Source organism: Dermacentor variabilis, chromosome 4, assembly GCF_050947875.1.
Source record: "Dermacentor variabilis isolate Ectoservices chromosome 4, ASM5094787v1, whole genome shotgun sequence".
Classification (NCBI taxonomy): Eukaryota; Metazoa; Arthropoda; class Arachnida; order Ixodida; family Ixodidae; genus Dermacentor; species Dermacentor variabilis.
In genome coordinates, this window is record NC_134571.1 from 79557720 (window position 1) to 79797950 (window position 240231).

At 44.3% G+C, this 240231-nt stretch overlaps 2 protein-coding genes across 2 annotated transcripts; both read left to right on the forward strand.

Moving 5' to 3' along the window:
* The first annotated feature begins 26517 nt into the window (after positions 1-26517).
* On the forward strand, positions 26518-87667 carry Cyfip (Cytoplasmic FMR1-interacting protein Sra-1). Its single transcript, XM_075689552.1, is given in 27 exon segments — positions 26518-27006; positions 32444-32521; positions 32614-32715; positions 34316-34497; positions 36775-37000; positions 40910-41014; positions 42837-43040; positions 43761-43934; positions 45209-45304; positions 51020-51159; positions 51548-51695; positions 52753-52906; positions 54969-55051; positions 56783-56856; positions 58915-59088; positions 59788-60016; positions 60872-61071; positions 61852-61942; positions 64311-64454; positions 66662-66752; positions 68218-68348; positions 69228-69300; positions 70206-70300; positions 73366-73604; positions 76728-76875; positions 83825-83906; positions 83909-87667. Coding segments are annotated over 27 exon segments (3894 nt in total). The 5' UTR covers positions 26518-26703; the 3' UTR covers positions 84037-87667.
* A 12301-nt stretch (positions 87668-99968) lies between these two features.
* Positions 99969-235830, forward strand: LOC142579407 (uncharacterized). The gene is made up of 27 exons (XM_075689553.1): positions 99969-100521; positions 100609-100687; positions 101003-101095; positions 111431-111543; positions 115196-117416; positions 119507-119601; positions 120834-120918; positions 121479-121779; positions 127900-128236; positions 143092-143226; positions 143326-143470; positions 146531-146646; positions 149755-149901; positions 165462-165636; positions 166513-166650; positions 173486-173661; positions 184998-185261; positions 192744-192868; positions 196386-196468; positions 197766-197925; positions 202514-202928; positions 206307-206477; positions 210147-210327; positions 216187-216272; positions 221272-221382; positions 221472-221585; positions 233763-235830. Exons 2-27 carry the CDS (start codon positions 100651-100653, stop codon positions 234216-234218), a joined length of 6480 nt encoding a protein of 2159 aa, XP_075545668.1. The 5' UTR covers positions 99969-100521; positions 100609-100650; the 3' UTR covers positions 234219-235830.
* Positions 235831-240231: the final 4401 nt, after the last annotated feature.

Consider the following 240231-nt stretch of genomic DNA (forward strand, 5'->3'; position numbering starts at 1 on the left):
AACAAACGCCCGCTCGCCTCATCTCGAACCGATTTCTGCGTTTGGCTGCCGCCGTCTCTTTACGTTTGGTCGGACTGCTTTCGCTCGCATCCGCACTACGCGTGTCCCCCTTAAATCTCATGGGCGTGAACCTTGGCCTCTCAGACTTGGAGCCAAATTCACCCTTTTGACCGTCCTTAGCTCCGCGAGCTCGACGCTTCACAAACTCCTCGGCTAGCTCAGCGGCTTTAGCCACCGTACAAACGTCTGGCCTATCCAAGACCCAGTATCGCACGTTCTCCGGTAACCGACTATAAAACTGTTCTAGCCCGAAGCACTGCAGAACTTTATCGTGGTCACCAAACGCTTTCTCTTCTTTGAGCCACTCCTGCATGTTCGACATAAGCCTATACGCAAACTCTGTATATGACTCACTTCTGCCTTTCTCATTTTCCCGAAACTTCCGACGGAACGCCTCCGCAGACAGCCGGTACTTTTTTAGCAGACTCGATTTTACTTTGTCGAAATCCTCTGCTTCCTCTCTATCCAAGCGAGCGACTACGTCGGCCGCCTCGCCGGGTAACAAAGTGAGCAAGCGCTGTGGCCACGTTTCCCGAGAGAACCCCTGCTTCTCGCACGTTCGCTCAAAGTTAACCAGGAACAAACCAATGTCCTCTCCAAGCTTAAACGGCCGCATCAGGTCCGTCATTTTGAACCATACGCGTTCTCCTGCACCGTGTGCCTGACTTCCATTACGAGCGCGTTCCATCTCTACCTCGAGACGCTTCATTTCCAAAGCGTGTTCGCGCTCTTCTTTTTTCTCTTGTTGCTCTCGCTCTTTCTGTTCTTTACGTTCACGCTCTTCTTTTTCTTTCTGTTCTTTACGTTCACGCTCTTCTTTTTCTTTCTGTTCTTTACGTTCACGCTCTTCTTTTTCTTTTTGCTCTTTAAGTTCGCGCTCCTGTCTTTTTGACCTCTCCTCAATAGTCTCAAGGCATTCCGACAGCTCGTCATCCTCAGCCTCTAACTCAAGAATAGCCTTTAGCAGTTCAGGTTTTCTTAGTTTGTCTGAGACATCCAGACCCAACTCTCTTGCAAGCTCCAACAATTTCGGTTTGCGCAACGACTTCAAATCCATGGCTGCTCTGAATGCTGCTTTCTCTACTGCTTACTATTGTCTTGCCGCAAACTAACCCGGCAGCAACGACAACCACAATTACCAGCTCTGTTTCTGACACTAACAAAAAGCCTGGCAAAGCTCAGAAGAAGAAAGTCCCGCACTCACCAAACCTCGCAGGCAGGAATTCCGCGCAGTCGTTCCGCTGCAGGCAACCAGTCATCACACAGGGCTCGTTGCACTGCTCCCGGATCGTCGTTGAGCTGCTCAGCATACAGTCAACTGCATCTCTTCGCTGCTGGCCTCCGTTGTCGCGATCTCACCGCAGGCAGACAGTTGTTTGAAGTCGTAGGCGATCTCACCGCTGCCAACCAGATGTTTGGATCTGACTGCTGGTACGATCTGTTGGGAACTCGGCGCTGACGCCCGTGGTTGTACCTGGGTCGCAAGCCCCAAGGGTAGCGTTGGCCTGGCGGCCTGGGGTACAACTGGGAGCATCCGAAGGTCCCGGCAAAGCATGAGTCGACTGGTAACAACGAAACAACTTGTTTATTTTAACATCGCAAAGAGTTGGCGGTCAGGTTTGACCGTAGTAGAGAGACGGGAGAGCACTTCACTCAACAGAAGAAATCGGAGCCCTCCTTTTGGCGTCCGGGGGCAGCTGTTTTTATACTCTCGCAGTTGAGGGCAAGAAGGAACCCCTCAAAAGACGAGCACGTGAATGTACAATGGGCTAATGGTGACGCACACTGTCGTAGCGATGCCGTAGCACCATGTCGAGCACGATCTCGTAGCACCCTGTCGTGGCGCTGCCGGACGGACACAATGACTGTAATGAGAGGATGGTCCCTGCTTTGGCATCGCCTGTTTCGGGCACAATGACTGGAACGAGATCCCTGCTTTGGCATCGCCTGTTTCGGGCCCAATAACTGGAATGAGATCCCTGCTTTGGCATCGCCTGTTTCGGGCACAATGACTGGAACGAGATCCCTGCTTTGGCATCGCCTGTTTCGGGCCCAATAACTGGAATGAGATCCCTGCTTTGGCATCGCCTGTTTCGGGCACAATGACTGGAATGCGAGGATGATCCCTAGGCGGTCGCATCGCCGCAGACGCGCCTGGAAACACCTGGCGATGAGTGTTGCGGCGACGACGATCGGGCCAAAATGTCTGCCGCCCCGCCGCAGTCGCGCCGGCAAAACCACGTGTCGCAGGCGAAACGCAACACGTGCCAACTATATACGGGTAAACGAGGCCCAGTCAGGCGAAAAAAAAATTTTTTTTCTCTTGGTTCCCTTTCTTACTTAAAAAGAAAATAAAACTTCCAACTTCTAGCAACAAAATTACTAATATGACAATCCCGGCCGTGGGAATCAAAATGAGAAACAAGCCCGAAAGGAGCTTCCCCGAATCGGCACAGCGTTTCATAACGCTGACTTCCCGCACACTTGTTTCACCCGCTGATCACCTAATAAAGCAATCTTCCAACAAACGCCAATGTTAGTGACAGTTCTTGTCAAAATTTTCCGGGTCGCTGTGTCGACCTCGCATGTCGTCGCCCACCGAGCGGCGCGATGCCGTGCACTCATTTACGCGAGCTCATTTACGAACAAGGTAACTCACTTGTTTTGCACCTTGTTGAAACGAATTAGCACGTTGATCATTTGGCAAGGTCCGACGAATACAAAGTTAATTAGTGCATAACTTAAATAGTATTGTTGCATGAGCAGCACAAAGAGAGAGAAATAGATATATGAAAGGGCAGGTATAATAACCGGTACTGCGCTCGGTTGACTTCCCTGCAGGGGGAAAGGCATAAAGGGAAAGAAAGATTAAAATGAGAGAAATTCAAGAGCTGATGTGCGTGGGATTCGCCGACGTAACGAAATTCTAAACGCTGTGTCGCCGACGGTCGCTCAGTCCGGCTGCCTTCAGGGATCGCAGCAGCGCTCTTGGGGCATTTCGCAGCTGTGACGTACAAGACCATTGTTCCGAAGATTCTGTTCAGTTAGAAAAGTCATCCGTCAAGCTGGTTTAGAGCGGTTAGGAGAGCAAGCCTTCTATGAACGAAGGTCGGGCAGTAGCATGGAAGGTGTTCTACAGTGTACCCCAGCTGATTTTAGCCAGGCTGCTTAACGAAGAAAATACATATGTTAAATAACACGGTGAAAAATACAATTTTAAGACGTAGACGCTGTTTGATTGTCAGACCTAAGGAACGAACGCCATAGGTCTCACAATCATGTCTTGCACCGTGTTTTTTTTTCTTTTCTTTCTTTCTCTTCTTCTTCTTTTTTTGACGAACATGTTGGCTAAAGTTAGTTGAGACACCCTATTTAGACTCTTCGCAATCGCAGACCTTGCAATAGGCGCTATCGTTCGTTTCCATCGAGAATTTGATTACGTGCACATGGTTAATTTACCGCCAGAGCATGAGCGACGTAGTATATGGTCAGTATAGTGTTCTTCACGTCGCGGAAAATTAGGTAACAGGTGCGCAGTTGCGTAGGAAGAGTCGAGTAAGTGGAAATGATGGCGAGGGAAATCGTGCGAGCGCCACTTCTTCAGCGCCATATATATATCAGGTGCTATATAGTTCGCGGGCGCTGGGTTGCGCCAGTTCAGGCTGCGTGATTACAAAATTGCTGTCCCGCTATAGCTCCCGCAAAACCGGTCCCGTGTTGCCGACAGGTCCGACCGTCAAGGAATTGTAGCATCGGGGCACAGTTTCACACAAGCGACGACACATTCTGTGCGCATGGCGTTCTTATGTAGGCATATGCATATATAGCAGCCGGAACGGGTCATTTGTATTCATGGCCTCGGGAGAAGACGTATTTGTTATGCACCTGCGCGAAGCACGCAGCTATCTTCCCGTATCGCAGTCCCCGCCGCATAGCGCTGAAATACAGCGAGACGCCACGAGGACGCGTAAAAAGCAAGCAAAAACAGAGAGAAAGCAGTGGCCTCGTGTGTACATACATACAACCGGCCCCCGCACCGCGCTTCGTATCAACCCAAGCAGAGCAAGGATAGCCACAGCAAGCGCAGCTATACTCAACTTTTTTTTTTTTCTCTCGAGATGCGATTAAGGACTGTCCTTCTTCTCGTCTATCTGTGTAGGGCGCACGTTTGCTCGTTTGCGCGAGCGTCGCAACCAAGAAACGAGCGTCGCGGGTGTGCGCGCGGTGTACAGGTAGTGCTCGTGCTTGTTTCGGCTCTGTTAGGTCGAAACGACATTCATTACCCACGCCGCCAAGCGGGGTTTGCGTATACTGTATACACTCTCTGCGGCGGCGCGGATTCTTTAGGGCACGCCGCGCGGTAAATGCCAGCGCGATATAAATGGAAATCGAAAACGACGCGCGCGCGCTGCTGCTGCAGCCGCCGCCGCTGATCTCGGCAGAAATTACTCCGGTCGTGGGTGAGGCTCGCTCCTATATGCGCGTCTTTGCACGCCTGCATTTTTCTCGATCGCTGCGCATCTGTACGTGTACGCAGGCGCGCTCTCACTGACCGACCTATACTTGCGTTATACGTGGGCGCGCCGTTACACCACTCGGCGTCCGACCGCGAGCCAATATTTTTTTTTTTATGTCCAGGAGGAATGCGCACGCGAAAGATATGTCTACATATATCGTGGGCCCGTACATCGCGCGTACATGCATACGTGGGCGCGCTCGTGCGCTTCGTATTACGAGCGCGAGAAATGGTCTCGCGTGCGTCGTGCTTGCCCGACAGAAAGTGCACGTGGTCGACGCAGCGCCCACCCCCTCCCCCCCAGCATGCCTTCGGGCCGACTGTATACTTCTTACACCGTGGTATACACACACAGCGCTTTCCCCTTTGTCGGCGCTTCGCGCCGTTGGGGTATTGTGGGTGCGACGACGTCCGACCGGCAGGTGGTAAATAGCGTGCGAGGTGCTGAGAGAGTTCGGCCCACTGAGAGTTAATTGAATACAGGGAAAGGATGGGCCGTCGAGTAGGCCTGCAGCTTTCGCTGTTCTCCCATGCAGTGCGCGGGTTACGCTGTATACGTGAATGTTATAGCCGACAAATGTGGGGTCCAAATCAGTGCATCAGCAACTTTGCACCCTTCAGTATACCCATTCAGCGCCAATTTTGCTCGAAACACCCTATAGTAAGGGTGCGTGCGAAAAAATGAGAACACAGTAAAAAAAAAATTACATTCTATAAGAAAAGAATTAGCACCCTGTACGAAAGGTATTCGCACGTCGTTGAAAACTATCCTTGCGGCAATAGGAATGTCAGGTTTCAAGCGCCACGAATGCATTTTCTTCGAATCAAGATGTGACCTTCTGCAAGGCTTCTCATGAAATGAAGCAGTTGGAGTTTCTGAACAATGTAGATACCAACATTTGAAGAGCTTAAACGTGGCTCCTGTAGGGAGTGTCTGGTTCCCACGTGAAGTTCCTGCGTTCGTATGCGCCTTGATGCATTTCTTTCGTAACCTATCTTTAAGAATGAATTGTTTTGTCCTTTGATGCCGTTTGTGCATAGTGCTAATGAACAACTAAACCGTGGAAAGTACAAGTACAACGAGCCGCCCGTGTCCCGCGCATCGAGGGCATGTTAAAGATTCCCTGGCGGTCAAAATTAATCCGGAGTCCCCCGCTACCGCGTGCCTCATAATCAAATCGTGTTTTCTGCCCTTTCTTTTAGGCACGTAAAACCTCAGAATTCAATTAAATTCAAGATGATGGTCATTAATAAGGCACGGCCCTTAAAAGAGTGCGTGAAGGAAACAATTATAAAAAGTTGTTGCTTCATAATGTTTCGCCCGTCTAGAGCGCAGGTCCGTCCGGTGCCGTTTGATGTGACTGCCCCCGGGCCTCATGTGGAACGCGTCATGCGAAACTTCCAGACGTAAATCGCTGCAAGGGATATTGGATAATGTAAAATTGGCTGCATCTCATTCCAAGCGATGATAATAAAGCGTTACTTGAAGCATTACAACAAAGCGTTACAGACTACTTTAGCCGACAGCAAAAAAAAAAAAAAAAAAACGCAACCTGTTCCCACGGCGTTTTATAACCACCCGCTAGCAACTTCACCGCGAGTGAACCGCTGAAAGAAAAGCGTCGCGGAGCAAGCCTGTGCACATGCAATATTCCTGACTTACGACAAAAAAAAAATAATAATAGATTCAGCTGCCGGTATAGGCTGTAGATATTTTCCGCTCCACATTAGTTCCATTCTTGTGTTTTTCACTGCACCGAACTTCCGTTTTATTCCCATCTCCTCGAGGAGTCCTGTCAAGCCACGCCTTCCTTCCGAATCACTCCTTGCGCGCTGACAATTTACATAGCTTATAGGGTTCCCGCGAGAGATAGGCCACTGCACGCAAATACGACCTAAAAGACGCGGCGTTGCGAAACTCGCTGCCAACGGAAACAGCCGAGTGGACAAACAAAGCGCTCGAAACAGTGCTGCCGGCGACCGACCGACCGACGCGCGCGTACGCGGGATTCCTGCGAGTCCTTTTTCCGGAAGAATTCAGATCCCGGTCACTCGCAGCGCAAGTCCCGCTCGCTGCACAGCACGCGTCAACGTCCGCGCTGCATGCAAGGGCCGCGCGCGCGCCATGACGTAGAGAGAAAGAGAGAGAAAAAATAATATATTTAAATGATGACTCGCGCGGCCTATACTCGGGGAAGCGGGTGTTAGGGGAAGGGAGCCAAGTGTGGCTCAGTGCGTCCATGCCCATTACCGGCATGCGCTCATGCCGCCGCTCGAGCTCGCGCGATTCGCATTTATATATGGGAAGGGAACCGGCCTGTACGCAGGTGCGGGCATGTGTGAAAGCCAAGTCAAGCCGCGCCGACGCGCCACACCGACGTGCAAACTTTCAGTCGAGACGCCTCGCGCGCAGTTGCGTCATGCTAGCGGCGCCACGCTCCACTGGCCCATAACATTACATGTCCGAGGAGAAAGAACGGAGCGAGTAAACGCACGGGCACAGAAAGCGGAAAGGTCCATGCAGACTCGCCCGCCCGAGCCCGAAATAGCCGAGCGCGCATGCATCTTCGGGCGCGACCCGATTGGATCGGATGGGGCGCCCGGAGGAATGACTTCTTCGGCCGCTGCTGGACACACGACGCGTCGGGCGATCGGGGCGTACGATATCGGCCGCCGGCTGCGGACGAGAGGAGCGACCGAGCAAGCGCGCACATGTGTGTGTAGAACTGCTCCCCATCCTCGTGAGTGGATCGGCCGTCTCATTAATTGCGTGCAACGCGTCTCTGAAAGTCTGTATGTGAATCTGCGAAAAGGGAAGGAGCGGTCGCTGCTGCTGCCTGGCGCGGGTGGAAAATTATGCGTTATGTATTACAGGGGGCCAGCTACCGACACCGCATACATTAGGAGCGCCTCCCGCGTGCTGCGCACTTGCTGGAACGACGGCGACTTGGCACGTCACGTATAGCCTGAAGCTGTATTTCGGGTTGGATACCATTTCTTTTAAAGGAGGTTGAGAGGGCTACAGCACACAACTCCGTAATTAAAAAGAAAAAAAAGATAAGTGATTTGCCTGAGTAAGCACTGTGTAAGATTCTGGAGAAACACAAAAAATATTTTCGCTTCATACGCCTATAGGATATCAAGGCGGGTGGCGACGCCTGCTCGTAATTGCCGCACTATAGCTGTCCCTGACGTCAGGGAGTTGAACAGCATCTGTTCAGGACTAATTTATGCCTTCGTAATAATAATAATAATAATAATAATAATAATAATAATAATAATAATAATAATAATAATAAATGAAAAAGGGAATAAACGCGTTATACTTTTCATTCTACAGAAGAAGCAGTAACTCAAGCGAGCGAGTTTTGAGAACGTTCATCGCACATATACAGCCAGATACACGCGAAAATTATTTGAAATCATTGACATAACACTGACGAACGGACGCTGCGCTTAGCGCGCGAAATTCCAAAAAGGAGAACATTGACCTTCACTTTTCCCGCTACAGTGGTCAACTTCTTTAACGCCAAATTATTAAAACCATCTCGACACAAAACTTGCAATGTTAAAGAGTCTTAAAGAGTGAGTGAGTGAGTGAGTGAGTGAGTGAGTGAGTGAGTGAGTGAGTGAGTGAGTGAGTGAGTGAGTGAGTGAGTGAGTGAGTGAGTGAGTGAGTGAGTGAGCCTTCAGCTATCACACACTTCACATTGTTCAGATATCCACCGTGGTTGCTTAGTGGCTATGGTCCTGGGCTGCTACGCACGACGTCGCGGGACCGAATTCCGGCTACGGCGGCCGCATTTCGATGAGGGCGAAATGCGAAAACACCCGTGTACTTAGACTTAGGTACCCGTTAAAGAACCCCAGGTGATCCAAATTTCGGGGGTCCCCCACTACGACATGCCTCATAATCAGATCGTGGTTCTGGCGCGTAAAACCCCATAATGTGTTTTTAATTGTTCTGATATTGTGATTCATTAGACAGGAGGGGCTATAGAAGCGCGGACTAATACGTGCACAGACGCACATGCGCACAGAGACACACGAACGTTGCTTCCTTTCAGTTCGGCCTACATACTGCCTGGTACACCGGCCCCGCAACTGATGGACCCTCGACGCTGCGTGGAACTATACCGAGACGGCCGCAGGCGGCAGCCGCAGGCGATGTAGCCCATTTTCAACCTCGGCGACATGAGCAGGCTGTGTAATGCTACGGTTGTGCGAGCACGGGGGCGCGACGATTGATCGACCACTGGAGTGCCCTCGAGAAAGAAAGCGCGCATTCAGCGGGGCGACGATCAAGCCCGAATTTCACGGTCTCCACTCCCCTCCCCCAGTCGCGTTTGTGTACACGTAATCGCCACGGTGGGTGTGCGCGTTCCTATACGGGCGTCCTTTGCTCGCAACGGGTGTACGGCACGCTCGAGAAGGTGCCGAGCGCTCACTGCGTATCCATCTGTCTCCTCGTGCAACGGCTGCTCGCTGCACTTTTTCGCAACGTGTGAGCCTAACTGCTGCGTAGGTTTCCCAGCGTTTCGAGCGCGCGTCTTGCCCGGTTTTAATGCGAAAGCATTACGTGTCCCGTGAGGCAGGAAAGCCGGCGTTGTAGGCAACGAGTGGTACCAAAAACCACCACCACCACCACCACCACCATCATCATCATCATCATCATCAGAGATGTCATCAGCGTCTTGTATGTATTACGTCAGTAGTAATACATAATTAAGGTTATAACAAGTTAGAGTAAGGTGACTTGAGGTGTAGTAACGTGAATTAAAGTGGATTAAGGTGGATTAAATTGGATTAAGGTTCATACAAATTAGAGGAAGGTAGATTAAGATGGATTAAGGTAGGTACAAATTATCGCAAGGTGTATTAAGGTGGTTTAAACTGGATTAAGGGGGATTAAGGTAGAATTGTGGAGGACACGTAACAATGTATGACGTCACATATCATGGACGCAACCGCTTAATTAGAAAAGTCGTAATACTTTCGCATTCAAATCACGTAAGGCTTTTTAAGTGACTTCCATCATGAACGCTGGCGGCTCGCGCAGCCACATGCGCAAAACGCCAGAGAGACGCCATCGTTGGCGCTCGTCGTTCCTTGATGCAAGACTTGTATGCGGGCTCCGTATACTGTTCGCTTAACCACACGGCGATGTGGTCGCCGTTGGATTTGTCGGAGATTATGAGTACTTTTTTCTCCGAATGCTCATAAACGGTTAAAACCTTCTCCACAGCTGCCAACTGTAGTCCACCTGCTTTTCAGACCATGCCATCCGTATGCGCAATTAAAGAAATTAAATTATGGGGTTTTATGTGCCAAAACCACTTTCTGAATATGAGGCACGCCGTAGTGGAGGACTCCAGAAATTTCGACCACCTGGGGTTCCTTTACGTGAACGTAAATCTAAGTACACGGGTGTTTTCGCATTTCGCCCCCCTTGAAATGCGGCCGCCGTGGCCGGGATTCGATCCCGCGGCCTCGTGCTCAGCAGCCCAACACCATAGCCACTGAGCAACCACGGCGGGAATCTGATGCGCAATATAGCGTTCTTCACCCACCGTGGTGGAGCATAGTGGCTTTGGCGTTGAGCGGCTAAGCCTCGAGAACGCGGGATCGAACCCCGTCCGCGGCGGCCGTATTCCGATGGGGGCGATATGAAAAACAAAAAAACAAAAAAAAACGTGTACCGTGCATTGGGTTCGCGTTAAAGGACCCCGGGTGGTCAAAATTAATCCGCAGTCCCCCACTACGGCGTGAAACATAACCATCTTACGTTTTTGACACGTAAAACCCCAGAAATTAATTCACCTGCTAGGGCGGTGGCTTTGTCTAGTTGGTGATGCACGACCTCCTATACGTATCAGCACGCACAAGGATGAGACACACAGTATGAATGGCGCCCGCACAGAGCGCGGTGAGTGTCACTCTTTGTGCCTCGCTCTTATTTGTGCTGAACGTGTAAATTCTTCCCCATGCTCCTTGCTGGTCATCTCAGACAGATCGGCAAGCAAGTGTCTGCCACAGTAGAACTTTGGACATGACGGCTCCCGTCGAGCATTTTGTGAAAGCTGCAAGTTTGCGAAGAAGGCGCGCGGCTGCGCTTACTGCACAGCGTAGTGGGCCCACTCGGTCACGACGTAAACATTCATTTCGAGCTCCGCCAGCAAAACCATGGCGCTGCAGCAGCTCCCTTCTGTGTCTGCGATCTCAAACAGTTCCCGAGGAACGCCGATATTGAACGAAGTTCAGTTTCGCTTCGCGAACGTAATTGGCTGGTGAATCCATATACAATTCCTCTAATGCGGACAGCGTGCGTATTGGTCTCCGCATACTTAGTATGTCACCGACGAAAAGTGGCTCGTTAGGGTGGCAACTTAGGTGTACGAAAAAAAAGAGCACACCAAGTATATACACTGACTCAATCTCTGCTTCCTATTAATTATTCACCTCTCCCAGCAGTCACCTCCAGCTCGATATACTCCTTGAGAATTCAGTTTCAGTTCCCGTCACAGGTGTAGTTTGAGCTTGCTGCCGCGTGCAATATCCTTTGCAGCGCTAAAGGTAAGAGTTTCAGCCATGATAAGACGAACCAGCACCCTTCAGGGTGTAAATATTTTCAGAGCCGCAACACTGTGAAACGGATGCCGTGCTGAATGCAGTGCTCCGAAAGTCTAATATAGCCTTTATTTTATTTTTTTATCTTTTTTGAGCACCGGATTGATTTCGTACCGTTCCGACTGAATTGGCTGCGGCACCAACGCGGCACCAACCAAAACTTGCATCTTTCAACTCGCACCAACAAGCGCTTGCGTGATGCCTGCACGCTCAAAACGCGCATGCTTACGTATATATATATATATATATATATATATATATATATATATATATATATATATATATATATATACGCACGCACACACAGGGAGAGCACGCGCCACTTTACGCGGCGAACGGGGCCGAGCTTCCAGGCATGCCCGCAAGGGACGCGTCGGTCATTAATCAAGGCCCGCGAGTGCGCAGACACCGCCCCCGGAGCGGGAAAGAATTCTCGCCGTTCTCGGCCGATGGCAGCGCACGCGTCGAAAGAGCGGCTCCTAATCGGGCCGCACCGCGACCGCAACGCGTCGACCGGGCGACGGGCTGTGTGGACGAGTCTCGCCAGGTGTCGTGGGATAAACGACGACGCCGAAGAGCACACACATACACCTTCCGTGTTGCTGTCTATACTACGAGTTACTGCAACGGGAGCACGAAAGCGTGGAAGTTATATACAGGCCGACTAGGTAATAAAGAGCATTCAGAATTAGTTAAACCATTGGTTAAACTCTCGGCTATAGTGGGTCGTTCGTGTCGTAGGGGAACAAGCGACGCAAAGTGGTGGACACGTACACCTCCGGTCACTTTGTGTTCCTGTCAGATATACAATGTAGTAGGTTACACCGCTTGTCATTTTAATAAAAATCACTGTCCCTGCCAGTACGTGAAGCTGGTCGAACAGCGAAGCTGTGTTAGTTACACCAAGTGTGTGTTACACCATGCAAGTCATAATTCGCAAGCAGTCTATATTGTAAATCTTTGGTTTCACCATTCTTTCACCTCATTTCCGCTTTTGCGTGCTTCGCGTGGTGAGCATGCTTTAGAAGTGTTCTTTGTGTGTGTGTGTGTGTGTGTGTGTGTGTGTGTGTGTGTGTGTGTGTGTGTGTGTGTGTGTGTGTGTGTGTGTGTGTGTGTGTGTGTGTGTGTGTGTGTGTGTGCGTGCGTGTGTGTGTGTGTGTGTGTGTGTGCGTGTGTGTGTGCGTGCGTGTGTGCGTGCGTGCGTGCGTGCGTGCGTGCGTGCGTGCATGCGTGCGTGTGCGTGCGTGTGCGTGTGCGTGTGGTAAAATACATGTGGTAAATAAATGTGGTAAAATAGTAAATTGGGTAAAATACGAGGAATCCGCGCTAAATGGAATCATCTTCCGTTGCTGCCCTCACTGACACCTAAATATTCGGAAACGCCCTATATATGTGCGAAGGCTTAGGAAAGAAACTGGTTTACGACTGATGGTATCCTAGAAAATTGAATTTTTGTGTTTGTTTGTTTGCTTGTTTCTTTGTTTGAGGGCACCTTATACGAGTTTTTCACATATACAATGGCTTAGATTTGACATTACCACCTATGAATGTCATCGCACGTGGACCCTCTGCAGCATTATTGATTTTATTGATGGAGCCATGTATCTTCCCTTCCAGGCCATTCATATGTGTCTCGCAGGACACCGAAAGTATTCAGTCGCTCATTGAGGTATGTCGACTTCAGGAACTACAGTAATGCACGTATCACTTTCTGGGCTTGTGAATGTGGCTGCGGTCCAAGAACTGTTCTCACAGTGAATGGGCTCTAATCCAGGTGATTTAACGTGCACCCCCGGTACAGTAGACACCTTCAGTGTTTCTTCTCCCGTCTTTTTTTTCTTTTCTTTTCGTCCCCGAACCCCCTTTTCCCTGCGCAATGTAGCAAACCGGACGTGCACCTGTTTGACCTCGCTGCCTTTCCTTCCCATTCTCTCCCTCGTACAGGCACTCTATACTCATACTGGACCTGCAACGTGTTTTTTTTTAATTTTGCGAACATGCTTGTTCTGGTCGTTGTTCTTTCCACATGTAACTTTGTAATGCGTAACGATTCACCTGTTTGACCTCGCTGCCTTTCCTTCCCATTCTCTCCCTCGTACAGGCACTCTATACTCATACTGGACCTGCAACGTGTTTTTTTTTTTTTAATTTTGCGAACATGCTTGTTCTGGTCGTTGTTCTTTCCACATGGAACTTTGTTGTGTGTAACGATTCGCTACCCGGCTAGTCCCTATGTGGGACTAGCCGGGTGGCGCGGGGTCTCCCCTGCGTCTTCTCTGGACCTAATAAAGTTATTTCACTCACTCACTCACTCATTCATTCCCATCTTCCCATTTCTCCCCATCTCTTCCCATCTCTAATGCTAAACACCTCCCCCCCCCCCTTTATTTTTATTTTTCAACCCTGAAAATATACAGTGCCTCCAAAGCTAAAATATGAGCAGTCAATAAAAACGCTATGCTAGCTGTACGTAAATGTGCTTTGCAGGCGGTTTATGCTCTTAGGTAGACGCATTTTCGCGAGGTAGACTTTCGCGAAAAATAATAATAATAATAATATTTGGGGTTTTACGTGCCAAAACCACTTTCTGATTATGAGGCACGCCGTAGTGGAGGACTCCGGAAATTTTGACCACCTGGGGTTCTTTAACGTGCACCTAAATCTAAGTACACGGGTGTTCTCGCCTTTCGCCCCCATCGAAATGCGGCCGCCGTGGCCGGGATTCGATCCCGCGACCTCGTGCTCAGCAGTCTAACACCATAGCCACTGAGCAACCACGGCGGGTTTCTCGCGAAAAAGAAGAGTGAGCAAATATATTAATAAAAATATGTTTAACTATCTTTTGAAAAGTTGCAACTACGGTATATGTTTATGTCAGAAACTTGAAGACAATCGTATTCGAAGCCAAGTTCATTATGTCTGATTCTCCTAGAGCGCTTGGGTTCCGATATATTCACAATCGAATTTGACAATTTCAAGCAGTGCGCTACTTTCGCATTCGCAAATGGGAGTATCTACACGAAACCAATCCCCCCACGTGACTAGCTCCCATACCGTGCAGCACCACTAAAGTGTCCGATACTATACTCTTTGAAGACGCTGTATACATATACGCCACCGCAAAAGCTACATTTTACTAAAGCCCGCGTTTCCGTGCTACTGCAGCGCAAGCCTGAAAAAAGAAAGGCCATTGCCTCGTCGAGCAGACAGAACTCTCCCCGCAGAGCGCATGAATGCACGCGCAGAGGTCGAAGACCTATAACCCATTCGCCGTTTAGCGCTTCCATAACTGTCGCGCGGTCTCGGCGGTTTTCCGCGAGCTTGAGGGATGTGACACGCAATCCTCGGCTCAATCTGCTCGCTGCCCGCTCCGAATACGTGTTGCAAAGACGCGCTTAAGGAAAAGGCGTTTACGCAACTGCACGCGATGCGGCTCGCGAAGTCTCCCCGAAGGCGCGACTCGAAGGCATCACGTACTTCTTTCTTTCTTTCTTTCTTTCTTTCTTTCTTTCTTTCTTTCTTTCTTTCTTTCTTTCTTTCGTTGGCATGATGGTGAACGTATATGGTATACGGAAGACATTGCGACAGTGACAGCGTTATTCACCTCACCAAGTCGGGAGCTTAGAGGAGAGTGGTCGTCGCGTGGGTCCACCGTCCACTCCGGGCAAGCATGCAATGTGCGCGAAGCAGACGTATCTGGGCATTCACTCCCGAGGCCAAGAAGGGAGTCACAGTCGCGTCATTAACCCAGACTCTCTCTCTTTCCCAGCCAGTTCTTGCTTCTTCAAACGTACCCACACGCGCACATTTACCTCTGCCGCTGTTTCCACCTCAGTTTCACTCCACACACTATAGTTTTTTTTTTTTTCTTCTTCTCTTTTCAGCGTCTTCGTCGGCAGTTTGCATCCAAATCGCCGCCGCCTCGCTTTCTTGATGTGTGCGCTTCGCGGTCGCTCGTGCGTTGTTCCAGGGGGTCAAGCGGGCTAATATATGGCACCGCGTGCTTTCGAGAGCGAGGTATAGTATAACAGAATTGTCGGCTGGCACGCATGAAGGCGCTATCCTAGATGCATGCCTTTCTATGTGCCTGCAAAGCTCACCGGGGGTAGAACGAACGCCCGAAAGCACAGCTTGGCTTTCTTTTTTTTTTTTTCGTTAGGCGGAGCCGTAACCGTCGGCGTTGACTCCATTAAGAGCAAAAGTATACGCAGAGAAAGAACAAAAGTCTCGGCGCAAAATTTGAAAGCGTTATATAGCTTGAGGGTCCCTTGTGTCGAGGTTCCTGTTCAGGTTATGCCCCAAAACTGCGCGACGCCAGACAAGCTGTCTTGAAAGAAAGAAAGAAAGAAAGAAAGAAAGAAAAAAAGAAAGGAAGGAAGAAGGAAAGAAAATTGTGCGCGTATATAATGACTGGTAAGAGGCAGAGGGGAGAAGGCTATGGTGTGTGAAGTGGAAAGTTGGTGCGCAAATATATTTTATATGTTACTGTGCGCTGCGCGCGTCTTGAGGACAGTTCGTGAGCATTAAATGAATGCATACTGTACGAAAGATAGAAAAGCGCAAGGCGGCGCGCTGTGGCATTGGCCTACATATAGCCGTAATGTACACAAAAGCTGAACGTATGTAGTCACTTTCCTGCAGGGCGTCTTCGCTGTCCGAGCTCGTCTCTTCTAACCCGCCGAACTCTGCTATTATAGCCTATAAGTAAGATCGATGCCTCACTATCGTTTCTTTCTATCGTTTCTTTTCGACAATCTTTCTTCGGCTCCCTTTCGGTGTAAGTCGTGACATTGATCGAACCTATATAGTCAGATGACTGTAAAGGTGCACATATACGTTGCGATTGTGGATGTTTCCAAGCTGAAGAACGACACGATCCCGAGTTTCCTACAGCGGCGATTACTTGCTCGCCATCCAGATGATTTGAAAGCTCTGTGAAGAGAAACAAAATATGGTTAAGACTTAATCGAACTATACGTCGTTTAACCGTTCCCGACACTGCGCGGAGTATCATGAGGGACGCTGTATATAAACAATGGAAGGCTGCAGATTAATTTTGATTGCCTGTACTTCTTCAATGCGCAGCCAAATTCAAGTAATACGAGCGTTATTGCATTCCAGTTCCAGCGGAACGTTGTCACCGTGGTTGGGAATCGAGGCCGAGACCTCGCGCTCAGCATCAGAATGCCATAGCCACTAGACCACCACGGCGTGTGACGAAATGATTGAACAAATTTTTATATTCCTCGCAAAATATTCATATTTTATCATCACTATATAGGCAGGAGGTAAGTATGCCACAGGCATGCGACGTTCGTCTCTTCGGGACATATGACCGCCCTGAAAGAGCTCCAGAACTCGGTTCTGCGTACAGAATACAAGGCCGTGTCCGAATGGCTTGTGATCACGTGTTCTCTTGCTTCCGGTTTCCTGCAGAAAGCACGGCCTGCGGCCGTATATATAACGACACCTTTTCTTCGTTATATATTTTTATTTTTTATGCCTAATTAGTGCTGGCAGAGCGGAGCCGCCGAGCCAATTATACCGCCGATCAGGTCGCCTGATTTTTCAGCGGCGTCTGTAGGCAACGCGTTGACATTATACGGTGTGCCGTGGTACATATTATATGCGCGCCGTCCATATCTGTGTTGTGGCTGTTTAGCGTTATAAGTGCTCTCGAGCGTAAGTTACTGTGCCTCTGCCAAGGGCTACCGTGACAGGCTGTTGTCGGCGCACTTCCGTGAACAAGCTCAACTGCGCAAGTATACAAGCACAAACCATTTTATACCAGGAGACATGGACAGGACAAGCGCGAACTTCGTAAATCCGCAAGCCCGCGAATGTACGCAAAATTTCCGTTCGAGGCACTTTGAGTGTATTCGCAGGATTCTTCCGCGCTCATGAAAAACTGCGAACAGCTGAGGTCTGCGAAGAGCTGAGGTCATGTTCTCTCCATATGCATATATAATTTTTCTTAATTTTAAGCTGTACATACCCAAAGGATGCGCATATAATATCCCAAGCATTATACACACGCTTATATAATTATTCGGACCCGCCGTGGTTGCTCAGTGGCTATGGTGTTAGGCTGCTGAGCACGAGGTCGCGGGATCGAATCCCGGTCACGACGGCCGCATTTCGATGGGGGCGAAATGGAAAACACCCGTGTACTTAAATTTAGGTGCACGTTAAAGAACCCCAGGTGGTCGAAATTTCCTGAGTCCACCACTACGGCGTGCCTCATAATCAGAAAGTGGTTTTGGCACGTAAAACCCCATAATTTTAATATAATTATTCGGGCCGTTGTACCCCTAAAGTATTATGCTAAAAGCAGTACACGTTCGAAACATAATGAACATGGCCGCTGCTTCAAACATTATACGTGCCCGCGCTGTCCATTATACGATTAAAGAAAACCAGGGCGCCGCCATTCGATTACCGCGCTTCATCTTTTCTCGCAGTGTCTTGCGCTCAACGCGGGCGAGCAATTAGTAGCCCCATAGCCTTTATTCGATCGCGTAAGCGTATACCTCAAGCGACGTCTCAGATATATCAACCACCCACCACGTTCGTCGTATTCTTTTCTATACTATTGCTGCTGCTACTGCTCTTATCAGTTTGCCGTTCCGTCCCGCTGCGGTCCGAAGCGCCGCGTTCGTGAGATCAGATCATCGTTTCTTGCTTCCTCGTACTGAGACCATTGTCTGCGCGAAAGGCGACTGCTTCGGCAGTTTACACAAGCTGGAGAGATCACCGTCTCTCTCTCTCTCTCTCTCTCTCTCTATATATATATATATATATATATATATATATATATATATATATATATATATATATATATATAAGTCGGGGAGAGTGCGTAATGACTTGTTACTCAGGCTGCCTTCATGAAATGTTCGTCACGGTTGTCTTGATCGTTGCGGCACGTTCAGGTCCGCGCCAAATGTACGCTAGCGCAATTATATCTCGGCGCATTATACCGTCGTCTCCCTTCGAACTCCTTTTTTTATCTTCTCTGCGATTGCGAAAGAAATAACGGACGAAAAGAACACGATATGCCGACTGTAAAGCTATTTCGATTGCGCGCGCACATGGACACTCGTGCAAACTCGCAACGAAAAACAAAAAGAACGACGATAAATAAAGAAGAGCACCACTTCTTTCGATTGCGCAGTCGCCTAAATTCGCGTTCGCCGCGTGAAATCGTGATGCCCGCAGCGCGAAAAAGGACGCGCGGCAAATCGGCCATGCGAAAAGGAATCCTCCAACCGAGCGTGTCCGATGGTGAACGCCCCAGCTTTTGAAGAGGAGAGTGAGACGACGGACGCCGTATAGACAAAAAAAAAAAAAGAGAGAGAAAAAGTAAGAAAGGAAATTTGAATGCTGCAGGTTGAGACGCCCGCTCAGGAGAAAACGGGCATAGACTTCTTTCAATTTTTCCAATGAGATTCGCTCCCGAGTGCGCTGGCGCGTGGCTTCTTTCTTCGAGCCACCTATCCAACCATCCATCCAAGTGGAAGCGAAGCGGTGCGCGTGTCTTTATACACAGTGAACGCCCGTGCGCACAGCGCTCCGCTGCCACGCGTGGCCAAGTTTTCTTGCTCTCGACTTCGACGGCCCCGCGAAGTCGTCGACAGCCGACGACCCGATCTAGAAATGAATGAGGTCTTGTATTGGTCATATAGCTCATCCACTACAATGGTGAACGGACCTCCCGCGCGGGAACGCTGAGAAAGAAACGTTCGGCGAAAGAGTCTCACACCGCGTTCGTTCCTCTCTCTCTCTCTCTCGTTACACTGCTTATATGGACGCATTGGAGTTGTTTTGACACCTTTTCCAGAACGAGTGCGGTGTCGGATTTCCCCGAGAAATGAAAATCCCATGAGGTGAAGGCAACGTTCGTTGAAACGAATGCGTGAGAACAGGCGGACAAGTACGTCAGCAAGCCATCCATATTTTTTAATGACACTGAGAACGAGTTTCTTGAAGGTTTTAACGCTTTAGGAGCCCGTGTCGCAAAAAATCCGGCGTCTACCGTCCGGCGTCGGACATCGGTCGGGCAAACCGATTTTCTAACCACACATATCCAGGCCGTTCACGTGACGCAAGAAATTCACTGAACTAATTGAATTTCTCAAGCTAAAATACGTGGAAAAAATCATAAACTACAATTACACACAACTTATAGACATGGCAATTTGAATATACGAGAAAAGATAATTCTGTTACGCGAAAACTCAAACAAACCCATTTTCCAGCGTTTCTACAATGCACAGACCGGAGACGGCGTCCGCCATTTGCGCACGCCGGCGCGTAGTCCACGGAGCGGCGCGCCCGCTTCATTGAAATACCTCCAGATGGCCTCGCCTCCGCCGCATCGCGGCCCATGCAAGCATAGGTGTTTCATACCATAATTATTGTATGAAACTCTATGCATGCAAGAGGCCGCGTTTTGACCAGAAAGTCCGCCTTCGTGCATAGCGTTCGCCTCGAGCGTTTCCCGGTAAACATTACAGTTACATATGCTGCAGTTGCCGGGAAGCGTGAGAAGTACTATAGTCAGGGATCTTTGAATTCTATCGCGTTCCACTCTTAAAAGCAAAGCATAAGCGTTCTCCAAATTTTTGTGTAGGTCTTAAATGTTTCACCCCCTTTTTAAAGTTTTTTTTTTCGTCACAGAAGCCTGCTCAAGCCAAATGTGTGGATATACCTTCTTCTGTACGCATGTTCCTTGTTTTCATTATCATTTTTTCTGCATAGTGACTTCGCCTTAGCGCTAAACATTGAGATACGTGGCGATAGTAAACTATGTTCGATGAGCATGTGTTGTTCTTACTGTTTCTATGGATTTAGCAATGCCTTCTTAAATGTTTGCGGCATCTTGTTTTTGGTTGATCGTGTGTGACTATATCTTTGATGATTATATTGCGCTTAGTGTTACACTAACGAAAGTGAAGGACAGGATGCGGACATACGTAGCGCGAAACGCGACATTGCGCTATACGTATGTCCGCGTCCTGTCCTTCACTTTCGTTAGTGTAACACTAAGCGCATTATAATCATGAACGTCCGCCAACTAGCCCCCTTCATTGCTTTACCATATCTTTGTTGACATTGCAAGCCTTTTGCGCATAAATAGGCCGGTTTCGGTGCAAGTAAAACCAGCTGTTGGTCAGCGCTTGTGACGAGGTTTGTGTTATTTCTTTGTCTCCGTCCCAGTCGAGCTGCGTCTTTTGAATAGCCATGAACCGACTCGCCCAAATCAAAGTTTTACTGCAACATCTATACGTTTTTTTTTTTAAATTTTGGATGAGATTTGTTTTCCTCTCGTGTTTGCATGTAGAAGAAAATACAGTCTCCGCGGTTGGGTGGCTTCGACTGGTTCTTACGCCTTTTTTTTTCGATAACATAATAATTTGCGAGTAAGAAATAGAGAGAATAGGGGGGAGTGAGAATAAAAAACGGGGTGGGGGGGGGGGCGTTGCACTTCAGAAAGGTGCGGAATCCAGGGTAGTTAGAACAGAATTTGCCACCCTACAACGCATGGTGCAGGATGGCAAGCTTATTTCATAAAGTTGATTTTAGCTGATTTCCTAAAGAAAAGGGGGTACGGGGATGAGGGGTACCGAAGGAGAACGTAGAAAAAATTAAACGGCAACAAAGAAGAGAGACGCCGCGCACGTACATACACGCACAACTGCCGACACAAGTTGACATCAATCAGTAAAGCCACCTGCTCGAGTCGGTTTTTGCACCTTCGTCACCTTCTGCTTCGACGACTGGATCGTATAAAAGCGTTAGATAAATATACAGCCAGATGCTCATGCTACTGCAATGCTTCGAGTTTTAATCGAAAGGGCATAGGGATAACCGAAAGAAGACGTCACCTGTCGCCCCAAGGACTGATCACCTGTAGTACCTGCAGGATCAACGTTATAATAGAAAAAAGCAAGCTGTACGATGTCAGAATAAGTCAAGCGGACTTCATGAAATAATTCACGGTATCCTGAAAAAAGTATATAATTAACGCAGTTTATATTTATAGGGAATGTGGGGCCAGCTAGGGGAGATGTGCAGAAAAAGTTTGAAGTGTGTAGCTTAATGAAAGGCTAAATGAAAATTGCTAAACCTTCGGTTTATTGTCGTTAAATGAAACACCTACAAAGTTTTCCCGCTGTCTTGAGAGAGTCAAAGGCGGTAGAGAGAATGGGTACCATGGCGATGTGTATCGAAAGGTTGATGTGTGTTGTTTTATTACAGTCTTTCTAGAAAATTACTTTAACAAGCGTTCCAGAGCTTTACAAGCGCACTTTACGAATCGCGCAGAAAGTTTACCCAATCATCCTGAATGAACGCAATGTGCCACGAATTGGATATTTTTGGGAAATAAGGGGAATCTTATGCATGATACAACGGCAAAGTTTCAAGAGGGTCAATTAATAAAGCCTTTTCACAAAATTTCTTAAGCAAGTGCCCGAAAGCGTCATACAGACGTTATAACAGCTATATACGTTTCCCGAGACACGGCCGGTCTAGGTTTCCCTGGTGTAGTATAGGTTTCCCCGGTATCATCAGCGAACTAAACGAGTTGAAGTAAAAAGTGTGTGGGTTATAACTACAGTCTTCGTATTCACGCACTCTTCGTATTACGTATTCACGCGCTCCGTAGCATTATAACTTATATCCTTGTTTGACCAACGGCGCAGTATTTAAGCTGTTGTCCTGGAGGAACACTTACTGCCACTGAGATCAAATTTGGTGAAAATGGGAGAACCATCATCAACCTTCGGCAAGTGCTTGGATCATTGCCTAGAATGGAGATGACATCCTTAAAGTGAAGCCTGGCCGCGTTTTCCTCGCGCTTCCGAGCAGACGCGTTTCTCTGTGTCACTGACTTTGGGATGAAACTCGAACGTCTTGACAAATTGCATGGTACATCATGATATTACTGCTAAGCTAGAGGTGATATTTTAGCCTAAACAGCAAGCTTATAGTTTACAGATAGCCCATAATTTACATTCAAAGAGCAAGAGCAGTTGAACTGTACCTATGGAGCTCCCAGTTATCTCGGCAGGCTTTCAGGTGGGAAGCAGAGGCAAGCGCCCTGCTTGTCACCTACCAGAAGGCTTCACCTCTTCTGGTATCTGTGAGGCTGCCACTCCAGAAAATTTTATTTAATTCCTTCTTGGGTCGGGCTGTTATCCGTCATGTTTCCAAGGGTCTTAGGGTAATTGTATACGCGTGACACCAAATACACATGTGTAAATGGTGGCCATTTCAGGGGTTGTGTGCGGGGAGACGGTTTAACGTTCCTGGCTGGAATATGATCGTAGCAAATAATTACTGAATACTCGTTTTCTGCCTGGTTTTATGTATTCCACAAGGCACGTACGTAGTACGTTTTCCTAATGTCCTCAGTGAACTAAGCGAGGCACCTTCACTTTCTTTATATTTGCATGATGAAAATAAGGGGAAGGTTATGAGTAATATGTAGGCAAAGTACAAAGTGTGTAGGTTAATTTCAGCTTTTGCGGAAATTAAATTATTTATTCGAACGTTCCAGGGTCTTAGGCATGTTTTACCAACGGTGCTGAAGTTAGCCCATTATCCTGAGGGAGAAGTAACTGCCACCACGATCCAATTTCGTGAAAATGGGAGGAACATTATGGTCAATTGCAATGGGCACGAGTTAAATGTGTGCGGGTGAAAAGCCTTTGTAAAGAAATTCCCTCAGCATGGGCTCGAAAGCGTGACACGGCCGTTATGCGGCCGCTATGCAGTTTCCCAATGCCCCGAGAGGACTCGTCCCACCGAGTTCAAATTTCGGGAAAATTGGAAACATGTTTATGTGCAATGTGTGGTATTGTGAAAATTGCAAAAAAAAAAAAAAGTACTGATCCTTCTTCCTTTCGCGTTATATTAGGCGTCCGTGGTACCCTTGGTGAATTACCTAGCTTGTTTGTATTTTGCTTAAATAGAAGGCAGGTTATGGGCGATGTGCACGCAGCGTGCAAAGGTGTGTGGGTAGATCATGGCGTATTACAGTAAGTTGCACGTGCAAGAGCTCTGGAGTGTTATGAGTGAGCTTAACGAACGGTTAAAAATTTAACCTGCTGACCTGGAAGAACTATAGCTGCCACCGAGATCATATTAGGCGAAAATAAGAGAACGTTAGGTAAAAATTTCTCAGGCATGTCTTCGAAAGCTTCATATGCGTGCAACGTTTCTAGGTGTGTGGTTTTACCCCAGGGGTGAATCTCCGCATGGCTGCCATTGTCTGTTTTTAAGCAGGCGCTCTTTCGACGCTAGCGCCAAGGTCCCCTTCAGTTACGGCCCTAGCAGGAGGGCGATACTTTTTCAAAATGGCGGCGCACACGATTGTTTACGTTGTCATGGCAGCAGGAACAGCAGCCGTGCGGCGCCTCCTCACCCAGCGCTCTTTGTTTTTCTTATGACGACCGGTCCGCTCCCTCTCCACCCTTCCCAATGCCCCGCGCACCTTCACTTTTGCTTTCGTTTTGCCTGTCCGCGGCATGTGTTTTCTTTCTTATCGCGCGGGCGCGCTACCCCAGGCATTGTGAACTGGCGCGTGGTGCGAAGTGGGTTCTTTATGCGTTAGCACGGATGCAGTCTTGTCCATACTTTGAGTATGCCAGCATATGCCAGAAGATATAAATTCAACTTCCAACACAACAGATCTTTAGCCTCGTTTTATTGACTTCCGTTTCCAAAAACAAATATTTTCGCATAACTTGGTATGATACACGCTCAGAAAATTAACAAAAGTGAAAAATGCATGGCATGTACATGACTACTAAACAACACAAAAGTTCACAGACAGTGAAATAAAAAACTAAAACTAAAGAAAACTCGAAGGCCTTTTCATGTACACACATATAAAAGATTTTTATATAATGCCCAAAGAACAAAGTGTAGAAGAGCTTCTGATAGGCGCACTGAGAGCTTCTGATACACTCACTGAGATGTACTGATATACTCACAGAATAGGACGACGTGTATGACATAGTCATGACAACTAAAGAAAGGGCAAATTTACTGGTGATGGCAAAAACAATGACACGTAAAATACCTAAAAAATGGAATAAAATACTAAGATTGTTTTATTGACAGCCATACCAAGAAAAAACAAGCACCTTACTTATAAACCTGCACAAAAGTATATGAAATGCGCGACATGTTCATTACTACCGACCAAAACGAAAAAGACATGGCAGAACAAAAATAACATTGTACTAAAATAGAAATGCACATTATCACATCATTTTACACCTGGTTACAACTTGAGTAACGGTGGCAAGGGGGAGCAGAATGTAGTCAGCTTTTGCAGCAGCACATAGAAAGCATTCGCAGAAAGGCCTATTCTTCAAACAAAGAAACAAGCCAAGCAACACGACTTTTCTTTCACCACGAATGCAATGCTTAGCAGTAAAATTACGTCGCTTGAGGCACTAAGTCATACCTACTGGGCACTCCTTTGTGTGATAAACACGAACTGGCAAAATCTGCATATAGGAGACTTGCAATGCTCATGCTTTCCAGAAGAAAAAAAAAACGTACCATGCCCAAACGAAGGTTGTTCACGTGGCTTTCCCATCGGCAATTACTGAAATAATACACAAACACGAATAGTAATTTTTCAACTGTTAGTACGTTTGCAGAACGGTGACACACAGAAAAAGCACTGAGGGCGGAATGGAAAGCTGGGCGAGTTGCTGAAGTTGTAGAATGAGAGTTGGCCCAGAAAAACAAGTCATAGACCAGGTGACAATGAGGAGGAGCATCTATTTGTCAACTTTCTCTACCGGTAAGAGGGAAGTGCAGCACAATCAAAGCGCAACGACGTCCGGAGACTCATGGAGCACACACATGCACAGGGCCGTGTTCGTATACATTCGTCTTATGTCCTTGGATCTGCGCGCTCACCTGTTGTCGTTAGGCACCCGGAAGAACCTTGCAGGGCTTGTTACCGAGGTACGCGTGCACCGTGCACGATGTAAGCACTAGCAGTGCGAGTCGTGAAGCGGGTGAAATATCGTCGAGCACAAGCACATAGCTATTGAGGACCACGAAACTGACGAAACTGCCCACACCGGTTAACGCACAACCAGCGCACGCTTCCCGATAACAGCAGATAACGAAACATGAAACTTCATGCAGCGGGCTAGGCTGCTGCCGGGCCCGCGGGCGCGCGCGGAGACAGTCGAAAGCGGGGAAGCTGCGAGGGAGGGCAAGGAGAGAGGAGTTGAGAGGAGGGGCGAAAGAACACGGCCTCATGGATCGGCGCGCGAGGGCGCGCGTCTGTTTAGAAGGCCGTGCAAGGGAAGCGGAGTTGCTTATCCGCCCTGCTGATGGATGGCGCCAATTACCTCTGCCACCTAAACTGCCACCGAAGCGGTGGTGTTTCCGAGGCCGGGCTTCACTACAGGCTCCTGAAATTATTACTGCAACTGCCCGAAAGAAAACTAAACAGATTATGGGAATCTTCAAAGTCGCGCCATTCCGCTGTCTTTCTTTCAGAGCTTTTCAAATCCTATTTCTTTTGTCACATCTCTTCGACTTGTGTTCTGAGGAAATAGTTATCGTTGGTATGAAAATATAGCGCTAGCCAGCACGCAGAATGCGGAAGTGGCTCCAGTGGAAGCAAGAATGAACTAATGCGCGCTGACATGGCTTTCGAGCACCGTGCTTCCGAGATCGGACAACGTAAAGCACGTATAAGTTCTTGTTTCGTTTTTACATAGTTGCTCGACTTTTTTTACAAGACAGGTGGTGCTTGGAAGTTAGATGGCGCCCCTAGTAAAGCATCAAAATGGCCGTCTTTACGGCTGTTGGGGAGTGCCGAAAGTTACTAGTTAAAGGCTGAAGTTCTCTCTCGCAGAGGTTTGTAGCTGTTTCTCAATCATATTCGGAGCGAGCTAGTCTCAGTTTCCACACATGTTTCGCTTCCGTGATCTTTCGCTAAGTATTCTTTTAATTAGAAATGACATCATAGACGCAAAGAGACTCCGGAAACAAATGCTCCCAATGTTTTCTGCAGCATGTGTCGTTGTCGATACGATGTCATTTGTATTGTGTGAGTTAATAAACTGTATTCAAGTGTAATTATGTCTTTTAAGTGCAGTGACGAGCACCGCAAGGCGTACAAACAAAAACTTTGTGTCCACTCTGTGCCTTGCGTGCGCTTCCCGTACTGCCTCATCGCGTCTGTACGTGTTCGTCCGTAGCGATCGCGCAGGCGTGATTCGGAAGCTGACTAATATCTTCTTCCGGCTCGTCAGAAAGATGTGTACATAAAAATGATAACGCGAGCCCCGCCCTTCTCAACTGCGATAGCGATGCTATCATAAGCGTCTTTGGTGAAACGGAGCACGATGTATGTCCCGCTTCGGGATATTCGACCGTCGAGTACGACATCTTGAAGTGCTTAGAAGAGTTTGAGAAGTACGTTGAAAGTAGTCGTTTGCTTGCGCTGTGCAATAATGTCGCAGGACGTGGGGCCTCCTAGCATCGGTTGCAGTGAAGAGGCGGCCGAGCAGACGACCGAAACTGCTGTCGCCGACAAAACGGGCAAAACCATGGCAGCGGAGGTGACACTCGCCGATGCCTTGTCCAACGTGGATGTGTTGGACGAGCTGCCGCTGCCGGATCAGCAGCCCTGCATCGAAGCTTTGCCCTGCAGCATAGTGTATCATGCCAACTTCGACACGAATTTCGAAGACCGAAATGCATTTGTGACAGGAGTCGCCAAGTACATTGAAGAAGCCACCGTCCATGCCGAGCTTGTAAGGAAGTCTTTGAAGTATTCCGCATTATTGTTTCTCGTTGTATGAACAACTGTTATGCATGTCATGTTCAGGGCTCTGTAGAAAGCAGAAACTGACAGCATGACAAATGAATGTCAGGTTGATTTGCACAAGGCGTCGTAGTAACTCGCTCATTCATATGTGCTGTCTTCGTGTCACTCGGACAAGTGTTGAGCACAGAATGCGTAAACGACGATATCGATCATCAATATTTTTACATTTTCTAGGATCTGAAGCCCTTAGTGTTGCCGCATCTCATCTATCTGAATGTTGTTGCTTTGAGAGAAGGATTTCTGCTAATGAAAACATACTTTATGAAACATGCTAAAGGTTACATGGAATTTGTAAACGAATATTGTGCTAACATATGCATGACAGACGCAATAGACAGAGACTGTATTCGAGGTAAAACTGCATTAATGGATAATAAACCGCGGAACTAAACTGATGAGTGAAGAGATTGAAGAGTTTTTAAAAGTCAGCAAAATCTACACTACCTGCTATCCACCACTGCCAAGCCATATAATGAGCCTTGACCAGTACAAATTCCCAGATAGTTCCTTTTTTGTAAAATCTTCTTGAGAAGCAAGCGTAAAAAAACATTGTGGTTTATTTCACACAAAGAAATAGGGCAAAAGGCAACACATACTAATCCCCCAAATTACATGCAAACTGCAGCTGAGCACGTGACTGTTCCTTCTTTATGGTGATGAGCTGAAATTCTAGCTTTCTGTAAGTCCAGTAACAAGCAGACATTAACAACCAACTGATTTCCCTAACTCTCACTTTTGTAAACTACTAGAACATAATCTACAAGCATTTCATTGAGTACCTGTAATCTAACAACATACTTGTAATTGTTAGCATGGTTTTTGCTGTGGTCTGAGTACCATAACACGACTGAATAAATTCTTCACAATATTGCTAAAGCATTAGATACTAGTATAAAGCATCACACAATATTCATAGGTTTGTCCAAAGTATTCGAGACTGTGTTTCTCCCTAAGCTGCTGTATTAACTGTGTTATCTTAAATAGTCTTAAACTAGTTGACTGGATAGCTAGCTTTCTTTCTGATCACCCCTAATGTATGTACTTTAAATCTTCTAGCCTGTCTATTGCTCATGTCTCGTCTCATGCACTGCAGGGCACGGACAACTTATTTTCTGCATATTGTAATTAACTCGTCACGCTGTATCTGCTTAAATTAATACATAAAACTTTATGAACCTTCATGTAGTTGTAGCTCTCGCAGGCTAAACCTTTCAACATAACAGCTTAGAACTGACATGTATAACCACTGGTTTTTTATTTAATTGAACGTTGGGATGCTCCACCTTGAGGTCTTTGTTCATTTACAGTGACTGATGAAGTGATCAGCACTTAATGTGTGATGTTTTCTCCACTCCTGCAATAGCCATAGTGGGATTGCAGTATGTATAAACAGGGTCCTTCAATACCTTTCATCTGGTCATGAAACTTCCGTGAAAGTTTCATATAGGAACAGAAGGTGGTATCGGAGGCGCTGGCGTAAGTAGAAGGGGAACAATTAGCCACGCCAGATGGCTGGGCTGTGCAATCGTGCAAATCTCTCACGAGAAAAGGTGCCTTTCCCACATTTATTTCAGCATGCTTGTACAGTGAACATAATATGCAAAGGGAACTTTTGGCAAAATAATTTAATGTGCGATGTGATTCTGTTTAAATTATACACGGCACTGTTTTATGATTGATGTGATCCCCCGTTCTCCCTAGTAGCCTTCCTTACACAAACTGTTTCATTTGGCTGTCTATTTGCACTTTGTCTCGTTAGTTAGTTGGATAGGCCAGTTATATTTGGTTAGCTATTTCAGTGTGTTATCAGTTGGTTAGCTAGCAAGTTGATTGTATTTGCCTAGTTATTGTAGTTAGATAGGTTATTAGTGAATAATTTCATTCAGTTAGATAACTTAGTTAATCAATTTATTAGCTTTGTTAGTTTAGTAATTAGTTGGTAAGTACTTTAGTAATAATTAGTAAGGATTTAGTAATTTGGTAATTTGTTTAATAAGTAGTTTAGCAATCCATTGGCTAGCCTTGCTAGCTTTAAACGCAGGTGTTTTTTACATGCAATTACATAAAATTACATAAAAATAAACTTGCTCTGTAGTCGGTTTCTAACGATGGAGTAGTCGAAGTGTACAGTTTGAATTATGAATTAAGTCGCTGTTGTTAACGCACTTGAACCTGGAAATGAAACAAGGAGTTGGAGTCGTTTCAAAATTGTTTGCGTTTAAGTTTCTGAACAATGTACAGAAACAGGATGGCTATTTGCATATTCTGTCGACAATATTCACATGCTGGTACAGGCTGTCGACCCCTGTGGGATAGCGAGCACACACACAGAATGTCTGTGGCGTCTGTTTGGCATCTGCTCCAGTCTGCCTTCTACTTGTGCCAATACCATGGTGCAACCACTGCAGGCACTTTATGAAGCCCTCCCATAGCATTATGAGAAGTTTCATGACCAGATGAAAAGTATTGAAGGACTCTGGTATGAATGAAAAATTTGAAGGCCCAATTCACTCTGTGAAGGTGCATTGCCCACTCTGTGAAGGTGCATTGCCAGCGAAGCTGTTACCATCCACTTAACTGCACACCTCGAAATCAGACACGGCATTTCCAGGGAACGCACAAGCGAGGATGTCGAGGGCACTGCGTTTCTTTGCAGCGTTCTTTACGGTGGACATGCCCGACAAGTCATTGCGGAACCACAGGCAGTCGCGCACGGCGCAGGAGAATCTGAATTCCACATCGACGAACTTGCGCTTGAACTTCAGAGTCGCTCCCATGAACGTGGCAATCTTGTCGGCGTGGTACTTGCGGTGTTTCACTTCGTTCTCCGCTTCTCGTCTCTCCTCGCAGCTCGAGCGAGCACGTTGCTTGCGGTCCGCTTCTTTGACTCTCGCCCGATGCTCGGCCTCTTGGTTCGAAGGGTTTTGCCTACGATGTTGCTTCAAGAGCCTATATTGCTCCTTTTTACGCACATCGTATTCCCACTGCGCCAACCCATTGTTCGGCGACTCTCGTCGTGATCCATCCCGCACGGTGACACCATGCCGCCCGTGTGCGTGTGCGCTACATTTGAGCGTTTTTTGCGCTCAATCGTTGATTTCTAGAAAGCCGAGTTTTCTGTGGACCGCCACAAAAGAATCGCCATTTGGTAGAGGTAAACAGCTTTGCTGTAACATAAAGTTGGGGCCTGTGTACTTTCTTCCTTCTTCTCTGGCCATGGCTACAGCAGTTATCCCATTGATGACTTTAGCAGAAACAGCACACAGAAACAGGACGTAAGAAAGGGGTAGACAGCGGCGCTGACTAATGACTAATAGTTTATTCTTTCAAGTAGCATATATAATTACCACTTTGCAAGGGAGACAGAGATATGGTGCTTGAAAGAAAAAATTAATCAGCTCTCTCACTCTGTGAAGGACGAGCAGCAAAGCTGTGGCATGTTTTACCTTCACGCACCTATGTATATCTAGGTATTATTATTATTATTATTATTGCTGTTGTTGTTGTTGTTGTTGTTGAGGGACACAGACAATGAATACATCTTTTGACTGTGGAGGGATTTTTTCTTATTTTTTCTATGAAATAGTGACGTGGGCAAGTACTGCTGCATGCCAGAAGGGAATTCCACAATATTTACAACTTCACTGTGAACTACGTAATTATGAAAAGTAGATGAAACTCACTGAGTCATCATAGTGGCTAATTGTCATGTAATTTGTTTCGGGATAGATTCAATAAAATAAAAGTTGCAGCTATTTTCTGTAACCATACTCCCTCCGTAGATGGCCATGTACTGAGAGCAGATGGGAATTCTGTAACGTTTACAACTTCGCTGTGAACTAACTAATTATGACAAGTAAATGAAACTTGCCGTAGTGGTAGTTGTCTCCGCGACTAATTTCAGTATGATTTTTCCAAATTCCTACATTAGATTAAGAGCTACAGAGCATTCGCTAGAAACTGGAGACGAAAATGTTTTCGTGTCGACACGACATGTTGACGGACGGACATCAACCACCGCCGGAGGGTAGCTTATACAGCTTCGCTGTAATAAACATTAGGTTGTTAGTCAGCACTGTTGTCTGTCCCATTCTTAGGTCCTGCTATTTTGCACTGTTTCTGCTCAAGTCGTGAACCAACCAGCCCAAATGCGTACGCTTCTGCAGTTCCCCTTCAGGCACCAATTTATTACAATTATTATAGAAAATTTCGTTCCACCACATTTCTTGCATCTTCAGAATCATGAAACACATGCAGCTGTATAATGAATCAAAAATGTTTTATTCCTCTGTTAGTTTGATCTAATTTACAGAATGTTGTCAAATGTTAGAGCTCTCCACAGGAATGTCAGATATGAGAAAATCAACAGTTTTATGTCTAGCATAATTGGAAAGCACCTGTCTAGCCTCTTGAAAAAAAAAAAAAAAAGAAAGCCTGATGTAAAATACTGTGAAAAACTAGGAAAAAGGTGTACGCACTACACAACGACATAGTCACACTGATAGCTAACTGCCAGCCATGTACCCAAATTGTTTTACTAAAGAACATAGCGCAAATTATTTAAACTTAACTCACAGGTCAAATCAGAAGTGCATACCTATCAACTCTTACGCTTTTTAGAGCTTGTTTACGATTGTTGTATTGAAACGAATAATTTTATGGTTTTTCATTTGTGGCCAGTGCCGGTCAAAACTCATTTTAATTGAATATGAATACAGTCCCCCATCGATATTTCAGAGGCTAAGTTTTGGGTGCCCTCTTTTATTCTGACCTAGCAGCAGCAGTGCCATTCTTTCATAGAACCAATTCATAATGGCAACTGAAATTTAAGTTTGCATTCTGTAAATATTTCATGAAAAATTTTATGAAAAATTTCATGGACATTTCCGTTTGAGATGTAGATCATTTTTCCATATACCATACAGCATTTTCATATAGCTCAGAGAGCGTTTCCTCAGAGGAGAATGTGTGTGATGTTTTTTTTCTTTTTAAATACAAATAGATAACATCTTGACCATTAAAAGAATTTAATATATTTTACGAATATTTAGTATTTTTTTGTCTTCAACAGCAGCTTTCCTCAACTGTTAAAGTTGGTAGGGCTGTAAGTGTTTCAAGATGTATACGAAAGGTTTACATGGTCTTCAATGCATAATTTTCATCATTGCTTTTACTTTTGATGCAATGTCTTAGTATGCACAATTATGCACACAGCACTTGAAGGTGATCTGTCTAGCTATCACCTTCAGTATGAGTTTGTTATTGTGTGGGCGACATTCACATTTAAAGAGCCTAGAAGTGTCTTGGTTACCACAGTTCTCGACGTCAGCGTAATTCAACTAGTTCCTCTTAACTTGTTGCAGAACGAAATGCTTGAGCAAGGACAGGAGCATGCAGTCATGCTTTATACATGGAGGTGTTGCTCACGTGCCATTCCACAGGTACAGCCTTTCTTTTATTATATTTTCACTACTTTGTAATTTGTGTGACTGCGATTTTGCAATTATTTTATGCTTGTCTATGTTCTTTCCAGCCTAAGTCAAATGAGCAACCGAATAGGGTAGAGATTTATGAAAAGACAGTTGAAGTGCTTGCACCTGAGGTAAACAAGTTGCTCAACTTCATGTACTTTCAGGTAAGATTTCATGTACTTTCAGGTTGCAAGCTGTTTATCTATATTGCATACATTGCTAGTAACTTTTTTATTCCCACTGAATTAGATCACATCAGCTTACATTTCTGTAAACTTGTTGACTCAAGGAAGTGCATGTTTATGAAGCATAGAAACATTTGAGAACTACTAGACAATCTTTTTGTCTCTCAGTGTTCTGTACTACAAGCCCTTGAGTGTTTCTATGGTCAAGCTGTATGTTAGTAAACCAAGGGTGATGTAGGGTGGGGGACATTGGGGGGAAAAGGCAGGAGGGGCAACTCTTGGTTCTGTTTCAGTGTATGCTACTTTCTGGGGGATTCATTGGCAGAAATATTTCTGAAACTTCTGCATAACACTCAAAATATCTAGGTTACGAGGTCTTTATCTTTTTGCTATAGTTCTAACATTTTCACTGTCACCGACTGTGCCAGTCAACACGCATATCTTTGACAAGCTAAGCTGTAGTAGTAGAGCTTGATGAAAGATGCTTGCCTTTTCACATTCTTTAAATTTTGCACAAAATAGTACTCTGAGACACACATTCTCATTGTGACTACCTTTTAATTTAACCCCACGAAGTCGAATGTATCATATTTGGAATGTGGAATTTGATGTCTCGAAAAGAAAAAAAAAGCTATATTTGCATTTTTGGCACTCTGAAGCGAGGTTTCAGTTGGTGGATAGCTGAGCAATGTAATAATTTATTTATTACTATAAAATTAATTTAACTCAATTACCATTTCATAATTTGTTTGGTATGAATGTACTCTCAGAAGCCAGAAAATGTGATTGAGTTGTTATACCTTTCCTTTAGATAAAATGGCGTTAGTGCTTCCTGGGGCTGTGTGTGTGTGTGTGTGTGTGTGTGTGTGTGTGTGTGTGTGTGTGTGTGTGTGTGTGTGTGTGTGTGTGTGTGTGTGTGTGTGTGTGTGTGTGTGTGTGTGTGTGTGTGTGTGTGTGTGTGTGTGTGTGTGTGTGTGTGTGTGTGTGTGTGTGTGTGTGTGTGTGTGTGTGTGTGTGTGTGTGTGTGTGTGTGTGTGTGTGTGTGTGTGTGTGTGTGTGTGTGTGTGTGTGTGTGTGTGTGTGTGTGTGTGTGTGTGTGTGTGTGTGTGTGTGTGTGTGTGTGTGTGTGTGTGTGTGTGTGTGTGTGTGTGTGTGTGTGTGTGTGTGTGTGTGTGTGTGTGTGTGTGTGTGTGTGTGTGTGTGTGTGTGTGTGTGTGTGTGTGTGTGTGTGTGTGTGTGTGTGTGTGTGTGTGTGTGTGTGTGTGTGTGTGTGTGTGTGTGTGTGTGTGTGTGTGTGTGTGTGTGTGTGTGTGTGTGTGTGTGTGTGTGTGTGTGTGTGTGTGTGTGTGTGTGTGTGTGTGTGTGTGTGTGTGTGTGTGTGTGTGTGTGTGTGTGTGTGTGTGTGTGTGTGTGTGTGTGTGTGTGTGTGAACTGTCGACAGCTGCTTTTCATGGACCCTTTGGTTTGGTGTTTGAATCCACTTCCTCACATTTGTTAACCTTTTATGCATGCTTCCTTAGAGGCCACTTTGCACTGTCTTTTTTTTAGCAGGAAATAAAGCATCCTTCTGCACTTTCAGAGAAGGGCCATTGACCGGTTCACAGCTGAGGTTAGGAGGTTGTGCCATGCTGAAAAACGGAAAGACTTCGTGTCAGAAGCCTACCTCTTAACCCTTGGCAAGTTCATCAATATGTTTGCTGTGCTGGATGAGCTGAAGAACATGAAGTCCAGTGTGAAAAATGACTATGCAACTTACAGGAGGTATGTTCATCCTTAGTTGCTCTAGATGTGCATGCGGTACGACAGTGCATCTATAATTTGTATATACAGTTCAAAACACGTATAATCTGTGGAATGGTGCCTTGGGCTGATCCAAATGGATGTAGGTATATACGTAATTCCCAGTGTCTCGCTCTCCAGAGTGTCTACCAACCGGGAAAACCAGGAATCATCAGGGATTTTGAATAGTCTAGAAGTACTCAGGGAAAACTCGGGGAATTAGTGCTTCAATCAGAGAAAAGTAGCTGTAAATTTATTGAAAGGGAACAAAAATCTCCCTACTGCTGGTTCGAGTAAAAGAGACAAATTGTAACGGATTGCTCTTGACGCCGTGTCGTCAGCTGAAGGAGTTGCCAGTGTGAAGTCAACAACCGATTTTTCGGACTCCCTATTTTTAGGAAATGCCTGATAATGTAGACGTCTAAGCAGCGCCACCACATGCCCCGTAGAGTCAATGTCAAAATAGAGTCAGATGCAAGAACCCGTCGCCGTCCGATTTTAAGGACTTTTTGCCACGATCGCAAGTCCGAAATGCCATTAATCAACGCCAACACCGCCGTTTGGTTATCTCGCCGCGTCAAACCAGCGCTCTCGCACTTAGATCCGCTGGCAGCCGTAGCCACCATTTCGGCAACGCGAGGCTTAGTTGGTTCGACGTTCGCTCTTAAGGTTCTTGCCGTCAGGTGCCGTATTATTCATTGAAAGAATTCGCCGCTGTCAGTAGTGGCACCGACTCCGCCTCTGTAAACCTCGCGATTGACTTCGAAGCTTAGAAGCATGGCGCGTTGCATAATGCTGCTTCCCGAAACGCAGCTTCGCCTTAGCACAGCGATGTTACGCGGTGAAGCGTACATGAAGTAGTGCGGTGAAGCTTAACAAGCGTGGGAAGGGGCAATTGTCACTGGACACGGTGCATACTCCATAATTATACACGCGTGCACCCGCCGTCTTCTGTCAAAATAAGAGGACCGATATGCATAATACGTGTACTGGCAGGCCTTCAGGGCTTTTTCAGGCGTGCCTGTGACGATTTGAGCCCTTAAGGCCAGTAAAAGACATGCATTCATTTTTTCGGACTGCGCGATATGATTTTTTGGACGTTCGCGTGGCCCCTAGGGAGTCCGAAAAATCGGACGTTGACTATATAACTGACCAAGAGGATGCTTCAAATAATCCTTGGGGCAAACACGCAGTGTAATGAGGGCAAGAAGAGAAATGACCGTCGCATTGAGGAATGATCGGGAAAGGAACTCTGTTGCCTCTTCTTTGAAGGAGCTTGAGCCTGAAAAGCAAAGTGTTGACTGACGCCATGATGCAGGCGACCCTCATCCAAACCAAAATAAACTCTTGAAAGCAGTGAAATGCAAAATGGAGGCACTGTGTGCGGGCTTAGAGTATGTGAGGGCAGTTGAGGTTGACTTTCCAGCTGCTGAAAAACTCTCACTTGTGACAAAGTTCGGGCCTAATGCCAATGATCTTGCTTTCACTTGATAGAAATAACTCATATTTGAAAATATTAGGTTCTGTATGCATCTATTTTTATTCATATTTGAAAATGTTTGACTCTATTTGCACTGGGCTTTATCATCTTTTTTTAAAATATATTTTAGTTGCTGTGCATTTTACTATCCCCTCCGTTCAGTTTTCTATTTTGAATAAAATAAACTCTACTCCTTACTATTCAAGCTGGATTAAGTTGTTCTTTATTTTTTTAAACGCTTGCTTGAGAGTGACAGCATCGAGCGATGGGGTGTCAGCCTGTCTTGACGTAAAATAAAGTTCTGTGTCACTCAGGGAAAACCTGAAAAACTCGGGGAACTTGAAAATGTCAAACTGGTCGACACCATGCTCTCTTTTCTAGATAGTAAACCGTAATGGAATCCCTCTCCCCACATTAAAAACAGTTTATCTTTGAAGTTCTTTCTCACTAAAAGATTTGAAATAGATGTGGCACTGCGTCTTTTGTCTTTGCCAGCAAAACACATCACATAATTCTGCGCACCTTACTCTCAAACCAGTGATATAGATCGAACTGATCTTTCAGTATTCTGTTTTAATTTTCTTTTCTTATGCGTGATACCTATTTGCAATCGCATGAACATCTTGCAGGGTCATTAATACTTTGGAATTGTTACTTTGCTTCTTTCGTATCAGTCTTTTTTCTTTATTTTTGTCTTGTTTTCGGTCCCTTTCAAATTTTGTCTTGATTGTTCAAATGCACGAATTGCGTCTCGTTTAGATCCAAGATTTATCTTCCAGGGCAGCCCAGTTCCTGAAGGTAATGGCTGACTCTCAAGCACTTCAGGAGTCGCAGAACCTGTCCATGTTCCTGGCAACGCAAAACAAAATACGCGACACACTCAAGGAGACCCTGGAAAAGATTGTTGGCTATGATGACCTCTTAGCAGACATTGTCAACATCTGTGTCCAGATGTACGAGACCAAAATGTACATGCTGCCTGCAGAGAAGCACATGCTGGTTAAGGTGAGTGCATCACATGGAGGGTTGTTCAATAAAGACTGGGACTGGCACTCTGAAGCTCTTATTTCTGAAAAATAATCACCGACACTTTTATTTCCTCCTATGTACTTTGTATTAAGCGAAATGCATCTGTCCTATTATGCTTACCAAGCCTGGAAAACGTAGCTGAAGCTATCTTTTGCCATTATTCAGGAAAATTACCTCCAGTGCCTTGACTGCATCTTGTTCCTCATCAAAGCATAGTCCCTCCAGGTTTATTTTTGTCATGGGGTGCAAGAAGTAACATGATGCCAAGTCTGTATTGTGTGGAAGGTGGAAAATCACTTCGATGTTTTGACAAGCCAGAAATTGAGTTGATGTTCGCAACATGAGCCCTTGCATTGTCATTCTTGCAGCCAATCTGCATCCTAGCCTTTTTGGTGAGGCTGTCTCTTTTCTACCCACTGAGCGCTTTGGAATTTTGTCGCTATTTCACAGCAGTATACCCACCTCTTGTCAGCAGTAGTAATGGTCTTCCTCCAATTTTCACCTACTTCAACACATTGTTTCCACTCCAGGCAAAAGGCAAACGTTCACAAGGTTTTATTTTTGGATTGGAATAAGCAGTCAAGAGGTCTGTCATGCACAGACTGTAGATATGTGAAGATGTTCCTTCAAAATTTTACATGTCCTTGCTACTGAAATGTGCAGGTAGTGGTCGAGTTGTTCGACAGTAGGACATCCATTGGTCTCAGTTGTGATCATTGCTACGTTGATGGTTTCCTCTGAAACGACCGAAAAAGGTGCAACATCCCTCCCTGCAAATCAGGGTCATCCCTGCCTTCTAGAGCTGTGCACGGGCCGCAATTCTGAACCCGCACCCGGCCCGGGCCCTACACTACCACAGGCGGCCCGGTCCGGCCAGACGCTAAAGAAGCCCGAGTTCGCCCGGCCCGACCATTCATGTAAAAGGGGCTCCCCTAGCACACCTTTAACGAGGGACATTTTTGGTGGATGGCCCCTGCCATTGTTGCTTGCAACTTTCACATTTCGCAGCATTTCACATGAGACGCAGCATTTCGCATTCATTTTCGCAGCATTTTCACATGAGACGGGCAGGCGAGTATCGCGGTGAAGCTGCCGCAGCGGGCAGCTATATACTGTATCCGATCGCTCGCACCTCGTGTATTTTCTTGTTTACATGGAATCTAGCAGCCCGAAAATTTATCATACGATCGGAGTTTGTTGACGCACTGAACCTTGGTGCCGAAAATTTTGTTTTCCAGGAAAGTATCAACCGGTAAAAAATGAGCGTAACTCTCTTGTGTCATTTTTTGTGTTCTCAATCGAGAGTGTTGGCGCCGGGAAAATGTGCGTTATGGGAACGTATCAACGAGGTTCTACTGTAAATACTATTACTGCCACATTTGAAAGAAAGCGACGCACCCACTGGTGAAAAATAATGAAGTTGCAATGTTACCAGAAAACACCGGGAGATAGCACAGGAAGGCCTAGACAGTCTTTATTGAGCAACTCTTGCATTTTCCCATGCTTCTGAACTTGTGTTCGTTGTAGCGACTCCTTTCCTGCTTGAGTAAGAAAGGTAAGGGGAACCACTGTAGATCTAACCTTAGTGGCTGTGCCTTTTTGCTGCTGAGCTTGAGGTTGCAGATTCAATCTCATCCTTGGTGGCCGCATTTCAATTGAGGCAAAATGCAAAAATGCTTGTTTACTTAGATTTAGCGCATGAGAAAAAAAGCTCTAGGTGGTCGAAATTAGTCCAGAGTCCCCCTCTACAGCGTGCCTCATTATCCAATCATGGTTATGGCACGTAAAATCCCACAATTGAATTATTTTTCATGAATAAGGGGTTCTGAGGGGCTCAATATTCATTGCGGTAGCAACTCTAGGCGCATTTCTGCCGTTCGCATCGCCGTGAGGTACCATATAAAGTCCAAGGGCAATAAAGCTGTCGTTGCATACTGTATGCTGTATGTGCGAGTGAAAGCATGCGAGGGTGAGCCGGCGATTGCTGCTCAATCTCTAGCACGCAAGGGAGGAAAGCAGGGAGGAAACACTTTGGAGAAAGAGGAGGGCGCATTCTTCAAGGTGGCCTGGGTGGGCGTGCTCAAACACCGAGGCCACTGTGTCTTTTTGCGGCTTAGTTCATGTTGATGCGGGAGGTATTGCAAAGGTCAATTCGCTCATTGCTGCTGCCGCACTTCCTTACTCCAGCATTTTGACAGCGAGTTTCCGCGGTCATCGAGTGAAATGTGTTCGTTTGCTTGTGTGCGCATGACGCCATGCTTGTTAAAATAGTTAGTATACCTATGTTTACAAGTTTATACGGCCGATAAAACTACCATCGTTACTTTGTATAGCTGTCCACTAATTTGCTATTGCAATCGTTGCTTCGCCTTTCGGGCGAAACTGCAACTTCTTTTGTTAGTCACAGCCATACAAAGCAATAGGCAAAGAAGCCATGCAAAGCATAGGAAGTCGTTTAAAGTAAATGCAGAAATGATCAGGTAAAGAGAAATGAAACTGATCGAAAAGATAACTTGCTGCAGATAACGTGTGTGGTGCTTTACCATTTAAGCTACCACAGTGGCCATCCTTTCACCCACTTCCTTGGGTGTGTGTGTGTTTTAAGATTAGCCCTGGGAGCCATAGCCAGCACTACTCATAGCCAAGGCAGTGGATATAGAATTCCCTTTAACCCTTTGAGGGTCGAATTATTTTGAAAATAACTTTCCCAGCTGGTCATATTACTTTATTGCGGATCTTGAATGTACAAAACGTATAAAGTAGGGAATAAATAGTAAAAAAAAAATTAGGAACAGTATTTTGGTGTCGGCATCACTCAGAACTGGAAAATGTTCAATAGCATTTGAGAGTGTGGTACTCCTTGAAACACTGTTCTATGCACAGCGCCTTATCGCAGTCCGCACACCTAAACACCTGACAGCCGCACACAAACCATACTTAACACCTGAACACCTAACACCTGACAGCCACACCTAAACACCTGAACAGACACCTGCGTGTCTGTTCTCCTCTTGGAGCAACGAGTTGTGTTGGCGCACACGACATCTTCTCTGCGTGCGGCTGCCTTGGGCAGAGGTCTGAGGCACCTTCTCACGTAAGCGTGTTGCCGCAGAGAGCAAGAATACCTTGTGAGTGGTGGTGATAAACAAGCTAAGAGCAGCGCCAATCAAGATAGAAATCAACTTCCGCCGCCCCTGCGAGAGCGTGCCTACAAAGAGAAAAATTACATTTTGCGCACGCCGTTGCGATCACGCGGCGAAACCGAAACCGCAAAAGGGGTGTTGCCGCAGTCTGCGCGACGCGCTGAAGCTAGACATCAGTTCTGTTTATCTCCCCAAGAAGGTAGCACAAATTTCAAACGCTTCTTGCAAATCCTAAGAGGTGCCAGCACCTCCCAGTGAGCGCGCATCGTCATTATGGCGCGAAATTTCAAACGGAGGGTCGAAACCGTACCCGTGCGGCAAAGACCTTGCGGGACAGAAAACCACTGCCATACATGGTATCAAGACTGCCAACTTCAAGGCCCCTGCTGTGCAATGAGCAAGTAGGATGAGGGGATCCGAGGGGCTGGATTTTTTGTTAGTCACAACCGTATTAAGCAAAAGACTGTTAATGCTTTTCTTTTTTTTAATGCATTTGCTGCTGCTTTGTTCTTTTTATGCTATTTGTTGCTGTTCAGAGGAGCATTAGGGCTTGTTCAGATATTTTATTAATTTATTTTTCTGTATCTCTTGCTTGCTTTCTGTTCATGTGATCTGAATAAAGGAAATGTTTCTTGTTGCAAAATAACACGTGAAATATTATTCCTGACATTTTGTTCTCACTATCTGTCTCGAGAAAGATGCTTGCAGACTGTTGATGGCTTTTTATCTTTCCTATGGTTAGGTGATGGGATTTGGTCTTTTTCTAATGGACGGAGAGGTGTGCAACATCAACAAACAAGACCAGAAGAAACGGATAAACATCAGCAAGATCGACAAGATATTCAAGGTTCGATTGTCATTTGTTGCCTGCATGCATTTCATTGGACTTGTCGAAATTCTGCCACCCATTTTTATTGCACACAAAATCCTGTAACTGTATTCTGTAGGAAATGCTGGAAAAATTGGCCTTACTATAATTAGTGTCTTCATTATTTCTAATAGTTCTGGTTGACCTGGTGGATCATGTTTAGAAACATTGTTGCACTAACATGTCATTGGTGCTGGGAAAAGTCATGTCAGAGCAATTACACTTTTGTTTGGGTTGCCTAGGGCTTGCTTTATGTTCTTTGCTGTTGTCATTGCACATTATGGTTGTGGTACTTTTGTCAGTGTAAATTCGTAGCTTTGCTAGCAGAAGTGGCCTCCACTTGGATGAAATGAAAATTATGGCTACAAATTTGTTGTGACAATCACTGGTGCTCCTTACAGGGATAATAAAAAGAAAAAGGATTTCTTCTGTATTAGTAAATCAGCCTTCCACAATGCCGAAACACCACTCTTACTGCGAGAAAGCACTTGATAGATGAGAAAAAAGGCACAAAAACAAAAGACGGGTGGTGACGCCACGTTGGAAGTTCCCGCACTAGCCCTCCGTGACGTCATGAATTTTGTAGGCGTCTGCTAAAACATAGGTAATTACTTAGAGGTAAAGATTGACTACCTTGTGTTCTAAGGAGCCAATGACTGAATATGGCAAGTTTCTGGAATTTTGACTCGACCAACACTGCCAGAATGCGAAAAGTTACTTTGAAATCTGTGACGTCACACTGACGTACTGGCATTTAGGTTTCGGTCTGAAATTTAAAAAAATATATATATGCTTGGATCTTCATTTTCTCTTATAATAATCAACCTATCATTGCAAAATTAACGAAAATGGAGTTTTCAAGTACTACCTTATCAGTCAAACTAATTTGTTTCGCTTTAGTGTCTCTTTAAAGTTTAAAAGAAAATATATATCTTTCGATCATTTCTGGCTGTTTATCATCAGAAAATTAAATGTGGAACCTAGCGGCTGTTTGATTGATGGCTTTCTTCTTCTTCTGGATTGCCTATTTATGCAGCTAGCACACATTCTGTCTGTGGTGGGACAGTGGCCATTGTTTCCATTTGCGAGCAAGCTCTTTCCTCTCTTCTCTATGTGATTGTTTTTGTGTTTGCAAACATACTGATAAAAAAAATATTGCATGAACGAAGTTATCCACATGCAAGCTAATGTTGTGATGCAAGATGAGATCAAGTGGCTGTGTGAAATACTGGTTGTGTTTGCTGTGCCTCACTTCTACGTTTAAGGCCCATTTTGACACCAGGGGTATTTGTGCCTGTTGGTGATGGTGATATAGATCACACACTCAGTGTGGAAGGAGCAAGGACATTTACATAGAAACAAACAAAGCAATATTCTGCATTCTATTTGCACTCTAAGAAAACTGCAGTTCTTATTAGATGATGACGTTGAAGGCCTTTTTTAGTCTAAAAAAAAAAAGCGATACGTTGCAGTTTTTCTTCTCTGCGGTTTGAAATATTAATGCATTATGTTCCTGTATATTTTTTTTCCCCTGCTTGTCGCAATCTCATGCAAGGTTTTGTGGCCTAATATGCATCCTGCAATCTCTATAGGTTAAGCATACATTAGAAAGTTGGCACACTGTTCCACACTGTAAGTCAATAACGCTTAATATGAAGCTTGCGTAAGTGGGTGTTAGAGGCACATTGAGAGAACATAGCTGAATGAAGAATTCTAAGTCTTTATGTTTCCATTCTGTTGCATAGAGCCCTTCATGAACACTACTTCATTCATGACTGTGCCCTTTCATGGCTCCCTGTAGGCTCTGGAAATGGTGCCACTGTTTGGAGACATGCAGATAGCACCATTCCACTATATCAAGTGCAGCCCACACTATGAGGCATCCCGGTGGCCATTGGCAAGTGCGAGCAGCCCAAGCCCTCAATCTGACCTCTTGCAACATCTGCCAGCCATTCGAGATGACTACGAACGCTACATCAGCGAACTCGCACGTCACAGTAATGAGGTTGGCATCTTTTTGCTGACTCTCTTCTGGTTGACCTCGCTGCCTTTCCTGTCCTTGTTTTCTATTCTCTCTGTGCAACTGCCTCTCCTGTACCACCACTTTTATTTATTTGTTTGGTCATTTATTTGTTTCCTGTGAATTGGAGGCAGGTGATGTGTCTGAAATCCGATAGCTGGGAGGACTTGCATATTAGTGCCTAGCACTGACCACATTTCAAGGAGGACATGATTCAAGAACACGCCAGGACTTAGCCCTGATTAATCCACAGCCATCTCCTGTAACACATGCTGTGTTTTTGGGACGATGTTAATCGATAAATCTGGGAGTGTGCAGTGGAGTAGCATTGGGATGCATTAGTGCTGCCTCCCTGTTGAGTATTTTTTGTCTGAAGAGAGCTGTAAATGTATCGTAAGAAAAGGTCTTGATGTGTACAGAAGTTCCACTGAGATATAATGTTCTTGTGATCATTTCTTTTAACATTCTTTATGATGAATCATATTCTGTGGAAGAGCATAGTTTTGAATAAAGGGAAAATCAGACATCCACCTGTTCGTAGCAATTGCTACAAAGGAAACCCATACGGGTTCCTCGAAAGAAAACGCCTGTCTGATTTTCCCTTTATTCATTACTTCTCTCCACCTTGCGGGTTTCCGCAGAACTACTACGTCAAAGAGCATAGTTTGTTTTGAATCTCCTAAATTAATCTAGATATCATTGCAGGTCACAACAACCGTAAAAGAAACGCCACGAACTGATGCAGAGAACAAGGAGCTGAACGACTTGGCTCTTAGGGGACTCCAACTCCTGTCTGACTGGACAACTCACGTCACAGAGCTTTACTCATGGAAGTTGATGCACCCTACTGACCCACACCAGAACAAGGACTGTCCACAGGTTAGTATTTTTCCTACTGCATACGGCTAGACAGCTAACACACACTACTGTGAAGCTTGAGGTCTGGAGTTTTGCTCTGGTCATACTATGTTATGAGTATAAAAGCTAAAATTCATTGAAACTTGTGACTGTGGAACATCAAGCAACTCTAAATGCAACAGGCTCTCAAGATATGTGCTTTGCAATTGTCATTTATATTTTCTTTTGTTTGTAGGAGGGGCACTGTGTCATGGGCTTTACATTACTGTATTTACTCGAATCTAGGCCGACCTCTATTCTAAGCCGAACCCCTAAAGTCCGAAGCCAACAAAAAAATATTATATATTACCTCAAATGTAGGCCGAACAAAAAAAGTGAGGACAGCGTTCACAAAATGCAAACAGCATTTATTGAATCTGAACGTGCAGAGCTCATTCGATGTTGTCGTCGCTGCTAGACTCGTCGCTGTGTTCCTTGTCACTGTCACCTTCAAACAGTGCACTATCTTCGGTACCGTCAAGCGCATTAGATATGCTGCACTTTTTAAAGGCTTGCACAATCAAAGTACTTGGCACTGTAGTGGCATCTCCTGCTTGGTGCCATCGCGATAACACCACGCCACACACTGATACAGCCGACACGACACAGGTCAAAATGGCGACCTCGTTTGTGTGCGGTTGGCTACCGGCACAGCTAGTAGCAGCTGCGATACTAACTTTTCTAGATGGCCCTAGCTATGCACCATATTTAGCAGTTTCAATGAAAAACTGGCACCTTTTTTAAAATCCTCGAATCTAAGCCGACCCTAGAGTTTAGAATATAATTATTTGAAAAAAACTATCGGCCTAGATTCAAATAAATACAGTATATGCGAGGATATCAGGATTAATATTACCATTGTGTTTGATTTGTGTTTAAGACAATAAACATTCATGGCAACAATTGTCTTTAATGGTATGTGTTTCTCAAATGCAAAAATAATGTTGGAATTGTGCTTAAAAACGGAATTGAAGTAAGTGTTTTAATCCATTGCAGTAAAGTCTCACAGCTCTGGCTGACTTATAGGTTACCTAAAATTTTGTCATCATTTCACCACATGCTTCATTTAAATGCTTTGGTGTTCGGTCTTGAGTCATCAGTGTTGTGTATCTTATAGCTTGCAAACCTGTAGCCCCTTCTTTGCAAATGTAGATCAACTTGCATCTAACAGTTCAACAGTTCACGCTTTTAGATAAATGTACTTGCGTGATATTAAGCATCCTATTCGCCCCCCCTTCCTTCCTCCTTTCTCACAGGAGGCTGAGGAGTATGAGCGAGCCACACGTTATAACTATACTGATGAAGAAAAGTTCGGCTTGATTGAAGTGATAGCCATGGTAAAAGGCCTACAGGTGAGTGTATACTTCGAGCCATCTATGTCTTTCTTTTCTTCATTAAAAAAAAGATGTTCATATCTTGACAAGTTTCTGGGAAACTTGCTGAGCATGGTAAAACCGCAAGGTAACAGTACTTTAATACAAAAGAAATACTCCAGCTGTAAAAAGTGGGCAGTTGCAGAAAGCGTTGCCAATAGCTACAGCAGTGCTGTGTAGCACTGTGCAGAAATTGAAATTGTACACTTCAAAGGCATTCGCAATACAGCTGAGGCCACTGATAACATAGGTAACAGCATGTAGTGCAAGATCAGATATAATGCGGTCTTTTCTGACTCCCATCTATCCTCCCAGAGAACTCAATGTATATGCATACCGCTTATAGTGTAGCTGCACAAGACTAAATACCAGACACACTGTGGTTGACGGAAAATCCCGCAGGCAAGTCAGGCAGCGAGTGCATTTCTCAGCGAGGCACACCGGCCGAGGGGAGAGAGACGAGGACAATGTGGAGGAGGAGACGCAGAGCGAGCAAACGAACAAGGAACAGGGGGGAAAAACGCACGAACAAGCCGGCCCGTGCTCAAGGGTTGCCTAGGCGACAGGGAAGCCCTTTGCTCTGGCCGCTTGCCAGCCACATGGGGTCCGCACCGGACGTGTGCGCATTGTCATTCTTTGGCTCTTCAGTTTGTGTCAGACTTGGACAGTCAGACAAGGACAGGGCCGCAAAAATGTCTGAATTATCAGACAGGCCAGAAAAACAAATTTCGATGGTAAAATCATTTTTTTTTTGTTTTTGACAACTCCAGTGCTATGGCAAGATCAGTCGAGGCCACGAGTGTGTTCCAGGTTCAGCCGTTGCGATGTGCAGATATTGTGCGTGTGACCTTGACTTCATAACACTGTCAGTTTAAACCCACAAATTCCTCATTTCGGAACATTGTCCAGATGCGAACTTTTGCCGTTTCTATCAGTGCGCACACGTACCAACTTTGCTATATGTGTTTTCGGTATTTGCCAGTTGATCGCCTGCAAACCCCACTTCAAGTGCACTGCCATTAGCACAGCCTGTGTGCATGATCTCGCGCCAGATTAATGTGTATTCGTCTACGACTACAAACATATATCAAGGGCAAGCTTCCCGTAATGGCATGCTGCCCGACACCCCCGCCGTCTAGCACCATCTCGTCGGGAGTCAGCAGCTAAAGTTACGATGCAGAGTCAATGAAATGCTATGCAATGGCTGTATGGCACTTGGAAAAAAAAAAAAAATGGGGGAACCACCTTGTTTATGAAAGTGAGGCCATATTCTTTGATTCTCGGACACACACAGCTGCTTGGTCTACGTGTATTGCGTATACATGCCTTGGAAAAATGTTGTTTTGCTTATAGTGCTGTACCACTTATAGTGCAGAAATTCACGACTCCGGTGACTTAGGTTATGAACGATGTATGCTGTACTTACTCATATCACATGCCAGTGTGGTCCAATCAGGCTGTATGATCACATTTGAAAAAATGCTTCAAAACTTGTTGATTTTAAGTACATGCTTTTGCTGATAGAAGTATTCGGTAGCACACAAAGCCACCTAATGAATTTCAAGACATTTGTATCGATAGATTTTTTTAGTGTGATTAGCATTCTTTGCCTAAATCAGGTGTTTTGAGCCTATCTATTTATCTATCTAGCTACTTACACCGACCCAATGGTCCAAATTGTCTATCAGCTTGGGCCAATATAGGTATGCGCTTGTGGTCATGATGTCATTGTGGTCGTTGTATTGTCATCATTCTAGCTTCATGATCCAACTCTCACCATGTCGTCGCATCTTCTAAGCTGACCCAGTGACCAAAGTTGCCTAAAGGTTTTTCGCGTGCTGCGACTGGAGTTTAAAAAAAATCGGTGCAGTTGCACACGTTACAATGCAATTCTTAGAAGGCTAACTTCACACTGTTGTGATTCCAACAATTCAGCTGGTGCGACGCCTAGGGTTGCTTGCTGCCAGATTTCGTAACATACGCCACATAATTTTTCAAATGTAAAGAAAAAAAATCGTGCGTTGCGATATTATTGACTTGCCTTTAATAATTCTCTTAGCTGAGTAGAATTTTGGTGAACATGAGTAGAAGCAAGCTCGGCTGAGTAGAATTTTGGTGAATATCAGTCCGAGCAAGCTTGGTTGAGTAGAATTTTGGTGACTATCAGTCCGAGCAAGCTTGGTTGAGTAGAATTTTGGTGAATATGAGTAGAAGCAAGCTCGGCTGAGTAGAATTTTGTTGAATATCAGTCCGAGCAAGCTTGGTTGAGTAGAATTTTGGTGAATATGAGTCGGAGCTAGCTTAGCTGAGTAGAATTTTGGCAAATATTAGTCGTAGCAAGCTCAGGTGAGTAGAATTTTGGTGAGTATGAGTCTGAGAAAGCTCAGCTAAGTAGGATTTTGATGACTATGAGTCCGAGCAAGCTCAGTTGAGTAGAATTTTGGTAAATATGAGGCAGAACAAGTTCGGCCGAGTATAATTTTGGTGAATATGAGTCCGAGCAAGCTTGGCGAAGTAAAAGTTTGGTGAATATGGGGAGCCTGCACATACATGCCATTAAATTACGCTATGGAAATGCATCTCACAATCTAACAAAAAGAAGATTCAGATACACAAACGTCATGCTGTCTTTGGATATCTTGAAAGTTGCATTATACTTATTATTGCGATAGCAATTATATTGACACTCCAGGCGCATTTCTGCCGTCGCCGTCAGGTTCCATATGAGACAAAGAGTGTGAGGGTGAGCCGGCGAACACGGTTCAATCTCGTGTGCGTGAGCGAGAAACGCTGCCAAGATGCGCGTCTCTCCTGTGGCGCGTGACGCAGGGGTGTCAGACGAGGGAGGAGGGGCATTCTTTCCCAGCGGCTGTTAGGGTTCCTCGACGTCCTCCTCGCCCACCACTCCTTTATGGGGGTTCTCATACCCATGCTCTTGGGACAAAGGAACAACACAGTAGTGCAAACAGTCACAAGGGCATTTATTGCACCTTTCATCGATCAATGCCTGCTAGCCGAGTTGCTATCCACAAAACATGCCGATGGGCGCGCGACAAATCTAGGAAGTCCGACTCACCGCGACCGGATAGCGAGCGAATATGTCCGCCCCGTGCTGGATCCCAACATCTAGTCGTTCGCGCGTACGGTCACGCGAACGGTGGCGCGTTCGAAGGCAGGCCACGCGAGGTGGTCTCGCAAAAGCATGGGTCGACGCGTGCGGGACGTCCACGCTGCTCGCCGATCCACCGGGCAAGAGACAGCCTGTTCTCCCCTGCGCCCCCAAGTAACCCTGCCGTGAGGCAGCGTTAGCAGCGCAACACTCGCGCCATCTCTCGCACTGCGCCCCAACCATGCGGGAAAAGCATATCAGGGGACGCGCGTGAGTCGCGCATCCCCACATCTTACAGAGTGGAGACAACTGCGGTGCCTTCTGCGGCAATGGCCACGCAAATTGCGGATGCCGCAGTGGATGCCTTTGGCGGACGCTGTAGAGACGCGTTGCCAGCGGTCGTGCGTCTTGAAAGCGATCTGCGATGTGTCCAACACGCGCTCCCACGCGGCCCTCATTTTCAAAGCGATCTGCAATGCTTGCAGAGTGCACATAGTGCCAATAGCTTCGTATGCGCTGTGCTTTCGACATTTCATTCGCATTGAAGCGACAGATGCACGGAGATCAATTGGCTTGCGGCTGCTGTCACGATTTCTAACTCCAGCATTTTCAGACAGTTCCCGTTGCCATCAAGCTAGATGTGTTCATGTTTACCTGTGTGTGCGTGGCACCGTGCTGGGTAATTTAATTAAAACACATTAACGGGCTACTTGGTTTGAATCCATGATAGAATAGGTAAGCACCACTGAACAAGGACTTAAAAAGAAGCCGACACGCAAAGACGGTGCTGTCTTTGTGCGTCTTTTTCTTCCTACGTCCTCGTTGAGTCACGCTTACATATTTTATTATTGTTAATTTAGTTAGTAAGCGAATGTTTACAAGTTTATACAGTCGATAAAGCTACTATCCTTACTTCGTACAGCTATCTACTAATTTGCTATCGCAATCGGTGCTTTGCCTTTCAGGGAGAACTGACCTTTCAGGCGCAACTGTACCTTTACGTCTCAATTCAATCTTTAGACAAGTCGACCAAAGTCAAAGCTTTGTTACGAACGTAGGTTGATATGTTAGTCGTAGACATTCGCTTCATTACTGCACTTCACAACTCTTCCCCCACGCTGTCCGCATGCTGTCCATCCACACTCGCCATACCACAACACCTCGTGCCACCCATGTCTTCCCCTCTCGCCTCTGCACTCACGTTACCTGGTCCTCTCTCTGACAACTACAGTCAACTGCATGCACAGCCTCCGAGAACCGCATTTTGCCTCGCCTCACTTGGAGCTCTCGGTCCGCTTACGCCGCCACTCTCTCCTCGTAACTTGCTTTTTGTTCGAATTGACGCCATTTTCGCTGTGCTTGTGACTGGTGTTACTATTACGGTGCTGTTACAGCACCCTGCGGCATTTCATGCTTCGACTCCATTCATTTGTGACGTTACAGCGACACAGCACGTTCGGTATGATGCCTGCTTCGAGAGAAAAGCAATTTTGCTGGGTGAAGCGCTCGGAACTAGTAGAGCTACTGAGTCAAACGATTTGCGGATGGTGGGACCGGCAGGAGGCCCTCTTAAATTGCAAGGCTGGGCAGAAGAACTCTGTGAACCTTGTAGTGGTGTCCCATAATGAAATGGCTGTGTGATCTTTTAAGAAGTCCTTAATCTTAAACGAGTTCAACTGCACGGATGACTTTATTTTTGAGGAAATACTTTCAGAGATCCCCTCGAAGTATAAGGCTGGCAGTGCTCTTGGCACTGATAGCGAGCTTGGCATAGCACCAGGAATACTTGTTGGGGATGCTTTCGGCGGCGAGTCGCGCAAAATTTCATGAAAATAAAACAATATTTGAAAGTGATTGCCTGAGAGTACTGCCCAAGGCAAGCTCTGTCTCCTCCTTGGACAACAATAATAAGGGAAAGAAACTAATTTTCGAATAGATTCCTTGAATAAAGGTACCATTACTTTTTCAGTCCGGCTTGGGTTACATTCACAGTTGTATTTCTTTTTTACTTCACATGACTGGAAAGTCAATTGTCGCGTTACATTTGTGGTTTCATTACATTCCAGTAAATATGGTATGTTGCATATAGCTGAAGCAATGGCAGTCTTGGAATGACCACAACAGAGGTTAAATAAACATGACCTCCGGAATACTTATGGTGTGTCACTACATTGCTCGAATGCTAATCGTATTGTTGTCAACAGTCATCGTGAGACAAGTTGTGCCATAATCTTGTTTTATGTTGGTGAAACTGGAAGCTATGTTTCAAAGATAGATTAGAAGGCTTGATTTTTTACAGGACGTCAATCAAGTCTTCAACATTTAATAGAGCAGTTTCTCCATCAAGTTGTATAACAGTATCACTTACTGCATTGTACCGTGATATTAATAGTTCTAACTTTATAAATGCATTAGCATTTGAAATTCTCTTGTACCTATGTCAAAGTTCCTGCCTAGTGCATTCATTCTTTCTTTCGCTTGTGGCAATAAATGAAGTGTTCTTCTCAGACATTTGACATTAAATTTGTTAAATGTCAGCGGAGATTCATGCATTTCATTTAACGAACATTTCTTTTGGTAATTAGGTTCTCATGAGCCGAATGGAGACGGTCTTCACAGATGCTGTCAGGCGACATGTGTACTACGAACTACAGGGATTTGTGCAGTGCACTTTGCGTGAGCCACTGCGTAAGGCCGTGAAGAACAAGCGTGACCTTGTCCGCAGGTTTGAAGACATTCAGTATTTTCTTTTTATGTTGCTTCTGGCACAAAGTTAAATTTGACATAGTGGGCATGGCAGATCTTATCCACTCATAAATGCAAGTGTTGTTACTGTGTGTCAGGGTGACATTAAAAGAGCACAGCGAAATCATCCTGTAAATCAGCTGCAGAAATTCAGATTTGCAGGTGGGTTATGCTTTTTGCCATGTCATAGAGGGCAAAGCTATATATTTTGAAAAGCCAAGGACACAGAGCCATCGTAATTCATAAACAACACACAGCAAGAATTAACACAGAAGTTTTATTTATCTTGGGCCAGATTTAGGTCTGCTACATACATGTATTGCTATGAGTTTGCTCGAAGATTACACAATCGCTGTCCCATTGTGCAGCATCATCATGTCTGTTCGAGAGACATGCGCTGACTGGAAACGTGGGACAGAACCCAACGAGGACCCAGCTCTCAGGGGGAAGAAAGACCCTGACAATGGATTTGATATTTCTGCACCACGGAGAAATGTTGGCCCATCCAGCACACAGGTTTGCTCATTTCCATACTTTCTAGCATGCAGCTTGATTGTAACATAACATAAAGACAGAGGAATGTAATAAAGGATATGCACCTCGTGGTCTCAATGACAGCTCAAAGGCAACGACAATGACTCATGCGGTGATTGTGAGAGAGCTTGTGCTGTTCGCTGCTCCTGGCCTGCTGCTGTACTGATTATCACCTTTTTTAATTATTAAATATTGTTACAGGAGCACAATTATTAATCGAAAAATTTTCATCAGCAAATGTTTAGATGTGTCTATCTGAGAGGAAAAGTAGCACCTTGCTGTTCATGTTGGAGATATGTTGTTATGAGCTTGCTGAAACCTCTACGTCCTTATTCAAGGGCATAGAGACCAAAGGCTCATAAAAGGCAGTGTTTAGCCTATTCTGCACAGAACCCACCTGCCGTGGTAGCTCAGTGGCTATGGTGTTGGGCTACTGAACACGAGGTCGCGGGATCAAATCCTGGCCATGGGCGACCACATTTCGATGGAGGTGAAATGCGAAAACGCCCCTGTACTTAGATGTAGGTGCACGTTAAAGAACCCCAGGTAGTCAAACTTTCTGGAGTCCTCCACTATGGCGTTCGTCATTATCAGAAAGTGGTTTGGCACATAAAACCCCATAATTTAATTTTAATTTTTCTGCATAGAACCAGAGCTGTCGCTGGGACATGCAGTTCAGCCCCTTTTCTGGCGTTCCAATTCCCTGTAGAGTTTCGAATAGTCTTCACTCTCCAAACTGATAACACTACGGCATATCTTTTACTTTGTGGAAAATATGAAAAAGTGGCCAATGTAATGCCTAATGCAGTTATATATTAATGATAAATTACCCTGCATGCATTCATGCCGGGCCAAGCTTCTGTAAAGTAATAAACTGTTTTGCCTGAGAGCAGGAAACCGTGAATAATTGGCCACTGAGTGTAGCTTACTGCATAAAACTGCGGTTAGGGTAGCATGCATTTGTTATGGGCCACTTGGCAGCACTGTCGCACATGCCTGTGCCTTCTGCTGTATGCAAAACATTGTTTATCTTTTGCAGTTGTACATGGTGCGCACAATGCTGGAGTCACTGATTGCTGACAAGAGTGGTGGCAAGCGAACTCTGCGCAAGGACATCGATGGTCCCTCCCTCATGGAGATTGACAGGTTCCACAAGGGATCTTTCTACTGGAACTACCTACTCAACTTTAGCCGTAAGTCAGCCTATAGCTCGAGACGGGAGACGATGCCATGTGACATTGAAACTTTTGCAAGACGTCGAATATAGGACCGTACGTTTTGAGATGCATGAATATAAGCATTCTGGTTTGATTAAGTTCATGAGCTATATAGTAGTAGACTTCTGTTAATTCAACTCCTGTTAACTAGATTTTTTAACTAGTTCAGTTCTGAACTAAAGTCCTGGCTCGGCGCCTATGCATATTTTTGGGCCCTAACTTCGTTATTTTGATCCTAAAATTGCCCTTTGCCCAATAATTCGAACTTAACCAGTGAGCATGCACGTGCCCGACTTCTATGGTGACTCCACTAGTCACCCTTTTAGTGGCAGGGTATCTCGGTGGAGCTTAGGGAACAGCAAATGTGCAGAACACGGGATCACCTGTTGAAAACGCCCATTTTCAGCCTGCCCTAGGAAGATTTTCAAGCTGTAATAGTAGCTCACAATTTCTTATTATGGTATTTACCTGATTCCAATGTGCGCCTTTGTTTTTTCCAAGAAATTTGGGTCGAAAATTGGCTGCATGGTGCAATCAGATACAAAATGAGCTGCGTTTGTAGCGTTTGTATGTTTGACTGCATAACATGAGTGTATTGCACGAAGATAACTTTATAAAACCAGTTGCCATTATTGATGAAAGTCTTTAGAGCATTGACTTGGTCAGAACCCCTAGTTCGGTACTCCATTGGCAAAGGCTGCTGCCCATGCTCCCTCTGTATACTTTTGTTGGCTCACAAGATCTGACATTGTGCCACACATATTAGGCCCTTTTCCATTTTTCTTGCTAAAAAATTGGGCAGTGTTATATTTTTACCTTGTTTAAAGTTTTAATGCCATTTCTACATTACTTTTCTACTTTGAACAGGTATAAAGTGGGAGCCCATTTGTTTCAGGGACATGTTAGAATCAAGCAAAAGCTACTGACAAATTGAGTGGTGTGTTTTGGTGTTTTTTCTGCATCTTGATTAAATCGACCTGCCGGATAATTAATTCAGTTTTGTTGGTACCCTCAGGGTCAAATTAACAGAAGTCGGCTCCATTGAAATTAAGTTCAGCTTTGTGGAATGGACATTCGGATGAAAGAGTGAGATGATTTGTCTGTTCAGTCAGGAGAGATAAAAGCTGCTTTCGTATGAATGCAATAAGGATCGAAGTTCAATGCAATGGGAAATGGGACTGGCCAAAGGAAATGTGTCAGGCACCATTTAGTGCAATTTCAGGGCTATTGAGTTGTGTAACCAGTTGATAAATGATATAGCTAGATAGAAGACTGTCAGTAATAAGAACTCTGACTCCATCAGCAGTAAAATACAGCTGATCAATGAATTTTTGATGGCCTAATGTGGTGGCCAGGTCTCGACATGCCTTAGTAAATTGCTAACTGGGCAAATTGGCCTATGAAATGCGAAAACACCCGTGTGCTTAGATTTAGGTGCACGTTAAAAAACCCCAGGTGGTCAAAATTTCCGGAGTCCTCCACTACGGCGTGCCTCATAATCAGAAAGTGGTTTTGGCACGTAAAACCCCAAATATTATTATTATTAAATTGGCCTATCTTCATAGAAGAGACTGAACGGCGCCTTCCACAAGGGGCAGTGAAAGAATGTACAACAGGCGATGTTACATCACCATGGGAAACACTGCAATTTATTTCTTATAGCCCTTGTTGTGGTTTCTTTTAGTGTCATTGATGGTTTGATCTGTGAGTTTTACTTGCCCCCCAAACAAACAAAGACAGCTTTGTGTAAATGTTGTTTTTCACACTGGCACACTGGGGCCTTTAAGTGTTTGGAAATGCGCACACATGTGCATTTCCAAGTGTACATGATAACAAACACTACTGGAAAAAAAAAACCACTGGCAATGTTGGTGTCTAGGTGCTCTAGTTCAACTTGACAAGCAGCTTATTGTATCTCTTTCTTTTTGCACTGATTGTACTTGTCACCTTTACACAGGCTTCACAATATCTGTTGTTCTGTGCAAAGATTCATGTCTCTTCAAGTATCTACCCTTTTCTGTTTCCACCCTGATCGCAGAAACATTGCAAGAGTGTTGTGACCTGTCCCAGTTGTGGTACCGAGAATTCTACTTGGAAATGACAATGGGAAAAAGAATCCAGGTAATTTCCCAACGTAGTAGCTACTTATTTAGGGACAGCACTAACAACTGTATATCGCTTAGTTATTATCTGCATTCTTATAAGTGATAACAGCAGTGCTTAAAGTTGGGGTGGGGGGCGGAGGGGCCTGGCCCTCCTTCCATTTTTTTGAGGAGGGGCTCAGCCCCTCTTGGCAGGTCAACTGTAGCACATTCAACAAAACGCTGGAAGTTATTTCATTACCAGTAGTGCCTTTTGCGGGGCAATTTAAGTTCTCCAATTTCTCAAATAATGATTTAATTGTGAATAATGAGCTGACAGTGTGTGTGTTAGTGCGTGCGTGTGTACGCATGCTATACTGGTTGCCACCCCATTAGGGCCCCCTTTTAACTGAATGGAGACTTTAAGCCCTGGATAACAGTTACATTAATTTATCTTGTCAGTATCTTATTGTTACTAGTTGGCAATAACTTCCTTTGGAAGGCATTATCAGCAGAAACTTGCTGCTTGTTGCTAGGCAGTTGATTAGCTTTTCTTGTTTCTGTATACATTTGTAATGCAATACTGCATTACTGCAATACTGTAAGCACGAGGTCGCGGGATCGAATCCCGGCCACGGCGGCCGCATTTCGATGGGGGCGAAATGCGAAAACACCCGTGTGCTTAGATTTAGGTGCACGTTAAAGAACCCCAGGTGGTCAAAATTTCCGGAGTCCTCCACTACGGCGTGCCTCATAATCAGAAAGTGGTTTTGGCACGTAAAACCCCAAATATTATTATTATATTATTATATTATTGCAATACTGTTGCATTTGAGAAATTCGGGGTTCAAATAATTTTGTACACTGAAAAATTGTTGAAGCGGGACTAAATCTAACAAAGTTTAATCCCACAATACCAGTTTAATTTAGTGTACGCTGTGTAGCTAGCTGACTACATAAATCTGGATGAGCAGCTGAAGATGTTTAGTCAAACAGCACTTTATGTGTAGTGACCATATGGATGGCCACTTGAGGGATGATGGATTCCTTGGTGCTTGGCATTCAATATTTGTTTGATGGTTATGGCTGTTAGTGCTGCTAGTTTAGATATTTTTTGCCTTTCTCCTGCAATGTATGATATCACACATTCTTTCACTGTGCCTGAGAGCCCATTCACACTTGCAAGTCGCAGAGGTCATGCGACCGTTCTGGTTGCAAATTTTTGCATTGGTAGAAAAGTGACGGTCGCAGGCCAGTCGCACGCTGCTAGATTTTCCAGCCTTGCGACTGCGAGTTGTAAACCGCTAAACCAATCAGCAGTGTCCAAGAAGTAGCACGTGAGACTTTGTGCATCCAGTTGTCATTGCCTCCGTGCTTGGAAGTGCCTGTACGGCCGCGAAGCACGTCAAATCCGCCACAACATCCTCATCTTCACTCAGGTCGTCATGATACATCATGAACGGCGAGGGACTAGAGCACGCCGAGCTGGAATGTGGGAGACACGGTCGCAGTAGACGAAACGCCTGCAAGCACGCAGATGGTGTCCTTCACGGGAGAGCTCGTTTCGAACGAGAAAGCGACCCGCAGGTCGCTGAGGTAGCCCTTGAAAAAGTGAACGTCGGTGTTGTTGAGCCACTGCCTGGTCGCAGGCGACTGACGGTCGCATGATCTCTGTGACTCGCAAGTGTGAATGCGCCCTGATGCTTAAAAGAGAATGGAGGATTATCGTGAAAAGCAGACTTCAGCGCTGGCATTTGTTTGCTGGTTTCAGTTCCCGATTGAAATGTCCCTTCCGTGGATCCTGACCGATCACATCCTAACCACAAAGAACCCTTCCATGATGGAGTGAGTGTCTTCATTTATTGCTTCTGACAAAACCCTGGCTCATGTCGTGCTTGATGAAGGCAGCGTTACATTGTTGATTTGCTGGCTGAGAAAGCTGCATGAACAACAATGTGTAAAGTTGGGCAGTTTTGTAAATACAGTCTTTATAATGAAGTGCGTAGGGCATTAGGGTTCCGAAATCATTTGTTATATAGGTCACTCTGTTTAAAAGTCATGCATCTCACAGCAGAACAGGGCCAGAATTATTCCTTCGTTATACAGGCCATTTCTTTTAGAGGCATTCATTTGTGGGGTTATGCTCTGCGTACGGCTAGGGCTGAAGGCGAGCTCTAGACCTAGCCACACACAGACATTCCGTGATACTTCCCGAACCATAGTGCAAGTAATCATAGCTACGTCTGGTTCAAACGAATACGGCAACCATTGGTGTCAACTCTAACAGCATTTATTGCTACAAGCGATAAGGGGCACTGGCAGAGGGAAGTCCACTCCGTAATAAGTAATAGGCTTGCCTCGTTTCCTGGACTAGTCGGGCAAACAAGGTCACCCACGGGTTGCAGCAGGTAAATCAATACAGCACGTTAGAGGTTGGGCGCCAGAGAGAAAGGGTCTGCCGCGGTGGCACGCTTTTATACCTTTTTACCTTTTGCGAGGGGAATGTCCTCCTTACCTGTCGGATACCTTTTCTTTTCCCACGAGCCGGGAGGGGAAGAGAAGGGTACGTGGTGTATCGAGAGTGAAGGAGAATGGGAGGGCGTGTAACGCCTCTCTCCTGTGTCTACGTCGGCTCTCAACGTGTCCACAATGTACGAACGGGACGACGGGAGTACGCGGGAAGAAATGGGCGCTTGGTCTCCCTACACATTGGAGAAGCACTTGACTGTACTCGCTTGAAAAAAAAAAAAAAGGAATAGATAGTGTTTCCACCAATTCTGCTCAAAGTAATTAAAAACGGTATAGTGAATATAACACTTCATATTTCTTTACAAGATTTTATTAGGCAGTGCACATCATGAAGTCTTCTATAATTGCAAATAAGCTTGATAATTAAATTCTACTCATTAAATTTCGTCGCCTCACTTATTACTTTTCCCAAACAACCTTCTTCATGCACGTTAAAGCACATGTGCAACTGAGTGTAAAGGGTACACATATCTTTTAAATGTCCTGGCTGCAGATATTTATATTTCATTTTTAATTTCGTCCTTTGTTTCATTGTCTTGTTTTTAATCTTGTCATGAACTTTCCTACACATCTTTTCGCAAGTAAGACACAGATGTGGATCATTACTGGCTGCGTATCACTGTGTTTCTTTGTCCACTGTTTTTTCATGCTGCCTTTTTAAAATATGTATGGTCTTTACATGTAGGATTTAGTATTTCTGGGATTTAAAGTGAAACGCAAAGCTTTGGACGTTACAGCCTGTTTCTTTTTGGATGAGTACCACTGCAGGCTTTCAACTGCTGTGATGCACAGTATTTGGTTTATTAGATTGGTGGTTTGGTTACATTTCTTGTGAAGATACTTCTAAAAATTCTATAAATCCTGCACGGTCATCAGTGCTGTAGAAATGTCTTATATGCCTGCAAGGAAGTGCTTCACCCTAAGCACTTTTTGTATGCTATAGGTGATTTCACTATAAAAGAGTTAGGCATATTTGTAGCAAGAAACATGTGCATGGGCGTAGTTGTAGTTGTCATTATACTAATACAACAGTCTTGGATGCAGTGAATTTTGGTAGCAACATGTTGGTGTTGTAGTTTTAGAGTGTTTGTAGTGGAGTTTTGTTATTTACAGACACAGCAGTTCCGGCATGAGCAGATTTTGGGTAAAAGCACCCCAGATTCTTTTTCTGGATGTAATTCTTCATTGCATTGAAAGAAAACCTTTGTTGCTTCATCCTTTTTTTTTTTTTTTAGTCTTTTGGAAGTCAAAGCCAAGCCAGAGGGTTTGACTTTTTGCTAAACTAATCTAAGCAATATGTTGCTCTGAGGTTTTTCTGTTTTAATTGACCTTGTATTATTTTCACGTTTTCTTTCTGTTTCTTTTTTTCTTCAGATGTGTATTGTACCCTTTGGACTTGTACAACGACAGTGCATTCTATGCCCTCACTAAGTTCAAAAAACAGTTTCTCTATGATGAAGTGGAGGCTGAAGTCAACCTGTGCTTCGACCAGTTTGCGTACAAACTGAGTGACCAGATATTTGCCTACTATAAGCACCTGGCTGGCAGGTAAGGACAATCTGATTTACACACCTTTCTTTTAAGTACTTTCTTTCAACTTGTAAGAATTGTTGCAATTCTTGCGCCTAATACTGGTATCTTGTCATTCTGAAAACAACTGTATTTATGGCTCATCTTGTATAAAAAATAGCATGCACGTTTCAAGGGCAGTTGAATACAGTGCTGATAGTTAACGCTGCGAAAGGTAATCTAAGTAAGAAAGATTTGACGAAACAAATTCCTGTTGCCCGTCTAGTAGTGTTTGTTGCTCTTTGTGTTCAAACACGGTGGCTTAAGAGTCTGTTTTCATTCAACTTACAATCGTGCAAATGTTAATTCCTTCGTGATTAGAAGCCAGGATTCTATGCAATGTGTAATGCTGCAGAAGTATTGCAAATGCAACATTGATTTATTGGCTGGACGCAAAGGTCACTTGGTTACTTGGCTTGTCTGTCGCTTGTATTTAAGGCAAAAGTAAATGCTCAATGACAGGGAAGCTACATATTTTGTTTTGTGTTGAGGAAACTGACTGTGTGGCGCTATAAACAGTAGTCAGACACCATAGTTCTATGCTTGAGCTTGTGACAGAGATAAATAGAACTATGCTTAAGTTGAGACAGGGATATATAGAACTGAAGCCAATGTGCGATTTTTGGAAGCCAGGGTCTCCACTTAGCCATGTGAATGTATTTCTGTCTTCGAGCACAGCATCCTGCTGGACAAGCGCTTCCGCGTTGAGTGTGCAAGCAACTCAACTGTGTTTGCCTACCCCGTGGCCAACCGGTACGAGACTCTGTTGCGGCAGCGACACGTGCAGCTGCTGGGCCGCTCGGTAGATTTGAACCGCCTGGTTGCCCAGCGGTTGGGTGCTGCGCTCCAACGGAGCCTGGAGCTCGCCGTCGCGCGCTTTGAGGCGCAGGACATCACGGGTGTTGTGGTACGTTTATGCTGCAGTGCTACTCTCCAATGGGAGTGAACGAACACTTTCTTTTGGCCTTGTGGAAGCAGCTGGCAAGTGACTTAGAAGTGGGAGAAGCAAAAGATGGATGAATCGTAGTTCTAACTGGAAAGCCACCACAGATACCCTCTTATGCTATACACTCTGTTTGGAACATTTGTGTTGACAAATGTACAAAAGCAATCAAAAATTCTACTGGAAACACAATGGAAATCTCTGCCTTAGGGTTCACGCAGTATAAACACAATTGGTGTCAGTCATATTTCTGTGGTGTGCTGTGCAGTTAATTGACATGGCAATGGCTTTGTAGCATTGGCTGCTGATTCTTAATTTGATAGCCTTCGAAGCTACCCGGGACCCTGTGCTCTCACCTGGACTATTCATGGTGCACTTAGGCACCTGCCCTGTTTTTTACACTGAGTTATAAAAATAAGAATGATGAACACAAAACATTTGTTTTGCACCTGTTGTGAGAATTTGTGGCTTAAGCCAGGATGTCTAGGATTCACGTAAAAGGGATATGATTACCTATATTTAGAGATTTATCAAATGAAAGGGGTGCTGCCTGCTGAACTTGCTTTTCTGTTTTACATGCACTGGAGTTTATATGTTGGAAAGCCTTTGCTGCTTAAAGAGCTTAACGTGCTGACTTTTAGGCAAGCAATTAAAATTGAAACCTTTTGTCTTACAGTTCTTGCTGAGTTTTTGCTTTGTTATACATACGAAGTCACTGTGAGATGTTTCCACTGTCCATGTTAAATACTCTCTACACTTAGCGTATCAGTGCAGCATTGAGGCTTGTGAAACAAAGCTTGCCCATGTCTTGCAATGCAGGAGCTTGAAGGCCTGCTGTCAGTGAATCGTATGACACACAAGCTACTGAGCAAGTTTGTCACCCTCGATGACTTCGATGCCATGCTGAGAGAAGCAAACCACAATGTCCTGGCACCTTATGGTCGCGTGTGTCTTCACGTCTTTTGGGAGCTTAACTATGACTTCCTGCCAAACTACTGCTACAACGCTGCTACAAACAGGTGGGTAACTGTAGCACATGCTTTTTTCACAGAAGGAAGCCAGACTGAATACGTAGTTTGCCTTAATCAGGATCCTAATTTAGTAGGTAGCCCAAAGAATAGAAGTTCACATCACATCAGTTATCACATGTAGCACAACTTGTGAAGGGAAAGTGACATAGACAGGGCATAACGAGTTGTTGATTGCATTCACATAAATTCATAAGCAGACTTTTACCAGAGTTGGACATTTCAAGGAATAGTCAGCTCACATGCAGGCCTACATTTGGTTGTGCTAATCAGTACAAAGACATTGCACATGCCCTGTATCGCCTCTAACACTACATTCTTAGAGGTGAGGCATCGTTGTTTCGAATTTCTGTTTGCAATGTACAAATTGTAACAGCTGTTTCAGTAGTCCTTGCATGTACCAATGGTTCTTCCGATGCCTCTGTTGCTTTTCAACAACAAGAGTTAATGATCTAATCTATGTTAGATGCTAGTTACACTAATAAGAAGATGCAGACACATGAAGACTGGTATTGGTGGCATCATAGTAAACATATTTGGGAAGTGGGCCTGTGTGTGTGTGTGTGTGTGTGTGTGTGCGTGTGTGTGTGTGTGTGTGTGTGTGTGTGTGTGTGTGTGTGTGTGTGTGTGTGTGTGTGTGTGTGTGTGTGTGTGTGTGTGTGTGTGTGTGTGTGTGTGTGTGTGTGTGTGTGTGTGTGTGTGCGCGCGCGCGCATCTGTGAAAACTTGCTTTTCTAATATAATGCTTTTCTAAACTTGCTTTCTCTTCCAGGTTTGTCAAGGTGAAAGACATCACTCTGACGCAACCTGTGACTAGGGAGAAAATGCCCAGTGCCCAGCCTCACTACATCTATGGGACTAAGGTAAGGCAAGTGTGTGTGTGTATGTGTGTTTTTATGTTTATAGTTGTGGCTAAAGGGGGGGAAAAACTAAAGAATAACAAGAGTCTGTCTCTTCAACAAGCAGCAAGGTGATAGAACATTTTTAGGGGTCCATCACTTCCTCGATGCACTGATTCCTTGTGCAGTTGTTTTCCGAATTTGACGGTGCATTTTTATTGTTCTTGCTAATGGTGTCCAAAGTGGCGGTGATATCAAAACATTGAAGTTGCAAACACCGACCATCTTAATGTGTGCAGTCATGTAGACATGAAAAACGTTGACTAGAGCATACATTAATTCAGATTGTTGAGCACTTCGTGAACCAGACACCTAGTCTATCACTTTGAGGGGCAGTACTACTTTCGCCATTCCATGATGTCACATCAGCAATGCAATGCGTCATTGCAGCAAAGGGCAACCTATTCACTGGCGTTATGTACTCGAGGAATGCACACTGGAATTGATGCCCTTGAATTCTGTGAACTCCATTTTTCACAGTTTCATTCAGTTCAGTGATTTTCAAATAATTCACAGGTGGCTGTTATGAGTAAGTACTGCACATATTGTCAATTATCCTTGACTCTATGCACACTTGTTGACAAGCTTGTGGAAAATCATTCTTTCTGGTAACACCTGTTACGTGAAGTTCTGAGGACAGGAAGTAGATGCGACACATTTAAGTTTTTGCTCATTCCAGTGAATGAGTGGAAATCATGCTTTTGTTTTTTTTTTAACTGGGATCATTTTCTGTTTGCCATCATGGTAAACATGACACTTGACAAAAATTTTCAAATTAGCTCAACATGCTCATGTTGGGATGGACAAAAATTTTCAAATTAGCTCAGCATGCTCATGTTGGGACAAAAATTTTCAAATTAGCTCAACATGCTCATGTTGGAGCCTTCCTGACCTTACATTGAAGCTTTTGAATCAAGAAAAGACAACAGACAGTCTTCTGTTGCATGTTCTACTCTGTAAGATACCACGTAACCAAACTACTGTGCTGGTCAACTGACACCTCTTCAATGGTCTAGCGACTTGGATCTCTGTTGAAAAGCTGTTTTCTTTTCCTTCAAACAGTGAAATCTCGATATAACGAACTTCAGGGGACCACAGTAAATTGTTCGTTATTCTGAAAGATCATTATAGTGAAAGCCCCAAAATGAACCATTCCGCCCATCAACCCATCAGTTCATAAGTTGTCACCATATGAGCTATACATGAAAACCTTGCTGTTGCCTCTCGACACGTTTTTCCATAAATTCTGCCGCCATGCACCAACGGAGCACCGTATAATAAAGTGATGTGCGCACAACAGACACTGACGCCGGGAGAACTACAGACAAAAATGTAGCTCCATGTCGCCCCCAAAGCACAATGTTTCTTGCTTCTTGTTTATTTTTCACGCTTGCCGTGGACACCGAAACTGTTTTGCTTGAGGTGGACGCCTGAACTATGTCAAAGGGCAAATGCACGTAAACAATATCATCTGTAAAGTGCAAAGTGCGACCGTGTGGCATCCCTACGAGTACAAAGGTTACATTTCACCGTGCGTGTAGCTAGTACAGCCGCAGAAAGAAGCGCAAAGAGGCGTGCACAGAAAGAAGGGTGAAAGAAGGAAGAGACGTACCTCCATTGCTAGGTGACACTTTTCTGGGCGGAGCATGCATGCTCAAAACATGATGTTCCGTTTCCGCCGCTCGTCCGCATTCTTTTTTTTGTCAGGTGCAGTCTTAGGTTTTCCAAACCCATGCGCCACAACGTCCGATCTCTGCGCCTTATCGTCGGCTAACCTACTGTTTCGGCTGCCGTGAAGGATACACGGAAATCTAAGAATCCCCAGATTTCATAATATTAATTTGTAATATTGAGACGTTAGCATCACAGGGAAACTGAATAACGATCGTTATTCTGAAAAGTTCGGTATTCTGAAGTTTGTAGTACAGAAATGTTTTTACATTGGGACTATAAGAAGTCAGCAGGGGATTTCTGAAAAGTTTGTTGATCTGAAGAGTTCATTAATCTGAAAAGTTCATTAATGCAGTGTTCATAGTAACGAGGTTTCATTGTAACTGGTCATATAACTTAAGTGCAAGTGCTTGTGCTCACAGAAATTCCATTGTCATCTTGCTTGATTCATCTTTGCTTTCGCACCTGCTTTCTCCGCTCTTGCTCCCGACTATGTCATTATGTGAAAGCCAAGGTATTGTGTGCTAATCTACAACAAACTGTTGGCTGGATGACTCTAAATATGATTGTGAGTGTGTGGGCGGTGCCAGTGCATGCAAGTGTCATGGTGGCTTGTTTTACTGAAGCCCACGGTGTCATCCCTGCGCGTATGTGAACGCAGGCATTGAACTCAGCATACCAGCAAATCTACAGCCTGTACAGTGGCTTTGTGGGTGCACCCCACTTCCGTGCCATCTGCCGGCTCCTGGGCTACCAGGGCATTGCTGTTGTCATGGAGGAACTGCTCAAAATCGTCAAGAGCCTGGTGAGTCACCACAGCAGAATTTTACGAGAGCTACCGTGGATGGAAATGTGGTGCTATTGCCTATGCAGATTTCTTCAGCAACACTTCAACCAGCAGCAATATCCTCGTGCAGTCACTTTCAGAGCTACCTTTCACTTTTTCAAGATTTCACATCACTTTTTCAAGATTTCACATGGCTAGTGCCAGACACGATGGCATCTACGGGCTACAGTATTCCTAGCATGATGCCAAGAACACTGTCTCAACATTGCTGAGAATACTGTCACCCATAGGTGCTGACATGCCTGGTGCTATTCCTGCAAAATATTGCAAAAGTAAAAGTAGCCCCATATGTGATCACTCAAGTATTACTCCAGCATGGGACTGGCAGGAGGTGCAAGTACAGGCTCAGTTTGGTAGATTGTATAGCGCATAATGCATCTACCGCTGTTGGCCTTTTTGGCTACAAAATGCCAGAAAGGATTATTCTGATGTTCTGTATCGTACTCTTTGTACAAGATTCATCATTCATTGCACATCCTAAACTGCCACTAAGCTGGAAGATTTTGAGTTGTTTTCCTTTTAACTTTGACATGGACATAGAAAAAGCACCCAGAAAAGACTTGATATAGCACATCTCGCATTTTTCTGTGTACCTTTTTTATGTGTTTATGTACTCACTCGATAATGCCCATTACCACAGAAGTGCCTGTATGGGATGAGGTTGCTGTGTGAAGGAGCATGTGAAATGGGAACACATTTAAAACTCTGCATAACTATGATGCTGTTGTGCAAAACTACCAATCAGTGCTAATTCTTCCTCTAGTAAATTGTAATCAAGCTCCATGGTTGCCTCTATAGGAATCATCCAGAAATGTCATAAACATTCCAAGGATCCAAGCTGATTGTCCTCTTCTGTACCTTTAGTAACCAGAAACCTAAACAGACCATCAAAATATTTCGAATAGTTGGGCTGAGTGGGCACAGATTTTAATGCACTTCACAGTAGTAAGGAGCATCCTCCCAAGTCTACGCAATATGCACTTTCCTCGCTATGCAATCTCTTGACTCTTTTTTTTTATGCTGTCAGCATTTGAGAGACACTTATAGTGAGAGAACGAGAAGAAAGGGGGTTAACCGAGGGGCACAATTTCTATCAAACATATCATAAGAAGCCGACGAACAAAGACACCAAGAGCAACACAGGGGAAATTAGTTGTACTTACTAATTGAAATAAAGAAATTATATGACGTAGTAGTTCGGCGGAAACCCGCAAGGTGGAGAGAAGTATTTATTTAGAAGCCTTTATTAAACAAATTATAAATTGATGGAACTGAAAGCGGATGAAAAAAAAAACTTGCCGCAGGTGGGGAACGATCCCACAACCTTCACATTATGCGTGCGATGCTCTAACCAATTTAACTACCGCGGCGTCGCTTTCCCATACACTTTCCTGGGTATTTATGTTTCCTACTAGAACCCTGGGAGTGTAAGCCAGCTCCACCACTCGCAAACCTTGGTGGCGGATGTGGAACATCCTTTCTGCCGCAGGCGTCACGAGTATGTGATCTTTTTGGGTGAAGGCAACTGGTCAACAAACCCACACATGCTACCTGAAGCCATCAATGTTGCCGGATTCAAGACCCTCGTTATGTAATGAATGAAAAGGAGGTTAACCAAGGGGCCCGATTTTTATTAAACATATGAGAGGACACTTATAGTAGATAAGCGCAAATGGTGTCCACATGCAAGATTGTTTAGCAAGACCAAAAATTGTTTAGTATTGGTGTAGGATTTATCCGCTAAGTGTTAGACCTAGCATTGTGCCATTTTTTCTAAAGCATTTACTCTGACACTCGCCGTAGTGTACATACCAAGCCAAGTTTAACTTGGCAGAATCCGAGATGTGGTAGTCTTTGAATGTGAATAGTTCGGTCAGTGTTCATTGAACGACCTGCTGCAATGGCTCACTGACTGTGACACTCCACAGCTCAACACAAAGAGTTGTGTCCTATTCCTTCCCACTGTAGCCACATTCAGTTGGGTGTGGAAGGCAAAAATGCTTGTGTACAGAGATTTAGGTGCATGCCAAAGTACCACTAGTGATGTGACTGATATGGAGCCTTTCATTACAGCTTCCCATGTTCTGATTTCGATATTTTCACGCCCTGGCTGTTTAATGCTTACAAATAAAAAGCATGTGTTCTTTTCTTCTCCTTCATTGCAGATCCAAGGTACCCTGCTGCAGTACACTAAGACCCTCCTAAAAGTAATGCCCAAACACTGTAGGCTCCCACGCTATGACTATGGCTCCCCTGGTCAGTTTTACTTTTGTGTTCTTTATTACTAATCAGTTACTTTCACAGGGTATGCAAAATTTGTATGTCCTCATAGCCAGAGGGTAGTATGGGGACCATTTATAAAAAATTCAATTGAACTGTCAATAGGCTGTTTAGTTGAAAAACACAGTTGAACCCTGATATAATGAGCCTCAATTTAATGAAGTATTTATCTTTCTATAACTTCTCGTTTGTAGAACACCACATAGTTATACTTTAATATAGCGAAGTGTGGTCATAAAATGTTTCAATATATCAAAATTTCACTGGCGTTGCGAAGGAATGCCGAGACAACAAATAGAAGCTTCCGCAGATGCAGATAGTCAAACAGTTGAATTTAAAGAGGCTGCTTCTGAATGCAGCTCTCAAATAGCACGCCATGCGACTAAGAGTGTCCACCACAGTGGAGCAACATCATATTCAGTGTAAAGTTCAAGTGCAGTAAGATCCTATCGTGCCCTACGCTCTGTATGCTTTGGATGCGAGCGGTGGTTTGATGAGAAGGACGGTGGTTTGATAAGTGCCGTCCTCCCACGCAAGCAGAAAAAAAGGGGGGAGGGGGAATTGGAGCTCCCTCACAGTAATGCAATCAAGCGCAGCCATGGCTGCTCATGGCTGTGAATGAGCAGCCTGCATAGACTGTTTTAGAGGTAATCGGCTATGTGTGTAAAGAGTGGGCATGTCGAGATGGCGTAGCGCTGTCTTCCAGCGCGTTTAGTACTGGGCATTACGTAATCTCGTGTTTCAGAGACACGTTGCAGTGAAAGGCAGACGAAGCATTCACTCCCCACTGCAGGCACTTTTCATGATAGCTTTTCATAAAAGCATGGCTGGCTTCGCTTTGTACCACCGATGTGAAAATGTTGTTACCACAGCATGGAACCGTATCTTTCTTCGTTGACTCTCAAATTCAAGAAAAATACTTTTTTTTTCTCTTTCGAATGTGCTTTTTCCGATTGCCCGATAATTTGGAAAATTATGCAGACCCTTAAGAAAAATCCATCAGCAACTCTACTTATTTGCTTAAAAGGTTGAATTTAAATATAACGAAATTTTGACTTAACAAAGCACATTTCCTATTTTACCGAGCTCTATATATTGAGTTTTAACTGTACAACAAAGACAGAAATTGGAATTGGAACAACATGTTACATAGCATCAACAGAAAAGAAGAAAAAATTACAACATAGATTACAGATGGAATGAACCTCTTCAGTCAATAAATTTGACGAGTAATGGCGAGATAAAGCACTTGGCAATAAGCACACTCTACAAGGTCAAAAGTATTTGCTGGTATTATGCACAAATAGTATAAGCACCAAGACCTCTTTGAACATCTAATATTTTGCTGGTTAACCTTTGTAATCAGCCAAATGACAGCGTTCTTTTCATAGCTCGTATTGCTGCATACACAGTGCTGACCAAACCATGTTCTCGATCCTAGGCATCCTTGGTTACTACCACGCTCAACTGAATGACATTGTGCAGTACCCCGATGTGAAGACTGAAATGTTCCAAAGCTTTCGGGAAGTTGGCAATGCTATACTGTTCTGCCTTCTGATAGAGCAGAGCTTGGTGAGCAGTTTACGTCTGTTTGTTTTCGCTCTTTCCTTGAAATAAGGTCAAATGCATATGGTTTCATGGTCAAATGTACCAGACATGTAAGTGTGCCTTGCTCTCACTAGTGAGCCTGTTGTTGCTTTGTTGGTGAAGTCATCAGCAAAGATTAATAACCATTTGTGTCTATTCAAACCATTCACGCACTTTGCATTTGATAGCAAGGGTTTTATTCAATTTGCTAAGTTTTGGCTTGTCTTCAAGGCACAAGTACAGTATAACCCCATTGATGTCTTTCATGAAACCAATGAGAAAATGTGAATTAGAGTGAAGGAAATGTTATGACTCAGAAGCTAAGAGTCTCTGCAATGCCAGCTTCATAAAATACAAATGCAACATAGCCGCCGGGAAGATGCAACATGGAACGTATTGACAGAAGTTCTACTATACTTTTATTTGAATTCTTGACAGTGGCACACGATTCCATGCGTTATCCTGCAATAAAAATAAGCACTTTTGTACCCTTACAATCACCACCCTCTTATATCATACCGATGCATGTTTCGAAGCTCTCACCTCCATGTTTACAATCATAGTAGTTATTGCTAGAGAGTTATTTAATATTCCTAACCCTCCTCTGGTGGCCATGCTGTAATATTAGCTGTCACAATGTGAAGGCTTGTGAATGCTCTTTAGTTGAGGCCTTCCACTGCAGCAAAATTGTAGCAGTTCTTAATCGTGGTTGTGAGTTTCTCTGTTCTGCTGTTCACTAATTACCTTCATTAAATTACCATTAATTCATGCTGTAACCATGTCCCCCCATTCGGAATTATGTCTTCGTAAATAATTTGGAATGAATCAAGACATAGTGGCCAACCTATGTTACATCTTTTACAGTCACAGGAAGAGGTGTGTGACCTCCAGCATGCTGCACCATTCCAGAACATTCTGCCGCGACCTTACTGTAAAGGTTGGGAATGTTTTAATTTTTGTTTGTTTGTTTGTTTGTGCACTTTTGTAGTTTCCTTTGTCCAGCCCACGGATAGATATACATGCATGGTGTGAAATTGCTAGAAATTTTTCACACTAGCATTTAGTTCTGTGGCTCTTCAAGAAAAAAAAAAATTGAAAGTGCAGGTAGCGAACTAAGCAGATTTTTTTCTATAATGTGTGAGCATAATGCTGACAAGATTTCCACTTGGGAAAAATGTTCCTGTCATGACCAGTGTGTCACTTCAGCTTATTTTTAGTCATCATCATCATCATCATCATCTGCCTATTTTATGTCCACTGCAGGACGAAGGCCACTCCCCGCCGTCTCCAATTACCCCTGTCCTGTGCCAACTAATTCCAGCTAGTGCCTGCGAATTTCCTAATTTCATCACCCAACCTAGTCTTCTGCCATTCTCGACTGTGCTTCCCTTCTCTTGGCACCCATTCTGTAACCCTAATGGTCCACCAGTTACCTAAGCGACGCATTACATGACCTGCCCAGCTCCGTTTCTTTCTCTCAATGTCAATTAAAATATCAGCAATCCCTGTATGCTCTCTGATCCACACTGCTCTCTTCCTGTCTCTTAACGTTATGCCTAGCATTCTTTATTCCATCGCTCTTTGCATGGTCCTTAAATTGTTTTCGAGCTTCTTTGTCAGTCTCCAAGTTTCTGCCCCATATGTCAGCACCGGTAGAATGCATTGATTGTACACATTCCTTTTCAGTCATAATGGTAAGCTTCCAGTCAGGAACAGGCAATGTCTTCCGCATGCGATCCAACCCATTTTTATTCTTCTGTGCATTTCCTTCTCATGATCAGGGTCTGAAGCCTGAAGCAACTCTCATTATTGGTATTGCTGAGCTTCACTTTAACATTCCAGATGGAGAAAAACCGGAGACCAAGCTGAAGCGTCTTGAAGCCAAGTACGGGCCTCTGCAGGTGGTGCAAACTATTGAGCGCCTTGGAACACCAAAGGTTTGAGTTCCTGTTTCAAATGTTCCTCATGAGATCGAGTTGATGATGAACAAAGCAATGCTGCACAGCGTCCTGTACTCTAGTTACTAAGCATTCAACGCATTGAAATTGCAGCTGGGAAATTTAGGGGCACATAATCATCCACAAAGATAGGGATTTCGATCAGTGTTCTTTAAATGCTGCTTGTCTTACATTATTAGCCACACTTAAACGACTTGCAGCAAAAATGTGTATGATGTCTTATGTTTATTATGCAGCATTGGGAATTTTATACATCTGGAACAACTGGCGCGTATGGAGCACGTTTTTTGAAGATATAGATTACGAAAAAAAAAAACTTCTAAAACATTATTGTATTACATTGTAATATAAATAAAAACAACCATAATGTATATTTTCTTAACAAAAAATGAAAAGATTTTCATTATAAGAGTGTTACAAGTCAATGCTGGCCAAGGCGAATCTCTAGCCAATCCAGAACAACATGGTGGCGTGCAATGAGACTGCATTTGATCCTGCTAAAACAGAATATGAGCGAGTTCTGTTTTGATTATTTTGTTAAAAGCTGTTCAAGAACTAAAATGAACGTACGTGTCCTTTCTTTACGCATTACATTTTGTGCCATTCAAACTGCTGGCAGCGAGGCTACGCACTCGGCCAGCAAGGTGCGTTCCGTAAACGCATTCCGACCGGAGTGCACTCTTCACCAAGTACACTCCACTTACGACGTTTAGATTAGGCAAAGTGCACATAAACTGAGTGACACTCTCTGTAAATGCACTTAACTTGCCCGCTTGACAGGGGTATTAGTTATCAGTAACTTGGGTATCTATTAATCGAGATGTATAGTATGCTTGACTCCTATTAAAGGGAAAACCATATTAGCATGCCAGCACTGATAACTCAGTTCATATGCGAAAGTCTGGAAAACGTTTTTTATTGATAGAATGTCTGTCAAAAGGAATTAAGTGCGTCTTTCCCTCTGAAGCTAAAGAAATAGCAAAGTAGTCCTAAATACCAGTGGAGTTTTCAGTAATGGGTCATATTATGCTTAATGGCAATCATAGAAAGTATTGCTTTCCACTTTTCTTTCAGAAAACAGGAGGGTGTTTTCCAATCCACAATTCTGTCATGCATGGTTAAACTGATCAAGAAATCTTACTTCCTGTGAAGATAGGCACAAAGATGGCGCTCTAACACATCTGCTGTCAGCCCTTGCTATGAGATCAGCTTCAATAATTTCCAGCACAAGTTGTGATCGGTGCTTTTTCAGCACTTCACACCGATAAAAACTCGGCTTACATCCACAATCGCAACAGTGAATTCGTATGTGTCCCTGAATAGCTCTGTGGACATTGTAATAATTTTCTTTTAGCCTTTCATTAAGGCAGCGACCAGTTTGGCCTATATATCTGTTCCCACATGGTAGTGGAATTGAATAAACAACGCCAACAACGCAAGACCCAAATGCTTCTTGTGCATGGTATAGCGGGCAGTGGGCGGGGATGGAGCGGATTTACCACCCTACAGAGCCTGCGTAGCTTATCCAGCGCAGAAAACACAACTTTCACGCTACCCTTGCGGCCAATATTTTTTAATCTGTGGGAGACGTTATGCAAATATGGTATGACTACTGGTCTCTTTCATTCATTACTTCTTTTCTGGTCCTCTGTGTTACTGTCCTTTATCTGCTTCAATATTAATCTTTTCTGCTATAGCTGACAGTAGTGTGGCTGGGTACCTGGCGTACAAGAGCTGAACAACTTGACCTGCAAACAGCATGATGACAGGATTTCCTGAGGGCATTAATGTGACAAAGATTAGCGACGCTTCGCTTCACCAGCTTAGAATGGGCTGAGTCAAATGAGAAAAGAGGTTTCCCACTTCTTGATTCATACATCCAGCATGCATTATCATGTGAAATAAATAAATTGAGGTATAAAAATTGTAAGCTGTTGTCAGTTGGCATCTCATAAGGGAAGAGAAGCCAACTAACATGTGAGAAGAAATATATAGGCCAAACTGGTCGCTGCTTTAATGAAAGGCTAAAGGAGCATGATTACATACTTAAAAAGAAGAGGTCTGGACACCGACCAAAATGGTTCTTAAGAAATTTTTGTTTCGGCTCCCCCATGGGAGCCTTGTTCACAATCTGATCGTGAATAAGGCTCCCATGGGGGAGCCAAAACGTAAATATTTATTTTAAAAAGATTGTGAACAAGGCTCCCATTGGGAAGCCAAAGCATAAATTTATTTTAAACCATTTTGGTTGGTATCCGGACCTCTTCCTTGTATGTATCATCCCGACCAGACGAGCATCCGTCATACTCTCGACTTCAGCATGGTTACAGTGTGCACTAATCTATTCAGGGACACATGGAAATTCACTGTTGCGATTGTGGACACAAGCCGAATTTTTATCGGTGTTAAGTGCTGAAACAGCACTGATCACAACCTACGTGGGAAATTATTGAAGCTGATCTCATAGCAAGGGCTGGCAGCACATGCGCTTTACGCCATCTTTGTGCCTATCTTCACAGGAAGTAAGATTTATTGATCAGTTTAACAGTGCATGGCAGAATTGCGTGTTTTGTGATTCATGATAGTGTAGTATTCTCTTGGTGTGATGTTTTGTGAAGTGTTGTGACAACATTGCTTGATGCTTTCTTGTAGCTATATTTTCGTGCAACCAGTTGGAAGTCAGCACTCTGTTCCCTTTTCTGGCTGGCTCGGCTTGTTTCTTCCTTTCCATGTTGCGTTGTGCCAGGCATAGAGCAGCCCACTTCGGTGCAGTAATATCCAGCCATTCAATAAGAGCGGTTTGCCCTTTAGGCAGCATTGACTTTCTCTCCATTTGTGAGTTGCATGACATGCAGGTATCAAATAACGTAGATAAGCCTTTCTACCAGACAGAACTCTATGCAAACTTTATATCTCACTTTATTTAGAAATTAGATGTTATGAATTCAGTTCAGTATTTGAAAGCCACTTTTCTATAATATTCATATTCAATTTGGAAATTTCACGATTTGAACACCCCCGCAATTATGCTTCATCATATGCAGCAAGCCAGCATTGCCAAGGAGGGGGACCTCCTGACAAAGGAGCGCCTGTGCTGCGGCCTGTCGGTGTTTGAGGTCATCCTGACACGCATCAAGTCTTACCTGGATGACCCCTTGTGGGTGGGGCCACCTCCTACCAACGGGGTCATGAATGTGGAGGAGTGCACCGAGTTCCATCGGCTGTGGAGTGCCCTGCAATTTGTCTACTGCATCCCTGTTGGCGAGAACGAGTTCACTGTCGAGTTAGTTTACTTGTTTTTATAGTAGCACATACCTCCTTTCACTTTAGGCGCTTTATTGTAGGTGGCCGCAAGCACCAGCAGCATGTTTTGAAAGTATTCACAATACACAAGCTGACACACAAAATCAGACCATTGAGTCCTAGTAGAAAATAGAAAATGGAGGCCGTGTCAAAGACAAGAGTACAGTCTAACTTCAAAATAGCGAAAATGGACATAAGGAAAGGATATAACGAAGTAAATCTAAACTGTTTTTAGCTGTTATGAATCATGTAATGAATATAAGCTTATAACAAATATTAAATAAAGGCGTTTTTTGTAGGGCGCAACTCTGCTATAACGAGATTTGACTGAATTTAGAACTGTGTGAGAATAAATGAGATAGGCTGAATGTTCAAGAACAGAAAAAAAAAGGTCATTCCATGCGAAACATACCAAAGGTGTGGCGCTAGACCATTACCGATTTCCATAAAAAAAATCATGCCTAATAATAATATCTGAAAAGTGATGCACACAAGATATTTCACTCGAAAAAAGAGTTTTAACTGTGTGAGCGCTGTTTTAATTTCACACTAGAAATTAGAACACGGTAGACAAGAAAATTTTATGCATTTTTTTTTTCTTGTCATGACCATAAAGCTTTTAGTGCCTTCTAGCAGGATGGGTCATTGAAATGAACTAATTCTAATTGGCATTTGTATTGGGTTTTGTGTGTTCGTAATCAGAGGAAGAAATCTAATATGAAGGAAATCAAAGATATTTATAAGATTGTTTGTTCATTTCCTATGATCTATAACGTCTGGATGTTGTTGCCCAGCATCCAAATGATGAACTCAATGTAGTTCTGTACTCAGCAAATTTTAAGTTTGCAAGAAAAAAATTTTTGAACTTGATAAAATGTTAGTTGATCTGTATGTTCGGCCCTAAATTGCACATTCAGGTGGTACATGCAGAATATTCCAACATGATGCATTTTAAAGACGAACACAGGAACACTTCATTTGGGAAATTTAATCAGTCTTCTTTGTTTTAAGCAAGAAAAATAAATTTTGATTTCCCCCCACACCCTTTGACTCGATCGCCTGACGTTGCTCCGCACTACGTCTTCACTGCACTGCACTAAGCCGCTTGTCCACAGTTAATACAGCGCTGCTGCTGATCTGTTGCATAATGGTACTGGATTACTGTCTGGGTGCTAAACTTATAGCTGCTTAGCCAGTTGAAGCTCTTGGGCACACTTCACCACTTTGTACCCTTATCACTTTGTAATGTTTGCGCTCGGTTCACTTCATACTTGCTGACCCAAGAGTTTCAAGTGGCTAAGCACTTATAAGTTTAGCAACCTTACATTCTGCCTGGCATTCGGACAGGAATCCTGTACTGTCATGCAATAGATCAGCAGCAGCGCCGTATCAACTGTGGACAAGCGGCTGTGTGCAATGCAGTCAAGACATAGTGCGGAACGTCGGGCAACCAAGCCAGGTAGTGTGGAGGGACTCAACCTCAATTTTTTTTTCTTGCTTAAAACAAGAAAGGCTTCAATAAATTTCCTGAATGAAGTGTTACTGTGCTTATACATCAGATACATCACATTGCATAATTTTGCATGGGCCACCTCAATGTGCATTTAGGGCTGAACACATGACTCAACGAAAATTCTACCGAGGTCAAAAATTTTTTTCCTGCAAGCTTTAAATTTTTCGAGTACAAAACTAGTTTGGGTTCATTTTGGATACTGCCCGACAATGTCCAGGTGTTATAAAACATAGGAAATGAGTGAACAATTTTATACAAGATCTCTGATATAGCTCGTATTAGACTTTTTCCTCTGATTACAAACACACAAAACCCAATAAGTATGTCTTTTAAAGTAAGTTAATTTTAAAGCCCCATCCTTTTAGAAGACACTGTAAAATTATCATGGTCATCTGGAGAAAAAAATTTTTTTTCATTGTTTTTTTTCCTCTTCCATGTGTGATCTATTGTGAAATTAAAATGGTGCTCACACAGTCAATAAATTTTTATTTCCATGTGAAATATCATGGGTATGTCATTCTTATAATACTGGTAATAGCCATGATTTTTTTCATGGAAATCGGCTGAGTGCCACCTCTGGTATGTTTGGCATGGAATGACCCAATAATAATTGTTTCCTTAGCCAAAGGGATAAATAAAAAGAGATAAGAAAAAAATATAGAAGTAAAAGATAAGCAATAGTACCATCCCAATTGCTTTGATGCTTCTGTTGCTTCAACTGCCGTTTTGAGTCAGTGAACGCTCCAGCTTTCTTTCTTGCCTCTTTCTTTCCCTCTTGGTCATCTAGATTGTTTTGCTGATTGTGCATTCTCTTACAGTTCTGCATGATGTTGTGTTTACTCTTTTGGGGATAATGTGAGCAGTCATACATTAATTTCTCTGCCAATGAGATTTTACATTTCTATCAACTTTCATCTAAGATTGATTTGGTGTTATTCAGCCGAGGTGTTTTATGTGTGAAATCCCTGCATAGTAAGTATGTGCATTCCTGCCAACTCTCCTGAATATTTCCTAGAATTTGCAAATTTGGGCTCTTTTTACAATTTTACTAATATGTTTACTAATGTTCCGTCTCGCACAATTGCTATCAGTTTTTAGAAACGAACAAACTAAGCCTGAAGGATGTTCCGCTCTCTTTGCCATTACATGTTCCTGTGAGTGATTTCAATTGTTTAAATGGAAAGTTTGTGTGCAAAAGGAGACCATTGTTTGTATTAATCATTTGTAAAAGTTAGCAGTTGAATCCCAAAGTTTGGGCTACCAAAAACAAAATTACCAAATTCTACTCAGTTCTCGTGCCTGACAACAAAAAGAAAAGGAAAAGAAAGCAATATCTTCTGGTTTTACTCTTTAAAATTATCACCCAATTTTCATCCCCCCCCACAAATTAAAGAAAGAGTATACAAAACCTGAAAACAAAGGACCCTGTGTGTACTGTATACAGAGAGCAGTAGCAGCATTGAAATTGTAACAAAGACGGACAAAATGCCACTGTTTTGCCTGCAGGCACTGTATACTGTATACAAAGAGCGGTAGCAACACTGAGATTATAACAAAGGCAAACGATGTACCACTTTATTTTGCCTGCAGGCAACTGTTTGGGGAAGGATTGCACTGGGCTGGCTGTGCCATGATCGTGCTGCTTGGACAGCAACGCCGCTTTGAGGCCCTCGACTTCTGCTACCACATTCTGCGAGTTCAGCGAGTCGATGGCAAGGACGAGCTGGTCAAGGGAATTGTGAGTCTCTGCTTTGTCTTCAGTCTTGGCAAAATTCTGAACTATGTGCTTAATCCTCAAAAGGATTACTAAGTGACAGCGAAAGTTAATGAAGCACTGGTGTAAATTTGTGCTGCTGTGCTACAGGATGCCACAACAGTGTCTGCATCAGGTTGTCTCTTGTCAGAACTTTGTCAGAACTGCTAACTCACCTATACTCTGGATGGCACGTTTGCAAATTCTGCCTTCCTTTTTTCTCCCCTTCCAGTCTTTCTCCTTTAATCCCCCCCTTCCCTCCCCCCCTATGCAGGGTAGGCACCCAGAACTACCTCTGATTAACCTCCCTGCTTTTCTATGCATCTTTTCCTTCTCTGTGCCATCTCAACTATCTTCTGGCTAGCTGCTTGCATTTGGAGAACAGTGGTTCTAATTGGCTGGGTCATTTGATCTTACAAAGCTTTGGAGCAATATCTGATGCTCTTTTAGCCACATTTTTTGCCATTCCTTCCTTGCAATATTGAAGGAGGTTTTGCACCCTTCTAGAGAAGTGCCAGCAGTGCTCCTTGTCAGTTTGTAAATTCAGTAACAATGGCACAAAGGCCCATGGGGGTTCTAAGCCGAGTTGGTTGGTTTCCATTCAACATCGCAAACAGTGCAGATGATGGGACAAGTGAAATTGACATAGACAGGACAGGTGCCCGTCATTGCCCGCATTGGACAGGTGCCCGCATTGGACAGGTGCCCGCATTGGACAGGTGCCCGCATTGTCATTGGACAGGCGCCCGCATTGACGGGACAGGTGCCTGTCTCGTCATCACCACCTTCAAGAGCCCTGTTCAGCTGGTGTCTTTCTGGGGTCCTTCAAGAATTACGGACTTTGATAAGCTTGGCCTGTGGGGTTCTCACACCTGTGCTCTTTGGAGAAAGGAACGACAACACAGTAGTGCAAACAATCACAAGGCATTTATTGCACCTTTCATAGATCAATGCCTGCTAGCCGAGTTGCTATACACAAAACATGCTGATGGGCACGCGAAAAATCTAGAAGTCCAACTCACCGTGACCGGATATAGTGAGCGAATATGTTCACCCCATGCTGGATCCCAACGCCTGGTCGTTCGCGTGTATGGTCACGCGAACGGTGGCGCGTTTGATGGATGCCATGCAAGACGCTCTCGCAGAAGCATGGATCGGTGCACGCGCGGGACGTCCGCGTCATACCTCGACCCGCAGCCAAAGAGAAAGCGTGTTCTCCCTTGCGCCAAAGTAACCCCGCCGCAGCACAACACTCGCGCCATCTCTCGTACTGCGCTTCAACCACTCCGACCGCTGCGGGCACCAGGCCACGCGGCGAAGCTGCACTGCAGGAAATGTAAGATATGCGGGAAAACAAAATATCGGGGGACGCGCGAGAGTCGTGCATCCCCACATCCCCGCAACCTTAAATCACTACATATTCCGGCGAAACATGTCACACAGTCTAACATCAACGCGTGCTTCGCGAACAAGATAGTACATGCAACAGTGATCCTTACCGAGGAAATGTCCCCACGCTGTCCATAACATGCGAGCAGACATTGTCCTTGGGGTACACCGCTGGCGTCCGCCGGTCACAGCAGCAGCTTTGCACACTCGACGGCACGATTCCAGGCCAGGACTCCGTAAACGGCAACCCAGTAGTCGGCACGAGCAAGCGTTGCTCGCGCCGACGCGCCCTGCCAGCGAGCCGCGGTAGCTGTCTGTGATCGCTGGCTCTTTTCCCCGCCGCCGAGGGTTGCAAGCTGGATACAGGCGGCCACCGAAGTCGCTGCGCCGAACTCTCCACAGCGTCACCATCGCCTGGGGTGGCTCGATCGTAGACTGGGGCAGCAGCGCAAACGATGTGCAGGTGACAGCAAACCAGGGGTGACTCCAATCACGCTGTGTACACTCAGCGCACTCGGCAAACACTAAAGTAGTGCAAGGGAAAGGAATTCTGCATGCGCATCGCCCGTGTGTACGATGTTCAACTCGGCTAGCAAAAGATCGGGCAGCTACTCAGATGCTAAGTTCACGTGAACGAAGCTCGCTTCCTTGAGTTGAACGAGTAATTTCAATTTGTGCGAGGCTAACTAGAATGAGGGAAGCAAAGTGCGACACCTCAACGCCACGGCCCACCAGGTCGTGTCCCTCCACGTGCGACAGGCAGCTTCGTTAAGCCCAAGCGTTGCTACCCCTGAACAACAACCGGCATCCAAAAAACAACACCCAAAATAGGTGCAAAACAGGCAGCCGCGAGGAGACGTCAGCTCTGTTAGGTGGTCCTACCCTGCTCGGTGCACACAGCATCCGAGTTGACGGCGCCCACCGTCCCAGACGGTGTCGGAGCGCCCGGTGCCAGGCCGCAATACCAGTCAGCCCGTTAGTGGCACCCGTGGCCCGCGGCCACCTGGCTCCCAGAGCCGCGACTTCATCAGAGTCAAAGAGATAGAAGAAGCTATTTACATAGGAAATTCGGACCACCCACAGAGACGTCCGTACTCACTCGCTTCAGGCTTGCCAATGCTCCCGTGGGCGCTAAGCCTCGCTCCTCCCAGGATGCAGACCACGTGGCTCTCATACCGACGAATGTCTTTAAAAAAACACTTGCAAAAAGGGTTAGCATGTTGACATGTTCAAACATACTACAGCCACCGTTGCCTCGCTCAAGAAACCATGCCGCCAATGCTATGCGATCAAAATCCACGCTAGCCCTTACGCATCGGTTCAAATAAAGGTCTTGAACGAAGCAAAACCTCAATCTATCGTCCGATGCCCCAAAGAGCCCACGTTGGGCGCCAAATGGCGGGGGCTCCACTCTGCGTGTGCAGCTAGGGCTGAAGGCGAGCTCCCGGAATTAGCCACTCGCAGTCGCTTCGTAGTACTAACCAACTCGTAGTGCGGGAATCACGGCTACGTCGGGTTTGAACGAATAAGGCAACTAAGCGGCGTCAACTGTAACGTTTATTGCTACCAGCAATAACGAACACTCGCAGAGGGACGTTTTCTCAGTAAAAGTAATAAATAGGCTTGCATCGTTGCCTAGGTGGGTCAGGCAAACAAAGGCACTCATGGGTCGCGGCAGGTGGCTTCGTCCGGGCGGTGCAGGTGTCCGGCGTCCCAAGAGAACGGGTCTCTCCCGGTCGTGCTGTTTTGTACATTTTTACCTGAGAAAGGGGAATGTCCTCCTCGCCCCTCAGCTACCTGCCCGCGAGTCGGGGAGAAAGGGTGTGCGCGTGTCGCGAGAGCGAGGGAGAATCGGGAGAGGGCGTAGTGTGCCTCTCCCATGTCTATGCTGGCTCTCGATGCGACGACGCGGGGGAAGATGGGCGCGTGCGCTGTTGCGGCAGCTTCACCAGAATACTCACCTGCCCATCTCATATGAAAATGCCAGCGCACACTCGGTTTGCCATTTCGGTACCAGCAAATCTCTGGGGTCGTTGCATGCAACATTCACAGCTATCACCGCCAGTCCTGTTGCGATAAGCAGCTTCGTCTATCTGTTTCACAGTGCGTGGTGCCGCCAGAAGCGTAGAACATGCTTCTAATAAGCGATGACCAAAACACACCGCCCTTCCCTGCTGCAGACTGTGATCACATACGTTTGCTGGCTGCTAGATCCAATGTGAACAAGAAAAGGTGCGAGGTGTGCGCGATCGAGAACAGTATATAGCCAGCATGCACAGTTTCTTATTTCGGTACCAGCAAATCTCCGCCCGGGTCGTCGCATGCCACATTCACAGCTGTAGCTGCCAAACCTATTGTGATAAGCACCTTCACCTATCTGTTGGTAGAGTACTGCAGGCTTTTAGGAGGTGATAATCCAAACCCGTTGCCGTTCCCTGCTACAGGCAGCGCGATGTGGGCATCACATTATGCTTCGGCGGCATCCTGCGTTGCCCACCAGCTTGATTTCGTTTCGGTTTCCTGTCACCTTCTTAATTCACCACACAATAGGAAAACAACAAAACGCATTTCGGGCCTCTGGAGTACCACCGACTCAGCGTGTGTCAGCGTCTCGTGCCGCAACTATCTGCACAGCGCTTAACATAATGTACATGTCATCAATAGTTGAGTCTGTCAAATTTTCTTTGTTACTTCGGATCGTACATTTTCCCGGTTATTATGTTTTTTCTTGCAGTTTCTTAAAAAAACGCATGAACGAGGTTCTACTGTACTGATCACAATGTTAATTCTAAAAGCCCATGTCGCCCAGACATGAGACTGTGGTGTGCCTCGCATAGGTTTGAGCACTTGTTGAGCATCTTCATTCAAGATAAGGTAGAAATGGATGCACTGCAGAAGCAAAGTAGCCTGTATGGATACAGGCTGCACCACCATCAGTGCACTTGTACTGCAAATGGCACGTGAACATGCCCAGCCTTGTGTCCATACAGTAACAACAATGCGCCATTTAAACGGCTGATTGTAGTACGTTAGCAATGAGGTAGGTGGACTGTTGTGTAGAGTTTCGGAACCGACTTCCTGTTGGAATCAGTCGTCCTTGCTTCTCTACTGCCCTAAAAAGTCCACACGTCTCTTCTTCCGTGCCGCTCAGACGCCTCTCAGCCAGTACATCCCTTCATTCTCAGTCTTTCCTCTCCAGTCCCTGCATTGGCGACTGCCATCGCTACACCACACATTTGTCAATTTCGAAAGTGGTTATCAGCTTGCAGAACATCCGAGTCCATTCCCACTCATATATACCTGGCGAGCTTGAATGAGGGTAGCGATTAGTCTTGCATGCCACTGCTGCAGTGGTCTTCTTGTGATGTGCAGATGCTGCGTGTGATGGTTTTTTAAAATTTCATCTTGTAATATAAAGATCCGTCCAAAGTGGAGGTTGGGGGTTGGATTCGTTTTGCTTGTTTGCAGGATCCTAATATGTCATTTGCGGAAAGCCCTTGTCTACAAAAAAAATTAAAAAAAAAAAAAACCTCTGCAGTGCTGCATCTGCAGTTCGTCATCCTCTGCCAGCGCTCACTCGATGAAAAGACTGAGTGCCATGCAAGCTTTCTTCTGGAACATGTATTGGACCGGGAGGCCATCATGTTCTTGAAGCAGAGTGGCGATCGGCTCTAGCCAATAACAAACGGCCACAGTTTGCACTAGCCATCCATGTACGCACAGCGTGCAAAACTGAGAGCACACTGATAATTTTTTCTCCATGACATGTACTGCCCTTTAGATTCAATCTCTTGTTTACAAGAAAAATCCTGGCGGCACCACATCTACAATTAGGCATGCCATGCCAGCGCCACTCATTGAAAAGATAGAGTGCCATGCATGCATGTCATCTTGCCCAAAACAGTGCCATTTCAAGTTTTTGACATGAAATGTTTTTTGACGAAGTGATCGTGGCTCCATTAGGAAAAGTGCACTTGCAGGGGGTGCAGCGTGGTGCAGCCTTTTATACACTCAAACCTCGTTATAACGAAACGGGATATAACGAAATAATGGATATAACAAAGTAAATAAAATTCCCCTTGAGATCCCCATAGAGATCCATGTATTTAAAACCTCGGTTAACAAAGTGAAATTTTCCATGCCAATGGATATAATGAACTAGATTAGTATCCAAAAAAAAAAAAAGAAATGTCCGTTCGTTGCGCACCAGTACATCGCTTTCCAGCGAACAGGTGCTTTCCAGCACTTGTTACGCTGCGGCACTTCAAACTCCCATGTCGCTACGTCGTTGCGCAGCACACTGGTGTCTTTCTCAGCGCCGCGCGTATCTGTGCACCTGTGCACAAGCAGCGGCTCACTATCACACTTCTCCCACTGTCCTCTCTCTCTTTCTTGCATGTGCCTGGCTACGCACACACTGTGCCATGCTGCGCTTTCACTTCTACTGCACGTCGTGCAAGCAGATGGCAGCTGGGCGTGGCCTCAGAGATCTTCCCAGTGAGATCTCTGGGGTGACGCATAAGCCTTCGTGTGTTGCACCCATGGTGCACAGCTATGCGCAGTGGTGCAAAAACATTTGTGTGTGTTCACTTCTCTCTTTCTCTATGGCGTGCCCCGCAGGCAGCTGCAGCTGGGCCTGGCCTCGGAGATCTCCCCAGTGCAATCTCGGGGGTCATGCCCAGGCCATGAATTCAGTATTGCCTCTTCCTACGGTGCGCAGCGCGGGCTGCCAGCTGGGCAGGGCCTCCGAGATTACATTGGTATCAACGCACTCTCAGAGGCCATGAGCTGGCTGAGCCAAGCCGGTGTAGCAAACTTCGTGTGCCTCCTCAATCATATAGCAGAGCTCTGTGTTGTGTGCCACGTGCTGCTCGGACCCGTCAATGAACCAAGTGGAAAGTGGACGTGAAAGATCATCCCAATGAAACACAAGGCAGCTACCTAGAGGCTGTCGCGTCAGGTGCTAAGTCGTGTTATTGCACATGTCAAAGATTCTTTTGTTGTTTTATTCAAAATTTCAGCATACCCGTGGTCATGTAGCGCTTCTACGGCCCACAAATTCGCCTTCTTCTTTCGACGTTTACATTTGCGCACACCATAGGGCATATATTGCAGTAAATGACAATAATAGGTATAACAAAGTAATGGATATAATGAAGTAATGTCCATTTCCCCCTTCAACTTTGTTATGATGAAGTTCAAGTGTATATCGAATGTGGCAGTTAACAGGAGTTCGATGTACGTGTAGGACATGGCTATACTTTAGCATGGGATTTTCAAGAGGATTTTAACAACTGTCAATATAGGACAATAGTTCGATATACCCAAGTATGATATATCCATGATCGACTGTAGCTTCTTATTTCAGTAGTGACAGTTCTGCAGACTTGGTCAGCTCTCTGTAAAACAGAGAGCATGCGTATTTAACCGTGGCTCTAAGCTCATTCTTGTTGAGCAGGATTACAGCACATACTTACAGTGCCGCGCTCGCTGTTGGCGCCAGATTCCTAGGGGGGATTCCTTATCCAAGACATTTTTGTTACAGCCCCTGAAGCGGATGGTGGACCGCATTCGACGTTTCCAAGTGCTCAACTCACAGATATTTGCTGTGCTGAACAAGTACCTGAAACAAGTGATGCCGACAGCCTGCCTGTGGAGCATGTGCGCTGCTATCCTCCACCTATCCACCAATCGCTTGCAGCCTCGAGACCTCCACCAGGCACCATTTACATGCGTGCTGACATTGTCCTCAAGTAATGGGTGACTGCTAGTGCTTTCATCATCCGAATGGTCATGGCAGGCCAGAAAGTTTTTGAACCACAAGAATCATTTGGGTTCACTTAGCATGAAGTTGCACTTGTGTAGTATGGGAAGAAATAGACGTGACACATTGCTCACTAGGTAACACATAAGCATCTGCTGCATTAATTTAGTATGATGTCCAATTTGGTGTTTGCTGACTCAGTGACTTTTACGATCAATCCCGGTCCTATGCTCACATTTTATGGAAGTTCTATCATTCTCAGAGTGCTGGCTGGTTATGTGTATGCCAGCTTGGACAGTGAAAAATAATGTGGCCCCAATGCCTGTATGTGTACTCTTAGCTGCTTGTGTAAGATTGAGGGACTTGTGGTTCGTGTTCTCAACTATCATGGAAAAGTATAGCGTTCTCCAAGTAATTGACAACCACTAGATGCAAGCCTTTAGTGAGAAGAGAACAACATTCCAACATGATTCCATTCTTTCATGAAAGGCACATCTGGAGGGCAAGAGAACTTGTACCAACAATATAAATTGCATTGCCTGTGACTAGGCTACATTGTAACATAATTGTTTACACTAATGCAGTAATTTATAGTGTAACTGGCCTTGTGCAAGAATGTAGCATTGCCCAAGTAGGCCTAGGGGAGTGTTTATACCAAATGCAGTTACCTGGACCTTTAATTGAATTAGTACTGTGAATGTCATTTGGCTGACACATGTCATGATGCTGCATCATAGTGGTGAAGTGTGTTCAAAGAAGTTACGTTAGTGTTCTTGGTTGTGAAATTGGATGTCTCTCCTAAAATGTTGGCCTTGTTCCTCAGTGTGAGCCATATATATGGCCCCTCATGTTTCATTTCAATACTGCTGGGCTAATTAAAGTTGCCCCCCCCCCCCTTTCTTTTTTTTATGTCTATGTCTTCCTCCTCCAGCAAACCAATTGAGTGCATTGTACTCTATCAAGTTCTTTTTTTTCTGGTTCTTTTTTTCCCTTTAGGTGGCATTTACAGGGCAAAGCAGCTAAAACGCATTTGTCCTTCGCGTTTACGTAGACCCTAATGTAACAGCAGGAAGTGCTTATGGTAATGTTCTTGGGCTGTGTGCCAAAGCCACATCTTGAGTTTGAGACATGCTAGACATACTAAAATGTACTTCTCCACTGTTCCCAGAAAACATTTAAACCTGCTTTTGAAGAGGATATATAAAGCTAAACTTCAGGAAATCAACGGACGAAGAATACATGTGAGACTAAAGTAGGTTGATTGATAGTACTGTTTTCATGTGTATGACCCACCCTCCTGATTACAATATAGTAGAACCGTGTTAATACATTTTAAAGAAATGCAAAAGAAAACATACAAACTGGGAAAATGTACGATCTGAAGCCACTAAAAAAATTTGGCAGGCTCAACTGTAGTTGACATCCATCTAATGCGAAGCGTTACGCAAATTGTAGCACGAGATGCCGACGCATGCCGAGCTGATGGGGCACAAGTGGCCCGAGACGCACATTGTTTTTACAGCTTCAGCAAGCTTACGTTTGCGCTTCTCGAATTCGGCCTGGGTTAACAGTTTCTTCAGGCGGGGCATTTTTACAGTAAGTTTTGATGTGCTCACTCGGCACCTGGCACGAGATGTCGCCTGTTTGAAATGAATTCGAGCAGATGGTCTTTACCTGAATACGATGCCACCACAGCAAAACATGATCCTCACTTTGAGCTGCCTGCAACAGGGAACGGCAGTGCGTTTCAGTTCTCATCTTTTAAAAGAGTGCTGTATGCTTTCAACAGCACTACATCACACCTGCTGCGACACAGCTAGGTGAAGATGCTTATCGCAATACGGTTGGCAGTGATAGCTGTGAATAGGGCGCCTCAGGACCAGCGAGATTTGCTGATACCAGAATAGGAAACTGACTGTCTACTGGTGTTCTTGTGTGACACAGGTGGGTGAGTGTTGCAGCAGGTGCCTTATGTTCTCAATAATGCACGCCTCACGCCTTTTCTTGTTAACATGGGATCTAGTGGCTGGAAAATGTATCGTACAACCGCATTTTGGCCATGTACTGAACATTAGTGCCGAAAAATAGTGTTTTCCGGGACCAGCAAAAAAGAAGCGTAACTGTGTTAGGTCATTTTTCCTGCTGGTGCCGGGAAACCTTATGAAACGGGGTCGCATCAACAATGTTCTACTGTATTCAGAAAGGGGAAAAAGAGTTCTGCATGTGTAACCATAGGCAAGAATATTAAAATCCTATATATACAAGCAACCCAGCAACATTGTTGGCACAGTGAGAAAAGAAAGGTCCAGGATTAATATTGTTTTATATGTTCAGTAATTATCGCTTGCACCTCTTCTTTGTTTATATACAGTGTAGCTTCATGACACACAGTGTGGCTGCATCTGTAATCACACACCAACTTTGCCTTCAGGTGCAGCTGCCCAGCAATGTGTTCCATGCTGCTGTGCAGCCGCACCAAATGGCAACGTGTAGCATCTCTTGTAGCCCTCATGTTACTTTGAGACGTCAAACCCAATAATCTTTTTTAACATTCATGTACAACAACTGCACTTTGTTCCTAAGTTTCTTGATTATTTTTAATGTGGGGCAAGTGCATGAAAACATGGTAGTTTTATCAGGGCAAGATATTCACAGAAAATATATTGCTGCATATTTAAGTTTAGGCTAGGCAGAAGTGCAGCTTTGTAAGGTTGCAGCATACAATGCAGAACTTCTGTCTCTTTCAGAAAATTCTTTTAGTTCTATTGTGAATCGCACACATCATGCAGCAAAGGCAACTTTGATGCAGCTGCTGTTTTGTCAATGTAAGTGTTATAAAGTGAAGGGTGTGATGTGCTACTGCCAGTGAACTACTACCGCATAGGAAGTTTTTAATTATCCATTTTATTTCACCTGTGGCAAAAAAGAAATACAAGTGTAACACAGAACCAGCATGTATGTAATCCACATTGTGCTGTCATTTCACATTTTTGTGGAGCTGTCTGTGTGAACAGAGATTTCTTTTATTTTGTTGTCTCATTCTATGCTTGTCTTCTCATACCACTGTTAGTTCATTCATCATTGTAGCTTTTGTATCGTGTGTGCAATGAAAGAAGGATAATTCCTGTGTATCACCTTCTGTTGATCTTTTGTTTTCTAGCATGTTCATTGCTACGGTGTTCAAAACCTGTGCAGAGGGTCACTAACTCAAGTTAGGGCATAATTTGTTCCAAATATTTATTACTTACCTTCTACAAAGATACTTGAATATTGTTTTTTTAGCTTCTATACATCTGACATACCTTTTTATTCTGCTGCACGTGGCACACTGTCATGATGGACTGTTGTATCAGTTTGTGTTGAAAACCAGACGCTATTAGTCATCCTGTAATTCCAGAGTGTTACTGTTTTTAGCGAGCTTGAAGATATGTAGTGCAAAATTAGAGCTTTGTTTGTGCTGTCTATAGAATGTGTTGTAAGGAGACTGCATAATGTGTTGTCTTTGTTCACCATTTTCACTATAAACCTTGCAATCATTTACAAGCAAGATTTTACATGACTGCTATTATTTGGTAACATTTTCAATTTGTACGTACATTACAATAAATGGAGTCTAATATGTGATTGTGCAGCGGTTCCATGGTAGTATGCTTTTAGCACACCGTTGGTCTAACCACAGTGGCATACTTTCTGCTGAAAGTTGTTTCTTTAGCTTCCCGTAAGCATGCATATTTTCTTGACACAGAAAATTGTGCAGAACTTCGGACTTGAAGCAGCGTTCAACAGTTTGTATTGTTACATCATCATCGACAACCTATTTTAAGTCCACTGCAGGACGAAGGCCTCTCCCTCCGATCTCCAATTACCCCAGTGCTGCGCCAACCGATTCCAACTTGCGCCTGCGAATTTTTTAATTTCATCACCCCGCCTAGTCTTTTGCCATCCTCGATTGTGTTTCCCTTCTCTTGGCACCCATTCTGTAACCTTCATAGTCCGCCAGTTAACTATCCTATGCATTACATGACCTGCCCAGCTTCATTTCTTTCTCTTAATGTCGATTAGAGTATCGGCTATGCCCGTTTGCTCTCTGATCCACACCGCTCTCTTCCTGTGTCTTAATGTTATGCCTATCATTCTTCGTTCCATCGCTCCTTGTGCGTGGCCTTAAATCAAATGAATCGAGTATATACTATGTATTTGTAAAAGTTTTATTCTGTTTTACAGGAACAGATCAAGTTTTGCAGCACACAGTACACAGCAAAATGCCATGTTTGGCTAGAGGCAAGAGTTTCAATGCTGGTTTATCCACTTGGGAAATAATATAAGATAGAGCTCGTACTATTGCAGACAGCTTGTAGCACTATAGGGGGTTTTTTTATACTCATTTGTTGCTTCTCTAGTGCTGTTAAAAAGTACAGACTCTTTCAGGAATGGGGAATACCAAAATCTAATTGTGAACAAGCACTATTAATTATTACCAAAAATACACCAATGTCTCCTCCCTTCTTTAATTGTCCCATGTGATACTAGCAGAAGGCCCTCTAGCTAGTCTTGTGACTCAATTGCCTCTCCCTGTCCAATTTCACAAGACTCTGCCTTGTCTCTTGATGCGAATCAAGGCGGACAGTGCGAAGGTAGAACAAAGGGAGAAGATTCTGCTGGTAGTCAATGGATATAGTAGCCTGATGGGACTTAACGAGCATTTCGAATTTGTAATCAACAAACAGGGCTATGCACGATTGTGAATGTAAAGGCACCCCACACCAAGCAGAGGTGGCTATGACATTTTCTTTAATCATCACATCAACAAGACTCTTCACTAGGAGCACAAAGAAAATAATGCACCATTCCAAATGACACTGTCCCACAATTCATTGCTTGCTCGAGTGGTATGCACCGAGCTTTGCTGAGCTCAAGCTCATGAATGTGCGTGTTTTCGATCTCAATCGCAGACGTGTCCAGTCGTATGCAGAGCGTGCGCACTTCGACATTTTCACGTTTCGGACGCTGTTGCCTCACAATAATCAATCAGGGGTGCTGCGATGAATGTCTACTAATTCCTCCCATTTTACTTCCTCCACTCGCTAGGCTGTGTGTTCTGGCACTGCTCTCAACTCTGGCTTCAGAGTAGTGATCTTCTAGAAGACTATACTTCAGTGCAAGATGCCTATAAACAGCTTACAGTGGTTAGTTCGCAAAGTGCAAAAGAGATGGTGCTGTCAACTCTGGCGCTTCGTAGTGTGGTGGAGTGTAGTAAAAGGAGACTGGAAGATTGCTGTGCTAACTTTTAACTGCATAAAATAACATATTACGCATGCGAAGCAAAGTATGGTGTTGTACACCGAGAAAAGTATCCTCCAACATTATGTAATCTCTGTGTTGTGAACTCTGCTGAGAATTATGTTGTTTTGATGAATGTGTTTTTTAGCAAACAAGTTGTATATCATAGATGAACAAACATTTTTAAACATTAGCTGAAAAAAAAAAGTATGTTTAGCACCAGTATCAATTTGTTTCAAGCGTGAATGAGCTACAAACGATTGATTTATCATTTCATTCACTTTCGATGTCGCCACACTGCCGTGCTTCCTAACGAAGATTTTGTACCTGGCAAACATATTAAGACAAGAACATTTATGCACATTTATCAACACATAAATGCAATCACAGTGAACTGTGAATGCTGTCAAGATAATAAACTGAGAATGTCTCCTTGGTCATGTAGACATCATTTCCCAACTATGTTGTAGGAATTAGATGAATTAGAAATGGATTGCTTCTTTGCAAATTTTGTTCAGAGCATCCAAAGCAAAGCTAGACATTCTCAAATGGCTGCAGAATTGTTGAAGCACAAAGACAGCAAGGCACTTTTGGCACAAAGTTTTGATTACGCCTAACCATTTTTCATTATCCAAATTACTCATTCGATGACCAATAAGCTAACATTACCACAACTAGGTTGCCAGACCTTCATGCATATATAGCTTTGACTGTTCTCGCTGCATATGCATGTCTAGGGATTATCAGTCTCCTTCATGTTAAGAATAACTGATTAGGTATCACTAGATGCAGTGAGAACAACAGAGAAACATTTTTAACGGCACTGAAAACAATATTATTGACAGATTGCTTGTGCATAGCCAATTTCACGACGAATTCCTCAATAATGAGCTAGTAAGAGGTATTTGCTGTAGCAAGAAAGAAAAAATTGACCAGGAACCATTGACAATGGTAGTCAATGGAAGCGAGTGGCCAAGCACTTCTAGAAAGCTATTCACTATATTTGTTGCAGTCGGGATATTTATGTAGCATTTGTTGTTTCATTCTCTCTGCAATGAAAAAACAGGGGTTCCCAAACTTTCTGGCCTTGGGGAACCACATCTGCATTGCTAGAATGCCACAGACTCCCCCCTTCCTATAAACATATAAGGTGACTCGTCTTATGTGTGTTGACTCAAGAATTGCGAGCGCCAGTGTGGAAGGCAACTACCTGCTGCGGTGGCTTTGTGGCTATGGCATTGCGTTGTAAGCACGAGGTTGCGGAATTGAATCCTGGCCAAGGCAGCCACATCTTGATGAAGATAAAAAGGCCCATGTACCACGCATTTGTAGCATGCATTTGACCACCCCAGGCAGTCAAAATTTAATATGAAGTCCCCCAGTACAGCATGCTTGTCATTAACATGTCGTGGTTTTGGCATATAAAACCCTGGAATCTAACTTTTATTTATTTCCTTTTTAAGTGGAAGAACACTGCCATTGACATTTATTAGTTTCAGTGGAGGAGGACTGCCGTCGACTCCTCTACCGCCACCTAAGCCCTCTCCACCAGCCACCATGGGGGTAGGAGGAGGGCTGTCCTTCCGAAGCGCTTTACCTCGGCACGTTAACTTTCCGATTCCGCAATGCTCTCGTGCGTCACCACGTGCATCTCAAAGAGCTCTAATAGTTGACCTAATGCGACTCACAACTTGTTTGAGCGAGAGCCTGTGCCCTCATATCAGCAGTAAAAGTGCGACAAATGGCCAAAAGCGCCAAAAGAAAAATGCTATTGGACTCAAGGACCTATGATGCCATCTGCTGTTATCTCTCCGTGGTGTAGAAAGCAACATCATGTGATACCGGCTGCGAAGCAGTATTTTATAAATACAAATACAGTAGACTCGTTGATACGTTCCCGTTACGTACCTTTTCCCAGCACCAACATTTGCATTCGAGAACTCGGAGAATGACCCAATAGATTTACGCTCATTTTTGAATGGTTCATATGTTCCCAGAAAACACGATTTTTCGGCACCAATATTCAGTACGTCTCCAAACTTTGATCATACGATATGTTTTCCGGCCGCTAGGTCCCATGTAAATAAGAAAATAAGTAAGGCACGTGCGATCGAGAACAGTATATAGCTAGTATATTATAGTATTAGTATATAGCAAATCAGTATCTATAGCTGCTTACCACGGCAGCTTCGCCGCAATACTCACCCGCCCGTCCCACGTGAAAACGCTGGTGCGCACTCAGTTGTTAATTTCGGTACCAGCAAATCTTCTCGGGTCGTTGCATGCACTCACAGCTATCACTGCCGATCATATTGCGACAAGTGTCTTTGCCTATGTGTTTCACAGTGAGTCATGCCATTGGAAGCATAGCACACGCTTTTAATAGTAATAACCGAAACGCACCACTGTTCCCTGCTGCAGACTGTGATCGTATACGTTTTTCTGCCGCTAGATCCCATGTGAACAAGAAATGGCATGAGGCGCGCTTGATCGAGAACAGTATATAGCCGCCCGTCTCGTGTGAAAATGATGGCATGTACAGTTTCTTATTCCGGTACCAGCAAATCTCCAAAATGATTAAATTACTTGCATTACGGACGGTGCGTATATTATAACTGCACTGTAGTCTCCTGTCCACTTTTTGCATCCTCTGTTCCCGCTTTAATTTCTCCACTTTGTTTTCTTTTGAGCAAGAACTCCAGCATAGCTAGGCCCAAAGCACGTAGATAGAGGCATACAGTTGATGGACGAGCTATAGCTAGGCCTAACTCCTGCTAGTGCTGACCTTCACATGTTGCAAGCGTGTTTCCTTGGCAATGCAGAACCCTACTGGTTATATTTTGTTGTTTGCTTCCACTCGTTCGATACTTGCAATAACATACTTAGCTCGCAGAGGCGTAGTCGTGGAAGGGTGGTTGGGGACACCAAGTTTGTGCCCCCTTCTACCCTCCCCAAAATTTCTGTGTGTCAGGAATGCATGGCAGTGCTTCGTACACTGACCTGTCATAAAACGACCTGCGATCACACCCGCCTGCCCCAGGCCCCCTCACCCAGTCAAGTGCGTGCTGCGCCCGAAAAAAATACCTGGCTATGCCATCGACAGAAGTTTGACTACTGAATTTGCGTCATCTGCTTCCTTAATAACTTTAGTCAACCAAGGAGTGAGGTGAGAAGGGGAAGCATGTTGCTTAGTCCGTCCGTGGCAGTATAGGATCAAGCAGACCCCATGGTGATCAGGGTACCAACGAGGGAAGCGGGCACCTAGATGGTGGTGGCTTGATGGATCTTAGCCCATTGTGGACAGGCACAAATGAGGTAATCCAGTGTTACGATGTGCCCAGCTGGCTGCACATCCTAGAAGCAGGAGGTGCAATGCGACCCCTCAGGTAGAGAGAGGTCGCCGTGGAGATGCTGCTGGTCTGCAGCTGGTGGCAGCCGAAACAAGTCTGATGCAAAGCATAGCAACTGAAGAATATGAGCGAACAGCCGCATGACTACTCACCATGAGAGATGATGGCATTTATTTCATTCCCAGGTTTGTTCGTTTGCCTTTAAGAGTGGCTCATACCCACTTCGAGGTATTGGCCATGAATAGGTTGAGTTAAGAAAATAGTTAGTCGAGTCTTAAGAGAAGCACTACTCAGAAATTTTGAATAGATAAAAAGAATAAAGTTAGGTAGAAATTTAAGAATCTATCAAAGAAATCGTCCTGATTCAATTATATACCTCACTACAGCTGCACCAACATCCCTAAGATAATGTCTCAGAATATAGGCTGCCAAAGATAGAATATCAGGAATGGTTAGATTCAATCCATCATCATGAAATTGCCCTGAAAAGTATGTTTTATTAAATTTGAAAAACGGCAACATGACAGAAAGAAGTGTTGTATTGTCTCATCCTTGCCACAGTATGAGCACAAGGAGGAGGGTGCTAGACCAGATTGATGCACAGAATAGCTTAACGTAGGTATTCAACATCAAAATTTGGTAAGCAGGACTTCAACTTTTCTAACATGGCATAAGTTTCTGCTCCAAGGAAATAAGAGGTGCTGGTAATCAGTTAAATTTGTTAACGACAGGTTCCAAAAGTCTTGCATGACGGCACATCTCCTGAACCTAGCAGCGGTTATAAAAGCTGATACTGGAAGGCTAGGGAGAATTGGACCACAGCCACTCTAGCCTAGCTGTCTGCTAATTCATAACTGATCCTCTATGACCAGGCACCCATACGAATCTACCGAGCTGGTTATCATGTATTATCTGTGGTATTATGCACAGGTATTTTGGAGTCCAACTGAGCACTCGCACAAAGCTTTGCTGTATATAGATTCCAACTCGGATCTGCTGCATTTTTTTACTTATATATTCCATGTGCATGCACCAACTCAGCTGGTTATGTATTATCTGCGGTATTATGCCCAGGTATTTTACCGAGTCCAACTGACATATATTCTGCAGGCAGTAGCTAAGGTTTATATGTATTTGATCCCTTAAATGAAAAACTATAATTGAGCATTTTCTCACACTAAGCAGAAGCTTTAGCTCGCTAAGTACATGTAAAAGGAGAATTCGTTTTTCTCAGCAACCACTGCACCAAATTTGGCGAGGTTGCATTTAAAAGAAAAACTTACAATCTAGTGACAGTAGGTCTCGAATCTTTTATTTAGGTCATAAATTTTTTATGAAAAGTGACAAAAGTTGAACATTTTCAGAAAACGAAACGATCAACTTTACAACTCTGTAATTTAGCAATGAAAAATGTTATCACAATTAGTGTGAATTGCATCTAATAGTACATCTAAAGCGGACAAAATTGATATGTTACACATGAATCTCAAAAAATTTAGTAATATAGAAATACGGCTTTTACAGAACCCCTGCACACAATGTAACAAATTCGCGCAACATATAAAATGACATATCAAATTTGTCCGCTTTCAGTGATCTAGTTGATGCTGTTTACATAACCGCGATATCTTGATGCAGAGTTATTAATTTGTAAACTTTGTGCTTCTGTTTTCTAAACCTTTGAATTTTTGAAATCTTTTGAAACAAAATTCAGACCCTAGATAGAAAATCTGCTTTCAACAGTCACTAGAATTTAACTTTCTCTCTCAAATGTAAATTTCATTAAAATCGGTCCAGGAGTTATCTCAAAGACGTTTTTGCATTTAACATGCATTTGAATAGGCTGCGTCGGAGTTGGGCCGGAGCTAAAGCTTCCTTTTAAGGGACACGTGAATATTCTGCAGTTAGTTTTCTATGGCACACAGGTATGTTTGCAATCGATTATGTAAAGAGTGGATGCTATTGTCTGATGCAAAAAATGCAGTCATCTGCATATGAATTTGTATACATGTCATTCTGACAGGGTATAGAGCTTAGTAATATGTTAAACAATAAAGGTTAAGTGACAGCATTTTGCGGAACCCCTTGCGACTGTAGATTGCTAATTGAAAAAAAAAATGCCTTTCAGAAAGCAATAAAATTTTCTGTCAATTGTGAGGTTTCACACGTGCTCTTGGGTATAAGGAATGACAACACAGCAGTGCAAATAATCAAAAGGGCATTTATTGCATTTCTCATACACTAATGCCTGCTAGCCGAATTACTACTCATAGAACACGTCGATAGGTGCGTGACAAATCGAAAAAGTCCAACTCATCGTGACTAGATAACGAGCGAATATGTTCACTCCCATGCTGGACACTAGCACCCTATCGTTCGCGTGTACTGTCACGTGAACAATGTCACATTCGAACAATCGTGTTCGTCCATCTCTGTGCCCCTCTCCGAAGCCTTTCTCTGGACGGTCCTGCAAAGCGTGTCAGTGCACATGAGGAACGTCCGTGCAGCTCACTGACCCCAAGCCAAAAAGGAACAGGCTACTTCCTTTTGCGCCCGATTAACCCTGCCTTTTGTGGCATTAGCAGCACAAGACTCGCACCACCTTTTGTACTAGTCTGCAACCACACCGACCACCGCCTTTGCAAAGCCACGCGGCGAAGCTGGAAAGACTTGAGCCATGAGGGGGAATACAATGTCAGGGAAAGGTGTGAAAGTCGATCGTCCCCACCCAGTTAAACACTCGCTAAACCATTTTATTATATATTTCGGGAAATCAAGGCTTGTTAATTGATTAAATAAAATGTTGTGTTCTGCACTATCACAGGCTTTTGACATATCTGAAATTACTTGACCTGCAATTTGTTTCTTGCATCGTGCTAGCTTTATCTGGCTGTCCAAGTCCACATGAGTGTGCCAAATGGAACAATCGGATCTAAATTTTGTTTGGCAAGAGCTGACTGCCTCTTCGTCCTCTAATAGTTTCATAAGACAAACATTCAGAATCCTTTCTATTAATTTAACCATCTTAGAGCAATTGGTCAAAAATTGTGATGTGAATGCTTCACCATTATATTTAAGAACCAGAATAATTTTGGTGACTTTCCAACTGGAAGGTGTCCACGAAAATTGAGTAGAATAGTTTACTACGTCTTAAAGGTCATCTGAGGACTTGAATAAAATTCTTAACATTTTTGTGGTTACTCCATCAGCACCAGGGGCGGAATGTGGCAGATTTTCCACTGCCTTAGCCAGTTCCAACATAGTGATCCCAGTAAAATGATCTGACTGGATTCATAACTTGGTACATGGAGACAACAAAGAAATGAATCTACTCTCTAGACCCTTTGCGATTTTTTCTAACATCTGCGTCACTTCTTCTCCAGTGAAAATCATTGAGCCAATGTTACTTGGAGTCAGAAATACTGTTCTGCTACAAAGAAAATAGAAAAGTGCACGCTTGTTTTTAGATTTTGATAGAAAATCTAAATATTTGCATTCATAGTTGTCTTCTGCTTTGGAAGCTGTATCTTTAAATATAACTCTGTACAATTTTAATCACTCCAATTTTTTGGACACTGGTTATATGACAACTTTTTCCAGGCTGTTTTCCTTCTTCTATAACCACGCGAACAGTAGGTATTCTACCAAGGGCTGCAAGAGTAACCGTTACTAGATCTAACTGCAAATTCCAATTTCTTGTTAAACTTTTCAAAAGCAGAACAAATAACCTTCATTTCTTGTTCATTGGAAGCATCAGACAGGGACAAACTCACAGACCGTGAATACGTCTTGAAGGTAATGTAGTTTACAAAATGTAGTTTACAAAAGACCAAACTTGGTCATCCGTGGTTATAATAGAAAAAATTATGGGGTTTTACGTGCCAAAACCACGATCTGATTATGAGGCATGCCGTAGTGAGGGACTCCAGAAATTTGGACCACCTGGAGTTCTTTAATGCGACCTAAATCTAAGGACATGGGTGTTTTCGCATTTAGCCCCCATGGAAATATGGGCAACGTGGCCGGGATTCAATCCCACGACCTCGTGCTTAGCAGCCCAACACCATAGCCACAAAGCAACCACAGCGGGTGGTTATAACAGAGCGGCCAATTTTAAAGAATAATGGAATATGGTCATTATCAGAGGCACAGTCAACATTTGACCACAAAGATGCAGAGAGACTTCAATTAGAGAATGCGAGATAGATTGCAGGGTGATTTTGGCCATGCAGAAATGTAGTTGATCCAGAATTTTTACAAGAAAGTTTATTGTCTAATGACCAATGCTACAAGCGGTTACCACATGAATCTGTCTTTAAACGCCATGAAACATGATATGAATTGAAATCTCAAGTAAGTAAAACATCACATTCACAGCTAACTAGAAGACTATCAAGAAAGTGGGTGTCCTGCAGACCAGAAGGAAAATAAGTATTTACAATATAAAATGGGCAACATCCAGGAAGATAGAGTTCTATAACCAGAATTTCACACTCGCGATCCATCGCATCGAATAAAATTTTAGCTTTAGGACATATATTAGCAGAAATAAATATAATTAGTCCACTACCTCTTGAAGAGTGGTCTAGCCGGAAAAAATCTAAAATTTTTAATGAAAGTTTTCCTCCATTGTCAACGAAGTTTCCTGTAATATTATTATATATATATGGATTAAGTTGGTTAGTAAGAGGAAACAGATTTACAGAAGCTGAAAATACTGACTGACAGTTCCACTGCAGCACCTTCAACAATCCTATGATGAAGGTGCTGCAGTCGAAATGAACCTCTTTGATACACTTTTACTCAAAGTAAACTTCGACTGGCATTTCTTAGACTTCCAATGAGGTAATGAGGAAGAATCCTCACTGATGGTCGACATAACTTTTATTTGAGCCTGAGCATTGTGCTGTCTTTCATTGGTTGTCAGAAGCAGAGTGAGCAGGACGGGAACTAGTAGACACTGTACCATCTCCAGAGATAGCCATCTCCCTCTTTCCATTGCCAGAGAGTTATCCCGAACGTACGAGCTGAGTTGCTACAGGGCATAGACCAGAGGACGTATTCTGAGATGGCGGAATTGCCATTAGGTGCACGCTGATTGACTGGTTGAGCACTACATAACACGAAGGCAATGGTATCGCCAAAGAGATCGTCGCAGAATACGCCCCCAGTAGCTTGCATTAGGTATCTATTTGCAAAGAAATAGCCTGTGCTGTGCTTTACCAATTGCTGATTTACTGCCTTAACCATGGCCTCTTGAACAGCATTTTCTATGGTTGCAGTAAGAGATAAGTCAGGTACTGTATTCTGTTTAGCTGCAACTCCAGCATAGCCAAACGTTTTCTTTTACAATATGTATAGCTTCTCTTTTGGAGCAATGTATTTTGTCCATAACTTCAAGCACCTGTAGTTCTTGGGCCTGAAAAGAACAGTTTGAGTAATCAGCCGGATGGCTTCCATCACACAGGCAGCATGGCTCGTTTTGGGAATTACAATCACTTGGAGTGTGACTTTGCTCGCATGTGCAGCATCGTTGGCTTAATTTACACCAGCCGACACTATGACCAAATCGCCAGCAATTGCAACATTGAAGAGGAGGCGACGCAAGTGCCTATTCTATGAATACAAAGGGCCATACCTTGATGTTTGATGGGCAGGAAGTGCCAGAAAAAGTGGCTATCAGTCTGATCCTGTTCGTAAACTGGCCGTTGCTTTCTACGACTCGATTACAACGATATACGGCAATAACGCCAGCCGCAGCTAACTTTTCCAATGTTTCTGCCGGAATTGGACCCGAGTCAACACTTCGTACAGTAGTACGAAGTGTTGACTCGGGTCTCGGCCACGACGCACGTGAGGTGAGTAGGGATAAATGCACTCGCCGGAATGGCTGCGAAAGATGTGCACATGAGTAAATCCGTAACACATGTCTGGTCTAGCGATCTACAAATGCATCCACGGTTAAACTGCCTTACGTCCATGATAGCGGCGTGAAGAGTCTCCTAGATAGCCTGACGGTTATTCAATCTGACGGAGCCTCCATTCGAGGGAACAATTGCCACGGGGATGCTGCTTACACCGCTGCGTGGGAAGAAATTCAAATGTATCTCATGATCGAAAAAAATTAAATTATGGGGTTTTACGTGCCAAAACCACTTTCTGATTATGAGGCACGCCGTAGTGGAGGACTCCGGAAATTTCGACCACCTGGGGTTCTTTAACGTGCACCTAAATCTAAGTACACGGGTGTTTTCGCATTTCGCCCCCATCGAAATGCGGCCGCCATATCTCACGATCGACTGGGAATAGATACCGTCCAAGGGAAAAAAAAAAAAAAACCCTCTCTGGGGAGTTCTTGGACATCAGCCTAGGCTGATATAAGGTTTGTTCGATTCAGAAAAAGGTGCACGGCACCTCAAACGAAAAAGTGCAGGGGGTGCCGGGCTGCACCCACTCGCTGCAAGGTTCAAGGACCAGCCGTGGTTGCTCAGTGGCTATGGTGTTGGGCTGCTGAGCACGAGGTCGCGGGATCGAATCCCGGCCACGGCGGCCGCATTTCGATGGGGGCGAAATGCGAAAACACCCGTGTGCTTAGATTTAGGTGCACGTTAAAGAACCCCAGGTGGTCAAAATTTCCGGAGTCCTCCACTACGGCGTGCCTCATAATCAGAAAGTGGTTTTGGCACGTAAAACCCCAAATATTATTATTATTAAGGTTCAAGGGTGCAGTGCACCGCGGCGGCACCTTGCCTTGCACCCCGTTCAATCGATCATGGGGGTGCAGGGTGCACTGCTGCACCTCGGGGGATCGCGGGTCTAGGTGCAGTGCACCGTGAATAGGTGCAGAAGGTGCAGAGAAACTTGGCTGAATCGAACAGACCTATAGGCAATACTAAGGAGAGCATACGTAAATAAAGAAAAATAAAGGCTAAGATCACCCTATACGTAGTCCAACCACCTGACCACGACCTACTGTATACAGTAGGTCGTGCACCTGACCCTCTGCTTTCTCTCCGTCTGGTCACTTGCTTGCATGCTTGCTTGTCTTTCCCGCCACTTTGGAGTTCTGAAGCCGCCCAGTGGAATGTTCAGGGGCCACGGTGGTACATACACAAATGTTCACGAAATGTATTCCTATAAACCTACATTAAAGCTAAAAATAATTTAATAATTTAAATATTGCATGCTAAGAATACCAAACACGCGTAAAGTTATTAAATAGCTTTTCTTCTACAATACATTGCAAGCAGTACTCCTAGCGGTTCATTTCACAGCACAACGTTGTTGATTTTCTTGCGCTCGCTCTTGGGCGGCTTTCGTAGCGATATGACAGGTTTATATTTGTAAAGTCGGTCTCGCGCGTAAAAGTGTGCGTAAAACGCGAAATGGAACATGTTCTTTCGGATTTGCGTCTGCGCTTGTGGCAGCGCGCACTTGTTACGCGCTAATTTTTGACGTGACTGTAGCTATTGGAATGGTTTAGGCAATGCATGGCACAGCACCATTACGGGCAATGACAATCGAACGAAAAGTGCGATGACCAGTATCTCTCGCGCGTCTTGTCGTTTCTGTTATTTGGCCGTGCCGTTTCGAAGTTTAGTTGCACCGGCAAATATGCATTGTAGACTATTGGCATAAATGTGTGATACAGCCTATGATACAGCTAATTCTATTGACCACTCTTTACCTGTGTTACGTTCTGGTGAGGTAATATTCAAGCGATTGGCTTGCAAGCTCACAGAATTGTTTACTTTGAGTGCAAGTATTGCAGTCGGCGTGTCGCGGTTCGGTTGAATCATAAAATGGAACTAACTGACGTCCTGCACACATTTTGGCGCCGCTCTGCAGGTATACTGGCTAGTACTCTTATTCATCGTCAAATTGATTTTTTATTTTTTTCCTCACACACTTAAAAACACTTTTATCTGCCCGTAGCTTAGCAGAGTGGTCTTCAGTTCCTGAATAGACATCACTACCATGGCCCATCGCGAGGCGTCAAGCTCCAGGCAGCCGGGTAGGTTCGGTAACTAAAGTGCTACTATACACCGGGTGGGGCCATGTCTGCGTGGTTTAACACGCTGTAGAATAGTATGTTATTGTTGTTGTGCTTTGGGTGTTTCTCCTAGTTATAAACGAAGGGTTTCGTAGTCAGTGCATGGTGTTTATGCATAGTTTAAACCTGCGGTGAACGACGGAACCGCCGATTCTAATTTTGATGCAATACTTTATCTTCTTTTTTTTTTTTTGCGCAAACCTTTTTGATCAGGTTACACGCACGTCCTTTGTTATACCTTCGTTGTAGCGTTTTGATGTCTTGCGCTACTTTCAGATGAAGACTCGGGTGCTCCCGCAAAGACGGATACATTGGTCCTTCTCTGGATGAGCTCCGAAAACAATGCAGTGCGGCGTCCCCCCCTAAATAGTAAGCTAAATAGGATGAACTTTCATTGAACTTTCTGTCTCTTCATTCTTTCTGTTCTCAAACATACAAAGTTCACTGCGACACCAGGCCGCTAAACGCTGCCTTTCGACGATTTTTCAGGCATGTTGAATAGAGATGTCTATTTGTTTTCTTACTGCTACAACTTCCTTTGTATCAAGCATAATCTTTCTAAGGTCAGTGTGCGGTCGCTGCTTATTCACAGAATGAAGCAGCAGTGTCACCAAACGGAATGCACTGTGCTTGCTGCGTGATGGTCTCTGACCGTGAAATAATAAACGCACCAGCATGTTTACTACTTGCAGGGCTGAATAGCATAAAACTTTGAGTGGTATTAAAAGCAAAATATCCACTGCAGCCCTGGGGCTTCCACTACCTACTGTTATAACAGTTATAAATCTTGACGTTGACCAACAATGAAATTGACGTTTCAGTGCCTGTATGGGCACCTTGTTCGCGATACAGAAATGTCAATGCTGAAACAGCTTATGTACTTATGAATATGTGAGGAAGTGGCTTTGCATAGATAGGGTGGCAATTGCTATCCGTTCTGTTAAGGGTGTTCTCTGATGAGTGATCTCGCGTGAAGCCACAATCTATGGTGGCCATAAATTGGGGCTGCAGCAGACTGAAATGTCATGGCTCTCTGAAACAGATCACCTCGTGAACGAAAGCAAGAGTACGAGGGTCAACCTTAATTGTACCAAATTTCTTCATGGATGCCATTTTTGTGACATCGTTCGTGCAGATCATGTCCAAAAAATTGAGTGCAAACTTCATTTGCCATTTACATTAGGAAGGGGGGATGCTGGATGTTCAAATTATCGAGCAAGTCTGAAGGATTGGCCGGCAACTTATTGACCATGACATGCTGGAACTTCAGATCTGCAGAGACAGTGATCCCAACCGTTGGGATCTATTTCTAAAAATATGGTTTTTGAAAGGAACTAAGGGAATTGACGTCTTTATGGCAATATCCAGGGATATTGAAAAGATGCTGCTAGTCGGTTTGGCATACTTCCCAACAATGAATTCATACACCTGGGACCATATTTTGTAATAATTCATTTTCATTCCTATTACTTTTGCATTCTGTAGTTCGCCGGGATGTCATAATTGTCATTGGGATCAGCCACTTGGCTCTGCGGATGTGATAAGAAATGCAGAATAGATTGTGTAAATACAGTCTCTGTGATCTGGTAGATAATAATACCAGCTGCATATAGAAGCAAAAACAGCTGATGACTGCTTCCTATGTTGTTTCTATATCTTGTTGAACATTCATTCACGGTAATTTACATGTGTATATCTTGCCCTCTTGTAAGAAAGAATCGAGAGTAATTTGAGTTGTAACCACACTTCAGAAGCTTGGCAGCATTTCAGACAGAGGATGGTGTCAGCACACTCAAACGCATGGCAGCCTATGACCTCTCAAAGAACTTCAGCGCGGATTTCTTTGCCTGTGTGCCTGTTCCAGGTGCTTTGTCAAGGACCTTTCACGCATTGCCGTGCCATTGACCCATCTAACGAAATCTGATGTCGAGTTCAAGTAGGAAATGCCACAAGTGAAAGCATTTCGTGAACTCAAACGACACCTGCAGTTACCGCTAGTACTTGCACACTTCGGCAAAGATGCTGATGTCAAAAGTTGAAGCAGATTATTCTTCGACTGAAAAGGAATGCCTCACCATCATTTAGGCTACTGCGAAAATTTGGCCTTACCTATAGTCTTAAGCAACAACCACGCATCATTTGGGTGGTAAATTTAAATTACCCTTCAGGCTGCCTTGCATGATGGAGCTTGAGGCTGCAAGACTTTGGCATCACCGTAATTTACAAGTCTGGATGGAAACACTGATATGCCAAATGCCTGTCTCGCGCCCCCATCGATCCGCCACTGCAGGACGACCAAGATGAGGACACCTTCTTGGGAACAATAAGTGCAGACGACTTCATTGAACAGCAGCAAGCAGACATGGAGCTAAGAAGCCTTGCTGAGTACTTGAAAGTTAAGACCAACATTGTCGCAAGGGTATTTAGGTGAGGATTTTCCTCATTTTTCTTGTGAAGCGGTGTCCTTGAGAAAAGCTTCTCGCCAGCAAGCACCCACTACCTTCTCGTGCCATCAGCACTGCAGCCAGAAGTTCCCCACGCCCTGCATGATGACCCAGCCGCTAGGCTAGGCACCTTGGGTTCTCCTTCACGCTCTCAAGGATACAGGAGAAATATTACTGGCCGCATCTCGCTGCCAACGTCGCTCACTACATCAAGACCCGCTGAGATTGTCAGCAGCATAAGACGCCACCTTGTTAACAAGGCCAGCAGGATTGCGTCAGCCTATTGAACCCCTCTGCCGACCATTCCAGCAGATCTGGATGATCTTGTCCGGGTACAGCATGGTGCGATGGAAATCCTCATCATCGAACGAGGAACAGTTTTTACAGCAAAGCTTATTCAAGCCATCCTACAATACTATAGCCAGACAAGCCGCCGCAGGACCATCGCCCACCACTTGCAGGTGAGTGGCCTTGTAGAATGACTAAACAAGACCCTTGCCAACATGTTAGCGATGTACATCGATGTCGAACACAGGACCTGGGATCCAGTCTGTTCATGCGTAACCTTCGCTTGCAGCATGACAGTGCAAGAAACAACGCAGATCTTGCCGTTCAAGCTGGTTTACAAAAGGAACCTAATGACAACTCTTGACGTAATGCTGTCACACATCACCGGCGAAGACAATCTTAACATTGGCACCTACCTCCAGCGTGCTAAAGAAGCATGACAACTTGCTCGCTTGCGCATCAAGAAACAGTGGAGGACGCAAAGCTGACACCACAATGTTCGACGCAATGTGGAATACCCAGGGTGTCTACCAACTGGGAAAACCAGGAATTCTCAGGGAATTCAAATAGTCTGGAAATACTCTGGGAAAACTTAGGGAATTCGTGCTTCTATCAGGGAAATTTAGCTGTAACATAATTGAAAGGGAACGAAAGTCGTGTTAATGCTGGCTCCAGTAACAGAAATCGCAACGAATAGTCATTGACGCTGTGTCATCGGCACGATGTATCGCCAGAGTAGGTAAGAGGAAGCTTTAGCTCGGGCCCAACTCCGACGCGGCCTATTCATATACATGTAAAATGCAAAAATGTTTTTCTGGGATAACCCCTGGACCTATTTTAATGAAATTTGTTGCATTTGAGAGAGAAAGTTAAATTCTAGTGACAGTTGGAAGCAGAATTTCGGTATAGAGCTTGAATTTTGTTGAAAACATTTGTTAAATTAAATTTGTTAAAAAATTTTGTTATAAACCGTATGAAAAAAATAGAAGTACGAAGTTTACAAATTCATAGCTCTGCATCAAGAACAGATATCGCGGTTCTGTAAACAGCATCCATTAGATAATTCAAAGCGGACAAATTCGATATGTCATTTTACACCTTTAGTGAATTTGTTACGTTGCTTACAGGGGTTCTGCAAAAGCTGTATTTCCATATTACTAAATTTTTTTATATTCATGTGTAATGTGTCAATTTTGTCCGCTTTAGATGTACTATTAGCTGCAATTCACAGAATTGTATTATCATTTTTCGTTGAGTTACAGAGCTGTAAACTTGATAGTTTCGTTTTTCGAAAATTTTCGATTTTTGCCAATTTTTAATTAAAAATTGACAACCTAACTCAAAAATTCGAAGCCAACAGTCACTAGATTTTAAGTTTTTCCTTTAAACGCAACAAACCTCGTCAAATTTGGTGTGGTGGTTGCCGAGAAAAGCGAAGTCTCCTTTTACATGTATTTAGATAGGAACATCCGAGCTAAAGCTTCCTCTTAACGACCGATTTTCCAGATGCCCGATTTTTTGGACATGCCCGACAATTCGCACGGCTTTGCGGCACCACCACGTACTCTATAGTCGATGTATATTGCCCTGACTGCAGGTCGGAAATGACATTAAGAGGAAACTTTAGCTCGGGCCCAACTCCGACGCGGCCTATTCAAATACATGTAAAACGCAAAAACGTTTTTATGAGATAACCTCCGGACCAATTTTGATAAAATTTGTTGCATTTGAAAGAGAAAGTTAAATTCTAGTGACTGTTGGAAGCGGAATTTCGATTTAGGGCTTGAATTTTCTTAAAACGATTTTCAAGTATTTGACCGTTTGAAGAAAATAGAAGCACCAACTTTACAAATTCATAGCTCTGCATCAAGAACTGATATCGCAGATCTGTAAACGGCATCCATTAGATCATTCAAAGCGGACAAATTCAATATGTCATTTTACATCTTACGTGAATTTGTTACGTTGGTTACAACGGTTTTGCAAAAGTTGTATTTCACTATGATTAATTCTTTTTATATTCATGTGTAACATATCAATTTTGTCCGCTTTAGATGTACTATTAGATGCAGTTCACAGAATCGTATTATCATTTTTAGTGGTTAAGTTACAGAGTTGTAAACTTGATAGTTTCGTTTTCTGAAAATTTTCGATTTTTGCCAATTTTTAATAAAAAAGTAACGATCTAACTGAAAAATTCGAAACCAACAGTCACTAGATTTTAAGTTTGTCTTTTAAATGCAACAAACCTCGTCAAATTTGGTGCAGTGGTTGCCGAGAAAAACGAATTCTCCTTTTACATGTATTTAGATAGGAGCACTCGAGCTAAAGCTTCCTCTTAATCAAAGCCACCACAGCCGCCATTTTGATTATCTCGCCGCTACCCGCCGTGGTTGCTCAGTGGCTATGGTGTTGGGCTGCTGAGCACGATGTCGCGGGATCGAATCCCGGCCACGGCGGCCGCATTTCGATGGGGGCGAAATGCGAAAACACCCGTGTGCTTAGATTTAGGCGCACGTTAAAGAACCCCAGGTGGTCGAAATTTCCGGAGACCTCCACTACGGCGTGCCTCATAATCAGAAAGTGGTTTTGGCACGTAAAATCCCATAATTCAATTATCTCGCCGCTTCGAACCGGCACTCTTGCACGCAGATCCACTGGCAGCCGTAGCCACCGGGGCGGCAACGTTAGGCCTAGCTGGTTCTACGTTCGCTATTAAGCTACTTGCCGTGCGGTGCCGTGTTTTTCATTGAAAGAATTTGCCGCTGTCAGCAATGGCACCGACTCCGCATTTGTAATCCTCGCAATTGGCTTGGAAGCTCGCAGAGCACAGCGCGTTGCGTAATGCCAGTCTTTGAAAGTTAGCTTTGCCTCAGTACAGCAGAGTAGGCGGTGAAGCATAACAAGCGTGGGAAGGGGCAGTTGTCACGGAACACAGTATGTATTCCTTAATTATACACGCGTGCACCCCCGTCTCCTGTCACAGTACGAGCACCGATATGGGTGTACTGCAGGCCTTAAGAGCTTTTTCGGACGTGCCTGTGGCAATTTTAGTCCTTAAGGGCAGTTAAAGACGTGCATTCATTTTTTTCGCACTGCCCGATTTTTCGGATGTTTTTGCGACCCCTAGGGAGTCCGAAAAAGCGGACTTTGACTGTATAACTGACCAAGAGGATGCTTCAAATGATCCATGGGATGAAAGCGTGGCAGAAGGAGGATGTGAACAGAAAGAACCGATGCACTGAGGAATTAACAGGAAAGGAAGTGTGACGCCGCCTCTTTGAATGAGCGTGAGCTCACAAAACGTCGAGATGCTGAAATCGAGATGCTGACACCGAGATGCAGGTGTCCCTCATCCAAAGCAGAATAAACTCTTTAAAACAGTGAAACCCAACACTGAGATGTTGTGTATGGGCTGAGAGTATGTCAAGACGGTTGAGGTTGACTTCTCAGCTGCTGAGAGAGAATCTTAGTTGTGACAAAGTTCAGGTCTCATACCGATGAGCTTGCTATCAGTTGATAGAAATAGCTCATATTCGAAAATATTTATGTATGCATCTCCTTTTCATTCATATTCAATTTCATTCATTCATTTCATTCAATACGTTCGACTCAATTTGAAGTGGTTTTTACCATTTTTTTTCACTGTGCATTTTACTAACACCTTCCTTCTGTTTTCTTTTTAAATAAAATAGATATTACTCCTTACTATTCAAACTGGATTGAGTCATTTTTTCGTTTCAACATGCTTACTAGTGAGCGACAGCATCGGGCAACATGGTGTACAGTGTGCTTGTGCTATCATTGTGCCGAGTATTACTTGTTTGACTGGGCACAGATTCATCCAATAAACAGCTAGTTTCGTGACTTGCATTGTGCCATTGGTGGTGGTTGACCATCACTACAATGTGACAGTATCAGCAAACTCACACGCATAGTAGCCTATGACCTCTAAGAAACACCATGCCTGGTAATTGTTTTTAATCTGGTCGTCAAGAGTCTTTTTACAAGCTTAAATAAGTGCAAGGAAAGGTAGGTTGTTGAGAAGTGTTCCATGGCAATTAATTTACTGCTTAAAAAGAAAACTTGTAAGAATCTTGTACATGGATTTATGAACTGGGCATACTGCATGAGAACATTTGGGATAAGCAGAATGTATGTCAGTCTTTTTAATGGATTTCGATATCAAAAGGTGATTGGGAAACATGAATACCTCTCGAGAAAACTGTAGGTAATAACAAGCATCTGCAGCTCAAGCATGTAAGCACTCGAATGTGAATGGAAGGTAGGATTAATTGCTGTTCATTCTTAGTGGCTTTTGAAGCATGACAAGAAAGATAGACACAGAGGATTTACATGTTCAGTGTGTTTAGGTGTTCCTGCCTTCGCTTTTCATGCTAATATCACCATTATTTTGTCTATTTATTTTTGTTATTAACTACTGTTTCCCACCACTACATTTTTGAACATTTAGCAACTGCATGTTATTCAAAAATGCACCACTATTAACATTGCTGATGTGTCCTATAATAGCAACACAGCCCCCTTTTTGAAGAACTAAAGATGACTCCCCTCCGGCAACTGTACAACAAAATTCTAATTAGTCGCTGCTGTTCAAATATAAAGCAGCCTAACTCATTTCTTACAAATCCTAGTAGTTTAAAACATATTCTGTTTAATTAAGACGTGCACAGTAACAGTATTTGCTATATCCCAAGACTTAGAACCACTTATGGCCATCAGCTGTCATACAATATGGCATTATAGTTATATAGTTCATCTAACAATAAATAATAATCTAACGGAAGTATATGTAATTCTACTTAAATTGAAAGATGTAAGGGCCAGAAAATATTTTAAGAAGCTGTTTTTCTTTTTTTTTTTTCAGCATAAGAAAGTGAAAAAAGAAATTGGTAGGCGACCCTAATCTTTGACTGAGGTGTCTCTTAGTGGCACTCACACCTCAGCATTGGTGTTCATTAGGTTGACTTTAGGCGAACGCAAAGCACAAACCTGACTCGGGGACAACTGTTTTCCATTAACTAGCTGGTTAAATATTGTGCCACCTTCCTATGTGTGACGTCATTAGTGACATCACACATAGGAACCCTGGAAAATATTGTGACAAACCTAGGAGCATCATGAATAATAATTTAATTATATGCTTTTCTTTAGCCGGTTTCATTTTGTATCCCAGGAGGATATTGTGTCATGAACAGGGTATCGAACCGGAACTAAACAGAAAACTGACGAACATCTTTATTTTTACTCGAATCAGAACTGAACTAGAACACTACTATTTATTTATTTTTTTCACTCTGAAGCGAAAGCGAAAGGAAAAATAACGGTTTTCAGTTCAGGTTGGCCACCTTTTCTGGAGCTTTTCATCCACGCATTGCCTGCACTTGTGGCTCAACTATGCTACTTCTTTTGTAAATACGCACCATCTTCCCATGATTTTAAAAGTAGCGGCACCATTAGTAAAGTTTCCAGCGTATTGTGTCAGAGGGCAAACTAGGTATTGTGTTAACGCGACAATATTTGCATCGCATCCAACGCACACACTTGCCAGACTGATGAGTGCAAAGTACCTGAGACAGCGAAGCATACACACTTGTTGTGTTTCTCTAGTATGACTGTGAATGGCAGGCATTAACCTCTTTGTTAGCATCAATTAACAACAGGCTGTTCAGATAAAGTGTTATTGGGTCATCGACTGCACATATTAATTAAGCGAGCCGTCAGGGCTCTGAGAATATTTAGTTAACACGGGCCTACATTAAAGGCTGTGAACAGGGCCCTTCGAACACGAGTGTGTATAAAATCGCACCCTACTGCCTTTCCTCATTATTATTTCTCAGTCCCCTATTTTTCTCCCCTTTCCTTTTCCTCTGAGCAAAGTAGCAGGCTGGAGGACCTCTCTGTGTTTCCTCAATATATTCTCTCTCTCCCTCTTTCTCTCCCCCGATAAACCTTTGCTTCACATAGATGCCACCATTGGTGTTGGATCTGCATAATTATTTTGTAGCTACGTGCAGCCTGAAGAACGAGCAGGCTTAATCTTTTAGTGCAGCTTAGCAGCGGTGTCAAGTTTTTGTACAAAATACATTTGTGTTGTTTTCCTGTAATTCTTCAGTTTTGCAAATGAACATGAACCAGTTTGAATAATTCTTTGTTTTTTGCTCTGGAGTTTGAATCGGAACTGAATTGTTTTCAGTGAACCAAAACGGAAGCCAGAACGAAAAAAGTTTCAGTGTGACACCGGTAAGCAGGACATTGTAACGTTTTGACACACGCTCTGGCTCACTCTGTTGTCCGCTATGCTGCTACGTTGGTCATAAGGAGTAGCAGCAAACGAGACGACCGAGTGAGCGGGAGTGAGGGTCTAAAACATTGCAGTGTCCTGCTCCTGGACATGTACTGTGGACCACATACCCTGATGTCACCACACGGCGTCCTCCTGGGAAATGAAACTGGGTAGAAATGCTCTTATATTAAATTACTTGCGATCCTCTGAGGCTTGTAATTATTATTTTCCTAGCGTTTAGGTGCCTACGACATTCATCAAATGCAAGAAAATGAATAGTTGATATGTCAGTACCCCTTTAAGGTAATTTTGAAGCAGGGGGCGCCACCCATAGACAAACATCAGCCCACAATGTGGTATATTTTACCAGATTTTTATTTGTTATATTCATTTTCAGCGTTAAGGTCAACGTGGTGTACCCATTGATTATGAAAGCAGCAGTTGCGAGCATGCACGGGGGAATATGTGACTTGTAAAGGCAGTAAATGCATGGACTCCAAGATCGATCGGCATGCGGCAACCCGCAACGTAATGCTGGAATGGCGATTAGAGGCGCTGGTGAAGCCCATGTCCTCTGTAGGGGCTGCACAGTCCCCATAGCTACGTGCTTAAATACAAAACATTCGCATTAAAAATGAAATTTTTGTTTTAAGTTTTCTATTAACACAGGATAAAAGCATGTTGCACTGATTTTTATGTATGCTGGAATTTGAACCGAATGTTTGATAGCATAATATTTTATTGAATATTCTAAAATATAGAATATTTGCACACACCTCTCTGTTTAAGCTCAATAGTTTATAGGGATTGAGGTATGCCCTGGTGACATTGTGCGGGCATTTACTTGTTCTGTTGTCCCTATGCCTCACCCCATTTCCACTTGCAACGGTTGTCGATGGTGGCACTCTGCTCGCAATGGTTGCGGTGGGGTCGCTTATGTTGCGAGCTAGCCACTGTTGTCTGCCTGCAACGAGAGCGCGGGTTTTCTCTCCTAGGACTGTACTGGGTACATGCTTTCCTCTTGTCTATCGGCTCCGTTGTGTCTCAGTCTTGAGTTCCTGTATGGTGCCCTTGCTCGCATGGCGAGGGCATATCTTGTGTTGATCCTGAGCTGTTGCTAAGCCGAAAGCGGTGCCTAGTGCTTGCGCGTGGTCGAACTGCACTGAGCTGCACTTATCCGAAGCCCAAGCCTTCGTGAGTTAGCCCATTGGTTATCACGAGAGCAAGCATCAAGCTGCGGGGACTTTTCCCAGCAGCGTGTCGCGGGAGCCTTTGATCTCGCAATGACGTGCCATAGGCGCCTCTGTCTGTATTTGCGCCCTTGGTGCCGGAGCCCTTTGGTTCCCGCAAACCTCAGGACCGGTTGTTTGTGCACTGTTGGGTGCTGCCGGAGATAAATGGTTTCTGCCAAGTCGGGGCTATACTGTGTTTTCCTGTGTCCATAGCGCTCGGTAGCTCTTTTGCAGCCTGAGCGCGCGTGAAACGGTGGCTGATGTGCCTTTGTGGCTCACTCTCGAACTCTCGAACCCGCAGTGGTCGTTATTCCTGTGAGACCCTAGGACCCCCATAAGTTTCAAATCATGTGACAGAAAAATAAGTAGCATTTTATTGCTCGACATTCACACCTGTTTCCTAACACCCTATTAAATTGTTGTGCTCTTGCAGATGAAGAGATTGCCAACCTATGTGTCATTTGCACATCATGTGGATCTCAGGTCAATCATCATGACAAGAGCAAGGTCCGCTTTCACCGAGTTCTCAATGTCCTTGTCTGTAAGGTAAGTGTTTGATAGCTGTTCTATATAGTTTAATGTGATGTGCCTTCGGTAATTTTATTAAAATGTAGCATCTTACATGTCTGGGTTGATATGGACTGCTGCACTGCACACGCTTTCTGTAACATTTGCTGCTTTCATATGCTGCTCAAGTTATTTTAGTCAACTTCGTTGTCTTCCACTTTAGTGAGAGTCAAGCTCTCGAAGTACTATGTGTACTTGAAGACGCAGCGAGATAAAGTTGGAACATGAGGATGCTTTAAAGCACAACAAATGTCTAGCATTCTTTTTGGGTTCTTAAGTATGTAATTTAATGCTTGTAGATTGCAGGCAATGATTTGCCATGCACCTCAGAGTGACTCCTTCTAAAGAATTGTTATACTGTATCTCATTGCAATTTCTATTCATTGAACTTGTGTAATGACTACACTCGTATAATGGCTGCACACTCAAATTTCATTGTGGAATAAAGAAATTCTTTTGATTTCACCAGGCTTTAAACTGCACCCTATGCTATAAAGAAAGGTAGCCATTCTTTTTAGAAAACCCCACAGACCCTAACTTTGCCATGTTGAGCTATACCATTGCTGTGCATTGGTGTGGTTCGTACTTTAAATTATCTATATCAACCTATAGCTCTCTGCATGTTTCACACCACGAAGAAAAAGAAACTTTCAGGAAGAAATGTGTAGCTATAAAAGACCTGGTATACTTATTTGTGTAGTGGGGGTTTTTGTAGGAAATCTTGAGCAAGGAGCAGCTGTTGTACAAGTAAGTTATTGTTTCAAATTTGTTTAATTAGCTGTCATCCTGTATTATGATGTAAGCCACTGTCAGCTAATTTTGTCGAGTTTACACTGTGAGGCAATGAAGCATGCTCAGACTTTCCATCTCTGATCAGGATTTACGCACCCAGAAGCCCCATTTTCCAATCTGTTACTGTACTTTCCTGATGTAATGAGCTTGCACCTTTCTCCCTGCTGTTCTCTGGAACCTGCATGGGAGTTTTTCGACTAGCGATTCTATTAAAGCAGTGATCACTGAAATATGATGGAAAACTAATGGTCTTTTTGTCTAATTGACACTATTCTTCCGGAGGTGAATAAGTGTTGGCAGTTAAACAGCATCGCTGTCGCTTATATATAGGGCTGCACAAATTGTAATTTTTGAAACAGAATCGAATATCAGATGGTTTTCTTAGTTTTCAAATAATTAAAAACTGTTTTAAACATTATTCTAAAACAATGTTCACATCCTAGTACAGTCGAATCTTGATAATTCGAACTCGAAGGGGCCTAAATATTTGTTTGAATTAAATGGAGTTCAAATTAACCCTTTAACTGGTAGCTCAACAATATTGTTGACCTAAGAACATCTACAAAAACTAGACAAATCCAAATATTGGTCTGTGCGGGTTAAACACGGCAAAACAGGGTACTCTCAACAGGCAATGGGAGCAGCAGCCGGCACATGGCTGCACTTCCAGGTTAAAAGTGTCGCTGCTGAGCGCACTGTCAGTGGCAGGGTACATACAAATTAACCATCACAATTGCTCATGCATTTGAATGACCAAGCATTTCCGCACATTTAAATGCACATAATTTTGACAGGACCACTGCGTCAGTTCGAATAAACTGGAAGTTTGAAATAAGTATGTTTGAGTTAATTATATTCTACTGTATTCGCAATTCAAGCAACTTTTTGTCATAACATTACACGTTATGAAGCAGTGCTTAAAAAGTTTAAATGAATCATTTAGAAAAAATAAGAAATCCGTTCGCATACTCAGGGTATTACGAGAGTGCAAATAATTGCACTTTAGGAGAAACGTCTAGCTTCCTGAGCGATGTATAGTATGCTCCGCTATTTAACATGCTTTATGTCTGGTACGGTTACTTGGATTAAATTGATCATACTTTTACTTTAATTTTATGTTTGACCGTGCACAGTTAAGGATTACAGCTATTGATGAATTATTTAAAAAATATTCATATATACGAGTTGTTGTTTATTTGATTTGAAGGCCGAATGGAATAGGGTATTATTCAATTCATTATTTCATTAAAAATTTTCTAATATTCGCACACCTATACTTATAAGTACAATCTTTCTGGATGCATATTTGTGCCATAAATGCACCACTTATGTAATGCCCTCAGGCATACTCTGGGAGTGCTGGGTGTTTTTTTTTCCGAAGTACCCTTGCCGCATGGGCACTGAAGATGGCACTTACTTGCTAATGCCCTCAATTTTAATGCCATTTGCGTGATGCCACTACGACAAATCAAATGTCATTTCCTTTAATGGCATTGAATGCATTATGTAAGGCATTCACCAGAACTGATTTGACTGAGAAATGCGTACTCTTGACATTGTAGCTTGCACAATGAAGTATAATTAAAGTATTTGAAAAGTCTTATTATGTAAAAATTAATTTATACTAAACTTTCAAATACATTGCTTTTGTCAAAAGTTGTACTCGGCAAGCTTCCTCAGGTTGGTGTTGCGACGACTTCAATGCGGCAGGCGCCATTTTGTTTCAGGATTTGACATGCATTGGCCAAACTTGCTATGGTCATTTGCAATCTGCCCACTTTTTAGTGCCCTAAAATTGCCCACTTCAAAAGATGCAGTCATCAACATCATCTTGTTAAATATAATTAAATTTGGACATGTGGCAGCTCTGCCTAAAGTAATGTCTAGGGAAACTTCAGGAAATATTTGTTGAACATAATTTCTTGCATAGCCTTGGCACAGCTATAACACATTAGTAGGCTTTAAATTAAAATGCTATTTATTGGCAATATGTTGCCGATTTAGATTTAAGCTAATAAATTATTTTAATTAGGACAACTAGTATTTCTCAGGCAACATGGCCTCTTCATCACTGTCATTTGTCCTGGAAGACACCTCACAATATCAAAGTCCTCAGAATGAGAAGTTCTTAAACCTCGGCATCATTAAAAAAAAAAAAAAAAAGGCTTTTCGCGCCAGCCTGTCATGTTGAATAATTAGAGATATGACCAACACACAGTTAATAAGCTTTGTCGCACCATCTATGCATAAAGATAAAAGCTAAAAAAACATGTTTAGCCAGCTCCCGATTAGATGGCGCAACCAGTCTATGGTTGTGTCTTGGTCACAAATTACTCAAGTATGGCCAGGGTTGTGTAACAGTGGCCATGTGAGTGTACTCTGCCACAGCGCTTACTAAAAGAGCTAAGAAACAATATATCAAATAAATGGCCAGCTTGGAACAAAGAGTCTGATGTTTAAATGGGGAGCTTAATGCATCAACCTAGTAACAGTCATTCCCATGGTGATTAGGCAAGAGACAGCATGCTTAAGCTTGACTTCATAAGGACGATATGTCGTACTCCAGCTCTTGCTTTTATCTTTGGGAATTTTTTCTTTCAGCAGTACTCACCGTGGTGGCTTAGTGGCTACCATGTTGGGCTGCTAAGCATGAGATCGTGTGTTTGATGGAAGCGAAATGTAAAAATGCCCGTGTACCGTTCATCGGGTGCATGTTAAAGAACCCCAGGTGGTCGAAACAAATCCCAAGTACCCCACTACGGCATGTCTCATAATCAGATCGTGGTTTCTGGCACCTAAAACCCCAGCATATAAATAAATAATTCTCTTTTTTTTTCAGCGGTGCTACAGCTACTATGGTGATGGCCAATTTAAGAAGGATGACAGTGGCACTGACGAGTACTGCAGCTGGTGTGCAGAAGGTGGAAACCTCATTGTGTGCGACTCGTGCACCCGCGCCTTTTGCAAGAATTGCATTCACCGCAACCTTTCTCGTCGAGAGGTGACCCGGGTTGGTTCACTAAAGGAGTGGCACTGCTATGTGTGTGATCCAGCACCACTTGTGCCGATGGTCAACTATGCCAAATTGATTGGTAACTATAGTCGCCAACTGGCAGATAGCAAATCAGCGGGCACTTCTGATTCTAGCGGTGCAGTGAAGCTCAGCGAAGCGGAATTGCGGAAACTGGCCTTGCAGAAAACATTAGAACTTCAGCAGTCACTTTCTGAATTGGCGGCTGGCGGGCAAGAAGAACTGTTGGCAAACATGAGCAAGCTGCTTCGGGACCACTCCCGCTGCTTGTCTCGCATTGCCCAAAGTGCAGAAGAATGTCACAAGCGCAAAATGAAGTCCAGAAAAAAGAAACCAGAGCAGAAAGGTGCAAGGGAGGAATGTCGCGAGTCATCTGGGTCGGTGGACTGCCTGTTCACTGATGCAAAGAAACTAACCAAGAACAAAAGGCTGCTTGTGCTGAATGAAGACTGTGGTCATTTTAGCAGTCCCGACAAGGACTTGAAGACAAAGCAAGAGGAACATAGCAAGGAAGGCAATATATTGGACGCAAAGTCTTACACCCACAGTGCTATAGTCAACAGCATGGCAGAAAGGTTGAGTGCACCAGTAACTGAAGCAGCAGCTGATAGCTCACGAGGTGAGCAGGACAAAAATGTTACTGGACTGGACTCAAAATCTCAGCCTGTTTATGCCAAGAAGCAGTGGGAAGTTGAAAAACCCATTCTACTGGAAGAATGCAACAGTCCTATTGATTCTTGTGATGATGGTCAAATGATGAAGAAGCGGGATGGAAAGGCCAAGAATAGGCAACACAAGCAGAATGAGAAAAGAAGTGAATCGGATTCAACGTCTGGAACAAGCTATTTAAAAGTGAACAAGGCTACTGAAGAGTTGGGTGCACCACCGAATATAGTAGGGGGTGCTATTTCTGTTGATGAGGCGGAAAACGATGTTAGCAGTTCTACGAAAAAGGTCACTGATTATGTTGCAAAAGAGTGTTTAGCACAAATGCCAGAAAATAAGAAGGAAGATGCTGCACCTCTTCCCATTGACATTCCACCAGTTCTAAGCCTGGGTGATGAATTTTCACCAGTGATCTTAAATGGTGAAAGTGAGAATGAGTCAGAAAGCCTTCTTGCTGACCTGTTTGGGAAGCACAAGAATGATATGGATAAATCAGAAATTATACCTGAAACACCTCCTAAGAATGAAGAGGAAGAGAAGGCTGGGGACAAACAAGCGCAACAAGACTCTGGAAACCAACTGACTGATGCAAGACGTCGTGAGTCTGTAAGCACTGTTGACATGAGTCCGAGCAGTGAAGATTGTCTTGAGACTGCCGTAAATAAAGTGGCAAGAAAATTCAGGAAGAATATAGGGAAGGCAAACAGCAGTGCTGATTCTGTAGATGAAGACAATCGAATGACAGAGAGCTTCTCAAGTTCTGAGGAGGGTAAAAACAAAAAGCATTTGACACCACAGAAAACTGTTCTTCAACAGAAAAAGCGTACTCCATTGAGTAAAGACATGAAAGCACGTCGTGCCTTGATACGAAGCTTGAACTACACTAGTCAGTCATCAAGTGATGGTGAAAATGATCCTTCAACAAGCACACCTCATGCTCAGAAGCACAGGTCACCGAAAAAAAGGAAGCGTGTCTCTAGTGGTTCAGTTGCACAGTTGAGTGAACCAGCTGACAAGTGCCTCGAAAAAGCCTTTGAGGAATATGGTGATCCAAAACTGGAAATGACTCCGTCTGTGGAGCTACAGCGCCTGAACATTGACCCCTCTATAATTGCCGCTGCTAAGATGGAGATTGAAGGAAGCATGGGTGATGATGAAAAAGCCATCATGGACAATGAAGACAAAGAGATTGCTAGGCTTCTTGCTCCAATAAGGATGACCCGGAAGGCTCCATCTAATGAGGCATCTGAAGGTGAAAAGGAAGCACCTGCAGGTGATGTGAAGGCTCTTGAAGGTGAAGCTGAAGCGAAGAAACAGAAGGGGCCTAAAAAGCAAAAGAAGGCTGCAAGCAGCAAAAGCCTAGGTAAGTTCATTGGACATTCACTTACGTAGGGGGGCGGCAGGGGAGAAGCATGTTATGTTGTTATATTGCTTTTTGAAGCGAAGGATGAAAACAATGTCACTTTCTCTGCTAGCATATGCTCGACTTTTTTTCTAAGCATTTTGTATGCTTCTGTAATGAACAAGGATGGATGTTGTACTCCTTTCAGGCACACACACTTATTGAATAGCTTACCTGAGAGGGTGTGCATGCCTGATGTTACCACTGCCACACAAAGTGACTCTGTTGTAATATGTGTCCTGGGGAGTTTTGATTGAGCAAGAGCAACAGGCCTCATACAGGACTTTCCATTTGGAGTGAAATAAGAAAGCTGGACTAGTTGGTTAGAAGCTTTGTTAAAAAGTTATATATTGGTGCCGAGTCCAGGTAGTATGGGTGATGGGATGTTTTTCTTTTTCCCAAAAATCGCTAGCACTTCTTTCCCAACCTCCACACTAGCCTGAATTATCTGTTTCCTTCCAATTCCCCCAAATTATAGAATGCTCGGAAATCTAACCTAAATGCACTGACATCATAAAAGAATACCTGCAAATTATTTCAAATTTATCAAAATAATTTACAAATGGCAGATGATTTTATGATTTTACTAATGTTGCATCAAGATCAATAAAGAAGTAATTCTGTTTGTGAAAAGTTTCTCTCGTCTGTCTCTTCCATTGGAAGACTTTTGATAGTGAAAGGAAGCCAGAGGGTACATGCTTCGAGAAAGTTTATTACACACAAGTTTCTAAAGTAGGCACAATCGGCAACAACAAAGTTGCTGTAAAAGTCGCTTATTAAAAAATAAGTTGCTTACCTTCTGCCTCTGTTGTTCCACTTCTTTTCATAATCAAGTATCGTATAACATGTTACATTTCATCCATAACGAGAAGAAAGGGGGGTTAACCGAGGGGTCCGATTTTTATTAATCGTATCATGAGAAGCCAACAAAGAAAGACACCAAGGACAACATAGGGGAAATTGCTTGTACTTACTGATTGAATTAAAGAAATGATAAACTAATGGCAATGAAAGGGGATGAAAAAACAAGTTGCAGCAGCTGGGAAACGATCCCACGTCTTAGCATTACGTGTGTGAGCATTATACCTACTAAATGGGAATTGCACGCATAATGCGGCAAGTTGTTATTTCATACACTTTCATTGCCGTTAGTTTATTATTTCTTTAATTCATTTAGTAAGTTCAAGTAATTTCCCCTATGTTGTCCTTGGTGCCTTTGTTTGTTGGCTTCTCATGATTTCATAAATAAGTGTCATAAAAATTCATGTATTTTTCTGTGGTGTAGATTATTCTGGCAGCGAGTCTTTAATTAACTTTCAACTTGCCGAGTAATAAACAATTTTTACGTAATAGTTCTGCGGAAACCCGCAAGGCGGAGATAAGCTATTTTTGGTAAGTTTTACCAAATTTTAGTGCTTTCTTCTTCTTTTTTTTTTTTGCATCAAGCATGGTATTTTTCAAGTTGTAAGGTTGGCAAGTCTGGGACCATGCCAAGGAATAAATGGGCTGCAAGTTTGCACTTGTTTTGGGTAGCTATGTGCATATCGTCATCCATCTTCTTGTTGGGCTAGCTTTTTTTTTTTCCCCACATTTCTGGAATTTCACTCCTATAGACAGGGTCTGTCCTGGTGCGTTCAGTCGCTAGTGAATCATGGTGGCATTGTTTATCACCTCGCCTTTCAAGGATCCTATGTAGCATAACTTTCTCAATATGTTTCAATATTTAAAAAAAAAATCTGACATTTACGTGAGCCAGCTCATTGTGCTTTGTTAATGAATTGTCAAATCTTAATGTGACATAATTTACCTGTTTGGTTCTGTTCTAACTTTTTAATTAAGCATGTTAATTATAAATCACTTGTTCACAAAATGTCTCACTTGGAAGTCAGCAATTGTCACATCCTTTATCTTCAGCTGCGCCCAAGTAAATGAGGGGAATACTTCTCAGCTAGTCCAGCTTTATATTCTGTTATGTTTTGTTAGACTTTTCTTTAATAAAATTTGTGTGTTGTTAAACATTCGAAACATCATACATTATGTAAATTCTGCAGTGTTGGATGACTCAAGTGATGACTCTGATGACGAGGACGATGCAGAGGTGGCGTATGGGAGCACCAAGGAAGTTCCTGGCGCATCATTCATGATGGTTGTCTTCTCCTTCCTAAATTTTTAAATGAAACCTCCAGATGTTGATTTATTTATTTTTCTGCTTGGCGTTGTTTATGGGAACGTTGTTGGGGCAAGTTGTGATATTTCCCCACCCTCTTGGTGTCGTGCCGGTAGGATTTTTGTCAATCGTAGTTCATAGTTTGGAAGCTATGTGAGTGCAAATACTCACATTTGCCTTCTTTCTTATGTTTGTCCTTTTATTGCATTAATTAACTGTTATAGTCTTGCTTAATCATCATGCAAAGCCAGCTAGTCCAATAGTTAGTCTTTTGTGTGATTTTTGTCATTAGATGGGCTGTCTGGCTTTTAAAAGGATGCTTAATAGACAAGTCAGCCAGCTGAGGCAGGTAGATTATCCTTTCAAAACTTATTTGTGTTTCTGTTGTTGAAAAAGGTTGATTATCAGGGGAGAAAATCAGATGTTTCCCTTTTAGAATTTTTCATCCAAACTGCACTACGATGTGGTATGGGTGCCATTTATTTTATGGGAAAGAATTGTCAAATTTGCCAACTTGAGTCCTTGCTCTAAGAAATTGTAATTTTTATTGGTAATCATTTAAACAGCACTGAGTGCAACAGTTAAAAATCTTTGATACCACAGAGTCAGGAATTTGAAGGGGGCACTATAACCTGTCTTTAAGGTAGCTTGGTAAAACGCGTTTAGTTTGGTACAGCCAGTGGCAAAGTAGGGTTACCATGCTTATGGGTGCTCATTGGGATGTGTCAAACTTAATTGTAACATGTGTGCAGTAAGTTTACAATGCACATGATGCACTTTCATGACTGCACACTCTTGACACATATTGAAATACGCTGCATCATGGGTCTGCAGGACTACTACTTGAAGGTGCACAGCTGTTGTTTTTAGTGGGTTCTGCTTTAGCAACCACCCAACATGACAGTTGAACTAGTTCAGTCACATTATCTTTGTCCAAGCTTTAGCTCATATCTTACTGGTAAGCATAATTCCACTAGGTACCAGGCCAGAAGCTGACATCTCATTAGTATTGCATGTGATTGTATTCTCACTGTTCCATGAATGTTAAAAAATCTCTCCACTTCTGAAGTTTGAAAATATCAGTGTTTTTGGCTAGAGACGGGGTTTTTCTTACCGAGGTTTGGCAGCATGTTTGTGATGTAAATGCCTAATCTTGTTCGTTCTGTCCACTTGTGGAAGCAGATGATCCTTTTCATCTTCTTTTATTTCAGTCGGAGAATAGTGTGCAGAAAGACTCATTGCAAGAGTCCTTGCTCAAGGACATTCTGCACAGCAGCTCTGAAGAATCCAGTGAGGGTAATGGAAGTTTACATGTCTTTCTGATGTGACAGGGAACACTGCATGGCATAACCAATAGTCAAAATTATTTTTAAGCAAATTATTTTGTATAGCAATACTCACCACAAAAAAGAAATGGAGTTAATAGACCGGTTTTCTGGAGTTGTGAATGTTTCGTTATTGTCAAAAATGGAGCTTCCATAATCCATGCAGGCTGAATTGAATGAATCAGGTGGAAACAAAGCTTGTTGACCGTTCGAGCTGCAGGCAGTGTCGGCAGGTAGCAGCAATGAATTTATAGGCAAAAAAGCCCTGTGAGAGATGTACAGTTTAATTTAGTTGTTCTGCTTTTGGGAGGCTCTCGCAGTGACCAATGACAAAGTTAAACTTGCAGAACACTCACTGGCAGAACATATTTGTTATTTATGTATAAACTGCTGAAAGTTGGAAGCAGTTGCTGCTACCCAATCAGCAGCCATCAGATTGCCATTTACACTTATTTGACAGTGTGCCTTTATTGGAGCCATAGGCAAAAGGATGCCTATTGAAAAAGAAACTAAAAAAATGTTTCATTGCAGACAATACTGTGGAGCCAGAGGAAAATAAAAAGAAACGCAAGAAAGTGGAAGCAAAGGCAGCTGAACCAGAAGACGTCAAGGTTACCGAAGTACCAGCCGAGGAGACAACTGTGAAGGCGTGTGAAAAAGAGGCGGAGGGTAGTGCTGGTAGCTCTTGTGAAGAAGTTGTGAAAAAGAAAGCTGGGAAGTATGACAAGCTTTTGCGAAAAAATGTGTTAGCAGGTCTTGACGACCCCATATCAGAGAAGGAAGTGAGCAAGGAGTCGGACAAGGAAGAACCAGCTACAAAGCCACAGAAGGGGTGAGTACCTAATATTTTGTTCAATGTTAGCATCCAGCTTCATAGCCTTTGTGTTCGATACACGTCTCTCTCTCCATTTAGTGCATGTTGCTTTCCTATGTGCATACTCTTTTGTGTTTGTGCCATGGAGTAAGATGGACAGAAGCTTCAGAATCAGCACTGCACAACTAATTTGATCAGGACATACACTCGGTGTCTAGTTCATGTATTTGCTTTCTGTCCCTGCTCCGGCTTGCACATTTGCACAAGGTTTCTCCTTTTGCACCCAGCCGACTGCTCTCGTATGATGTGTGTCTTGTGGCAAGCATGGAAGTTATTCAAGTTTTCTTTGCTGTATGCATGCGGCAGAGTGGCAGAGGTTGGCATTGGCAATGCATGTACAGTGCTCACGGAATGAAGCGCGTCAATTTAGGGCTAAGTAATGCGCATACTTTCGTTTCAACCGGCTGCACTTCGTGTCACATCGACTTAATTCTGGCGCGTACACTTACATCGGAGCCCTCGTCACCTTCAGTGACCAAATTCCTAGCGACATGACATGGTGCTCTCGCGTACTTTGCACATATGTAGGGTTCTACTAAATGCTCCATGTCCCATTTCATTCCGTGAGCACTGTACAGTCAACGTTCGATTTTTTTTTACTCTCTAGGGGCCACGAAAACCTCGTCCGAAAAAAATGACTACATGCCTTTTACTGCCCTCAAGGGCTCAAGTCACCACAGCCATGTTCAAAATAGCTCTGAAGGCTTGCCAGTACATTTCTTAGGTATCTTGGTGCTTGTACTGTGAGAGCAGCCAGCAGGTGCGCGCATGTAAAATCAGGGAATACATACTATGTCCCATAACACTGGCCCCTTTCTACTCTTGGTGTGCTTTGCCTCAATACATTGCGTATACTTGACCCCGTAACCCTCCTGTACTGCAGTGATGCTGACTTGCAGTGTTGTGCAACGCTTCTTAGACTCAGCTTGTGCTTTCTGTGCTTTGAAGCCATTGGCGAGGATGATGAAGGCAGAATCAAAGCCATTTCTGGCAGCGGTAAATCCTTTCGATGAAAACCACAACACCGAACATCAGGAAGCTTGGTGGCGAATATCGAAGTAGCTAGGCCTAGCATTACCATATGCAGGACAGCACAAAACAACCACACTACCAGAGGATCGGCGTGTGAGGGTGCAGGTTTGAGGCTGCGAGATAATCAAAGTGGTGGTGGTGGTGGCTTTTATTTTAATGCCATTTCAGACCTGTTGTCATGGCAAAAAGTCTGCCCATGCGTTTTAGCGTCCAAAATATCGGATCTCCTTATACATTGGCTCTATGGGGTATGTGGCAGCGCTGCGAAGGGATCTCAGTTATGAGGCATTTCCAAGAAATCTGTCATTGATTGCATATCATGATATCTGATAAACACTTGGGTATTCAGATTCTTGATTAGGTGACAACCAAACACAAAAATTTATGCATAGAGGCACACAGCTGGGGAATGCTTTAAATTTCTTGTTAGCATTTGAAATATATACACATCTCAATGAAAGCAGATTAAAAAAATTACACAAGAAGGCTCAACAAACTACTCTACCACATCTGCACAGAGGTAGTTTTTTTCCTCTGGGCCATGAAGTATATTACATTCTACGAGCATACATATTTCAGCACAAAGTTTAAATTTGTCAGAAATATGTTTAAGAATGTCCAAGGGAACAAGCTTTGTGCATGCCAGAAGTGAGAGTGCAACACTAAGCAGTGGAGTGCTTTATGCCCGATTGGGAATCCAGATACGGCAAAGGGCAAGGTGGTGCTTTGCAGCACCACCTTGTCCATTGCTGCTGCCCTATGACTGGTTATATAACATCGTCAAAAGTTGGTGACTGCTTGCAGAACTAAGTGACCTAATTGATAAAACACTGTTGGGGGTGCGAGGATATCTTTATGGATGAGGATTCCAAGTCATTTACTGTATTATTTCCTACCTTGTCAGGTTTGTGGTGTGAAAGTGTATGAAAAAGTCTAATTATGTTGTGTGCAGGGATTCACTGGATACAAGTCAACAAAGCATTCAGTGAAATGTTTTCAACATTATTGCTGCCAAGGCATAAAGTTAACTTACCTAAAACATTTAGAAATTATTCCATCTGACCGATGACTATTACTCACATGTGATGTTGATAAATGTGAGAGTCAATAATTACATTTATCAGGACCAAACAGCTCTAAACATGGGGAAACAGAACAAGAGGACCCAGGATCCAGTGTTCTGTAGTTTTGGTCATCAAGAACAAACGAATTGCCATGCCAACGGGTTAATAATTGCTAGTTTGCCCAATAAGGCTTGTGATAAGAGCTGCACTTAGTGATTCATTCCATGCAAGAGGAACGTGATATGCAATGTTCCGCTTCCGTGAGGTCATTCCTACATTGGGGTGAACAGCATTATGCTGTCTACCGTCTGTAGTAATATGCAAATGTGCCGCAACCAAGAATTGGCTGCAATATTGTGCCAAGAGCGGCCGTGAGTGAAATTATCACAGCATGCGCATCCCGAGGACTTATCACAACTAACGTACTTGGGGAAATTTTGGGGCACTTGCTATTCATTGCAGCGGGTCGGTGTGTCCCAGGTCCCTTTCTTTGGGCTCAGTGAAGACAAATTGCTTTCCTTTGTGATTAGTACAGTCTTTGTACTATAACCTTTCAGGCATTTATTGCTTTCTGTGAGCTTTCATTCTTTCTTTGGGTAGTTTTTCTTCATTATTTGCAAGAGTTATAAGCCACCTTTCAGGTCTCAAAAAGACTGCAGTGTCATGTGTCCTTTTGTTCCAAGCCATGTTTTTAGCCCTGTGCTCATAAAACATACCAACTAGCTCAACCAGTCGCATTTTGGCAGTAATGTAACATGTGCTGGAGAAATGAAGCCTCAGCTTCTCTTGTGCTTTCAGTAGATGTGACAATATTGTTGGAATGAAGATGAGGCAATTCTTTTGGCAACTGAATAGGTTGGCATGAAGTGATTGAGAGAAAAGCAAACAAAGCACCTGTCGATTTGAATGGTCTCATAGAAAGCAATAATAAAAGAAAACCTTGCACCACATGCTCATTTTCATTGTCTGTTTAACCCATACTTGTTCCTTACGGAAAGTAGTATGCGCAGATGGCGCTAGGTATGAGCTGAGCAGACAAAGCAGGCATGTAAGCTGACACAGGAGCATGGCCTAGGAGCCAGTGTCGCTTCAGCAATCGCGGAGCAATAGCCTGCTGCGTGTTAATGATTTTATTCGTTACAGCCCCATCCGGCAAACGTGCAGCCAACCACAGATAAATGTTTCTTGATGTGTCCCTTCCAGATGAGCGCCGCCTGCACTGCTGTTTTATCTTACTCAGTTGTTTGAGCCTATGTTTACATTTGCAACTCTGTGTGTATGAGTTGCACTAGTCCCCTGATGCAAAAGAAAATATAAATCTTAGCTGTTATATCTAAGAATGTAGAAGTTTGGCCTTGTTGGCAAGACATATATCAGAAGCATGGGGATACTAGAAATTTTCGTATAACAAATTGAGTATTATTCTCTTTGATATGGTCGTTGAATCGAATAGTCAGTACTCATAGAGTTTAATATTTCTGTATACTTTTTTGATGCTTCCCATCAACTGGGTACAATGAAAGGTGGCACTGAAACAGACATGCAGTAACTTTCGTCTGTCATAGTGGACGTAATGTTGTATCAAGCACATTGTGTTGTTCAGTGAGCCAGACTCTTCCAGTTAACCACTACCATTCTCACTGAAAATTTAGCTCATGGCATTTGGCAGCAGGTGTTATTTGGTGCTATTTATGGATGCAGCAACTCTGTACTCTCTTTGGGTTAAATCTGAATGTTTCTTTGCAACACTATTTGATATAATAGTGGCACCATCCACAACTGCTCCAACTAGAAAAAGAAAAAAAAGCACCTTTTCCTATCTGCCATCGCCGCAGGCAGTTTAAATGCTAAAGGGCTCACAAAGCTGTCCTTTAAAGCTTTATTTTGATAATGTACACCCGTGAGCAAAAGTATATGGAGCACAGGCTCGCCGAAAAAACAATTTATTTGCAATTCAGTTGCACAAATTTGAAATTGACGGTGTCGTTGGAAAGCTAACAATGTGAAGATTCTACCATGGTCCTCAGTTTCGAGTTACATTCACAAGCAGAAAAGAGAGTCGGGTTTATCATGAAAACCCTGGTTCACTTATTTTTGCTCAAGAGAGTACCTGCACATATCCACTGAAAAGTCATTGAGGGTCCAGACTGCTTATTTGTTCCGAACGATCAATTTGTGTTTTTAATAAAGCTAGCTTCATAATGTGCAGTGTAATGGCGGAAAATTCCTGTTGGGAATACTAGGATGTGAACATCTGGTGTTAGTGGTGAAAAAGGCCATTCATATAGCAAAAATATTTTTTCTGGCGCTGTTCGATTCAGTTTCAAAATTTTCTATTGGCACAACTCTAATATAGACAAAGGTTGAAGCTCAACAGGAGACATAGATAAAGTGAGGGCATATGGGAGAGTTTACTATATTTAACGTTTTGTCACTACTTGATATCTTACTTGTCGTTAAAGGGAATGCTCAACCCTCTTGTCTCCCCAGCTAAACATCAGGGTTTGCGATAGACTTGCAGGGAAGACAAATGCTGGGTGATGCAAGACAATTGTGCATCTCCTTGATTTTTCGAACTACATTTTGGTAGGGCTGCAGAGGAAGGGCAATATAACAGGGGCATCAAACTTCTTCGATGCTGGGGCACATTTCAGAATGTGCCAAAGAACCCCATTGTCCCCAGCTGATGTGCACAATGATGGGCACAGATTCGGGGTTCCGAAGTGAATGTCCACACTCAAATAGCTATGTGAGATTTGTTACGCAAATAAATAAAAATAGTGGGCACATTAATGCAACAGCTTGGTCATGTATTCTCTGAGCAGAGAGGTGGTGTGGGGTACAGTGATCCTTCGGCGTAAGTCTTCAGTCAACTGCTACTTCCAGCTAGATCCAGTATTTGCAGTAGGCACAAGCACCTACTACAGAAAATGCCTGCTCATTGGGGATGTGTTCTTACAAAACCAACAATTCATCCACTGGTTGATTAAAATTAAGAGTGGGGATTAAGGTAAATGACGGTGGCAAGGTGATATGCGCATGGCAACACTTTAGATGGCTGAAAAATTAAAAATTGCTGCATCGAGGATTCTTGGCTCACCCAGAAACCATCTTTTGGAATTCTTGCCATGGATTATTGTCAGGCTCTTCAGAACAGAAATGGCTGCTTAATTTAAGAATAGCTTTAACCAAAATAATTTTTGGAGGCATAAAAGAACTGTTTGGGACTCTTGGTCAAAGGCTCCGCAACGACGTGCCTCTTATGGGTGACTTTCTGCGAGTAAGAGCTTTCAGGGAGTGTCAGTGTGCTGAAAGGGGTAACATTCGGTCTCGTGGAATGTTGCCTCATCTCACTTCTGTTCCTGTTGACTCAACGACATGGCCTTTGGTGACATTAAAACTGATCTTAGCACATTTATTGCATAGCACTATCTCCAACAATTGTATATTGAACAAAAAAAAAAATCTTTACAAAATTAAAAGTTTTTACAGAATGTTGAAGATTAAAAGATGTAGGACTGAAAAAATTGCGAATTACCATTATGTGGTAGTGAGCAACCTATTCTTATTTGATGCATGCCTCAGTGTTGTGAAATGTCAGCACACCTTTTATACAGCATATTACGCCATGCTGGCTAAGTGGCTATGGTGCCTGCTGCTGAGCACGATGTCGCAGATTGAATTCTCAGCTGCAGTTGCTGCAATTTGATGGGTGTTAAAGCACTTCTGTATATTTACATGCACGCTAAAGACCTCCAGGGAGTCAAAATTAATTCGAGACCTTCTCCTATGCACGCGCATGGCATCTCCTATGGCAGTCACCTCCTATGGCAGTCTGTTGTAGCCCACGTGTAGCTTTGGGATGTTAAACCTTGGCAGTCAGTTCACATTCAGCAGGGCCATGGGCCCCAAAAGAAGTGCTTGTAAGCCACATGCTTGGTGCCCCCATCATTTTGTTCACTGTCTCTTTTGTCTTTTGTAGGAAAGCATCAAAGAAAAGGAAAATTGTGTACAGTGATGATGAAGATGACTGCGCAAATAAGCAGCCTTCGTCCAGCTCGCTGACCTCAAGTGAAGAAAGTGCATCAGATAGCAGCGAAGATTTCGCACCTAGTCGCAAGAAAAAGGGCAAAAATACAAAAAAGACTAAGGCTAGTTTGGACGACTCGGATTTTGCAGAAAGCAAATCTAAGAAGGGGGCCTCATCATCTTCAGATGTGAACAAGCGCAAGAAAAAGCGAAAGCGCATCAGGGTGGCTTGCTCTACAGCTGATGAGAATGAGGACGACGACAGCTGCGTGGAGATACTGCCAGGTTCTGTGAGTACAATGCAGGTTTCTAGCAGCACAGCTGTAAAGAAACCTTTTATGTGCGTCCTTAGAGGGTCAAGGTTTGAGAAATTAGACATATGACAGGGTGAAAACAGGACACTGGCTTACTAGAAATGCTCAAACTATCCACTGAGCTTTACCAAATGCCTGTACCAGTGGTAAAACAGCTGCACCAATTGCGCCAAACAGTGCTGAGAGCAGTCCTTTGCGCCATCCTGCCCCAAAACCGCATTTTAGCGAAAAATTGCGCCGAGTCTCTGCCAATGCATGTATAAGAATGAAATGCTCTTTCACTCAATGCTTTACAGCTAGCAAAACTGAAATCAAAACCAACAGCATGCTATCATCATCTTCATAGAAGAAAGCAGAGGCCCGTGCACAGAGTTACGAGTACCATGGGTCCTTCAGGGTTCGTCATTCGCGCATTTTTCTCTGACGGACGGACAATGTAGTGCCGCTGTACCTTCTTGCTTTCGCTTTATTTCGATGTTCATCGAACCCACCACGTGGCACTGCGGAGTTTGCCGGAGGAGGATGTCGCATTTTAGTAGTGAAGGCAAGCTTTCTTTATGTTTATGGGTGATATCAGGGCTTTTCAAAACAGCCGCTGCAATCAGAATTGCACGTGGTGCATAATTAAGAATGTTATTAGCAAATGAGTTTGAATATGGTACACAACAAGAGCTGGCGCTTTGATGGGTGCAGCCATGTTCGTTGACCCAAAACTTTTGCGTCGAGCTTGGGTCGCTGCGCCATTTCGATGAAATAGTGTTGCCGATGCAAACACGAAACCCATTTGCATCTCACGCATGCGCAGTGGCTCTGACGCTACCCCGCCCCTTTTTTTTTTGCTGCCACAAAACCATTGTGGCTCCTATTTGAAAACTCCCTACAATTCATCGCATGAGTATATTGCTTGATGTCATGTTGATGACATACTCGATTGGTCTCGAGGTGAGCCTTTGCCCACAAGCCGTGACTGTTGCACTGTGTTACATGTAAACTGGTTGTGAAGCTTCCATAGAAGACCACATGTCAAGAAAATGGCAGCTCGCTGCAACCGTCGCCATTTACGTATCGAGGGACAACTAACGGCAAGCAAAAAATAAATCAAAAGTGACGTCACAAGTGGAAATGGCAATGACGTCAAGATCTTATGCTGCTTGGTGCGAATGTTTGAATTTCTTTAGCATCCGGTGTTTTGACCGCTATGCCAGCAATTATATTTCTTCTGAGGCTCAGGTGAGGTTGCGACTCGCCTCAGTTGAAGCGCCACCGTGTCATTGAACTATAGGAGTGGCGTATGTGTTCACGTGAACATAATTAAGCTGTTATTGACGGCAATTACTCCAGCAAGTTCCTTAGGAAGGTGAGTGAATAGGATGGAAATGAATGACAGTGCCAGAGAAGTTTTAAAAGCAACTTCTTTTATTCTTCTAGATTAATTCAACCAATATAATTGACCAAAAAAAACGTTTTACTAAATGAAAAGTACCATGGTCAGCGCACAGACGTAATGTATAGCAACATGTGCGAAACCTTTTCACAGGATCATTCGCAATGTTGTGGGACATGTATTCATATTCAACAGTCAACAGACAAGACAACGTTGCCCTACATTATCATTTAGAAAACATTCGACTTTCTAATTTTGCTGCACGTCGGACACTCAGAGCCTGTGTTACGGAGAGTAAACAAACATGGCGCGATGTTTCTTCGCAGAGCGTTCCATATTTATTGTAACAACAAAACACAGCACGACGGATACCACAGCGTGAACTTGCACGATAAAAAACCTGCGCTCACACCTGTCGTCAATGAATGCCGTGTGCTAGGTCAAGCAGAATTTGGTGTGAAGCACAAGCCACACTTTGAACAGGCACACAAGCAAATAAAAAAAAAAATGGATGAAACCACTGCGTTGAAGTGAGCAATGCTGCTTCGCCCGACATAACTGGTTTGCACAGTCTTGCGCCAGAATCACTGGTTGGTAGGAATCACCGAGAATGAATTAATAAATTGTGAAATAGAAAAGAAACATTTGTTGCTTTAGTACAGCAAAAATGTTTGACACGGAATATTTACTCATATGACAGTATTCTGATTTAAGATTTTCGAACATTTGCTTGTTCACTTAGGTTTTCTAGTTTCAGTGTCTGTCCCTCCCCTCATCTAGTCACGCTTCAATTGTGCACCACTAACTTGTACCTCTGGCAATAGGTATTGGCATGCTTTTCGTTCCAAACTTCGCAACCTATTTACATGGACCTTGCCTTATCGATGAATCCAGCCGTAGCATAATTTGTACGTCGCGGTGTGGAGGAGCATCACGTCCTTTTCTGATCACGCTTGCAGGGAATGCCTTGCGCGAACCCGTCTCCGCAACATATCGACTATATCAGTTAAAATTTGTGTGGTATATGGTAAGCACAGATACGGTGAACCCTGCGCCAAAAGTGCTTGGTGCTGCGCCAAATCGGCTTTTTGTGTGCATCAGGACATGCGCTGAAAGGTGAAATGGCTGTTCCACCACTGCTGTACAATAATGTACATTTCGCATTTTTTCACAAAAAATTTCATTTGGTTGTTTGTTTTAATTTTTGGCACTTTTATCTCTGTACACAGTGAACTCTTCAAGTGGTGTGCCTGAATGATCTCATTTGGGCATCTGTGCACACCGCTCGCCATGCCTGGGCAAAGCCGTAAAATTTTCACACTCTCCTTGCCTTTTTCGAGATGATTTGCTATCATAAAATTGCTATATGCTAGAAGTTGGTTAAAGTGAAATTTTGTAGTAACTTTTATTTGTGTGCAACAAGTGTTATAAGAGAGCTTATGAATTGGTACTGCTTAGAGGCATGCATCTCTAAATTTTTGACTTGGTAGACTGATGCAAGAAGCTCCTGCAGATATTGATCGATGCTGAAATTCAAGAACTTCTTTTAATCTCTGATCCAGAGGATTCCAAACCCACATTCAATTTTATATTTTTAGTAGGAATCTAATCACTTAAATGAGAATTATTAACCAGTATGGTGAACTTTTGTTTAAATATTTAGGTAAAAAAAATAGTTTAATGTTCAGTATGTATTGCCAATAAATTCAGTTTGATATTAAAGTTCACCAATGTGTTTCTATGCCATAATTTAATTTTATTCACTTTGAAAGAACCTTCGGCACACAGTGAGTGGAAATACCAAAAATGCCCAGCGCTCATTTGGCAGTTCACATATGTATTGTACGTCCTGTGTGTCTGCACCCTGTCTAAAGCATTTCATTTGATCAACTAAAGATTGTGTCAGTATTTTGACTTTCTGCATGCTTTATATACTATAGTTATAAATGCAGTCATGTGCCTTACTCAAGCGATTGCTTGTCTTGACTAGCTTGCTTTCTGGTGGGGGAAATTTTTCCACTGTACTATTACACTGCTTCACTTGTGTTACCAGTAAGTTCACTGTGCTTCTTATCCTCTACTTGCTAGAGATCTGATTGTTCTTTGCATACCTGTAAAAAAGTCTATTCACTTTCTCTGACGTTCATGCAATATCATACTGCATGCCAGTGGCATGTTGTATGCTTGTGTCAGGAGCATTATGGCCAGACAAGCCATGATTAGTTCTGTAAAAAATTGAGAAACACCAGGTTACCAGTTTTGTTCATACTAGAGGTCACCTCACTGTGCTGCATGAAGTCTCTAGTAAGGGATTTTAGGCATAATGTAATGTGTGTGTTTGCATCTAGCATCCATTTAGCAATGTTTCACCGGATAGCCGAGCAAGTCTTGCAAAAGTGGCTTTCCTCAAAGCTGGGATATATTGACAACATGTGAATGTGCGGTTGATATCACCATTCACTATCAGCTGATAATGACTGGAGCACCCAATGACGGTGCAAGTGGGCTTTGGAAAAAATTAGACATTTTTGTCTTTAGGGGTGCATTCATAGTATGAAGAATGTAAGTCATAAGTCCTTGTGGAAGTCCTTGAGCTGCAGGCTTTCATCAATGGTAGAGCACTCGCCAGCTGTTTGCATTGCAGCTGCGTTGGTGTGTTTCTGTGTCCAAGGGTCAGTGCCATAGCATGTGATTTTGTAGCGCACGTTCGCTCCTTTGACAGCTCAAATGGTTATTGGCAGCTGCAGTAACGTAAGCAACCTCTGTCTGTAGTGTTTCCTCCAAGGGTCGACGAAATGCATTAGCTATTCACTTGCTGATGCCAGGCAGAAGTAATTGTACTATATATTAAGGCAGGAAAAAATATATATATGTGCGAGGGGCGTTCCAAAAGTAAGTTTCGTCATTTTTTTTCAAAGAGAAGATGGTACACCAGCTGAAACAATCGCCATAAGAATCCACGCTGTTGCTGATTCAATGACAGAAAGAGCACCAGTGGAGAAGGAATGACGCATGTGCAGAGTGCCAAAGAAGAGAGAGTAGCAGCAGACCAGCATGTCCGAGGTTATTAGAGTAGAAATCACTATGGTAAACAGACATGTGCTGACAATGTGATTGCCAATGGAAGTGCGTGCTGTTATCTGGTATGAAGCGGCACCTGTTCCCTGCACTGGAAGGCACCCTCTCGGGACATCACTTACAAAACAATGCTGAGGTGGAGCAGGCTGTGCAAAAATTCCATGCATCTCAGGGCACCGAGTGTTACCAAAGTAGTTTCTTCTAACTGATCGCACATTATGACAAATGCCTGAATGTCAGTGGCGACTATGTGGAAAAATAGTGCAAGATGTTTAGTTTATGATGCCATGGTGTATACTTTTTTTTTTTTTTTGCTATAATGTCTGTGTGAAAATAAGTGACGAAACTTGCTTTCAGTACGTCCCTCATATTGTCACAATTCACAAGCAGCAAGAACTGATGAAACAGGGCAGGACAGTTTAATTACAGGCAAACTGCAAAACAATCACACAGGGACCTCGTCTCCTCTTCTGCAATGCGTGAGGTCTTCGTCTTTCTCTGTGTGCCGCATATTGGATATGGCATTTGCCTCCCTCCAGAGAGGGTATCGTTCCAATGCTCACCTAGCGGCAGGAAGATGTGTCGTACGAGGTGTGGACACTTCGTTCCGAATTATATGGATTCATCCGCACAATGTGCATGACTTCTGGTGGATGCTGCCTCGCCCTGGAGGAAGCAGGACTGTCAGGGATAACCGCATAGTTCAGGTTGCTGAGGCACCGTACAACCTTGTACGGACCAAAGTGCTGCCTGAGGAGCTTTTCTGAAAGTCCTCGCCGACAGGTGGGACACCAAGCCCAGACTTTGTCGCCTGGCTGATATGTGATGTATCGGTGCCGTAGATTGTAGCGTCGAGCGTCATAGGTTGTCAGGTGATTCTGACGCAGGCAAGTTGTCTCGCTTCTTCAGCCCGTTGAGCGAAAGCTTCAGCGTCCATGCCTGTATGACCACAGTCATGTAGCAACATTGCATCGAGCATCGTCGTCACTTCACAGCCATGAAGAAGGCTAAATGGGGTCTTTCATGTTGTTTCCTGTTGAGTACTGTTGTAAGCGAATGTGATGTACGGTAGAATGTCATCCCAATTTTTGTGTTCCACGTCTACGTACATACTCAGCATGTCGGCGATAGTCTTGTTCAAGCGTTCTGTTAGGCCGTCCGCTTGTAGGTGATAGGCTGTGGTCTTTCAGTGACCTGTGCCGCTGAGGCTAAGCACTGTCTTTAGGAGTGTAGCCGTAAAGGCAGTCCCTCTGTCCGTTATCACTGTTGGTGCACCGTGCCTCAGAACCATGTTTTCATTAAAGAATCTCGCTGCTTCCACAGTGGTGCCGCTTGGAAGGGCCTTGGTTTCTGCATAGTGTGTCAGGTAATCGGTGGCAACTATTACCCACTTATTGCCAGTATTGGAATTTGGGAATGGTCCGAGAAGGTCCATCCCAATTTGGGCAATTGGGGTTGTGGGCACTTGGACTGGTTGAAGTAGTCCAGCGGGTTCCATATGGGGTGATTTGAGTCATTGACAATCAAGGCACGTGCGCCTGTAATGTTTCACAAAGGTGGCAATCCTTGGCCAGTAATATTTCTCTTTGACTCGGGCCAGTGTTTGCATGTAGCCGAGGTGGCCAGATGTTGGTTCATCGTGGTAGGCTTGCAAGACCTCGTGATGGAGATACGTTGGGACGACAAGGAGGCGGCTGAGACAGAGAAGTTCTTGTAGAAAATATCATTACGGAAGCGGAACAATGGCAAGCTTCTTGCAAATGTTTTGGGCGCACTTGTAGCCCAGCCTTCTAAAATATCAACGAGCGGAAACAGTTCGCTCTCTTCCAGCTGCTGACGAGCAATGGTGGCAGTGTCTAGAACACCTACAAAAGCCATGTCTTCATCATCTTCTGTGACTTCCTGCTCAATAGGTGACCTTGAAAGGCAGTCGGCGTCGGAGTGCTTTCGTCCGGACTTGTACACCACTCTCATATCGAATTCTTGAAGCTTTAGGCTCCAACGTGCTAGTCGGATCCTTCAAGTTCTTCACCCAGCAAAGTGAGTGATGATCGCTGACAGCACTGAAGGAACGGCCATGAAGATATTGGCGAAACTTCATAACTGCCCATACCACTGCAAGGCATTCCTTTTCTGTGGTTGAGTAATTAGACTCAGCGCGTGAGAGCATCCTGCTTGCGTATGCAATGACTCTCTTGGCTGAGTCTTGCCACTGCATGAGCCCAGCGTGCAGACCTACGTTCCTAGCGTCCGTATAAATCATGGTAGGGGCATCCCGTCAAAGTGAGCCAGTTCAGGAGGTGTTGGCAGGCGCTGTCGGAGATCATTAAACACTGCTTGTTCTTCCTCGCCCCATATGAAGGCAACGTCTTCTTTTGTAAAGTGCGTTAACGGTGAAGTTCTATGTGAAAAATTGGCAATAAATCTTCGGTAATACGAGCAGAGACCTAGGAAACACCTCACTGCCTTCTTGTCCGTTGGCGTTGGAAACATTGCGACGGCCATAATCTTGTCGGGGTCAGGGCGGACACCTTGATGACTCGCAACATGACCTAAGAACTGGAGTTCCTCGAAACCAAAGTGACACTTTTCTACTTTCAGTGTTAAGCCGGCGGACCGTATCATTTGTAGAATCGCCAGCAGCCGTCTCAGGTGTTCCTCGAACGTTTCCGAAAAAACTGTCGTCGTCGAGGTATACTAGGCATGTCTGCCCCTTCAGGCCTGACAGAACCACATCCATGAGTCGCTGAAAAGTTGGTGGAGCTGAGCATAAATCGAAAGGCAGGACCTTGAATTCGTAAAGCCCATCAGGCGTTACGAAAGCAGTCTTTTCTCTGTCTCTCTCGTCAACTTCAACTTGCCAATAACCACTTTTGAGGTCCATCAACGAGAAGTAGCAGCATGCCTCAGCCTGTTGAGGGAATCGTCGATATGCGGTAATGGGTATACATATTTCTTTGTCACCCGGTTCAGCTTACAGTTGTCGACACAAAAATGTAGACTGCCGTCTTTCTTTTTGACCATCACTACCGGCGATGCCCACGGGCTTTTTGCTGGTTGGATAGCGTTGTCATTGAGCATGTTCTTCACTTGCTCTCGGATCGCTTCGCATTCTTTTGGGACTACACGGTACGGGTTTTATTGGATTGGTCTTGCTGTCTCCTCCGTGATAATCCGGTGTTTCGTCAATGGCATCTGTCCAACTCTGGATGTTGACGAAAAGCAATCGCGAAACTCGTGAAGCAGGTCCACAAGGCACTGCCTTTCCGCTGGTGATAAGCTCACGCTCACGTCAAGAACAGGCAAGGGTGCCGAAGCGGCTTGCTCTTCTTGTAATGCAAAGCATTCAACAAATTCTGCCATCTCGTTGAGGTAAGCAACTGCTGCGCCATTTGCAATGTGTCGTCATTGCTTGCTGAAGTTTGTCAGCAGTAGTTCTGTTTGCCCGTGCATTACTTTGATGAGATTTCTGGGTGTGGCAATACCTTCCCCATCGTACTCTGTGTCACACCAGACGGAAACAAGACGTCAAGTTAACGGTGGTACGGTAACATCGTCTATGATGCGCAAGGACTTGCATTGTAATTCTCCACTTTTGTCCCCAGAAAAGGTTAGTACACCTTCTGGTATGTTGATGGCGGTGCCGTACTCGCGTAAGAAGTCTATACCTAAGATATACCTATACCTTTGCAGCAGTCGGGGAGAATAACAAAATTTGCGACGAATGACAAATCGCCTATGTTTACCCTTGCAGTACACTTGCCAGTCGGGGTCAGTAGCTGGCCTCCAGCACCTCTAATGTGCGGCCCTGACCATTCCATTTTCACTTTGTGAAATCTGTCCGCCACTTTTTCAGTTCGTGGCTGTCAATTGATACAGTAACACCGGCCCTAACAATCTCTTCTGTTGTCAAATCATCCCGCTGTATCGACTTCTTGTTCGGCGCCAATGGGGGATTTTCGGCACTTAGACGTGTGGCAACCTTCCCCCATGAGGTCGCAGCCTTCAGTTCTTCCAGCATGGGCTGGGAGATCGCCCTCGGGCCACGTTGGTGGAACTGCATCTTGCAGCTGGAAAACGATGTCTCAGAGAAGGGGAGCACGACCGGTAACCAGGAGAATCGGCTTGCCAGCTCATCGAATTCGCGTCGATGTTCACTCGGCTCCATCAAAAGTGCGACGAGAAGCAGGGGATGGAAATGCATGGTATCCTTCAACGCGATAAGGGCAATGACAGCAGATGTGGCCCACTTCCCCACAGTGGAAGCTGAAGGTCCTGCAGTCAGCTGTGCCAAATGTCGGTTCTGCAAAGCGGTGGTTGCGTCGGTTGTTCCCTATGGTACCAAGGTGATGCCGGTGGTGAGTGCTGGTGATACCAAGGCGTCGGCATGAGAGGTGCCGGTCAACGGACGACATCTGCGTTGCTTGGCTGCCACGTCTGGGAATGTGACTGCGGTGTCTGCATCGGAGGTGGCGATTGACAGACAACTGCGTAGCTGGGCTGCCACGTCTGGGAATTTGGCTCGGGAGCCACAAACGCTTGCTTTATTTCTTGACGCACAACTTCAGCCACTGACGCAGCTGTGTATTCATTTGACGTGGCAGTGAGTTTCTTAATTTCTTCCCGAACAATTTTGCGTATCAGCTGGTGCAAGGAACCCTCGTCTGTGAATGTCACTACTGCGGCGCTTAGCAGTCCAGTGCTGGTCAGGTGATCATACTGGCGGCTGCATAGGTGTAACGTGTGCTCTATGGCCGTCGATTCTTTAATAAATTCATCAACGCTCATCGGTGGGTTTCACACAAGATCGGCAAACAGCTGCTCCTTTACACTGCGTGAGGTGATATCGGGGTCTGCACGACGACAAAGATGAGCCATGTCCTCAGTGAATACAGCCACAGTTTCATTTGGCTTTTGAATCTGCAATTCGAGAAGACGCTGCTTGTAGTCTTGCCTTTTGGTGCAGCCGAATGTATGGAGGAACTGGCGGCGGAACTCATCCCAGCTTCGCCAGGTTCCCTCAAGATTTACGAACCACGTGCGGAATCCGTCTTTAAGAGAAAAATACACATGGGATTGCTTCTGTCCAGCATGCCACCCATTATACTTGGCTACGCTCTCGTACTCCTCGAGCCAGTCTTCTGCATCCTTGTAGGCGTTGCCGTGGAAGCTCGCGGGAGATCAAGGAGTCAAAAGGGTTGCCTGTGCAGGGTCTGGGTCTGCCATGGCTTGGGCACTCGTGGTAACTGGCAGATTTCCTGGTAGGGAGCCACATCTTTGGCTTAGGCCTAGTGGGCGACGGCTGGCGCGATGAACAAGTGTTTCAACACGCGGAAAACATCCTGGGTTTGATGTGGGGCTGTTGACAAGTGTCCCAAACATTTACCCAACGCTTCCACCAGTGTCACAATTCACAAGCAGCAGAACCTGACAATGCAGGGCAGGAGACTTTAATAGCAGGCAAACTGAAAAACAATTGCGCAGGGACCTCGTCTTCTCTTCTGCAATGCGCGAGATCTTCGTCTTTCTCTATGTGCCACATATTGGATGTGGCAGTGTGTGTGTGTATATATACAGGCTGTCCCAACTATCATACACCACGATTTAATAACATAGCAATTGCATTACTCGAACAAAACCTAGTGCATATTGTTTCGAGTACAGTGGAATAGCCACCAGTAATTTTTCATTACTGAGATTTAGCCACATAATTGTAATTAATTATCTAACTTGAGAAGTACTGTCCTAATTATCAGTGTCAATGAGGCACTTGAACGCACATCCAAGGGACATCTAACTGCGGTATTTTCAGCTACATACTACTTGCGTACTAGTTTTTTCCAACTGTTAAATAAACCCCATGAAATATGAAAAATACCACATGACTGCGCTATACCACCCGCATCATAAAGCAGTGCCCTCGAGCAGGCTCCCTGCGTGTTAGCCAAAACCAAATAAAGGAAATTAAGAAAACATTGTGATTGAGCTAGTTCCTTATCTACCACGCTCTGGCCGAAGCAACATGTCGTGTTGGTGTTAGTTGGAGGCACGCTGCGATAGCAGTGGTCTTAGGGTAGATAAAGTGCACAAATGGTTTTCTTTTTTTTTTTTCCCCACAAAACATATCGCCACAAAAGTGAATTGACAATGTCAGTGTAAAGTTTTAAAGGTCCATTTTGTTTCGTCCCAATCGCCATGTCTTTTTCTAATGAGCAGAAGGCAAACGTAATCCTTGCCTTGGGAGCTGCAAATGGCACCAAGAGGAAGGTGGCAAAGATATATCAGTCAGGGAAGTGTGGCAGTTGACCAACCGCATTGACAATCTTCAGAAATTATGAAAGTCTGAGACAAACTGGCAGCTTCAAGAAACAGCGATGGAGGACTCTATCTTTGAGTCCTAGCCTACGCATGTAGGTTCTAGCATTTATGACCTCAAGCCCTTGTGCTAGTGTGTAGGATGTGGCCGCCCAGGTACCAATTTCCAACTCATCGGTACAGAGGATTCTAAATGACTCAGCCTTTCACCCGTACTACCTTAGCCTGCACCAATGCATGGAAGACGGGCACCTACAGAATCATCTAGGTTTCTGGAATTGGGTCCTCAAGAAAGCCAATGAGTCACTGGACTCTTTGAGCAACCTCATGTGGGCAGATGATGATGATGATGATGATGTGGGCAGATGAAGCCAATTTTTGCAGCAACAACCTGGTAAATTTGCTTAATGCACACTTGGTACACACTGGGTAAACTGCAGTTGGCACTAGTACCAGTACTCATTCAATGTGTGGTGCGGAATTTACACCGGTGCTATAATTGGTCCCATCTTTGATCACGCGCTGACTAGACAGCGCTACATGGACGAAATCCTTGGAGTGGTGGATGTTTAAGCGAAGTCCCACTGTCACGTCTTCTACTTATGTGGCATCAGCAAGATGGGGCACCAGCACACAGCATTAGCTGAGCACAAAACTGGCTGGCTGGATGCGCCTTTTCATGCACAATGCACGGTCCAGTAAATTGGCTGTTTAGGTCACCTGACCTCTCTTCACTCGGTTTCTTTCTTTGGGGTTATGCGAAAGATTGTGTTTACATGATTGAGACGATTACGTAAGATGAGCTGAAGGCAAGGATAACGGATGCCTGTGTTGGAATTCCAGTGTAGGTCATTAAGAAGGCCACTGAAGATGTGGTAAAGCAGACTCAGTACTGCATAGCTGCAGAAGGGGACCTATTTGAACATGTCCTCAAGGCAGCAGCTGGTGTTCAATTACGCTTGCAAATGCACAGATAATAAAGGCACACTCAAATTTCATTTTTTTTTTGTGCTTTGTTTTGTGCAGACATGTCCCGATTGCCAGTTCGGCACATTTGGAAGTGGCACATTTACTTTCTCGAGCGCATCGGTTTTGCCTTTTCTCTACATGTGGGTCGCTTCCCGGTCTGTTTATTTCGCTTTTATTTTTTGCCGTAAACCTTTTTCTCTCGGCACGTATATACTCCCATGATGAATAAATTGGTCACTTTAATTTGGCTTTGGTCCGAAGCAAGTTTCTGGCACAAAATATAGCTGCGGCCACACTCTTTCAATGCGGCGGGAGCAAAGCCAGGGTTTTGAAACATTCTATGCCTACTCCATTGCTTTTCGCATTTTGTCAAGGGTCAGAGTGGTACTTCGGCCGTGTTATCAAAGGGCTTTTGTTATCAATGTGATCAGTCGGCCTTCAGAGACGGATAATAAGTGGGACATAGAAATGAGAGGAAGGAATCACTGCGAAGCTGTGAAACCTGCTGTTGGGGCTCCTTCCGTACGATTATCAAGGGGATGCACTGTCTTTTTGGGTTTGCGACAGGCAAAGCAGTTGCTTTCAATCAGCTTATTTGAGGGTGCTACTTTATCATGTGGGTGGGAGTGTAGTCACATTGTATTTTTCATATTTCATGGGGTTTCTTTACTGTGGTAAAAGAAAATTGATGTGCAAGTGGTACGTTCCTGAAAATACCACAGTTAAAGGTCATCTGGTGGTGCCTACAGATGCCTCATTGACACTTTGGTGATTAGAATAGTATGTCTCGAGCTAGATAATCAATGACAATTACTGAATTAAATATCAGTAACGAAAAAAATTACTGGTGGCTACTCCATTGAACTGGAAACCGCTAGGTTTTCTTCAAGTAATGCAACTTCTCATTTTTAAAACCTTGGTGCATGATAGTGTGTGTGTGTGTGTGTGTGTGTGTGTGTGTGTGTGTGTGTGTGTGTGTGTGTGTTGCGTGTGTGTGTGGGTGTGTGTGTGTGTGTGGGTGGGTGGGTGGGTGGGTGGGTGGGTGGGTGGGTGGGTGGGTGCATATTCTTGGTAAATTAGTACATTAGCCAAGGTAGATCAGTCAAGTACATTTCCTTGTTAATCATTTCAGGTGTGCTTAGGGGCTGTCATAGCTGGCTCATTCCACGCCAAATGTCCCAGACATTGCGCTAGACCCCCTCTGATTCTATTCAGACAAATTGTGGTCAATCATTTTAGTGCACCATTTGACCTTGTAGACTATTTTTCCAAGGCTTTTTTTTTTTCTGCCTCTTGTAGCGATTTTAATGTTGCCATGGTGGGTGAAACCTACGTGGTGAAAATACACCAGCAAAAATACAATACTACATGGAGCGCCTTAAAAAGTTGCTGGCTTATTCTCTCCCATTGGCGGGCACTACTTTCTGACAGTGCACTTTATGGTGAAGCAATACTGCGAAATGTCTGCGCACGCACGGATCTTTTGTGCGTGCACCAGGATGCCTCGCGGGACCGTCCCAATAAATTTTTCGGAGCGGCACCGGGATGAACGAACTTGATCGTTCGAATGCGACACCATAGCCCCATGGATTGCTACAAGGCAACACAGTCAAAACAACGGCAGGTATTCAACGTGCAAGATCTCAGAGGAGCTGTTCGTCTTCTGAAACTGCAGCGTAAACACACCCAAGACATCTCTACCATATGCTACCATCACTACATGATGCTCATGAAACAGTACACAGCTCACATGGCATTGAAACGGGGCTCGGAGTTCCTCGTATATGTGAAAAATATGCGTGGGACAGGCATTATTACCACAGCTTTTGCTGACCTCCAGCCTATGCTGGGACTCGTTCCTGGGGAGAGGTTTTGCCAGAAGTGCAAGCGCATGTGCTACACTGCGTCGAAAGATGTAAGCTCTGAAGGTGCTTTCCAGGAAAGTAGAGCTTGTTCTGATCCGAGGAAGCCAGAAATTGCACATAAAGTCGTAAATGAGATGCTGGCCACCATAGGTGCGAGTCCTTTAAAAAGAAAGTATGGAAAAAAGGTTCGACAGACCACAGCTATTTCAAGTGGCAAAGACCATATGTCGGCGACGGCAGTAAAAACTGCAACCTCCCGAAAGTGCCAAAACCGGGCACGCAACCTAAGTTCTACTGTGTCTGTTGTAACTGCACCAATGCAGGAAGGTATGTGGCAGTGAAATAGGATCTCCTAGTACTTATTGGCAGCCTTTTATGCCCTTCCAAAACCTTGTGCCAACCAGCCACACTATTTCTAAGTTGCCAACAACATAAAAACAACATGGCATACGATGATGCCACGCGTGCAACTGCCGCATCTTTCCCGTTGCCTTGGAGAAGTGCACAGTGCAGTGAAGGGGAGCTGGCACCCAGGGATGCGGTGCCTGCTCAACATAAACCTTCTCTCACCTAAAACAAAAAACTCCGATGAACCTTTCAGAAATAAATCTCTTGTACACCCTTCCATATGAATTCAAGCATGCATTTTTACTTAGACAGCGTCACCAATCTACATGTGCCTAACATGAAGCATTTCAAAATTTTTCAATGTTCGCTTTTCTTCCACTTTGAAACTACTCATCCTTTGACTTCAATACCTTTTGAGACTGTTTTTACTGCTAACTATCCAGCCATGTGAAACAGTTGTATTGTCTGTGAACCTTGTAAAATCTTGTTAAAGTAGTCAAAATTGGCACAGGATTGTATTGCTTTACCACAACGCACACTGCGAGACAAAGTAGTAGCTGCCAATTGGAGAGAATAAGAAAGTGCTATTCCTTTTACAACCAGCAGCTTTTTTAAGGAACTCTGTGCAGTATTGAATTTAAGGTGCTCCGTAGGTTTCGTCCACCACAGCAACATTCAAATCGTTGTAGGAGACAACAATTTTTTCTTGCAAAAATATTTTACAAGGTCAAATAGTGCACCGAAATGATTAACCACAATTTTTTGGCATAGAATCGGAGAGGGTTGAGTGCAATGTCTGGGACGTTTGCTGTGGAATGACCCAGGACGTTGAGTATAAAGGATGAAGTACATATTTTTTAAAATGCTTGCAGAGCCAAGACGCAGATGGCAAGAGTCGCAAGAACATTCGCAAGCTCATCTCTGACAAGAAGCTTACGCAGGAGACTAAGGCTGCTGCATTGGCTGAAGAGGAGAGAAAGAAGCGCATTGCAGACAGGCAGAAGCTGGTAGGCTTTGCTTCATCACTGGTCTCATTGCAGTAGATACTTTGCCTTCTCCTGACCAGCTCTTACCTTATTCCCTTCTTCTATCAAAAATAATTCTAGTATAACGAGACCTTCGGAACTGTACCCAGTGATGTCGATACCAAAGTAAAACAGCTGGTGCTTGAAGTGGACCTGAAGACCAAGGAAACACTTGTGGAGGTTGACAAAAGCCTTGTCATGTCCATGAAGCCTCACCAAGTCAAAGGTCAGAGGTGTTGTCTGCTTCCAGTTATGGCTTCATGAATAGCTTCCTTTGTCTAACTGAAGTCAACAGATTCCAAACAATGTTGTGATGGTTTTGCCTCTGCAACTCCCTACACTGCTGTAAACAAAGTGGTTGTTTAGCATTGGCAGTTCGTCATGGTGATTGTATGATAGCAGCCAGGAGCAGTATGCGCAATCCGCACGGAAACTTTGCTGTAAACCCGATCTCGATCATGTGTGCCAGTGCTTCCGATCCCATATAATTATTGACAGTTTCTTACGGGATTCTGTTCAAAATGCTTTGTGACAAGAGGCTCTCCATCAGAACTGTTTGAGAAACATGCGAAGTAATTTTCATTGCACAAATAGCTGCTTCGGCTGAGCGAAATTCACAATGTAATGAAGTCCTTGGCTGCAAGTATGACTTCGTAGTATTGATGTTTGATTGTAATAAAGAATCATTGCCTGTATAGTGTATTTTAGAGAACTGAGTGCAAGATCTACCATAAACCTGGAATAAAGTGCTAATTTAAAAAACAAAACAAGAGCAAACAAAACACAAGTTTGATTTAATTTGCTGATAAGGTCTTGGTTTTGCTGCACATTTGCTAGCTTAATGGCAGTGTTGTGTAGCACTCGAATGTAGGAAAAAAGGTTAGGGAAGAGTAAAGAGTGCTGACTTCGAACTTATTTTTCTTTGCAAATGCGCATAATATATATGCGCAGCAAGCAGATAAAACACACACCGAAGAAAGGTGATCCCAGAGCCAGTACATTGTTGATAAGCCAGATCACTTTTTAAAAATTTTTTTAACACTGGCCCACGATTGCCCTAGAGCCTAGCCAGGTAATCATGCTCGAGCCATGAGTGAGCAATGGAAGGGGTGCTTATGCAGCAGTCACCTATTGTAAATATTTTTCGCTTCCATTATTTGTCAGGTTAACTGTGACCTACACCTTGCCAATACCACGCACTGAAGAAAAAGGTGGATGCACCCACAATCTCTGCAATGAATACCAAGATGCCCCTGCACAGCATTGTGCGTGTTCTTTCGGTGCTCGTGCAGGCGGTTATTGAGACTTCTTTACTCTCCTGTCCTTTTTTCCTACATTCGCGTGCTGCACAATACTGCCGTTATGAACTATGACCAACTCGCCCAAGCTTCTACCCTAATACGCCACTGAACGTTTTGTCCTCATGGAATTTGACATCCAACGGAAAAAGGCCGGATGCTTGCTAAGGGCCAGTGGAAGCTGGACATCTATTGCCATGGTCATCATTAACTGTCTTGATCAAAGCAAACACGCTGACTATTCCGTCGTGGGAGATGGGAAGCTATCAGCACAGGGCATTCCCAAGCAATCATTCTTCTAAGGACTTATTGAGTTTACAGTTGCTTAAAAAGGAATCATGCCAATGCTGCACATTATGGCATGTCTGAGAGCACAAATAATGTTGTTGTTGTTTTTTTTCAATTAGTAACTTTGTAGATCACTAGTCATGCAGTCGTTTATTGTGGTGACAATCAAAATGTGTATAAAGAACCTTCTATCCCAAACACACTATTAAAATTATGATAAAAAGTCCTTACTGCTTTAGATTTACCCTCCTTACCAACAGGAGTGGGACTCCTGCACCAACTGTGCCATTTTGATACAGACATAAATTCCTGCACCAAACTGTGCCAAACACAGAAAATTTACCAGAATTGTGCCATGCAGTGCCGGAATGGCTTCGGCATGTGTGCTCCGGCAGTGGCTGCAACAGCAAGTGGATTCGTTCTCCAAAGAGAGTACAGCTGTTCACATTCCGCACACCGCACGACGGCACCTCCTGTGCGATTTCTCACAATTTTTGTGCTTATAACACTGCGCTTTTCAGCACTTATGGCAAGTGGTCAGTGCACACACGCGGCCATTTCTGGCTGTTGTCGCTGCTGTCAGAACGGCCAGGGCGGGTGTATTTAGAGTGCATTAGAAAAGGGCTGAGTCGGCCGAGCGATGTGGCCCTCCTTAGCTCAGGTGTAAAACAACAAAAAGTAGGCTGAGTGCGCTGTGAGCGAATTGGGTATGATGGAGGCACGCTGCAGTGGTGTCAGCAGGTGGATGTCTCTGTTTCCAGGGCCGGCACAATGTAAAACTATTCCAACCTGTTTTTATGCTCATATGGACGAGGCCTGACCTATCACGAAGGGCTAATGGTGGATTTGAAATAAAAACAGATAGGAAAGCTTTATGTTATGCCAGAAAGTTAAGCATTAGGTGCATTGGAATCGTCCTGGTCATATTACGTAGAAATGGCTTTCACTAAATCACAGTAGTTCATGACTCTGGCTTCTCCGTATGGTCTATTGGTGAAGTGCATTTCCAGACCCACACCATCGAGACATTAAAGAAAAATGTATTTATATAAACGCATTGGCTACTTTTCAAAGTTTCGGACTCGCTATTGCAGTACGCATGTTCTTTTGGGATGGCTACCACTAATTAAAAATCTACTAGCACTATACCAAATTTGCATGCACTAGAGACAGTTTCATTATCAGGGTAATCTGCTTCAAAATTTAGCTTATGTTGTTGCTTAAGACAGTTGCAGTACAGTGCTCGTGTTGATTTATTCTGTTATTTCGTGGTTTCGAAGTGTGCCACCATATTACATTATTCCACCAAATTTCAGATTGGCCTGCTCCAAACTGCTTCAAAATGAAATTTTGTCTGCTCCAAACTACTCCAAAATGACTTTGGGCTGTCCCACCCCTGTACTAATCTTGCACACTGTGTCTTTACTAGTTCTCAAACAGGTCGCTATTTTGAAGCAATGCCTTTTTTTTTTTTAAATTCTAATGACCTTCAGTGCTTTTTGCGTTTGTGAGTGGCCGCATTCGGCGCTTGGCGAACTCGCGAATTCCAGCCATGGTGGCAGAATATTCTTGAAGGTTGCCAGTGAGGCAAGTGAAACACTTCATGTCGTGTGTATGGTATTTTGAGGTTGTGTATCACTGCATCCCTTTTTCTCCATGCTGAGCTTGCTAGTCATGATACATATGTGTTTTAAATGCAGGTGTCAAATTTATGTACGATTGTGTGATCGAGTCATTGGAGATGCTGAAGAAGGATCCCGTGAAAGGATCAGGCTGCATCCTGGCCCATTGCATGGGTCTGGGGAAAACATTTCAGGTATAGTGTACCTCTCTTTTTAAGTGCAAATGTTGGAGGAACGTAGACGGAGCCAGCCCACTGACTTGGTCTGTTTTGCGCTACACTTTGTAAACATCTGTACCACAAAATGTTCCTTTCCGTCTGCTTTCTTCTGTTGCTCACCTTTTTTATGTTCATCCTAGAAACTAAAGCCCAAGAAAAATTTTTTATAACTGTTCTGTTCCCATTTGAGCAATAGATTTTTGTATTACCAACCATAACCATGTTTTCAAGCTTATTTATGAAAAAATTTGTGATCTTAATGCAAGATCCTCACTTGCACAACCGTCAGGGAAGTTGAGGCTTTACAGCCATACAGTGATTGCAAAAGAATGCTGTTGGCATTCTCACCCTTTCTATTGTAACTGAGTCAGCTCAGTCGCACCTGTTGTTTCAAGAAACCAATGTGTGCTGCTTGGAAACTGTCCTCGTATGCATTGGAATAGGATATGGCTCCAGTTATGCTTTTATGTATTCTTTCAGAAGAGAGTTGGAACATTTGCTGATGTAGCTGTAACAGATTGATTACAGAATCATTGATTTTATTGAACACTTGGGAGTACAGTTGAAACTTTATCTAAGGAAACCTGATATTACGAAGTTCCCAATCTAACAAAGAAATTTCCATCCCCCATCAGGTACCCATTGCTCTCATCAACCCAAATTAACGAAACTAACATGGCCACCAAACTCGATTTAATGAACTTTTTTCTGAAAATAAGTGAGTAAAATAAAGTGGTGATTTCCTTGTAACTTTGACACAGACAGGTTTTGCTTTAAAGGGACCCTGAAACGATTTTGTACAAACATACTGAGTAGTTAGAGTAGGTCCTTCTGATCATTAATTGATGCATCTAAGTGCTCCACCTAAATTGTGTAATCTATTACAAGGTTTTAAAATATGCACATCGCTGCCGATCGCAGCACAGTGCTCGGCGGAATTTTCAGCTGCCCCTACCCATATGACGTAAATCACCCATATAACGTCACTAGGGCGAGCTATCTGATTAGCTGCCCAGGGCGTCTCATCAATGATTTTTTCACCTTTATGACGAACAAGTGATGTTCGTAATAGTTGGAATGTTAGTTCATTTGTTTCTCTAAAAAGAAAGTAACAGAAAGAAATTGCACAAGAACAATTTCTCGCTACATTTAAGCACTTCCGGCACACAGCAAGTCGTCTGCTTGTGTTAGGACGTACTCCATTTTGACGAGAGCTCCGCAGTCAGAGTCGGTCTCAGTCTTTTGCGAGCACTATGATTTGACTTTGTTGCATTGTGGACTGCAAACGTAGCGACTGGCAATATGTCCAGCTGCGACATCGTGTCCCTCTGCAAGGCAGCAGACGAGCGAACCGGCTGCTGCGCATCGGACTGCTGCTATCCGATCGTCGCCAGGATTTGCGCGTTTGTAGCCATCACTTTACACCGGAAGATTACTAATGCAATAGCGTTTCGCGAGTCCGGCATCAGGGCAAACGCAAGCACAAGGAGACAGAGTCTGGCCGCTTGACTGTGCTGTTTAACAGGATGAGCAGAAGCGCAAATGTGAATGGTCTGCACGGTGCAGCCAGCTGGTGGCACAGAGCTCAACCATACACAGTAGCAATAATGAACTGTATTCTTCTTTGCTGCTGGTATAAATTTTTTGCAGGAGTGTAATCATCAACAAGTTGTTTTTGTAAATGTTTAAAATGTTTTACACTTGGTTAGAGCAATATTAGCGCTTTGTTTGGCTGGTTAAGCTCTGTGCCAACAGGTGGCCGGACCATGCAGACCGATCAGGCCGTTCACGTACGTCTACGCTAAAGTTCTTTCATCAGCTTGAGTTTACGTCTCCAGCCATCTGCCGAAATGCCCAGCTTGCCTGTGGTTACCGGAATACCAGGCACGTTCGGCGCTGCGACAGAATGCTCGCAACGCACGCTGCTTCAATAGCTCTCGGTTGGGGTCGACTGCCAAGCAGCTGGCGGAGAGTTTAGAGACGCTTCCTGCGCTCGCTCCTAGAAAACCGGAAGTCGACTACACGATGTGCCATCATGACGCAGAGCCATTGAAGGCGGAGCTTAGCCCCGATCACTCGGCAAACGAGTTGAGGAGAAAATTCATGACTGTGGGAGAGGGTAACTTGTAATCGTCCGTAGCTCTCTTAATATGAGACGTTTCACACAAATTGTGGTGCGACCGGTTAACTTTAGATGTACCCTACGCGTCTACAAAATTTGTCCGAACCGTTTCAGGGGCCCCTTAAGCGTGTGCTCTAACGCCATCGTGTTCAAACATCTAGGCACCTTAATCACGGCCCTAGCTTTATTCTGACGAGGCTGCATGCCGTGCCCATGCACAGAACAACGGACTCGGCAGTCGGTAGTGCTCTTACATATCAGATGGCGCTAGGGGTGGTGGTGGTTGCCTTAATTATATCGTGGTTTATGCGACAGATGGCATTGATCATCTCCTCGTAACTTTCTTGCTCGGCCTACTCACACAGTCACTGCATTCATTCTCCGCGTCATTGCATATCGGCAGCCTGTCATAGCTTCACGTAATCGTCTACCTGGCCTGCATCGTTTACCTGGTCTGCAAAGCATTGCAAGCGCTTGTAGACTATGAGAAGTGTGTACGGCCACTGCTGGTAAAGTGCATGCAGGTGAAAATGAGAAGTTATTTCGCTGTAAAATAGTAAACATGCAGTTCTCTCTAGAAACACCAAGGTGTGTGTTTTTTTTTTAATTTTATTTTGGTTTCACACACAAGCAATTCAGGCCACCCTCACGGACTTTTCACATGCGCAGGCATGTGAAAAGTTGTGGCAAATATAATATTGCAGTAGCTTTTGGGTGTTGCTATGTTACAATTTTGGATTTCGAAGGACTGAACAATCCCTTTCTCAATTTTACAAACTTCCTGACATCGAAATAATTTGAACGAGGTCATCACATCGTTAAATCGAGTTTCAGCTGTATTCAACAATAGTGAAAGTCATCACCAACTGCTAATTACTTTTCTTTCCGTGTTGAAGAAAGAATTTGTGTCAGTATTACCACGAAAAGTGAGAGTCTGTTCACCAACAGTTTTCATTGCGCAGGTGATATCCTTCCTGCACACAGTGATGACGCACAAAGTGTCTGGGCCCTTGCTTCGCACGGCCCTAGTCGTGTGCCCCTACAACACCGTACTGAACTGGGCCAATGAATTCGAGCGTTGGTTAGATGAAAATAATCTGGACCTGAAGGTGAGTAGTCTCGAAGTCACTTTCGTCTGCACCAGAGGACTTTTGATAAACAGAGCTGAACTGTTATGCACTGCTCCTCTTTGGTCTGGTGTGGTCTGCTGATGTGGTCTTCTGCTTTAAGTTATGTTAGCATCATTAAGGTCTAATGTTTGTACAAAATGGGGTTAAGCGTGCTTTTGTGGCGAAGGAATGACGACAGTAGTGGAGTCAAACTAATGGGCATATATTGCACCTTCTGTAAAATAAGCAAGCTAGCCAAGTTACAGCAAATGGAACATGCCGATGGGCTCTGACAAATCGGGGAAGTTCGACTCACTGCGACAGGATATCAAGCAAATATGTTCACCCCATGCTGGACGCCAATGCCTATGTCTTTCGCGGGTGATGTCTCGCAAACGGAGGAGCATACAAGCTAATGACAAGGCATCTGCGGGACGGTCCCGTAAAACGTCCTGTAGAGTGCACGCCTAGTACATTCCTGCAGCCTAAGAGACTGAGGCCAGGTCCACTGGTGCCCTCACCGCCATCAGGTGGCGATAGCAGTGGGAATTTCGCTCCATTTCTCGTACCGCTATGCAACTACTGACCACTGCAGTCACATGCCATGCAGGAAAGCCAAATTTCAGGAGTGCAAAAGCCATGCGAGCGAAACAGCATAAGGAGGTGCGAGAGAGTCCAGCATCGCCACAACAAGCAGTTGACGTGGCCAGACTGATTGCTTAAGGGAAACTTCGGCGATTTTTCAGTGTCCACTGTTCTTCATAAAATTTTAAATATACATTCTTTTTTACACTGTGGTTATCTGTGCCAAACAATATGGCTGCAAGTCATTTAGTTTGCCTGAAAATGAATTTTAAAGATTGGTTGTGATCCCGACTCACTCACTCCATCACTCCTCTCATCATCACATCACTCCTCTAACATCATTGCCAACATGGTCACCAGAACATGATTGTGTTGGCTGATATTTGCTACATATTTGCCATAATAAAGCAACATTGTTTTCTTATTCACAAAGTTTTCGCCCATTTCTAAGTCTTAGTGTACCTAACTGCACTCTGTATTCACCGGCGTAACTTTCAGATGCCGCGTGACGACGCTGTGCAGGCCGTCGGTGTACGGCGACATCCGGTTAAAGGCGCTCTATTGGGCCTCGCTTTTTTATAGGCTAGGCTAATAATTTCTAATAAAGCACTCAAGTAAAGACTTGAGGAGCTGATTATCTTGTCTAGATGTTCCTCCATCGACTTGGGAAACTTTGTGTCCGTGCAAGTTCTACTTACTGCTACGACGCTTTCCTGCAAAGGGGAAACGTGCAAGCACAAGACTGGTATAACACAAATTCAAAAATGTTTTTCTTGCTTAAAACAAAAAGTAATTTTATAAAAGTTTCTCAGTTTGTAGACAATGAATGTTTCTAATAAATACACTATTCAGCGTATTTTTACCCCGACCACCTCAATGCTAAATTTATGACTAAACATAGGCTAAAACTTTTTTGCAACATTGTCGCCAGCTGTACAGGCCCCATTTCACGTTATATTCGTCCCAAATTATTTTTCACTTACAGTACAACTTACTGGCAATTAGTTGCTATGAAATAGAACCTTTCGGTAAAAGTCATCTTTCTGCAAAAGAATTCCCAATATGCACCAAATTTTGCATTTTAGTACCATATAAAAAACTCACGGAAATGTAAAGATCGATAACACCTTCTTTTTAAGTGAAAAGCCTATCTTCATTCTCAAGGGAAAATCATGCGCTCGCCTAGTTTTAAGAAGAGAAAATTTTTTGACAATGCGTTTTACGACTCATCTTTCGAGCTTTCTAAAAAGCTTCACATGTTCCTAGTGGTGGCAAAAATTTTTTTTTTCGCAAGAATGTTTTACAGAAAGACTTCTTGCTTGAAATAGATAGTCCTCAATTTTTTTCAAAGAAATCGTGGATGGTCGAGCGCCAAGGTTGGGACAGTTGGCGTGGAATGACCCATAACCCAAACGTGCCGCCGTTCCCTGCTGCAGGCGGTGTGAAGTGAGCTTTATGTTTCTCTCTGGCAGCGTTGTATTCCAGCATCGCCTACCAGCTTGATTTTCTTTTAGTTTCCTATTGCCGTAATAAAACACTATGCAATGGAAAATGACAAAGCACATCTTGGCCTGCTTGAGCTCCACCAGAAAGACGCATGTCAGCGTCTGTGCCACAATGATTCTTATCGAGTGGGCACAGCAATATTTCCTGCCAAAATTCCCTGTCCAAGAAGCTACTGACACTGGCTGAATTCAAGAAGCGCAAACGTAAGCCTGCCAAAGCTGCAAGAAGAACGCACGTCTCAGACCCCACCAGCTTGGCGTGCATTGGCGTCCTTGTCCTGCAACCATTCACACAACAGAACACTTCACATTACAAAGATGTCAACTACAGTTGAGTCTGCCAAATCTTTTAGTGATTTTGGATCGTAGATCTTTTCTAATTTTTTACACAACGTATGAACGAGGTTTTCGTACTGTAATAGCGGTAGATGCAGGCTGATTGCCCACAAACCCAAATTCCGCTTCATGCGTTTAAGCCCATGCTCTTGATCTTTTGCCTGATTTCCATGTACTCATCTATGGGTATAAAAATATCAAAGGCTAGCTTTCCGCAATGGTATGCTGCCTAACACCACTGTCAGCAAGGACCAAAGAGTGCCACCTTGTCAAGAATTGACAGCCATAGTTTTACTTCGGTGCCGAGTCTACAAAACTTTTCACAACAACCGCATTGCACTCAAAAAGCAGAACCACCACCTCGACAACAAAAGGTAGGGCATAGGCGACAGTTTGAATGGTGACATTGTTTTTGTCTGCGAATCTTCATGTGACACTGAACGGCATACAAAATTTGTCACCATTCTGTGTTGGTTCTGTAGAGTAGGTGGCAGTGCTGTAGGGAAGTTCAAATAATCGAGGAGGTTCAAAAATTCATCGGTGACTTGCCTCCAAAGCATTTTCTTTTTCTGTTACTTTGTCTGCTTCATGTGAAGATCGCAGGTCCTCAAATGCTAATCTTTCAATGTTCATTATTTTAAATGAATGAAAACATTGTGGTGGCATGTTTTGAGTTTCAGATGCACATGGCTGTTTGGTCTGCATATTTTGTTTGTGTGCAGCCTTTGAAGAATGCTGTTTTGGTTGTAGTGTGGTACTGCGTATACAGTCGACGACTGAATTTTCGGAAATGCCTAATATTTCGGACATCTTTGTGGCACCGCCACAAGCCCCATAGAATCAATGTATAAGGACATCTGAAGTTTCGGACGCTCGAACCTCCCGCCATCCAATTTTCTGGACTTTTTGACGCGACAGAAGGTCCTTTGGCTCCTCGCACAGCGCCCTTGCGAAGGAAATCGACTTGCAGCCGAAGCATATCACCGCTTTGATCCACAACTAGCCGAATCTAGCCGTCACACACCGATTTGGTCTGGCCACGCTGGCTATATTCATCGCCGCACTTCCGCCTCCGGCGGAGTTTCCAGAGCGGTGCCATTTCATTTGTTTGCGCAGGCCATGTTTTGGCTAGCGTGGTGTGTGGTTGTGCTGTTGTGTCAAATGTGCTCTGCGACGCTAGGCCTAGGTGCTTCGACACTCGTCAGCGAACTCCACTGTTGGCAACTTCAGGATTTCGCTTGCCTTCGATGGCCCCCACTCCGTCTTCGTCGTCCTCGCCAGTGGCATCGAAGCGCGGAAAGCAGTACTGTCGGTTCACGATGGAGAATAAAGCCGCCAACAATCAACAAGTTCTTCAAGCCACTGCGCAGCAATAATACCGGCTGCCCGACGATGCACATGTACATAATAAACCGGCAGTCGGCTGCATACAGAGTTCTTGAACGCCTCTTTTTATAGCCACTTCACTGATGCTTTCGCAGGGTTTCGGAAGCCTGGTACTTCGCCCTTTACCTCTAGATCCGAGAAAAAAAAAGAAAAAAGGTGCATTTTCTTGCATGCATTCATTTTTTTCGGACTGCCTGAATTTTCGGACGCTTTTACGTTTCCTAGAGGGTCCGAAAAATCGGTCGTTGACTGTATATAGTGCGAATATCTTAAACTCTGGCAACTTACATTATAAGCGGTCTACACTGTATTGTAAAACATTTAAAGCAAGACTTGGAAAAACACAAGAAACCTAATGGCTGGATGACAAAATTCAACGAACAATGTGAGCACCAAAGTGAAGGAAAAGCAAAGAACAAGTTGAATGCTGTGCATACACCTGAACCACTAAAAGCTGGTGAATAAAGCAAGGACAGAAGTAGGAAAACAAAGAGCAAGATGCACTCGAATGTCAAGCAGACATCATTATTACCCAAAAAGTTTTTTTTTTCTTTTTAAGCTATAGGCTATCAGGGTAGAGATCTGACGGAAACAACAAATGAGAACAAGCAGTTTGCCGATCTTTGTGAACTGACTGCAGAGGAGGCTCTGCCAACTGGCTGCTCTGCACCTTTCTAGCTTAAAATGTTGACACCTGAACAGAGGCCTCCTCAGGGAAGATGGAAGTAAGGGGCATAGTGGGAGGATAGGAGAGGGCAGACAAGAGGTAGAGAAAGCTATATACAAACATTAAGGAGTGCAACTAGGTAAACAGTCACCCTTAATTCACGTGCTGTGTTACAGCACAATGAGCCACCACGACTGCATTCCGTGAACTTTTACATTTTAAATTTTGCTACAATTCTTTAATAGAAAAGAGTCCAAATCTAACTTTTTCAAGCAATAAGTTGGAAATGAAATTATGTCATGAATTAAAGGGAAACTCCGGCGGCTTTTTTACCATATTAGGATATTGTCATTTTCATATGGCATTGACAGTTCTGTCACAGGTAGGGTAGTTCAATTTGCTTAGAAATTCAGCAATAATTTTAAATAACCAATAAGCGAGATACCGAAACCGAAATGGGTAGCAGCGTTTTGCGACGTCACGATGAGTCGATGACGTCGGATCCTACACTACCATAATGGAAACATGCAGAATGCGTGCTAAACACACAGTAGACGTGGCAGCAACGCCAAAGATGCAAAGCTAATTATGTTTCCTGACGACACAGGGAGCTGTTACAGATTTTCCTAACTAGACAGTGGCGATTTCAATGATGATTTCAGCGGCAGTGGCGGTGTGATCTATCATGTCACAAACACAGGATGGCCAGTAGAAAGCCATGAGTATAAAAAACTCACGGAAACGTAAAAAATCGATAACACCTTTTTTAAGTGAAAAGCCTATCTTCATTCTAAAGAGAAAATTTTTTGACAATGCCTTTTACGACTCATACTTTCGAGCTTTCTAAAAAAACTTAGAATGTTCCTAGCGCTGCTGAAATTCTTTTTTTTTTCACAAAAATGTTTTGTAGAAAGACTTCTTGCTTTAAATAGATAGTCCTCAATGTTTTTCAAAGAAATCGCGGCTGGTCGAGCGCCGAGGTTGGGACAGTTGGCGTAGAATTACCTTTATATCTCCTATTCAAACTGTCAAGTGCACTTCCAACAGCAGCATGCTATATGTGCTGTAAAGCAGATTGGTAAAAATGGTTGTTGTAATAGGGTTGGTGACAATACCTATGTGTGTGACAAGGTACATCGATCAGCGAGGATATTTACTCAAAGCATAAAAGAAAAGTTAGTGCGCACTGGCACTTTCACGTAACACGAGCAGATGAGTACTGCAGGGAAGCTGATATGGTGGGCGGTTACTACTCTTGATCGTGTGCTTCTCACTCCTTTTCTTGGTCACATGGGGTGTAGTGGCCAGAAAACGTATCATACGATTGCAGTTTGCGGATGTACTAAACTTTGGTGTCGAAAGATGGTGTTTTACAAGAAGATATTACAGGTAAAAAAGATGCGTAACTGTGTTGGGTCATTTTTTGTGTTCTCAATCGCGAATGTTGGCGCTGAGAAATCATACGAAACGAAATCGTATCAATGAGGTTCTGCTGTACCTACCAAGTTTGCATGTTGTGTGCACTAGTAAGAACAGCAAAGCATGTGCATGAACATTTATGTTTGCTTGTTCCTTGTTCGTTCGCTCCACATCTTCTCTGCATTGCCCAGCATTGCCCTTGTTGCTTTTCCCTCAGCCAGCGCAACTTGTCAAGAAGTGTGCTCATTGTCTCACTTTCCTGTGGTATTTTCCGAAAGTTGCCTTATAACCTGTACTTATTGTGTCTCGCATGGCTGCACTATAAGCGGTATGTGTTTACATGGAGCTCTATGGGAAAGTAATTTAGAATCTGTAAAAACCGCATTAGAGCCTGTCCTGCAGTATAAGTGTTTACGTTATAAGTGGTCTCAACTGTATAAAAAATAATTCTAATGTGTAAAAATGTTTGCCCATTGGCTGAAATTAAGTACCATCCACTCATGATAGTGATCAGCATGATAACGAGGTGAATCGTAGGCAACCTTTAGGTAGAACCTTTGTGGATCCAGTCCTGTTTTTATTTTCATTTTGACAGCTTAAAGCTTGCCCTGTGTGTCTCTCTTGTGTGTCCATTTTCCCAGTTTGGAGCTCATAACATTTTGATGCAAAGGCATGTGATCAGTGTCAGTGTTGTGGGGCCATGTCTATCTTGGATGACCATACAGATCATTACAGCACCATCTTTTGTGCAGTTATTGACTTTCATTTTGTATCATCTGGCAACGTCATCAAGTACTCTAAACAAAACAACTGCGTACATTGTCTGTAAAATAAATTCTAGCAGTAGATATTCATCAGACTTCATTATACATATTCTGAAACATGCATTAATGTCACAGCCATCCGAGCATGAACTAAATTTTTTGTAATAGGATAAGCATTTAGGATAATCCTTGTTAGTGGCTGTCATCTATAGGGTGTATAACTGCAGTTACGTGCAGAGGCTGAGTCAAGCCATATATATATATATATATATATATATACACAGTGGTGGTCCAACTGCGCCATTTGCGCCATTCTGCTACAATTCGACTTGCCTGCTCCTGGCTGCGCCCACTCAAGTGCCATTTGCGCCAACTGCGCAAAAGCGCGGTATTTTGCGGCAATGCAATGTTTTCAGTGGGGTTTGCGACTACAGTCAACGAACGATTTTCCGGACGCCCGACTTTTCGGACATGCCCAATGATCGGACGCCTTCGCGCCACTGCCATGGTACCGCACAATCAATGTATAAGAATGTCTCAAATTTCTGATGCAAGAACTCTTCGCCGTCCCATTTTCCGGACTTTTTCCATGATCGTAGATCCGAAACGGCAGAACAGGCGCTCGCGCACGCAGATCCACTGGCCGCCGCCCACTGCCGCGGCAACGCTGCGCTAGGCCACCGCAGCTAGGCCTACAGCTACTTCGACGTCCGCAACCAAGCTTCTTGCTGTTCGGTGCCTTGTTTTTCATTAAAGCAATTCGTCGATGTTAGCAATCGCGCCTACTCCGTCTTTGTAATCCTCCCCCATGGCTTCGAAGCTCGGAAAGCACGACGCGTTTAAATAATGCCGGCTTCTGAAAGTCAGCTTCTCCTTAATACAGCAGTGTTATGCGGTGAAGCGTACGCGAAATATTGTTGCGGTGAAGCATTGCAAAAGTGGAAGGGGCAATTATCACGGCACGCAGTATGTACTGTATTCCTTAATTACACATCCGTGCACTCGCTTCTCTGTCACAGTGCGAGCACCGATAAGCCTAGTAACTGTACTTTCAGGCCTTCAGAGCTATTTCGAACGTTTATGTGGTGATTTGAGCCCTTGGGGGCAGTAAAAGGCAGATTCGTTTTTCGGACGTTTTCACGGCCTCTAGGGAGTGCGAAAATCGGACGTTACGAATCAACTATACGAATAAATTTAACATTCAAATAATTCATTTCGCGACTCAATTATTTGCTTCTCTGTTTTTGCATATTAAATGAAATATTCGGCTGAGGCCGATGCATTGCACGTAGCCTAACCGGGGCACTCGGATGGTTTCAGGACAGGAAAGTCCGGGACAGAAACAGTTACGTGGCTGAACCACAATCTGATTATGAGGCACGCCTGTATTGGTACAAGGGTCGTCCCGGTCATCAACTCTAATCGAAACAATTCTTATACCCGACGCCGACAAAGGGAACGGCGACGAAAGCAGCGCTCATGTGCGAAGGTATAGGGCCAATTAGCCACTAGAAGGCACGGAGATCGTATCATATACGTGTTCATGCACGCGGATTCATGCGTTTGCACATGCAGTTCGGAACCTTCTGCCAATCTGCAAGCTTCTATGCGCGATTGCAGTAGCTGCCGGCTTCGACAGTTGTCACAAACACGTACTACATGATCTCGGAACCGATCGCCGGTTAGCCACTCATACGAATATATTAGCGGCAAGCTTTCCGTGATGACTAGTGGAAAGCTTGCCGGTCAAATTGGCTAACAGCCAATTTTCGCCTTGGCACACTGCCTCGGCCTAGTTGGGCCTAATCGGTAGCGCTGCGAATGGTCAGTCGGGTATAGGTGAGAAAAATTACGGTTTTGCGCCGAATCGACTGATACTTATTTGCGGATGCCACACGACACACGGGAAGGCGACAATCTGCCTCGCAACGAAAGCGAGTGTACCATCTTTGCGACATGGTGCACAACGGTACTCATTTTGGCACTGTTCATATACGCATAGTCTTGTAAAGCTTCTAGCATTGTTTTAGGCATACTAATACACATTTTGTGCGGTGCGGTAAAGTCAATCAAAGCACATCGGTCATTTGGAATGCACATAGGACATTGGCCATCACTTTTTGTCTTGTGCACGCATAACGGCGCAAATCGTTCTGGCGCATTCGTAATTTTGTGCTGCCGTTGGCTTTGTGTCTTGTGTCACTCTTCACTTACTGATTACACAGTAATAACAAGCTTTGCCAAATGGCTACAGATTACTGCCGTACTACTCCAAATGCTCCAAAAAGACAAATTTTTCTGCTCCATAACTGCTCCAGAATGACAATTTTCCTGCTCCAAAAATTGCTCCAAATCCTAAACTGGCTGGACCACCACTGTATACACACACACACACACTGCTCACTACATACTATTATGTCTGTGTTTAGTTGTATCTAGCTTTGTCATGCATTATATGGTAGATATTTTCTTGGGAGGCCATCCTAATTCATGGCAGTGTGGGTCTTTATCCACTTGCTCAGCCTTGACAGAAGTTGAAAAAATTATAGTAGGTTCCACTGCACCGACTCTTGCGATCTGATATGACACCTTTGCACTTTGGCAACTTGGATTTACAAAAGATGCAATTCATTTAATGCAGTTGGCATTCTTTGGGAACTTTACCCACTTTGCGGTATATATCTAAACTAGGGGTGTGCGACTGTTCGGAAATTTCAACTGTTATCGAATATTGTAATTTTAATATTCATATTCAATTCGAATACTAGATATTCGAATACTCGATTGGATATGAATATTCCAAACAAATCGAATATATTGCTGGCTGTGCAGGAGAAAACATGGTTCTTATCCTTCAAGAAACTGTGTCTGATATTGTACTGAATTTTGCTATAATTTTATGCTGCTGGCGAAATTCCGCCTGTAAAGCACGCTTAGCCACTGGACGTTTAAGCTGTGCAGGAAAGCCAGGTTCTCAATAGCAAGGGGCACTGGTTTGCAAATGGCGAGGGTGCACTTTGTTGCAGGTTCCACCCCCCATTCCTGAACTTTACAGCAAGTACGATGAGTGATGACTGGTACAGGCTCAATTGCCTCTGAGTTTACGGGAAATTGATGCAGCATAATAAGGCACAGGTCGGCGAGAGCAGACAACTAGCAGAGATTGTTCAATTTTCCAAAGCTAACATGAGTCAAATACACAATATTTTAGTATAACAGCTTAATAGTTTCATTTTTTTACCAGTGACAATGTAATTGCAATGTTCCAACGTGTTAAAATAAGCCAACTTGGTAATAAATGCATGTGCATATCATTATTCGATATTCAATGCTAAATATTCATATTCTTTTCATATTAGAAAATTTTGATATTTGCACACCCCTAATCTTAACCCTTTCACCCAGTGACCCAAGTAGTCTACTCGCTTGGGCCCCTAGGTATGTGCTTGCTGCTGTCTTGCTAAGCAGGCAACGTGGGCGACTGGATATGTGCCCGAATAGACAAATTACTGCTAGCTGCTTCTGGCCTAGTAGACAACTTGGGCACTGGATATGCGCCACTGTGTAGGTGACTGAAGAGACAACTTCGGCGTTGAATAAATGTGCCAAGGTGACACAATAAGTATGTAGCCTTAAATATATTAAAGTGATATAGCACCTCATTCACAATAGACACCTCCGAGTTGACCATGGCCGCATGATGGTAAGCAGTTGCTACAAAGTTGCAGCCAGGATGCTAGATGTATGACAAGGTTTCGACTGTGGTGCAGTGGTTGCAAGCGTTACTGTGTCATGATGTCATTTGGAATTGTGGTTGGAAGCGAGATTGCTACATTGTGTGTCTGTAGTGGTAATACAGGGGTTGCTACATTGCTGTAATGCTAATCACATCAACAGGGATGGAAGTGCTGCCCTAATTGTGCCATCTTGCGCCAAATCATCGAGCTGCACCAACCTGCTCCAAAACACTAATTTCGAATGAAGTGGCCAAATTTAGCAGGATGTGCGTGTTCAGTGGCAACCACACAGCCACAGACATGCGTTGACTAGCTCTTATCCCTGCAATCTAAGGCTAAGCAATCCGCTTCAGTGTTGATGTCTTTGGAGTGTGGGTGTGTTTGGTGGCATAATTGTAACTAGGCTACAAGAAGATGACAATCGGTTTGTGCTATACAATGTGTTATGAATATTTTATAAAGGTGTTGCATGTTTGCGTACATGCAGACAAGCTAAAGATGATTCGAACTGGTGCTCATTTCATGGAGCAGTCGGGAAGGAAAGCCTCACAGAATGAATAAGGTCATGCAGTCTGCTGAGCGTTTTGTTAGCGTCTCAGCGTTTTTCATCAGTTTTGTTATATATTTCAGTATTCGATTTTGCACCCTATTGGTACATCTGCATCGATGAATCGGCAAACGCCGTGCATGTGACGTTCTAAATCCGTTTCGCATGTACACCACGTCTGGTTACCGGGATGATAGTGCTGCTCGCCAACAAATGACCAACTTGCTTTCATGAAACCCCTCGGTCACAAATATCCAATGGTAACTGCAACCATCACTCAAATTTGCACACAAGCTACACTATATTCTGCCAGGTCACACCATACAAAATCACGCTCTTGCCGCTGCAGAAAGCAAACCAAGAATGTAAAGTTTCGTATTTAGCCAACCTTAGTGGCCAAGTTGTGATCGTAATTAAATGTTTGTCAAAATCGCAAACCTCCGAAATTGTGTTCGCAGCAGTGATTTTGATGACACGACTTGCACAGATCGAGTCCAAAAATTTTTAATCAACCATTGTTCAGTGCACAAAATATCGGTTGCCGTTTTACAATGGCTTTATGGCACCTGTGGCACAACTGCAGATAAATCCGAATAATCGAGCTTATCCCAAGTATTGGTCGACGACGCAGTCCAGTAAGCCAGTGAACATTTTTATCCCTTTATTGTTTTCAAAAATATCTTTGAGCTTTTTCTTGGTAAGCTATGTCAAATATATTGGCAAATTTGCAATGATCAGTACATCACTTCGTATTTATTCTGCCGTATTCTGCTATCCTGACTGAAGTTCACCAAGAGTTAAGAATTACTTGAGAGCACTACGTGAACAGCATTCACTCTACCTTGATGGGTGTCGTCCATGGTGGCCACTGTGAATATTTCTCATTCATTGTGTATGAATATGTTTAATTAGCTAAATTTATAAAATTACCTCATCGATCATAAGTCAATTAAAACATTGTGAATGACGTTGACAAATGACCAATAACAGCATTTAAAACAGCCTAGGATTCATTAAGACTTTTTCTGACTAAAAAGATAGCCTGTGAAAAAAAAATATGCAGTGACAGTGACAATGCTTCCGCACATCAAAGATTGCATCAATCTTTACTTAAACCTCGTCAAATAGGGGCACTTGGAATGAGCAGCCGGGCTTTTTTCTCGCCACGTAAGCAGTTCTTGGCACGCATCGTCAGTCCTTATAGAATGTGAAGCAGTGAGATCTTACAACGGTTCTATAATCGAACCGTTACAAGACTGTGCCCCAGGTTGGCACATTCGTTATATACACAATGCACTGATGATGATGTTTACATCTGAGACCACATATGTTACTGGGTGCGAGGATGCGTTGTCACGTTGACAAAAAGAAAAACTGCCATGGTTGCTTAGTGGCTTTGGTGTTGGGCTGCTAAGCACGAGGTCGCGGGATTGAATCCCAGCCATGGCGGTCGCATTCCAATGGCAGCAAAATGCAAAAACACCCGTGTGCTAGACTTATGTGCACATTAAAGAACCCGAGGTGGTCCAAATTTCCAGAGTTTCCCACTACAGTTTGCTTCGTAATCAGATTGTGATTTTGGCACGTAAAACCCTACAGTTCAAAATAGTAATAATAAAAAATTTTGCTGGTCCTTTATTTTCTTTCTTTTTTTAAGGAAAGAAGGATCACACAAGACCTAGGCTGCTGTATATGCTGTTATCGGTAATTTCTCAGCGAATTCCACAACTTTTGCATTGACACCTTATTGAATATGTAAGGTAATAAATAAATGTTAGTTCATTAAAATTAAATATTAGTTGCTTGTTCACAATTAAAAAAAACTCGGTCTAGCATTAAAGCTAGCCTGTCAGCATAGCTTGGGCGCTGTTCACAGAAAGCCCTAGGTTATTTTTTCTTGGGCACATTTAGTTGGCACATTTGGAATGTAATTTAATGCTGGTTTCTGAGAAACCTGTGTGGGCTTCCTTTGTAGCTTCATGCTACAGTCGGGCGGATGACAATTTCTCCCCGTCATAAATTTTGCTTGCCTTGCAGGCTTCTGCAGAACTGATCTACCGTAACCTAATAGTGTTCTGCAAAATCAAAATCAAATAAGGAACATGTTTTCTTCCATATGTCTGTATTTCTCTCACATTGACATTTACCAAGCTGCTCCAAAATGAATACTTACTGCTCCAGAACTTACAATTCCTGCTCCAAACCTGCTCCAGAGTGACAAATTTGCTGCTCCAAGAGCTGCTCCGAAACGTCAGCTGTTTCCATCCCTGCGTTAACATCGACATTCGTCATGAGATGGGTTCTGCCAGAATTTCCTAGTATGTTGGATTTGAAAAGGATCAGAAATTGAAAGCAATCCACTCATTGTGTAGCTGTCTTCAGAATATTTAAACAGTCGACAATATAAACCCTGGCGTATAAATTTGAAAAGTTGGGATTGGGAGGCTGCATGTCGCAGATGTGGCGAGGTGTACTTTAGGCCACTGTGCACAAAAGTCACATTTGGTGTGGTGTATGAAAGATGAGTAGAGCTGCCACCCTCTTTTGTCACATTATTTTACTATGGGCAAGCCAGAAAACTTCACATTCAGCCCACAATTCTAGAGATCATGCTGGCGGCCATTGCTAGAGCATTGTGCACTCCCGTTATGTTGTGTCCTTCAAGTGGTCATCTGCTGCTTTCAGGGTGTCTACCAACCGGGAAAACTGGGAATTATCAGGGATATTGTGTAGTCTGGAAATACTCAGGGAAAGCACGGGGAATTCGTGCTTATATCAGGGAAAACTAGCTGTGATTTTATTGAAAGGGACTGAAAGTCGTGGTAATGCTGGCCTGAGTAACAGAGAGGAATCGCAACGAATAGTCTTTGACGCCATGTTGTCGGCTGGAGGAGTTGCCAGTGTACAGTCAACAACCGACTTTCCGGATGTCCGATAATTCGGATGGCTTCGTGGCATAACCCACAGAGTCAATATATTAGAATGTCTCTGAAAACTTATCTGAAATTTCGGATGCATGAACCCTTGGCCGTCCAATTTTCCGGACTTTTTGCTGTGACCGCAGGTCCGAAATTGCATTAATCAAAGCCACCATCACTGCCGTTTTGATTACCTCGCCTCCTCGAATCGGCGCTCTCGCACGCAGATCCACTGGCAGCCATAGCCACCACTGCATAAACGCTAGGCCTTGCTGCTTAGACATTCGCTCTTAAGATTCTTGCCGTTGGGTGTCATGTTTTTCATTGAAAGAATTCGCCGCTACCACTAGTGGCACCAACTTCATGGTCCTCGCGATTGGCTTCGAAGCTCGGAAAGCATGGTGCGTTGCATAATGCCAGGTCCAGAAAGTCAGCGTATTCTCAATACAGAAATGTTACGCTGTGAAGCATACACAAAAGTATTGCGGTGAAGCATAACAAGCGTGGGAAGGGTCAATCGTCACAGTACACAGTATGTATTCCTTAATTATACATGCACGTACCTGCCATCTCCTGTCACAATACGAGCACTTATTTGGCTAATAAATGTACTGGCGGGCCTTCAGAGCCTTTTCAGATGGGCCTGTAGTGATTTGAGCCCTTAGGGGCAGTAAAAGACATGCATTCATATTAACTGCCCGATTATTCAGACGTTTTCGCGGCCCCTAGGGAGACCTAAAATTGGACGTTGACTGAACGACTGGTGAAGAGCATGCTTCAAGTAGTTTGTGGGGTGAACGTGCAGCGGAAGGGGGACGAGAACACAAAGGACCTACGCATTGAGGAATGAACGGGAAAGGAAGCATGCTGCCGCTTTAAAGCAGTGTGAGCTCAAAAAACGAAGTGTTGGCTGATGCCAAGGTGCAGGTGTCCCTCATCCAAACCAAATTCTTTAAAGCTGTGAAACATAACACTGAGGATTTGCGCGCAGGCTGAGAGTATGTCAGGGCAGTTGAGGTTGACTTACCAGCTGTTACAAGAGAATCTCACTTGTGAGAAAGTTTGTACCTCATACCAGTGAGCTTGCTATCAGTTCCTAATAAGCTCATATATGCCGAAATAGCTAATATTTGAAAATGTTTGCCTCTGTGTGCATCTATTTTTTATTCGTATATGACAATGGTCGACTCGATCTGCAAACCATTTTTTTTTATTTTATTTGCTGTGCATTTTACAACCCCCTGCCTTCTGTTTTCTTTTGAAATAAAATAAATGGTACTCCTTACTATTCAAACTGAATTAAGTCGTTTTTTTTTTTTTTTAGCTTGCTTGCTAGAGAGTGACAGCATTTCACGACATGGTGTCTGCCTGTCTGGACATAAAACAAAGTTTTGGGTCACTCTGGGAACTTTACAAAGGCATTCAGGGAAAACCTGGAAAGCTCAGGGAATTTGGAAATGTCAACTTGGTATACACCCTGTGCTTTGGTTGCTTTGCTGTTATACAAATCTTTTTTTTCTTTTCTTTTTTTTTTTGTGCAAATATTTCTGCTGCATGGTACCCCAGTAATTCTGGGAGAAAAAGAAGATATTTCACACTGTATTTTAACACACTGACAGATTCTGGAATGAAATCCTGCAACTTATCTACTTGAAGTTATGTAATGTTTTCTGGGTCAACATTTTTGCATATTCAGATATACGAGACATCTGCCATTAAAGTGAATACCGTGAGGCTGGAGGTTCTGGAAAGATGGCACAGGAAAGGTGGTGTGGCTATTGTTGGTTACGATATGTTTCGTCGGCTTGTAAGTGCAAGAGGAAAAGGCAGGAAACTTCAGGAGCGCTTGAGGAAAGTGCTGCTTGATCCAGGTAAGTGCTTTGTCCCCCTTTCTTTTGCATTTTTACCTTGTGCCATGTACCTCTAATAGCCATGCACCAACTAGCCTCGCATAGTATGCTCTCGGTGTGCTTACCTTATAATGCGTACAGTTGGTGGGAAGTCAGTGGGGTACAGTAACATTAATGCAGATGCATCATTGCAATTTGCTCTGTTGAGCAGTTGTGCTTCATTTTTTTTTCAAGTTTTTCACATTGTCGTCATTTTTTTTTTAAGTTGATGCAAAACGCCGCCCTTCAAGTTGTGGTCGTGGAATTCTGTCTTGGAGTTCACATTTTAGCGTTCAGCATGTTTCACTACATAGGTTGTCCTTGATAATGCTTGGCATTGGGCTGACTGCTGAATTTGCTCCCAATTTCTGCTGTGCTGACTATCCTTTATAGAGAAATCAATGCTTCGATTGCTTCACAGTATTTTTGGGCTTATATTGCCCATTGAAAAGGCCAGTATAGCAGCTTAGTGAAATAGCTTCTGTAGTACTGTCGATATTCATTAATTAGACGCTGATGAGACTGACAAAATTGGCCGAATCATTCAGCAGGTCAAATTAAACATTTAAGAGGCAGAAGAAGATATGTTGAAACAAGACAGATGCTGCCTCTATTGGGGTCATCATTGGTGTCAGGCACATGTACGCTGACCAGTCGTTTGAATTATGCTGTGAAGGCCAATTTTAGGATTGAAATAGCCAAATTTTAGGCCCATAGAAATGTATGGAGGCTGACTGGGACCTTCAATTGGGCTAAAATTAACTAAATAATTGAATTAATCATAGCCAAATTAACAAAAGTCTACTGTGCTATCTACTCATTTATGTTTCGCACACCCATCTCAAAAAACGTTGGCAGGACCAAGCATGGTGGTTTGTGATGAAGGACATGTGTTGAAGAATGACACCACTGGCTTGTCTAAGGCAATGAGTGAATTGAGGACTGGCCGGAGGATTGTGCTGACTGGAACCCCCTTGCAGAACAACCTGCAAGAATGTAAGTTGGATTTCAATCAAGCATGTACAGGGTTTATTTGCAGGGATTCCTGGTGTACTTAAACAATAACAGATGCTGCAGTCACTCTTATTGTGAAGCTCAATCTGTAGTGGTTAGTGCATACACAAGATATTAGATCATTTGAAATTAGTATTTGCAGTGGTGGTCCAGCTGTGCCATTTGTGCCATTTTGCTACAATAGACTTGCCTGCTCCGGGCTGTGCCCACTCAAGTGCCATTTGCACCATCTGCACGAAAGTGCAGTATCTTCACATTTTAACAGCAATGCAATGTTTTCAGTAGGGTTATGCAACTACAGTCAACGACCGATTTTCTGGACGGCCGAATTTTTGGACATGCCCTGTAACTCGGACGCTTTGCGGCACCGCCACAGTACCCCATAGAGTCAGTGTATAAGAAAGTCTGAAATTTCGGACGCAAGACCCCTTAGCCGTTGGATTTTTCATACTTTTTGCCACGCCCGCAGGTCCGAAACGGCATTGATCGAAGCCACCACTGCTGCCAATTTAATTGCCTCGCCACCTCGAACAGGCGCTCACACACAGATCCACTGGTAGCCGTAGCCACCACCGCGGCAACGCGAGGCCTAGCTACTTTAACATTCGCTGCCAAGCTTCTTGCTGTTCGGTCTACAAAAACCTACAAAATTTTATTGTTTACAAAATTAATTTCTTTGCCTACCCAAATAAAAATGTTGCAACACACCATGCATGGTATACCGTCCATGGGAAGGCAAGCTTAATTGGTCGTTGTTGACTTTGTGCCCTGCTTCACTGTTCAGCAGCACTTACTGATTGCACAGTAATAACAAGTTTTGCCAAATGGCTACAGATTAATGCTGTGCTTTTCCAAGTGTTTCAAAAGTATCAGTTTTTCTGCTCCAAAACTGCTCCATAAGACTGGTGTGGCTGCTCCTAAACTGCTCGTGAACGACATTTTTCCTGCTCTAACAATTGCTCCAAATCCTAAACTGGCTGGACCACTTCTGTGTTTGTTATTTAGCTGACACTGCAAATAAATAACAATAAGCATGTTGGAGTACATTAATATTTGTATTCTATTCAAAATCTGTGTGTATTCTAATATTTTTGATCATTCGATTGCATATGAATATTCAAAACAAATCGAATATATTGGTGGCTGTGCTGTCGCAAGCACAGTTCTTAGCATTTGCTTCTATCTAATCTGGGAATGTGTGTCTGATTTTATGCTGAATTTTGCGATAATTTCATGCTGCTGGGTGAAATTATGCCTATAAAGTGCACTCAACCACTTGACATTGTGGGAAAGCCAGCTTCTCAGTAGCAAGGGGCACAAGTTTGCGGACAGCAAGGGTGCACTCTTTTGCAGCACCACCTACAATCCTGAGCATATGGCTTGACAGCAGATGCAATGAGTGACAGCTTGCACAGTGTTATATGCCTCTGAGTTTATGGGAACTTGATCTATAGTAAGGCACAAGTTGGCGAGAACAGAGAGCTAGTGGCAATCATTTAATTTTCCAAGTTAATTATTCAATTTCCTAAGCTAACATCAGCCAGATACCCATTCATTTAGTATCATGGCGTGGTAGTCTAATTTCCTTCCATTGAAAATGTAATTGCAATGTTCCAACTGTTTAAAATAACCAAACTTGCTATTAAATGCATGTGCATATTATTATGCATATTCTATTCAATATTTGAAGCTAAGTACTATTTGTATTTGATTCATGTTCAAAACTTTTGATATTCGTACATCCTTGCTTACAGTGTAACCACTTATTGTGCAGGACCTGATGTAATGCAGTCTTGTTCGAGTCTCGTTTATCTTCTCATAGACTTCAATGTATATGCATATACCACCTATAGTGCAGTCGCAAATGCATTTCGCATTTGCTCGTTGCCATGCGAGTCAGTGCGAAGTGCAGATATCATGTGCACGACCTTGGCTTCTCAATGCTGTAGGTTTAACCTGTATTCCACAAATTCATCTGTTCGGAATGTTGTCCACATGCGGGCTTTCATCGTTCTACCAGTATGCGCACATAACTTTTGCTATAGACGTTCACGGTATTTTCCGAGTAATCGCCCATGAGTCCCGCTTTACACATGCTGCCATTAGTGCAGCCTGTGCACACGATCTTGTGCCATATCAATGTGTATTTGGCTATGGCTGGAAACCTACAGCAAGGGTGAGCTTCTCGTGACTGCATGTTGCCCTATGCCCCCCCACCGATTTGGCCTAAGCGCTGTCTTGCCGAGAGTCAATGGCCAAAGTTGCAGTTTGGTGAAAAGCCAATGAAATGTTTTGTAGTTGCTGTATGGCAATTGGAAAAATGGAGGAACCACTTTGCTAACAAAAGTGAGGGCACATTCCACTCGTTTGCTTTGATTCTCAGACATACGTGGGTGCTTGGTCTACATATGTTGCATGAACATGCCATTGAAAAGCGGTTTTGGTTAAAATGTGGTACCGCTTATAGTGCAGAAATGTGCTACTCTGGCAACATATCATAAGCGGTATACACTGTACTCTTATTCCATGTCTTATTTTCCACTTAAAACTAGGGGTTTGCAAATACCAAATAGTAGATTTCAAATTGAATATCAGAAAATTTGACACAAACTTTTATGCTTCTAAATTTTGTGCAAAAAGCAGTGTTGCACATGCTGAAGAGGCTAATTATCTAAGAGGCTAATTTATTATCAAAATATCTACAGAGGTTCCACAGCTACCCTAATTCTCCACAAGAAAAGTAGGAAGATACCTATAAAGGTACCTATAAGAGGTGCAGCGGTGGCGTAGAGGTAGAGCATCTGCCTCGTGTGCAAGAGACCCGTGGTTCGAATCCCGGTGCCGTGCAATTTACCACCGGATTAAAAAAAAGAAAAAAATAAATCCGTGTTGGTAAAATTGCATAAACAGGCCTGGAGTTCGGCCTGATCCCGGTGACTAGAACCGGTAACGCACTCCCTCACCAGAGCAGGATTGGCCACCCTGGTGCAGTACTTGGCCACAATCTCCTATATGAATACACGATACCTATAAAGAAAGCGGTCAGACAAGGAGACACAATCTTTCTAATGCTGTTCACTGTGTGTTTGGAAGAAGTATCAGGGTGTCTACCAACCGGGAAAAGTGGGAATTCTCAGGGATTTTGAATAGTCTGGAAATGAAATACTCAGGGAAAACTCAGGGAATTTGTGCTTCTATCAGGGAAAATTAGCTGTAATTTTATTGAAAGGGAATGAAAGTCGCTGTAATGCTGGCTCACGTAACAGAGAGGGATCATAACGAATCGTCTTTTGATGCCATGTCATCTGCTGGAGGAGTTGCCAGTTTACAGTCAATGGCCGACTTTCTGGACGCCCAACGGCTTCGCGGCACCATCACATACCCCATAGAGTCAACATCTAAGAACATCTGAAATTTCTGACGCAAGAGCCCTTTGCCGTCGGATTTTCCGGACTTTTTGCTGTGACCGCAGGTCCAGAATGGCATTAATCAAAGCCACCTCTGCCGTCTTTTTTGATTACCTCGCCGCCGTCATAAACACTAGGCCTAGCTGCTTCAACGTTCATTATTAAGCTTCTTGCTGTTCAGCACCATGTTTTTCATTGGAAGAATTTGCCGCTGTAAGCAATGGCACTGACTCCGTCTTTGTGGTCCTTGCGATTGGCTTCGAAGCTCGGAAAGTATGGCGCGTTGCATAATGCCGGTTCCCAAAACTCAACTTTGCCTCAATACGGAAGTGTTAAGCGGTGAAGCATAACAAGCGTGGGAAGTGGCAATTGTCACGGGACCCAGTATCTATTCCTTAATTGTACACGCGTCCATTCGCCATTTCCTGTCACAGTTCAGGCATTGATATGCCTAATAAGCGTGCTGGTAGGCATTTTCGAATGTTCCTGTGGTGATTTCAGCCTTTAATGGCAGTAAAAGACATGCATTCATTTTTTCGGACTGCCCGACTTTATGAACGTTTTCGCGGCCCTTAGGGAGTCCGAAACATTGTACGTTGACTGTACAGTTGGCGAAGAAAGTGCTTCAAATGGTCCGTGGGGCGAACGCGCGGTGGAAGGAGGGTGAAAACAGAAAGGACGTATGCATTGAGTAATGAACGGGAATGGAAGCCTTCGGCCGCTTTTTTCAAGGAGCTTGAGCTCAAAAAACAGTGTTGGCTGATGCAGGAATGCAGGTGTCCCTTATCCAAACCGAAATAAACTCTTTAAAGCAGTGAAACGCAACACTGAGGCATTGTGCGCGGTCTGAGAGTATGTCAGGAGTGTTGAGGTCAATACAACAGCTCTTGAGCATCTCATTTGTGACAAATTTCGGGCCTCACGCCAATGAGCTTGCTATAAAGCGATAAAAGTAGCTTATATTACCTTCAGTCACGGCATCCACATTTGTAGACACAACCTGTTTTTGCTATTTTTATACAGTGATAGCAAGGAATAGAGCATGAACATTAAGCTTACGGTAAATTGAGGATTCTGGTAACCTAAATTACTTCCATTTTGCTCCTGAATGATATGTATTGTTACAGAATATCGCTTTGGTGAAGACACTGCCATGTTTTATGTGACGCTTGATGTGGGGCATGTTGGTACCAGCCTTGAAATATATATATATTTTTTTCTTTGTTGAAATGCTTGAGGTTAATGACTTGTGCATGTAATTTAAGCGGGGGATTTAATACTTTTGATGAAGCGTAGCATGACTTACTTTATAATATTCAAATATTTAGTTACTCTGTAATCTTAATGACTCATCATAAAATGCTCAGAGTCGTTCTATCACCTTGATTTGCTTTCAGTGGAGTCTCAAGCACCACCTGTGTTTCACGCATATGTATCAACAGTCGATCATAATTCGTGACTGAAGTAGATATTCGAAAACATTTGTTTATGTATGCATCTCGTTTTTGTTCGTATTTGAGAATGTTCCACTCGATTTGCAATGAGTTTTACCACATTTTCCAAAGATATTTTGTTGCGCTGTGCATTTTACTAACCCGTCGTTTCAGATTTCTTAAAATAAAATAAATGATACTCCCTGCTATTCAAACTGGATTAAGTCGCTTTTTAGCATGCTTACTAGAGAGTGACACCATTGAGTGACGTAGTGTCAGCCTGTCTTGACATAAAACAAAGTTCTGTGTCACTCAGGGAATTTCGCAAATGCACTCAGGGAAAACCTGGAAAACGTAAGAAATTTGGGAATGTCAACTTGGTAGACACCTTGAGTATTCAAGCTATTAAACTGGGAAGGCTTAGGAGTAAGGATCAACGGCGAATATCGCAGCAACCATCGGTTTGCAGATGATATTCTCCTGTTCAGTAACACAGGAGACGAGTTACAACAAATAATTGAGTACCTTAACAGAGAGTAGAAGAATGAGGTTGAAGATTAATATGCAGAAGACAAAGATAATGATCAATAGCCGGGCAAGGGAACAAGAGTTCAGGATCGCCAGTCAGCCTCTAGAATCTGTGAACGAGTACGTTTACCTAGGTCAATTACTTGCAAGGGACCCTGATCATGAGAAGGAAATTTACAGAAAAGTAAGCATGTGTTTGAGTGCATTCGGCAGACGTTGTCAGATCCTGAGTGGAAGCTTACCATTATCATTAAAAAGAAAAGTGTGCAATCAATGCATTCTACCGGTGCTGACATACGAGGCAGAGACTTGGAGACTGACAAAGAAGCTCGAGAACAAGTTAAGGACTGCACAAAGAGCGATGGAACGAAGATTGCTAGGCATAACGTTGAGAGACAGGAAGAGAGTGGTGTGGATCAGAGAGCAAATGGAGATAGACCATATTCAAATTGACATTGAAAGAAAGAAATGGAGCTGTGCAGGTCAGGTAGTGTGCAGGTTGAATAACTGATGGACCATTAGGGTTGCAGAATGGGTGCCAAGGAAAGCGCAGTCCAGGACAGCAGAATACTAGACGGGCAATGAAATTAGGAAATTCTTGGGCTCTAGTTCAAATCGATTGGCGCAAAACAGGGGTAATTGGAGATCGCAGGGAGAGGCCTTCGTCCTGCAGTGGACATAAGATAGACTTATGATGATGATGATGATGATGATGATGATGATGATGATGATGATGATTACGTGGGAGCTCCAGAGTCAGTAGCTACCACTTGTCAGTGCTCTCATAATAAAGTGGCTGAAGAAATAAAGCCTTGTTTAAGTGTAACAGTTGTATTCCCCACATGCTACAATTCACAGCTACCATATTTGCATGGTTGTAACGCCAAGTTCTTTTTCCAAAATTACCAGCCTAATAAAACTCCCTGAGTTATACCAATCTGCGTTATGGTTTAAACACAACACAAGTTTTGCTCTTGTAAATGCAGCAAGCTCAGCTGTCAGGCCATTAAGCTGTGTGGGAAAGACAATCAGGGGCAGGTGTGGGCCTCTGAACTGAGAGAACGTAGCTCGAGCAATGAAAGGGTGTTGGGTAAATGGCGCAAAGGGCTGTCATAAAATTAGTAACGCTCATCTAGGGGCTTAAGGCCCAAGTTCCAAACCTACTACAATGACACTGGTCAACGAGGCCTGTTAGCAGCAAATGCCTTGATGCATGCATATCTGGTCCATCAGCGCAGCACATTGTACTCCTGTAAAAATGAAGAGTGCTTCGTTGAAGTGATGTGGGCTAAACTTAAGTACTCTTAAATTATAGGTGTACGAGCAAGCATTGGTTAGCTTGTAATGCCATCATTGTGTGCTTCTGCTAGTGTATTTTTATTAGTGCTGTAAAACTCGAGGCCTCCTGACATTTAGGTCTCTTGATGTTCACATTTCTTTTTATTCCAGATCACTGTATGGTGAGCTTTGTTAAGCCAGGTCTCCTAGGAACCAAGAATGAGTTCCGGAACCGATTTGTGAACCCTATTGCCAATGGAGCGTGTGCAGACTCGACAGTTCATGACGTAAAACTGATGAAGAAAAGGGTCCACATTCTCCATCGCCTTCTGGACGGATGTGTGCAGGTGTGTGTCACATACGCAACACAATACTTCCGAGTTACTTATATTTTTTGGCATCACATACAACTGTACGCTGTTTCTTGTTGTTTGTGAAAATATTAAGACACTTTCATGCACTGCTGCATTTGACATGTGCTGCACATATAGTTGAGAAATTACACTGATGGCACATAACCAGAATAAAAAGCCAAAATAAGACCTTGTATGTGGAGACGAGCATTTACAGTGAAAGCTGAAAAGCACAAAAAAAATGAAAGGAAGAGATATTGACAGAAACTAAATTTTTATTAACCATAACAATAGCAATGTTTGAAGGCTGAGGAAAAAAAGACAAACAGGGAATGTGCACACAATTACCATAGCGACTTGTGCAAGCTTGTAGTTTCATCAAAACTTTTCGGCAGAATGTATTCCACGATGAATGTCTAAGTTCATGCAATTAGCATTGAAGCAATATAGTGACACACCGTGTTGCCACCGCTGAAATGCATGGCTTATGAGTCATATATACAGCTAGGTTCCTCTCATGCGCATCCCTCTAGATGCGCAGAAAAGTCCACGCGTGCCATGTGTCGGAATATGTATATTCAGACGATTGTCTGAGTATACAATAGAACTTTGTTCATACGTTCATGAACGTACTACAGTAAAACCTCATTAAACCATGCCCACTTAAATAGTAGCTTCATTTTAAAAGTAGTAAAGTCATATCCCCGACTCTGTGGCCATTGAACATAATGCGTTTTGTATGTACATAAACCGTGCCAGCTTCTTGCATACGTATCGGTTAACAAGTTGTGTTTCCACTGTTTGTCGTGCAATCACGGCAGTACGTCATCCCCATCGGTGGCCTGGCAGAACAACAAGCCTCAGAGATCAGAACAGCCTCCAAGCACAAATGCAGAGGGAGCTTACAAGGGTGAAACCACATCAACATCAACATGATTTCAGCGCCGTGCAAGAGATCATTCTTTATTCTATGAGAAAGCTTTGTGGTGTCGTGCAAGCCAGGAGTCGTGTCATGCTGAAGCTCGGACAAAAGGCCATGTGCTTAGCATACGAGAAAAATTGGACATCATTCGTGCTATTGAACGTGACACAAAGAAGTCAGCGCTGGCACGCGAGTGGGATCTACCTTTATCTATGCCGTGTGGCATTTGTAATGCTAAGGAAAGGTTGCTTGGCAGTGCTCCTGCAACCGCGAAAATGTGTTGCCTAGTAATGTCACTTTTTCCTGATGTGGAGGAGGCGCTGGTGAAGTGGTTAAAAGCAGCGTGGTCGAAAAACTTGCTGTTAGCGGACTCCTACTTGTGGAGAAGTGCCTGGTTTTCGCTTCGCAGATGAACCATGACGACTTAGTATGCAGCAATGGCTGGCTGGAGAGGTTTAAGTCAAGGCACGGCATAAACACAAGAACCATTTCGGGAGAAGGTGCCGCTGGCAACGGGGATGGTGCAGAACAATAGCAAAATGGTCAGCTGAGGCACATCTTGACAGACTACTTGCCCTACAATATCTTCAACGTGGATGAGTCGGCCCTGTTCTTCAAGCTGCTGCCAAACAGGACGCTTGCGTTTAAAGATGAGACATGCACCAGCAGCAAGCATGCCAAGGACAGGATTTCAGTTGCATTCGGAGTTAACGTGTCGGGAATTGAAAAACTTCCACTTCTCGTGATTGGGAAGTCGGCCAAGCCTAGATGTCACAAAGGCACCCAATTGCCATCTGGACTCATCTGCCACAGCAATATGAAAGCGTGGATGAGTTCAAAACTTTTTGAGGAGTACATGCCCCTCAATAACTGCTGTTTTGTGGCGAAGAACAGAAGAATTGTTATCTTGGATAATGCGATGGTGCACATCACGCTTGATAACCTTACGGCTGTGAAGTTGGCATTTCTGCCTCCTGATACCACAGCGATTGCTCAGCGCTTGGACCAAGGTGTTGTCGGAGCTAATGCGAGAAGGACCCAGTTCTGGCAATGTTGGGTTTTGAACTGTTCTGTTTTTATTTTTTATATCACACTGCTATATCGCCTCCCTCTTGACGGGCGCTGCACATGGAGTGAGTCGTGGCCTGTGGCGCGGGCCTGGGGCAAGGGGGGCTACAGTCTCATTCGGGCTGTGAAACAGCTCTACAGAAAGAATCTGCTGTGCAGAATTCTTGTAGCCCTTGAATGTGGCAAGGCTGTTTCAATTAACCTGCAAGGCGCAATTCACCTGCTGAAATACTGTGGCGGCAGGTTGAATTGGCCACATTGCAGAACTGGTTCAAGCGTGCTGGCTTCACATTATGTGCGGGTGATGCAGAGGATGCTAGTGACACCGTCCACCAGTCTTCTGACACCATTGACCAAGCTGGTGAAACCCTGCTCGCTGAAGTGGTGGAGCAGCACAGTGTTACAGAAAGCATTTCTTTCACAGACTTCAGAGACATCGACAGCGAAGTTCAGACTTCTGCAGACATGTCTGACGAAGCCATCGTTGCCTCTGTTGTTGCCAAAGTGTCGCCTAACAACAGCGATGCAGACGACACAGAAAGCGACAGTACAGGCGATTCAGGCCTGAGAGTGGCAGAACCTGCACGTTATGTCAGCCTCATGCGGGTGTTTGCCGAGAAGAGAGGGCTGGCGGAAAAGCTGGCTCGTGGCTTAAGTGAGTTAGAGGCCGCTGTCGTCACTGCTAGGCCGCTGTGGCATGAAACAAAAATAACAGACTTTTGTCACGCAAAATGAATAAATACTGTATGTTTTTTGCCCTTTCATCACACTCTGAGTTCTATTTTTTATAGGTAAGTGGGCAGTCTTACGCTATTTTGGCTAAGCAGTACTACCGTTTGGTACGTACTCTTCTTGAGCTCTGGCCAACTATGGTTTAACGAGGTTTCACTGCAATTGGGAAAATGTAAGATGTGAAGTCACTAAAAAATTTGGCAAACTGACTTGTAATGTGAAGTGTTGCGCGAATAGTTGCAGCGCGAGACGCCAACGCACGCTGATCCGGTGTGGCCCGAGTGATGCAATGTGCACATTGTTTTTGCAGTTTCATCAACCTTACGTTTGCGCTCCTCGAATTCAGCCTGGGTTCTTTTTGGTGGAGTGTTTTGGTGGGAAGTTTTGACATGCCCACTTGGCACAAATCGTTGCTACACAGGACGCTAAGGCGTGGGGAGCTTGTGGGGTCTATGGGACCCAAGATGCGCATCATTGTTTTAAGACGGTGATAGGGAACCAAAACAAAATCAAGCTGATGGCCATCTGAATACAATGCACCGATGCCCACAGAGCAAAACATTATGCTCACTGCAGGCTTCCCGCTGCAAGGAATGGTGCGTTTGAGTTATCACCTGTTAAAAGCATGCAGTATGCTTTCAGCAGCACTATGCCACACACGGTGCGAGCCAGATAGGTAAAGATGCAGTGGGCAGGCAGCGATAGCGGTGAATGGCAGCATGTAATAACACGCGATGAGATTTGCTGGTACCGGAATTGGCATTTTGGCGTGGTGGCATTTTCATGTGACGCGGGCGGGTGAGTACAGTAGGGAAGTCGCCGTTGTGAGCGTCTACTGCCCTCAATCTTGTGTGTCTCGTACCTTTTCATGTTGACATGGGATCTAGCAGCTGGAAAACGTATGACATAGTCGCAGATAAAATGAAGTGCAACTAGTGCTTTTTTTTTTTTTTTTTTGTATAAACAGTTGAATCTCGATAATTTGAACTCGAAAGGGCTCGAAAGAAAGTTCGAATTAAAAGAAGAACTTGCTTTTGAAGTATTCATACACCGTAGCACTATGCACGAACGGTGGGAATCATGAAATATCGTGGTGCGCATGCACACAGCAAGTGACGACCACGAAACTTCGCACGCTGGCCCCAACACTTGCTTCCCGATAACGGCAGAAAATGAAACTTCAAGAAGCAGGCTAAGCTGGCGGCGTCAACACAGGTGCAGAGGCGGGCCCGCGGGGACTGTTGAAGATGAGATAGTTACGAGCGAGTTGAGAGGGAGGGCGAAGGGAGCGTAGTTGCAAGGAAGGGCAGGAAGGAAACTGATTTGCTTTCCCACCAGCTTGCTGGATGGTACTAATTACCTCTGCCACCTACTGCCACCGAAGCAGTGGAATTGCCGAGACTGGATTGCGCCTCCACTGCTGCTTCCCTCTGCATGCTCGCTTGTTCTTCCTTCGTCTGCTGACAGATCTGCACTGTGTACCTTTGTTCTGCAATCTTAATGCGAGTCGTGTCTTATCAAGGTGATGAAGTCGTTGCCGCTGATCATAATTATGTTGGTGTGCTCTCTTCTGTTGCGGCATCCCACATTCAAAAGACAAGAAGAATGAGGTACTGGGTGTCGCCTGTGTGTCCTCGGATTCAAGGTCTGTCTAGTTGTCTCCAACAACCTTTCCATCGGGACGTCTAAATTTAGGCACGTCATTGTCAAAATCAAGCATGAACGAGACCAACCAGGCCAACCAAAACAAGCGTGAGCATGAGCTGATGCAAGCAGACAATAGTGCGAAACAAGCGGTCGGGCGGGTCCACATGATACCAGTGTCCCGCGCGTACGTCACTGTAGGGGCCACTCTTTTTAGTCTCCTCCGCTAGCGGTTCGCTTGCCACTGAGAGGCCCCGAAAAATCCGCCTAAGACCGAACCCTCCCGTGGCACGCGTTTTGCCTCTAGTGTAGCTGGGCCATTATGGCGCGACACAGAAATGGCGACCTTGGCATTTGAGAGAGGGTAAAATTTCTGCCACGGTTTTCTTTTTCTCGCGCGTGGCATTGAGGGGTTTCTCCTAAGCCTTTCCTCTATGGTGGAGTCAGAGCAATGCTGGTCGGAGGCACCGCTGTATGATTTGGTGCGCTGCTGACATAATTGTTCGAGCGCAGTATGTTTGAATTGACCATCACAAATGCTTGCGCATTTAAATTACCGGCCATTTTCGCCCATTTTAATACATGCAACTTTGACGAGACCACGGTGTCAGTTCAAATAAACCGGAAGTTCAAATTAAGCGTGTTTGAATTAAGGAGATGCGACTGTATATATTGTGGAGATTGAGGAATGCACTGGCACTCACCTATTGTGCCATCCCTATGCCTCTGCCCCGTTCCCCTCGTGACGGTTGTCGGCGGTGGCACTCCACTCGCAATGGATTGCGGTGGGGGCGCTCGCATTGTGGGGATAACCGTTTTGGCTCCTCCCGACGGCAGCGCTGGTCTCTTACTTGCGGGACAGCACTGCTACATACATGCTTTCCCCTTGTCTGCCGACACCTTTGTGACTAGGACTTGAGCTTGCGCATAGTGCCTTTGCTCGTGTGGGGAGCGCATACGTTGGGTTGATACTTTTCGGATGCTAAGCCGTAGAACTGGTACCTAGTGCTCGCGCAAGGTTGTACCACGCCGAGCTGCACTTTTCGGAGGCCCAAGCTGAAGGAGATTGCCCAAGCTCTCGCGAGTTGGCCCATTGGTTATCGCGAGAGCAAGTAGTATAGCTGCCGGAACTTTTCCTAGTGGCAAGTACCAGCTCGAGCCTGTGCTCTCGCACGTGGTTTAGGGGCGCCCCTGTCTGTATTTTCACCCTTGGTGCATGACTCCTTTTGTTCTCATACCACGTCGGGGCCAGGCATTTTTGCATTGTTGGTTGCCACCAAAGACAATACAGTCGACTCCCGATAATTTGAAGCCGCTTAATTGGAATTTTCGGTTAATTAGAAATGAAGTGCTGGTCCCGTAAGTTTTGCATGTAATCCTATAGAAGAAATCACTCGATAATTCGAAGTCCTCATCCAGTAATATTGTTTAATTGGAAGTTAATTTTCAGCCGAGATCCTCGAGGTGACCGTCATTCTTTGGTAGAATGTGCAATTTTTCAAGTGTTGCAACAGTTCCCTGCTCCGCGTTGGCGTCCTCGCCACCGCAGCCGTCCGGAACGCCATCCTTCTTGGAGCGGTGCGATTATCCATTGCTACCACTGCCGTGGCCTCCGCGATCAACTCCAGCAGGAGGCAAAGTGGCTCCCGCCGGAGGCCACGCGCGGCTGCCGCGCGTGGCCGGAGCTGATCATGGAGGCAACGCGGGTGCCATAGGTGCATGCAGCGCTGCATACTGGCAGTGGCAAGATTGTGAGAGATTCAGCGTGCGCAGCGTATGTCAAGGCGTGTGTTGGTCGAGCGCCTTTGCGCGGGTAGCTCGTAGGCTAGGTTGTTCCACGGGTGATTCGGAATTGACTGTACCTAGTCGCGCAGTTTATAGCCATGGCAAACCGTGGCTCTTATCGCACGCTTGACCTGGCAACGAAAGTCGAGGTTTTGAAGGAAGTTGAGAAGGGAGGTGCTGCCAAACAAGACATAGCGCGGAAGTACGGAATCAAGCCGAACACGCTCTCAAACTACATCAAGAACAAGCGCACAATAATGGATGCATTTGAGAACGACAAGTTCAAGACTTCTCGGAAGCGAATGCGCACCGGCGCTTACCCAGAGTTGGAGAAGGCTCTGCTGGTTTGGATTAGGGAGGCCAGGAGCAACAAACTTCCTCTCAGCGGAGACATCGTTGCGATGAAAGCCCGAACGCTTGCAGCAATGTTGGGGATCTATGACTTCGTTTCGTCAGATGGATGGCTGATGCGCTTTAAAGATCGCCATGACCTGGTTTTCAAGAGCGTGTGTGGTGAAAAGGCGTCCGTTAACCAGGAAACATGCGCCACGTGGAAGGACGGAAAGCTGCGTGAACATCTCGCCGAATACAGACCGGAAGACATCTTCAATGCAGATGAGACTGCACTCTTCTATCGGCTTCTACCAGAGAAGACCCTGACATTCAAGGACGACGACTGTGCTGGGGGCAAACGCAGCAAGGAGAGAGTGTCGGTGCTGATCGCGGCAAACATGACTGGCACAGAATGATGTCGGTTACTTGTGATCGGGAAAGCCGCGAAGCCGAGATGTTTTAAAGGCATGAAGACGCTGCCTGTGGACTATGAGGCGAACAAACAAGCGTGGATGACGGCCGAAATCTTCAAGAGCTGGATAAGCAAATTGGACCGCAAGTTTGCTGCTTCGAACCGCAAGGTGTTGTTCCTTGTCGATCACTGCAGTGCTCACGTGAATGTGCCAGCCTTGAGTGCAATACGCCTCGCATTTTTGCCTGCAAACACAACGGCTGTTTTGCATCCAATGGACCAAGGCATCATCAAGAATGTTAAAGTCCTGTACAGGCGGCACCTCCTCGAGCGCATGATTTTGTGTATGGATAGCTCCACAAAGTACGAGGTGAGCCTGCTTAGTGCCATCCACATGTTGGCGCGAGCATGGGATCGTGTGAAGCAAGAAACAATCGCAAACTGCTTCAGGGCTTGCGGTTTTGTGGCAGCTTCTTCGGAGGATGTCTCTGAAATTTTAGCGGAGGAAGCGTCAATAAGCGAGCTTGACGGCACTGATTTTGGTGATGCTCTCGGGGACGTCAATTTTGAAGATTACATAGCCGTAGACAAGGCGGTCGAAACGTGCGGTGCGCTGACGGATAGCGAAATTGTAGAGATTATTCGGCCCCAGGAAGCGACCCAGGAAAGCGACGATGACGTTGAAGGCGAGCCGCAACCTAAGGCTGCCGATGTAGCTGCGGGCCTTGCTCTCGTGGAGCGCTTCTTTGCTGCTGAAGGTAACGCGGAAGAAGCGTTCCGCCACATCTACAGCCTGCAGAACTTGCTTTCAGCAGCGCGATTCGGCAAGAAGAAGCAAACCAAGATGACCGACTATTTTTCTTAGAGAAAATACTCTATTTCGCCACAAATAAAGTGCCGTTTTTTGTGTTTTGTGCTTAATTGGAAGTTCGTTTAATTCGAAGTTTTTTGCAGTCACCGTGAACTTCGTATTAACGGGAGTCGACTGTAAAAGGTTTTTGTCAACTTGGGGCAATACTGCTTTCTTGTGTGCATCGCCTGGTAGCCCCTTTGCAGCCTGAGCACGTGCGCTGCGACGTGCTGGAGGCAACGGCTGATGTGACCCTATGGCTCGATAAGCTCAAACCACTGGTGGTTGGTACTCCTGTAAGACCCTAAGACACCATAACACACACACACACACGCACACACGCGCGCGCGCACGCACGCGACCCTGTGGCTCGATAAGCTCAAACCAGTGGTGTTGGTACTCCTGTGAGATCGTAAGACACCATAACACGCACACACACACAGTGCAAACAATATATCGGTTATAACAATGAGCTGACTTCAGAGTATCAATTTATGCATTACGTATAACGATCGGAATTCTGCCTTTTGGGCGGCGTTTTCCATCCATAATAAGTATGAAAGATTGCTTTGCTAAGTTCCCCTTAACCAAGATGCGGCAAAAAGTTTACCTCCGCAAGTTCGTATGTGCCGCCATTACTGTGCAGCGTGTCCCCCCAGCGCGCTGATTCAGAGCATTGCAAGTTGGCGCAGCGTGCCACAAGATGGTGCCAGCTGCTTTGCCTCTGCATTGCTGGCGAGCATTCAGAGAAAAAAAAAGAAGTTTAGAAGCGAATCACATAGGCGCACCCTTTCTACAGTCTCCCTCTCTCGCTCAGGGAGCGTGGAAATGTGCCGCGGAGGCAGTGGTCGGTGTGCCGACGAAGTGCAAAGCTGTGACGCTTGGGACGAAGCTGCAAATTTTGCAAGACTCATGCAGTCTATGATATCGATGATTCTGGAAACCGCGAGCGCCACGATCATGAAGGCTAGAACCTGTGACTGTGCAGATGAACGGAAATGGCGGGCTTTGTGCACTAGGGCGAAACCCCCATGTGTGAACCCCACACATCCGTGAACCCCCACCGCTGAACCCCCACAGCCGCTGACATTGCCGGACTGTGGGGGCACGTCTCTACTGGTGATAAAGTAGGTGGTTCTTCGATGGGAGAGTTTCTGAGTGCAGATAGTGTTGCCTTCGACGAGGCGATCATTGTCACGACAGACGTTGGCATTGTGTGACAGAGGCAACGAGGTTGACAGTGGCCCATCTTTGAAACGGACCCCAATGTTCATGCAAAGTGCGCTGTCATTGATAGAGTCACTCATTGATTTCATGCGTGCTAAATTATAACCTCCACTGTTCACACAGCCGCTGGACGCGATGCACACCGCAGTTGTGAACCTGAAACTTTAACGAAAGCAAGTGCAGATTTCAGATGTCGATTTATCGTAAGTGGCAAATTTGTTTTTGGAGCTACGAAGGTATGTTCGGCAGCCCTTCTTTTTTTTCTTTCTTTTTAATGGCAGATCAGATACAGCAATGATCGGTTATAACGACTGGATTTTTCGTTCTTCTTGATATCGTAATAAGTGGACTGCACGGCATGTGTGTGTGTGTGTGTGTGTGTGTGTGTGTGTGTGTGTGTTGTGGGGTTCTCACACACGTACTCTTGGGACAAAGGAACGACAACACAGTAGTGCAAACAATCACAAGGGCATTTATTGCACCTTTCATAGATCAATGCCTGCTAGCCGAGTTGCTATCACAAAACATGCCGACGGGCGTGCGACAAATCTAGAAGTCAGACTCACCGCGACCGGATATAGCGAGCGAATATGTTCGCCCCATGCTGGATCCCAGCGCCTGGTCGCTCGCGCGTACGGTCACACGAATGATGGCGCGTTGGAATGAGACTTCACGAGATGGTCTCGCAGAAGCATGGATCAGCGCATGTGCGGCACATCCGCGCTGCTTGACGATCTCGAACCCAAGAAAGAAGAGCCTTTCTTTCCCGCGCCTAAGTAACCCCGCCGGAGCGCAACACTCGCGCCATCTCTCATACTGCGCTTCAGCCACTCTGACTGCCGCGGGTGCCAGGCCACGTGGCGAAGCCGCACTGCAGGAGATGGAAGCTGTGCAGGAAAACAAGATATCAGGGGACGCGCGAGAGTCTCGCATCCTCGCAGTGTACACACACACATATCAAGGAATAGTTTTGTAGGTCTAATGCACGGGTAGTTGAACTATATATAATGTCTGTGTTCGTTCTCAGTCACAAATTGGCGCTGGGAAATCGTACGAAAAGGAATCACATAAGTGAAGTTCTGCTGTATACAATGTGGGTTCGATTCCACTCGGCATTGGAGAAATTTTGAAAGATTATTCTTTTGTCATTGAAGAGTGGCGCATACTCAATGGCACATATCCAGTGACCCAAGCTTGCATCAACTTCAAAGAATTTAGTTCATTGAAAAGCAGCACACATACAGTGGCCCAAGTTGGCATCTGAGAGGCTCATTGTAGAGCGATACATACCCAGTGCCACATACCCAGTGATCCAAACAAGTTGGCACAAAAGAGGTTCATTTAAAGTGACCCATACCCAGTGTCACATACTAAGTGACCCTGGTTGGTCCAATGGCTGGTTTCCTACATGGTTCCCTCAGCATGAATGGTAATCCTAGGAATGGTAATCGCATTAACACGCATGTGGAAGTTCTTATTATTCGTTTAGATAACTGTATAGACCGTCCTTCCATTAATTTGACCCTAACGAGACCGACGAAATTGACACAGTTATCCGGTGGGCCAAATTAAACAAGACCCAGAAAAAAAACACCAAAACACACCGCTGAGTCATTTGACTATATTTGCTCGACTTAAACTCACCTCCGAATGAAATGTGCACTTACTTTCTGTGTGTCAAATGTAGAAAACTAATGTTAAAATGACTTTGAGCTTCTAACCAAAGTAGAAATCTGACACGCACCCAATTTTTTCGATGACGGCCGGTTTCCTAAAATCAACTTTGTCGCATAGTTTTTAAAGTCAGTTTTGGCGCAATACAGTATGTTATGCAGTAAAGCCTACGAACTTCGCAAAGGCCGTTTTGCTTTCGTATCTTGTATTGCACAGGCAGTTTTTGGCCCAATATTCTTGGAAAACAAAAGGCACCCATTAGAATCATGTAAATCCTGTAATCAGACATTGTGAGCTACTGTTATTGCTTGAAAATCTTCCTATGGTGGGTTGAAAATAAGTGTTTTTGACTGGGGATGACTTACGCACAATGCATTTGCTGTTCCCTAAGCTCTACTGATACAGACACTGCCACTAAATGGGTCATTATTACGGTCACCATATGGATCAGGCACATGCTTGTGGAGTGGTCACTTCAAGTTATCCAGCGAATGCCAATTTTAGGATCGAAATAATGAACATTTGGGCCCATAAAAATTCATGGAGTGCAAGTCGGGACCTTCAGTTGGAGTCGAATTAACCGAAAAATCAAATTAACTGAAGTCGAAATAACGGAAGTCTACTGTATAATATAATTTCTAAGCATGCCATTGACTGAGGTTTGACTTGTTGCCTGCTTGCAGCGCTGTGATTACGGTGCCCTGGCTCCATTCCTGCCTCCCAAGTGTGAGTATGTGATAAGCGTGCGGCTGTCGGAGGTGCAGGTGGCACTATACCGGCACTTCTTGGAGCACCTTGCTCGTGGTCGCCGCCAACAGGCAGGGGTAGGCACTTCGCTCTTCTGGGACTTCAACATGCTCCGCAACATCTGGACGCATCCAATGCTGCTTGAGTTGAGCGCTGAGAGGCTTGCTGCAAAGGAACTTCTCAAGGAAGACGACGACGAGGTACTTCTTTGTACAGTCATAGCCTTCTCTGTTACACTGCCTGCTTCGGCTGTGCTAAAGCTGACAGGTCACATAGAGGGTGCTATTTTCTAGAAAATTGGTCACAATATACCTGTCATGCCCGTTTTTGTCTGGAGAGTTGGGGTTAGAATTACTGTAATAGTGTTGTGTTCAGAATTCTTTCTTTTTTACTTTTGTAAAATTTTAACTCTATACCATTGTGCTCTTTTCTTTTGCCTTTTTTTACTGGTTGTACTAAATTTTTAGGCACTATGAAACAGTGCCGTATTTATTCGATTCTAACGTGCCTGCGATTGTAATGCGCACCCGTTTTCCATGACCAAAAAAAATAGAGTACAATGCCGCGCACCTCGTGCTTCTATATAGAAATACTATTTTCTTTCATTTGGAAAAAACAGATTTATTCCCTGTACACTAAAGTTGCGAAGAATAAAATACAAATGGAAGCTGCGTACCTTGCCGCCAAGATTTTCACTGCACTGGTACGAGTCGCGTGGGGCAATAAATATCACTCGTCGTTGCTATCAGACAACTCCTTATCGCTATCAACAGACCAAAGCATTTTATCCGTGGTGCCGTCCATGGCATTCGAAATCCCGCACTTTTTAAAGGCCTTGTTGACCATAGCAGACGGGATCACGCACCATGCATCTTTCACCCATCCAGCAAAGTCCTGCAGCAAGGCACGCTTCATTAATTGGTGGGCGTGAATTCGTGGCAGCCACTGACAAGCCATTCGGTGTAGAGTGCCCGAATTCTATCTTTCACTGGCTTGTTCAAACAAACATCGAGTGGCTGGAGCTGCGATGTCACGTCGCCGGGTATCACGACAAAGTCAGTGTTGACTGCAGCCAGCTTGTCCTTGATGCACTAGTAAAGGTGGCACCTGAACGTGTCAAGCACTAGCATCCCACACAGACCCAAACTGCCGCCAGGTCTCTTCCGCCTAACATTGTCAATCCAAACAGCGACCAAATCTGTAGTCATCCAACCTTTTTCATTTGTGCCTACAATCACGCCACTCGGAAACACGATTCCTTTTGGGAGCGTCTTTCGTCTGAAGAAAAGTTACAGGGCAGCTTGTGCCCATCCGCAGTGCAACAAAGCATTGTGATGACTCTAGTTTTCTCCTGGCCGTAAGACAAAACGCGCACTTGCTTCGCCCCCTTCTTTTCAACGGTTGTGGTGGCAGGCATGTCAAAGTAGAGCGGTGTCTGATCGGCATTTCCAATCTGTCCGAAGTGGTAGCCGTTTCTATGACGCAACTTCAAAATGTACCGCTGAAAACTGTGCAATTTCTCTTCATATTCTTCGGGCAAATTTTGGCATATCCCTGTCCGCCTTTGAAGAGACAAGCCGTTTCTTTTCATAAAATTTGATAGCCATCACCTGCTCGCTTTGAAGTCACTCCACATAGCCCTTTCTATAGGGGCTAACTGCATCACCTGTTCTTTGGGCAGATTGGTCGTCACAGGCCGCCGTGCCGCTCGCTGTTCTTGCACGTATTTCACGAGCAGCTCTTCTATTTCGGCGAAGTGGCCCTGCTTCGGTCCACTGAAACCCTTCCTTGTTACTTTGCTGGCGAAAATATTCTCCTTCTGTTTGCTCCAGTTCCACACGCAAGTTTTGGGAAATCCGAATGACCGTGATGGTGACCCGATTTCCGTCTGTCTCCGCGCACATGATAACTTTCCTTTTAAATGCGGCATCATGGCGGACTCGGTGTGTCATCACAGTCGGCGCTTCCATGCTGATTGAATAGACGCAGAAAACTGGAAGACAGGCGGTAGACTAGATTACACCAGTGCCTGGTTACACATACAACCTGTAGGTATGCACATGGAGGTAGCTATGGCAGCTAGGCTAGAAGCACGTATGAGGAGGCCATTTTTCGAATGCTGATGGCGATATAGTAGCGCGGATTTAGGGTCGTGCTCGATTCTAATGCACATGCAATTTTTTTACCCGTTTTATCGGAAAAAAGGTGCGCGTTAGGTTCGAGTAAATGTATTCTGGAACAGTAATGCTTCACTCAGTGGCAAATAAGTCGAATCCATTAATAACTATACAGTCGAACCCACTTATAACGATCCCAGATATGACGATCTGTCGGTTATAATAGCCACACTTCAGTGCATTTACGATTTTCCAACCCTCTTTATGGAAACTGCTTCCAGATATAACGAACTTTTAAGTAGACTTACTGCTACAACAAACACTTCAAACTCAGTCATAGTAAAAAGAGGACAGACACGAAGTGCCAAGGCATGGAAGCGCAACAAAACTCAGTGTATAGGAGCGTGCACCCCAGAACAGTCCAACCACAACGATGATATGGCCTTAGAGATGAGCGAGTGACCACCTTGCGCAGATTTTGGAAGCCATGAAGAAGGTCACGCCTGGTCACGTGTTTTGAAGGCATGCTTCCATGGCAGAGGCGTGCTGCGTTCAGCACAGCATGGTGCGATGTGTGCTCTAGCATGTGCGCCGGTGCGATATTGGGCTCCACGACTGTGCCACTCTCATTTCTGCACAATTTTCTTGTGGCACGATGTGCGTTATGCCTATTTCAACAATTTGGACCAACCATCTATGTCTTTTCGCCCATTTGAAAAAACCTACACGATGCCTTATTTCGTTCTTTAGATATGAAAACGTGGCTGGCTTTGCTTAATTCATACTGCCGATGTGAAGATATTGTCCATGTAAATAGCATGAAACCATATCATTCGTCGCTGATTCTTAAATTTATCAAAATGAGTTGTTTTCTCATTCGGGTTTGCTTTTTTCTATAGACTGATAATTCTGAAAATTCTGCGGCCCCTTTCCATGTAAGAAAAATCAATCGGCAACTGTGCTTATTTTGTAAAAGGTCGAATTTCAATAGAACGAAATTTCGATATAATGAAGCAAATTGACAATTTTAGTGACTTCATTATATCGAGATTTGACTGTATTTAGTGCAGCAAGCCTATAGGTGAAGTAATATCGATGTTAGTCAATCTCGTGTAATCTCTGCACTTATTAGAATTCTAACAAAATTCTGAATGACTTAGGACATTAGCGCGAGCAGGGTTGCCATCAGTTAACATGTGAGCAACATCCAGCATGGCTATTTCAATGTCTCTAGTGCAGGCAACACTAGAGCACATTGTAGGGTTTTCTAACAGCTGAACATTCCGACCACTTTTGCACACAGAGCTTTCTGCAACAGCAGCACCTGAACTGTCACTGTCAAGCAGTGCATAGCCATTGTCAGTAAAAGTCTGCATTTCCTTGTCTATATACGCTGCGAACTGCAAAAAGTTTGAAGACAATGAGCTGGTTTTGGATGCTGTGCCTTGCATTGGGAACTGCTGCTGGAAATTGTTACCATGACAAGTCGATGCATACCAATTGCCGCAGAAGTGACCTTTCTAGAACATCTTTGATAGGGTCCTCCGATTAGGCATCAAATCATAGGCTCTGAACCAGAAACAAGCCCTTGTCTCACGAAATGATGCAGAATGTGCGCACATGTAAACAATGTGCTCTAGGGAATAAAGCCAGTGTTAGGAGGCATGACTTGGCTCTGGGAAGGCTTGTTGTTCTCAGATGAACGTCGACAATCATCATAAACATATAAAAATTAGTCTCTTTAGCTGCACATGGCTATATACTGCAGAAAGAAAAATAATAGGAGGGAAAGTTTAATTTCCTCTTGTAAAAAAATTAGACATGTCTTCATTTAGGCTAAATATGCCTAAACAAACTTGTCTTTTCTGAAGAAATGCTCGGTTGTGATTTTATGATTCAGAGTTGTTGCGTATCATATATACACCATGCAGTTAAAGGTATATTTTAAGAACATTAAGAAAGGCATTTCAATTGCAGAAAACTTGAAAAAAGTTAGCGGCACCATTGAAAAAGCTTGAAACATTCCTTTAAAAAAAATTAAACATGGAGTATAACAAGTTTCTCTAAAATTTGATGAAATCAACATTGATGGATTGATAACTTCAGTACCTAGGCCGGATCATTTATAGACTTTGGCATGTTGTCACTTTTTGCTTTACATAATTTTTAGGAGCGTGACCTAAGCTAAAAGTAAACTTTGTTCCTCTTTCTCCAAGAGAAATTTTGTGTTGTCCTTATTTGCTCATGGAACATTGCAAGCCAAGCTTCATCATAAACACTGTAGGCATTTGAATTTCCTGACCTATAAATCAGCAATAATAGTGCTATAAAAAGACTATAGCATGTACAAACATTATATTGCACTACCATGTTTGTTCGTATGTGTGGGGGACAAATCTCTTCTCTCCTTCGCAAAACAACGCATAGCTGCATTGTGTATCATATATGTTGCAGCAATTTATGCTTGCCTGACAGAACCACCTCAATGTCCTTTTCGATAAAAAAATTGCAGTAGGCTGATCAATGAAGAAACACCTTCGTATTTCTTGTGCACTAAATTTAAGTGCATAAATTGTAAAAGTAACTTGTTTATTTAGGAGCATTTTGCACATTGCATTGTTAAAGAAAAAATAACTCAATTTATTTCCAATGCTACAGCTGCTATGCATTTCAGTGCTAGAGAGGAAATGACCTTTCATAATGAAAGCGACGTGTTGTCTTCGTCACCATTTGTGCTTTACCGGTCACGGATACCAAGCACACAGGAGTGGTATTCTCAAGTGATTACTTTTAGAGATATCACTATAATTTTCACAAGACTGCATCAGACTTGTCGAAGTATGCATCTGACAGTATTCCTGGCATTGTGCATAGATAGTGAGCTTGGCATAGCACCAGAAACGCTGAAGCTGATTATGTCAGCGCATCTGTGCCGAGTCATGTGAAATCTTGGGAAAGTGATAGTACAGTGAAACCTTGTTAAACTGTAGTTGGCAGGAGCTCGGAAGGTGTACGTACTAAACGGTAGTACTGTTTAACCAAAATAGCATGAGATCGTCCAATTACCTGTCAAAAACGGAACACGGAACTCGGAGAGAGTGCGATGAAAGGGGAAAGAAACATGCAGTATTTATTCACTTCGCGCAACAAAAGTGTTATTTTCGTTTGATGCCGCCGCAGCCTAGCAGCGGCAACAGCAGCCTCAAACTTACTGAAGCTGCGTACCAGCTTTTCAGCCAGCCCCCTCTTCTCGACAAACACTCGCATGGCATATTCCTTGTTCGCATTACGTATTCTGCGTGCACGAGCGCGATAGCGCTGCTGAAGTCGCGGGGCACCGTTTTTATTGTGTGGGGTGCTTTTCTCGTCGCGACGATTGCATTCATGAGGCTGAAGTAACGCACAGCTTCTGCCACTGTCGGGCCTGAATCGCCCGTGCTGTCGCTTTCCATGTCGTCCTCATCACTGTCACTAGCTGACACTTTGGCCACAACAGAGGCAACGATGGCGAAAAGTCGAACCTCGTAGCCAACATCTCTTCGCGGTCGCAGCAGCGCTGCCAAGCAACTTCTTCGCGTTCCAAATGCCACACACCGTGGTCGACAGTAGATCCCTGTCGCGTGCCAGCGCTGACTTCTTCGTGTCACATTCGACAGCACGGACTATGTCTAATTTTCCTTCTATGCTAAGCACCCGGTGTCTTTTTTATCCGAGCTTCGGCATGGTGCGAGTCCTCGTTTGCACAACGCCACAACGCTCACTGGCACGGCGCCGAAATGATGTTGATGTTGATGTGGCTTCATGCACAAATGCACAGGGCGCTTGGAGGCCATTGTTCCTATCTCTGAGGCTTGTTGTTCTGCCGGGTCGCCCGATTGAGATGACACACCGCCGTGTTTGCGCAATGAAAAGTGGAAACACTACGTGTTAACCGACATGTATGCAATAAGCTGGTGCGGTTGATGCGGATACAAAACACGTTATGTTTAATGGCCGCTGAGTCGGGGATTTGACTTCACTTTTTTAAATCGAAACTACTGTTTAAGTGAGTACGGTTTAACGAGGTTTTACTGTATCTCCAGAAGTTATTGGACAGAAATACTGCTCAAGATCATAGTCGAACACAAAATGAACCAACGGCAACCTTCATAAAATTGTACTCTGTCACCATTTTGCGATGGTGATGACGCTGTGTCTAATGGCTCTGATGGTAGCCTGTTGCCAATGCTGCAAACACAGTTTTGGTGTCATATTTCATTGTAACACGCAGGCAACTTTCAGACCTATCTTCTTGGAAAACAGGTGCGTGGGTGATTTCGATAAATACAGTACTCCATTTCATCAATAAAGTGCTGTTACAAATGGTATGTGCTTTTATGTTGTTTAATTCTTTAGGACATTTGTCTTATTATGCCATGTATTGCAAAGGTATTCCTTTGCGAGTTCAGTTTAACCGGATTCAACAGTAGAGAGAGAGAAAGTAAAGCGATGATGTAGCACATAATTTGTGAGCAGAAACGTTTGTGTTAATTGTTTATAATTGATTCAATATTAGTCTTTTGTTGCAATTATTATTCTTAAAATACTTCATGTACTTTCCTCTGTCTGTGTTTCTAACCATTTCCCCAGGCAAGAATGTGCATGACGGAGCTAAGGCCAGAGGGAGGCCTCTCCTAGCCTTGGTGCAATATGATCCGCCGCCTGCACGATACGAACGGTCCTGCTCTCGCGTGACGTGCGGGTAGCGGTAGAGCTGTCCGTCTCTACATTGAGCTTAACGAGATCACGGAAATGAGGTGGTTTGCTTGCTTCTGAACTCGTAACTTTCTTTCCCAGATATCGAGCATAAACTTGCAAGTTCAAAAACAAGCAAACGACTCTGTCAGACACTAGAGAAAAACACTCCTTCCGCAAACAGCAGCGCAAGCTCAAAGAGGAAGTCTACACGGTCACAAGCAGCATCGTGCTGTGCAGTCCGCGATGCTTCATCCAAAGAAGGTCTTTAACGGCCAGGAATTGGAATAAAACAGGCGAAGATGGCAGAGGCCCATGCCACTCACTTGTAGCAGATGCGGAAATAAATGTGCCAGCACTGCACTGAAGAAACAAATGAGCACTGGGCCATCAGGCTGGCAACTTATGGCTGTGTTGTAACAATTAGTTTGGAGATATCTGCCTGTAGTCAACCACCATTCATTTCTGTACAGGAAGTGGGCAACTTCATTGCCAAATAGGCAATTTGCTGACTTGTCAGTCATTCAGTCTTGAATGCCAACTATTGAATGCCAGACTATTGCCAACGACTGCACTGTGCAGTTTGGGGTTCCACATGACTTGGCCAATGGCAGCTGAGGAGCATGTGAATTTTTGCAACATTGCATCAGCATCAACAGTCATCGGGAGATAGATTCTGCCGCAATGTGTTTTTCTCTATTCAGTTTTCAAAAGCTGCTTTTTGCTATTCTCACATACCCCTAATTTTTGTTGTTTGTGCTGTTTTATTTGCATTTCTGCCCCGTTTTAGGAGTTGTGTTTTAGTGTGCAAGTTCTTTGTTCTTTTTCTAGAGCGATATGGCCTCCTTCATTGATGATGGTTCATTGTCTGAAAAGAGCACCCCGGATACAAATGATGATGCTGATGCTGTCATCTGTTTGGACGATGATGGACCCAAGACCAGGTCCCAGAAGAGGTTCGTTTGTGACTATCTGAATTGTTCTGTTACTTCGCTTTAAATTACAGGGGCGAGTACCTCCTAGATGTTGGCTCAGAGTTTGTCATTATCACGAAGCGAAGCGGAGTGGTTCGTATCTACAATGCTTTTTAAAATAGAGCACTTGAAAACAAATATTGAAGATGAGGCCGTTTGTGCAGATGCACAGCAAACATAAAAATTATATTTACAGGACAGCTAAATACAAGGTATAGAAAACAAACTAGGCATTAACACCGGTGTTCAAATATTGCTATAACGGATAATGAAAAACTGTCACCGAGTCATGGTACAGACGGTGTGGAGATGTTGGCAGCAGGGTTGAACGCTAGTGCAGACCTGATGAAGCAGTTGCAGTCAGCGGTGCTGTAATGCATCTGGCTTGCATACGGAGGAAGCAACAGCCAGTCACCCTTTCGCCATTCACCAGCCAGAGCTTGGGCACGGTGATAGAGACGCTGGCTTTGCCTAGGTTAGACGCCCTTGCAATGTTTGCCAACTGCGAGCTGCGGGAAGGAGCTAGATGATGCGCATGTGACCATATGGCAACCTAGCAGTGACCTTTGGCCAGGAGCTTGGCAGGCTGCTACTACTGTGCCCTGGACACCATCTTCTTGATCCTGCCACATCTGCCACCCTCAGGATTGCCTCTTTCTTTTATTACGATAGCAATTATATGCACACTCCAGGTGCATTTCTGCCATTCCCGTCACCATGAGGTTCCATATTAAGTTCAAGGGCAATAAAATTGCCCCGCGCCATATGCTGTATGTGCGAGGAAAGGCGTGCGAGGGCGAGCCGGTGAGCGCGGCTTGATCTTACGTGTGTGAGTGATAAAGGCAGGCCAGAAGCGCACTCTCTTGACGAGCGCGAATCATGGGGGTGAGGCAAGGGAGGGAGGGGGTGTTCTTCTCTGGCATCTGCTGCTGCATCGCGGCTGTGACTGCACGGGCCTCGTGATCTTCTATGTTTGTAGAGTGCACGTAGTGCCAATAACTTTGTATGCCCTGTGCTTTCAATGTTTCGTTCGCATTGTTTCGTACTTTGAACAAGTTCCCTGAAGCAGGCCAAATCAGCAACAGCTAAGTCACCGAAAAAGTCGAAAGGCCTGACAATACAATTATTAGGAGCCTTGGTGGTCATACTGTGATGGGAAGCAGCGGGTGTGCATGTGTATAATTATGGAACATGTTTTGTGTCCCATTTCTGGGCTTCCTTTGCACTCTTGGTATTCTTCACTGCAATACATTAAATATACTTGACCACGTAACACCCCTGTATAGCATCGAAGCTGACTGTCAGGAACAGGCAATACACAATGCTTTAAACCCTTGCCTTTCTGTGCATCAATGCCATCAGCGAGGATCGCGAAGGTGGAATAGGCACCATTGCCGACAGCAATGAATCCTTTAAATAGTAAACCTGACACCGAAGAGCAAGAGGCTTGATAGCGAATGTCAAAGCAGCTAGGCCTAATGACAGAACGAAATTACTACTGTGGCTGCCACTATGTGCAAGAGCGCTGGTTCGAGGCTGCAAGGTAATCAAAATGGAGAGAGCGATGGCTTCATATAATGATGTTTCAGACCTGTGGTCTTGGCTAAAGTCCAAAAGATTGGACATCTGAAACTTCACTTGTCCTTATACATTGGCTCTTCAGCGTATCTCGCAGTGCCACAAAGGCGTCCAAATTATTAGGTATGTCCCAAAAATGAGTTGTTAACTGTGATTGCGATTGCAATAAAGCTATGTGTTGCTTTTCAGTCTCTGGTGATCCAAGTTTGCTGCTGCTTATGTGCTGCGTACCCACCGTGATGGTGTAGTGACTTTTGTGTTATGCTGCTATGCTGCAGGGTGCGGGATCAAATCGTGGCCACAGCGGCCACATGTCGATGGCGGCAAAATACAAAAATACCCATGTACAGTGTGCATGTACAATGTACACCCATATTGGGTGCACATTGAAGAACTCCAGGTGGTAAAAATTAATCTGCAGTCCTTCCACTATCGCGGCCATGATAATCATATCATCGTTTTGAGATGTAAAAAAAGAAACAGATTTCTTTTGTGTCCTGTGTCTAAAGCTAGGCTATCATTAATAAAGTGCGTGTATCCTGAAAAAAAAAAAAAAAAAACGTGGTCATGCCAAGCATTAAAATAAATATGTGCTATTCCCTTCTTTTCCTTCGCGGTGTCATGTCCACGTGATTTTTGTGGATTTTAATGTTTACAGCTTGGCAGGTGTGCTGCTGACACTTCCCAAGAGTATGTGAAATAAATGTTATGTTTTGGCAATAAGAGTTTGGAGGTTTCCATTAGCAAAAGCACATTGCATGCACTAGAAATATAATGCAAGTTAGGACTGCGTTGTAAGGATTCTAAGTTAGGACTCTAAATTGTAAAGTGAAGCACCGTGGAGATTTGTCACTAATTGTATGACTTGTGAAAAATTGAAAGCATTTTTTAACTGCATAATCACATGGCTACATTGTTTGACAGCACTGGACCAATTTTTTTTTCTCGTGTTCGTTGCTTTTATGAAAAGCTGTGGACCCATTAATCATGGGATTGATTTTGATTTGCTACAGCATGACAAATAATTCATAACGCCGTTACTGTGACTCATCCTGTCTGGCTCAAAACTTGCATTGCATTGTGACATAGCAAGCCTTGTTGCTATCATAGCTGGCAATCATGTGTGTTCCTAATTAACTGATGTGCCCTGGGCAAACCAGTTAATAAGTAACCTGCTAATCACACAAGTTCTACATTTGGTCACAGTTTGCATAATTGTTGTTGCCCTGGTGAGCCGAAGATCTTTAGCAGGCTAGAACCGTTGCGGTTCTGGGTGTAGTTACTCATTTCACTTTGACCTCAGAGCTAACGGTGCCACAAACAGTAATGTGGCTGGAAATGATATTGTGCTAGTGGCAACATATTTTGAAACTGTGTTCAACAGAAGCATGCTGAGCACTTATTACACTGCCTGGCTGTGTCTTGCTTATCTGCTAGTGTAAACAGGTCAGCAGTCAGCACTGTAAACGACAGCATTTTTGCACATTTTGAAAGTGAGAACTGCCATTATTTTTACTTTAAAAACATTGTTACATGGTTGTGAGTTTGTTGAAAAGCTCCTGGTATTGAGCTAGACGATGAGCAAAACGTGAACAAGGTGAAAGCAGGAGCCATTGTTTCGACAAGTGGACTTGTCTTCTTCAAGTCCACTTGTCAAAACATTGGCTCCTGCTTTCACCTTGTTCACATTTTGCTCATCGTCTTGAATTTTCATCTGCTGCATTCCCCGTGTTTTTCGTGGTATTGAGCTAGTCATTCTAAGAAAAATTAAATACTTGTTATTATCATAGTCACTTTATTAAATTTTAACATCGTATTCAATGCACCTCTGGTAATAATTTGTCTGAATCTGCATCATAGTGGTGTCTGTGGATATTTATATACAAATTGATTTCATTAAGCTGCATTGTTTGTCTTTCAGGGGTATGGAGAAAAACAAAGACACCAAAGATGACGCAAGCAGTGGGGATGAAGTTATATCAACATGGCAGACGAGGAGCCGAGGTTTGTTGTCTGCATAGCCATCGTGTTTCAAACCTGCATAGTTTACTGAGTTGTGGTTCGTAACTCTCACTATTTGTGTGTGCGTGTGTGCATGTGTGCGTGCATGCGTGTGTGTGTTTGTGTGTGTTTGTGTGCGCGCAAGCCCGCATCAGTAGGGTTGCTGTTTCTGTGCCGCTTTATTTTTCCTCCTTGCTCTCTCGTTTTCTCTGCTGGCCGCATGCTTAAAACAGTCACCAACCCACATAGCTTGCAGTCAACAAAACATTTGCGAGGCTAATTCAACCTCTCCATAATACATAACAAGGATCATTAAACAGTCCAAATGACTGAGTGACTTATGTATGTACTGGGTGGGTATTTCACAGTAATGTGAACCAAACCTAAAAAAGAATATGGTGCATCTGGGGCAAATAAGACTTGTGGCATATTGTTCACAGTAGTTGTCTTGAGTTAGACTATTTTTGAAAGTATGGATAGTTACCTGATTAGTTGAGTTGTGCAAATGTTCATATGTGTTATAGGGCATAAGTTGTATTGAAAAAGCCTCATTTAGGAAGAAAAGAAACCAGCTGCTTGTAGTGATCCAATTGCTGTTGCAATTGTGGTAGACTGTGTGATTCAAAGAATGCACTTCAAAAGGTGCAGCACCAGTTTTATGGCATCTTTTATTTTTTATATTGCACTCTGCCCCTAAACTTGGAACTACACCATCCCTCCTGCCTCACCCATACCTGCCACCTTGTACAACTGTTGTATTCCCACAAATATTTGACAGTTTTTAATTTGCGTATAGTTTAAGGCAAAAGCAATTTCACAAAAGTCTAATGCAGTTGCTAGGTGATTCTTTAATAGCCCAATTTTTTAGATCTATTGATTATATACGAACCTAGACGTGTCGCAGAAGTGTGGACTATTAGGACAAATGTTTAACGTCAACCGAATCTTCGACAGCCGTTATGTGAATACTTCATTTTAAACTTAATAAAAATTTTTGGTTGTCTGTAGCACAGGTCGTTTCTGCGACTATGAAGAGTAGAGTGGCTGTTCACAGAATCCGTGCAAAACACACTGTATGAATTGTTGATAAACAGTCCACATATTCAATAATCAAACAAGTTTTAATATCTTTCACTGTATTTTAATGTTTTTGTCTTCCACTGTCCTGCTTTTCGAATTCTAAGGCTGGCAGGTCTGCTCACCATTTTGGAAGTTGGCCACAGTGCACTTTGTACAAATTCTTTCCCTTGAGACATTGAGGTGTGGCAGGGGAGTTGGACCACTATCGCATCTTGTACAGGTAATCCAGATGAACGGCCACCCACGCCACCGAGACCAGAAAAGAAGCAATGGTGGGATCAGTACATTTCTGAAGAGGACATGGAGAAGCTGCAGATCAGTGGGAAAATGAGTCTACTGTACAATATCCTCCAGGAATGCGATGCTATTGGCGACAAAGTGTAAGCCACTTCACCTGTTATACTTTTTACATAGGAAGGTGGTACTTTCCTCAACCAACTGCTGCAGTTACTCGCTCAATGGAATGCACTCGTATAATAAACGCACCCTCAACTCGTGCTGCTGAAAGGCATTCAGTGTCAATGAAGTCTGCATGCACTAGTTTAGAGACCAGCACGACAAGTTGCTTGCTACAAATTGGACACATTTTGCCTTTTGGGGGCTGAAAACTGGAAAGCTGTCACTGTTTGCAAATAGCGGACTTAAAATTTACTGCAAAGCTAAATTACCTGACACATTTTTTAGTCGTTACCATCTTATTTCTAAATTTCTGCTGTTTCGAAAACGTTCACATAAATTTTATCCCGCATATTAAACACACCTCAACTTTTCTATTTTTGTTTTTTTTTTATTTGGGGGGGGGGGGGCAGGGGTTGAGGGAGCGTAGTATTTGTTATACAAGTAAATATAGTACTCAACCAACCAACTTACGATAATACCAGATATGATGTAGTATTGCTTGTTTATAACAGCAAATCATTTTTGAATTACATTTGAACCTTAATTTTAGCTTAGCCCTATTTCATGATTTGATTTCTCCTTCCCCTAAAAATGCCTCAAGGGCAGTGCGTGTGCTTTCGTAATTGCATGTGTCAAGTTGGCAGTGAACTCGGTCTGTCTTGTAAAGGCACTGGAAATGCAACTAATCAGGCATGTAATGTGTAGTACTTTGCTCCTTAACAGCGTTGCCAACCTTTTTTTCGAGAGAGTTGCTAAACTGAGACAAAGAAGTCGCTAATTCTTACTAAATTTTGCACTAAATCTGGCAAGTGAACTTTAAATTTACAACAGTATATTATAAGTAGACATGGCATAAAGCATCTACTGAAACATCTTACATTTGCCTAGTATCTAGGTGATGAATTAACAGTGAGTTTGCCAGTAGGCTGCAAAGGGCTTTTAATTTACTAATATACTTACATAAACGATGGAGGATGACTGATAATTCTGGGTTTACCTTCAGATAAGAAGGTGACAAATATAGCTTGGCTAAAGATAGCATAGATAAGCTTATTTTTACAGCATGAAAACTCCATTTGGTCCAGGTTATGCCTACAAATTTTCGAGTGTTCGGCACTAGTGAAAGGAGAACTAAATTCTGTGTTACTCACTTAGTTGTGTTAACATGCCGATGGCTGTTACAAGACTATCACACAGGTCATTTGCTGCATCACTACTCCCTCGGTTGGGTGGCAGGAGATTTGAATTTCAAAAACGGTATTCTGACCCTTCAGATACAATTTTTTTGGAAACTAAGTCCTTCTTTGGCACGAAACAAGCATTGCAAGGTTTCTGGAATCGTATTTTAAACAGTCCATGTCGACTTATTATTTCCCTTTAGTGTCCTAAGGTCACTAGACAGACAGAGAAACATGCATATATAAAACCTCATTAATTCGACCCTCATTAATTTGGAAAATTGGATAATTCAGACTCTCCCTTTGGTCCCGGCAGGCGTAGGCATTTTATAATGCAATGAAACTCTTGTTAATTTGGACGTATTCGGCCACACATCGGTTAATTCATACAACTCTCGGAGTTCACTGAGTGCGGAGCATTGCAAATGTGCGACACAAAAGAGTAAAAAATGCTGTTTGCGTCCACTGAAACGAAGCGGTGGAGTTCGCATCATCATAGTCATCAGTTAAAATCCTACATGAATGACAGCAAGGCCTGAACGCTTCATGCATATTTGTGCCTTTAAATCATTTATTCATGCTTTTACTGCCGCACATATACACCGTTTTGGTGGCATGCCTTCGTGACTGCGTGGTCGCCATCCATGATCGCATCGATAGCGGCTGCGGTTCCATCCACGGTGGTTGGGGCAGTAGTTTCGTTTTGACTCGGTATGCATGTCCTACATGAAAATCCTACATGAATGACAGCAAGGCCCGAATGCTTCATGCATATTTGTGCCTTTATATCCTTTATTCGTGCTTTTACTGCCTCGCATATGCACCATGTTGGCGGCATGCCTTCATGACTGCGTGGTCGCCATCCATGATCGCATTGATAGCGGCTGTGGTTCCGTCCACAGTGGTTGGGGCAGTAGTTTCGTTTTGACTCGGTATGCGTGTTGGCCACGTGTCTTTATAACTGCATAGTCACCATCTAAGATTGCATCGATAGCGACCGCGAATTCGTCTACAGTTGCAGCAAATAGCAGTTTCGTTTTTACTCAGTGCGTATGTCAGCCATACACTTCCAGAACCACAAGGTTGTCATCCATGATCACATCTACAGCGGCCACAGTTTCGTCCGCAGCAGTTATTTGCGGCAAACAGTAGTTTCGTTTTTACTCAGTGCAAAGCTGTCGAGGATGAAGAGCACCATCTACATCGCGGTGAGCGGCGACCTGGTGACCCTGGCGAAAAGATAATCGGAATGTGCATGCAGTAGTGAAAAGCGCGTCTCAGGTGAAGATGCGCACCGTGGCCGCGCTGCGAAGGAAGTCACGAGGCCTTCACCGCTACAAGCACTAATCAGTCACGAGATGATGAGAATTACAGCTTCCGCACTGCTTTTGTTCAAAATAGAAACAGGATTTGCTGATTCATTCAGTAAATAAGGGCATGTTGATGCAGTAAGCATTTGTTTGTTTTCTTGATGCCCTCGATAATTCGACATTCGGTTAATTCAGGCATTTCTTTTGGACCCGTGAAATGCAAATTTTTGAGGGTTTACTGTATCTAAACTGCTAAGTGGGGGAAGAGCCAAAGAAAACTAACGCTTTAATAAATCAGTCCCACATGGCATTTCTGTTTGACAGGACAGTTGCACATCTTTCACATACTTTGGCAGCTTCCCTAAAAAGGCGTTACATTGAAGTGGCAAACTGAATGCATTGCAGCTCTCTTCACTGGCTTGACACCTTGTCGCTCGCGCTAATGCTAGGTGTTCCACTTAACTTGAGTCAAAATTTAAATATATGCAAATGCTACGTAGCTAGACAGAACCAAGTGCCTCAAGCGGCCAGTCACGTGACAATTTCGCGTGTATTCGCGAGCTTTTTTCACGCTCGGGAAAACACTTTTATGTAGCATGTTTTGAGCAACAGAAAGATTTACAGGGAGTTCTTCATATTTCTCTACAATTTTCTCATTGGCACTTTTCATCTAATTATAATTGAGAAGTTGATTAATGCATAAGACTATCTACTCAGTTGGAATGCAATATATAAGCTGAGTATTTCCAAGTGATGGCAAACAACATTACTTTTGTTCAGTCCAGCTACATCGCTTTTGCATATTTTTAAAGTTTGGCTCAAGTTACGTGAAACACCCTGTATATTGTATTGTGGATGTTGTGGGTGAAATCGAGGGTTCGACGGAAGCCCATCTGGTCGGGATGAAGCATGAAGTAATAAAACGAAGGACACCGACCAACAGAAGTGCTAAAAAATGAATAAATCTAAAATACAATGTGAACAAGGATTCCGTAGCGAAGCCGAAACGTCTTCTAGATTTATTCATTTTTTAGCACTTCTGTTGGTCAGTGTCCTTTGTTTTATTACTTCATGTTGTGGGTATGCAAGTTAGCATTTATGAAGTGTTAAGTCAAGTAAGTGAAATGGAGTGATGACAGCATAAATCAAAGTTATCAGTGGGCTTTCAGTCAAAATGTAATAATTGGTTAATCTAGGAATTATAGCTAGTCTCACAGTGAGGAACTTGGCAACTGTTCTGTAGTGCAGCTTTGTGACAATCAGTGCTGTATTCATTAAATCATCGTATTAAAGGCACACTATAAAGGGCTTTAGGTGGGCCATGTGATGCATAGAGCCATTAACCGGTGACTTATTATTTATGGAATAGGCTCCTATGAGAAGTGAAGAGCATTTGAGGCGGTTTGACGAAGTTACGAAATTCGCAGGCATAAATGGCACCTGCTGACTCAAGATAAGGGTAGGTTGGGATCATTTAGAAATGCCTCTTTCTGCAGCGTACATAGACTAGGCTGATGGTGATAATGAAAAAGCATCAACTTAGACATGTGGTATACCAGATGCATCATTCTTATTGTTAGCACAGGCTTGTTAAGCCTGAAAGGACCCAAATATAACCGCACCTCAAAATGCCTACGTCAGCTCCTCTTGACATATGGGCTTTAACAGCACCTGCTTTGGCAATCGTTTGTCGATAAAGGAGAATTACATCGTATCATGAAGAAGCCAAAGGCTGAGCCTATCAAGCTCTAAAAACTTTTTCTGCTGACAAACAACCCACGTACATGAAAAATGCTTTGAAACCTGTCAACTATGGCCCTCATTCCTTCTGCAAGTAATAAATCGTTTTTTGGCAGATAAATGCCAGCTATAGTTTTCAAGGGATACTTCACCTGTCTAAACTGATTTAGGGCTGCTCATTGGTGTTCCTGTATACTGGTGCATCACCAATCCTGAGGCTTGTAGTGCGCTGGTAGGCCAACAGACACAACAGCATGTCCAGTATTTCATGAATCCTAAAGTGAAGTGATATGCAGATCAGTCGCTGTTTCGGCAACATTACATGACCATGTCTTCTGCAGATTACTGTTCAGCCAAAGCCTGCTGACCCTCGATATGGTGGAAAGGTTGCTCGACCACTGTGATGAACGAGCAGCCGCAGTGGACCCCGAGACAGCCCTCGTGGACCCTGCAGACCCATTGCGTGACTGCCACAACACATGGGTGCGGGGCATTGACTACTTCCGCATGGATGGCTCAACATCGGTGGACATGCGCGCACGCTGGATTGAAATGTTCAACGATGAAGACAACCCTCGTGGCCGCCTGTTCCTCATCTCAACCAAGGCAGGCTCACTAGGCACCAACCTTGTGGGCGCCAACCGTGTAGTGCTCATGGATGCCTCGTGGAACCCAACGCACGACGTGCAAGCCATCTTTCGTGTGTATCGGTTTGGCCAGAAGAAACCAGTCTTTATCTACCGCATGCTGGCACAGGTAGATGAACACACATTGTTTTCTGTTGCTGGGAGGCACTAAGGGCATAGTCATTTGTCAACATTTGGACTTGCGTTAGCATATTTGCCAGATTCTAGCGTGCACTTCCTTGGGGGAAAATTTCCCTAAAACATGACATGCTTGTTAAAATAGAGTATGAAAGATGTATATATACAGTAACACCTTGTTAATATGTACACGTTTAGTAAGTAATTCCAGTTTAAATATAGTCGCGGTGAAACCCTACTGCCATTGAATCTAATGTTTGGCTGACCACTTAAGCCAAAGTCATTTAACAGCATGAGCCAAACGATTAGTGAATAATATTTATTTCATTTTTCCCCATAAACAAGTGTGGAATTGGTGAAATGTCATGCGCGCAGGCCATAGATAGTGAAATTGAGGTGCACGGACCTTTCCCAGACAGCAGTTGCCACCGATGGTGATATAAAAACATGGCAACTACTATGTGTTTCCTGCTCCCATATCTTCTAGTGCTTCCATGTCATTGTCATGAATGATGACATGGATGAAGGCCCTTCTATATCTGACGCGGCTGGCGCATTGACCGCCATGAGGGTGCTGGCAGAGATCCGGGTCCTAACTGAGAAACTGGCTTGCGGCCTTGCTGAGTTTGAGGATGCTGGTGTCACAGCGGCAATTTAACATTAGATTTTTAGCTGCCTGCTCGCAAATAAAACTGGTCTGCGTGTGTGTTTGAGTGAAAATGAGCATATTCTGTTTTTCTTTTTTTGTTTGGTAAGTCTGTAGTTGCTCATCTGCCATTGGTGGTTAATTAGTACCATATTTGCCCTCCCCAAAAGGGCAGTTTTTCGGAAAAATATAAGACATATGTAAGACGCACTTGTTTGTTCAGTAAGCTATTTAAAAAAATAGTGACATTTCACTTAGTAAACTCAGGTCACGGGCAAACGTATCGGTGCCATTCCTATAGAATTGCAATAGCAGCAATATGGACACTCCAAGCGCACTTCTGCCGTCGTGGTCGCTGCGATGTTCCGTATAAAGTCCAAGGGCGATAACATCGTCCCCGCACGCTGTACGCTGTCATGTGCAAGTGAAAACGTGGGATGGTGAGCTGAATCGCGCGCCATGGAAGAAAGTGGGAAGGCAGCGCAGGAGATAGGTGGGCTAGCTTGTACTCTGGCAGCAACTGCGTAGTTTGCGCAACGGCATGCGCCATGTCTTGAAAGTGATCTGCAGGTGCAACTACTTCAGAGGCGGTCGACTTGCGGTCAGCTTGCTGTCGCTTGCGTTGCTGCTCCGTCCTTCTCGCACAGCACTTGGCAACTTGATGATGAGAAGAACCCTGTATACATCCGTAGCGCGCACACAACCTGTAGCAACCGCCACAGGAGGTCAACCTAGCGCGCTTCATGTGGCCGTAGCATCCAATCTGATTTTGACGATGATATTTTAAACAAAAAGAGAGAGAGGAATATGTAAGTTTCACCTTTCTGTAAGACTTACAGACTAAAATTCAGAAGAAAACTGTGATTTACGCTCTAGAAAATACGGTGCATCGCTTTGTGCGTATCTGACCCACATTCCTTGCCAACTACATATTAACAAGGTTTTATTGCAGGTGGCATGCAAATCCCACCTTTCAATCTCGAAGGTCATGCTTTGCATTACTGCATGACTGGGTTGCATGAAAAAAATCAAAATAGCAAATGGCATAGCTGTTACGAGAAAACTATAATGGCAGGGAGGGCAGTTCTCCTCCCCACCACCTTTCTCCATCCAGCTTCTTACTGTGTCGACTCATTTAACTGTTAAACTCTGCTTCCTGCACACTCTGGTCACGTGTTGTTAACAAGCGGCGGCTGTCGATGTTCAAGAATGGCACTGCTATAACTGCAAAGAGAGGTCACAGGTGGCAAGTGACACACTAGCTCCGCTGAGGCGCTTTTGTGGCCACAAAAGGTGCCTTTTAATGAATGCGGTAAGATTGCCGTGGCAGCATCTCGGTGTAAGAAATCCAAAATAAACGCTGGGACATGATTGCTACAAGCATCTCTCCACGTACTTCCCACTGGCTTGCACGAAAAAAAACGCGGGCCCGTCAGCCTTGCTTGCTTTATGTGAAGCTTGCCGACATCCTTTTCCAAGGCATCCAAGTGCTCCACGTAGTGAAGTGGAAAGTCTTATGCGAAAACAAGCCCATGAGGGACTGAATCACCTACAGGAATTCCCGCGGGGACAATGTTCAGGCAGCCTGCCCTACCGCGTCAGCGCTGGCGTCATGGCCGTGACTGTGACTATCCGATGCAAGCATGTTTGCAACAATTGCCTCATCGATTAGAAGCACTTCGTTTCCAAATATATAGCAGTGCACTTTCTTTTCACCGGCAACTTCGTGCATCTTCTGTCGGCAGCGAGTGAAACGAGGCTGAGAAACCATGTGGCCAAGAACGACTTTGATGCAACAAACAAAGACAGGTACAAAGGACTTCATTTGTCAGCAGAATTGCACAGAATGAGGCCCCGTGAGCAATCTGGTAGCTGTGCCAGCAGCGTTGTCAGCACGGTTGGCACAGCCTATTCGTGTTTCGGAGGTGGCGTGGTGCAGAGCTATGGGCACAGCTCATTCGTGTTCGGAGGGGTGGAAGGGCGACGGCAGAGATGCGCACAAGGCTGGCGTGTATCTCTCATGGAGAGAGGTGCGCAGTGGTAGTTGGGGTGGCGGGCGATCGCGCAGCGGCTCGCATCTCGCTTTTTCTTTTTTCTTTACAAGCATTTCGCATTTCATTACCTTTTGGCATAAACACCCGGCAGCCAGACTTCATTGGTATAACCGATAATGCGGCATAGTGACATTGTAGTAAGCGGGTTATTTCTCTATAGAAAACATACAAAAGTTGGCGGTACAGCAGCTTTTCATTCTTATAACTGATATATTGTTAAAACTGGTATCGTTATAAGTAGATTCGACTGTACATCAAAAATTGCTTTCTGCCATGACCCCATTCTTCGGCACAAAGTACGAATAAACCAGGATGTTCACAACAGTGTAAGGTACGAACACGTGTGTTGAATTTCAATCATTTGAACTAACACTTAAACCCAGTAAGAGCAATATTTATTTTAATGGGTCAATACCGGCATATTATGCAAATATTCACTGTTTGACTAAGCTAGCAGAACCATTTGTAGATGGTGGCAGCACTTTATTGTCATAATTTTGACTCGGTGTTGTCGACTGCACGAACATGATGACCTTACTGGGTGCCCTTTGAACCAGTCAGCAACAAAGCATCTTGCCAGATGTAATATCATGCAGAAGTATCGCCATAACTATTTCGTTCAGGTTGTGGTCTCAAGTTGTGGCTAAGCCCCTGCTTTATGTCACTCCAGGGAACCATGGAGGAGAAGATATATGATCGCCAGGTGACCAAACAGTCCCTGTCATGCCGTGTGGTGGATGAGCAGCAGATAGAGCGTCACTTCAATGCGGCTGACCTCCAGGAGCTGTACAGTTTCAGTCCGGACAGCAAGAGCAATCGACCTACACCCATGGTACCTAAGGTACGTGGTCGACTGGATAGCACACCCGAAACAAGCTGCAATAAGTGGCACGACTTATCTATCTAGAAAGAGTAAAGATCAAGCGGAATATTTGATCTAAAGAACCTCTTTAAAAGCCAGCCTTGTTTCAGTTAGACTGCACATTATTTTTGCTATACTCTTTTTTGGAGAGGAGGAGGAATAAACTTGGTTTGTAGAAATGAACAGACGGTGGAATGGTCTGAGGGGGGCAGCGCACCCTTTACCAGGACAGTGTTGCGAATGGGCGCCCCCATTCCAGTTCCATACCGGGGAATTAGAACTTGCCACAATTCCATTTCTTTTAATTCCTCGGAATGAAAAAACTTGCCCCATTCCTGTAATTCCTTAACGTAGGAAAGGCATCTCGGTAGTTTTATCAAGTTACTGACGAATGCACCATAAAGCTGATGTCATAAGACATGTTAAGAATTGCAAAAATATGCAAAACGCGTTACCAAGGTCGAGGGATAGTAGCTTGGTGACATAACTCGTTCAGAACAACCACCCTACTAATTCCATTAGGGGCAGTTCTCCCACTCTGTAGTATTTGCATGGTCTGAATGTTTTAACAGCCTGTGATGTTTTAATATTGTTTAAGCTTAACTGTGTTAATGCTAAAATAACGACATAGCGTATTGTTTCTTAGGTGTCCTTGTGATTTTCAAATGCTGCAATAAAGGTCGCAAGCAGTGCAAGGTGCAAAAAAAGCGTTATTTTGGTTCTTTTCATCGAAATTTTGCAACAAAGTGTCGGGAGCTAAATGGGTGCATTGCCGATAATTTTTGAAAAACCAAAGTGCAAATGACGACTGCCTCTACGGTTAGTTCTAAAAACAAAAAAAGTGAGATAAAACAATTGCCTTCTACTTAACTATGTGTTGTGCTTCACAAACATGAGCTGCTCGAAAGAGGTGCTTGACAGCCAATTTTGCTTCGCTGTCATTATCACGGATGCTGTAGAAAACACGCGTTCCACATTGACTGACGTTGCATTCACAGTGAAAAGTGCCCTTGTGAGGCGGAAAAGCAACGGAAAGCGGCCAGCGTTCGCTTTCCAATAGGTCAGGGGCTTAAGCGTGTCTGTGCAAGTTCCCTCCCTCTGTAAGGTAAAGAGAAATTGCCCCTGCAATGGATCCAGGCATATTGTCTTGGTAGGCATTTTCATTTTGCCTGATGTTTTTAAACATCAATCTGCTTGGCCCTGCTTCAGAGTCTGCAAATGCGACAGTGCTGGCGCTGTCCTGCCCTAACAGAAGAGGCCCCTTCTTAGCCATGGTAGAATGTAGAAGAGCGACTGAACGAGGACGTAGAAAGAAACAGATACAGTCGCCGACCGTTTATTCGGACCTCACGGGGACTGAGGAAATGTCTGAATAAACAGGTGTCCGAAAAAAGCAGTTTAAGAAAAAAAAATGAAATCCTTTATTTCCACGCACTTATTCGGGCTCGGCAGTAGGCTTGAAGAAATTGTGAATGCGCCATTGCATGCTGTTCCGTTTACGCGCAATCAGATAAGCTTGAGTCTCGGAGAGGGTCGTAGGGTCACTATAGGCGGCTGAAAGCACAGTCACTGCTTGTACACGCTCCGCATACGATGGCAGCGTAGCACATGGTGCGTCATCTTCCGACTTGGAGTCATCGTCCGGCGGTGCAGCAGAAACCTGACAAATGATCTCGCCGTCGTCGAGTTCTGCGCATCTCAGTACAGCAGTGTCAGCACCTGTGAAACTGTCAAATGAGATGGTTTCCGGAATCGCAATGCAACCACTGCACAGGTCTTGGCAGAACATTTTCCACGTCAGTAGGGAGCACATCGGAAGGCGACAAATCGTAGGCCTCCCGGCACCCGCGTGCCGACATTCCCTAGCGCAGTCTGCGCGGGCACTGTCGGCGCCATTAGACACTTGATGTGATGTTTCAGTATGCCGCGCTAGAATCAGTGCTTTTGTGCAGACATTCACCTGTTCTATCTCCCTGCACCTCTCCCTTTCCACTTGCGACGGTTGTCGATGGTGGCCTTTGCCATGAACCGGTTCTCGGTGATGGTGCTTCGCGTGACCGAATGCGACGGCCACATTGCTTCAGTGGTGCGGCCAGTGCGAAGGGTAAAGTGAGCGCGAAAGAGATCTCTCCGGGCAGCACTGGATACGTACACGTTTTGATCTCGTCTGCCAGCCCCTTTGTCAGGGTCTTGGACTTGAGCTCGCCTATGGTGCCTTTGCACATACGGCGAGTGCATACCTTCTATTGATTCTTTTCTTAACGCTAAGTCAAAAAGAGGTGCCTAGTGCTCGCGCCTGGTCCTACTATGCAGAGCTTCACTTATCAGAGGGCTAGGCAGACGGAGATTACCCGAGCTCTCGCAAGTGGGCCCATTAGTTATTGCAGGCAGCATAGCCGCAGGCACTTTTCCTAGCGGTGTGTCGCGGGGAGCCATCCTCTCGCAGTGACATGCTAGTGACGCCTCTTTCTATGTATTTTTCCCCCTCGGCGCAGGAGCCCTCTGATTCCCGCATCGACCCGGGATCGGGCGTTTGTGCAGTGTTGGGTGTTGCCGGAGGCAATAAATGGTTTCCGCCAACTTGGGGCAATACTGTGTTCCCATGCGTGTGCAGCACTCAGTGCCCCTTTTGCGGCCTGAGCACACATGCAGTGGCGCGCTAGATTACGTGAGGCATTGGCCGACGCCCCCCTGTGGCTTGCTAAGCCTAGACTCTTGATGGTCGGTACTCCGGTGAGATAAGACACACTCACAAGGTTAGTGATACAATGCTAGCGGATCAGTGCATTTTTTATCCTTGAGGAAAGCCGTGCATTGTGAAGGGCAGGCAACGCAAGCAGGCCTTGCATAGCAGTCGTTCATAGGCTTGCTCACACAGATTCATTGTTTTCCCTTTTAGGCTGGTCACTATCTTTGCAGCCAACTACTGCAAGCGTCTTCCCTCTCCCGTTCCTCATCTTGCAGCATAAATGAAGCATTGTGCACTGGGAAACACCCAGTTGCATTTCCGGTAGCTGATTGCACAGTAGCAGGGCAGAAGCGGTAATGGTTTCGTATTCGTCCGCTTTCACTCAGGCAACGTGTGGCACACTGGTGAAAACACCATCTTGTTCCTCTAGAGCAGACTGCTTAGAGGAAAGTGTGTATAGTCATTGTAATAGTGGTTTCAGAAAATACTACAAGCACCATGGCAAATGAACAACCTGACGCAGTTTAAAGACACAATAATGATTTTCAGCAGTTCTTGACAGCATTGCTCTGTTTAATTAAAAAGAGTGCTGTATCATTTCCTCTTTTTTTCTTTCTTTCTTATGTTTTAAAGTAATGTTTTAACAAACTGCTGTTACAAAAACTTATTTGACTGAACAGATGCTAGTGCTTGGCTTTCAGTGATGTGTGTTGAGCACTGCAGTAAGGGGCTTTAATTTGTTACTTAAGCTTCACTTACCTACTTCAGAAAAGGTGCTCCCAGCCTGCTCTGATTGCACGAGTTGCTCCTTACATGCTTCGAAAAGCACCTTTATTTGTTCTCAAAACTTCTCCCAAGGCATGCTGCTTCAGTTCTGCCTCTCATTAAGCAACAACAGCAGGACTGGTGCTGACTCGCTGTGTGCCTTCCTGTTCCACCGTGTTTTATTTCTTTTTTAGGACCGGCTGCTAGCAGAACTACTGATTCGCAACAAGGACTGGATTGTGTCCTACCACGAGCACGACTCCTTGCTCCAGAACATTACTTCAGAGGAACTCACTGAGGAGGAGCGCAAGCTGGCATGGGAAGAGTACAAGGACGAGCGTGAGGGACGCACCAACATCGATCTTGATGCCCTACGTGAGTGTGTGGCTTCACCTTTTCTTTATCTGTTGAAGGCTGTTGAAGGGCCCGTGCAGCACCTCTTATGAAAGCGGTGGAATGTGTCCAGTATTCCAGGATATCTTCTTGCAAATTATCTTCAACAAAAAAGTTTCAAGCGTGACATGTGGACAGAATCATTGGAAATCAAATGCTGCCGACTTCCATGCTCTCGGGGCCTTCCGATCCTTGGCCTGGGCTCCGAAACTGGAGGCTGGGGGGCATAAGGGCATGCGCCCCCAAAGGTTCCAATGCAGTGGTAACAGTGCCCAACTTCTGCTAGCTGACCCCGCTCTAATATAGTAAATAGCCTGCATTTCACAGTATAGTATAGCCTGCATTTCACAGTAACAAAAGAAAGTAGGTGAGGGCAAATTATCCATGCCTCCTGCAAAAGATGGTGACATGCAGTACTTGCAGTGCAACACCATCTTGTCTGGGACTGATGGAAAGATGGTGTCCCAGGTGCCACATTCAAATGCCCTGCAGGCCTCCATCATTCCTTTTCTCTGGCATAAAAATTTGTGTTTTGTCAGATTGTCCAGCTCACTTATTTTGTGGCTGAACAAAGCCTGCTGTACGCAAGTTGTACATGCTTATGCAGTTTGTATTTCACTCTGCTAATTGAATTTCAACCATGTACTGCACCATCTAGTTCAGTCCAGTTTATTGACAGTTCTGTGCTTGTGCAAAATTAAATGCAAAATACAGTCAAATCTCGATAACGAATCACGCGGGACTGCCGAAAATCGTTCATTATTTTGAAAAGTTGTAATGAAAAACATGCGATTTTAAGCCAGTGGACAAACTTAGAAATGAAAATGAAGTAATTTGGCAGTAGACGCGTGTGCGGACAAGCATACTCTCAAATAAAAATGTTTCACTCACTTCAATGCTGCTTTATTTGAAGAAATTCGTTATCTTCTTCAGGCACGTAAAGCATGCATGACCGATTAGGAATGCATCTAAATCTTCCACTTTGCGCAATACCTCATCAAGTATGTCATTGCACCGAGCGATGAAAATGCAGACTCTGTTCATGTGCACTAAAACATCAATGTTCGACACGCTCATCATCTGTGTTCGGTGACCTGCAGTCGTCTTCCTTCGGGTCGTCATCGTCACTGGAAACGTCGTGAATGCAGTTAACAATCCCTTTGGTTGTCTGGTCCACCGCCGTTAGTGCTGCGCCGTCGCTCTCCACGTAGTCGTCAAAAGAAGAGACGGCGGGCAGCAGTTTCGCAACCTCGGTCCACAGGTCTCCTGGGTTGTTGTCGGTCACCTCCAGACCTTCTTCAAGCTGCACAGGTGCTTTGACAAGCACTGCTTTTCGCCAGCAGTTGCTATTCGCGGACGCCTTCAAGTTCCACCAAGCTCCTGTGAGCATTTCCGCTGCCTGACGAATATTGATTGCACTCGGCTGCTTTAGGTGGAGGTTGATAATCAACCACTGCACAAGGTGCTTTCGAAATTCTGCTTTCACACTCTTTGTAATGCCCTGGTCTAGGGGTTGCAGCAAGGATGTGTTGTTTGGCGGCAGAAACTCTAAGCGAACGTGCATCAAGCGAACATTCACAATGTGAGCAGAGCAGTTCTAAACAACCAGTATAATTCTTCGGTCATCCCTCTTCATTTGGTCGTCAAGTTTGATGAGCCACTCAGAAAAGAGTTCTCCGGTCATCCTGGCTCGTTTGTTGGCATGGTAGTCGTATGGTAACGACATGACTTTTTTCATGCAGCGAGGCTTCGCATACTTGCCGATGATGAGTGGTTTTTCTTCGTGCCTGTTGCATTGCATCAGAGCAGGACTGTCACGCAAAGATGTGACTTCTTCCCTCCTTTGCACTGCTGCCCTTTGAAGTCATCATCAGGTCTGGCAGGAGCTGATAAAAACATGCAGTCTCATCTGCGTTGAAAATATCTTCAGAGTACGATTCAGCCATATCTAGAAAACGATCACTGCGCCAGGAATCCGCACCTTCTCTGTCAGCAGCCTTTTCCTCGCCTGAGACTACCTGCCAAGTTATTCCATTCCTTTGGTGGAAACAAGAAAGCCAACCCGCACTGGAGTCAAATCCAGTTATTTCAAGTGCATAGGCAAATTCGCGAACTTCTTCTTGGAGCATTGGGCCAGGCATGGGAACGTTTTGCAGTCTGGCATCTTTGAACCACGTGAGAAAAGCTTGGTCCACATTTTGAAAGTTTCCCAGTCACAGTCGTTTCCTCGTAGGAGTGAGTTGCGATTCCCGGAGAAGCTTGACAACCTTGTCTCAGTCTTTCTAAATGATCGTGACGGTTGATGGGGCAATGCCATGCTGTCTGCGCACGTCGAATTTCTTTTTCCCTGCGTCGATTTCCTGCAATACATTCAATTTGTCCGGCAGCGAAAACTGTTTTTGCTTCTTCTTGGCGCCTTCGCTAGCTGCATTCATCGTTGGATCTCGCGCCAACATCGCTAAACCTTTGTCGTGAAGTTCTTGGTGAAGTTTGTGTTGAAGCGGTCGGCACTCGACATGGTGATGGTGATAGCTACTGCACTCGGATTCTGTTTCCCGCTAGAGTTGCGGCGCTGTTACATTTAGCCGAATTCCTAATGCTGATGTTCCTTGGTTATAAAGGGGAAAATACTATGTGCGTTATACTAAAATATGCGCTGTATTGAAATTCATAGTTCTGAAATACTTTTACATTGAAAATATGGGCAATCTGGTGGGGATCTTAAATATATTGTAAATTTGATAAATGCATTACTGTGGGGTTCATAGTAACAAGATTTGACTGTACAACCTGCAGGATGCCTGACATGAACTCAGTCTGCACAAGGTCCACTCACATCAGTCATGCAAAACCAGGAGTGATTGGAAGACACCTCAGCAAAATATTTTAAGACGCAAATAGCAGAACCTATTAGCTAACTTGCCTGCCAAACAATTTCATTCAAGTTTTTGTTTATCGCTTAAACAACTGCCTACATGCTTCCGCTGTTATTGCGACATCTGAATGGTGTTGTCATGGGCCTTTAAGCAGCAGCCGTCTACAGCAATTTACTCTTTATCCTTTAGTATTCGGAAAACAACTTTCATTCAGGCTTTTTGAACCACTTGGAAGAATAGACAGGATAGCACCAATGCTTGTTTGCACTTGAAACATGGTGCAGTATAAAGCTTTGAATGCTTCCTCTGGACGAAACCAGCTCTTCTTGACACTCTCGTTTATTGAACTAGCCCATTGCACGGTGCTCATTCCACCATTGCCGTCTGTGACCAGCTGTCACAGCCATTTATTGAGACGCTACATAAAGGTAACAGCAGGTGTTCTCTTGATTATTGTCCCTTGTGAGAGCAGCTAATGTGACATTGTATTTCTGGCAGGGATAAAATGTTCATAACACGATACAAGTAGAAATTGATAAGCGGAAATTTCGTAATGAATTCTTGACTTCATTTACTGTCTCATAAGAAATTGATCAGCGTTTAAATTTAATAAAGTGCAAGTATTTAGTCTCAATAAAGAACTGCTGGCATTGCATCAAACAGACCCCACAGCAGTTGTCATGTTTAAGAGAGTGCAAAATATTTGCTGGCCCGTGTTAATAACCCTAATGTTGGCTGATGCAAACACCAGCACCAAATTTCCATCTGGTGACCTTAGTAAGGTATCATGAACCTGTGGTATCAAATAGAAATATGGCCTCAAAAATCTCATGTAGAAGGTTAGGGCATTCTGTGCCTGTACCAGGCTGCTGTCCACCAGCATGTCAGATGTTTGAAACAGTGCGATATGCCTCTTTTTCTCACTGCCTCTGTCATGTTACTGCCATCATTTCTTGAACAGAGACTAAATCCAGTCGCAATTCCGTTTGACTAGTCTACCATGTCTTTTGAAGACTCGGCTTGGAGAGGCATTTTATTTTGACTCGAGTGATAACCAGTCATGTCATCTTCACAAAAAAATGAGGCTTCTTTCAGTGAGACCCTCTATCCAACGTTTTGCCTGTACAGTTCCTCAATGCAGAGTCGACGAACTCCGCCAGGTATTCCTCTGTCAGCAAGTTGATCACATTGTAAGCTTGCATCACTCATGCAGCCAACGATATACAGGGAGGCGCTATTCAAGCGTTTGTTGTAAAAACACCAGTAGAATCTCAATATTGTGAATCTCTTGGGATGGTTCAAAGATTTGTATCACCCAAAATTCGTATCACCCAAATACATTTTAAAAATTGGGAAATTAAAAGGAGGCATGGCAATATTTCCACTCAAGATGTCAGATTTTCTTTAAATTTTGTTTCCTGCAATCCCACGACCTTCCTTTATCACATGGCGAAATATGTTGAATAAATACACTGCAGAATATAGGAAAATTTCACTTCTTTAGTGTTTTGTCTTTGAAATTGGGAAGAAAATGGGGCTCTGGTAGGTGCTATTGTGGTGCTGATTGTGCGAGCGCTGCTTTCCGTTGAAGCAGCGCCACCATCTTCTTATCTCCATAAATGCGAGATCAGATATTCAGATACCCGCAATGCTGCATTTCTCCATGTAGAAATAAAAGCAACAAAAGTGAGCACAAAAAGGGAAAACTAGTGATTCTTTACATCAGTTTCATGTGGCATGCTTGTTCTGAGGCTGACATTTCAAAATATGCCTGGTTATCTTGATTTTCTTATGTTGCTGCATACTAGCTGCTGCCTGATGCATGCGCAGAACGTCCATGCCGCTTGCGGACCCGGAGCCAACGAGGAAGAACCTTCTCCTATTTGTGCCCAAGTAACCCCGCCGTTAGATGGCGTTAGCAGAGCCATACTCATGCCATCTCTTGCAATGCGCTTCAACCAGACTGACTGCCGCTGGCACCAAGCCACACGGCGAAGCCGGGTTACGGGAGACGGGAGCTATGTGGGAAAACAATGTATCAGGGCACGTGTGATAGTCGCGCATCCCCACAACAGGCAGGGTCAAAAGTGCACAGGATTTAGGATTTGAGAAAGAGCTGAATATTTCCTGAGCCCAGACACACAGCCTGGATATCAAGTGTGTTGCTTATATTCGTATTTTTGACCAGCATAATGTTTGACTATTTTAGTGGCTGCAAGCTAAAACGGGCAAGATAGTAGACTTTTTTTTTTTCGAAACGTGCATCCCATAACCTTTTGGCCCTGCCACAACTAGACCAATGAAATGTTTTAGCAGATGTTTTTTGCTTGGAAATTCTTGATAGGAGCACATCTTCTATGGAAGGCTTTCCTGTTATGTGGTGATTTCATAGCTTCAGGCTATGCGTCTGGACTGTGTACTCTTTTACAACTAAAAAACAGGCAGTGGCTTTATTTTATGACACTATCATTCATCAGAATTTCCTGCTAAAATTACTAGAGGTAACTCTTGTGCTGCAGTCGTTCAGCTGCCATGAGAATGATAGTTAGTACATGGATTTGTCTGATCTTCGTGCTTGGGGCTTTAGTTACAGCACTTTATCTACCTTTATTCGCCTAAATTTTGAAGAAATACAATTTTTCTAAATGCAAAAGACGTTAACACATGCATCATTTCTGCGGAATGTCACATATATAACCCAATATTTTATGGAAAGTGATTAGTTTGTCAAATCACAAAGCTGTAAAAGCCAGAAAAAACTAATTTAGTCAAATCTATGCACTAACCATCATTCCCTTGCTGGCTGAACTGCCTTGTTTGAAGCTCCCCTAGACACTAGTGGCAGAGTTCTTTCCCTCTAGTAACATATTTAGGAAACTATGGTGAAACCATTTATTGCCAGATTTCCATTCTGCTGTGTACTTCTGCGTTTTGGAACTGATGGTCACTTTTTTTTTTTTTCCAGCAACGGGCATTCCATCAGAGGGCAGTGGGCAGAGCTTCAGGCTTACGCTAGACCTCCATAAGATGATTGCTGAAATTAAAGTCAAGGTAAGCAGATTAGCACCTTTTGCTTTGCGCTGCTTGCAGGCCCTGTTTGAATAGTCCAGTGCTTGTCACATTTCACATTGTAGAAGTATGAAATCTGAAAAGTCCCCTTTCTACAATGTGGCCTCTGGTCAAAGGAAAAGCCTAGCAAGTGTTCATGTGTTGCCTGCCCAGACTTGCTTGTGCAGGCCTTGTTGCTTTATACTGGTAGGACAAAAGAAATCGTGGCTGGATGTACCACTCACTTTTAGCATCTGTTGATTGCCATGCCACAGGACAAAATAAAGTCATGGAAGAGTGAAATTTACTATGGTTGCTTTCATGTTGCAATTTGTCAGGTACAGTGAGAGAAACATGACTTCAGTGAATGCCCTTTTCTGCAGAGGGTGTTGCATTCATGCATGAACTATAGGTGATATCTTGGAACCTAGATTTATCAAACTTCCGTGTAACAGACAGATAGACAGACAAAGAACTTTAATTATAAGGTCCTGAGAAGCTTTGCCCTAGGGCACAGCTGTGGGCCGCTCCCACGTGGGGACTGGTAGGCCGAGCCTAACCGCCGCATCGTGGGCTCTCTGGACTGCCCAAGTTTGACGTGAAAGTTCTGAGCTCTGGGTGGCAGAGCTCCATTCTTCTTCCGTGATGTGATTGGGTCCCTGTAACGAGGGGCATTGCCAGAGCATGTGTGCGAGATTGCTAACAGCCCCACAGTCGGGGCAAGTAGAGCTAAAAGCCTCTGGAGTGATCGTGTGGAAAAGGGCCAGGTTTGGATAGCACTTAGTCTGAAGCATGCGTAAAATGGACGCCAGAGGTCCAGCCAGTTTGCTGTGAGGGGGAGGATAAGTCCTCCTACCCAGGTGATAGCGCGTAGTAATTCCCCTGAAAGTAGTGAGAGTGTCCCGAAACTCGAGAACCCTGGAGTCTGAGCTTGATCCTGCTCCCGCGCGGTGGGGTAGTGCGCGCGCTTGGGAGTGAGCAATGTAATTGAGATTGGGAAAGGAGTCAAGCTGGGGGTCGAGGTGAGCCGGAAACTATGTGATGGTGTGCGGAGAGATTATCTTGTTCTTGAGAATCTTGTGACCCTCCTCAGCGATGGATCCTGAAGCGAAAGCCCTGGCCGCCGATCTCGAATCAGTGAAGATTTGTGATCTGCTGTTGTCTAGGAGTGCTATAGCAACTGCGACCTGCTCCACTCTGGTTGGTGTTGAGCACTTTAAGGAAGCCGCATTCACTATCTGTCCGTTATGATCAATGAGGGCAATGGCGAAGTTAGAAGACTGTCCATATTGGGCTGCGTCGACAAACCTTGCCGAGTAGAAATCATCCTTGGCACGCTTGAGGAGGGCGAGGGCCCTTGCCCTGCGTCTGCCTACATTGTGTTGAGGATGAACATTATGGGGAAACTGAATGCTTCTGTAGACGACCATTCATTATTTTTATTTAATTAAGTAATCTTGTATTGTAGTTTTATTTTAAGAAAGTGCACGTCTCATTGCTACCTGTGTTGGGAGCATTCTGTTCACAATTCTGTACACATTCAGGATCATGTAAGCAGACACAGAAGTGAATTTATGCAATTGCATAGTGGTGGCTCAATCAAGCAGTATCAGTGTCGCTGACTTTGCATAGCTGAGAAACGCTGATCTGTGTACAGTATGGTAAGACCCAGAGCATGTTTTTTTTCTGCCTGGCTTGCGTGTGCCAGCATTGCCACAATTTCTGAGTCTGAGGTACTCAAGCAGGCCGTCATCTTTTTGAACCTTCATGTGTGAGTGATTTTTATCTGGCAAGAAATTATTCCTACAGACGCACATAGGCGGACAGCTTTTATTTTTCCAGGAGGGGAGGGGGGGGCTTGACCAGCTTTCCAAACCCCATATGTATATATGTATATACAGTGGAACCCCGGTTACACGTCCCCCGGTTTTGCGACGACCTGGGTTTTACAACGGATTAGCACAGTCCCGGCGAAGTCCCCCCATAGAAGCAATGCATTAAAAACCCCGGTTATCCCACGCAATTTTACGCCAGGCCCGCCTTATACAACGGCCCTCATGAGGCGCAGGACGGAACGGCTGACAAAAGAAAAGTGCCGCGGGTCTCTTTCCTCGCTCCGTCTCTCTGCATGCGGAGCACTTCACACCGCTCGACGGGTTTGCTCTGGCGCAGCTTTCTTCCCTGCCTCCTTCTTCTTCGTCTCATCGTTCGTTTCTCTCTCCCCCACCAGCAGCCGCCCGCGACGCTCACTGTGCTGAAATAGCGCCTTTTCTTCTTCACAATCACTTTCTCCCTCTCTTCTTGGTGGCGTCGCCTCTCATCACGTTAGGGAAGTGTTTCTCTCTCTCTCTCTCTCCCCCCCCCCCCACCAGCCACCCGCGACACCCGCTGTGCTGAAATAGGGCCTTTTCTTTTCCACAATCACTTTCTCCCTCTCTTCTCGGCGGTGTCGCCTCTAGTCATGTTGGGGAAGCGTTTCTCTTCTTCCAGTTTCCGAGCAGCATATCGCCGACAAAGTAGCGCGGAGAGGCCTAGGTTTATCGCACATGTTCTTCACACAAAATGGGTGCTAAGGCGTGGAAAATATTGCTTTTCGTGGACAACGCACCGTGCCACCCATCTGATATGTCCAGCCTGAAGAAAATAAAGGTTGTTTTTTTTTTCCGCCCAACTGCACAAGCCAGCTGCAGCCACTGGATGTCGGCATCATTAAGTATGTCAAGCAAGGGTACCGGAAGCGGTTAGTGCAGCATCGGCTGACAGCTATGGAGCACAGCGAGTCGGGGAAAAAAGATCACTGTGCTCGACGCCATGCATTTTATTGCCAGTTCGTGGAACGCAGTGTCGCGAAGCACAATCGCTAACTCGTTCAAGCATTGTGGCTTTGAGCGAGAGACTGCCTCCTCTGCTGGGGATGCAACAACCTCAATGCCGTTGAGGTCGATTCAGGCTTCGCCGACGACGAATTCGAAGGTTTAAACGTCACCACGACCTTCGCCGAGTACATGGAGGCTGACGACAATGTTGCGATCTGCGGCGAGCTGTCGCTGGATGACGCCGTCGAGGAAGCTTTGCCTAGTGCCAACACTGCTGCAGCATCGGATGAAGACAACGGCGACGCCACAGATGCCGTGCCTGTGCCTACCACGTTCGCCGAGGTGCTATGGCACATATACGGCATCCAGAACTTCATCTATTCATGCGACGCCACAGAGGACCTCCTTTTGGACGTTGCCCAACTGGAGCGAAAGCCCTTGGTTCACGGATCAAACAAGGTCCAAAAGAAACTTACCGACTTTTTTTAAAGTTTGCGCCGGCTGGCGAGAATCGCGGCATTGGGCAGTGCAGTGCCGTAAAGATTCGTTTGAATAAAGTATCATTGGTACCTGTACTGCAGCATTAATTCTTATCGCATTTGCATATGTGCCAAAGTATGATACTGCTTCACCTGCTAAGGTTTTTTAGTTCCTATAATTTGCACTGCCATCTACAATCTGGATCGCCGGAAATGTGGCACTGCTGCCACCATATTGAAACACTGACTGAATCTATTTGCCTCCCATTAAGGCAGGAGGTGACTGTGACTCTAAGAATTAAAAAAAAGAAAAGCTAGCCTTATATTTAAATAAATATGGTAAGTCATGTACTGAATAAAGCCCTTTCTTGAAGTATACGGTATCGTCACTGCTGAGGTGTAAATGGGCTACCACACTGGCTTTCTTTGATGTAAAGCTTTGAAAAGTGATCCATACTATTTTTAATCTCTGAGAATCGGTATGTGAAATGTACATAGGTTAATACGAAAGAAATGTAAAAAAAAAATTCACTCCTTTTCTACATGTTGGTCAACAGCATGCATTTGGTTTTAGCTGCATTGACAGCCTAGACTTTCTTTAACCCTTCGAGGGTCAATGACGTAAATATATGGCACCGTGAACAAGTCCAAAAATGGCCAGTGCCGTATATTTACGGCGCCGTCTGTACATTTAAAAAGCGTACCAATTTCCTAACTTTTTCTTTTCTGTCATGTGCTGCCACTATGTGGGAATAAAGGGAATTTTTTTGCATGCCTCCCTCGTTCAGTTTTTGTTGCATGGTTTGTTTTAGAGCTGGTTTGCTCCTGCTACCGCTTGCGTATTCGCGGGCGGGCGGCGGTTTGGGTTTGGTTGCGCAGGCGGTTTCTTCTTCTTTCATTTGCAAAACTGATATCTATCTCGTTACTAATCGCTCAAAAGGCTGCCGCTTGTTTCTCGCTCGTTTAGTGCTCACAAGGGTGCGCATAGGAAGGATGCCGCCGTGCATGCGTTTCCGTTGCTTTTTTTGACACTCGCAACAACTAATTCCCTCTGGTTGGCGATAAGATGAAGATTAGTGCAAGTTTGTCACACATTTTGTTTTTTTTGACAGGCACACAACCACACAGTTTTCTTGAGTGTGCACATCTATGCAGTTCAATTACGCTATGGAGGTACATATTAATGTAAGAGCAGGAACAGGTGAGAGTTGTGAAATATTCTCGTGTGTGCATTTTCAAAGCCATGAACTATCTGTATAAAATGCATCAAATTTGTAATTCTTATAAGTTTATTTACTATTTTATTCTTGTTATTCATGAATGAAAAATATGTATATACCAACGCAAAATATTTTTTCTCACTTTACGGTCACCCTGGAAAAGTTACGGTAAATTTTTTTCAAGGTAAGTCCCTAAGAAGAATTGGAGTCTGCAATAAAAGAAATCGACCCTTGGCGGTTGCATATGGCGAAAAAAATTGACCCTCAAAGGGTTAAAACTGGGTACATGCTAGCTGTGACACTCAGTATATTGGCTGATGGATGCCCTTATCTGAAACAGCAATAACAGCAGATTTTATTTTTCACTGATGTATTAGTTCTGCTTGTTATGGTTGAGAATGTTTTCCACTCTGTTTAGGGTAGTATATGCAGTGCATTTTCTGTATGTTCATCTCATTATAAAAAATGTTTTATCTATACTTCGCAGTATCCATACTTGACACCTAATCAGCTCGTTGATCAGCTAAGGAGGGTTTTGTTTGCCTACAAGCAAGAGTTCCAGAAGCGACAAATGAGTGCATTTGAGAAAAGAACCACGGTAAGCTCTTTAATCGCCAATTTTCTTATGAATTTCATACTTCTTTTCTTTCCACTAATATTCATTGATTGGTCTGAATTGCATTTCAGTTCCTCAAGTTCAAGCAGCCGATACCAAATGAAATTATTGCACAACTGACGGAATCTGGCATGGCTATTCAACAGCTGAACCAGGTCCTTACTAAACTGCAAGGACTTGGAGTGGTAAGTGAAACTTGTTTGGTTTAAAGGGACTCTTTAACACTTTTTATCGAAGTTGAGAAATGCACTTGAAGTTAAAATACAAATACAGAAATACTTTACCTTGTTCTGCAAAGGCTACGGCGAAGCGAGGCACGCCCACAATGTTCCGCCTACGGAGTCATTGTGGCACAGTTCAAATTTGATTTTGGATGTTCACATAGATGCCGCTATTTCAGATTTTGATGCCTAGGACACACCTAACGTGGTTGTCCTCAGGCAGCCACAGTGCGCTCAGTGAATGGGGTTTTCGCAGCACCTCATTGTGGCCACGGTATCTACGCTACATAGTGGGCTGCTGCTACATGTAACTGTAGTGTGTATGCGTAGCGTTTGCTCTGTGCATGACAGGGTTTGAGTGCGCTCTCATGCTCATATGCTCCAGTCTGGCCATGTTACATGGTGTGGACCGGCTTTGTCCTGCACCACCTGGACCAACAGATGGTAGCCACATCCAACTTGCACATATTGAAGCGCTGTCAATAGCTCGATACAAAGCAAAATCTGACAAGGCATCTAGCCAGGAGCGATCAAGAGTGAGCATGCCCTGGCTAGCGTGTGTGTGGTCTGAACTTAAGTTTCCCGTGGTTCGAGGCTAGTTAAGTGTTCAAAACAAGTTGAAATTGGCGAGACATGATGCTTATAATACTGATGAGCAAGGTAGCCAATTCCTACACAGGGGGCAGCGGCTGAGCGTGAGTAGACGATAGTTGGCTTCTTCCAGGAGTACACAATTCTTATTGAAATTCGAAAGCAGATTTTTGCTTACTTCAGCCTGACTTCATCAGGTGACTTCATAGCACTAAGTCGGTTTCATGCTTGTAGAATCACAGTGAGAAGGTATCCCCATGCTCCGCTTGCAAGCGCCACATGCTGCGCACGACTGCAAAATTTGGCTGAGTTGTTCACAGCTTTGTATGCTAACTATAAAGTGCATTTCTTTCACCAAGCCCAAAGGGCATTTTAGGACCCCTTGAACTCTTTCCGTACCCCGCCCATTGGGCACAGTTAGCCCGCTAACAATGATTTGAAACGTCGCTTTCAAGGCCTTGTGCACCACTGACAGACATACTGCATCATCGAACGTGAAGTAGGAGACATTTTCCAGTCAGTTCGCATTTTTCTTGCTTGGCGGTGATTTTTTTATCACGCTCCGAAGTTTTGCGATCGTCAAAGCAGAAAGCAAGAATGACTGCCTGTGGAAGCGGCACGCACACTTCGAAAGATCACAGATCTTGATCTTGTGATTCCGCTGCATTTGCGGCTGATTCTATAGATGGAACAAGCAGCAGCGAGTCTGAGGATGGTACATTTTCGTCCAACTTTGAATCGGAGAGTGACGACAACGTAAACCAGCCTGGAACATTGGCGGCTGCAGCCCAGTTAGTTTCTCTTGTTGCTTCGGCCCGTCTTCGTTGTCATTTGGAGTGCTTGATTTGCGTTCTTGATGTTAATTATCTAATTGACAGAGTATCCACATCATTTGAACAACACTCCTTGCCACCTGCGCAGCAAGGAGTGGCGTTCTGCCAGGCAAGGGAACCGAGTATTCATTTCAGCATGCAACTCGCCGTTTGCTTCGAGCGCTAAATGTTTTCAGGCTATTTTTCACAGTGGAGGTGATCACCACGATTTGCAAAAACACTAACAAATACGCCTGGTCCATGATCCTGGAGAAACCAACCTACAGTGAAGCAGGCGGGTCCTGCAAGTAGGTCACTCCTGCAGAGATGATATTGGCACATCCTATATGGTTGCCACGGGTATGTGCCAGGCGATGAAAACGACGCTGAAGTACCACGCAAGTAGAAAAAACAAAGACGACAATGACGTCGCATTGACTGCTCTGATAAAGTGCTTTTACATGCCCTCTACACCGGCTTTCCCGACTCCTACTAGGCTGTGACACTGGTGGAGGTGCTGGGTAGGATTGCCTCATGCTCAGCACCCCTTCGCGGAGCCATACATCGAATGCAGAATCACCTTCGTTCGTCGAAACTACTGTTCACCGGTACAGTCGCCGCCTGCTAGGCCTGATGCCCGAGTTCAGCCCTTTGCAGGACCCTGCAGGAACGCATCTACAGACTTCCGCCATGGCCACTGCAACTACATCGCAGATGACGCTGCAGAGTCCTAAGATCCAAGAAAGTTTCCATGGGGGGGGGGGGGGACGTTTTTGAAGATGTCCTAAGATCCGAGAAAGTTTCCATGGTGTGGGGAGGTGGGGGACGTTTTTGAAGATGTCCAAGATTGGCTGGACCGATTTGAGCGTGTCGCCAGTTATAATGACTGGGGCTCACAGCAAAAGCTGGCTAATGTTTATTTTGTGCTTCAAAACAGTGCGCGGACGTGGTTTGTGATCCGGGAGAGAAGTTTGACCACATGGGATGCCTTGTGCACCCAGCTGCTAGACACATTCACTAGTAGCGACAGAAGAGAGAACACGCAGCGCCTTCTCAAATCCCGTATTCAAAAACCAAATGAGATCGTTGCCATGTTTGCAGATGTGGCCCGCCTTTTCCGTAGAGCACACCCTGAGATGGGGGGCCACAGAAAAGAAGTTGTGCTATCTCTTGCGCGGAGTGAAGGAGGAACTGTTTGCCGGACTCGTGAGGAACCCACCGACGACAGTGAGCGAATTTACCAAGGAGGCTACCGCTATAGAACGGGCACTGTAGCAACGGTACCACCAATATGATCGCAAGAACTCGCCAGTCAATGCTTCAATTCTACCTGAGAGCTGCAGGACGTCTCTGCATGAAGTCATCCGAGAGATTGTGCGAGAGGAGATCCGACAGCTCGAGATTTCTCCCATAGCACCAGCAGTGGCTTCTATCGCTGATATCGTTCGGTAGAAAGTTCGACAGGCCTTTTCGTCGCCTGACTGGCAAGTGCTGCCGCAATGATTAACCTACACGGAAGCTGTCTGTCGTCCACCTTCCACCACTTTGATGCTGTTGACACCGTTAACCACTACGACGCAGCCATCACCGCCACTCCCGATGCCCTATTTTCGACAGTCACAGCCGCCACCAGCCGATTGCTGCACCGCATTCTTCCGGTGAATCCTCTGTCGGCTACCTGCTTCAAAACACCAATTTGTGGCACACCGCTGACCACCGGCCGCTATGCTTTCATTGCGGCGAAGCAGGACATCTTTACCGTGTGGCTGGGTATCCAAGATTCCCCAACTGCAATTACCCTGTGTTTGATGCTGCACGTACCTGCAACGGAAATTCTACAAACTTTCGGCCAGAAGGTTCAACGACGCCTCGATTGCGTTCCCCTTCTCCGGCTCGTTACACCCCACCGACCCGTTGCGATTTTCCTGACGTCTCTAGGGGCAGGTCCCCTAGCCCACACCGGGGAAACTAAAGGCAGCGGCCTCTGACAGTGAGGTTGCAAACTGAGTAGCTTTCCAGGAGCCCCATCACCGACGGTCAACGACTCTTAAAACTTCGACAACTCCAACCACACCCCCTGTAACCGGCGCCGTCAGCGCCGATCTTGTCGTTTGCATTGACGGCCGCCAAGTGGCCGCTCTCGTCGATACTTGTTCGCATTTTTCGATAAGTCAAAAACTGGCCGTTAGGCTGAGAAAAGTGAAGACGCCGTGGACCAGGCCCAACATCAGAACTGCCGGTGGCCAGTTGATGACACTGATTGGAAATTGCACAGCCAGAATAGCAATCGCCGGTGCGACCTTCGTCACCACCCTCGTCATTCTCTTCGAGCGTTGTAAGGAACATATATTGGGGATGGATTTCTTGAGAGAGTACGGTGCAGTGATTAATGTCCGTGACCTCGTCGTCACATTTTCTACGAGCTCAGACAACATCGACCCCGCGGAACACCAGCGACCCCGCATACGTGTCGCTGACGACGACATCACACTTCCGCCCCGAAGCTGTTCTCTCGTACCTGTAATCTGCGACAACTTGAACACCGGGACTGGTGTCATTCAACACATCGATGCACTGGTACTGAGTCAAGGCATTTCCATCGCCAGGGCCGTAATAAACGTACACGACGGACATGCTGTACTCCTGCTGACGAATTTTACCAGGGAATGTCGACACATTGTTAAAGGCACGGCTGTTGCTTACTGCGACGAATTTACCGCATTACAGGACTGCCTCTCACTGGAGCACGCGACGTCCGCCGTGGTTATGCCTGCCCCTGTGGTTGATATCAGTCCCACCTTATCACCCGTCGAACGCAACAGCCTTCTTTAGCTCATCGATGAGTATAAGAACTGCTTCTCATCCACGTCATGATTTAGCCAGACACAGCTCACTAAGCACCGTATTGTCACCGAAGCTGACGCCAGACCAATTTGGCAGAATGCTTATCGTGTAGCACCGAAAGAGCACAAAGCAATACAAACACAAGTGAAAACGATGCTTTATGGCAGGGTTATTCGGCCATCTAAGAGTCCTTGGGCATTGCCTGTTGTATTGATGAAAAAAGAAGGATGGTAGCCTGCGCTTCTGCAGCGACTATCGAAAACTCAACCAGATCATAAAAAAAAAATTTTATCCGCTACTGTTTATCAACGATTCACTGGACAGGCTACAAAACGCACGTTACTTTTCGTCGATGGACTTGAAAAGCAGCTACTGGCAAATAGAAGTTAATGCAAGAGACCGTGAGAAGACCGCTTTTGTGACGCCAGATGGACTTTATGAATTTCAGGTGCTTCCCTTCGGTTTGTGTCCTGCGCCAGCAACGTTTCAACAACTAATGGACACGGTACTCTCGGGCCTCAAATGGCAAACCTGTCTGGTGTACCTCGACGACGTGATTGTTTTCTCCACCACATTCGAGGAACACTTACGGAGTCTAAAGGCAGTCTTTGAAGCAATACGCTCAGCTGGTCTAACTTTGAAACCTGAAAAGTGCCATTTTGGTTTTGAAGAACTTCAATTTCTCGGTCACATTGCTAGTCGTGAAGGATTATTTATTGGGGGCGAGGACTTATGGAGTAGCCGTCTGTCGGAAGCGCCTCCCCTCCGTAGTAGGAGGGATCACACGGCGCGCTTCTCACAGGTTTTGCTTACGGCACTCAATAAAAACACCACATGGCAGCCCTCCTGGACATTTCTGTAAGTACAGTGGAATCTCGATGATACGATCACGGCTAATGCAAATTTCCGGATGATACGAATTTTTTTGTGGTCTCGGCCGAGCCCCATTACTTTGCAACGTGCTAGAGAACGGTTGTTACGAATCAATTTTCGGCCCGCATTGGTTGATACGAAAATTACCGAGGACACTGAAAATTCTAAAGTGTGCTTAGCGAAAGCCAGACGCTGCTGCCGTCTGCGCTCCAATTCATTCGCTTTGGTGTTCGGCGATATCGCCTGTCGCTGCTGCCGCTTTCGTTCTGATTCTCCCCGCCTTTGGTACCCGGCGATCTAATCAGTCGCTGTTGGCGTTTCCGTTCTGCCTCCCTTGCTTTCGCATCTAGTGACATGTTCAGTTGTTGCATGCGCATTCGCTCCTTGTTCTTCTGACGTTTGGTGTTGGGGGAATCCGGCGTCCGCTGCCGCTTGCCCAAACCGCTTGGCGCAGAATCACTGGGCCGCTTCGGGGCCATGTGTATCTCTCTAGCTACTGCAACGAGACATCTGTCGAAGGAGCGGCGGTGCAGCTAGCACCGCCGACGCATGGCTGACGCACGCGCGCTCATTCTACCGCTACTGTGCGACGTCATGGTTGCTATGCACAGCAGTGCCTCTCACCGGCGCGCCAGTTGCTAAGGAGGGGAGGAGGTTGCGCCGCTGCGCGGAGAGGGCACAGTTGGCACGATTTCAGCACACGGACGGACTCGACCGCGAGCATGAGCCACAGCTTTCGCCGCCCCACCGATGGCCGCGAAAGAGAACATTGCGCAGTCACGCGATTTGTCCCCTTCTTTTTCGGTGCGGATTTTAGGTGTGGAGGCGCGGACACGGAGGCCGCGACTGGGCGCGAAGAGTTTGAAGTGGTGGCGCTTTTGGTGCTTTTGTGCTTTTCTGCTTGCCATCGGATGGAGTAGCTGCTGTGCTTCGGACCGCATTCTTTGTGTTGGAAGTGGGCGACGGCGAAGGTCCACCACCGGCGGCTGAAACGCTGCACGCGCTCGATGTTCTGAGGCGTGCTATGGCCGCGGATGAAATCAGCGACGACACGTGCACGCGTTTTTATGGATTTGAACAAAGTCTGCTAAGTGACCTGACAAAGAAAAAGAGGCAGGATATTAGAGACTTTTTCTTCGAGAAATAAATGCTTTTTACGTATGTGTGCCTGAGTGAGTTCACCTCTGACTCTTTAATTTAGCTAGTTTTAATTGTTTCGATGATATGAATTTCGGCTAATACGAATATTTTTCGTGACCCCGTGAGATTCGTATCATCGAGATTCCACTGTACTCGCAAAACGAGGGAAGTTTTTTACTGTCAAAATAATAATCTTGGGCAAGCTGAAAGCAGAGAATCATTTACAGACGCTTCCTCTTTGCCAAATACGTGCAGTGAATGCCACTGCGCACGGTCATCGCGATGGAGTCTTCCAAACCAGCTTCTTGCATGAAAGGCAGGCGAATGCTGAGAGCAAACCATGTGAAATATGTTCTTTTAGTGGGCTGCTTGTATGGCCAAATAGAGCATAACAGAATGAAGCCTCAATGCAGCGATCGCACGAGTTCGCAGCGACCGACTGCGCGTCTGCATGTATCTCCGCGCACAATGTTTCGCTTTTGCTGCGAGCATGTTTCGCACCGTGCCGTGGGCTCTAGGCAGCAGCATATGAGCATTTGACAGCACGCAAGCAACCAGTGTTGCGTGGAAACTATCAGAGCTGTTCAAAAATAATTTTGTTATTACGGACCTCGTCACCTACGAGGGCGACTTGGGATATCTCGTCATGATGATTGAAGTTTCTTTTTTTTTTTTTTCCTAAGGTCTTGGACGTTTAAATACCATTATTTCTCAAGTTGCCTCGCACTGCATGTTTATCGGTCTTCTCAGCTAGCAATTACCCACTGCTTCATTTATTTAATGCAGTACATTTCATTGTTTGGTGCTACACATGCGTGAGCATGTCATGCCTCTTTTTATGTGCTTCTTATGGTTCTCTTTCCATTACTGTGAACTTGCCAGTAGCTAGCATCAACAAGTTCATAGACCAAAACTTCATGACATTAGCCGGGCAGCACCTGGGCGGGCGTCTCAGTACGCGCTTTGTGCTACTCATCGAACATCGCAGCCCCGACGCCTTAGCATAAATCTTCCTCCCGTGTGTGCTTGCTGTATACTCGAGTTCTAGCTGTTGGGTGTCTGCCAGTTCTAAGTTTCGCGAGCCGAGCTTCATGCAATTTCTTGTCCTGCGGCCACGTGTGAATAAGGCTTACACTGGGCTCCGTTGCATACGTCCGGCACTGCGGCTTTGAGTAGTAGCCCACCATGCTGCATGCCTCCAAAGGCAGCCACTACCTATTATAGTGCTTTAATATGTTGTCAACCAGGCACCCAAGACAGGAAAGCCTCACTGCTTAATCAGAACCGCAGTGCAGGTGGGACTTTAAACTTTCATTTTCAGCTCGCTTCGGCACTTCCGACGCAGCCGACGCGGCCGCTGTGTCCACTTGATCCCTCATGCCACGTCATGCCGACGGTGGCACCAGCTTTTCCAGTGGTGGAGCTCGCCCCCAATAGGCATTCTTCTATACATAGGAGTGGTCGAGCTCCCGCAGCTACACCTTTATTCGAGAGGTCAAGCTTGTTTGCTGCTCTGATTCCACTGAAAATAATGCCAAGAAGGCGTTTCTGGGCACTGTTAGGGATGCTGCATGTATCCAACTCAGACATTGACGTACGACGCACCAGGCTGAAATTGGACAAAATTTCATGGTTGCTACAGCACATGAACAAATGGTCAGTGAAGTTTTTCCAGCCACACCGGGAACTTTCTGTTGATGAACGGATGGTCAAATCGAAGGGGCCACTCCGGAATCCAGCAATATATCTTCAGATAAAGTGACCATATGGGGCTTCAAATTGTGGGTGCTCGCCCTAAAACCCTACAACTAGGTATACAATTCTATTCTTTGTATACACTGGCAAACATGAAAAGCCTAGTGCCAATGGCTTGGCCTATAATGTTGTAAACCATCTCTGCGATCTCTACCTTGACCAGGCATACTGTATCTATATATGGATAGCTTCTACACGTCGGCCTCGCTGTTTCGGCACTTGCTTGAACGCAAGACACTGGTGTGTGAGACGACATGCAAATACCACCGTGGATTTCCAATGGAGCTAAAAGAAACCAGCTGGGAAAAGGTCAAGTGAGGAGATGTCTCTGGGACAATGGCATTCTTTACCTCCAGTGGAAAGATTGACCGGTGTTGCACATAGTGAGCACTGTGCATACGGCAAGCCAGCACATGCTTGCCAAATGACAAGGAAAAAAGGAAAGGTGGACAATGGCAGCAATCTTGTATTAATAAAACAACCACGGCTGGTTATTGAATGCAATGCAGGAATGCTTGGCGTCAACAAGTCGGACCAGTTGATTAGTTCGTACAATGTGCTACAGAAGTCTGTTCGGTGGTAGAAAACCCTTTTTTTTTTAATTGTATTGAAATTGCATGTGTCAATAGCTTTATCATTTTTGAGAAACACCAGAAGCCACATCCTGAGATCGCTGAGCTCAGAAGAATTGCCCGCTGTGACCAGCTTGCGTTCAGAATGGACCTAGTGAAACAGCTCCTTGAACTTGAGGATACACCACCAGTTCACTCACCCCCACCATCTGAAGGTATTGAGCACCAGCCTGCCAAGATGGAGACTTATAGAAACTGTAAGAAGTGCTACCAAGATATGCAACATTCCGTTACGCTTTACATTGAGGAACTGCTTCTCCTGTAGTGCTTGCATTTGAATTTTTGTAGTGGGAGACTTGGTCTATGACACTTTTCTTTTTTTGAATAAGTGCCTATTAGACGGTAGTACATTTTGTATATTTCAGAATTTTCGTAACACTTTTCTTTTTCTTAGTAGATACAAGCGTGTCCTTACAAATTTCGCTCAGTTTTATCCAACAATCTTAGTTCTGGAAGTTTATATTTTTTGTTTTTGTTTTGACGTAGATCTAATTAATAAAGCTATTGTGTGTGAAAATTGCATTCATTCTGCTTTTTGTTTGTGCATTGCATAAAATGTGAAGGGCAGTAGTTCCTCCATAAAAAAGATCTGGCATAACATACAAAAAACACCTATATTCCCCATGGTAGGGAAAGAGTTGATGGCTATTGCTTACTAGTTGAGCTGTATGTCTGCTCGTACATATGCAATAGACTGAATGGCACCTGTTGAATGGGTGTGACACTAAATTGCTAAATTGAAACAGAATTTGCTGATTCATTAAGTAAGTAAATGCATGCTGATTTAGTAAGCTTTTTTTATACCCTTGATAAACATTTGGTTAATTCAGACATTTTTCTTTTTTCAGCCCCGTGAAATCAGAATTAATGAGCTTTAACTGTAGTGTGTTAGGACTTGCTCTAATATTGGCCTGCAGTACTGCTTTCCAGCGATGAACAAAGGCCAGCTCACCAAACTTTCAGCTTCATTGTGACAGGTGGTAGAAAGCAATAATGCTGTTGTACTGAAATTTAGGTGGGCATTAGACAACCTTGGATTGTAACCCATAGCCCCTTCACCACAGAGTCCCTCATAGGTTGTGTGTTGCTTCAAGACCTTCTTTTTTTTGTTGGGAATTCGATTAAGGAATAATTGAAGTGGGCGCTCTGAAGCTAAACGATGCTAAATACAGTGCTCAACGTAGCAAAAGAAATACATGTTGCCAAACTCCTCTATGACTGCAAGCGTTGTATTTCTTATGATCATTATTCCACAGTTGGATGCACTACTGCTGTAATTTTGTCTCTAATCTTAAATCACCGCTTCACCCACATGTTTCAGTGAAGCCCATGTTGGAAAGGGCTGTGGCTGAAGAAAGCAACTGATATGCCAGTATGAAACACAGGCAGTGGTTGAACTTGCCCTAATTTTTTAATATCCGCCACAGTTACTCACTGGCTTTGGCGTTCTGCTAGTAGGTCACTGGATCAAATCCCTACTGCAGTGACAACATTCTGACGATGGTGGAATGCAAAAATGCTTGAGTAGGTTCATGCAGATTTCAAAGAACTCAAGCGGTCAAAATTAATCTGAATCCCTTCACTGTATTCTCTCTCAGCACCTTCTGCGCATAAAATTTGAAATGAAATTCAACTGAAATTAAAAAAGCGTGTGGTTCTGTAGAAATCTGGATGGGGTTGCAAAGCGGTATGTTATACAGTTAAACTTGTATATAACGAAGTCGGTAAAATCGGCGAATTGCTTTATTACATGAAAATTTTGTTTTGTTGAAAAACAACCTTTTATGCAAGTAAGTACAGTCGCCAATAATTTGTTCTTGCATGGGAGGGGCCAGAAAATTTTCTGAATTAAAGGGCAATCGTAAAAAGCATATATCTCAACGCGAAAAAAAAATTGTTTTGTTAAATTTGACAGTCGGCGACAAAAGGTATGGTTTCATGTGGTGTTCACAATATCTTCGCATCGGCAGTACGAAGCAAAGCCAGCCATGCTTTCACGTTCCCTCCACTCTCGCGGCTGATAGGGTTGGCCGCAGTGGGACAATACTATCATGAAAAGCACCAGCAGCAAGGAGCGAATGCCTTGTCTGCCTCTCATTTGAACACGTCTCCAAAACTTGAGGTTACGCATCCTCCAGCACTAAATGCACATAAAACAGTTCACATGAAGCCATGCCATCACGGCACGCCCATTCTTTGTACACGTGACACATCATCTCTAAAACGGGGAGTGCGGGGGCCGTGTATGCGGTCAGATGCACTGATAGACATACACAGCTACGGCCACACTAGATCGCACACACTTGATCGTGTCACCATGACCTCGCTTTCGCCTCCCTTCTGCTGGCTTGCGCAGGGGAAGATGGCGCTCATCAAGCCACCATCCTTCTCGGCTCACCTTCTCACACTTTCACTCGCGGCCAAAGCATACATTGTGCGGGGTGCGATAGGATCTTATTACACTTGTACTTTACACGGAACATGATGCTGCTCTGCTTCAGCGGTCTCTCTTCTCACGCAGCGCGTGATTTCAGAGGTGTGTTCACAAGCAACCACTTGTAATTGAACCAGTTTATCATCTGCATATGCGGGTTTTCATTTGTGTCGGTATTCCTTAGCGGCAACTGAAATTTCATTATATTGAAATTATGTATAAACACACTGTTGGTGTTCTATAGACAAGAAGTTATAAAAAGTTAAATACTTTGTTAACAAGTTAAACCTCTATATAACAAAGTCGGTAAAATTGGCAATTTGTTTCGTTATATCGAAATTTTGTTGTATTGAAATTAAACCATTTATGCAAATAAGTACAGGCGCCGATAGATTTTTCTTACACCGAAAGGGGCCTCTGAATTTTCGGAGTTATCACGCAATCAAAAAAATCAAATTTGAATTCAGAAAACAATTCATTTTGTTAAATTTGGGAGTCTGTGACGAATGATACGGTTTTATGCCATGTACGTCGATGATATCTTCACATCGGCGTTATAAATTAAGCAGCGCCAGCCTCGCTTTCGCGTGCAAGTACGCGGGCCGCGATAGGATCTTATCGCACTTGGAATTCATACGGAACATGATGTTGCTCCACTTCGGCGGTTGCTCTTGTCGCACGGCCTACGATTTGAGAGGCGCGTTTGCAAGCAGCCGCTTGTAATTCAATTGGAAGTTTCTATTATTGTCTCTTTTGCGGCGACACTGAAATTTCGTTATATTGAAATCGCGTACAAATACGATTCGTTATATTGAGGTTCTAAATATATGGTGTTCTATGGACAAGAAGTTATGAAAACTTAAATACTTCGTTATATCGAGAATTTCATTGTATTGAAGTTCGTTATAATGAGGTTTAACTGTATTGAGAATTTTGTCAATTCGAAGTTCATTATATCAAGGTTTAACTGTCTATCCTTGGTTGTTCGCAGAATACTAGTGCCTGGGAAGTAGTGTTGCCATAGCTGTTGCAACCTGTGCCATATATTTTGCTCCAACAGCAGGCGCAGCAGCAAACACAGCCTCAGCAACAGCAGCAGCAACAACAGCAGCAACAGTACTATCAGCAGCAGGCCTACATGAGGCAGCAGGCTTACCAGCAGGCACAGGCACGTCCTCAGTTTGCACAGCAGCAGGCGCAGTACCAGTTCCAGCGGCCACAGGCAACGCAGCATGTAAGGCCAGGCATGTCGCAGGCAGAACAAATCTATGCCAATGCTTACAATTACTGCATGGCACGTGGAGTCAACCCTCAGATGGCAAGGAACTATGCCATCAACCAGCAGAGAGTGGCTTTCCAGCAGCTGCTCATGCAGCAGCAGATGGGCAGCAACCCCACATCAGGAAGGGTGGTGGTCTCTGAAGCAGAAGACGACTCGCACGCTGCAGGCTCGTCGTCTTCCAGTACACGACAGCCGTCGACGTCATCGGTTGTGATTACCGAGATCATTGATTGAGACTCTGCACCGTGTCCTTGTCTTCTCCTAGACCACTCATTGAGCATGGGACTTGCCACCAGCATCGGGTGTAAGAAGAGCAGTGAGGTGCCACTGCTTTGTGGTGGCACCAGTCCTGGTGGCTTCTGAATTGGGTTTCTGCGTACATTTTTTTCTTTTTTTTTATTTCTGTGGTTGACGGTCAACGTTACTTCACATCTGTTGTCACGGCTGGTGTAGCGGTCAGAGCCAAATGTTAAAGTTGGTCTTGTTACTGTGACGAACAATTGGGACAGCAGTTTGATGAGGTTCTCAACTTATGGCCACCGTTAAGCAGTTCTGTGTAAGGCACCTCATCATATTTTATGATCTGGTTCAAACAGTGAAGACAGCAAAAATCAGTGCCACTACTGTGACCTTCGCGACATTATTTTGTGCATATCCATAACAAACATTGCATTTTTGAAATGTGTGCTCTTTGGAGAGTGGAAAACAGTGCTGCAAAAAATGAGACAAAGGAAAGAATAAACGCACACTTTTTGTTTATTATATTTAGAGCTATTTTCTACCACACAGTCACCAACCTACCTGACCCGATATTTGTTCCTCGAAATTGCAAGTTAATGTGTACGTGTTGTTCCATAATGCCAGAGGCCACTCGTCTTTTGCAATACACACAAGCGCCCTTGCAGTGATGTGTATGTGCTGATACATTGAGTCCCATTTTTTAAGAACTATTGCATTGCACTGAGCAGAATTTTAATACTTTGTTAATGTTTTTTTGAGCAGACATTAGCTCATTGCAGCAGTCGAACCAAAACCTGGTTTTCAATCACTTGAGTTTCTTGTATTATATGGACTTTCACTATTTCGGTCATTGTATTCTGGGTATTCTTATTCTCACCCTTGATGTCGCCAAGAGCTTGTGTATTCTGCATTTGTGTGCTGCAGGTTTGCAAATAACTGCAACTGCTGTGTTTTCTTTTCATGCGTTATAAATTCCAGCATTTTCTGCAAGTTTCTGTATCATGTTAAATCGCCCAAAATGCACAATAATGTGTGCATGACTTTCTCTTGCATATTTTGTCGCACTGTATATATAAAGGATATGGAATTATCATTGCTCTCAAAACTGAAAGGCTTCTACAAAATCGTGGAGCTATATGTGGTTGTAAAGATTTTGGGTACAATGTTACTGTGGCTAGAAACACATCATAAGCTGCAGTGACTGTAAAAAATATTTTGCATAGTTGAGCCTGCCAGCTTGGTCTCCATTAGTTTGCTATGGTAATCTTAAGTTTTCTCATTTTTTGCTTATAAACATGGTTAACATAAGCTTATGCAGTGTATGTATGATTTAATTTCAAACAAAAGAATTGTTATATTGCTGTGCTATTCATGTATTTCAGACATGCGTTGCAAACACTACTGACACCCTAAAGTTGGGATATAACTGGAGACCTTTCTGGCTCTCCTGATAGAGAGGCATGTTGTGTGGGGGCTGTTTTAAATTTTTTTAGTGATTTATTGCTTTTATTGATTTTATGTTCCTTCAGGCCAATGACCACTCTTTCTTGTACAGTTAGGTTGCGTTCATGTGAAAGTAAAAAAAATATGATGTTGACTGCTTGAAGGTTTGTCAACTGGTCACAGTTCTCTCTCTCTCTTTCTCTGTCTCTCTCTTTTTGTTAGTAAGTAGACATGTTGGTATCCTTCTTCCAGTTAGGATGCATGTGTACCATATATATTAGTCAATACTCACTTTGCTGGCACAATTCAGGGTGTCTGTGTTCAACAGCTTTTCGACTTTCATAGAACAAACATTTTATGATTTTATGCCATGCCAATAACCCTACGCAGTGAATCAACATTCTTTAAAAAGGGTATTGTATGATGATTGTGTAGAATACTTGCACTTGGCATGCCTGTTGCTGTAGGAAAATTATGAAAGGCACATGTAAACGAGATTCGTTAAAGTTGTGAGACAGTTTACAGAAAACGGTCCTCTGACATGTTCCCACGTGTGGTGCTTTGCAGTGCACATAAATCTGAAGTAAATTTATCAGACAATTCACAAAAAACAGTAATCTGATATGTTCAGTTCTATGTGCACGTATTACTCTTGCAGTATTGCTGTGGGGCCAAGATGTAATATGGGTCCACTCTGCAGTCATCAGCACCTAGGTCAAACTGTTTCCACAACCAAAGTGCTTTGAATGTTTCTGCTGACTTGAATGGTTCATACAAGCATGATGATCATGATGCGCCTACTTTTGCCTCATTTCTGCCAAGGATAGTCATGCGGTACCTAAAGTTTTTGCAGCACCTAACATATTTTGGTTGATCAGAAGCTCTTTAAACGACAATGCTGGCACTATGGCTCCCAGTTATATCTTGGCATTATGGTCGTACAGTAAATGTGCAGATGCTCCAAGAGTCTGAATGTCTGGCTAAATATCTCACGCTATTTGGATAACACATCGTAGCTCAGTGGCATATGCTGCTGCTTATGACTTTTCTCTTTGCATCAGCAATTGCTTCTCTGAGATTAAAGGGGCCATAGTGGAGCTGTACTTGCTGTTCTAGTGCACTTTGAACAATTGGCATTATGTCCAAAAGCCAGTATTTTAGTATAAATTGTACTCAGTAATATTTGTGTTCCTCTGAAGTAAAGTGACGCTTCATTTAGCTGTACCCTGTGGGAGAGTGGAAATGGCACTATGGCTTAAATGAAATCAATTCCATCGCAGTGTTGACAGTACTAAGGCTGTGGATATTGTTACATAGATAAAACTATTTACAGGATGTATTTACAAAGACAGAACGTTGGCCAAGATGGAAGAGTGCCCGGCAGGGCTGTGTCTTTTCGTTGTATTCAGAGTGGTCAATGTTTTCTTTCATCATGACACGACTTCCAAGGTAAAAAGCACTGTGTGGTGTGTCAAATGGGGCCATTAGGAAGAGCGTGGTAGGGCTTAAGGCATGCCATACATGACCGACGTCAGGTGATGTTAGGCTGGATGGCTTGGTGGATGGAGCTTAATGGAGACTAATATGTAAAATTGGTCATGTGACGTTGCACATGGTAAAGGCCCTTGTAGCACGAAGGGAGTTTGCCTGAGAGCCAAACACTATAACAAAGGGACCAAAACAACAGGAATTGCCCTAGTTAAATTCACTTTCTGACCTGAAAAGAATACAAAGAAAAGGGTAGAGATAAACCTGCACTTCCAAGTCTGATGTAAGATGCGTCAAAGTGCCGACGATTGGAAATATGCTATCTGTTTTCTTGGGATTCCAATAGACGAGTATGGGGAAAGTCTCTGCATGTGGTCAGTCAGGGCGATGGTGTCATGCACGTTACTCGTTGCTTGAGGCACTAGTAAAGGTAAGCTAAGCATCCGAGGGGAATGCAAAGCTACGAGTGAAAAAAAGGGTAAAGCAGAATATGCAGCAGTTTCATGGCATAAAAAGTCAAGTGAACGCGACAATGTTGACATTCGCAGCTGTAACTTTATTGCACACATGATTTCCAAGAACCCACTTAGTAGCTAATAACCACATTATGAGCACTGCCTGTGCAGTTTCTGGGAACGTTCCTCAACGCTCATGTTGTCTTTTTATGTAACATGTCGTTCGCGCAGGTCGTTTTGGATGAACCATGTGATAGAACAAGCTGTTTTGCCATCATTCTGTTTGTTCTTGATGTCGGAAAAAAGGTGCCTACATCACAAGAACAGTGCAAAAGACAGTTTTTCAATGCCCTGCCACTCAAATCTAGCAGGCTCTTACAAACTGTCCTCATGGGTGTTGACCTCGTTTGCTTCATTCATTCTCACTGTAAAATTCGTGTTGGCACCCGTCAATTGCACCCATAATTTGAACACTGCATTGTTTGGCCAATCACAAAAACCACAGTAGCTTGACAAATCGCATTGGCTTGTCCAAAACCTTGTAGCTTGATTGTATGCTTGATGCTCTGTGCTCCTAAATGGTGCACATAGCACACTACTTGGATTTTATTTAAGAGATATGTGAAGCAAAAATGGTGTCCGGGTGAATGTTTGCCTCTCAACTTGGTAGCATTTTAGTGCACCAAAAGGGTCTATATACAGTCGAGCCTCAACATGACAAACACGGACACAACAAAATAGATCTAAAACTCACTGGTTCTTTTCTGTGATATCAGCGCGTATGTTTAGAACAAATAACCTATATTCAAAAGATATTTTCATGTTGGATGCAACTTTATTATAACGAGGTTCAACTAGTATGTGGGGTGGAGTTGCAGTGTTGCACCTATGCTGATGTATAGTTAAACCAAAATGGCCTTGCCTTCGTTTGTTCTAATAAGCTTCTGTGATCTTTTTGCAATCATCCAATATTCATGAAGCAAACATGAACTGGGCTCCTATCTTTTTCTGCCAAGACCATTGTTCTGGAAGACTACCAGTCTAGCTTGATCTAGTATTTGTTTTACTGCTTCATGGACCTGGGCAGCTTGCAACAGCAAAGGTAACGTGATTTGCAATGCAAAATCTATTGGTCATTTTCATAGGTAGGGAGGCTAGAACTGGGAAGTGTGAAGAGCGCAGGGCATTTCCATTGCCCAGAACTGTTGCCCTGTGCGATCCCTCCGCTAGGTCGAGTTAGGTTGCCGCGGTCGAGGGCTCGGGGGACTGGTCGGCAGTCAAGATAAGCAGGAGGCATTTGAGTATTCGAGTAAAAAAAAAAGCAGGCAAGAGATTCATGGAACTGAAGTCGTTACATTCATAGGTTAGTGTTCCATGTGTTTTTGAAAAGCTCCCTCATGTTAGCGCACCCTAATGGTTAAGAATGCCGTCGAAACTAAAGAAAAAGAAAAGTTTGGAGATGATGTTTTGTGCTTCAGTACGGCGGGGTAGAAATCATTGCCGCAAAAAGTGTCCCTTTCTCATGCGCTGGCATGCAAAGAGCAGTTTGTGAGTTGAGAGCGAGCTATCCTGGGCTGACAAAGCTCTACAGAAGAATTACGCAGTGTGTTCACAGGCTGTCTACCAACCGGGAAAACCAGGAATTCTCAGCGATCTTGAGTAGTCTGGAAAAACTCGGGGAATTTGTACCTCTATCAGAGAAAATTAGCTGCCATTTTATTGAAAGGGTCGAAAGTCGTGGTAATGCTGGCTCGAGTAACAGACGGGAATCATAACGAATCGTCTTTGACACCCTGTCGTCGGCTAGCGGAGTTGCCAGTGTACAGCCAACGACTGACTTTCCGCATTCCCGGTAATTTGGACGGCTTCGCGGCACCACCACATACCCCATATTTAGAGTCAATGTATCGGAACGTCCGAAATTTCGGACGCAAGAACTCTTCGCCGTCCGATTTTCGGGACGTTTCGCCGTGACCACAGGTCTGAAACGGCAAACCCACCACCGCTGCCATTTTGATTACCTCGCCGCCTCGAACCGGCGCTCTCGCACGCAAATCCGCTGGCAGCCGTAGCCACCACTGCGGTAACGCTAGGCCTAGCTGCTTCGACGTTCGCTATTAAGCTTCTTGCTGTTGGGTGCCGTGTTTTCTATTGAAAGGATTCGCTGCTGTCAGCAATGCCAACGAATCCATTTCTGTGGCCCTCGCGATTGGTTTAGAAGCTTGGAAAGCACGGTGCGGTGCATAATGCCGGTTCCTGAAAGTCAGCTTCGCCTCTGTACAGAAGTGTTACTTCATGAAGCGTGCGTAAAGGTATTGCAGTGAAGCATAACGAGCGTGGGAAGGGGTTATTACCACGGGAGACGGTATGTGTTCCCTAATTATACACGCGTGCACCCAGTATTTCCTGTCACAGTACGAGCACCGATATGCCTAATACGTGTACCTACAGGCCTTCAGAGCGTTTTCGAATGTGCCTGTGGTGGTTTGAGACGCCAAGGGCTGTACATGACATCCATTTATTTTTTCAAACTGGGCGATTTTTCTGACGTTTTCGCGGCTCCTAGGGAGTTCGAAAAATCGGACGTGGACTGTGCAACTGACCAAGATGCTTCAAATGGT

Excerpts from the sequence above, each read along its gene's own strand:
- LOC142579407 (XM_075689553.1), top strand. The coding sequence starts at position 100,651 with ATGGCCCATCGCGAGGCGTCAAGCTCCAGGCAGCCGG. Across the intron at positions 121,780-127,899 it reads GCTACAAAGCCACAGAAGGG|GAAAGCATCAAAGAAAAGGA; the intron begins GTGAGTACCTAA and ends TGTCTTTTGTAG. Across the intron at positions 173,662-184,997 it reads TTCTGGACGGATGTGTGCAG|CGCTGTGATTACGGTGCCCT; the intron begins GTGTGTGTCACA and ends GCCTGCTTGCAG.